The following is a 288,358-nucleotide window of genomic DNA, read 5'->3' on the forward strand; positions in this document are numbered from 1 at the left end:
CTTTTATTTTCAATTTCTTAGGTAGGTGTAGCGTTTTTAAAGCTACATTGGTTGATTTTTTAATTAAAACATAAATTAAATGAAAATTCGGGAAAGAAATATTGGGATTTAATTTTAATTAGATTATGAGAAGTTAGGATATAAACGAATATGTAATCCTTTGGCAAGTTAGTGCTGGTAACTTTAAATTATTAGGAATGCGGTTCACTGCCTTGAATTAATCAGAACTTGTCTTGTACTGCAGTTACTTCAGATCTGAGAAGGCTATTGTTCTCCAGTTGGATACGGCTGGGCCAATGAGAGAACACCGCGGATGTCCATCAGAATTGGGGGGAAGGGAAACTATAAAAACCACCAGCTCATAATTTTCGCCCTTCTTTTGGTTATATTTGGCAATTTTATAAAGAGTAACTTTATACTGTGGTACTTCCAGTTTGTTGTGAATAAGTTTCTGTTTGTGAATATGGTTAAACGTATTTACTGTTTTTATGAGATTTTTGTAATAATGTATTCAAGGGAACTCATTGCATTTTAAACAAGTAATGGATTGGAAATGTATGTTTTAAGCCTTCAAAAGTGGAACAATAGCGCAATGAATAATGTGTAAATTTTTTAAGAGACCAATGATAGAGGATACATGTTCTTCTCAAAGGAGAACTTTTTTGCTGACTGCTCGGTTTACTTTCACTGAAACGTCTTACAATGAGATGGAAATACCAAACTTACAGCTTCACCCAAAATATTGAATTTGGGTTTGGTTGTTAGTATTTCAGAAGCTCTTAGAGTGATCTATTTTGTTTACCAGTTCTTTATACACAACTCTCAAAACTAGAATATTTTGTCTATGAAGCCATGGTTCACAAACGATTAAAGACCACACGGTTATTTACCACTACACAGATACAAAGCTACTTTTTCAATTACTCTACATGTCCTAGGTTAGCACATGGCTCCATGTTATATAGACACTCATGTTAGGTATATTTATAAGCTTCGTTGTGGAAGAAAACTCAATTACTCTATCGTACTTGGAGACTGTTTCAAAAACACCGTAGTAAACTTTATTTTGTACTAGATGAGACAATAAAAATATTTCTTCACTTTGGGACATGATTTTGAGCTTCACTGTGCAAACGTTTTTTTGAATTTCTTCTCACAACATGACTCCACATTGTAGCAGTTAAGTCTGTGGCTGCGTTATATTCCAAACGTTCCACTAAGAGGAAGGTGAACTGGAGCCAAACTCAACATTCACACTCCACATAACCTAGATCAGTACCTGACCCCAAGGCATGCATACACTCCATTATGTACATTTCATATAAATCTGCTTATTGCAATCACTGTCATATCGGAATTTCCGGGATGCTTTTCAGATTTCCTTCGATTATGGCCACCAGACACAAAACAATCATTTATACAGTATTTTTATATACGTGATAATGCAATATACTGCGAAATTTTGAACGTAAAGCAGCCACAAACGTTATTTATAGACCCAGACTAAACTTTGCACAGAGACAACATTTTACGTAGGCTTGCATAAGATAGATATCCTAGCCTTAACCAATGAAACTTTTTAAGGTGAGCGATTCTCATCTGTGCAAAAACGTAACCAGGAAAAAATGGGGGAGGTGGGCAGACAACAAATATTTTCCCGCAGTGGGCATAGAATAAGGCCCCATTTTATTCCTTGAAATATTCTTGCTCGTTTATTTGTCGAAAACGATCTTCCATCAGTACATTTCAATAATACTGAATTATTTAAATAATAATAATCGTTAGCTAAAAATTTGTAGAAATTTTTGAAAATTTTGGGAGGGGTTAGTCCGGACCACCTTGCTGGTAACATCTATGGTTCCAATGTAGAACCAAATTGATAAGTTTTTCAAAATACAATTAATAATTATAAACAACTTTTAGTTTAGTAAATTTTGTGATATATGTTAAGATAGAGGCTTAATACAAAGCTTGAAAATTATAAGATTCTCAAAATAACTTGTGGCCAGTACACAGAGATGAAATTTTTGCAGTCCCTCAAGTGATAGAAGTCACTAGCTCTTTGCTTGAACATAAATTAATGATTTTTTTCTTTCGCTGTAACCAAAGAATTCAAATAAAATAAAATATACTCATCTTCTAAATCACTTCCGAATCTATGAAAGAATTAATATGATTTTATAAAACAGGTAGAGTTGTTACTGTTTAAAAAATGTTTTGGACAAGGTAAGGACTGTGAAGAAAAGCCATCACAGCTCAATGTGAATATATATTTCTGCCATCATACAGTAATACAACAAATCAGTGACACTAAGTTTAGAGATATGTAATTTGATCTCTTACTCTTGATTGGGATTTTTAAACTTTAATCGTATTCAACGACTGATAACAGATAAATAAGGCGAACTGTTTAAATTATAAAATACATACAGCAAGAAGTTAAATTATATATAGAAAAACAAATTGTTTAACTAATGAACCTGGTTAAATAAAAAGGATAGCTAGTGTACATTGAGACGATATTCTTCATTTCAAACCAATTCTGGTTAATTTAAGGTTATGCAATCAGTTTTCGTTTAGAAAATTTTTGGTCTAAAAATATAAATTTTATTAAGATAAATTTCCCCTTATTATTATTAAATAAGATAACTTCATATTTGTATTAAGATATATAACCAAATTGATTTATTTATCACTTCACGCCAAATTGCAGAATATTATAACAACAAATATTTTAGGAAAAATATTAAAATCATGTCATTTTTTAAATGATTGTCTGAGCTATAGCGAAGTCTAACAATTGAGAAGCTAAACATGATCATTAGCTGAGCGTTATCTAATATTTTAACATTGGTATTTTGTGTAACCATAATGTCATTGAAAATGGCAACCTCTACATTAGTGCTGAAAATGGTAAACATCCACCGATTGGCGCTCTAAATTTCTGTCTACCAATTACCTCCCCCACCTGACGAAAATGATAGATTCAAATTCTCGAAACGTTGTCTTGTACCTTTTATAACCTATAATGAAGGCAAATGTCCGAAAACCTCACAGGTACTAGAAGAATCAATATAAAATTCTAGAATGAATCAATAGAACTCTGTTAAATATTCAATATATGTTTACATTACATTACAGACACTAAATAAGAAATTATTAACAAGTTGAAATATTTCCAAACTTAAGACAGTATTCGGAAGTCAATTAGAACGTAATTTTTTGCTTTCTAATTTTGTTACTTTTTTAAAGCGTATTACTATTTGTTAAGTCTTGAAAGAATAACAAAGGAATTCAAAGACATTTCCCATCGATATGAAAAGCAAAATTACGTAGAATAAATATGCTTTAAAGACCGATATTTGCCCCAATTTCTTTAGATGATGACATATGAAAACACACAAAACGATACACTAAAAGGTCTTTAAATTTCGTTTGATGTATTTTGTTTTTTTGAGAAATAATCTCACCAGAAATAGTTACAAAACTGTTATCCCTTTATACATTCGCTGATAAAAAGAAACATTAAATCATTAGACAGTATCATAATATGACTAAAAAGGTGAGTAGCAAAAAAACTGTTTAAGTTTTAACAAACTGAGATATTTTATAGGTTTTCAATCAAGACATTTCCAAACCCCATTTTTAAATTTGTATCACTTCCCCGAGAATCGCATTCATGCCTTCCCCTATGCTACAATGAAACTCTAATTAAATAAGAAATAGTTTTTAATGTCTATAATAACACATGACACTCATAAAGCACACGTCACTAAGTAAAACTTGTTTATTGCAGTTTTTTCAAACGGACTGGTTCTCTAAGAATTGTACCAGGATCACCAAATATGTTATAATCATTGCTGCCATCTGTGGAAACAGAAAAATATTTAAAAACTTATGTTGTTCATAAAACAATTTGTTTATTTTGTGTGAAATCGTATTATTCTTAATATAATGTAATACAGTGAATATGATATGTTAAGGATTAGCCATACATTCTATTCAATGAAATTAAATATATATATATATATATATATATATATATATATATTACATGTTATAAGAAGTATGCATTAAAAGCTTTTGAAATCCAAATTATTTATTTAGGCATTTAATGTATCGGGCTATATGGAAAATATCAATGTATTACAACTAGCCGTTCTCAAATATTAAAAATAGTTAAATGAAAAATACTAAATACATGTACATGTAATTATTGGGTATTCAAAAGTTCAAATATTATATTTTGGTTTTTATTAGTTTCTGGAATAGTATTTGAAAAGATTTTTGAAGAATTCTTGTTACACTCTGTATATATCATATATAATTATCTGAAGACTTGCAGTTCAATCCCTGCATTTGGTCGTTTATATATTAGTACCTAGCAAAGTTTATCTAATTATACAAAAGAAATGAAAAATATGTTATTTATACAAATTAGTTAAGAAAGGCAACAAAAACTCACCGCAGTTACAGTTTGGTTGTTGACATCAAAAAGATTAAGAGCTGTAAATTGTGGTCTGTATTTATCTAACTGGAGTAAGAACACGTTCAGCTGTAACATATAAGCCCATGTAGTAAAGTAGTCATCTTTAAGGGGTTCGGTAGGCCCTATCCTTACAATGCTATATTCCTACATTTTATGTACCTTCTTCTCAGGAACAACTGGTTCGATTTACAGTAAAATTATTATGTGTTATTTTTTAGGTCCTTATCATGAAATAGAGCGCAAAACATTTTGGTTTTTAAGAAAATTTCATTAAAAAAAGAATTTTTTTTAAAATACATGTTTTTTTGAAAAAATTTTATGTTATTTATTTTTTTGCGTAATTATTGAAGATTCTTTTTACAATGTTACGAGCTTAAAATGTGTATATTGGTGGCATGTACAAGTGGTTTTTTTTTTCATAATGATCCATCTAATACTTCCTGAGATAAAGGTACATAGGTAAGAAAAAAATTAAATTCCGGGAAATCAACGTTAAAGTTAAAATATACATTTGGTCTTACTTGGTAATATGTAACTGAAGTTAATGGCATCCTGCTCCATAACAGGAAATCATCAGGATCCTCCAAATCTTCCCATTCATCTTCCAACTTCCTTTTAGCACTTTCACGGGATTGTCTGCTTCTTTTTGCAACTTCCGAGATCATGCACTGAGCCTTTTTTAGCCGGGATATATCTTTATTTTTCATAGCATCACAAAAATTCTGCCCAACAATCAATCCCAGTTTCTTAAATACCATACACCTTGCTATGGTACTAATTAAAAGTATTGATGGCATCATATACACCTAAGTGAAGTGTGTGTGAATGCTTACAAACACGGTTTTTCGGTAGTGCGAGTCCAAATTATTTGGTTCACAGACTCATTGGAATTCTGTGATTTACCATGTAAGCACTTTTTTAGAAGGTCAGGAGCACTAAGATCTTTGAAAATTAGGTTTTAGCCTCTCCATTATGGCAAGTGGTAGGTGAAAATGTTTTTTCATGATCATATTTTTCATTTTGGACCAATGATTTTTTGATATTTACACCAACTAATCACTTCCTTTCGGGCAAAGTCCATGTTGAGGATTAGAGTTACTTGATAGTAAATTGGTAGTATTCTGCCCATATAGCTTGCTTCATGTCATTCAAATACCTATATTTCTGCGTATGGCTAATCCGTAGTATTTTCTGAATTGATAATATAGCAGCATCTGTTTAGTCGGTTGCGACCGCCTAAGGTTTTTTCCATCAATTTGTTTTGCCTTACCTTCTTTTAGTTTTAATGTCCTTAGGCGTGTGCCCATACGCTTTTTGGACATGTCCAATGCACTCTAATTTTGTAACTGGACAGTCATTACCATAAGGCATGCTTTCTAATACACTAGCAAACCCTTTAGAGTCGCCGTCCTCCAAGATATTCAATATAGCGAACATCATAAGTTGGAACGGACCGTTGAAATATTTTACAGGCTCCTACCACTTCCATACCCCCACTTACTCCTTTGGTAATTAGCACTGCAATTATCATCATGATGGCCAGTAAACTTGCCTCTACAACGACAGTACTTAGACAGTATGACGGCATCTACAACTTTACCAGTATCAACACTTGTAGCAGTTACAAACGCCATTTTGAGATGTATGTCCACGCTTTTGCCAAGTGCCGTCGATGGCAACACACAAATCCCCCTATTTCCATCATTTATTTTCACTGCTTCTTCTACAGCCTCTTTCATAAATGAAAAACATATATCCCTCAGCTGTAGAACCCTAGAACTCTAATGTATTCACTAAACTTTGTAGGAGGTTTAGGCAAGTTTAGCACGCCGCAAAGAGTTTCACAAGCGACCTGGCCCCTTCCAATAGTACGCATACCGTACACTAACCTAACATTTAGGTCCATACATTTTATTGTGTGATGGGTTATCAGGTAAAGTACAGCAATTTTCATATGAAGCTAATGTCTTTGTACTACTACAACCTGAACATGTAAAATCACCTGAAAAGAAAAGTCCAACACGCCCTACCGACTTTGAAATCAATTGCTTCATGGCAATGTTTACAAACTGCTATATTAGAAATTATTTTCAACAAACTATTCAAATCAACTATTTCATAGGCTAGACTAGGCTCACCATCAACAATAGATTGGTAGTTATTGGAAATATTTCCTAGTTTTGCTTTTGAAGCACTAACTGGTTCATCCCTAGACTAGTCATATCTTCCAAAACATAAGCATTAGGACTATGCGTAATTTCAGTTTCTACTGTCTTCTTACAAAATACTCGTTTCCTTTTTCTTGAAAACACTAGTACTCCTAGGCATTTTGAATAATATATTCTTCTAAAACACTAGACACAACACTTTAGAAAAATAATTGTAATGTGTATTTACTTTTGAGTTTTTCACAATAAAGAATAAACTCATGAATGTAAACAGACAATGTTTTCTTACTTCTCTTGTCTGCTGTTTATTGGCACAATACTTCAGGTTAGCCAACCATTGAAAGAAAAACAACTGTTTCTGGATGCTAGTTATTATAACAAATAAATAATAGTATTGTCGTTACCATAGATACAATTCTGGTAAAAATTGCAGCTGTACAGACAATATGTTGTATATTTTTTTAAATACTTCACATTGTCAGAAATTAAAATAATTTTTATGTCAAAATGTTCAGAAAACAACACAGAAAAATAAATTGAAATAAAAAAAATGTATAATTTTTTTAATTTTTAACCTACCGAACCCCCTTAATTGCGTATATGATCTATGAATACATAGTGTGTCTTAAATGTTATTGAACGTTTTAATTCATTGAATACTGCAAAAAAATTACGCTTACCATCCTATATATATTTGTATTTGCACTTATTTATCAACCATCAAATAACGCCACATTTCCCTAAAACACACGCGTCGTTTTCTTAACTATGCCTTTTTAAAGAGGGCATCAAAATTTTGTATATTCTCGTTTCATTTTTGAAATATTTATGATTAGCTCTCAATATAAAAATTTTGCCAACAATCTCGCTTAGAACACCAACCTATACATATTTACAAATTCATAAATCTCCTAACTAAAATTTGCACAGTGTAAGGACGTATAACAAATGGTTCAGACTTTTATGAAAGTACATATTGGTGATAGTCCTTTATATGAATTAAGTAATAATCCACAAATTGTAATTATTTAAATATAGCAGATCTGTATGTGCTTTTGAAAAATAACTTTGAATTTATCTTTTAGGATTTACATTCTATACTTCCAAATTGCAAGAATGAGTAAAATGTTGATATACTCAAATTAAAAAAAATAAATTATAATAATCTTATCCTTTTTTGTATAACTTTGGAATCGATTTGCACAGTATTATATATTTTCAACAAATTTAACAACTAAGAGCATTAATTCTCATAGTCCTAAACTGTAATAAACATTAACACATGAGTATCTTTTCAACCTATAAATCAGTTTAGATATTAGTTAGAAAGAATTGGACCGTATTTATTGTTTTGAATAGAACAAAATTTGCTAATTAGTTACATTTATGGTAAGAATTTGTACAAAACCAGCTTATTGTAAATGTACTCATAGTAGGACTTACCGAAAATTTCTATATTACGTCAACCAGCATGACTAAGAAATAATGCGCGATTCCAACGTTTACATGTAAGCTATACAATTGAGTTTGTGGAACGGTAACTATCCAAAAAACGTAAACAAATTAAAATTTGATAAAAAAATAGATCTTAAAAATATATCGGCTGAATTCGTTAGCCATCTCTGTACGCCATATAATTTCTACGTGGCGGCCATTCTTAAAAAATGCACTACTCTAATATTTATTAACATTGAGAAAAATCAAATATTTCTTAAATATTTTGTATAAAAATTAAATTTCATCCTGGTTTTATATATAAATTACAAAATAAAATGTTCGGTTTGCCAAGAACTGGTGAAAGGATTGCTGAAACAAGTACGAACTTGGTAGAAAAAAATAATGAATATCTCAACAAATTTTGTTGGACAGCTTGGTCCACCATTTTGTTACATTGCGGCAATCGTTCAAACTTAAAATAATAAACGAATCCGTTGTTTTTGAACCTAGAGAAAAATATTAAAGACTTCTGAAATAGTTATAACAATTCCTAAACTTTTTATTAAAATCACTATGTGTGGTTATAGAATGGTTTTATAGATATTTATGACATGTATATACCATGAATAATAAATTAATAATATTTCATTTGTCACATAATCTATTTTAACTCTTATATCAAGATTAATATTATAAGAATGGTCAAAGGTTATTTTCAGTATCATTTTGAACCATACAAATATTAATGATGTTGAACTTAAAAGTTTTGAAACCAAGAAATGTGCGGCAAAATAGAAAATAATTACTTCATGTCTATGTTCAGGGTCCGCTTCACTGTTGATCAACTTGAATGTCAAAAGTTTCACCTCTTCAGCCTGTGAAAATTAGAGCGAAACAAAATTATTATTAAAACATAATAATTATGTAACTAGAGTAATCGATTAAATATTTCAAGTGAAAGAAATAAATTATAAGTCTTTATAGTATGTAGTGCAAACATAACTTTATTAATTCTTCCATATGTACATACTTTGTATATGTATTACTGCGGCAGAACACTACAGCGAAGTAGCCTACATACAGAAGACAAGAACACTCAGTATAGAGCCGCAGTGGTTATTAACTACGAGGGCTATCCAGAAAGTCAGAGACGTTTTTGAATGATGCGGCTGTGGACTGGGTCACACCTGCCAACTTCGTGTCAAAACACTCTGGCCTTCAGTACGCATCGAGCTGTAGTCGCGAGCGGTCTGTATTATAGCTATACAGGTTATTGTACAGTAAGTTAACCTACACGTGATTGTGCCTTTTAGATAGATTTGGTCAAGGTATAGATAAGTTTTTTGTATCTATAGAATCGATTAAGTAGACTATTATTGAATACTCAGTAAGCGAGAGAACTCGGATTTACTTCCCGTGCTCATGGCTTACATCCTGTGCAGTAACTGCCAGGGTTAATTTTCTCCTGTCCGGGGTGCAAGCAGTTTTCTGGTATTTTAAACAAATTTTGTATCTTTTCGTTTTTTTATGTATTTTCTTTTTTTTTATCAAATTTCTTTCCACCTGACGAAGAGGATACATTTAAATTCTGGAAATCTTGTGTTATACATTGTGCAACATACAACATACAGTTTTCGAAGTCTATTATCCTTTAAAAATCATGATAATAATAAATGTTCATGTAAAAATAGTGACAATTCCCCCACATGCCATCTCGATTAATTTTATATATAATTTTAAATAAAATAAAAAAAATATAAAATGACTGCTCAGTTACATACTAAGAAAAGAGTTTATTAAATAAAACATGTAGTTACCGATTCAGAGACTGCGGTTGACGAGGAAACCAGCAACACCAAGTACAGTATTTGTGCTGATGACCATGACAGTGAAATGCATAAATCTATCACGTCACCCCCAATCTTTTCGTAAGAGTAGTAAAGGTTAGCTGTGATGCTAAATAATAATAAAGAAATGACGGCCAACAGCTGTTCGCTGTAGAAGACATTGGCCTGGTGTACAGCATCACACAGCAGCCAGTAGGTGTTCATTAGTGTCTTTACCTCACACGTGTCTGGGTTGTTACCTGCAACAGAATGATAGTTACTAGAGTAGGCCACATGAAAATAGACTGATAGTGTCTGGTGTATTCAAATCCCCCAACACCCAAAGCCCAATAATGTCTGACAGTTTTACGTGTAAGGAGAATCGTACATCCAACTCAACAAATGTTGTAACTATCTATTACTCGCGGCTTCTCTATTATTGCCCGAGTATGAGCACTTCTGGTTCAATTAAAGTTGCCACGATCAAGAAAATCTGTCAAAAGCGTATGTGTTTAGCCATTGTACACATACATGTACTTAATTATAAAGTAGCATAACAATCAAGCTTTAAGTGCAACCAGAATTGTATTTTAAGGATAAAAACATATCAATAATACTAATAATAAGATAAATATATATATAGCGCCTTCAAAAACTATTTGGCTATTTAAAATACGTAATGGTATCGTAAATGCAGTTCATAACATGCTGGCTCTTTGGTAAATTTTATATTTTACAGCGCCGCTTGGTGGTGAGTTACATCAATGGGCATAGCGTATAAACTTTTTACGTGGGAAATACTTAAATACTCGAATCGAATCTGAAACGCTCGTTGAGTAGAAATCACAGAACCGCCATTTTTAATAAACTCCTCCACAGCAAACGCCCTATGCTCACAGAGCCAAGCCATGGCGAACACTGAAAATGGCACGTACGCCGCTAAGGAACAATATCCCCTCCACGTCTCTACCCTGACTACAACTCACGTGGTGGCTTGCTCAAACCAGGGAGGTTTTTTTGCCGAACCCTGTACATACATATTTTTATCATGAAGGCTCAAATAGTTTCTGAGTTTATAATGGACATAAAAAATTTCATATATACATATATATATATATATATATATATATATATATATATTGTGTATGTGTGTGTGTGTATAGGGAGTTAAAGTGTGTTAAAATATTACCTTCAGCGTTTCTAAATCTATCAACACTCCTTCTCACTACTGCTTCTTTCATCTTTGTATTGAACAATTTGAATCTCCGTAAAATGCTATGTGTTACTTTTGTGAAATGAACCAACATTGCAGATTCACTGAAGTATGGAAACATCGTAAACGCATAGGATATAGAGTGCAATACTGAGGTGATTGATGTTGGCGCTGTTTCCGCGTTGAAAACGATATGACGATAAACAACCTCAAAAATTATGAGCGATGCAGTTATGACGAAGATGAGGAATACCCTCACTCGCGTGTCAGCTTCAAGTGTTGATTGTCGAAGACTGCCATCTATCTCCTCCAGGATATTGGAAAATTTGATTATGCTTCGATATTTTCTGAAATAGACGGTGAATAAAATGCAGTTTAACATCGTCGTAGAGGCGAAATCAAAAATTAACACTAACGATGAGATATTCATATTTTGTAAACAACACAAGTTTAAAAAGTATGTCACATTAAGGATCTGACAAATGTTAACAACCACACCCGTAATCACTGTTTCTGAAGAAAACCCAAGTTTCATGCTTCCGCCTGGGCCTGAGACGTATTTTACTGGTAATCCGCCAAATATTTGGCTGAACCAAAGTTCTTCTTTTGAAAAAACCTGCATCTTCTATAATCGTTGGTTACTGAACACGTTACCACGGTATTTAAGGCATCGTACATCGATTTCTTGTGAAATATTAAACAAATTTTTTTTATTGAAACAAATCGCTTAAAATAAACAGTCATTGTCGTTCTGTCAAAGGATGAGTCATGTAATGTAATTCACTCAGTGAATCCAATCAATATGTATTCAACAGCACAAAGCTTTTGGTTTCTCATAGCCACATTTAATGTATAAATACAGTAAATTGTTCATCTTTTAAAATTTAATATGCGGCATAGTGGCGATTTAGTTTTTTATGCAGGCGGATAGAACATATTTATCTTTATAATTTTCCATCTGAATGCAGAACGTCTTTAGAATAAAATCAGTAATAATTGATATGTTACATTCGACTCGAAAGCTATTACACGACAAGCTGTGTGGCGTACTCCTACCTTGTGATTGATAAAAGCAAACATACAGTGTGCTTCAATAATCCCGGAACGGTTTAATGATTTTATAGACGATGATAAAACTCGGCAAACACCTCCGGATGTGTTACAAAATGTTGTTACAGGTTCTACCACCAGTTGGTTGAATGGGTTATTGCCAAAAGACACGTGGAGATCATTTTGAACACTACCTGCACTGTAAATACTTAATTTTTAATTTCAATACAGTAAATTTATCTTAAATTTAAGAAATATAATAGTACGTGTTATAAAAATTTCTATAATTAAAAAAAACTTTAAAAGCCGCCATTTTCGTTAGGGTAAACTTGTTGAGGCCCTTTTTACGGCATTGTGTTCTAATTTAAAATACATTTAATTTGATGTAAATCTAAACCAATACTCTAATTTAAGATTTTATTCTGATTCATTGCGGACCGTCGCCTTGGTGAAATAAAAACTTATCAATCGAATAAAAATCTAGCATGTAGAATAAATGTACTAGTAATTTTAATTTTAATTAAAAATCAAGATTTATTAATAAATATTAGATTGGAAGTTCATAATTCGTGTTACATTATTCCCGTTATGAATTAACTCTTTATTTGAGGCACTGAATAAATTTCTCAAATATGGATATTCGGTTATTAGACATTATTTAAAGATCAAATATAATATTTAAATTAAAAGTGTGTTATTAAAGTGTTAAAATGTTCGGTGCTATTTTTAGCTTAAATAATTCATAAAAATGTAGCCTCAATGAAATACTCTCTGCTCTATATTTTTTTGTGATCCACAACGAGATCCGGATAGAGATAAATATTTATCCTTATATTGAAACTCCACAGTTCCTTTACTTTCAGTATTAACATTCCTGTGTACAATTATATCTCATCTGAAACAATATCCTCTGTATAGATAAAGTTTCATGGTAGAGAATAAACACTAGTAACCAAATATGTTAAGGATTGTAGAGTGACGGTATGTTTAGTCTACACATATGGTTGCAGTGTTGACAACATACGTCCAGTTCGAGATTTGCTACAACGTCCCTAGAATAAAGAAGCGACGAATATAATTTGATCAGGAATAAAGGCTCTGGATTTAAACTTGATTATTCATTAGTTAAGTAATAAATGTGATTACATGTAGTGTAACTACACATCTGCTAACCAACACAATCTAATTTAAGTTAGTTTTGAAAGATAGGGTTTTCTCTAACTAATGCTCGAAATTCACATCGATACTTTTTTTGGTATCTAAAACTTTGGGTATATGGAAAATCTATAATTTATCACTGATATTAACTATTGATGATAATTATATGTTTTGATAAGTTTTTAATAACCTAATGATATTGAATATTTTATTTGACTTAGTGACAACAAAACTTGATTGCAGAATATGATTTTAAAAACTACGTCAGGTCACTTAAACACATTACTTAGTGTACTGAATAATTACGTAAAAATATAGATTGTTGTAGTTATAAACATGTTTCCCTCATTTAATAATTCACTTATAATTATTCATATAATTTGTTTTATTTTATTAATTTACATATTTTAAACAGACATACTTATTTGTAATTATAAAACATTTTTTGTAGGTTTTTATCTTATATAGCCTAATCAAAATTATTTTACAAATTTCGTTTCTTTACCTTACATAGTTTTATAGATAATAATTTCTTAATAAAAAATACTAGCATCTAAACAAGACGTTTTCACCTATTGTTATATAACATGTTTTCTGTGAAATGGTGAGTACTATCACCCACAGAAGTGAACACCCGTGTGTGTATACAGGGTGACTGGCTCTTGGCGTGAAAAAATAAATCTGGTAATAATATAGACTTAGGACAGTAAGAAACTATTATTTAAAGATTTTTATAAACAAATCCTGTTTATAGCGATTTTTTCCATTTTACAGAAAATTTATGTAATTTTGTACAAAACAAAAACAGCATTTCTCTCCAATTTTTACTTCGTAAATAATTTGTTTATTGGTGCTTTCTGAAAGTTCATAAAATTTAAATAAAAAAGACCACAATAAGCAATTCACATAACTTTATGTGATACTTATTACCAATAAAATTGAGAAAATTGAAATTTCTTTTAAAATAAAAAAAAAAATTAAACCAATATTCTGATCAAATTTAAGTGAGATTCAATTGTAAAATTTCACAAAAACTTGTCCAGTTAATAAGCTACTATTTAACTTAAACAGTATTTATTTATGTTACAAATAGCAATAGGAGAAAAGTAAAGTTGAATGTGGAAAAACATAGGGGGTTTAATAATAAAAAAATAAAATCTGATTTTGATTTTCCATTCACCATACTAGGATAGTTAGTAATAGTAATTTTTTCTGGAAGGCAGTGTGTTCATCAAAGTTTACAACCAATAAAATAGCTGCACCACATCCCTGCATTAACTTATCAGTTCTCCTATCATATATATATATATATATATATATATATATATATATATATAAAGATTATTAGCGGGTAAAAATAAAATAATCAACCTCCTACAAAGTAAACCTACGCTACGTCACGTGTCACGTACAGGCTTAGGTGAGGTTCCATCAAGACTATTTGAAGTCTATAACTTATTTCATTCTAGAGGTGAAAATTATATATTATTATATTAAATAGTCACATCCCCCAAACAGACAAAACAGATTGCCAGTTTACTGTTTGAAAGGCTTCACATTCATAGATCTCCTTCTCGTGTAAGTAAAAACTAAGTTTCATGACAAACTTTAATTCCACAGATATAGTTTTTCTCGATATATCTCATGGATATTTAGATTAAATATGCCTCTTAAAATTTCACTTATGATTGTACTACAATATCAATGCAAAAAAGTTCGCTATCGCTCAAGTACGTCTCATAAATTGACATGCATCATCATCTAACTCGATTATTGCCTAAATAGAAATAAAGCTTCACGGAAATGTTTAAATCAACATGTCAGTTCGATATCGAGATATATTGAGGCAAAAATTAAAAGTTTTCCAGTAGTGTTAAAAATTATAATAGACTATATATAAAAAGACGTACTCATCTATTTTTTAGTGAGATTATCAAATATTTCTGGAAGGTTCGGTACGGTAACTATTTTTTTTTATTCATGACAAATAGGCTTGAAAATCATACGTATAACATGTGAAACAGAAGATAATGAAAATTCGTATTGAATATGTTTAGAATTTTACTTACTGAAGGATTAAGACAATTAATAGAATGTTTTCCTCAGAATTTTTATTGCTACTAGTACATGTTCGCAATCAGATAGCAATCCTTATAGCTGTAATTAACCAAAATTCTAAATTGCTAGATTCACAAATGATGTAACTCAATAATAACAATAATACAATGATAATAACCTATTTTTGCTGCCATTGTATTTCTTAGCACGACTAAACAACAAACGGATTCATTATATACCACATTTACACTTTATATAAACTTTATCTGATATACATATATAATTCACATTTTAATTTATAATCATGTTTTAAACAGTCGTACATCTTATATAGGTACAAGGCAATCAAAGTAATAGAACATTTCTTATCACGACCCTTTTATCAATGAACAGTCCAAAGTACCTATTCCCATCGTTTTATTTCCGTCTAGGATATTTCAAGTGCCATAATTCAATTTGCCTTTATATAAAGCTGGAGAAATATATATACTTACGTCCGACTAAAAAGCTACTGCTGTCCTACGGTGTCTCTTCTGACTGTTTTATTCACTTCCTGCCTAATTTATGTACGCTTCCACAGTAGAGTTTTCGTTGTTGCTACTTCTGTTTACTTCAGTCGAAAAGGATATACTTAAGATGCTTCAGTTAAGATTGCGGAATAAGGAGAAGAGAGTAAAGTGCGTGGAACTAGGTTCATTCAATATTTTATATTAATTAATATATTTATTATTATTTATATTAAACAATATTTTGTAATAAGTGCTGCACATCATTAATCATGTTCATTTTTGAACTGTAGTCTAAGAAAGAATAGCTCATTACGGCATATTAGTAGCCATACCCCTGTTTTTCTCCAAACCGCAGTAAAGAGTTCGTACACGATATTACGGAGCTGAAACAGTGTTGAGTACGGCGTGTGCAGGCATTCACACCATTGTTCATTAAGGTGGAGTTTATAACAGCGTTTAAATATGATTTATGATATTATAATGCACTAAACCGTGTAACTTCGCTACTACTGGAACCTGTAGCAAACGTAGTAAATAATATCGACTTTAAAATCTGCATTTAACTATTGATAAATTACTTTACATTTAATACTTTACAGGACCTACATGGGTAATTATAATATAAACGGCCGGAGCGGAAAAATACGAGTTTTGCGTTATTAACTTATTGGAATCGTCCTACAGAACAAAAAAGTATAAGGTTTGATGGGGTGGAAATGAGAAATACCGAAGTTCTAGAACATAAAAAATTTAACAACTATTCACGCGCGGAGTAATATTTCCATGTTCTACATCCACGTCACGTCGAGCGTCACGTGACCTTTTGTGACCATGATTCAACCTCGTTATGACGTAATCGGTTGCGCCGCCATCTTTGCGAACGTAAATGAAAAATAATACTGAAATGAGCAGTATTTTGATCCAAATGAACAATGTTTTTCTTAATTTCGAGCTACAAATTAATTACTTGTTATCGAAATGAGACGATTGCCTCCGGCCATCAGCGCGGGGCAGCACCGAAGGTCAATGAAAGAAAAACATCCCTCGAGATAGTAACTATCAGTAAAATATCAAATCTAGAGGGGCTGATCAGAAATATAAATTGAAATGTAATGCAAAAGCAATTATGTAAAGTGAAAAAACTTAATAAATCATGAAAACTCTAACATAAATATATAGATGGATATTAACAGAGAACACTTACCATTAGTGTGTTGGCGTATATAGCTGAGCAGCAGCAAAAAAAGAGTGGAATTTTTTAAATTGCAACATTTAAAACTTTTTTATACTCACGTACTTTTTCTGATTTTCCTATCGCAACGAAACAACAAAGTCTCGCGGTTTAAAAACAACACGTGACCGCACGACGAACAAATACACTCATTATTAAAAATTCCATGTTCAATTAAAAAGGAAATAATTTCGTTTCGGTTAATACGTAAACTCTTTACGTGCGCTACTAAACACTCCGACACACACAATTCACTAGGGTTAATCGAAATAGTGGATGGTTGATTCATAATTGTAACGCACTCACTCAATCCAACCTACTGAACACGATATATTGTGAAGCACTGACTCATGCCCTGGAGAAGTCAGATAACAGATACGATATCAGGCTGCTATCAGTCCCGGTCGCAAATACTATTCAAGTAAACAGATTATCCAGACACAGCACACAAACTGAACATTAAAACGTTAGAAACTTAACTACTTATGAATATACCCCCTAAAATCATGTTTTTTGTAATTTGCACCCCCTAATACTATATATATTTTTTGTTCAAGAGGGTAAGCAGAATACTTTGATAACGTCAAATTCGTGATTTGCCGCCCCGGCCTTTAGTCTTATAGTTACCCCTACGGTAAACAAAATATGTATGCCTCTTTAGCGAATTTCGGTCATGAGCGTCAATAGAGGTATGCTGTCAGAATAATTTGGATTGTTTATCGTAAATATTCTCTTAATAGTTCTATTCACATATATTTCGGACAATTTTCTAATTTTCCTCTCTTTAAAATCCACACCCTTCGTAAACAAAACATAATAAAAAAAGAATTTAATAAGAATTTAGGGATTAAATTATATTTATGAGAAACTTAATACTACAATTTTAGCTCTTCATTCACTCTAGTAAATCCTCTAATGTATAATCAAAATGTTATGTAATTTCTAATTTAATCCACTTATATTTTAAATTTTTAAATTACATACAGATTTATTATTGAACGAGTTTTAAGCTTCGTATTTATTTCACCACTCTTGAATGTATATAAAATTTTTAACGTACTATATTACTCTTATATTACACATTGTGTATTGTGAAGGAAACAGGATTTTTCCGGACATTTGCCATCGTTAAGTGAAACAAGAAAACAGTAACACTACATTTCGAGATCTGCAATCTGATCTCTTCTTCAGGTAAAGAACTAACCTAATACATAATTACAAACTAGGTTAAAATAAACAAATCTTACTAAAGCGTTGTGGCACGCCTGAGTCAGGAATCACAACCTACATGTTGTATGTCAACTTCACTAACACTAAAGACATGCACTTAATAAAAAAACCATACAAAACACCAATCATTAAAACTAAACTACGGAATACAGGTCACAATATGTCTTCACTCGTCTACTAACCACCTACGACTGACCAAAGGGGCTAGCCAATGGTAATCGTGAGGGCAGACTAAAACAAGATGGCGGAAATAAAAAGGAAGGAGGACAGGAATGGGCCCTTTCGTTATTATTGGTTTATGCGAGATGAACTTCTTAAAACCATATTGTGACTCCGCATTGGTTCATTACAAATTTCTGATCCGTTTGATATTTTTGGGTTTCTCTTTAGTTCATTTTTTAGAATTGGCAACCAAAGCGGCCTAATCTCGACTGATGGTTGACTGATTGGTTGGTCTGCCAATTTAATGTATGTTGCCTCAATTAATTTCCTTTTGAAGAAATTTGGTTCCCGATGTATTATGTTGGCTTCATCCCAAATTCATATGATGGTCTTCGGACCAACAATGGTGTGCAATTTTTGACTTTTCTGTGAGACCCTTTCTCGTGTTTTCTTTGTGCTCTTTTATCCTTACGTATAGTGGTCTTTTTGTCTCGCCTATGTATTCCCTATTGCAACTACATTTTATACTGTAAACACAGTTTTTGAAATCCTGTGTGCCATTTTTTGGTTTTGTTTTTACGAGACTTTGTCTAAGAGTGTTGTGTGTTTAAAACGCGGTTCTAATGTTGTACTTTCTACCTACTCTTCTAATTTTCTCTGATAATCCCGGCACATAAGGGATTGACATAAACGCAAATTTATCACAATTCTGTTTTTCTGACTCAGGAATGATTCTTCTGGTTCTTTTGCACTTATTTATTACTAATTGAGAGTATCCATTGCTTCTAAGATCCGATTCAACTTTCTTAAAGTCTTCTTTTAATCCATCTTTATCTGAGCACAAGCTCTTTGCTCTATCAAACAACGAGTAGGCTACTCCTTCTTTGACAGATTTTTGATGGTTGGATTGATAATTTAAATATTTTCCTGTGTGTGTTATCTTTCGAAAAACAGTTGTCTTAAGGACATCCCTATCTCTTAATACACACACATCCAAAAAGGGAAGCTTGTTTTGGACTTCCACTTCCATTGGGAGGCGGATGGAAGGAGAAATACTATTAATGTGATTCAAAAAATTATTTAATTCAATGTCTCCATGAGAAAAAATAACAAAGGTATCATCCACATACCTCCACAAAATCTTCGGTTTGAACTGAGCTGAAGCCAAAGCTTTTCGCTCAAATTCCTCCATAAAGATATTGGCGAAAATAGGAGACAGTGGAGAACCCATTGCCATCCCCTCATCTTGACGGTAAATTTTACCCTCTACCTTACAATAATTGCATTGAGTGCATAGTTCTAACAGTTCCATAATTACTGGCACGGGAAGTTTAGTTCTATCCTTTAATGTTTGGTCTTCTTTGAGACGTGATTTAATAATTCCGAGAGTTTCTGGAACTGGTACATTTGTAAATAGACTTTCGACATCAAAACTTACCAGTTTATCAGTTCCAGGCAACTTTAGGGATTTTGACTTCTCTACAAAATCCCTGGAATTTTTGATGAAAGAGTCAGTTTTTTCCTACCAATGGCGGTAAGATGTCCAAGAGGACTTTAGACAATTCCCTGCAAGGTGAATCACGAGAACTAATGATGGGCCGGACTGAACGATGGCAAATGTCCGGAAAAATCCTGTTTCCTTCACAATCCTTCCATCGTCAAAAATAACCTTCAAACAAAGAAGTACTAAATTGTGTTGCATCGATCTTATATTCTAAAACAATTTGTTTGTCATCTTTTGAGCAATGCGATAATTTGTTCATTGTTATTGTAAAGTTCGTGTCTGTAGCTCCTTATGACTGTCATTTCTCTATATTATCTAATGTTTTGGAATAAGCATCTCTTTAAATTATGCACATTTAAGGTTTTATCTACAACACTTCTCTTAATAACTCTATATTTAATTTGAATTTGAGAAAATAATTATACACATACATTTTTTACAGCAAAACCGCAAAATTCTTCCAGTATTTCATCATTTGGCACGTCTTTGAATTTTCCGATAAGTCGCGATATATTCACTGCTGACATTCGTGATTTCTCGGATAATCTCTTATAATACTAGTTGTTCAAATTTTCTTTAACAATTTGGTAAGGATCTTACGACATCTCAAGGAGGATCATATTTTTTTAACTTATCGTAATAAAACTCGTAATCCTACATAGATCGGTTTGGTTCATTTTACCTTTTGCTCGATATACATTTTTCAGTGAAAAGTTTGATGTTTGTTTTCTAGTCAGATTGTTCTTAATTTTACAAATAGTAGATCGATTTTTGACACTTTGTCATATTTTTCTGATATATATAACGGAACAATATTGAATGTTTCATCATAGCTGATGTCTCTCAGAGTTCGGGAAACTTGCCGGAGGGGGGGACGGAGGCCGTCTCAGAGTCGCGCACTTGAACATTAGATCGTTGAACACGGGTTTTGACGAACTATGTAGTTTGGTGCAAGACTTTGACTATGACGTGTTCGCTGTTTCTGGGACTTGGTTGCATCCGGCCACGCCTTGAGACAACTATAACATGGCAGGGTATACTCTGCTGCGGAAGGATCGCGCCGTTGGTGTGCAGGGTCAGCGCTCTGCCAAGTCGGTGGTGGTGTTGCCCTGTACATCAAGGAGTGCATACCCTTCGACGTGCACTCTCTCAGTGAGGATGTCGACCCAGCTATAGAGACGCTATGTGTTGTACTGAGGGTGAAAGGATTGAGACTAGTTCTGTGTACAGTGTACAGGCCACCAACTGTGAGGTACTGCTACCTCGCTGATTTGTTTCATTCCCTCTTTGTGAACCTGGCTGTTCGTGTGAACTCTATCATGTGTCTAGGCGACTTCAACATCGACCTTTCGTTGAAAACCAGCAACGAAGCAATTTATTCACGCCGCATATCAAAGGAAAACAATGCTATTCAAATTATTAACGAGCCCACTAGAGTTACTAGTACTACAAATACATTGTTAGATCACATATTTGTGGACAGATCAGCTACAAAATGTAAATGAAGTAGAAGAATTTATTACTAGGAATGTGACAGAAGTTTTTGACAAGCAAGCTCCCATCGTATGCAAAAAATTCGAGAGTTACGAGAAAAAAATCACCATGGATGAATGCCGATTTGGCGAAACTGATAAAAACTAAGAACCAAGCCAGAAACAAATACTTGAAGTCTAGAACGTGCGATGATTGGTCAAATTATAAAGCTCTAAGAAATTCAGTAAATAACTTAGTATGGAGAGCGAAGAAAGAATTTTTCTCTGAGAGACTCGCTTCAAATAAAGACCCAAGGGAGTTTTGGAAATGTTTGAAACGGTGTGACATGGCGATGGGGCAATTGGAGGAGAAACTCTTTCAGCTGGAAGTAAACTACATAAATACGTGGCTACTTGTAAATTATAAAAAATATACTGCCTTTTAATTCAGGTTTTATGAATATTTTCTTTTGTAAATAAATTAAGAAAGCCTTTTTATAAAATAAGGCTATAGTCAACCACAATTCTACTATATAACCACTTCCCATGCTATTTTACTTATTATATAGATAAACGTACTCTGAGAAGATTATCAGTCTTCGAGCAAACTTTACAAATAGCGTTTTTTTGGTATGTGTCTTGCTCCTCCACAAAAGTAACACTTCTGTTAGGATCTATTTGTTAATAGCATTAGTAGAAATGTCTTATAGTTCTGAAACTGTCTAGTAGTTACTAGTTTGTCTGTAGGAATCTTTAAAGTACTACCAACATTGTGACACTATGAGTGAGCTACACGAGAAGTCATAAATAATTACCCGCATGTTTCTGAGCTATTCCTTAAATTTTCCAAGGTTAAGAAGTTATTTTCTAGAATAGGTTTCCTGATTTGAGAATTTGAACCACTAACAAAGGCATCTATGATCGACTCAAAAGTATAAGTTTTAACAATAAAATTTACAAAATCACGCTCCTTACTAAGAGATTTATGCATTTTCAACTAGTCTATTAATTCTCTTTCTTGTTGTTTAAGTTTAACAAGCAAGTGTGTGTGTTTTAGTACATTTTATTATCTATGAATAATGTTTATAATATCTTTATGGTATTCTTTAATATTTTTATAGCATACAGTCACTGTTATATACATAGTTTTCATAGGATAGAAAATTTACTAATAGTCCTAGATTTCTTAAGTTTTTTATCTTCAGCATTTTCGATAAACGTGTTTAGAAACAAGTTTTGTTTCAGGGCTGCGGAGAAGTTTTTCAGGTTTCAGTAGTTTTTCCATTACAGAGTTTTCAGATTAATATATCAAACATTTTGATTAAATTGTAATGAAACCATACTCATTTTTTCACAAACTAGGGCTTCAATGAAAGTAATTTAATTACATAACCTTAAAACTATGTATAAACTATGACTTATTGGTTACAAATACAGATGATATGGTTTTGTTTTTAAAATAGTAAATTGTATACCATGCTTTATATTTAGAGAATATTTGGAGATTAAATATCTCATACAATACTTCCAGTTATGTGAACTTATTTTTTAGTTTTTTCACCTTATAATATCTACTGGGGGCCTGATTACTTTCAGGAAAGTATTGATGCCTAAGTTTATGTAGGAAGTACCAAAGAGAGTTGAAGATGCATACTTCCTAAACTTTAATGGTGGTGGTAGTTTCTGTATTGGAGAATCATAAGTGCTTAAAAATTTCATTAGTATCTAAGCATTTAGTCGATAACACAAATAACCTCTATTTTAAATATCGAGGTTTTATCTAATGTTACTGCAATGATATGTGTTATTATAATTTATTTTTGGATAATATCCTTGTCAACTTAGGATAATATCCTATAGTTTATGTATAAAAATACCGTGTTTTATACAATTATTGAACTGCGTCAGAATTATAATAAAATCTATATGTACACGTTCTTTATGGTTTTAGTTAACTTTTTCAACTAGCAGTTAGTTGAAATATGTTAAGTCTTAACAATCTACTTAAATTTGTGTTTACTATTTTATGCAATATAATATTATATTGTAATTATATAGATTGCTCATTAACCAAGGTTACCTACTTAAGTTAATTGTACTGCCACTATTTTTAATATCACTATAGGCCATATAAATATGATCAGTACCTGTTCCTTTAAAACTGGGTCCAGATCTCTGTCCATAAACTTGCAGATCAACATTTCTGTCTCGTCAGCCTAGAAGAAAATTAAATATCCAGAAAAAGTTAAAAATTCAGATTACCTATTATGACATTTAATTTTGTACGTGAAAAAAACACAAAAATATAGTAATTAATGCCATAAATGTGTTGTTACTTCTCTTCCAAAACAATTCAATTTGGATGCAACTATTATATAAAAAATAACTCTAAACAATAACTACCAAAAAATACAAATAAAACTTTACTTCCAAATTTAAACGTGACATAATATATAAATGGTGATAAATATATAATATATATATATATATATATATATATATATATATATATATATATATATATATATAGAAGAAAAATACTTCATATAAATCCTTTAAAATTTCGACTTTTATGTCGTTTTCAAAAAGGTACAAAAAGTGTATATAATGTAAGAATTAAAAGTAAACATATGAATTTTTATAAACAGCTGAAATATTCTATTCTGATTTATACTGTAATTTATAATCTCGTTGGTATATTATACTAAAAAGAGCTTTATATTAAAATTAAAATTTAGATTAATAACATAAAAGGCCTTCTAACAGCATAAAATTAAATTAAATATTAACAATTTTGTAGTTTTGTAGTTGTACATTCATAAAAAATTAATAAAATTAATAAATTTAAATATAGACAATACATTGATTTAGATTTGCTAGATTAATTTAGACTATTTTAACAGATCATTTCTTATTTAATCCAAAAGGTAATTTTGACTTAGTGACTAATTGATATGCTTGTTCTAAATTTTCTAATTGAATTTTTGAAGAATCTTCTGGTACTATACAAATCCCTTTTAATGTGTAACAATTATTAAATATTTCGTTATGAGCCAATGCATGTTGCGAAACCAATTTGTCGTCTCGTCTGTTGGATGAAGACCTATGGTTATTCATCCTAATATGTAAGGGATTTGTCGTTAAACCAATATAGTCCTTGGGACAAAATTTGCAAGACAACTGATAGATTACATTTTTCGATTTACAGTTAATGTTATTTGAAATTTGGTATGTTTTATTAGTTGTGCTACTTGTAAAAGTTTTAGAAGGATTTAGAATTTTGTATGTAGCACAACGCTTGTCTTCGCAAGAATGGCAACCTAAAAAACTTTTGATCAGCATCTGAATTTGGAATTTGGTTAGGCAATAATTTAGGTCTTACCAGAAGGTTCTTCAGATTAGGGGCTTTACTAAAAATAATTCTCGGGGGTTTTGAAAACAAACTATTTGTCAAAGGGGATGATTCTAAAATGTTGTAGGCCGTTTTTAATATATTGTTAGTTTTATGTAGCCCCGGGAAATATTGTGTAATAAATTTAGGATCATCTGTATAATTTTTCTGGTTCATGCTGCTGTTGTTATTTATTTTCGATTTGTTAATTTGATTTCTAATAATCTTGGTAGGGTAGTTCCTAGCCGTAAAAGCTTTAGATAATGTTTCTATATAATGGTGGTAATCCGAGTTCTTTGAACATAAATTTTGTGCTCGGATTGATAGGCATTTTGGTATGGACTTTTTAATGTGAACAGGATGGCAACTGTTATAGTGTAGGTAATGCATGGTATTAGTTTCCTTTACATGAATTTTTGTCTTTAGATAGCGGTGTTGTATAAAAATGTCTAAGTCCAAAAAGGTTACAGTTTTAGAAGAAAAATTCCAAGTAATTTTTAAAAATGAAAATAAATTGAGTTGTTTTAAAAAAGATTCCAATAAAGTTTTACCATGTTCCCAGATCACATATATATACAATCAGATTTTCAATTTGCCTAATGGGTGGGGATCATATATGCATTCCTGATATATGTTATTAATTTCAATGTTTGACTTTTTTAGGTAAGATATGACATAATATGGATTTTTAAAATTCCTGAATATTTCTTCAATGCAGTAGAGATGACTAATATCTACTACTCACCTGAATAATGATTTAGGATATCTCAATATCTAGATTATATATGTGTGTGTGTGTGTGTGTGTGTGTGTGGGTGTGTGCGTGTGGGTTTGTTAATCTGATGAATGACGTTATGATTTATAGGAGATGATTCATTAGGATCTTTGACGATGAAATCTTCTCTGGCATTACTCAAATCAGGAATATCCAGTAGGAAATGTATCGTTGGGTTCATTCAACTTAATATTGAGATATCATGAATCATTATTTAGGTCAGTAATAGTTGTTAGTTATCTCTATTACATTGAAGAGAAATTCTGGGATTCACAAATTCATACTTTTAAACCATATCTTATCTAAATAACCTAACAAACTAAAACATTAAAAATATATTAGGAGTCCGTATATGATCCCCACGCAACAGGTAAAATTAATATGTAGCTTGTAACGACCCTTATTTGTCCCCGTCCTTAATCCTCACCCTTTCTAATAGAAACCCTGTTTACCAAAGTGCAGTTTTCCTTATTGCCCTTGACCTTTTTATTTTCCGCCTTCCACTATCACCTACGTCCTGTTGTTCCTAACTTACCTTATCTTAGCGTCTCCCGCCACTGCCCTACGTCTAGCCCTACACCCTTCGTTTTTCTTTCCGCCAATAAATCCTTATCCCGCTAAACCTAAAACATCTCCTCTACTCCCCTCCTATCCGTAAACAACCAGCGTCGTCCTAATTTCCCCTGCGTCGTGCCCTAGTTCCACGTACCTCTTTTACCCTGACCTTTGCCCGCACCCTAGCGGTTATCCAGGTTTCCGCTTACCATTATACGTTTCCTATCCTCGTGTCCTGCTAATCCGCTTTGGGCGTCGCCTTCAGGTAGTCGGCGTCGTCCTATACATACTTCCTCTTATAATTCCTGTGTCCTTCGATTTCCGACGTTACAATAAGCCCTGTCCTATTTTCCCACGATCAGTCCGGCCCCTCCGTCACTTGACCCTACCCTGCGCCGCCGATGAAACTTCCCGTTACCTTATCGCCTTCCGCGTCTTTCCCCATAAACCTGACCCTCTCCTAAACACTCCTACATGCCCACCTAATTCCTACCTCCCATACGTCCTGCAGCGCCGCTTTATACAAGTCGGCACTTTTTTCCCTATGCCGACGCACCCCTAACGACTCCATCCCTGCAATAAAGAATACGGTCAAGTATTCAGAAACAGCAGCGTCGCCATTTCAAACAGGTTGGAACAGGCAGACCATATAACCCTACGGAGAGATGTTGCCGGCACCGCTGCTGGCAGCAGACTGACAATATTAGGGGTTCTGCGCATGCGCCAACCTGGCTGCTATATAAGGGAGCCGATCACCAGCACAGCTCTCATTCGTTCCAGGGATACCACCGCAGGAAGATCTCCGAGACCGACCACGCTTCGCCACTATTAGGTAAGATAATCGCCTATTCGTCTTTCCCCGCTAGAGCAATCCCAGCGGAACCTTTCGCCCTGCGCTAGAGAAATCCCAGCGCCTCTTCGTCTTTCCCCGCTAGAGCGATCCAAGCGGAACCTTTCGCCCTGCGCTAGAGAAATCCCAGCGCCTCTTCTTCTTTCCCCGCTAGAGCAATCCAAGCGGAACCTTTCGCCTTGCGCTAGAGAAATCCCAGCGCCACTTCGTCTTTCCCCGCTAGAGAAATCCAAGCGGAACCTTTCGTCCTGCGCTAGAGAAATCCGAGCGCCTCTATCCCCTCGCCCGCTAGAGCAATCCAAGCGGAACCTTTCGCCTTGCGCTAGAGAAATCCCAGCGCCTCTTCGTCTTTCCCCGCTAGAGCGATCCAAGCGGAACCTTTCTTCCTGCGCTAGAGAAATCCGAGCGCCTCTATCCTCTCGCCCGCTAGAGTAATCCAAGCGGAACCTTTCGCCCTGCGCTAGAGAAATCCCAGCGCCTCTTCGTCTTTCCCCGCTAGAGCGATCCAAGACGAAACCTTTCGCCCTGCGCTAGAGAAATCCCAGCGCCTCTATCCCCTCGCCCGCTAGAGCAATCCAAGCGGAACCTTTCGCCTTGCGCTAGAGAAATCCCAGCGCCTCTTCGTCTTTCCCCGCTAGAGCGATCCAAGCGCAGGACAAAAGGTTCCGCTTGGATTGCTCTAGCGGGCGAGGGGATAGAGGCGCTGGGATTTCTCTAGCGCAGGGCGAAAGGTTCCGCTTGGATCGCTCTAGCGGGGAAAGACGAAGAGGCGCTGGGATTTCTCTAGCGCAGGGCGAAAGGTTCCGCTTGGATTGCTCTAGCGGGCGAGGGGATAGAGGCGCTCGGATTTCTCTAGCGCAGGACAAAAGGTTCCGCTTGGATCGCTCTAGCGTGGAAAGACGAAGAGGCGCTGGGATTTCTCTAGCGCAAGGCGAAAGGTTACGCGTGGATTGCTCTAGCGGGCGAGGGGATAGAGGCGCTGGGATTTCTCTAGCGCAGGGCGAAAGGTTCCGCTTGGATCGCTCTAGCGGGGAAAGACGAAGAGGCGCTGGGATTTCTCTAGCGCAAGGCGAAAGGTTCCGCTTGGATTGCTCTAGCGGGCGAGGGGATAGAGGCGCTCGGATTTCTCTAGCGCAGGACGAAAGGTTCCGCTTGGATTGCTCTAGCGGGCGAGGGGATAGAGGCGCTCGGATTTCTCTAGCGCAGGACAAAAGGTTCCGCTTGGATCGCTCTAGCGGGGAAAGACGAAGAGGCGCTGGGATTTCTCTAGCGCAAGGCGAAAGGTTCCGCTTGGATTGCTCTAGCGGGCGAGGGGATAGAGGCGCTGGGATTTCTCTAGCGCAGGGCGAAAGGTTTCGTCTTGGATCGCTCTAGCGGGGAAAGACGAAGAGGCGCTGGGATTTCTCTAGCGCAGGGCGAAAGGTTCCGCTTGGATTACTCTAGCGGGCGAGAGGATAGAGGCGCTCGGATTTCTCTAGCGCAGGAAGAAAGGTTCCGCTTGGATCGCTCTAGCGGGGAAAGACGAAGAGGCGCTGGGATTTCTCTAGCGCAAGGCGAAAGGTTCCGCTTGGATTGCTCTAGCGGGCGAGGGGATAGAGGCGCTCGGATTTCTCTAGCGCAGGACGAAAGGTTCCGCTTGGATTTCTCTAGCGGGGAAAGACGAAGTGGCGCTGGGATTTCTCTAGCGCAAGGCGAAAGGTTCCGCTTGGATTGCTCTAGCGGGGAAAGAAGAAGAGGCGCTGGGATTTCTCTAGCGCAGGGCGAAAGGTTCCGCTTGGATCGCTCTAGCGGGGAAAGACGAAGAGGCGCTGGGATTTCTCTAGCGCAGGGCGAAAGGTTCCGCTGGGATTGCTCTAGCGGGGAAAGACGAATAGGCGATTATCTTACCTAATAGTGGCGAAGCGTGGTCGGTCTCGGAGATCTTCCTGCGGTGGTATCCCTGGAACGAATGAGAGCTGTGCTGGTGATCGGCTCCCTTATATAGCAGCCAGGTTGGCGCATGCGCAGAACCCCTAATATTGTCAGTCTGCTGCCAGCAGCGGTGCCGGCAACATCTCTCCGTAGGGTTATATGGTCTGCCTGTTCCAACCTGTTTGAAATGGCGACGCTGCTGTTTCTGAATACTTGACCGTATTCTTTATTGCAGGGATGGAGTCGTTAGGGGTGCGTCGGCATAGGGAAAAAAAGTGCCGACTTGTATAAAGCGGCGCTGCAGGACGTATGGGAGGTAGGAATTAGGTGGGCATGTAGGAGTGTTTAGGAGAGGGTCAGGTTTATGGGGAAAGACGCGGAAGGCGATAAGGTAACGGGAAGTTTCATCGGCGGCGCAGGGTAGGGTCAAGTGACGGAGGGGCCGGACTGATCGTGGGAAAATAGGACAGGGCTTATTGTAACGTCGGAAATCGAAGGACACAGGAATTATAAGAGGAAGTATGTATAGGACGACGCCGACTACCTGAAGGCGACGCCCAAAGCGGATTAGCAGGACACGAGGATAGGAAACGTATAATGGTAAGCGGAAACCTGGATAACCGCTAGGGTGCGGGCAAAGGTCAGGGTAAAAGAGGTACGTGGAACTAGGGCACGACGCAGGGGAAATTAGGACGACGCTGGTTGTTTACGGATAGGAGGGGAGTAGAGGAGATGTTTTAGGTTTAGCGGGATAAGGATTTATTGGCGGAAAGAAAAACGAAGGGTGTAGGGCTAGACGTAGGGCAGTGGCGGGAGACGCTAAGATAAGGTAAGTTAGGAACAACAGGACGTAGGTGATAGTGGAAGGCGGAAAATAAAAAGGTCAAGGGCAATAAGGAAAACTGCACTTTGGTAAACAGGGTTTCTATTAGAAAGGGTGAGGATTAAGGACGGGGACAAATAAGGGTCGTTACAAGCTTTAAAACTCATAGTTTGTTAACACGTCTACATGGTTAAACTATGTTCGTAAGATATCAGGTAAACATATGTTGGATTTAATAAATATAAGATTTACCGAGTTTATGACGTCCGTGCCGGAGTTTATTAACACAACTACGTAAAAAATGTGAATCAGGACCCAGGCTCCCTCAGAAGTGAAGGCGAACACATTTCCCACTCTGACGTACAAGAAGAAGTAGTAAGACGTGATAGTGATTTGGACAAATGAAGTGAAGATAACGACCATCAGCTGATCGCAATAGAAGACATTAGCCTGGTGTATGGCGTCACACAGCATCCAGTAGGTGTTCATCAGAGTCCTCAGTTTCTTCACTTTAGATAGCACACTAACCTAATACAATGTGTCATTGAAAAAATACAATTTTATGATAGCTCAAATTTGACCGTTGAAGTTACTTGTATTAAAACATATCATATCTTCAACCTTATCCAGTACAAATATTGTTTCAAATTATGAGAAAAAAAAAATAAAATAAATTTTAAATTACAAAAATTACTAAATGTACGATAAAATGCATTCTCTTACATAGTGAGATATATTATATTTTGTAAACGTAAGTGAAATATAAAACATTTTGTACTCAAATAAGACTAATGGGGATAATTAATAACTAGCTAAGCGTTAGTGAATCCTTTAACTTGTGGGGCTGGAAGAAAATTTAATTTCTGTCTGTCTGTATGTCTACCAGTCTGTTCCACCGCATTGTATCTCGAAGACGAACAAACCTATAGTGTTAGGTACGGAGTTTTATTTATATATTATTAACATTGGGTTCAATGATGGTGCATGGCACTGTATCGGATTTAGGATATATGGATTATTAATACAGCACAAAATAGTAGAATGAGGTCCATACAATAAGTTGGTGACAAGATTTGAGTTCAACGCACTCTTACGTTGCAGTAAACTTTCAACCTCACAAACAATTTGTAAACGAATTGAGTACAAGAACAGGATATTTTAACATTTGACATACTATAGGTAAACCGCTAACAAAAAAACCTTGGTTGATTTGACTTCACGCAGGGTGGGGTAAATATCCCTCCGCCGCCCCTCCAAGCATCCCCACCACTGCTCGGCGCTCACTCTATTTCAATCTAATAAAATCAGCTGACTAATCCGGCTCAGTCGGTATCGTTCGCTGCTGCGACCCTTTCAGTTGAACCGGTCAATACAGAGTTACTAAGCCTTCCCGCTAGAGCGTGTTTTACTGGTCATCGTGTTGACTGAACAAAATGAACGACTGGATGTAATGACCAAGTGAACGAAAGGATCTGCTTGCAAAAATGTGTTCGGATAGAGGAAGAAACAACATATTTTACAGTGAATGGATAGATATATAACAATAAATGTATTGTTTCATCAATCTAGTAAATGTAAATATATATTATTAATAGAAATGATTAACAAAAATTAACTGTATGTTACTATATGCATTACTAAATATTTTAAACGTTAATACTTAAGAACAATGGACTTGGTTGATTAATATGCCTTTGATTTATCGTAAGATTATTTCACTACAAATGTTTCAATAAATTACTAAACATCAAACAGACACATTGCATTGTTTGAAAATAATTAATTTTTATAAATCACAACACATTCATTTTTTGACAAATAAAATCCGCAAGTACATTTTTGCCTTCAGACAATTACGAGAAGTACTCACAGATAAGGCAATTAAAGTGGTCTATTTTGCTTTCGTTCAATTCCAACTTTCATTTGGTATTATAGTCCATGGTGCTGCTTTCAAAACTATTCTTGAGCCATAATTTTTTTAACAAAAAACAAAACTAAAAATAATGTTCTTTAAAAGTACAACATATTCTTTAGAATTAATTTTCTTCGAGGAAGAACTAATGACTATAAGAAATTTGTTAATCAAAACCATTCTTATTTACTTATACATTAATTTTCATACTATTTTAGCGTTGATAACTTATACTCATAACACACGGTACTCGCAACAAGTCTAATGACGACAGTTTCTATATAAAAAAAATCATTCAGCGTAACAAATTTGTATTATATTTCTCAAGTGTTGTACCGCAACGTGTGTTTGAGTTACAACTTCGCTTCTGTGTTACAATATTACCTAATCTTTACTGGTTTAAAAACGCGTGAAGGATGGGTTACTATTGTTAGATGGCGAAGAAGTATATAGACGTATAGTCCCTTGTTATCGCTGAACTTCTAACCCTTCCTCGCTATTTATTGTTATTCGGTCTGTCCTTCACTATAATTGCCATAACTAATTCTTCATACGACAGTGCAGCAAAACTAGATTTATACTCAGTTACGTATCATTTATCAATGTGACTCATCAATTGCCTGCGTGGTCACTGTTGTCATTGCCATCCAGCCGGATTAAAAATAAATTTTAAAACCATTAATAATATCAAAAATTACTAAACTACTATTTTATACTTATAAAATTATTTGTTCTATTATTAGTTTTGAGTTCCAATATTCACGACCAGAGCCTACGCACAGGTCCTAGGCCCATGTAGGCTCATCCCGGTTATACTACTCTTCTATTTCAAATTTTAATTGAATTAAATAGAATTAATGCAAGGTTTACTATAATAAGAAATAAATAACTACGTATAAGTACTGTATTGTTACACTCTGATACATGATTTCAGACATTGTATATATTTGCTTACGTTTGTTGCAAAACGTGTATATGTGTTTTATTGTACACAGCTTTATTGTACAAAACATTCAATTTTAGCTGTATGTCCACGCTATATGTTGATGACGAACTGACATGCAGACTTTGGTAATATATTTGAAGTTTGATTTCTAGTTAAAATAAATCGAGTTAGATGATGAATCATGTTATTTTATGAGATTTGGCTGAGCATTAGTGAAAATATTTAGATTGTTCTTGTGGGTGGTAATCCATGGATGGCAAGAAGAAAGTCGAAGCGTTAAACAATTTATGAAAAATCTGAGTATAGTGATATTTTGCATTTTAAAAGGAGATATAATAACATTTAATCTAACCATCCGCAATAGTTACGGAAAAAACTTTATTAATTTAGCATGAAACTTAATTTATACTTAGACAATGAGATCTATGATTATGAGGTAATTGAATTGTACTTCCACACTTTCTTGTCTATTTGGGGATGTGAATACTTATTTTTTATATTTTTCGCCTCAAGAATTAAATAAGCGATAGACTAGAAATGTTAATGATAGAAACTCAATGAAGTCTTGTAAGTATCACGTGAAGTAGTGAACGCTTATTTTGCTTGTAAGAGATTGAATATTTTATTTTGACCCGCTAATAATAATATTTTAACAGTAATTATAAAGTGCTCTTACGGTTTGCATGGGTGACGTCAACATTAGGCAAACGGTTGTTTATCTCCATCCTTTGAATTACATGACTGATAAGTTCTTTCTGGATCCTTGCGTTGACCATTCTGAAGCACTTTGCGATAATTTGAGTCTCGTGTGTGAAGTGGACCAACAGAGCCATTTCTGAACAGTACAACAGCACCATGAATATATAAGCCAGCAACATTGAGAGATTTCGGCTAGATAAAATTCCATCGTGAATAAATAGAGCTGAAGAGACTAATATTACTGTGGTAAAGCAGATTCCCGACAATTTCACTGTGAACTTGACCCCTGATGTCTTGCACTGGTGATCTCGATAGACACGCTCCAGAGTGTCAAAGACTTCCACCAGTCTTCGATACTTCCTAGAGGAGCTGAGGAATACGACAGCCACCGTCACTTGTAGAGAGACGACCTGCAGGGTTTTTGCAACGTCAGTGGTTTTACATAATTCATGCAGTAACAGACCATCCTGTCTGGCCATGAAATACATGCACAGAACGGTACTAGAGAATAGTTCTTGCAGAATGAATAATGTTGTGCTCCATAGGAATTGCAGGCGTAGAAAATGCAAGTGATTTAGTTCCTCTTGTCTCTGGTGCAAATGTAAAAGGCAGGCCACCGACTATTCGGCAAAACCGGACCATCTTACCAGGAAAGTTTTTCATTTTTCTAGGTGTTGTTCTGATAGCAGACGTATGTAAGAGACTCCCAAAGACCATTATTGTAACAAGTTTATGTACTTGAAAGAAAACTCGTTTTTATTATGGACACTTGATTTTTGTCGACAAGTCATTCCTTATCGATTACTATTCAACATTAAGTAATGTGCAAAGAGAAGCGCACAAAAGAAAATGCTTCTCGTATGTCCAAACCTAATATCAATCTTTATAATTGTTTTGATATTTAGTACAAAGTGTTGATAAAAGTTTTGTTTATTGTATCATCTACTTTATTGTTTACATATTTTTCTCTCATATTGAATATTCATTATTCTTATAAAAGAAAGTTATTTTAATAACTTTTATATATTTTATACTTTTAAATATATTTTCTTGAGCATGCCAGCATGCCAAACTCAACCATGACGTGGAAAATATAATTCTTTTAAATTAAGAAAGTATTCACATACACGACAGCCACAAATAAGAGCTATCGCCAGTTTTTCTTATCGACATATATATATATATATATATATATATATATATATATATATATAATATATATATATATATATAGAAGATATTGTTACAGAGGAGATATAATTGTATACAGAAGTGTAATTACTGAAAGTATAAGAACTATGCGGATTAAATATAAAAGTAAAAAATAATTCGCTGTCAGGGTCTAGTTGTGGTGAGGCAACTTCAGAAGAAGTTACTTCAGCTAACAATTTCCTCAATCATTTTAACAAATTAATTGAACACATTTCATTTGAATATCATTTTTATCTTTAAATGGTGGCTCATAACCGAATATCGATATTTGAGATTTATTTATTTCATCAAATAAATTATCAATAAATAAACGAAGTAAAACTCATTTTGAAAATTTAATCTCTTGGACCTTAATTTAAAACTCAAATTACAAGTACATTTTTTCTAGATACTGGATTCAGTTTCAGATATAACGGTTGACTCTGTACATTCAATAAAAAAATCTTAACAACTGTAGATTAAAATAGTGAGGTTTATTTTAAAGCCAAAGGTATTTGTATAATGTTATAATTTAAAAATCTTAAAACAGCTATTGGATAACATGTTTAAAAAATAGGAATAATTGAAAAAGCTTTCAAGAACTCCGGGGGTACGAATCATTTTCCCCTTCAAACTTTCAGTTTCATACTGAAATAGTGGAAGCATTGGAGGACTGGGTTTTTGAAAATAAAGTAAAGTAAAAGTAAGAATTGAAAACAAAACATAGAGATTACAATGAAAAATTATAAATAAAACATAAAAATTTAAAACAAAGTTAATGAAAAAAATATTATTTTAAAGATTCAAATTGTAATAAGTTACAAAATGTTGTACTAATTAGGACAAGTTTTAATTTTGACTCGATTATTATGTTTTGTTAAAAAAAAAACTAAAAATAGGTTAGTAGATTAGAAAAAATATTTCAAAATTTAGAAGTGTAAAATGCATTGAGGATTCTATGCAATTAATCTCTATAAGTGGATAAGGCAATATATTTTAAAACTTATTGGTAATCATTAAAAGCAGATTTGTATAATGATCAGCTAAAATAATCTACCAAGAAAGCAAAATCTTTTTAATATATTTTATGTAATATTAAATAAAACACTGCGTATCGTGTAACTGGCTTCGCTAAGGTTGTAATCTAAGTGTATAACTAATTTCAATCTCTAGATATGAAGAGAGGAGACAGACAGACATACAATCGTAAAAACAGAAATGTTCACAAAAATTACTTAGTCAAGTTTCATGGTTGGGTATGCACTATCGTAGAAGTTATCCTTATCTATCTAAAAAAGAGTTTCAAGCAAAATTTAAAGTGTACCTATAAATCTTTTAGCTATCTTGCTATGATACATTCCAATTCTTGTTCATGAAGTTAGTTTTTAAAACCGTGTTCAAATAATAAAAATTCAGAGAAACTAGGGAGAGTACTATAACGCAAGAGTGCGCTGAAATTAAATCTTGTCACCGGCAATTTATGTTGACTTCACATTCCATTATTTCTCGTTTTACTCTATGAATAAAAAGGACATGTGTTAAAATCTCACGGGATTGTTATTATTTTGTTTAAAAAATGTATGCTGCTATTGTCTCGTTGCCATCACATTTGACCTTTATAACAATAAAGGTCATGTCCAATGACTATAATCCAATGAGTCTCATGCACCATCATCGAACTCGTTTTTTCTCGTATTTAAATGAAACTCCATACGAAATTTAAATTTTGTAAGTCTTGACGTGAAATATTCCGGCCTCTTGAGTGAAGACTTCGCTAAAGTTTACTAAACTAATAGTTTTTTACTTTTCTACTCAAATTCATAAAATGTTTTTGTTATTTAAATGTTATGGTATAAGTTAAAGTATTTGAATTATGAATTTAATAAAAGAACTTTTAGTTCTCTAAAGCAATTGTTTTTGTTTGTTTGAACATTTTTACTTTTTATTAACAATTATAACTCTATGGTTAATTTTAAATTTAGTTTTATTAAGTATATCTGGTGGAATATACTTTAAAATAGTTTTTTATAATTTAGTTTTCTGCAATGAGATTCATCTTCTATTTTTGTATACAACCAAAATATTTAGTTAACGTCATTATTGTCTTATATTTGTATTAGAGCAAAGTTCAAGGAATAGTCAAAACTAAAAATATACACAAATAAATGAAGATGAATCGTTACTTGGAATTATAATATGTAATTTTAAAGAGATTTTTGTAATCTTCGTGAAAGTAAAATGAATTTTAAATTGCCATACCTTCTTCGTTTAATAATAAACTTTTCTGTATTTGCTTGATTTTGTAATGAGATACTCATGGATTTATAACTTGGTGAGTTAACATGCTTTAATAATTTAAGGCTTTCTTTTGATACGGTGTGTCCAGTATTTATACAGTCATGTTCGACTGAAGTTTTTTCTTCTCAGTTTAATTTAATGTGGGAGCAAATTTCTTTGAATCTTTCATATTTTTGTCTCTCCAGTGTATTTCTTATTGCAGTCATTATATTTATTCGTTATTGCATTTTTTTGATTTTTCAATTTATTCTTCAAGATATTTTTTGTTGCATATGTCACGTTAGTAGTTTTTTTAATGATGTTTGTATTTCTTGTAATACACTTTTCAATGTTCTGCTACTCTCAATTGTTTTGCGATTTTTATTGATATCATTTTTGTCATTGGAATTTCTTATGTTTCTTTTTACCTTTTTTAAAACATATATTCTACTAGATATGTTTTATATCCATTAAAAATTAAAAGTTGTTATATACTGGAGTTATTTTTTAAATATTTTGCGTGATACTGGAGTATTTAATTATATCTAAATCAATAAAAGGAAGTCTGCTCATTTGTGCTAGTGGAAGATTTGATGCATGTGTTATAAAACGAATAGTACCGGTTATTTTACTATATATATCGAACTCTAATTCTTTTGAAATTCTGTTTTAGATTACTAATATATCTCAAAAGGGAAGTAAAATCTAATCAGTCATTGAAATGAAGAATTTATTTTTGTAGAATAATTGGTTGCAGGCTAAAAATGACATGTAAAGGTCATAATTAGAGTACAGGAGGTACAGTTGCATCACAAGGCAAACTGAGTATCTCTAAACACCCGAGTATTGTAATGGGACCTCTAATACATGTATAAATATTATAGTTTAGCTTATGGTAATGCTGCTAAGCAATTTTAAATATTTAGTCGATAATATTAACAACAATTTGTATTTAACACAGAATTACGCTTTAACAGTTAATAAATAATTTAAGTTTAACAATTAGTAAATTCAGAGTTCAATCGTAGATTTTTCTTTACATTTGTTTAATGTAAGACTATACTAAAAACTACCAAAAGTTTTGAAGACTTTTAAGCAAAGAAGAAGAACATTTAAAGAGTGACCAACCTTTAATCTTCTGTAGGTAAAACTGTGTGTAAGTCCTTAGTATAAACTATTACAAAGAATTCTCCTGCTAAACATAAACTAATAGTGATCGAGTCAAAGATATTCGCAAACTACATGTGATTACACAGTTACTTGTACGATAATCTATAATTAAGTTTATATTTATTCGGTGCCTTGAAATTGAGATAGATGTTATAATGTCTATTTGGGCGACTTCTGAGTCTGGAACTGGATCAGTATCACCAGGTAAGTTGTCACCGCTCCAGCCATCTGTATAGACAGAACACATTGTTACTGTACAAACTAATATAGTTTTGGTATTATATAACTTTGTGTTCATATTGTTGACTCGGTAACTTAAATATAGAGGTGATATTTACTTAATAGACTTGTATATAAATGTATACAGACTTTTTACTACCGTAAATACAAAACTAAGCAGTATAATTACAAGAGGTAAGTATTTACCGCTGTCAGCGTTTCGTTATGGACCGGAAAATACCCGAGTGCAGAGAATCTTGCGTTGTGATGAGGCAACTGCAGGAGAAACCTCTCCAGCTAGAAAATGATCACAAGGATTTTAACAGACTGATAAAATATAAGGTTTACTTATATAATAGTTACCCCCTTTACATGTACCGCAGGCTTTGCTCACATGTTTTACTTTTCCTTACATATATACAATCAATCAGCCTATGTTAAGTTAGTGGATTAAGAATAACTGGTTGATTAAGAATAACACATGTTTGTTTTACTAACTAGCTGTTTTAAATTAAATAAGAATAGTTTAAAAAGATTTACAATGGAACTTTGGAAGCCCGTCTTAAAATCATCATATGAAGTGGGATTAAGACAACATAATGCACCCCAATGAGAATGTCTTAAAAAGCCAACTTTTTGAGACTTCGTACATAAAATAGCACACTAAACGTTAAGTGAACTTTTGGTCCAGGTTAGGCCATGTTGTTTGCTAATATTAAAAAAGAATGAACTACCAAACCTAAACAGATTTTAATAATAAAACCTCCACCAACACAATGACTTAAGGTCTAGGAACAAAAAAAGTGCTAGAGCTGTCTACCTTTACCCTTCCTCGTCTCGACTACCGCCATCGATTATACTGTATAATCTTTATTAAATTATTTTCTTAAATATAATTTGCTTGATATTTAAATAAGTAGGTGCAAGCTATGCTATGTGCATTTGTACATGTTTGTGAAATTTTTGTTGTAACTGTTGTTGATAATTTAACAACTATATTGGTTATATAGAATATCACATCGAGATTTAAAAACGCTGTTATAGGTGAGTATCTCTAAAACATTGGTCGTTTCAGAAATACATATTCCCTAGTATGCCACACACAAGTATACAATATTAAGTCTTGGCTACTTATATGTAGATATATATATATATATATATATATATATATATTTGTGTGTGTGTGTGTGTGTGTGTGTGTGTGTGTGTGTGTGTGTGTGTGTGTGTGTGTGTGTGTGTGTGTGTGTGTGTGTGTGTGTGTGAATTTATGACCCAACTCTTCAACTCTCCAATAAAAATACGTTGATTCATTTTCTATCGGATTTTATAATAGCTCATACTAAAGACCTAAGATATTTATTATTTTTATTACCTGCTCCTTTATTATCGGATCCAGGTTTTTGTTGATCAACTTGCAGATCATCGTACTTGTTTCATCGGCCTAAAAGCACATTAGATAATGAGAAATAACGCTTTAAAATAACATTTATACAGGTTATGGGTTTTTGAAAACCTTTAATTTAAGCGTTACGTAATTAAATTCCTCCTTGTTAAGACTATTTTTTATATATAACTAACAAATATAAATTACATGTATCAACAGAAAGTATTTACCGAGTTAGTGACATTTGTGCTTGAGTTTATGAGCACAACCAGGTAGCAAACAATGCTCAGGATCCAGATTGATTCACTAGTCACTGAAAGCATGTTACCGTTTCTGACGTACAGGAAAAAGTAGTAAGATCGGATAGTGACGTGAATAAATGAGGAGGAGATAACGGCCATCAGCTGATCACCATAGAAGACATTAGCCTGGTGTACGGCGTCACACAGCATCCAGTAGGTGTTCATCAGAGTCTTCAGTTCATTAATCGTAGAGTTTACACTGCCTACAAAGCATTGTAGCTATTAATCATACATAATAAAACAATACATCGTATGGTAACTAATAATGAGTTGTCCTTATAATTCTCTCTTGATATGACAACTACCTAATTACTCATAAGTGCCAAACAATTTCTTTTGGAATTTTAAACCAGAGAATCGTCAAAGGTATATTGTCGAAGGTAATTATTATAGTCTAATAAAAGTTGTTAAGAAGAAATAGGACAGGATGTATTGCATGTGTATTGCATACATCTATATTTTATATACGTGGAAGTCTAGTCATTTCTTTTGGGAAACAACTATTAAAATTATGCCCTGTATTATTATTTATATCAAAGTAATATTTATTACTTCATTATTTCCTTTTATTCTATTGATAATTTCATTCTTTACCAGAAATATAATTAATTAATTTTGTAATGTTTTACTGGCACATGAGGGGTTAGCTTTGAAATTTAAACTTTTGTAAATGTTCAGAAAGGAAAAGAAAATCTTCTGAAATAAATAAAGTTCAAAATAAAATAAAACTTCTTCTTGAAAATAATTACTGGATTTAACATTAAAATAAAAACTTCTTCATGACTTTTAAGTTCTAACTTGTAATATATTCGTTACTCAAAAATGTACAAACTTCTTACAGCATGTCTTTTATTTAATTTTCAAAATTCAAAACTTTCACACTCTAATCTGATTTGGCAATTCTTCACTTTAATTATTCTTTACTTTACTTTAAATATTACTTCTTTTCAGTGTTAGAATTTAGTATTGCTGAAAGCATCTGTAACAACCACAAAACTCTTTTAGTATTTTTAGATAAAATTTTATATACATATGCTCACTGCACCAGCAAGTTTTATATTCCACATATCAAAAGGGCAAGTTCCTAAATTCCCATTAAGTTTAATTTTTACAATATTTATTTCCCCAAAATTATTCAAAATAATTAAGAATGAATATTGACTAGACTCTAGTTAAAAAGTTCACTTACCCGCAGGTTCGATGACGATTAGCAAGAATAATTCTAAGCACTTTCAAAGACTTTACTCATTACTACTACATCCGATCAACTGAGACGGGAGGTACGGTACGTCTACCTCACCCCACCTCTCATTTCCTTACCAAACACTCCCATCTGCGATGCACGCCTCGCTGACAGAAGCCTCTTTTGTACTGTCCAGTCCTTATCATTCTTCTGGGCCTACTCCTTCCATCGGTAATCCAGTTACCCCAGAATTATTATTTAATACAATCGGTACAAAATAAAATATTTAAACAAATTTTAAAACGAAACTGCTACATTTTAATAATCTGAGGTGTAAGACTTGATGTATTTGATTATGTTACATAAATTCTCAACTAGTAAATACTTACGAGTTTTATGAGTGTCGTCAATATTCGGCAGACTGCATTTTATTTCAACAATATCCGTTATATTACTCCTTATTTCCTTCGTGATACTGTCATTGACGGTTCTGAAGCAATTTGAGATGCTTGTAGCGACATGTGTGAAGTGGACGAAGAAAGTGGCTTTGGAACAGTACAACGCTAACACGGAGAGGACTTGTATATCAGATAAGCGAGATAGTCCGACCGTGACTCCACCGTGAATCATATAAGCCATTCGCTTATAGATGGTGACTGATATTGCTACGGCAATGCAGACCCCCCAAAACTTCACTGCTGCCTTCACCTCTGATGTCTTGTGCAGGAGATTGCGGTAGACACATTCCAGAGTGTCAAATACGTTGACGAGTCTTGGGTACTTCCGGACGTAGCTGAAGAAAATAACAGCGACCGTCACCTGCAGAGAGACAATATTCAGAATTAGTGTGGCATCAGAGGTTCTGGTGAACGGATGCAATGTCTGGCCATCCGGTCTGTCCATGAAATACGAGAGGAAAACAACGGTGGAGAATAACTCTTGCAGGATGAATAGGATTGAACCCCACAGGAATCCTGTGATAGAGAATGTAAGCCCTTTGATTCCTCTAGTCCTGGAAGTACATTCCATTGGGAGACCACCAACTATCCGGCAAAATCGAATCAGCTTATCAGGAAAACTCTTCATTTCTGTGAAATCTTTTCGTTAGACACTATCGAAGAATCCGACTAGACTAAAGTATATTACATTAGTTGATAGAAAGCAATTTGTTACTGCTTGTCATTTATAAAAGGTACATTTGCAAAATAAATTGTCATTTTTAAAATAGATTACTTTACTTAATAAACATCAATATCAATCATTGGAATTGTTTGCAGTGGTGTGGGGAAGTTTGGTTTAAAATGAGTCATTTTAGCAGGTACTGAATAATAAAAAACTTCTAATCAGATAAAGTGCTCATTATTTTTTCGAGTTTTATTGAATATGCAATGTACTTGACGTTTTGAAACGGTTTAGTAACGTTTTTAATCATTTCTTGTAAAGCAATCTAATTTTCTATTCAATCGATATTTTATCTCATTCCCTTAAACATAATTTTTCTTTCAAAATCGTCGAATGAGGTTTTTGGATTCATAATCGATATATTTTACAATTTTTGCTTGCATGATTCGTTATATGAAGAGGCGGTTATAATTATAATAAAAAACTAATTACTGTACACTAAAATCGCTGTTGTGAAACTGAGCTATTCTGTCCACTAATACGACTGACTCTGACTTCCGGACTTCAAGTACAGTCTTATGTAGGTTAAATTATTTCGTCATTTTTGTTATTCCTACAAGATTTAGGTTATTTTATAACCCTGCAGAAAGAAAAAAACTGGCCTGTCATTTCGGGGTAGTTTATTAAAGCCAAGAAACGTTATGAACCTACCGGCTGCCCCAGACCCGTTACTATTAGTAGGTTATACAATTTTTAATTATGACTACATTCTACAAAAAAGTATATGGAATTGTTCAGACTTATTATTGAAAATGGAATTAGGGGTAACAATTCTCCCATAAATAATGTATATTATGTTTTTTCCTATTATCGTCATTTCAATGTCGTTTGCATGTACATATATGTACTCATGGTTGCCAACTATCCCGATCTGTAAGGAAAGTCGCAACTTAAAAATAAAACATGATAAGTCTGAACGTAATTCTTCTTGGGACACTGAATGTTCCTATTTTTTAAATAGAGACAAAATTGGGTAAATGACGATGAACTATGCATAGGGATTTAATTAGGGTTGTAACCATAAAAAATTAATATTTTTCATGTTTTATTTCCCGATAACCTAGAACAATAATATTTGAAATAAGCGTGTCCTATAGTAATTTGTTAAACTTGCCAAAACGTATACATATATTTCACTAATTTCAATACCCATAAGGACTGAAATAGATTTGTCCTTAAAGATATGTTTGGTTCTTTAACTGCTCACTGTACTAACAAGGTTACATTTTACACAATTCTATAACAGACTACCGCCACTAAAAGTACCTTCGACGGTAAGTAGTTTGCAATGGCTGGAAGTAGTCACTTTCTGATGAAAATTGACTATTCATAACAACTTATTCTTTATTGATTAGAAGAATAATTGAAACGCTATTAAATTACTATGTTATTTACCCTTGTTTATATTAATGTTTGCAACAATTTTACTTTGGTAATATTGTACACGATGACTCTGAGAGCGACTAATATGTTAAGCAGAGAATATTATTCGACAGCTAATAAATACGAATGTTTTCGTTCTTGCAAAAATTAATAAGACTTAGGTAATAATTGTTGACACAATTAAACTTTAGTTATTATCTGATTAGATCTTCAGCTGATATTAATGGGAGATTTTATGATAGAATTAGTAGCCTTGATTTGCTAACACTTCAGAGAGTGATTTACCTATCTTAACACCCCGTGGCAATAATCACTGAGGGGCTTGAGTATGAGAACATAGAGCTATGGTAAGGAGCTAAGAATTTCCCGATTTCAAATTGAAGCTGTTCTGAAACTTACATCTAGTATGCATTAGTTTAGCAAGGGATTCTCTTCGTCAGATTAATCAAGCCTGACGACCAATTATCTCAGACCAAGAACAATGCTTCACACAGTGATGATTAAGCGATTAAGACCTACGACGACTGTGTGATCCGGATTGATAGTCAGGGGATACAGATTATTGTTACTTCTTTCACAAGACAATATAGACCGATTTTTTATTGTACGTATGAAACTATGGTGTAAGTTTAATAGTAAACATAGTAATGACCATAATATAAATTTCGGCTAAAAGAAGATCAAACATTAAACGAGAGAACAAAACTTCCTATCCTCTTAGTTATGGAACTGGTAGAGCTATGCACTCAATCTACATATTTTGAACTAAAGGGTAAAGTTTACAGTTAAGATAAAGCTATGGCGATAAAATTTCCTCTATCACCAATTTTTAAAATTTATTTATAGAAGAACTTGGGCAAAACCCCCTTACCACAAATAGGTTCAAACTGAGTAGATACGTGAATAACACTTGTCATTTTCCTTCATGGAGTCACTGAATTTAATTTATGTTTGTACTACATAAACGGCATTTCTCCTTCCAGTCGCCTAACCATGGAGGTAGAAGTCTAAAAAAACTCTCTTTTCTGAATGTGTGTGTGTAGTAAGAGATAGGAAGGAGTCAAAGAAGGAGTAATCGGATACCACTTAATAACTATTTTAACTTTGAAATTCCATTGCCACGTCTTTAGTTTTTTGATATCTTAGGGACTTTTTTCACCTGAAGAATCGGGTAGATTTTTATCCTAGAAAATTAGAGTAATTTTTTTTGTATAATATAATAAAAGCAATGTCCGAAATACTGTTAACCTTCCAAACCTTACATTTTCAGTAACGCGGTTTACAAAAAGAATATAAATGTGATTTTTCAAACTCCATAGATATAGCCAGAGACATTAATGTTTCTATGAGATTTTGATTTGATCTTGAAGTAGTTTGATTCTAATATCGCATTCTTAATTACGCAGTCTCCTGATAAATTGTAGACGAAAAATATTTCTGGACAGATTTTCCACATAATTACACAATTAAAATCACAACTTACTGTAATGATTTTTAAATTATGGAAAAATTATTTACACTTTCAAACTTTTGATTGTTCTTGAAATTAATTTGTGTTTTAATGCCCATAAACTTGCTTTGGCTTCAACAGAATATTTTAACAAAATTACCACCTCAGTGTAAATTTGTCAACAGTGTTTTCACGTGCGCAAATGTCATACATTTGATGATGTAGCTGTAAAAAAACCGTCCATTAAAAAATGTGTAAGCTTTTAATTTAATTCATTAGATTTAAGATGAAAAAAAGCTTCTAGCCTTTTTATAAAATTTTTAAAAGTGTCATCTTGTTGAATAGGTGTAAATTTCAAAGTAGCAACTTAAGGTAAACGTAGATTACAATTTTGTTGCCTACCATTTGAAATTGCACTAGGTATTACGTTACCTTATAACATGTTTAGTGTAGTTTTTACGTATAGACTCATCCTCAATAATACTGTGATTTAAGCTATTTTACTCTCACTAATTAATGAATCAATTTCATCCTGCATATTCTTATATCGATCCTAATATTCTTCAATTATTTCAACATTTGTCTTAACCTCATTTGTGCTAAGAGTACCCAGCAATATTCCTTTTGCTTTTTTTAACTTGTCCTTTTAAATAAGCTCTCATTTTGAGTAGCCTGGATATTTCTTGATTTATGAGTTCGTCATTATGACCATTAGTTTTGCTTGTCTCCATTATTACTTAAACGTTTAAATGAAACTTATAATGTTCAGCTTATTCTATAATAAACAACATAGATCGTTATTATTAAAATAAACATATTTTATTGTATTAAATGCATGTACGAGTAAACATGTGTTTAAAGACACATATATTGCACTAAAAAGCACACTTTTCTACGTAAAACTATTTTATTGAGTAGCTTTTCAGATGGACTGGTCCTCGCGAAATTGTACCGGGATCACCAGATATGTTATGACCATTGCTGCCATCTGTGAAAACAGAAAAATAATGAAAATAAACGTAACAATAATATAGAAAGTTAAACAATAATATAACAAAAATAACAATCACATAAAACAAGTGTTAATAGAAATAAAACTCAAAGACCTTATTCAATTAAGCCTTTAAAGTATAAGGCTGTATACCAAACATTAATTTATTGGAACAAACCGCTCTCATAAATATTTAAATAAAATATACAAAATTATGGATATACAGGTAACTATTGAGTTTTCTAAAGTTCAAATATCATGTTTTGATCCTTATTTGGTTCGGGAATAATATCTTCAAATGTTGGAAGAGAGTTATCGGACACTCTGTGTATATTATATAGAATTAACTGAAGACTTGCAGTTAAGGCCCTTCATTATTCGTTCATACATTCGCCCCTAACCTCAAGTTTATTTAATGATACAGAAGAAATGAAAAATATGTTGTTTATCCAAATAAGGTGAGAAAGACGACAAAAACTCACCGCAGTTACACAAATTGTTATAAAACAGTTACACAAATTCATTGATTGTTGATTTCAAACAATTAAGTGCTGTAAATTGTGGTCTGTATTTGTCTAACTGGAATAAGAACATTTCCATCTGTAACATAAAAGTGCAATTCGTGACGTAGTCATACGTTTATAATTATACGATGTATACATGCATAGCATATATTAATATTCAACAATCATTGTAAAGTGTGAAACTGCATAATACTTTACAATGACGCTTACCCTCACCTTTTAAATATAATTCAATGTAAAGAATCTAAAGTTTAGTTTACAAATTTGAGTATTGTAAACAACTTCTACATTATAAACATTTGTAACACTACTGTATTTCTATACTACTATATCGCTTCTACTCCTACTAATACTACTACTGCTGCTACTTTTATTGTTACAGATAACTTTTTTTCAAACTTTTTTCATCTAAAACGGTTGTTGTGATATAGATTACTTAAAACCCCATTTCAATATCCCATAATAATTTTTGGTCACAAAACACCGAGGAAAGTAATGCTCAAAGGACTATTTAAAATCTGATATAAATCCATGTTAACTGTAAGAATAGGTAAACGCTGCGTTCAATATAAGACATTTGTCACCATACAACAAATATTAATTTGAAATTTGAAATTTTGGAAACCAAGAAATGTCTGCCAATGAAGAATATAATTACTCACAGTCTGTGTTCAGGGTCCGCTTCGTTTTTGATTAACTTAAATGTCAAAGGTTTCATCTCTTCAGCCTGTAAAAATTAGAGCGGTACAATATTATTACCGATTTTTATTTTACTTAAAGTAAAAGAAATAAATTATTAGGTAGATAGTTAAAAAATATTGCAATTAATTCTCCCATATGTATATACTTTACAAAACGCACACTCTGATGTGCTGTTTAGATAGATTAAGGTATATATAAGATTTTTGTTTCTACAGAAACGATTAATTATTATTCAATACTTACAAATAGATAGAACGCGCAAGAGTAAAACAATGTGATTCAATTAGAAATATTAAATGGACATTTTATTTACGTATATTTAAGGATTTTAGGAATTATATTAAAATGATTATGTTTCTTTAAATTTGTTATTGTTAATGATTTAAAGGATAATGGGATTTGGGACATTTGCCATTGTTATACCATACTTTACATAATCTTAAACACAGTTTACACTGTAGACAGTTATTTGAGACATGAGTTTATTGTTTTTAGAGACTTTGTCCTACAGCGTTTTCTTTCTAAAATAGGTTCCAAGTTTATAATTTCGGCCTATTATTATAATTTCTCAGACAATCCCAGAACTTAAGAGAACTTGACACGTAGGTTATTTTTTAATTGATTTTATTTCCTAACTCACAGTATACTTGCATCTTGTGTCAACACGAGGATTAATTTTCTCCTGTCTGGATAGCAAGCAGTTTTGGGTATTTTGGATTAATTTTCTTTTTCTTTATTTCATTCTTTTTATGTGCTAACTATCTTTTCACCTGACGGAGAGGAAAGATTCAAATCCTGGAAATCTTCCTTTATACATTGTGTTAATATAACGATGCAGTTCTCTGAAATCCTATTATCCTTTAAAAAATGTTGGTAATAATAAAATTTTACGTACAAATATTGATAATTCACATACGTCAATATATGTCATTTACCTCCAAGTAATTGTTAAAAAAGTTTGATTACTTTAAAACACTTAAAAAGTTTGGTTTTTATAGTGGTGTTTGAATTACACACTATAAAAAATCATTCAAGGAAAAATTCCGTTATCGAATGAGAGATTGCGGTTGTCGAGGTAACCAACAACACCAAGTACAGTACTTGAGCTGATAACCATGCCAGTGCAATGCAAAAATGAAACACGTTACCAACAACTTAAGCCGTAGGAGTAATAGAGGTTAGCTGTGATGCTAAACAATAATAAACATATTACGGCTAATAGCTGTTCGCTGTAGAAGACACTGGCCTGTGTTACACATATGTTGTAATGAACATTATTAGCTGTTAATTAGCTGTTATTGTAACAAAATAGCGTGCATTTTATTTTATACAGTAAAAGAGAGAAAATTTATTTCCATACAGTAACAGATTTAATAAAGTAGTAGATTTTCATTAAGGCAAGCAATAACGTAAATTTATCGATTTCATAAAAAACATTGTAGAATATTACAAAACTAGCGAATAATCTAATAGAGGAATTTGAAAATTATTTCAAGATGATAGCGTATATTAAACTTTATATTTAAATCCTGTTTCAGTGAAAAATACACTATTTAGAGCACTCTAAAACATTTTCCTTTAATTACATGAAAATGCTAGCCTTTCTACATTTTTATAAATTTCCATGTAATTTACACTTACGTGACGTATCGGTGAAGAAGGCGTAGTGAAGTAGGGAAGCGTGTGGCTTATTTCATTCCGTTCAATTGTACTACAGGTGATTTTCTTCTCGATCTTGGCATTAACCATTCCGAAGTTCTTTGTAATACTATCAGTAATAATTGTGTAGTGAATGAACACAACAGCTTGACCACAATACATGAGGAACATGGAGATGAAACGCATTGCTGATGACAAATATAGTCCGACCTTAATAACTGAGACCATTCGTTCAGCGATATTGGCTGATAGTGAGGCGAAGATGCAGATTACCCACAACGCCACTGTGACCTTGACCTCTGATGTCTCGTACTGGAAGCCCATTCCAGAGTGTCAAAAATGTTGACGAGTCTAATGACTTCCAGGCGGAGTTGAAGAACGCGTCAGCCTCCACAATTTGCCGATAGAGCATGTCCAGTGTTAATTCAAAGGCACTGGTTCTGTTCAACGCATGCAGGAATGACTATGCAGTCTACGAGTATATATATTTTGGGTTGCCAACAGCTGGACCAGCCAACATTTTGGAGATAGAAGTTTTGATCTGGACGCGTAAAGTAAGTTTCAGTATTATTAATCTATTACTATACCGGCTCTCACTTATTCTGGTTTATAAGATCCTCGCCCAGGTCATCAATGATTAATGAGGAAGGGCAGATAGATTCTCAAGATGGGAACGTCATGTATTAAGAAACAAATAATGATAATAGTGATTTCTTTAATGTCAAACGAATGCGAAATATCAAATTATTGATTCTTCATTTATAATGGCCAGAAAGTGTTTTTGAAATCCCCTAAGATTTATGACAATAAGAAAGTATTCTACTCCTTTATTCTTGATCGATTATTTTCTGTGAGGTATAAACCATATTAAACCAATCTAAATAGTAAAATTCCTTAAAATATTACGTTAAAATTTTGTATAGTTGGAATTGTTACATTATTTTTTAATTATACCATCGGTATTATTTAGATATTCAAATTATTAATACAAATAAATATTTTCATTTCCAGCCCGTAAAATGAAAAGAGATTCCAAATAGAGGAATCAGTAAGAACCTTCATAAAAAATCATTGATATTGGTATTGATTTCATGAGAACCTGAGAGAAGTGAGCTACTTGCTAATTGGCTCTAGGTTTCTTAACTATATGTTTGCTGTAAATTTCTGAAAATCCTTATGTTCTTAAATACCTTATTTATAGCAGGTAATTTATACTACTATGCACATTAATAGTTTTATATAAATAATAAATTATTCGTGCCAATTACATATAACGTATTTTGTACATTAAAACATGAGTACAGGGTACACGTTTGAACGTGATATATAAATACGGAATACCATACTAATTTTGTATTGCAGGGTATAAAATTAAAATTAAATGACAGCTACACATGACTAAACCAATATAATTGCGTTAAGCGGATTGGAATCAGTGTAATAAAATGCAACATTTTACTTTATAAAGATAGGTGCGTTACACAAGCAATCGCTTTGCTATTGAATACATATTGATTGGATTCACTGCGCCAATTACATTACATGATTCATCTTTTGACAGAATGGCAATGTAACGATGTGTTTTAATAAATATGAAATGTCTGTTTAATATTTCATAATAAATCGATGAAGGATGCCTTGAATAAAATGTTAACGTGTTCAGTAACCAACTACTATAGAAGATGCAAGTGTTTTCAAAAGAAGAACTTTGGTTCTGCCAAATATTTGGTGGATTACCAGTAAAATACGTCCCATGCCCAGACGGAATCATGAAAATTAGGTTTTCTTCTACACCATTGATTACGGGTTTGGTTGTTAATGTTTTGCAGATTCTTAATGACACATACCTCATGAACCTGTTTTGGATACAAAATATAGATATCTCATCGTTAGTGTTAATTTTCGATTCAGCCTCTACAACGATGATAAACTGTATTTTATTCGCCGTCTATGCCATAAAATATCCAAGAATAATCAAATGTGCAAACATCCTGGAGCAGATAGATGACATTCTTCGGCATTCAACACCTAAAGCTGACACGCGAGTTAGGGTGTATCTTACCTTTGTCGTAACTGCAACACTCATAATTGTTGAGGTTGCTTTTCGTCATATGACTTTTAACGCGGAACAAACATCAACATCAACACACTTTTTATATTCTCTATCCTATGGTTTTATTTTGTTTCCATACTTCAGTGAATCTGCAGTGTTGATTCATTTTACAAAAGTGACACGTAGCATTTTACAGAGATTTAAAGTGTTCAATGTAAAGATGAAAGAAGTAGTGGCCAGAAGGAGTATTCAAAGATTGAGAAACATTGAAGGTAATTAACTAAAACTTTCTTAGTTGTGTGTGTGTGTGAGAGAGAGAGAGAGAGAGAGAGAGAGAGAGAGAGAGATTTAATTATATATATATACACATATATATATAATAAGTTAGGGGTAAGCCACACACGTTTAAATTGATTCAATCTTCCTAACGTAGCTACGTTATGTTTAGAAAATTTGGTTGTTCCACCGGGGTTAGAGATCGTACTTAAACATCCCATGACGAAACTATTTAAATCATTCATTTTGAGAATTTTTTATCACCGAAATTTTTGATCTCTTCTGATGCATATGGCTCCAAATACCAGAACTCAAATCTATGGAACTAAAAATGAACATACACATGTGATTGTACTTAGTCTATTAACACATTAGGTTATTATATAGCTTTCTCGTTGCTATCATGATTACCTAAGAGATCATTGTATAAAAGTTGCTAACGCTCAGCCAAATAGCGTTGAGTGACAAGCACCATAACCAAAATCCATGTTCTTTATACAAAAATTACGCTTTCTACAATATTTAAAGCCTATATATTACTTCTTTCTCAAGATATCTTGGGTACAGATATTTTATAAATATACTGCTTTATTTGACTTTACCAATTTCAACGGGTGTATTTTGGTAGTATTAACGCAAATCACACAATTATTTTTCAGTTCTCTGTTATTTGCTATAAACTATATGCAAAGTTTAGTACTTGCAGCTTTACTAGTACTAATGATATACAATTTTGTTTATAAAAGTACAAAATGGTCGCTAGTAGCTAAAAGACAAAATTCTCGACTTACGTTTGAATAAAACTTTTTGTTTGGATTCATAAGTACTATCAACTACAAAAGTGTATTTGTGTTCTTAGATCAAAAAGCTTAGAAAATTATATGTAGGATTCTAAGGACCTTTGTGCTACTTCTGGAATTACAGAATATTCTGGATGGATAAGGTTGGGGATGAGGGCCGCCTCCTGTCGAGATCCATAAGCAAGAATATTAGGCACTAATCTTAAGCCATGTCCCCTCGGGAGAAGGAGAGGTCAGGTCTAAACAACTCTCTCCAGTTAAAGCAGGTAGGATGTGACACATTCTTTTGAATAGGCTGGCAAGAACATTTGTTTCTTAGGGAATGAATCTCACCAACTCCAACAATCATCTCCCGCAGTAGACTAGACCTATCGAATTACTCTTGCACCCCAGAATCTCGACATTTGCGGTTAGTAATGTTCCGCTCCTGGGTATCTTTAAAGTTGCATAGATTTAAGTGATATATCGGTTTTTGGTGTGTGCACTGTATGGGCTCAACTGGAATTTACGACACCCTTTTTTGAAGACCCTGTACATATACATTAACATTAACTACCAGTTGTTACATTGAAGTAGGTATTCATTAAAATATAATAAATTATTTAAAACCACTATTTACTATGACGTTAAGCCTTACAATATTCTTCTAAGAAACATACATCTTACTCGTGTTGGAAATCATTAGTTGTTTCCTTTCTTGTTTAACTTAAACTCGAAATTTGAAAATGCTTATAGTAATAATAACTAAAGAATCCCGCCCCAAAATATTCTGATGATATCTGAGGCAGTGTTCCCCTATTCCTGCTGTCTAACAGCTGTTTCCACTATGACGTGGCTGTGTCTGTCTGCTTAATTTTCAATTTGCCTTCCAAATAGATTTATTAAATCAAATGCACACGTGTTGTTTATAATAACAAGTAATTAACAGATAATCAGGTTCCTTTATTAGTACATATGTTGATGTAGATGTGCAATTTTTCATACACGTAGAAGGGTCGGAAATTATTGGGCTTGGAGTGTAGAGGGGATATTCAGATGCACAAGTCACTATCAAACTATTTTTGTGTGCTCTACTCTAGTAACTACATTCTGTTGCAGGTAACAAACCAGACACGTGTGAGGTAAAGACACTAATGAACACTTACTGGCTGCTGTGTGATGCTGTACACCTGTCCAATGTCTTCTACAGCGAACAGCTGTTTGCCGTAATTATTTTATTATTGTTTAACATCACAGCTAACCTCTACTATTCCTACGGTAAAGTTGGGGATAACGTACTTGATTTGTGCATTTCACTGTCATGGTCATCAGCTCAAATACTGTACTTGGTATTGCTGGTTACCTCGTCAACCGCAGTCTCTGAATCGGTAAATTATTTTTTTCCTTTTACGATTTGTTTTTATAGTGTGTATTTAAGTACTCACTGCTTTTTACAATTTATTTGAGGTAAATGACATCCAACTGATTTAAGTGACATATGAGAATTGTCACTATCTGTACATGAACATTTATTATCACCACAATTTTCGAAAGGTTAATAAGGTTTCGGAAAAATTGTATCGTTATATGTTACGCAATGTAAAACGCAAGATTTACAGGATTTAAATATATCATCTTCGTCAGGTGGAAAGATGGTTAACATATAAAAAAATTAAATAAGGAAAAATAAAAAACAAAAATTATCAAATAATACATAGTCCAGACAGAAGACATTTAAACATGGCGTTGGCGCAGGATGGAGCAGGATCAATAAAATTATGTCAGAGAATGAAAACAATTAAATTATTAACTACATGCCAATGTCCCTTATTTTCCGTAATTATTATATGAAATTGGATGAATAAGGCGAAATTATAATATTGGAACCTGTTTTGAAAATAAAACGCTCTAGAACAAGTTTTGTAAAATAGCACACATGTCTCAAAAAACTGCGTCTACAGTATAAAAGTTATGTAACATTGTGTAACTTATAACAATGGCAAATTTCCCAAATACCATTATCCTTTCAAACCCTCCGTTAACAACTTGAAGCAAAGATAATCTTTTTTATTACAGCCCCCAAAATTCGTAAATATACAGATACAAATTCCCATTATATGTTTTTTACTGAATCACTGTTGTACTCTTGTAAGTCCTGTATATTTCTGAGTATTGAATAATACTTTATCGTTTCTATAGATACCAAAATCTTATCTATACATTAATCTAAACAACAAAACAACTTGCACGTTTACAAATTATATACATATGGGAGAATTAAATACATTATCTTTTCACTATCTACCAATTATTTTCTTTATTTTACTTTACATCAATAAATTTGAATATTTTAAACTAGTTATGTAATTATTATGTTATAATAATAATTTGTATCCCTCTAATTTTTACAGGCTGAAGAGATCAAACGTTTAACATACAAGTTAGTCAACAGTGAAGCGGACCCTGAACACAAACTGGAAGTAATTATTTTCTACTTTAGCTAATATATCTTAGTTTTCAAAATTACAAATTAAATTAATATTTATAGTATGGAGAAAATTTTTGAATATTACACGTACCCCTGATCTATTTTTACAGTTAACCTGGATTTATATAAGATTTTAAATATATCTTCCAGCTCTCGCTAAATAAGTAAATAGATTCCTTTACAAATTAAATATTATTTATTTTATTTTTCATGGGATTTACATGTACTCAATATCTCTAAACCAGCTCGAAAACCAAACACATTGTTATATAACTATTTTAGAAAATTATATAAGACTTTATTTTTGTTTTCTCTGGGTTCATAAACAACAAAGCCGTAAATTATTTTATGTTTGAACGACCGCCACAATGGACGTAAATGGTTTCCAAGTTGCCCAAAGATATTGATTGAAACATTCCTAAAATATTTTTTGTACTTTTTTGATCTGGTTTCAGCATTCCTCTCGCCGGTGTTTTGTGACCAAAAAATTATTATGGGATGTTGTAATGGGGTTTTAAGCAATCTATATCACAAAAACCCTTCTAGATACAAAAAGTGTTATAAATATGTTTTATAAATATATTTTTCTGTGCGTTAGTAAACAATGGCATACTTGAATAGAAATGGAGCACCCTGCTGGCCAATGAACATAGCCAATTTATTCTTTGTTTAAAGGTTAATGTCAATCCCTTATGTGCCGGGATTATCGGAGAAAATTAGAAGAGTAGGTAGAAAGTACAACATTAGAACCGCGTTTAAAACACACAACACTCTTAGACAAAGTCTCGTAAAAACAAAACCAAAAAATGGCACACAGGATTCCAAAAACTGTGTTTACAGTATAAAATGTAGCTGCAATAGGGAATACATAGGCGAGACAAAAAGACCACTAAACGTAAGGATAAAAGAACACAAAGAAAACACGAGAAAGGGTTTCACAGAAAAGTCCAAAATTGCACACCATTGTTGGTCCGAAGACCATCATATGAATTGGGATGAAGCCCACATAATACATCGGGAACCACATTTCTTCAAAAGGAAATTAATTGAGGCAACATACATTAAATTGGCAGACCAACCAATCAGTCAACCATCAGTCGAGATTAGGCCGCTTTGGTTGCCAATTCTAAAAAATGAACTAAAGAGAAAACCAAAAGTATCAAACGGATCGGATATTTGTAATAAACCAATGCGGAGTCACAATATGGTTTTAAGAAGTTCATCTCGCATGAACCAATAATAACGAAAGGGCCCATTCCTGTTCCCCTTCCCTTGTATTTCCGCCATCTTGTTTTAGCCAGCCGTCACGATTGCCATTGGCTAGTCCCTCTGGTCAGTCGTAGGTAGTCAGTAGACGAGTGAAGACGCATTGTGACCTGTATTCCGTAGTTTAGTTTTAATGATTAGTGTTTTGTATAGTTTTGTATGCATGTCTTTAGTGTTAGTGAAGTTGACAACAACATGTAGGTTGTGATTCCTGACTGAGGCGTGCCACAAAGCTTTAATAAGATTTGTTTATTTTAACTTAGTTTGTAATTATGTATTAGGTTAGTTCTTTACCTGAAGAAGAGATCAGATTGCAGATCTCGAAACGTAGTGTTACTGTTTTCTTGTTTCACTGAACGATGGCAAATGTCCGGAAAAATCCTGTTTCCTTCACAGCCAATTTATATTTGTAAAATAATTTTTTATCAGATTTATTTCGGTTAGCCTTTTTTGCTACAGTTATTATTCCACAAGCCACATTTGTATACCATGTATACACGAACTTTGGAACGGGCTTTGCTTTAGTGCTCTCAGAGTCATGCTCGATGAAGTTGTGCAAAAAATTGGCAGTAAGTGCTACCATGAGGACACTTACAGTATGTTGGCTTCGTACAAATATTTACCTAAAACTTAACTGATTAACAATAAATTTTCCTGTCAAAACAAAATTTATAATATCCGATTGTTTCAAACCTTTATCTAGAGATTTATAAATTGAATATATTCTCACATTTTAATGTGTTTAGGACTATGAGAATTATTCCTCTAAATTGTTATCTTCTTTGCGAAAACAAACAATAAACCCTGTTAAAAATTAATTCTAAATAAATTTAAATATTTTTTTAGTTTAAGTATATTCCAATGTTACGTCTTCTTACAGTTTCGAAATATAAAACGTAAATCCAACAAAATAACTTGTAAAGTTTCCTTTATAAGCACTAAAAAATCTGTTACATTAAAATATTTAAGATATGTGGGTTTTTATACTTTACGCATATATAGAAGGACTATCAACGCTATGCAATTCAACATAGGTACATATAAATCTGAAATATTCGTATATACATCCTTTTATTTGGCGGATTTTGGTTAGGAGATTTATGAACTGGTAAATTTGTATAAGACTGCAAAATTGTTGGTAAACATTATCTATTCAAATCATACTAATATTGGAGATTTTAAAAATTAAATGAGATTATAATAAATCGAAAATGCTTTCATTATAGAAGCAAAGGTTAAAGAATGTCACACGCATACAAATAGAACAGCTATATTTATTGTTGACGTATCAGCAGCAATACAAGTAGCAGCTGTAGTAATATTAGTAGGAGTAGAAGCAGTATAGTAGTTATAAATGTTTATAATATAGAACATGTTTTTAATACTCCAACTAAAAACTTAACTATAGCTCCATCACATTAAATTATTTTCAAAAAGGAGGGTAAGGCTCACTGTTACGTTTTGTGCAGTATCACACTTTACAATGATTTTCCAATAATAATAGATACTATGCATGTATACATCATATAAGTATTCACCACTTACACTTGTATGTTACATCTGGAAATGTTTGTACTGCAGTTAGACAAATACAGACCACAATTTACAGCTCTTAATCTTTTTGAGGTCAACAACCAAACTGTAACTGCGGTGAGTTTTTGTTGCCATTCTTACCTGATTTGAAAAACTACTTATTTTTAATTTTTTTGTATCATACAATAAACTTATTGTTAGGTGCACATTTATGAACGACTAACTGAAGACTTATAATTGTGTTTTCAGATAATTATATATGATATATACTGAGTGTTCCAGAACTCTTTACCAGCCATTTTAGATGTTATTCCCGAACCAAGTACATATCAAATTATGATATTTGTGTGTGAGCAAGTTTATTACTATTGTTTTTGTTACGTTATGCCATATTTAATTTATTACATTTTATTATACATAGTTAGATTTTCACAAAATAAAAAAATTGTTTATGGACAAACGAATGTTTTTTTCAATATTAATCTATTTTCACAGATGGCAGCAATGGTTATAACATATCTGGCGATCCTGGTTCAATTTACAGAAGACCAGTCTACCTGAAAATCAACGCAATGAAATAGTTTTACGTAGTAAAGTGTGCTTTTTCAGTGCAATATTAGTGTCTTTAAATACATGTTTCATCTATATAATACAATAATATATTTTATTATATAATTAATAATGATCTATGTTGTTTATTCGAAAATAATCGGAATAAGCTATATGTTTTTAATATCTTTTATTTAGCTTTTAAGTAAGATATAATAATAGGACGAGCAAAACTATTGGTAATAATGACGAACACATAAAACAAGAAATAACAAGGCTAACCAAAAAGAGAGCTAATTTAAAAGGACAGTATACTAAACAAAACGATATACTAGAGGGTAGTCTTAGCACAAATTAGGTCAAGGAAAAAGTTAAAATAATAGAAGAATAATGGGATTGCTATCATACGATGCAGGATGAAATTGGTTCATTAATTGATGAGAGTAAAATAGATGATGAATTGAATCATAGATGTATTTGAGGATGAGTATCTACACCAAACGACGTTACAAGGTACCTTAGTACCCAGTAAAATTGTAATCCTCAATTACCAAAGTAAGTAGCTATTTGAATTTTACATCTACAACAAGATTACACTTTTACAAATTTCACAAGGCTAGAAGTTTTCTTGCATCCTAAATCTTAAGAATTATATTAAGAATTTACACATTTTTGCATCCACTTTCTCCTCATCTACATCTATTGTATGACATTTACGCACGTGAAAACCCTCTTGGGAAAAGGTACACTGAGCTAGTAATTTTGTTAAGAGATTCTGTTGAACCCAAACCAACATCATTCTGTATTTGCAATTTTTGTATTTCTCATAACACAAGTTCATTTCCAGAACAAATAAAAGTTTGAAAGTGTAAATATTTTTCCATAACTTTAACAATTAATACTAAATAGCGATTTTAACTGTGTATTTAGAAAGTCTGTTGCAGAAATCTTTTAGGGTCTACACTTTATCAGGGAACTGCATAATAGTAATATTAGAATCAAACTATTTCAAGATTAAACCAAAATCCCATAAAAACATTTAGTTCAGCTGGCTAATTTCTATGGAGTTGTAAGAATCGTAAAACAGCCTTCTGTCCACCTCTGGCTTAGTTCAAAACAACGCGAACCCTGCTAATACACAAAAAGTCCTACACATACAAAGCGTATAAGGTTCTAACCCCACAAAAATCAGGTTCTAATAGATTATAATTGGACAACCTTAATGAAAATGCTGTAGGTCCGGCTAACCAAGCACAGGGTAAATAAATGTAATCATATTGACACAAAGTATAACGAATGTTACAAAATAGGTAATTTACAAAGTAAAAGTTACAAAAAATATGCATCAAGAGGCAGAAACGTAGTGTTACTGATTTCTTGTTTCACTGAACGATGGCAAATGTCCGGAAAAATCCTGTTTCCTTCATCAAGAGGCAATTAATGAGAGTAAAGACCAATGTGAACTTGAAATTGGTAAACCAAATGATTACAATAATAACAAATTTATTGTATAAATTTATACTGATGGACGATCAAAATCAATGGAACTGGGTACAGGAGCAGATTTGAGTACAATATCTTACAAATATTTCAAGACATTTAACTTAACTGAAGACATACACAGGTTAATCGATGAAATCTAGATGAGTTGTTTTTTTTTCAACTGTAAGTAATAACTTATTTAATAACTTAATGAACCAGACTGTGGATCCAATCTTTGGTAGGGATTAGTTGCGGAAAATAAAACTCGACTGGGCTGAAATTAAAGCTAGTCATGTAGCAAAACCCACTGAACGAGATGTATTATTGATTGAATTCAAAGATGTTTTTGAAAATATCATGGGATAAATTTCTGTTAAATATTCACATTTCAGAATTTTTTAAGATACTAAGCCTATATTCATAAAGCCTATAATAATGCCTTACGAACTGAAAGACAAAGTTGGGAGGAACTCAAAATATTAGAAGACGTTAGAATTCTTACAAAAGTTTAATTTAATCCGGGATGAATTCTCGGAAAACATGAGCATTTCCGTAGATTTATTACGATCTACTGTAGGCGTCAAATTAATTAGTTATTTTATAAAAGTAACGTGTGATTCAACAATATAGTTGCACTGTCTTTCCCTCTCCTAATCATCCGCGGCATCATTGCATGGTTCCAGTACAAACATAAAACATCATTAGATTTAATAATGATTATAACAACGATGGTCATGTTGCTTCAAATTGCGGTACGATTTTAAGAATTGTACGACCCAATATCCAAATAAAACTGCTATTAGAAACGTACAATAGGTGTCTTCCTTGACAAAATTTAATTTAAAAATATATTAACTCTAAATAAAACTGGAATTAACTTTATAACCTGGCATTAAATGGATTGTTGGATTTATATGGATACAAGTTGAAGTTAAATATTTACTTTTACCACTTCACTCGTCATAAAATCTTATTTACACATGCAATCTTGTACCTTTTTGTCGAATTTTGTAAACAAAATTTGACCAAATTATTGAAAACATGAATTTTATTATGTTTAACTAATGTTTTATGAGTAGCATAATATTAATAAAATATATAATGGTATAAGTTTGATGTATCATCCTTTTAGCTATTTACAGTAGTTAAACCACGTTTAAATTGACATTTAAAATTTATTACTTAAAAAAAAGTTGTGCTCGAAATTTGGAATTTTCCTCTACCCTATGATGCCCCAATATTAAGTTGCGGTGTTCAGAAACACGTTTGAAGTCTTCTTTCCACTTGATTTGTAATGGCATTCACAATATTATGCTTTCTTATTGGAGGCATTGAAATAAATTTTGCATTTTAAGTGCAATGAGTATAGTAACCTAACAATTAACTTTCTTTTATAATGACTTGTAAGGACATTGCAAAATGCTGCGATTCAACATTTATAAAAAAAAAATAGAATGCAGCCTTTATAATCACGAATAAGGACGCTTTGAACACCACTTCCATAACGAAATGAATAGATATATAAACAGATTATAGTTTAATCCGCGGATGAGATTTAATTATATATATATATTTCATCTCCTTCTTCTGCCTATTTATTTTAAAACTATACAGCATATGTGATTCTTTTGACAAACATTTTTATATATTTTCGTTTAAATTTCTTTAAGAAAGTTATAAATTTATAATTTAAATATAAAAATTTATTCGTTTTAGTAAAATAAACAACTACTATGTAGCTATCTACAACTTTAAGAACTAACTAACTCGGCCTTCCATCTAGTGGACATGAAATGAACTAGCAATACTGTGTAATGTTGATCTTCTGCTTAGACTCATCATCCGTGTTGGCAAACCTGGACAATCAGTTACAAAGTTCTATACACGTTGCTTACATAACTTTCTTACCACTCATCTGGCTATCATTCTAGCAATGTTAGCTCTCAGGACCCGGCCAATTTACATTATTAATGAGAATTCACATGATATAATTGTATACATTGTGTACACACACACTAATAGCTCAAATGTTGGTATAGTTTTTATCCTTATCACTGGACAATTTAGCTATTTTTTATATACAAAAACATTCCACTTGAATGTTTATATGTTTCACAATATTCTTTCTAATTGGACCTATGTCGTACATTTTGACATGAAATTCAACGATACGGTAGTGCATTGAACTGCATACTTAGCTAGAAACCAAATAATAAGGCAATAAGAGGTATTTTAGCGCCAAACAATCTAAGTGATTTGGGGTGTCGTAGTAAATAAAAAGAAACGTTTCAATTGTATTACTAGTTATGTGATTGATAATACAAATATTCTACCGCTCCAACATGATACAATTATACTCGATTTTCAAATCACGAGCTGCTATTCAGTTTTTCAGGTGAGAATGACTGTAAGCATCTTCCAAACAAAAATAAGAGTCGTGTTGGTGACGTGCCCGTGGGGACAATCTTAGTCTTTATTTTATATATATAACCAGAGGGAACCTTCATAAGGTACTACTTTTTTAGCGAAACTTTAATAGTACGGTATTAATAAATATAAAACATACTAAGTTTCAATCTGCAAGCGAGAAGTTTTTCAATTTGTTTAAGTTTATAGCTCTGTATTTATGTACTGTATTTTTAACTATACACAATATTTTGGTATTAAAATAACAATTTATATACAATACCATATAAGTCGTTTAAGAAAGTTTTGGATTTTTAATTTAAATACTGATAATTATTCACGTTAATGGAAATGTACAGCTACAAGGGCGCCCCTAGCGACGTCATACAAAACTAACTCGGCCTTTCACCTGGTGGACAACACTTCAACTGACATTTCTGGCGAATCTAATGTAGCAAATGAGATCGAGCTAATTAAAGGAGAGATTCTAGAGTAAATTTGTATTCCTAAATTTGATCAATGAATAGATTCATATATGCCGTAGTAATTATCAAGGTAAAAGAAGAATTTAAAGTTAATTGTTATTACTATACTTGGTCAATGATGGGTACACTAAAATCTTTGAACGACACAAAACAAATAGCACTCTTCTCACATAATAATTTTTCTCACAAAAATTTCCATTTTTGAGGGTCTTTCTCAGCTACATCGTTTTTCAGAAGAACTCATATCTTTTTGTATTACTTACAGATCTACAATAATATTACAATAACTAAATTAATACATATAAATAAAAGATAAAATTAAGATTTAAATATTTAAAGGTCAAGATACTTACATGTAACGTTTATTAGTATAAAATAACTTTTTGCTCCAAATTTAGACTTTCTCTTTACCCTATCATGCCCCAATAGGAAGCTGCAAGGTTTCGAAACTTGCCTCAATGTAGGTAATATATCTCGAGTTACTGTGTACCGTATGTTTGTTCATTTTTTTATACATAAACACATTTGCAGTTTTCCATTAAATATTTAAGGAATTCTAAATATTCTTTCATAGACGTACATTTGTACCTCTACAATATTAAGTTCATCGATACAGTATGTTGCTTCATTTTAAAACATAAACCTAATATTGAGGTCATACTTTATTTTAAGCAGTGAACAATTTACGAGGTATGTATGTTAAAACCACACCTTTTAGGTTTTCAAATAATTATGACCTATCGTACATAGTCATAAATAAATCCTTCAGTAGTATCGCTATTTATATGATTACTTAAAAAGATAGCACAACAAATTAACACTACTCAACTGCAACTTTACATTAAAATATTCATAATGAGCTGTGAATTAACATTTAAGTAAAGTGATTGAATGCAGCTTCCACTTAATGAGCAACAAAGAGGCGTTCTCAAAGATGTTGACATACCAATACAATTATTATGCGTTAATTTATGTAAAGGTACTAGTGTTGAATCTGCATGCGTGATTTATCACAATATATATAATTTATTTAGCCCTGTTGTAATTTAATTTATACAATACACAATGTTTAATTTTTTAATCCAAACAATTAAATTTGTATTACATTTTTAATTTACTTTTTTAAATGAATTATAATTTATATATTAATAACATTATTTAATTTAAAGAAATATGTAACTAAGAAGGCATTACCTATATTTTCTTATGTTTTAGTAAAAATAAACAGCTACTACGTCGCTACCTATAACCTTAAGAAACTAACTCGGCCTTCCATCTGGTGGACAAGAAGTGAATTAGCAATGCTGTCGACATCCAACATTAACAATGTGATTTCTGTTCATACAAATTAAAACTGAATATAGGAATTAAAGTTAGGATGTATAAACGTTAAATATTTTATATGATAAAAAATCACTTGACATAAATATTGTATTTCTGCAATGGTGTATATATACGGTCTGATGTACAAGCAACATTCTAGTGTTGTGGTGGGGAAAGGGATTAGTGCATTGGATGTCGATATTTATAACATTGTAATTAGTTCACATGGGTGTTAATGATATTGATCTTATAGAGAAAAGTGTGATTTTTCAGTATTCCTTGTTTTACAAATGTTTTTAGTATTGTTTATTTTATTAAAACTTTATGTTCATCATTCTCAGTAACATGTAAGAAACACATATAATGTTTTTATCCACAAACTTGAATTTTATAATGGTTTAAAATTATTTAAAGTGTTAATGTTAAACAAATTAATAAAGATGTGACAACAATTATGTCTATTAATAATCACTACGTATTTGTAAATATTGCGCTGGGGCTTTAAATATAAAACGTAGTTTAACTTAGTGTCAACTTTATCAAGAAACTATTTCAAACATTTCGCAAACTAGTCACAGAAATTTGCAATAACCACAATACTGTATAATAGCAATTTTCATGATCACAAAATTTCTAAATTAAAAATTGGATGTTTATGAACATGTTCACCTTAAATCTTGGGTGGTTGTCCAGAAACAAGTTTTTAATGATGTTTGAGAACAGTTCAGCACCAACGTGAATATTCCTGCCAATCCTGCAGCTGCAACCACAACGAGTCCTTAGTCTACGAATACGTTTTAATATCTTTGAAAATATAATCATATCATTTAGTGTGTTTGTGACATCACTTTTGACTTTGGCATTTTTGTAAATCATCAAACCAGCTATATAATATAATCATTTACTAGCATAGTACAAAACACGTGAATCACATACTTTAGAAAAATTATCGGTTTACTTTATATTCCCTATTTCTTAACAAAAACCGTCAAACCAGCATTAAGATGAGAAATTGGAGATATCAATATAAATCACAATTGTGGATGTTATTACAACACTGCTTAAAAACAGTGTTTTATTTTAAAAACAGTTTTTGTTGGTGTAGGTTGACTAGTTATTATAATATTACTTCAATTTTCATATAAAATATTGTTCCTAAGTAGTAAACAATATATCCAATTTCTTTTATTCTTTTACAATATAACAATACAGCTGTTTTAAAATAACTATAATGACAGTACATGGTCATAGTCGATAATAAGTTTTGTGCCTAAAACGGTAATACAAGGTAAGAAAATGTCTGAGTAAATTTTGTCTACTAATTTGAAACTTATAAAAAGATGAAAAACTTAAATTAATAAAGACGACCTGGAATTCATTTATATGAGAGGCGGTATTTCAGTAGTCAATACTTTGTTACGTTACTTTTCTCTAGTACCTGTAACGGTATCAAAAGAAGTGAGAACAGGTACATATTGATTGACCCATCCGTAACCAATATAATGTAACCATTACTAGCTGCAATCAACACTCAGGTAACAATGACGGAAATGCAGCTTTCAAAATTTCATATGTATGTTTAGAACATAAGTTTTAAGAAGTGTGAAAAACAATCTGGACTATACGGTTTATAACAGAAACTACTGTTAAATCCGCGACTGGGAAGATAAATAGCCAGATCAATTTACTTTCACTATTTTAAATTTACCTACAAATTATTCAGTATATTGTCATAAATACTAAATTTTATTATAGTTGTATTTAAATCAAGTTACTATTAATTTTTATTTTTTTATTTATTTTTTTATTTACTTTCAGGCAAGAAACTACGTCACCTGCGGCACCTGTCAGACTTAAAACAAACTAACTCAGTCTGTAACCTGGTTGAAAAGAGCGGAACTACTTTTCGGTTCCCCTGATGGCCAACAGTTAAACTACTACTATTGTTAATTATGGCATGGTTTGGCAGATAAATATATATTGGACTTCTGCATGTCCAAATTCTGAGGTTATTTTATTCTTATCTTTGTCATGAACGTAAATTCACATTAAATTTGTGGAGTGTGTAATTGATCTACGTAAAATTGTGGCAATAATACTAAAAGGCAATGTTGCAATGATGACGTACTATATATATAAAAGTTTTCTTTAGTAAATAATTTTATATTCGTATTTTACAAATAGTCCTGCTCTGTACTTATCACTTGCTTAATAAATTAAACGTGAAAACCAAGATAATAGTGCTTGAGTACATGCTGCAGAGAATACGGGTCTTTTTAACACTTATATTTCACAATTAAGTAGTGTAGCTTTAGTGAAATAGAATTGAAATTAAGTATGTATGAACTCATTGTGACAGAAATATTGTATGTATCGGCAAAAACAATCACTCTTTGAATCGTAAGAAAAACTAATCATTGGTGTAATATGTTTCCTACCCTTCCTATCCTGGAAAATCAATTCCAAAATTCAGCTATCAGGCCCAGTTACATTATTTATGACAACTCACTGAAGTATATGTTTGTTCTGCATTTATCTCCTCTGGTGACAACAAAAAAACTACGTCAAACAATATTGATATTTTGTATTCTTAAAAAATATAGCTGAATACTGTCAGTAAAATTTAAATGAATGGGTAGTTGTTTTATGAAAACTGTTATTATTATATTTCGAACTATTGACTCATATCACCGGGATTAATTAACAAGATTAGTGCCTAATTTTTAGAGGTGAGAATCTGTTGCGATGTTATTAATGTTATGTACAAGTGAATCGCGTGAGTAAATTAAATGTACAGAGCGGCAAATATTTTATATGATCAAAAATTATTTGACATAAAGTAAATATTGTATTTCTGTACTGGTGTATTTGATTTTTCAGTATTCCTTGAGGTAAAAATGTGTTTGGTATTGTTAATTCATTAAAACTTTATGCTCGTGAATACTCAATGACACTTCAGAAACACATAACTTTTTAAATAAGAAACTTAATTATTTAGAATGTTAGTTTTAAACATATTTATAAAGATATGATAATTATGCCTCTTTACAATAGCGACAAACAGTCACGGAAATTTGGGATAGCCGCAATACTGTTAGTAGCAATAATCATGATCACAAAATCTCCAAACTACAAAGCGTATTGACAATGTTTTAAACAAAACTGTTCGTCTTAACTATTATGTGGTAAAACAGAAACAGATTTTAGCGATGTTTGAGAACAGTTCAACACCAACGTAAATGGTCCTGCAAATCCTGCAGCTGCAACCAAAACGAGTAGTTAGTTTAAAAATAAGTATAAATATAATGGAAAATATAATCTAATCGTTAAATGTGTTTGTGATTTAACTTTATTATTAGTTAGCAGTTTTGAAAGTCATCTGAAAAAGGTATTTAATATAGTTATTTACAAGTACAGTACAAAACACATAAATCACACGCTCTGGTAAAATTGACAATTTACTTAATTATTCTATCTAATATTTGGTGATCAATCTTTTTTATATTTAAACTATATAAGATTATATGAAGACAACTGCTAGTATTTTTATTTGTCCACAAATAAAACTACACAAATGATGATACACATAACAACGTACTACAATCGCAAAGAGCTGAAATTCACCAATCAGGTAAGATTGACTGAAATGTAGCTTCCAAATAACATTTGCAGATATTCTTTCTTTGGAACCGTATCTCAGCACTCAGGTAAGAATGACTGACTAAGCTTCCACAAAATGAAATTCCAATAGTACAAAATTAGTTCTTTTAATTTGTTATTTACTTGTGATTGTGGCACCTCATCTAAGAATAGAAATGCACCAAAGTGCATGCAAGTGCTGTTCAAAACATAGGTTATGGAAACAACTCAACTCACTTAATAATTATAGTCTGAAAGCGGTAATCGGTCTAAGCCATCATGTTAAATATAATTAAGATCTGTATTCTTTTGTATTTCTGAATACTCTCCTTTCTTGTATTCCCGTTCAACCCAGTATCAAAGTTATAAATAAAATATTAAAAACTTTAGTCTCATTATCATTATAACACATTTAGTCTACGACAAAAATATCGATATTAGTAAAATGCAGCTATCATTCATCAACATAGTTAACTCAGTGGGAACCAAATGAAGAGGTAACAGTGTGAGCGTTGTTAGGAAAGCTTCTCTTCTTTAGAACCGTTTAAGTGATAATATTACCAGTTCTAGAACTGTTATCCAATCAAGCTCACTGGATAACATTTAAGTAATTGTACTTAGATAATGCATTGAAATTCTTAATACAGAAAGAACGAGCTGTATCTCAGCATTCAGGTAAGAATGGCTAACGACAGCTTCTAAAATTAATAATGGTACAAAATAGATCTGAGACGGTATTTCAGTAATCAGTACTTTGTAACGGTTATTTTTCTTCAGCATCTGTAACGGTTACTGAGAACCAAAAATACTGATGACAGATACTTTGTATGGATCTAGTATTTTGTGTGGTTACAAGATACAGAAGTGCTGATTTCTTTACTAGTCCTGAAGTACTCATAGCCTTACTGATACCCAATACTGAAGTTCTGACTTGAAGCTGATAAATACAATACTCCAATCGTAAAGCTCCAACTATAAAATATTTGCTTGTTCACAATATAAATCTCTCACTAACCCCGGTGTCAGCGTGATATTCTTGAATAATTAGTTATAGACTAATAAATGTATAGTTTTAAAGAAAACTAAACAAATTATTTAATACACTGAGTTAAAAGTGTTTAATTATGTAAGCTATGGTAAGATATTTTATTTTTCTACTTCAAATAAGAGCTTATTTAATTTTTTTTAATAGTTAAGATGTCTCTAATTGATAGTTAATTATGTTGTCGTGGGGGCCGTTTATTATAGTACATGTCTTTTTATAGTAAACTACGAACATTGTTACAGACACGATAGCACCGATCTCAATACTATCTTATATTCCAGCGGCTCGTCATGAATTCATCACATAGTAAACTCAGTGGACACCGAAAGAAGAGGTAACAGTGTGAGCGTTGCCAGAAGAGCTTGACTAATGTATCATTATTTATTTAATATAAACAAGAAAGAACCTGTTTTTTTCAATAACGACCATAAAGTACGTCTTTTTTTTTTGATAGGATTAGATGTTTTTTTAGGGCAGATGAAATTGTAGGCTATTAGTTATCTAAGCAAACTAACCATTCACTATATTTTCATTTATTGTACTAGAAATGAGCTGCACCCCAGCATTCTATTGAGAATGACTGACTGCAACTTCCAAAATATAAACCTGTTATATATATTACGAATAAATAAATACATGACAATAACTCTAAATATAATTTATTATATTAAACATATTACAAGTAAATCTGGAGGCGAGAATATTTTTAAACATAGTTACACCTCTGTTTGTTTTATTTTCATATTTTACGGCAAAGTAATTATTCTTCTAAATTCAATTTTTTTAAATGCAGTATGATGGTAAAAATTCTACAATTTAATTTATTTTTATTTTAAATGCCAATAATCTTTTCTTACTAAGAAAGAGAGAACAACAACAGCGCACCCGACCGTTCGCAATTCAAACTAACTCAGTCAGTGCTCTGGCGGATAAGAGCTGAACTAGCAATAATGTTCGCCTGGTGGCTCATGGCAGAAGTTATTCCTGTATTGAAATTTAATAAATAAGGAATAGTGCACATTGCTTTAAATAAAGGCTAACGATTATACAAAACTTTTTGTATTTTACACAATTTCAAATATAACTTACTCGATGCTTTTAACAATGATTTTATTTTTCATGAATTTATCTTTAGAGTATAAAAGTATTTTTCAGTTTTATAACGTGTAATAAACTTAACTCCGTCAAAGAATATTTCAATAACAATTATATAGAATTAGGTCAAGTAGTGCATTCATGGCTTTGCACGAAAACAATTTCTAATGACTGGTAAATAAACTCTTATTATACTTAGACGCTCTGTAAAGTCTGACATTCAAACTCCGGTACGGTGACATAACAAACACTGCAGTTCTACTGTTGACTATGTCAAAGGGCTGATATTTATCAATATCTTCTTCAGTAAGGGAGGGGCTGAGACAATTTGTATTGTGATAAACTGGATAACGGTGATAGATTCATTTAGAGGTCCCGTGGATAATAATGGTTGCCATTATACTATAGTGAACGTGATTGTTTTATTCGAGTATATTTTGTGTTGTATGGAGATTTATAGTTTTTATTTATTTATTGAAATGAATTGCACGTAAAGAAATTCAATTGTCTATCTTCCATAACTTGTTTGAAACGTACTATAATGCGTTTACTTAAATACTTTAATTAAAATATACATTACATGTCTTACAATAAACTACTAAACTAGGTTTTGTGAATCAATTAGTACACAAAATGTCACATTTTAAGCTACTCTAATTTATTTTCTTTTTAGGTATTTTTGAGTAATTTTTATCTCATCCAGGATGCCTAGGAGTTAACAGAAGAGTATATACCTTTTGTGACTTATAAACTACAGTGATTTTATCAGTTCTAGGTTTGTTTAATTGTCTCACATCCATTAATTACTCTTCATTAAACTTGTTTCTAAGAAGTAGTTTTGCTCTTTGTGTCCAATTACATTTCTGCAACAGGTCTTGTTACTAATGACCGTAGAAATAGACTGAAGCCAGAAAACCTCAATAATATTTTGTTTTTTACATAGCAATATGAAATAAACATTCATATTTGTCTTTAATGCTTACAACTGTAACTCTTAAATAATATGTATTCTTTAATTTAATAATTATACAAATTTACATTTTTTCAAATTCAAAATTTGTAATTATTTTTTTAAAGTCTCCTTGCAGACCCTATGTATTCATTTTAAACCTCATATGAACACGAATACAGCTCTTGAATATTTTATTTGAATACTATTTGTCAGAATAGACAAATACTCCAGGTTTGAATTCAATTCTTCAAGAGAAATTGTTTTCATTTCAAAAGTATTCGAATTCAGTTTGATGTGCGGTGCTCGAATAATTGAATATTCTGGCTGTATTCGAATACTATTCGATTCTCCCATCACTACTAGATTGCAATGTTTAGAATAATTTTGGAAAGTTACATTCAGAATAATTATGTCAATGCTGAGATACAGCTTATTCTTAAAATCTTGCTATATTGTTAATTACTCGAAAAATATGACTTCAAGAGATACATTAACGAGAACTACGTTGTATATATTGTATAACACGGTCTGGAATAAATATTATAATGGTAATTTATTAATGTCTTTTTCATATCTTTTCACATATTTTAAAATTAAATTGAAAAGTATGTTGCAATATTTAAGAAGATTCTGTATATAAAGAATTTAGCCTTTTTAAGAATAATTTTATTGTTGTGTAATATGATTATGTAAGGAAAAAAAGTTATTTATAAACGTTCCCGTGGCCATTTTTAAGATAAATATCTTTATAAAAATGACATTCCTGAATTGATCATCTATTATTTTATATAACTGTAATTATATTTGGAAGCATCAACTGAATGCTGAAATACAGCTCATTAATTTGATCAGTAGAGATTAGAGGAGGAATTGTTCGTTGCTTAGCGGCAATGCGTTGGGCCGTTATTCTGCCAGCCGACTATCCATTGAGCAACATTTTTTGAAAAAAAAAAAAAAAAAAAACATTATGCAGTGGCTGTTGCTTATAAACCTTTATTGAAATACAATAAGTTACTGAAAATACAGAATTTGTTACTATTATTAGTTATTCAAACTTCATTATTAAATCTGGTTAGGCTCGTTACTATAATTTATTTTCAGATAATTAAAAGTATAATTTGTTATGATTCAAAATTAATCTCACATTTTTCATTAAATTCTTTTTATTATAGTACTTATAATAAAATCATATTTTAATATACGATGTTATTAGACTAATGAAGCATTGAAACATTTAACTTATTTATATAATTTTATCATTCAGAATTAATTATATAATTAAAACTATTATATGGATTTGCATTACGTATTAAAATAATTAATTATTAGGGAATAAAACCAAAATATTTCTGTTTTTTAATTATATAATTTTAAACATACCTAACTTAGAAACTTTACACACATGAATATAGTCAAACTGAAGAATTTATTTTGCGTATTATACACAACGGAATATGAAAGCCATGTCCCCAGATCCAAATCAAAAAGAGAATCAGGCCACCTTGTGCTACGTGCATATACATACTTGTAGTGACGTCATCCTAAACAGTCTCAGTGCAAACACCATCTGCATCATATTTGTCGTCTTTATTGGTATTTTGTGATGATATTGATATACATGGTGGTAGATCTTCTTGTTCGTCTATTTCCATCGTACTGACAACCTGTACCTCGGTTACACATTCCTCTTGAACCGCTTCTGGTTGTTCCTTACAAACACCATCTGCATCATCTTCGTCGTCGTCTTTATTGGTACTTTGTGATGATATTGATATACATGGTGGTAGATTTTCTTGTTCGCCTATTTCCATCGTACTGACAACCTGTACCTCGGTTACACATTCCTCTTGAACCGCTTCTGGTTGTTCCTTACAAACACCATCTGCATCATCTTCGTCGTCGTCTTTATTGGTACTTTGTGATGATATTGATATACATGGTGGTAGATCTTCTTGTTCGCCTATTTCCATCGTACTGACAACCTGTACCTCGGTTACACATTCCTCTTGAACCGCTTCTGGTTGTTCCTTAAAAACACCATCTGCATCATCTTCGTCGTCGTCTTTATTGGTACTTTGTGATGATATTGATATACATGGTGGTAGATTTTCTTGTTCGCCTATTTCCATCGTACTGACAACCTGTACCTCGGTTACACATTCCTCTTGAACCGCTTCTGGTTGTTCCTTACAAACACCATCTGCATCATCTTCGTCGTCGTCTTTATTGGTACTTTGTGATGATATTGATATACATGGTGGTAGATCTTCTTGTTCGCCTATTTCCATCGTACTGACAACCTGTACCTCGGTTACACATTCCTCTTGAACCGCTTCTGGTTGTTCCTTAAAAACACCATCTGCATCATCTTCGTCGTCGTCTTTATTGGTACTTTGTGATGATATTGATATACATGGTGGTAGATTTTCTTGTTCGCCTATTTCCATCGTACTGACAACCTGTACCTCGGTTACATATTCCTCTTGAACCGCTTCTGGTTGTTCCTTACAAACACCATCTGCATCATCTTCGTCGTCGTCTTTATTGGTACTTTGTGATGATATTGATATACATGGTGGTAGATTTTCTTGTTCGCCTATTTCCATCGTACTGACAACCTGTACCTCGGTTACACATTCCTCTTGAACCGCTTCTGGTTGTTCCTTAAAAACACCATCTGCATCATCTTCGTCGTCGTCTTTATTGGTACTTTGTGATGATATTGATATACATGGTGGTAGATTTTCTTGTTCGCCTATTTCCATCGTACTGACAACCTGTACCTCGGTTACACATTCCTCTTGAACCGCTTCTGGTTGTTCCTTACAAACACCATCTGCATCATCTTCGTCCTCTTTATTGGTACTTTGTGATGGTATTAATTTTAATATGTCCTTTCAGTGTACTATATTGTAACACTGAAATAATACACATTTAACCATGAATGGTTCATGAAAACAATAAAATTCTTAGTAAAATAATAGAATCAACTATATAAAGTATTAATAATTCAGATCCTGCCATACTGGGTGAGTTAGTATGGCTTGTGACCGGTAGGTGCGCCGTTGTTGTTCTCTCTTTCTTAATAGGTAGATATTATTGGTATATTCAAAATATATACAATAATTTTTATAATGTTTAACATGAAACTTTAGTTACTAATTTTGTATTTATGAGAATAGTTTATCTGTTGTAAAACATGGGAAAAAAATCTTTTACCTTATATAAACAACGTCCCCATCTCCAGGTTTACTTGTAATACGTTTATAAAATACTGCCTAATTTTATTTTAGGTCCTAACAAACTCTCGGCCTATACTTATAATACTTTATAGTAGCTGCAGTCAGCCACTCTTACCTGAATGCTGAGATCCAGCTTATTTCTTGTACCTTAATAGTTCAACTATTTATTGATGTGTTAGACTGCATTATACTACAATTCCGTCTGCCCTAAAACATCTCTCAAGAAAGCTAATTCTATGGTTGTTTTCTCTTCGCTTAAAACGAATTCTTTCTTGTGTTTATTAAATAAAATAATACGAAATTAGGGAAGATCTCACACTGCTACCTCTTCCTTCGGTGTCCACTGAGTTTACTATGTGATGAATTCATGACGAGCCGCTGGAATATAAGATAGTATTGAGGTCTGTGCTATCGTGTCTGTAATAATGTACGTAGTGTACTATAAAAAGACACGTAGACATACACAACCCATACGACAAGGGAATTAACCACCGATTAGAAATATATTCATACGACAAGGGAATTAACCACCGATTAGAAATATATAAACTATCGACTTAAAAACATGTATTTTTAAACATTGAACAAAGTTTAACATGGCTAAAATATAATTGTCTTACTCATTGAAATATAAACAGTTCTGTTTGTAGTGAAGAGATCAAATCTAGAATTAAAGATAAAAATCATTTTGTGTTTGTTTTCGTAGCAAGAAACATTACAACAAACAATGCATAACAAAATCAAACTTTTGAAACTCTAAACTTAGTTTAGTACGTATATTAACATAGACTAACTGTTTGATTATGTAATAACTATTTAGTATCAAACTTACCTATTTTTGTTACAACTAAACCAATTAAGACTTTCTCATGCATGAATGTAGTTTGACGTCATTAGTACATGCAGCGATACTAATGCAAAATGGCTGCCACTCTGTAGAGAGGGTTGTTTTCTACGGTTAGATTATAACTTAAGATATATTATTTTCTATCATATTAAACACCTATATGTCGTTTACATATAGCTTTACTATAATGCAGTCTTAAAAGCCAATAACAAAAATTTGGTTTCACATTACTATACTGATTGGTTTGTAATTCTCTTCAGTTTTCTTTTTCTTTAACGGGTATAAGTAGAGCAATTATTCTGAAATGTTTCTATGTCATTAGGATGTCCATATCTCCATTCTAAATATCGATAAAAACTTCCAAGAACGTTTTCATTGGTAATCAAACATTTTGTATGATTCTCCATCAAAGACCAAAAGCAAGATTTATTAATAATAAGATTACTTATTTGGTAGTAAAATATTTTTCGAAAATGACGTTTATAGGTTTTAAATAATATAATTAACTATTATTCAATCAATTAACATAAGATACACAATCAGGTGCAATGAGTTTCGTAAATGATCACACAGTTTTCTCATTGTTGTTATTAAACATTTCATTAATGCCATCTCATTGCTACTTTTCGATTTCTTTTTAATGTTACAGGCACATGAACTAATCTTTTTCTCACCGATATAAGGAACATAATTTTCTCAACATAATATCTGGCTAACTGAGTATCCTACTAATCTTTAAATTCGAGTGTTTAATATTGTTCATAATTCATTGCATTCTTTGCCAGTTAGGGTACAAAATGCTTATCTTGAGCAACAACCTAGGAACAATTAACTGTACAGAGTAAAATGCCAGTGTAAGTGGGCTAGTTTTCTTTCTTTTATTAAATTTGTAATTATTATTGTAAAAATATCATAAGTATAAATAAGGGTTTGTTATATTAAAATGTAAAGTTATGGGTCCCTACTCATAGCTTCCTAGCATATTTACCAATTTTCTAATAGACAATGCATATCTGGAGATGCAAAGTATAAATCAAAGGCAAGAGGCTTGTTTATACATAGAAAGTATAGTAGTATTGATTATAATCTTTAAATAAAACAATCAGGGACTTTTTGTATTTAGTAATAACATCATTACCCCTTGTGTTGGGACGAAAGGATACCCAGTAAGGATGTCGTGCGTTCATATCTACACGTGTTATAAATATCATTGATCCTTTTAAACAAATATTGTTGCAAAAAAATTTCCTTCTATTTTATCTGCGGGTTTGTAATGTATATTGTATAAATAAATAGCTCTCTTGAAATTGGTTTTTTGACACGGGGTAAGAAATCACGATATGATCAATGGACTTAATGACAACTGAACTGGCGATGTGTATTGCTCCTAATATTATGTTTTTTCAAATGAATAACTTCTGTTAATGGCCACCAGGCAAACAGTATTGCTAGTTCAGTTCCTCTCCACCAGGTAACTCCACCGAGTTAGTGTGGACTGAAATGGATAGGTGCGCTGTTGTTGTACTGTAATTTTCGATGCAAAACAATTATTGATAATAAAAATAAAAATATAAGGGTTTAATACATTTTTAAACATGATATTGTATTTTATAATATTAGTTCTCTAAAGAATAATTTAGTTGTCATGTTATAAAGATAAAAATTAAACAAAATTATAACATTATTTACAAACATTCTCGTTCTCAGAATTACTTGTAATACGTTTATAAACGTTGTTCTGTGATGAAGAAGCTCAGGGAGAGTGCCTTCACCTAGGCGATAGATGTTTTGGAAGCTGCAATTAGTCATTCCTACCCGAATGCTGAGATACAGCTCGTTAATACTTCAATGGATTATATAAGTATTAGTTAACCAATTAATCTAAATAAATGTTTATCCAGTCATCTTGCTCGACAAAAGTTTCTGAGATCGTAATACGAGCTCCTCACGCCTGAGATTTAACGGGGTGATCAACCGAGGCGGAGAGAAAGAGTGGGGACAGAGCCGAGCAGTACCGATAAATCCCGAAAATTCCTGACAAACTCTGTACATGCGGCTGATAGCGACCTCAGTTCGGAACGGTTCTGATTTCTATTATCTTACGAATTAATGAGTCGTTTATATCCGAATTAATGAGTCGTTTTATATCCGAACATATCTGCAAAACATAGAAATTATATCGAATTAATTATATTAATATTGAACTTTCTTTATAACTCCAAAGACACTTTACAAAATGTGAGATGGTGCACAACGAATAAAATGTCATAATCTTTTTGTGCTATTGGAATATATTCAAATTAATAGGGCAAAAGCAACTTATTATAATGTGGAGTCCTTAATTGGTAGTAAATAAATTAATAATTACACTACAAAATCTGTAATAAGAGTTATGTAATAGCTGTAATAAACTAAGGGTATTAAAAAAGATTAAAAAAGAAACTTGCGAGTAAATATTCAACCAAAAATATAATTATAGAAATATGACAAAATCAATGACAACTACCTGACTTAAATACCTAACATAGCACGTGACATCATTAATAAACACAAAATTTTGCTAATTATATTATATTTCTGTAACTGACAAATTCAGTTTAAGATCATATATGAGTATATTTTTGTTTACAATTTTAAACACTTATATTTATGTAAGAAATATTACACTTATATTACAGAAATTTTATGTAATACGGATGATGAAAATAATTTAGTCCTACTGGTCTCTAATGCTACGAATATAAAGATTTATGATACAATTACAATTACACAAATTTATATAATTTATTGAAGTCTGCCATTGTTACTCAGAAGGCTTAATTAAGTCTAGGCAAATTTCTAACTTTTCCTCCTCTGTGAGGCCTCTCTGCGAGGATTTTTTGTTCTTTTTCGTGGAAAAATAACTCCTCTGTTTTGGTCTTATAGCAATAGCAATATATTTCTCTGTCTGTTTTATAGCTACGCCACTGAATGTAACGAGGTTACTTTGTTACATTAGACTTCCTTACGCGTCTTTTTGGGTCTTTCGATACACCGTTGTATTGGTTTATTTGTATGTAGACAAGAGTAATTGCCTGCCATTAATTACGTTTTAAAATCAAGGTTTAATGAAATAAATTTAATTGCGCTGAGTCCTGCAGCATCCAGCTTTAAAAATGTAATATATATATAATATATATATATATATATATATATATATATAATATATATATATATATATATATATATATATATATATATATATATATATATTATATATATGTTGTTGTACCAAATTACTGAAATTTGTTTAATTCAGAGTAGAAGCTAAAAACACAGTGGTACATTTTAAGAGGCTTGTCCACATTGATTGCCTGCAATTAAATTGTGCTGCATCCTGCAACATCCAGCTTTGAAAATGTAATTTAAATATATGTATGCTGTACTAAACTACGGAAAGAGGTTTGAAAATACAGTGATACATTTTAATAGGTTTGCCAGGTACTGAACTAAATTAAATTCAGATGAGTACAGAGCGAGAACGCGCGGACTGCCCATTCCACTATTCTAATACACGGGCTATCTGTAGTTGGCAGGAGGGGCCCCTCCATCCCCACTCTTTCTCTCCGCCTCGGTTGATCACCCCATTAAATCTCAGGCGTGAGGAGCTCGTGATCGTAATAGTCGGCCCTAAAAACTTCTAAGAAGACTGTTCTCATAGGAATTGATTTTTGTGTTTTCAAAATGTTTTACTATATAAATAGTACCTCTTATTGTCCCATTTTAGATTTATAGTTTTAATATGCAGAACAGATACGTTCGATCAACTACCGTATCATGAAATTTCATATTATAGAGCTGGAAATGTCGAAATGCATATTGTGAAATCCACATAAATATAGTAAGAACTACAAATGTCTTTAGGCATAGAAAAAGGCACACAAGAATAGTTCAGTGATAAGGATAAAATTAAACCAACATTCGAGTTGATTTTATATTAAATGCGGTAGTGTAAAGGGAGATCAGCCTCTAGTCTTCATGGAGTTGATGCCATATATATATATAAACATTAATTTGGAGTTCTTTCTCTTAAGAATAATATCACGAAATTTCTACACTTAGCTACTACTTTCTTTCCTCTACTATTAATATATCCTATTTAATTAATAGGTTTATATGACACTGTATTTGTTTTAGTTACATGGAGCTCATGATACAACTAGGAGTCTAAGAGTTCTGTAAGAGAACTGCCGGGAGTGGGTTGTCTGTAGAACCAACTGACTGCACAGTTGAGCCTGGCAACTAACAAACAACAAACTGAGACCTCAAGCTCACCTTAGAAAAGTTGTTTTAATCGTTTGAAGTGTGCACTGAAAAAATCTGTGTGACACACAAGTAGAGAATTATTCTGAGCTGCTACCATTCATTGAACCACAAGGAAATATTCAAAATAAAAAGTTTAAATTAATTTTATAACTATTGTTAGACCATTCGATAGATAAATGAAACAAATTGTGCAACCCCGTTTTGTTACACTCACATATCTAATAATATCTATTATGACCACAATTTATTGGGTGTTCTCAATAAATTACTGTTACATGACAAAATCAGCTGATCAAAGACAATGTGGCAACATAAGGAATCTGGGGACGAGAATGTTGTACAGTATTTATAACCTAAAGTACAATGAGGTTAAACTGAGACAAAGATTGAACCAGTTGTGTAACTTCCCACAAAGCTCTGCAACTGAGATGAATTATTCTATATAAGCCAGAATCTCTATAAGATCAATATTATTATCATCCAAGTGAACTTATCACTGTGTTATAATATAGATATCACATGTGTTAGTCCCCACCCCCCCCCCCCCCACCACAACACTAGAATGCTTCTTGCACACCAGAACCGTGGATATATACCACTGTAGAAATATAATATTTGTTTACGTCAAATAATTTCTGATCATATAAAATATTTGACGGTACACGTTATTTACTGATACGAGTCACTTTTTGCATATAATATTAATAAAAACGTACAAAATCGTTTCCTTCTAGAAACTTAGCGGTAATCTGTGACAACAGTGCAGCATCTATTGTGTGATTCCTACTTTTTTCTATAAGTAAATTCTTTGATCAAGTTTAATAATAAACATAACTGTAGTATCTCTCCATTTATAATGTTAGAATAAAAAATGTTAATAAATACACTTTTTTATTACTAAAACTATATGTTATGTGTGTACTTTAAAATACATAAACACAAAGAAAGAAAAACAAACAATTTTAAAACCATTTCGCTCGCAGATTTTTTTTTTAGTGTGTGCCTTCATTTTTTAGACTGCATTTCTGTGTCACAATTGACACGCTTCACCCATGTGTTACGATACGATCGAGAAGTTCGTTACCATGTTTGTCGCATCCATCAAGGTAAGTTAACGATGCAGCCTTTGTTTATTACGATCTCCCGTAAGGACTGTTGGAACCATCTGTCACAAAATTTTGTGGATCCCCCACCCCCCCCCCCCCCCACCCCCCCCCCCCCCCACCCCCCCCCCCCCCCACCCCCCCCCCCCCCCACCCCCCCCCCCCCCCACCCCCCCCCCCCCAGGGTATCCGTTGAAGTCGCCTACGCTAGGAACATCGTGTACTCAAGACAGTAAACAAGATTGACAATGGCAGTAGGGTAGGGGACCTGCGTAAAAAAATACCTCTTTGGAGATTAAATCTAGCAGTAAGCTAAGGAGCCTGCCCGAACAAAACTCCCCATCGAGACTGACACTGGCAGTAGGCTAAGTGACCTGCCTAAACAAAATCCCTCCTTGGAGATTGACTCTAGCAGTAAGCTAAGGAGCCTGCCATAACAAAACCCCCCGTCGAGACCGACACTGGCAGTAGGCTAAGGGACCTGCCAAACAAAATCCCTCCTTGGAGATTGACTCTAGCAGTTAGCTAAGGAGCATGCTCGAAAAAAACTCCCCGTCGATGAAAATAAGTATTATATTATGGTCTCTGTGTTTGCTGGTCTCACCGTGGCGAGCCTTTACTTGTCTTGCGTTGTAAATCATTGGAAAAGTTACTTTTCACTTCCTGGAAATCCTAACCTTGGACTTTAGTTAACAATAAAATCTCCTTGTGTACTAGTTTTCCTAACAAACCACTTAATTTTTCTACGAAATATATCAATTATTTTTATACAACATAATATGTTATTAGTCTGAACATTAGACAACAATTACGACACGCACAATTCTCAAGAGCGGATACAACTGTAAGCATAAAATTTGGAAACCTCATTTCGGAATTAACCAATTACTAATACCCTCTTATCCTAGAATTTGAAAGCAAGGAAGTATGAGGCTTAGGGCGTGTTGTAATATTGTAAAATCCAATGTACACAAGCCGGAGTTGATGTTTATTTTAAGTGAAGTTACCTTTAAATTATGAAATAAACTTTTTAATCCCACATTCTCAGCAATACAAAAATATTCCAAACAAGTTTTGAAACATAATAATACGTTTACAAAAATAATCAAATTTATTATTAATTATTGTCGTTAATGGTGAAATAGATATCGAAAAAAACCTAATTGTTGATATTAACATAGTTAAGCTTGTAAAACTTTAAAAAAATGTCCACCTCTTTTATAATTAGTTAAAAGTTCTTAAATTAAAATATATATGGACCAATTAACTTTAAAATATTGCTGCGTTTCAATGAAGACATTAGTAGCGATTTCATTTGGTTCTTGCAAATTGTTATGCTCAAAGAGGCTCTTAAAGTTTCGGCTAGAAGTTTAGCGTCAACCTTTCTATGAGGGACTTCGTAATAAATACCGTTATTACGTAATTAAGCAGCATTGCCCGTAATAATCAGACATTACTTGATTCTTAACATAATCAATAACTCATCGAGTAGTAAAATTCCGATTAACATTTTTAAATAAACTAGTTATTATCTGTTTTATTCTTAACTAATAGGAACAAGGGTACTCTCAGTTACGTGTTATATTTATAAAAGGAATTTTTTAAAGATACTTTTATTAAAAATGTATTTTAAATTCCGAAACAAAATATTTTATAACTACAATATACGTTAAAAATTTAAAAAAAACAATTGTTCGTACTACGACAAGAAAGAAAAAGGAGAAATTAAATTTAGTTCTGAATGTCGGTGAAAGTTAACTTCAGAGCTCTAGTGATGGTTTTAGTAACTAATTGGTTACATCAACAATTACAGACCATATTTCTCCTCCAATCTGAATAATATAGTTTTTATTTTATTGAGTGTAAACAATTATATGTTATTAAGATATGAATTTTATTCCTAAGTCAACTATCATTCGCTTATTTAAAGTTATCGTCAATATTGAACTGCTATTAAATGCCTGAGTAATATCTCTGAGACATATTTCAGTAAATAATTCTGCAAGTAATATTTACACTATTTATCAGACATGTATAAACAGATATTATATAGCTTGGACCATGGGTATACTACTAAGGTAAACTGATTCTTTCTGTATCCTAAGAGTACTGAACGGATTTATAAACATAAATCTGAAGTTCTTTTTTAGCTCACAAAATATACGAAAGTTATTTTTTGGTCAAGATAATCTCCCTCAGTGTAAAAACCCTTTTAATTGTAAATGCGTTGTAACTAAATAGAAACTGTTTTAATGTAGACTGCACATTTAAATTGCAACTATATCATTCCTTAGAGGAAGCAAATACTGTTAATAATCAATTATTTGAAAAATTAGTGTAAAGCAAAGATTTAATATATTTATTATATATTTGTATTATAATTCAACTGAATTTACTAATTTAAAATTATTTTTAATATTTCACTACTATAAAATGCCTGAGTGATGTCTTTGAGACATATTTAAGTAAATAAATCTGCAAGTAATATTTACACTTTTTATGAGATATTTATTAAATTTGGATATTTATTCATACAATTTGGACAATATTTGGAAAATGAATGGAAACTGATTCTTTCTGTACACTTAGAGTACTGAAAGGACTTAAAACCATAAATCTCACGCTCTTTTTTTGCACACAAAATAAACGAAAGTTATTTGTTGATCAAGATGATATCCTGTGAATTCTGTTAATTCTAAACGCGTAATAACTTAATAGACTTTTTTTCACTAATTCTTTCTGTTATTATTAATACCTATAACTCGGATTTAAACTAGTTTTGAGTAAGAAGAATAGATAAAAAAACTTTGAATTGTAAAAAATAAAAGTAACTCGCCTAAAATTCCTTATGTTGATCTTGATCTTCGCCATAGTACTCCTGGTGTAAAGTTTCCACGTCCTGCGTGTAGAACGACATTGAACGTTAAATTGAACTATGAAAATAGGCCTGGTCATTATCGATCTATTGGATACCTCACTTGTTTCTGTTCGTGCTATTCCAAATAAACGTGGTGTGAGTTTAACGACTTTTGTAAACAACACTTTTCAATTTATCAAAAAATATTAAAATACCTGTCACGTGTTGTTTCTATGGAAATTGAAGCAACAAATATTTATATGAATACTGAGGTGTGTTTCACCTGTTTCTATTCATTTTGGTTTTCACCTTCACGTGCTTGTGCACTAACATTAAACCGATTCTTGTTATCTGACCCATACATACTATAGAGCAAAACAAATTTTGTTACTTGTCTTAAAATATTGTGTGTATGATAAATTATTATTGTTTGGCTACAATATCCAGTGACACTATTGCATATTTCTTGTTATTGCTAATTAGTATATCTAAAACTAATAACACCTGCGTAGATTTGTTCCAAGTTTTCGCTTTGATGTATCTAATTCAACTAGTCTACATTACAGTGCATGTAAATTACAATTGTAAAGTTTCTTAGGGCAAAACATTTATTTTATCGATATGTTAACTTTCCTTAACGATCCTCTCCACAAAAGGTTAGAGGGTAAACAATATTAAATTTCATTTTAAAACATTTTGCGTTGATCTGTATGTAATTATTAAGACCTACTTGTCAAGGACTAAATTTAGACTAAAACTATTTTCATAACTGGTCTGCAATGTTCAAACTTCTGTCCTAACACTAGTAGGGTCGTCACACTAGTTTAAGTAACTTTCTATAATTATTGCAGGGTTGAAATTGATTACCCTCCTGTACTTTGGCTAATTATAATATTATAAATAGTAGGCAAGTTACGTAATTTACATTTTTATTTGTTGAATCTAATAAGATAAAACAATATTTAAAACAAGGTACTGATCAGTTTTACTATAAACATATTAGAGAATTTTAAAATAAGGACTGTTATATATTCGATTTTGGGCTTTAAGATGCCTTTGACCAGATCCGCACAGGACTTAAAGGCTTTCTCAACAAATGTATACTCTCTTTTTATTGGGGAACCACTTCCATTAATTAAAAGAGCTTTGAGATAATTATAATGTTCAGCATTCAGTCACTCTTGATTCTTAGATGCATGTATAAAGTATATTTAAAAATTTAATTATATTTCCAAAATTATTTACCGATTATAAATTAGTAGCTCTCATTTTAAATGAATGAATGTGTGATTTACCTTTTACTGTCGAAGTTAGAAGAATTAGGTCCTCTCACACATCTAACTCACGATTATAACTATTTAATGTTCATACCTATTGAATACAAGGTGCCTTCATGATAATATTAAAATAGCATTTTCCGATTACAGATTTCAATCACTGGCTCATGGTGCGAAGTATTTTTGTAGAAAGGATACAAAAAATACATTATTTTCAAGTTTTTCTTCATCAGTTAATTTATGTTTCTGTCTGTATGTCTATACGTCTCTCTGCCTGTATGTATATCTATTTCACTGTCCGTGCAACGATCCCTCTTTTTGTCTAAATCTTGAAAACGAAGTTCCTTAAAAATGTTGCATTAAGCTTTATTACTATGTATCAAAAAGTTTAAAAAAATAACGAGCACTGATAGAGCTGATCGCTTGCACGGTCTAAGATTTTAGACTTTGGAACTAAGCTAGAGATACCTCACGTTCAGAATATGTGTGTGATCGCACTTATTGTAAGTATCATCGACCTTGTATTTATTGGTTATCCTCCTAGGCTTCGTGACCAGTCGGAATAGGCGTAATAAGACTTAAGAGGAAATCGGCCTCTTTTTTTAATGGCAAATTTATAGTGCATAGCATAAGTTATGACAGTAAAACTATTTTTAACACGCTACTTTCGAAAAGCAACCCAGATACACCTTTGATATGAACTTTTAATATATTTATATCTACTATACTATACTAAACATCTACAAAAAATATGTAGGTCTTACAACTTATCTAATTCAAGAAGTTTTCTATACAGTGTACTTGCAGATGTTCATGAAAGGTTAACACGCATAATATGTACTTTACATACTATACTATTATAAGACTGAACGAAAAATTTTGTATGGGATGATAGTTGCTAATCAATAGCTATCACGTTGTAATAATATTAACCCATCCATTTTATTTAACACGATTATAAAGGCATATTCCAATGTGTTCCATACGTGTTGTAAAATAAACAACAAGGACTCACTATTCCGAAATAGTTAAGGACGTAAAAACATACCGAATTATTAAGCACATACAAGAGATTGGAAACACACATAAAAAATGTTTAAATGTTGTTGGAAAAGCTCTCATTGCCGGATTGGAATAAAAATTTCCGGCGTGGAAATGTTTAAACGAATATCAAAGATTTCAAAGAGAACAAATCCGAGGCCTGGGGTACTCGATTTAATCTAATATTTAAATCTATTGTTTTGGAAGAAAAGTCTGTCCACTCTATTGCTTATTAAAGTTATTATTTATAAATAATTCTATTACAAAATATGCACAGAGTATTTATAAAATTAATAGTACAAAATTGAAAAAAAATTAACGATCTTGATATAGTGAACTTGAGAGGAAATAAATATTAAAATACATATTGCTCAATAATTTAGAATAATAATTGTTACACGATAGGTCAGGAATACTTAAAATAATAATATATTATTGTAATACAAAGGTCACCACACTAGTTCAACAATATGCATAATTTGTAAGTATATAAAAATCTACAATAACCCAAAACATATAATTTAAAAAGAAACTTGGTGTATTTATAATATTCCTTTAAAACATTTCCTTCTAATAAAAAAACTCATGATTAGTGTATTCAGGATTTCTCAAAACTATCAAGCGGAACCATTTACATAGCCTTATAAAATACAAAATTACTAAGTATTATCTTTTTATTCCTAAATAAAAATCTTGATCCTATGATGGTTGTTAACCAAGTCCACAGTAATAATGTATCACACATTCATTAAAATTAATTCTTTTCCATCTTATATGTGATTTTGTATTTAACCCTCCAACTGGCGGTCATTTTTTCCTGTAGTGGCGGCATGTTTTTCGAGCCTCGTGCAAGGGTTTTTTAAAAAATTTATTAAAAATATAAATTAAAAGTAATATATATATAGAATTATATATTTTTGTGTTCAGAATTAAACATATAATAATATTAGTATTTAAATTTGGCCTTAAAAAATGTTTACTAAAATTTTTGTCCCATGAAATTCAAAATTTACATTTTCTTTTTTTTTAATTTGTGGGGGACCATACCTAGCAAACCAAGTTATAGTAAGAAAACTATAAAAGTGAGATTACCATTTTGTGTCAAATTTATTCTAGTTTCAGAAACACATAAGCATTATACAAATTTATGAAACTATAATAACACTATATAACAAAAAGCAGCGATGCGCATAAATTGTGAAAATAGGGTGTATATGTAAGAGTTTGCTAATAAAAGTTTTACTAATACAGTTTTACTTCAATACATGTTATATTGCATATTTTATTACTCAGAATGAAGTAAACTATACAGCAGTAGTAAAATAAATTCCATAACTTTTTTTTGAAGAGTCGAAAAAAGTTTCATTTTGTCATTACTCAAAACTTTTGCGACAAATTTTCAAACAGCAAAGTATAAAAATGTGTTTCAAAGCTTGTATTATATCCAAATTTATAAATCTATGGTTTACATATGATGGGGAATTTTATGTAGTTTTAGAAAACCATAAACTGTGTCTAAATATATTACATATATTTTGATTCTACTACTACATGTATTGCTAAAATAACAGTATATAGCCTACGCGACTAACAGTGACCCTGGAATGGTCCAAACAGTTATCATACATAACCAAAGAAATTACGGTAAATATATATTTGGTTGTGAAAATTGTTATTTCAGAACTAAAAGAGTGCCTAAAATAACGTTTAGTGAGTGAAAAACAAGAACAAACTACGTGAAATGAATTTTAGCCAAGTCATTTTGCCATAGCCTACACAGATTCGATAATTCATCAAACATATTTCAGTAAAAAGAAATGTATTTATTCTAAAATATATTTATTTGCACTACTGCAATATCTAACAACTCACCACACACTAAACACAACACTAAAACACAAATAAAACTTACTAATAAACACGACTCGTCACATAAACAAATCAGACGGCATCGACAACATGGCGGTCACAATGAATTGCATCATCTTCTTTTACGTTCCAAACTACGAACTTGGTACGTTGCAACTACAATACAAAGAGGAATAAAACTATAGTATTCCTTAGGCTTTTTTTTCCGAATCCAATGGTGCATGAATCGAATCGATACGTTGCCGGAATATACTGTAATGAGTGATTATACAAGGGAATGTTTGTTTATCAAAATTTTGATGAACAACAGTTGGAGGGTTAAGTGAAGTTACTCATTTAACTACAAAGAAGTTTATTTACTTATCATGTTGTATGGAATGTTCTCTAACTAAGAACATAAATATCAATTTACAGTATTAGCTTAGATTATTTCAGTTAAACCTATCAGTTTAACCATTTTTGTATGTATTAAGACAAACCGTTGGCTGAAACACATTCATACACAGACGAGTAAAATTAAATCTACAGTCATGAATGAATAGTATCGCAAAGGCAGTAAGCTAAAGTATATATGACAAAAATTAAGTGTAATAAATCGCTGACCGTGTTGAAAATTTTAAATAAAATGCTTATAAAATGTAAAATGTTATCGTGTAACTTTCTCTACTCTGAGATATTCATGTCCAATAAATTATAATTATTTATAGGCTCTAAACTGTATGTTTAAAATTTATTTTTGAGGCTGGTATTGCTTCATTTCCAAGAAGTCAACGTTTCATCTTGAAATTTTGCTTACAATCATTAAGGAACTTCGTATTATCTGCCATTTATTACGTGAGTTAGCAGCATTGTAAACATTTAACTATCATTATGAGATTCTTTTATTACCTGACTGCCAAATGAACTAATATATCTAAAGCAGAGGAACAGAATCCCTTGTTACTATATAACAGAAAGTTTATATTCGTATAATTACGTTAAAAGTTTATTTTTGCTTATAATATTTCATTCTTATATAATCCAAATTCACATATAAGATCAATTAAGTAGGACTAATGTAGATCATTAAGTGTTTTTTGAGTAGCTGGATTAAGAGTTAAAAAGATAGAAAGTAGATTTTTTATGTTTTAATCTACATTTACAGATGTAAGTAAATGTTTACATGAAGATTCCTAAAGTATAGATACCTGATAGTTTTGAGAAGGTACAGAATAAATACTGTACTTAGCAGGAGTTCTTTTTTATTCTCCATCGTACATGAATCAGTGGAAACTTCAGAGAAACTAAACACCAGTTTCTTGGAAAAATATGATCTTAGGAATATAACTTATTGTTAAGCTGTTTAAATAAACATACTTAAGAAAGTTGGTATAAATGAGTAAATTTTTTACATGTTTATAAAAAAACTAATACAAAATAATACAGCCATAATAAGCAATAGTTACAGGTTGTATGGCAATGGGTTTATTTTAACTCTCCCACTTGAGGGCATTGTCTTTAAAGTTAAATCTAAAACGGATCAAAAGATTGGAGTATTCTGCAGTAAATTTCGCCGTTACTTGTACGGTGACGTCAGCCCACTGATCTGGCATGCTCGATGACCGGTCACAAGAGCCAAGGTCAGACAATCGGTCTTGTCGTAGTCGGCCTTCGCACTGACTGTTTTACCCACGGCCAGCTGTACGTCCTGCATAGTGGAGTTCGACGCCCAGAAGACATCGTGGTCCTTGTCCATCCTTATAGGGTATCCGATGACGTCGTCTACGCGAGGAACATCGTGTACGGCGAACTTCTTCAGTAAACAAGATTGACACGGGTAGTAGGCTAGGGGACCTGCTAGAAAGAAAAACTCCCCGTCGAGATTGACTATAGCAGTAGACTAGGGGACCTGCTAGAAAAAAAAACTCCCCGTCGAGATTGACTATAGCAGTAGACTGGGGGACTTGCTAGAAAAAAAACTCCCCGTCGAGATTGACTATAGCAGTAGACTATGGGACCTGCTAGAAAAAAAAACTCCCCGTCGAGATTGACTATAGCAGTAGACTAGGGGTCCTGCTAGAACAAAACTCCCCGTCGATAGTTACTATGGCAGTAGGCTAAGGGCCCTGCTCAAATAAAATTCCCGGTCATGACTGACACTGTCAGTAGGCAAGGGGGGCCTGTCCAAACAAAAGTAGTCGTCAATGTAACTAAGTTTTTTTGTAAATATTTGATTTCTGTGTTTGCCGGCCTCTCCATGGCGACTTTATAAGCCATGCTTGCGTTTTAAATCGTTGACAAACTAACGGGCAAACAACAGTTTTATTTTTGAAAAGTTATTAGTAACTAGAGTTTACTTTTCATACCCTGGCAAACCTAACCTCGGAATTTAGTTATTCCTAAATTCTTCTTGTATATTACTTTGCTAACATCACTTAATTTTTTTTACAAAATATATACAGGGTGATTCATGAAGTTCTCCCCCCACTTCTACAGCACATTGTACTAGTAAAAATAATGAAAAAATGTTATATAAACATAGGTCCGAAAACGCTTCGTTAGCGAGTTACAGCTAGCGAAAGATTTTGCCTGAATTCCTGGGTAAAGAGTAAAATAAAGCCATACTGAACTTTTGGAAAGGTTAATTAAGTAAGAAATATCGTGGATTCTTATGTATTTTTACCTGATAAAGCTAATAAAATAGGTTTCAGAACTGTACCTATAGTAGTTTTTGAGGGATTCAGGGTTAAATGCAAAAAATTGGGGCACGAAACAATGTTTTTTTAAGTTTGATGTACAATTACTTTGTTAAATTTGGTAATAAATACATAGAATCAACAAACATTAATTGTAGAGAATTTAATTCTGAGAAAATTGATATAATCAAAGTCTAAAATAAAACAGAAATAAGTACCAAAAAATCGATTTTATTCAGTATAATACATTACTAGTTTTAAGCAAAATTAATCAGGTTGGGCCAACCGTACGCACCTTTTTATAATAGATGTTCGAAAATGAGGCCATCATTATCAATACATTTTTCAGCACGTTTGTGTATTGCTTTTGTTGCGTTTCTTAATTTTTTCAGGACTTCCCTGTATCTGCACAGCCGAATCCATAATACGGGCAATTAATTCATCACGAGAATTCACTTTTGTCTTGTATACAATGTCTTTCATCCATCCCCAGATGCAATAATCCAATGGAGATAGATCTGGTGATATTGGTGGCCAAGGGTGAGGCCCTCCACGACCAATCCAGTGTCCAGGAAATTGATGATTTAAGTAAGCAGAAACGGCACGTGAAAAGTGGGGAGGTGCTCCGTCATGCTGGAAGTACAAATTTTGTCTGAGATGTAAAGGAACATTCTGTAACAGCTGCGGCAACTCTTCTTGAAGGAAATGCAAATAGAACTCAGCATTTAGGCGTCACCAGACATTGACGCTAAATCGGTGTTGAAAGTTCTGTTCCACTTGGATTTTCTTCTGCCCATGAGTGTTCATTGTGCAAGTTATTGACACCATCCCGAGTGAATTGTCCCTCATCCGTAAACAAAATACGCTTGTAGAGTTGATTATTAATATTCAAAAAGTTGCAAAACTCCAAGCGAAGCGGACCATCCCCTAGCTGTAGATGTTGAACCTTTTGTTTATGAAACGGATAAAATTTGTTTCGATTAAGTGACCTCCACAACGTTGACTGCGAAACTCCTATCTGCCTAGAAATACGTCGTGTACTTACACCTGGACTGCGATGAACAGCATTAATAACAATATCATCATCAAGTTGGACAGCTCGTTCATAATTAGTTCTAGTACTTGGTAGTGATCCTGTTTCCCGAAGAGTACGAAAAGTTCCTGAAATTGTTTTGGTATCTGGAATTCTCCTATTAGGGTAACGTAGTTCATATTCTTCTACAGCAGCTCTAGCATTACCATTACAGTAACCCAACATAAAAACCATATCAGCGTATTCCTCTGATGGAAATAAGTAAGGCATTTTTTCGCTGAATAAACAATCGAATTATAACTCACAGAAAAAAATGCATTTTATAACACGATTCACAGAACCCGATCTCCTGCTGTAGCTTGTAAAACACCACTAATACACAGTTCTAACGTAACAGTACAGAATACCATTGTTGATCAGCTGTTATTCGTGCGTTACCAACTTAGAAATTAATAAAACAAAAAACTGCATTTCGATGATTAGTAAACAATAATGGGAAAATGTTTGCTTCATTTATTTTCGAACATTTGATGTAAATTTTTATTTTAAAAATACAACGTAATAAAACATGAGATTTTTATTTACAAACAAATTTATTTAACAGTTAATCTTGTTTTCTCAATTTATCTCATCATTAAGGAACAAACATTTTGTTTTTGTTTTATTTTAACTAAATACTGTACGGTATTTCTTTACAGCTAGTAATGTATTATACTGAATAAAATCGATTTTTTGGTACTTATTTCTGTTTTATTTTAGACTTTGATTATATCAATTTTCTCAGAATTAAATTCTCTACAATTAATGTTTGTTGATTTTATGTATTTATTACCAATTTAACAAAGTTATTGTACATCAAACTTAAAAAAACATTGTTTCGTGCCCCAATTTGTTGCATTTAACCCTGAATCCCTCAAAAAATACTACAGGTACAGTTCTGAAACCTATTTTATTAGCTTTATCAGGTAAAAATACATAAGAATCCACGATATTTCTTACTTAATTAACCTTTCCAAAAGTTCAGTATGGCTTTATTTTACTCTTTACCCAGGAATTCAGGCAAAATCTTTCGCTAGCTGTAACTCGCTAACGAAGCGTTTTCGGACCTATGTTTATATAACATTTTTCATTATTATTACTAGTACAATGTGCTGTAAAAGTGGGGGGAGAACTTCATGAATCACCCTGTAGATTATTTTTATACAACACATAATATAATTAGGCTGAGCGTTAGAGAACAGTTAGGACCCTTATGATTCTCGAGAATGGATACAACTGTGAACATGACATTTGGAAACTTCATTTCTGAATTTAACCATAAGGATAAAACTTAACACAAAAATTGAAAACAACATTTCCTTATTTAACCAATCACCAAATACCTCTATGAGGCCTGGGGCGAGTCGTAATATTATACAATAAAATGAACACAAACCAGGTTGAGATTATTATGAAACACTTTTAATTCCAAATTCTCAGGAATACACAATTATCTTAATAAAGATCAAATATATTATTTTCGTAAATGGTGAAAAAGATATCGACACAAGCCATCGGTTTCGAGTGTTACGCACACTGTTTGTTTACCGTCATCTGCGGGAAGAGCTGTATTGTCATGGAATTGTATCTTATGGCGCATTTGTACGTTGTCTCATTTAAAACTCTAGTACTTCGGTAGTACACGGAGGCCACTATGTTCCTATCTACTACTTGTTATTACGCGATACAAGTTGGTTTAGATTAGTTTATCGTAAATATTTTACTATTAGTATGAAATATAAAGTTAAATATAAGAGCGGTCATGTGATATGAGCTTGATTTTGGGGATCTTCTCGACGGATGTTTTTCTTAATTCACTATAAATGCTGAAGGTAAAATGTATAATTTGGGGCTATCTCAAATGCCCCATTCTTAGCTTTTTAATTGTCTAGAATTGTATAGTTTATTTTTCAAACGTTGAACCTTCCAAAAAGGGATGGGTAAAAATTTGAAGATCTTTATAAAAATTGAGCAATTTGTACTTCTGTTAGCACTATATATAAACTAATCTGATGTTTTTTGCTTTAAATAATGGCTAAAACTAGATTGTAAACTGCTTTGTGTAACGATAAATAGTGATTAAAACTATAATTTATATTGAATTAATGTAACTCATCCTTGTAAGTCCAGGTCCTTGTCCTGCTTCTGGTCATCACATCGTGTTCCTTGTGCTACTTCTGTGACTATCTGTGAGTTTAGCAAAGTTTGAAAAATGCAGCAACATAACAATTTACAATTATTTTAAAACATTAAATTGTAAATTTTACGTTGTTTCCATGGATATAATATAATATTTTGTGTAAACTGCTGCGTACGTTTCACCTGTCCCTTATATTGCTGACGTCACGACTAGACTACTAATAAAACTTACACGCTTGTTATCTGATTACCCAAACACATATATTTTATGGACACAAATGGGTGAATAAAACTTTAGTATAAAGATTCTAATAAGATTTTTTCCTGTTTCTGATGTATGCGCTACATTATTAGTGTTTGGATGCAATATCCAGGGACACTGTTCGACATGACATGTTATACTATTGCTAATTATTCTACAATAGTTTATATTATAAATACAAACTCTTTTTAAGATTTTTGGATGTGTAATAATCAATCTAACCCTATTGGGCAGATTTTAACTACAATTAAAACGATCATTACTAAGATACAAAGAAAACTTACGCGGATTTGTATTTTAAAGCATTCCTTAAAAATTTTTATATTATTTTAATAACAAATATAAATTGAATTTTAAAATTAACAAAGTAGTATTTCGCTGCTTACCGTGTAACAGGACGCAGTGTATTAAAGTATTTTGTATTTCAATATATAAATATCATAAGTCATAGTAAGATGAAAATTGTAAGTACAATATATTATTTATATAAATAGCAGCAATGTCTTATTTAACCAATTTACATATTCTGCTATCTTATAAAATACTTATGTTTAGCTTGTTGGATATTTCCCATAGAGTATTTAATAGGCAAATAAGTCAATAGGTAATACAGGTACACTTTAGATAATCCTGTACATGCGATAGTAATTAACTTCTTATAAATTAATGGAATTAGAGGCTCAAAAATAAATATAATACCTCAAAGTACATTTGAGACACTTGATAGGTTATTAAATAATTAGTAAGTAAGCTTCTCAGGTAACAAAGACGCATTGTGAGAGAATCCTATTTACTCGTATCATCATACGCTAGTAATCAATTCCTTACGAAACCTTAAAATAAAGGAAGCTCACTAATGAGTAAAACAACTCATTATAAGTATAATATCTAAAAATTATGATTTGAAACAATTTCGTTAATTTTTTAGCCTACATGTTGTGGCATTGTAAGCTAACTTTAATTATTATTAAAGTAGAGAGCAATTTATAAAATAGTTATAAGATGAAATGAACCAATTAGAGGATGCTGTTTTATTTATATTTTTTTATATAATAATTAAAGAACAACAAATTTTATCATGCAGACGCGAGATGCCTGCATATACACTATATGGATAACAGGACAGAATATATAGTGGAATTATAAATATATTAGCATTTATTGGTACATCTATGAGCCCAATCAGCAACACAATATATTTACTGTCTAAAATAGTAACATGTATCTGGATCTGTATCTGTAATCGTTAAGTATTCATTAGTTTTAGTAATAAAGGCCCAGGTATTACAATTTAGGTACATTTACAAAGCTAAGGTTATTTTAAAGCATAAACAATCTTTTTTTGCTGTACAAAATATTAAATTTTGGTAAATATTCATTTGGGCTTTATATTTATAATCACATATTATTAACTGAAAAGTTTTGTTAATAAGTCAGAAATAAAGAAGAGTAATATTCAGATATATTCTTTTCTCCAAAAAAAAATTGTATTTGAGTGTTAAACCACAAAGGAGAACTCATTAAAAGTTACCATTAATGTCTTTGAAATATAATTGCATTTTATATCAACATTTGAAACCATCTTTTCAATAATTAATTACGGTTCCAGTTTTCTTGTTAATGAAATTAATTTTAAATCTTACAACGCATAATGTCCAAAATTTGAAACGTTCTTGCTTATAGTTTTTATACTTTAAATAAATTTGAGAGATCACAGAGTATGGCGTTGATTGTGAAACCTACTTGAACACATCTTTCGTTGAAAACATCATAATCCTGAAGGATTTGTTAAAGAAAAACCGTTGAATTATAAGTTCTGAAATCATGTTTAATACACCATATATTTGAATCAGCATGGTAATTTTACTACTAATTTATAACGTAAGATTAGAGAAGGCACGTCCTACTGATGTTGGTGTACTAGTCATAAACTAAATATTATTATGCACAAGCGTGCAAGATTATGACGACCATCTAAGGCAGTAACCTGGTCAGTTCGGAGCTTATTGCCAGACAGGATATCCTTAGGATGCAAGCCAATCCCAACTAGTATTTAACCACAAAACTAAAACCTCAAACGTTAGGCTAGGTCAAATCTCGTAGATGTAAAGCAACTTCAAGAGCTTCGGCTCAAGACCAAAAGACCTTCCGATCGGAAGCGTGAACTATATTAGTAACCATATTCCCCTGGCAACAAACCTTTCTAGTAGTGGTCCCCAATTCTGTCACCTGTCAACAGCAACATTAGGAACTTGACTTCAACTGGACTTGTCATGAACGCGCTGATAGAGCTTCCAGGACAAAAAAGGACCGATGGTCCCCCATTATATCCTCTTGCAAATATGACCAGGTCAGCCTGGGCCGGGTTAAACCAAAGACAATCCTATCACACCAGTTTACTGCCTCCTTTAGAGTTGCATTAAGGTTATTAGACGTGAGTGCCATTTTAATATTACCAGTAACAAGAATTATCATGTCATCTCATCTGCATAATTGTGCGAAAATACCTCTACTGTTACAGACCTAAAAAGGTCGTCCATAACAAGGAGAAAGGGCCTCATCCTTCACCCTAAATAGTGGGTTTAACGTTTCTAAATATAAGTAGAAATTTAAGATCCAAATATTTCTGTACTATTGAACTTTAAATGTACATGAAAATTTTAGTTATTTTATTCTGGAAATAGAGAGCCTGGAAAAAAGTGAGAAAAATTATTACAGAAAGGTGTCAAAGTATTAGATTCCAGAGAAATTTTGTATCAGTTTCTTGATAAAAAGAAAATTATATTTACCTATTGTTTACTGCTTAAAGGTTCTCTTGGAAGGACAAACATCCTAAGGATTGTTTTAATTATTAGATAACAAAGAAATCAGAGCAGGTTTTATAGCTTAAAGGAGATTTGGTAAAACAAATAGTTACAACGGTCATTTTATTTAACACTCGATTCCCTCAGGGACTTAAAATAACAAAACTAACGGAATTACACGTATGTAAAGGTTTAGAACTAATAAACATTTGTTCTGACCATTAAAACGCTTTATATCCAGATCTGATTAAAATGTTTTTCTCAGAACTAAAACAATTAATAAGTTAATATATAATAAATGAATGAAAAGTACAACGCGCTGGAAAGTTCTAAAATTTATTGATTCTGTTAGGAAATTCATATTATAAAGAAGTTGTGTACAAGAGTCATTCTGGTAATGCTGTACTTTACGAGGGTGTCCTCTCGATTTAGAAGTTCAGCAGACGCATTTGTATCAGAATGATTTATTCTAGTTTACCACGACACGGAAGTTAAGTTATTATTAGTGATAGCAAGAATACTATTAGATGATGAAAATGATATCTAAGTAAGAATTTTTATTACTGCATCATTTTAATTTGCCATATCATATCTTCTGTTCTGCGGATGCGTGCTCTGGTGAATGTTTACGTAACTAACGGAATTTGTTAGGAATTATTGACTATAGGTTTCTTTAAAATTATTTTAAACAGTATTTTAAATTAATGAGTTTTAAACATCAAACGTGGTGAAGTTGTTTATTACTACTGTTAGTCAGATAACGTACACATACTATTTAATGCTTTAATGCTTATTTAAACTAAGCATAATATTTAATGTAATAAAAAAAGTCCAAAAAGTTGCACGAAGCGTACTTTAGAACATTCTTCTCACAAAATATTAATTATTTGTCATCAACATCAACTATGGAAAACAGTTCCAAAACTGCTGTGAAGCTTGAAATTTCCAAATGATTGAACCCAATTCTCCCTGCACGCTTTGGTTGCATAGAGGATTAAACCCGCCCAAAACACAAGTTGAGTAGCTTTCCATAAAGAAAATCAGTGAAAATCTTTGAACAATAAAAGGAAATTCAACGAAGTAATAAATTTGAAATTTCTGTTTGCTTTGGAATTAGGTCATCGTTTTATATAAACTGTTCATGAGTTTTGTGTTGTATTTAATAGTAACTAAAACAAAAATGTAATATGTTTTGGGTATCAAAAGTCATTATTAAGAGAAATTGTGATTACTTAATAATATAAGTAACTCATCCTTGTAGGTCCTAGTCCTCGTCCAGCTACTGACCATCATACTGTCTACATGTGGTGATTATGTGACGGGCTGCAAGTTGAACGACTATGAAAATGCTGAAACATACTCGTAATACTATTTTATAAAGTTATGTCACACGACATATATTAATAATATATATAATAACTGTTCTTCATATTTCATATTTGTGTCTTATTCTTTTATCTGTTCATAAAAACAGTTCATAAATTACCATGATGTAAGGATCACGATGAGAATAATAATTCTAAACAGATTCTCTCTTTACGGCTTTGGCACGGAGAGGGTTTAAAATAACTTAGTATACTAATTTATTAGCTTTTCCACACAAGTAAAATTGTAATCGACTAAAATGTACAAAATCAAACTAAAATTTAACTAAATAATATTAAAATATAGAAATTCAATTTCCTTTATAACCTCGAAATTATTACATACTAGCTGAAAAGTATTCCATTTCTTTTAGATTAATAGTCTCTAAAACTAGGATGTAAACTGCTTTGTGTATCAAGAGATAGAGGAATAGTAGATATATCTAAATAATAAAAGTAACTCACCCATGTGATTCCTGGTCCTAGCCCTGGATGTGGTGCGGCTTCTGGCTATTACATCGTGTTCCTGTTGATGCTTCATTGAAACTAAAACTTTTAACTTAACTAAATACATTTAAACACTTCTATTCTCTGTTGTGTCCATGGATACTAAATAATTTTTATGCATACACTGTTTTATTCCAGCTGGTGTTATAGGTTTTGTATTTACCTTAATCAGCTCCGTTTGCATCACAACAACAGTTAATATGATTTCTACCGGTCTGGTTACCAATTATTATTATATTTTCGGGAGAAAAACATGTTAACACAACATACAGCAAAGTTAAATTGTTAATTACAACAAAATCTCAATGAAGAAACTTTCCATGAAACCCTTGGTAAACATCCCTTATGGGAATAATCTGTGAGGGAGAAATATTACTTATTTAAGCAGATATAAGACAAGGAACACTAGCTATATATATATATATATATATATATATATATATATATATATATATATATATATATATATATATATACTAGCTGTTTCCCGCGGCTTCGCACGCTTTTCGTAAGTTTTGCCCGCGTATGAGCATTTCTGGTTGAAGTAAATTATATTTCCAACCCCGATGTAGATTTTACCTTGATGTCACGATCAAGAAAATATGTCAAAAATGTATTGTACATGCATAATGTATTTTATTACAAAGTTGTCTACCACTCAACCTTTAAGTTCAACCAAAAATTTAGTTTAGACAATTATACATCATAACTTAGCGCCTTCAAATAGTGTTTCACTGTTTAATATACATATCTATCTCGTAATTGCAGGTTATAATGTGCAGGCGCTTTGAAAACTTTTCTTCATTTTATTCGTTTATATTCACGACATAAGCGAATAATTCAGATAATAACTATCCTATCTTCTAAGTTAGACTAAATTACGGATACATGTGAAATTTGATTGAAATTGGTTCAGTCGTTTTGGAGTTTATTGGCAACATACATCGTGACTCAAGATTTTTATATATATAAGATATATATATATATATATATAAAAGAATGTTTGTACGTTTGTCCTTTATGGAATTAGAAAATATGTAACCGATCATTATCAAAATTTGTATGTATGTGTATTATTCCACGGAGAAGGGATATGCCCATTGGTGTAACTCGCCACCAGGCGGCGCTGCAAAATATAAAAGTTATCAAAGCATCTGCTCATTATAAACTGCAATTACAAGAGAGCTACTCATATTAAATAGCCAAACATTATTTGAAGGCACTAAGTTTTTATATTTGTCTTTCAAATAAATCTCTGGCTGAACTTTAAGCTTGAGTGTTAGACCACTTTAATGTATGTGTATAATGGCTTTAAACATAAACTTTTGACAGACTTTCTTGACTTCCTTGGTAACACGATAAACTCTACATCAGCGTTGGAAATATAATAGGTTTGGCTTTTAATTAAACCATACAATAATAGTTCAAACTCATTGTTGCAATTATTGTTTTTACTTGAGCAATTTGGATCTACGCACAGGCCACATTGCCTATGTAGACCCATTTGCTTAGAGCAATCTTTCCTCAGGCAGATAAGATATGAATTTATTATAAGAAACCTGTTTAGTTACTTTATTTTTTATTTAGTTTGATAATAATTATTACGTGTATAGTCTGTTAATGTATATATTGTAAATGGATGGAAATTAACTAATTCATTCATTCATTCAGTTCCCACACAGTTCCTTGTCATATTCATACTATGATGTTAATTTTTTCCAGAACCTTATAAAGGTAAATCCTAAGCACATAAATGTCAGATCCTTTGCCATTACCTGGGTTTGCTAAGACACGTGAGTTTCTTGTTAAATTAACCCTAACCCTCCAGCATACATGACCGCAACTGAGTGTAACCGTGTAAAAGCGCATCACGTGAAAAAGTAGTAGAGGCGCTGTTAAACCCAACGTAACCAAAACCATGTCTTAAAAACTTTGGTACGGTTAGCAGTTACATCATGATTTACTTAGCCTATCATCTAATGTGTCTAGCAGCACGAAAATATTTATAAATGTTTTATAAACCTATATGTTTTAACCAATTGTTCAGTAAATTATTGCTTATTTTCAAGGTTTGAAAAACAATTTAATACTCTTAAAAACACCTTAAAATAACTTAAATATTACCACTATTACAGCAAAACTATTAAAAAAACTACTTAAGAGGGTGATATCCGTGATTGTGTAGAAAAATAAGATGAACTTAAAATTCATACTACTTAAAGGCACCTTTCCCAGAAGATCGGTAAAGTAGAAATATTGGTGGCCAATACAAGAGAAATTACATGTATTTAAAACAAGACATTTTGAAAATTTTTTTAGCTTAAATTAAAATTACTTTAAATTTTTATAATATATACTTAGTACATATTCAGGAATTGTTAGGCATTATTTTATTCTTAAATATAAGAAAATACTATCGTAATATTTAATGAAGTACTTTAAATTCTACTAGTTATAAGTTGTATTCTTAAAAAGTTAGTAATTTGAATTCTAATATAAAAGTCAATGCAACTTTAAGCGATAACGATTGTTTATAATACATAATAATATTGCCAATTAATCGACATTAAACTTTGCTGATATATATATATATATATATATATATATATATATATATATATATATATATATATATATATATATATATATATATATATATACAAACAATACGTTCCAAATATGAATAGATTCTTCAGCACAGAGAAGAACAGTAAATTTACAAGTTAAACTGTCCAAGTCGTATGATTTTTGTACTGCATTTTTTGCGATATTCAAAATTTAAGCTTTGATGTTTTACTGGCACAATTCATTTGAATTCTGTAGAATATTTTAATAACCAGAAACAATGTTTTATATAAACGTTATAAATATAATAAAATAAATGTATACGATTATTATAAAGCTTTTATTTAAATTATGGTCACAAATCTGCTCTGTTACTTCGAAACAATTTAAATATATCTAAAAATGGAGCTCGAAACTCGTATTTGATTTTTCCTCTCAATCAGGAAACGATCTTGCTCCGTAAATACGATATAAATTCCTATATTGACATTTAAATATTGTATTGAGTCGAGCTATAGTTATAAAATGTTATATTTTACTTTGTTTTAATGGCTGAAGATCGATACTGAAAATCGTCATGTGTTATTGAATGTTGTGTGTTAATTAATTTATATATTTTTCAATTCATTCATTGTATTGAACAAAAATTTTATACACACAATTTGTAAATGATTAAAGTACGGTTAATTAGTGAACCGTTAATTAGGTAAATCGGTGAAATAATGAAAAATATCCAATTTTTAAAGTACTCTGAAATTATATTTAAATGGGTGTCTTTGTCCTTTTTAGTACTATTTACTTCAGTAAATGTGATTGTAAAATAACTGTGATAAATTATTCTTCTTAAATACATATTTTCTTAAATGTGTATACGTGTTATCCATAAGAAATCAACCCCAAAACAGCGCTAGATTGGCCTGTCTGTAACAATGTAAACTCTGCTTTTACAAATGAAAATATTGAATTAATACTGTACATGATTTTAATCAATTTACATTTTTTCATTACGCGTGTTAACAGTTGTTCTCTTTTTATGAATTTCAAACTTCAGGTAAGACATCACATGTAAAATACCGTTGCGGTAATTCATTTTTTAGATGAAGAAATATCTTTCTATTTTGGAAACATGACCTTTGGAAGTGTTTATTCTTTGGATAATCCACGATTATATATTCAATATATAACTTCCGTAAGAGAAGGAAGAAGGGTTGATTACAACGATAAGAACCATTTTTTTATGATACAGTGAAGATGAAAGTTACACGATCATTAATAGATTAATTCAACACATCTTCAGACCATAACTTGTGTATACAACAGTTCTCTAAAATACATGTTAGGCTGCAGATAATTAGTCCACAATGTAAAAAATAACATAGCTATCAGCAAATTCTCACCAACCTATATCGCATAAAAGGATAAATAAGGAGAACTTGGTTATGTGCTATTGTCGATATCCTCACGTACTCACAGTATTGAAGATTGGATTTTAAGAAATTTCGTAAAAATTTCGCTTATCAATATCGTTGAGACACTTCGAAAATAAAATAAAAATTATTGTTAACATCTACATTAATACCGAACCTTAATAGTAATTATAATAAGTATAAATCTGTTGCAAACAATGACTTAAGGGAAATAGTTTTTCCAACAATTTTATATGGGATTGATGTTCATTATATATTATTCCAGAAACTAATAATAAGGTAATATTCATCCTTTTACATCCATAATATCTAGTGTTTACTGAGAATGTCTATTGAGGAATACACTTAACCAATTTATTTTTATGCGTTACATAAAAATGTATTTTACATAAAGAACTTTGGAACAGGGATATTGTTACATTAGACGGTTTCTTATTTCTAAAATGTCTTATTACTTTGTTCTAAAACAAAAATAAAAAACTTAACGCAGTCACTTAAGGTAAGTTAAACGGCCCTATATCGCCCATGTTAAATTAGTCTATTTGATGACCTGTTTCCTCAGAAACCAACAATGGTACAGGTTTCAAAACTTCACAGATTGTTTTTTATACCAATATAACATTGCTGAACTAGAATAAATATATTATGAAAATGTTTTCATGAATTATAAAATTTTCTTTTAAATAGTATATTTTTTATAAAAAATTTTTAAAGATATATTTTTTTTTAATTTTATTTGTTAACATATTGAGATAATTCTAGTTCCATATCATCAGCTAATAATACTGAGATCATGGTTAAAAATATCATCAAGATATGTCAAGTACTTTCTGAGATAATGGGGCATTTATACGTAAAAACATAGTTTTCGGTAAATTGGATTTAAACAAAGTATAACATATATTGATACAGAAAAGTAAAAACTGCCCTACCTTAAAAAGCTTCAGGGTTATAGTCCTGTAGGTTTGGGGCCTCTGTAACAAGGTTTGACCTTTTCTTGGCTAGTCTTGCTTCTTTTGTCGCATCTAGTACAGCTTTTTCAGGTTTTCGCAGTCGCTCCTCGTCCAATTTTTTCATCGTTTCTACCGTGTTCTTCCCACAGTCATTAAGTCCAAGCTCACGTAATACCTTTAGCCTAGTAATATTGCCATCATTGAATGTACTGACAGCTTCATACACTCCTAACTCTAGTGTTAGCCTTCCTACAAAAATGTGTTTTTTGGTATTCTAGTCCATACGACGTTGTTAAAAGCCTCATTGACGTTCTGAGTTTTTCCATGTTATATATTAAGTTTTTCCATGTTATATATTAAGTTTTTCCATGTTATATATTAAGTTTTTCCATCTTCTTAGTAAGTCTGGGTTGGCTAGATGTCTAAAATCTGGTTTCAAAACTTCCATTACAGGTACAGGAATGGAGTTCTTAAGGCTGAATGTTGAGAGCTCCTTCTTATCTTCAGCTAGCCTGTACTTGCACCATGTTTTGGGCGGTGGAGGGCAAAGGCCATGACTTGGATTCTCATCTGTCGAAATCTTATTATAATAAATTGCCCATACAGCTCTTTTCATTTCATTTAGATCTGTGCAATTACCTCTTATGGCATTGCTGTAATAAGTTTGCAACTCATCAATTTTTTTGTCAGATAGCCTACTTCTTATCGACTTTCCATCGGACAACTCTTGACCTTTGTCGGAAGCTATTGTGTTTCGCAGTCTTGATCCCATTAACGCTTTGCTACTCGGTTTATGCACTCTTACTTAGACACTACTAAATCAGGATAAGGATTACTATCTACAACAGCTAAATAAGCCTTGGAGTCTCCATCACTCAACATCTCCTTATACCTAACACCTCGCTTGTTGATAGAACGGTTGAAAATGTCGTGCAAACATTAAAAAAAAATAAAAATAATACTTTTAACTGTCAGAACATTATGATTGACCAATCAAAAGTTTCGTAAAGCAATGTAGAATAATAATTCACCATAAAATAAAAAAATATTTTTTTTTTATTTTACCGTTTATCTCACCTTAAGATACCTTGATATTTACCCCACGTCATGCTGTACTCAAAACTCACAAACTGTATTCTTCACATTAAAATGAAATAACAAAATATCTTGTCATTGATAAGTTTTCAAAGGTTATTCTTATAGAATTAGAGATGTTAACAAAGTACAACCTAATAGAAGCAAAAATAATAATAATAATGACGGCACTCAAGATTTTTATTGTACCGTGGGGAGGTTTCTGAACGAAGCACCCGCCAGGACGGGAAGCTTCACTTTCCTAGGGTGAGGCTGGAAGTCGGGAGGATTTCATTATCTATTTCTTTTATGGTCTTCCTCAACACACCAGGAATGTTGTATATTGTGCTAGTCTTAAAACTAAAGTTACAAAATTAAATATTTGTACTAACTATGAAGTAAAATTGTATAGATAGGACTAGACTAATACATGTACTGTTTTAATGTGTATATAATTATGTGTGTGCTTTTTATTGTTATTTTAGAGTTAGATCTAGATTTGAAAGAGTAAAACTTCAAATCTAAGATTCATCATTAACAAACCCTTGCTGAATAAAAGGCATATTCATGGATTTTTTTTAACAGATTTATATGAAGTGGCAAAAACATCTTTAGTTTTTTATTGAATGTATTGTTGTAAAACGTTTCTTTAAAGTCTCTGTCACTGAGTACCCATCTTAGAGTACAGTTTATTGTCAGTCTCAAGTGTTTACCTTTCTTAAGTGTTTACCTTTCTAAGTTCCATTTAAAGAAACGTCACGTACAGATATAAAAGCTATTAAAGTTTGGTAATGAGACGTCATAATCGGTTTAGTTTTTCGTGGTTTATTTTAAGTCCATGTTTACTTGTCAAGTCCTGCACATTGTTGATTGGCCTGAAATCCAATAACCATCATCATTGATTTGGAATATGTTAACCCAATATTTTAGTCTCTAGTGAGTTTTAATTATATTAGTACTTTCATTTCATTTACAGTTCTAAAAATGAGTACTAGAGCCTTCTCGAAATGGTTTTAGACCAGCAGTTTGCCCAGTCGATTTAGAAGTTATAAGCAGAGAGATGAATTTTTCTAGGAAAAGGTTCATTATATTTAGTCATGAAACAAATTTAATTATCATTACTACAGCGAAATAGCCACGTATTTCAAATTTCCAACGGGATATATTTCTGCATCTCTTTTACATACAGTTCAATTGGATATTTATCTATTCTACAAAGGAAGAGAGCTCTGGTGTGGGTTTTAGTAACCAACTGAACAAATACAAATGCATAGACTATATTTTCTTGCAAACATTTATAGCACTGCAGATGAAGTTATTAAGTCTTACTAATTTAACATGAATTAGTAAGTTAGTAATAATTTAACCTTGTAGCACATACTATTACAATTAATTTTCAATAATTAGCTAAAGTGATTGTTTTAAGAAAATGAGTAAAGAATTACTTTTCACAAACAGCTGTATATTTTTTATGAACTACGTAAAAGAGTTACAAAATTAAAATTGGTTTTTGTATGAAGAGTATAATAGATCACCTCCCTGGACTCTTTTGTTACAGAGAGGATTAATAACAGCAAAAACTAAGGTTAATATCTTCCCTATAAAAAATGAAGAGAAATATGTTCTGACATATTTCCGACAATACGACCGAAATTGAAGAAAATAATCAAGAAATATGTCAATTCTCTTCATGAACTGTTCCGGTATTTTTGTTGCGGTGTTTTTTTTTTGTTTTGTTTTTTTTTTTTTTTTTTTTTTTTTTTTGCTTTGGGATATTGGGGTGGATTCACAGATCCTCACACGTCAACCTGAGCTTATTGTGTGCCCCTTTGATGTTAGAGGGGTAAGCCTATCTTTGTGCCCTTAATTAGGCTAAGAAGCTTTTCCCCGATACTAGCATCTGGTTCGTCGCCTGGTTGTTTATCATCGAAAAGAGCCCTTCTCCTTGCTCCCAGTCTCTCACAGTCCAGTATTATGTGTTTTGCAGTCTCTTCAGACTTATTGCAGAGTCTACACTCCGAGTCCTCATTTCGTAAACCTAGAGTGTTTAGGTGTTTCCTGAAGTGGCCGTGTCCAGTGATCAAGGCAATCACTTGCTTAACCCGATTCCTGCCCAGCCCCATCAGCCATCTGGTGGAGCCGGAGCTAGAATCGGCAAGCAGTCTTTTGCCGAGTGCTTGTCCTTGGTGACTCTGCCACCGCAAGCGGTGTGTCTTCCTGGACCATTTGTTTATACTTTGGTAAGCGGCTGACTTGCTTATACCACAGCTCGGTTCTGGACCGGTGTATGGCATGCTTGCTCCGCTTTTGGCAAGCCTGTCGGCGCATTCGTTGCCACCTATGCCTGTGTGGCCCGGTACCCAACCAAGACGCACACAGTTGCGTGATCCAAGCTTGCAGAGAGTGTTAAAGCACTCCCACACAAGCCTGGATGAAATGCTGTTGGAGTCAAGAGCTTTAAGAGCTGCCTGACTGTCTGAAATTATACAGATGTTCATTCCCTGGTACCCGCTGGTGAGGCCTAGGTTGGCACAGGCTAGATACCATAGATTTCGGCTTGAAATATGGAGCAGTTCCGACCCAAACTGCCGCAAAGGGCAGTTCTAGGGGATTGACTAAACACTCCGTATCCAGTTCTACCCTTAATAAGCGAGCCATCCGTGTACCAGACAAAGCTCTTTCTTATTGTTGGGATGTTATCTTGCGATTTCCACTCATCTCTGGAGTAGAAGTCAACAGAGAATGGCTTATTGAATACGAACTCCGTTCTCATTATGTCGGAGACCATTTCGAGAATAGCGCTTGGGTTTACAGCTTCAGTGATGGCGCCATGGCTCGCGTTAGACGCGCCATTCCTCCACAAGCCAGCAACCATCAGCCGATAAGCTGACTTACGCGCTTCAGCCTTTATATAGACATCAAGAGGTAGAAGTCCTAAAGCCACCTCGAGGGTCGCTGAGGGACTGCTCCTGAATGCTCCGGTTGCAAAGATTGTGCCAAGCCTTTGTAAGCTTTCAAGCTTGGCTTTGGCAGTTACCTGATTCACCTTTGTCCACCAGACTAATGAAACATAAGTGATTTGAGGCCTTACAACTGCTTTGTAAAGCCATAGTGCTATATGGGGTTTTACGCCCCATGAGATTCCTGCAAGTCTCCTGGACGTCATGAGCGCCCACTTTGCTTTGTGCAGGATATTGTTAAGATGATCATTCCACGTAAGCTTATGGTCTAGAGTCAGTCCTAAATATCTGACTGTCTTTGACCACTCAAGCTGAGTGGATGCGAGTTTCAGCCTAGAAAGAGACTCTAGGTTCTTTTTCCTTGTGAATGGTACAACTACTGTCTTAGAGGGATTTACTTTCAGTCCCTCTCCCTGACACCAGTTGTGTACATGTTGAAGGTTGGTATTCATGATACCAACAACAACATTTGTTGCGGTGTTAAAATTAGGATGTAAACTGCTGTGGGTAAGAATAAATAGTGATAGGGACAATTGTGACGTACAAATGTAATTACTCAGCCATGTGAGTCCTGGTGCTGGTCCTGCATCGTGTTACTTGTAGTGCTGCTCTGATTGCTGAGTTAAATGATTATTAAAGAAGTTCATATTGATAAAATTAATATTTTACTTTCATACTATTGCACCTATACGTGTTTTGGTGCGATTAAACAACATTTTACATACTGAGATAGAGATGTTGTAACATTAGCACATAACTAACATACGCACTTAACAATGATTAAAAATCAAAGTTTGAAGAGACAGTAAAAAGATTTGTGATTAAAAAACATTTTAAAATCAAAACGGCTTGGTAAAAAGAAGCTACATGTGTACTGGTATTCAGATAGTAATTATTAATGTTTTAACAAACGGCGTTTACTTCAGCAGGCAGAAGGTTTGTATGACTCATTTACTTACATGGTTGTTCCTTTCTTAAATGGGGAATACGCATACTAGTAAAAAAATGTATCCTAATACCTGTTGGATAAGTTAGATTAGGTTGGATTTAACAATGTGAAGAAGATATAGAAGCACTTTGAGGGCTCTGCACGTGCATGTAATTTCTGCTTGAATGACGTCAATGATTTCCTCATTATAATGATATTTACGTGATTTTAAGTTAAGGTATCTGATGTTTAGCTTATTATCTAAAGTACTGATATTACTTATACTATGGTCTAACATATATTGTACACGGTCAATGATGGAAATAAAGTACCTGGGGGTACTCCTGGACTCCAAGCTGACCTTCTCACGCCACGTCAAGAGGATCTGTGGCCAAGCGAGGAAGGGCTTCGGCAGCATCACCCCCTGCTCAACTCCACGAGGCTACCGACAAGGACGAAGATCCTGCTCTACATGGCTCTGATACGACCAGTGCTCACATATGCGGCCCCAGCATGGTACCACCTCACCTGCAAGACCGCAAGGAGGCAGTTGCTCGCTGTCCAGAGCGTGTGTCTCCGGCGGGCCACTGGGTCGCCCTGTTTCGTGAGGAACACCGTAGTCAGGGCTTCGTCCAACTTCGCTACCATCAGGAGCTCCGTAGAAGGCCTGACATCGAGCCTTGAGGAAGCTGCAGAGTCCTCACCGTGGGATCACATCCGTGAGCTTCGCGCCCAGGAGGTCCCCCAACTGCGTCTTCCTATGGATGACTGATGACATCGACTACAACTTCGACTGCACCACGACACTTCACCCCACTGACAGGTAGCGAAAGCGACTAGGGCTTTGAGCCTCGAGACACAAGGCAAAAGCCTAACCGGCAGAGGCCTTGAAAGATGTGGGGGATCTACCCCCCCCCCCACAGTCACAGCGACTTGACTTGACTTGGATGAGTGCTCTGGTTGTAATCTCAGCAATTAATTTAATAAATTAAAAGTCAGAGACCATATTTCTCTTAAAATCTGCACAATTCAGTTTTTATAATTGTTGAGTTTAGACAACTAAACTTAATTAAGTTACCAACTTTAGTCCTAAGTCACCCAGCATTCACTGATTTCAAATTTATTTACATACTTAACCTACTAGAAAATTCCTGAAAGATGACTCTTAGACACATTTAAATAAGGAATTCTCTAATAAATCTTTACTCTTTTTATTAAATATTTATGAAATTTATAAAGTAATTTTTAATCTTTATGTTAACTGATTCCTTCAGTACAGTTAGAGTCCTGAAAGGATTAAAAACCTTAAGTCTGAATTTTATACTGTTAGCATACAAAGCATACTAACTTTAATTGTTGATTATGATAATCTTCACGTACTAAATACAATTTTGAAATTCTTAAAAGATTTAAATCCTGTTAATTGTAAATGTGTTATATTTACACTTTAACTGTTTACAATTTTTTAATATAATATATAATAAACACATTCATATTTGGTAATATCTGCTTAATGGTGACTAATGTTTTGTTCATATGAGGTAATCCTTGATTGTGTTTTCATGAATAATCAATATTTCCTGATGTCTTAGTTGGTTATCATTTAAAACTTTAAAACACATAATTATATACTAATTTCCAAAGTTATGTAACCTTATTATAATTTATTAGTTATTTTGTATTCAAAATAATGCAAATAAATAAATAATATATACATTTTTAATTCCTTTTCAAGAGGTTACTCTTAATTACATTGGACTCCTCGATAATCAAATCCATCGCTAATTTAACATACTAAACTTTGACTATATCATTGAAAGTAAACGTTGAACTAGGGATACAATAGAAGAAGTGAATGCAGGTTCTCTCTCAATAAGATCTTAAGTACACTCTTAGCATATTAATAATATGCAAATATTGTAAACAAACCCAATATAATTTATATCGCGTTTTTGTATTTAATTATATCTGCATTACAATTTAGATTAACAAAAATTATTGATGGGGTAGAAAAAATCAAGGTTTGATTTAACGTTTGATTTCATAAAATAAAAAAGCACGAGATAAAGAATCATCTCATTGCAGACGGCTGCAAAATACCACCATACTGTACTAAAATAACAAATTCTGGTAAGTATTAAAATCTTATCTTATCAGGTTTTATTTCAGTGGCCAAAACAAAAGTCATAATTATGACTGTAAAACATGTGGAAGAAACGTTTCACTTGATCAGCTAAATACTTTTATTTCTGAATTATTCAAAATGATTTTGTAAGTCTAAACTACGTATAACACTTTTTTAGATGTACTATGTTCAGACAACTAAAATGAAAATGTAGCTGATTATAGAACTAAATTAATATGTGTTATATCTGCAATGGTAGCTACATTTATTACATTATATTTTTTTAAATCTATTGTATAATAAAATGTTTGTTAAAGCATCTTTTTTAAATCAATCGTACATCTGCATTTATTCTGGTAATTTTGTAAATTTGAAAATGTTTTAAAGTGGTCATTAGGTGCCTTTTATTTTTTACGTGTAGAATTTCAAGATTTTGTCGATATTTGTAGACTTTTGGTCAATACTAAAAATCTAGAAGTTATACATAGTAGTAGTAGTATTAGTAGTACTGTGTGTAAAAGCAAATCCGTAATTCATATGATAGATTTCTCTTACTAGGGTAATTGTAAAACAGTTTGCTCTATACGCTTTGGATAAGGGAATTAACATAGCACAGATAAAAGAGTACTAGCATTTGTTCAAAAAGTATTGTGTAATTTTATGACTACAGTAATATTTTTAGTCCAAGAAAGAAACTCAATAAATATAAAAAAAATAAACTAACTAAATAAGGAGTCTGGTCCTCGTCCTTGTTGCCTGCTATATTTTATTATAATTTGGCATGCAAAAGGTTAATATAATTTAATAATAGTGAAAATGTAATAATGGTGAAAATGGAATCTAAAAAGTTATCTCTATAACTTTATCACTTCAATAAGCCATTTACTACCAATTGTAAATTTAAAGAGCTCTAGTGGTAATTTCAGTAACTAAATTGGATTAGTCAAACGTTATAGACCATATCTCTCCTCATATCCGAACAATATCGTTATTTAATTCTTGAGTTTAAACAATTACATTTATTTAAGTTATAAATTTTAATCTTAATTCTACTAGCATTCACTAATTTTAAACAATTTTTAATATTGCACTGCTATTAAATGCCTGAGTGATATCTATCATACATATTTAAGTAAGTAGTTCTCCAAGTTTTCTTTACTCTTTTTATCAAATATGTATGAACTGATCTTACAAAATTTAGAAAGAAGATCGCAAAAGATTGTAATCTGATTCTTTCTGTACACTTAAAGTACTAAAAGGATTCAAATCTATAAATCACAAGTTCTCTCAGTTTGCCCATGTAATGTACGAAAGCTATTTGTTGATCAAGACATCTTAACTAAAAAATATAATAAAATAAATGTAATTTTCCTTAAATATTTAAATTCCTGTTGATAACTACATAGAAACTTTTTCACAGTTTTTTTTGTTTTGTTTTGTTTTTTTTTTTGCTGTGAGGAATAATCGTTAAAACTCGCATGTAATCTGCTTTGTTTTAGAAGAATAGTAAGAGCAGAATCTTTGATTCTTAATCAAAAATTTCTCAAAAAATTAAAAAAAACTAACTAAAAATACTCATCTATAAGTCCGTGTCTTGATTCTGGTATTTGCCCTCGTACTCCTGGTGTAGATTTTCTGACAACCTGTGTGGTTCAACGACTTGAACGTTAAACTGAACTATGAAATAAAGTCCTTGTCCTTATCAAGCTTTGTCTTCGCACTTGTTCCCGATCGTGCTTTTTCAACCCAATATAGTGTGCTCCAAACGAATTTTGTAAACATCTCTTTTGACTTTATTGAACATTTTAAAATACTTGTAATTTGCTGTTTTCATGGATATTATACAGTATTATTATGTAATAGTTTGTGTACTATGTTTCACCTGTTTCTTTTGTTCTCTGGATACCTTCACTTGAGTGACGACTACTATTATCGTTATACTGATTCTTGTTATCACATTACTCTTACACATATATTTATACTAAAGAGACAAACATCTTCCGTTGCCAGTGTTACATAATCATGTACGTGATAAATTAATTAGTATAGTTTAGATCCATTTTCCAGTCATACTATTCAATATGTAACTTTATTGATTATTAGTATATCTGCAACTAAAAGAACCTCCGTAGGTTTGATCAAAGTTTTGGCTTTGATGTATAATTCAAGTAGTATACTTTACAGTGCATTTAAAATTCAATTGTAAAGTTATTTAGGTTAAACAATTTACTGCATTGATAAGTTATTAAATAAATAATAACAAATTTGAAAAGTGGGTGAGGGTTGAGGATTTGATATCATTTCAAACATTTTATTTTCAAACATTTTGCGGTGATTTTTTTTGATAATTATTAACTCTTGTATACGACTGATAAACTGTTGTGTAAAACATTTTTCATAAGAAGTCTGCAATATTTAAACCAATGCACGAACACCAGTAGGGTTTTCGTTGTAGCTTTACTTGCTTTTCGTACTTATTGCATAGTGGACATTGATTACTCCCCTGTAATTAAACTGATTATCATTTTATTATTATGCAGAAAGTTTGTGAATTGACATTTTATATTTTTTGAATGTAAAAAGAAAAACTATTACTCATATTTAATATAGATTTGGTATTGCTTATTATAAGTTTAACCATGTTAGATTAATAAAAAAGAGGTGTTTTATACTCGTTTTTTTGGCTTGAAAAGGCATTTGACCACATTCGCACAGGACTTACACCACATATATACTCTAGTTTTACTGAGAACCACTTAAATTAAGAAAACAAGCTTTAAGATATCATAAATTGAAAGTATTTAGCTACTCTTTATTTGCAGATGAATTTTTCAATATAATTAAAAATGGCTTTCTCAAATTATGGTGGTCATTTAATTTTCATAAAAATTATAAAACCTATGTAATGCTTTAACATTTGTAATATTATTTTTTTATGGAAGAACATTGTTCGTTTTTATTCAATTGTTTAGTATGCATTATTCGAAGACCTGAAACAATCTAAGATATATTCATTATATAAAAAACAAAAGAGAACTAGTGCAGAAAATATATTACATCTGGAAAATTCCATGAGCATTTAGGCAATAATAATAATAAAGGCACTAATACTCATACCACGCACAATTTTCTAGAAAACAAATTTAATAGCTAAAGTATTTTATATAAGAGTCGTACAATTCAAACACAGAGAATTTCGTATTGCGGAAGTTTTATATGTCAACTAGCTGTTACTCTTGGCTTTACATGAAATGTGAATGGGGTATCAGATACTCATAAATATGTCTTTTTTGGGTTGGTTAATATACATTCCTAAAATATACAGTGATTGTCACTGGATGATATTTGTCTCCTAGTTGAGTTTTGAATAATTATTTTAAGTTTAAGGAAGAATGTTTTAGGGTCTTGAAGTTAAACAGTCAATCCGGTTTTAAGTCACAATGAAATGCACAAATGTCTATAATATACGAACGAATAGCTGCAATAATTACAGTACCAAATATTAGTGCAGGGTGAAGGTAGATCAAATCCGTTACTACTGCGGTCTTAGAGAAAACACTTATGCGATGGAATCCTATAATATTCTGAATCGGAATGAGACATACGTCTAGTACGTATTATTGAAGTGTTCATTATTAAAATATTCAAAAGCTACGCAAAACTGTAGCTGGCTCTTATTGAAGTTTAAGCGAGTGAAGAAGCATTTGTTGTTTGAGTGAACTAACTATTAATCGCCGTAGTAGAAGTTTCTGTGTTTTTACGATTGATAATATTTTTAAATACACTGAGATTCCTATTTAGTCCAAAATTATATACTTTTGGCCCTTGTAATCTATTTAGTATTTCTGATATCTCAGTAGCATTTGCATTGTTGCACTGATAAAGAAAATATATACTTTAATAGGTCTGAAAATTCTACTTTGGTCAAAAATACACTACTTCCGGTCATTGTATTTTACTTTCGGTCTGAGCTATGTCTAGTGCGGGTTATCGGTTTAGGGAGTAATACATAAGTGTGTCTAATTTCAACTTTCTCGGTCAACGGGAAATACAAATATATGCTCTAAACGTTGCACACTATATCGGCCCTTGTGCGTGGTTTATCTGTATGATAAATATTTATTACTCTGTTGAAATGTTGAACCACATGTTGAAACTTCTTCGTAGTAGATCATTAGGAATTTAAATTATAAAATATATTTATTCTAATTTTGGTACCCAAATTTTACCCTAAAGAATGTTCGATCCATATAAAAGTTCCTTGTTAAATTTGTGCTAAACTACGTAAAATAATACATACAGAGCAATGTTTCATGATTTTTCTTACATCATCACCGGATGGAATAAAAAGTGCTTTACTCAATTACTTCATTTCTGTATCTCTGTCCGCATGTCTAATTGTGTATCTGTTCGCATCTATAAAACAAACTGAGCTATAAAAACATTGCAGGCACAATGCTTGTTAACATGTATCATAGAATATTAAACATTGAAAGAGTCGACAACCACACGGTCTAAGACTTTTGGACTTTAAATCTGAGCTAGAGAAGCGCGCGTTCAAAACCTGTGTGTGACCATATCACTTTTTTTCAGTACCATCGAGCTTATGTATAGATTCTCCTCCATATTCTGTATGATAAGATACCCGCACAGGCCAGAAGCCCGTGAAGATGGGCGTAATAAGTCTTAAGAGGGGACCAATCTCTCCTTTTCAAATGTGACAGGATAAAAGTTGTCTTCATCCTGTCATATTGGAAACTGTGATTGTTTAATTGCCTTTCGATATTTGAGTAGGGGATTATTAAATTCCAAAATAACCTTTGTCATTAGCAATCCCACCAACTTTACAGTGGAAATAACCATTTAATAAACTATAATTATACATTTAAACCCAACTACATACATTGTATAAACATTATACCTTGTAATCATTATTCCTAATATCAACAACAGAGTCCATAAACTAATGAATGTAGTTTTAGTAGCTTTATTAATGTACTAAAAACGACAAATTAAATCAAACCTGGCGCTATTTTAACATCATTGTACTAATTTAGTTTCTGTCTTCATTGTCAAACGTAAGTCATTACGTGTCTCACTTGTTTACATCTCAAAGTGAACATTAAAGGTCTAATGTCAAAGGAACAGAGCGAAGCGGCCAATCATGTTTCTATATTTGCTCTATATGTCTTCGTAATGGAACTCGTGATGGGTCTTGATTACAGCAGTGCTCCTCTAATGTGACATATTTTAAATTATCAAAGTCAAAGCACGTCTTATTTTGAATGCATGATACTTTTTAATACATATTGCAATCTTATATGGTAGTTAATATTAGTTGGAAAATAACTTTCAACGTGGCCATGGCACTACGTTTAGTACTGGATTATTAAAAACAGCTTTCAAACAAAGATATAGTGTGTAAGACAATGCTATATCTACTATAATAAATAAAGAAATTTGTTGATTGAAGTAGAGAAATCTTATAACTGGGCATATACTAACTTACCTGGATTTCGTGATACCTATTACAATATAGGTGACAGCCTAGGTAAACATATATTTGTTGTACAAGGAAGATCAAATTTTATCTAACTGAAAACCTACTCTAAACGATTTAAACTATATAACGTTTAATGATATGTTTCACCTATTAACCTTACGGCTGGTGTTATTTCGGACATTGAGGCAGAACTTGAACGCATCTGTTGAAAAATTTCTTGATAAGGATTCTAAAACAGATAGTTTTTCTTCATTAATTTGTTTTTCATAAGAGAACCCTAATCGTATCAGGATTGATTAAAAACGGTGACTAATTCCACATTAGAACTAACCCGTTAGCTAATGTCATCTAGAGTAGACTCGTATAATAAAATCTTAATCTTTTCTAATCTTAATTATTAAAACCTGATTTTTTAATAATAAAATGTGAATTGGAATTGATATGTTTAATAACGCCCATTTCCATGTATTGGTTGCATCTTGTGAAGGTGATGCACTAGACCACCATGGAATGATGAGAGGATAAGTTTCAATGTGAAACTTATCACATATTATGATTAAAGTTATGTTATGTCTCGTACTATTCAAAAAGATGGACACTATTCGATGGATTAAAGAATCACTACTGTAACATGGTACGTATACCTCACACGGTGTGGCGTGTAACATACTCACAGAAGTTCATGTAAAATTTCCAAATTTATAGTACATTTCATTCTTGAGATGCGCTGTGAACAGACAGACAGACAATCAATACTGGTTATCAACTTTTAAATCCCTCAAGTACACAAAGGAGTAATTGTTGAAGTGTACTGTGTGAGCCAAATCCTATAATTACATAATCATAGATTTAATTCTTGTCAATTCAATACCTCTTATATGCGTATTAATTTTTTTCCAAATTTATTTGTTCATTTCCTAGTTTTATTATTTACGAATTAATTAAATGAAAAAAAATTGCTTGCTAAGGCTCAAGCAAATCACATTGAATGATAAGCACCATCACGTAACTCAAAACTAGCTATAAATAAATAAAGTCTACATGTCAGTTGCTTTAAATGTAAAGTGCGGAGAGACAGACTGTCAGAAATGTAATTTTTTAATTCCATCGAGTCATAAGCTTATCTGCCTGTAATCCGTACCGATCTTCTTCTGTTTTATTATAAACAATTAATACAATCCCTACTTCGTAACACTGCTATGTATTAAGCCGTATATAATATTCATATTATTATTGGGATGGTGTAACAAACTGCTATTGTAACATACTGATACTGTAACACACAGTCAATGTATATTGATATATTGTAACTTCTGCTAATTTATTATTGAATGATTTGTTGCTCATGTGAGTTACACCTTTACTGTCTTCCAATAAGTTGTTTGAACTTGTCAAGAAGTCTTTCATTGTCCTAACTTAGTGTTTAGTTATCATGCAATATTTTCATATCACACAGAATTGTGTACTTAATGTTCTTATCAGCCAAAGTTGCAAAGCCTCTAATGAACGTTGTATTTAAAAAATAACATAAATAATATTTATTTGTATTTTTATTTTATTTGTTTCAATCCCATTTTTAATACAAGTTTTTTGTAAGAAATAAAGAATACAAATTTGTTTTTATAAATAAAACTAAATGTATAGGTTCATTTGAATTAAAGAGAGAGAGAGAGAGAGAGAGAGAGAGAGAGAGAGAGAGAGAGAGAGAGAGAGAGAGAGAGAGGAGAGAGAGAGAGAGAGAGAGAGAGAGAGAGAGAGAGTCTTTGCTTGCCATATGCCAAGTAGAAACGTTGTGAAGCTCATTCGAGGTTGTTTTTTCTTTTCAGACAAAGATATACGTCAGATTTCTGTTGTCACTTTGTTACAGTGTACGCCTCCTCAATTACTTAAACTGGTTTTTTTATATTATATCATAATGAATACCATAAAAGTTAAATTCTATCCTAAGTTCTAAGATGTATTTACAATGTTGAATTCGCATTTATAAGAATAGAATATATTTATTTTTCTAAAGTTATTACAATCCATCATAACTAAAATTATCTGGTACAAAATTGTCAAAAAATAAGGTAAAAATATTTATTCACATTTAGTCTTAAATTTATTACTGCAATTAAACTATGCAGTATCACGAATTATCATAATTAAAGGAATCAAAATACTATACACAAGTTTAAATGAAACACACATTCTAGTACATATCCAGTATCATTCTAGTATAATATATATATATATATATATATATATATATATATATATTTACTTTCAAAAACATAGGGCCTCTAAGGCATAGCCTGTATAGAGGTTCCTTCTCTAATATTATACTTCTTGCGCTACAAAGATTGTTATGTTTTATTTAACCAAATAAAATCCCACTACATAACTGCAATCGTAGCAATATCACTTCAACAAACCTAGCCGCTTAGAATAATGTTTGTTTCTTTAAGATATAGATTTAACACAAATTAAACTTGCCTATTAATAAGGTGAACAATGTTTTCTTTTTTTAAGGCCAAAACTTCAAGTTATGTACTATAACTAAGATGTGTACTAAGGTCTTTTGTTAGTGGTTCTCTCTTGTATGGTTCCCTTTAGATTTGAATTTTTTCTGACAAATTATTTATCTACATTGTCGTAGTCTATTTTTCCATGAATCTACAGTACTTATTTTGACTTACATGGAGAAAATTACATATTTAAATATGGCATCGGAATCTAATAAGGAACTCCTAATATTGTATAATTTAAATTTCCCTTTATTATCTATTGATGTAGACGATAGAATAGATGAGACCAAAATGAAAAAAGTATTATGATTCGAAAATATACATCAAGACCCCCGTAAGCTTTTAATTTGTAGAACAAAAATCCATATCCAACTGTATTATAATTAATTAAAAGTACTAAACTCAAAATTTTCAACTTCCAATTTAAGCAAGAATATTGCTATATTTCTAAGTCTTTAGTAGCGATTTAATCTCATTACTGCAAGTCGTTATCATCGTTTCATCTTGAAGTTAAGCGTAAATTCTTTATTAGGGAAGTTGTAATATCTGCCATTTATAACGTAATTTAGCAGCATTGTAATTACGAATTAGAACTTAAAGAAATAGGTACACTTGTGCTCCTAATAACAATTAAACGTGTATTTATATTTGAAAATAAAGCAATAAAATATAGTTTTATAACAACTGTCATAGTTTTTACTTTAGTTATTTGTAAATATTAGTTTTGAAATTCAAATCGTAACATAGTAATAAATGTAATTATCATGATCCAACACAAAAGCGATGTTGTCAATAATATTCAGGTAAAGCTTTTTCCATTACAGAGCTTCTGCTTCGAAAGTAATTTATATATTGGAGGAAATGAACAAATTACTTGCGTTAGTTGGTTTGTTAGCAACACTTCTGTTTTGTAGTAATAATTTAAACAATTTACAACGTTAGAATAGTGTGTGATATTTCAGTTTATAGTGAGGTTTTCTATGATACTGTTGTACATGTTTCAGTGGAATGTAGCAAGGGAGTATTAATACAAATAGGAAATAATTACGCATAAATGAATGACAGGTGTACCTATATTTGTAATGGTTTGGCTTTGCAACTTGACGAACATTACTAATGTTAGTTTCAAGAAGAGTGTTGGTGTAACGGTCTTGAATATACACATTTATTTTGCCACAGAACATACTAAAAAAGTAGAATATGACTACTGTAAGAAAAAAAATCTTATTTCCAAAAAGTTTCTTACGTGAAAAGTTGATAAATTTACTTATAAATAAACTCCAGAATATAAATGGTTTATTACACACCCCTTATTATATCGTAATACTAAATATTTTTTTATGTTTTCTTATATAAATATTTATTAAGTAGCCTACCTATGCATTATCGGAATTAACAGGACTATGTGCATGAACTAGTTACATGTGGAAGAGAATTTTCTGCTGATGATATTTTACAAAACATTTAGATTTATTCGACTTCGTAATTAAATCTCGTATATTTGATTTCAAACCAAAGAACGTAACATGCCACCCCAGAGAGTCTATTACCTTCCTACTGTCTCCATCTCACTCTCTCTGTCTGAAACTGTACTTCTGATCACAACCTTCCCTTCTACAGATTTAATACAGTTAATGTAAAAATTATCTTATTTACATTTAACATTACAAAGATTTATAACATGTTAGATTAATTGTAGGAAAATAATATTATAACATTAGATGAGTTCAATAAATGTACTTTAGGTAAATAAAATACAACAAAACATTACCTAATTTAAATATATTTTCTAATATATTATTAATTAAATTCTGTTTTAATGATATGTAAAGCTACAAATGTTTTGCGAATCTTGACTTTAGCTCCAGTTCACCTTCCTCCTACTTTCTGACAAACTTTTGTATGCAATCTTTTTGTATGTATTTAATTTTCTGATAAGTATTTTTGGCATGGATATAATAGGAAGCACGGTGCGGTAATTATTTTTAAGTGAAGAAGACAAAGTAATTAAGACGCTGCCTCCACAATTATAGAGTTTCAGTAAGTAATATACCTTTTTTATGCCAAATGATTGTGAATTTACTGAAAAAAAATTGTTATGTACGCGTCTTAATATTATGATATTGTTCGAATATGCCACGCCGAATGTTGCAAAACGGAACAAAAAAACTAACAATTACCGCAGTGGAAGTTTTAACGAACATCACATGAGTGTAAACTGGGCACTCGATGTAATTTACTCTTTGTCGCCTTAACTGCTTTTTCAGAGAGCTATATTTTTATTAGCCTTATAAACCGATGTTCCTCAACTTCTACGTCATAGTTTACAAAATGTTACCATTAAATATTTGTTTTTAAATTGAATTGGACTTTGTATTGTAGTATATTTTAATTTCCTATAACTAAAAGTACTGTGTGTGATAATAATAGTCATATTAGATTATCAGAGAACGTACTTAAAATAATCAATATTTCACGTTGGCTGGGACGTAGGGATGTCTAAAATCACTTGAGAGCTGTAGGAATAAAATTTCTTTTTGTCTATATCTGTACCTGGGAGGCAAAGGGCACTATGTCACAAAACTGTTACTTTTCAGGAGAACAGTTTGAAAAAAATGTTTCAATATAAAATGTTATATCTTATCATTTATATTCAATACTAAATTGATTTTTTATATTTGATATTTTAACTTATTGTCTATTTAAACTAACTGTTTTAAAACAAAAAAAACGGTCATTTACCTATTTTAAAATATTTTATTAAAAAACTTGTTGGACTTGGTGCTTTTTACCTCTGAGAAAGTAGCGTGTTGTTAGAAATAAAAAGGACATAGAGTTTTAATTCTGTGAATTTTTTACAGTTTTAATACTTCATAGTACTTAACTGGTTACCATAGCAACTCAAAATTAAATAAACACTGTATTTCCAAAATAGTGCCAACTAATCAGAGTCTTCTTCTGGGTACATGGAGGTGTTGTTGCTTCTCGGTAGATTTTTGAAGTAGTCATGGCACACAGTTGGGAGAGTTGGGAGTATTGGCAGTAGTGCTATCAGATCATTGTATTTTGCTACATTTATTGGTAGTCTCTGGTGTGATACTAATAGAAGAGTTTCCGGGAACGGTAGTTCTTGTCCTCTACGGGATCGAACATAACTCATTTCTAAAAAATCTCCGTCAAATGAAGTTTTGAAGAAGAGATGACCCATGTTTTCTTGTCTGGCTTGTATGTGTATAAAATGTGACATGAGAACAGTGTTTTTGTCAATATCATACTTCCTGGACACAAACGGAGAATCTTTGCCTTTTAGCAAGGACTCAAAGTTTTTAAAATCCTCTAATTCCATGTTAAATACAGAGTATTTTGACGAAGTTTGCCGCACCAATTGTTGCCAGTCCCAAGGTGTCAATATGCTCATACTGTTAGCTTTCTTTATTTTTCTCTCTATGAGAGCGTGAACAGTATCAGCCTCCATATGCGTATGACCTTTGAGCAAAAACTTTTGATTAATGGTTTTTATCATAGATTTGTTTTTGTGTTGACCATAACAGTTGTCAGTCCATAAAGTGATATCTTGAACAGCTGAACCTGAAATCACATTGTCAGCCCACTTCATGATAGCTGGGTAATTTCATTCCCTCCTCTTGCTCCTTTTGTTTCGTCCCACATCAAGCAGTGAACTGTTGAGTCACAGGCATCATGTATAGTAAAGTCAAGAGTCGACAGTTTTCTTTTGTAGAGGCTCAGCCCACTTGTAATTAAAGGTGTCGGTAAACACTTCTGTAAATCACCAGTCAAAACTTTATAAGAATGATCCTCCTTGGCAATTTTTGAGTCTGCAGCTTTCAAATCGTAACGCTTTGATCATATATGTGATTCTTGTACTCGGCTTGTATTGCCTCTCTTTCTAACTGACTCAAATTACCTTTAAGTTTAGCTTGGTAGGAATCGCATGTATCGCATGGGTCAACTTCAGGTGGTTTGAAGGAAAGATTGAACCTTTTGTTAAACACGTCACGATACACCCAGTTTTTACCAATATTTTCTTCAGGGATGTTATTCGATTTACAGAACTCAAGGTATATCTCATACATTTTTTAATTAACATAATGCAAATCATGGAATTTGAGGTTATGTTCAGTAAACATCTCAGTGGCACCATGTCAAAAACACATGGTACCTAATACCAGATCTTTTATAAAAGTTTAAAAGTAAACAGCACTATGTCCAAATGGTGCCTTTTTCCTCTACGGATTTACATTTTAATAAGAGGTATAAAGCACTATAACTAGTTGGTGCTTTTTACCTCTCAACTACTCAGTGACATAATGCCCTTTTCCACTGGCTATCTCCCTTATTAATAAACATTGGACTTAGTGCTTTCTACCCCAAAAAGAAACATACAAGTAGAAAAACTTGGTGCTGTTATCCCGATTTTGAAAAAAAAATGGACATAGTGCCCTTTACCTCCCAGGTACAGATATGTTCATACAAAATATGGATCAACCAAACTCATAAACCTGAATTTTGCATGAAACTAATTTATATAAAGACAATATCGAGTTCGAAAGTGCTATCACTCCATGAGAGATAGCTGTCCAGTTCGGCTACAATGTTTACATTGGTGTTACCATGATGAAAACGAGAAAATTGTCGAATAGATACATATTTAATCAAACTGAGTACAACGCAAATGATTTCTTAATGTTTGAAAAAATTATTTTAAGAAAAACATGTGGATGATTTTAGATTAAAGACTTCTTTACGTGTGAATAAACATCTAAGCTAATTTAACAGTCTTTATGGTAATCTTCAAAACTATCATATTAAAAAGATTTTATGTATTATCTCTTACGTGTCATACATATAGTAATGTATTAGACAGATACTCTACTGACAACATTTACATGTATATGTCGTATCTTAGATATGTGCATGACATTTCACAGTATTATATAATCTCTTGTTGCAACAACTCATCTATTTATGCATATGGCAGAATAACATACCTTTTAATATGTACATTCTTCTTAACCCTGTGTCGTACATATGTAATACTGTATTTGATCATTGTATATATGAATTAAGTTATTTAGCCAAGTTAAAACACAATAAAGTCGTATTCTAATAGCAGTTGTGCAATTTATATGTTTATGGGAAAGTGATAACAACTTAAAATATAAATGATAATTACTCGTAACTCAGTGTTTCTGTCTGCACATTCACACAATCGTAATCCTAAATGAAAAATTATAATTTGTTCTCAATAAAATATATTTTAAATTATGAAAGTCATTTGTAGTCAATAATAAAGAATTTAGTTATTTAATTTACTATAGTACTATAATAAATATATTGCCATTTCAGCTTTGTGCCTAATACAGAATGTAGTGATTACATGATATTTGATATTACATCATGCAATTTTCAAGAGTTCCTGGATTTGTGATTGTAATAATACCAATTTACTTATTAAATAACATTTATTTCTAACAGAAATAATTAATTATAAATAATAATTATCTTTAAACAAAGAAACACTGTTGTAAAATTAACCAAAAACTACAGGAAACAACAGGACCTACTAATATTTAAAATGTGTTCACTAATGTTCCCCCACTATGTTTATGTTTCCACATCAAACATAACTTTTATTTATAACGAAAATTATATATTTAAATTGTAAAGTGGAATGAAATAAGTTGTGAATATTACTATTTCAATTCATTTTATATATTAGGCCTACTATAACACGATAGAAAGATGACAATTAGACATCTTTAAGTAAATAATTTGCTTTGTAATCAATACACATTCATTAAATTTGTATAAACGGATATTAAGACATATGGAACTTTTATATACAAAATTGTAAATTGACTCTTTTTTGTATATTTAGAGTACTGAAAGATAAATATCGTTCGTATATCCGATAAAAGGTGTGAAGATTACTTGAGGAATTATTTTGGTATATTTTGTGAGCTAAAAACGACTTGTAATTTATATTTTTAAGTCATTTAAGTAGTGTTAAGTGTACAGAAATAATCAGTTTACAATCCTTTCCAACACATCGTCCAAGCTATATACTAACCGTTCATACATATCTGATAAAAAGTGTAAAGATTACTTGAGGAATTATATTCGTATATTTTGTGAGCTAAAAAAGAACTTGTGATTTATACGAGTATTTTTAAATCCTTTCAGTATTCTTATGTGTACAGAAAAAATCAGTTTACAATCATTTCCAACACATCGTCCAAGCTATATAATATCCGTTCATACCTATATCTGATAAAAAGTGTAAAGATTTCTTGAAGAATGGTTTTGTATATACTGAATATTATTTACTTAAAGATGTTAAACAGACATCTTTGTAGCGCTGTATAGTAAGGGTTCAAGTTTAAAATCAATTGAAATTGGTGAATGCCAACTGACTAGGAATTAATAATCATACCAACGATTATCATAATCTTAATCGATAAATAAATTAATATATCTCAATAATAGCAATAAATTTTCGTATGTTATACATACAAAAAAAAGACTTCTGATTTGGGGCTTTTAATCCTTTCAACAATCTTAAGTGTATAGAAAGAATCAGTTTACAATTATTTTCTTTACAATATCCAATTGTTTTAAGATCCGTTCATATATATTTGATTCAAAATGTAAAGAATACTAACAGAATTATTTACTTAAATACGTCTAGGAGTCATCATTAGCATTTTTTGTAGGGTTAATATTTAAAATTAATCAACTTCAAACGGACTAATGATTATTGTTCATATCAACAATTAATATATCGTAATTAACAAATAAAGCTGGTATGTTTTGTGGAAAAACAAAGGGACCATACAATAATATCAAACACAGTAGCGCAGCTGTTTTGGGAAGTGCTAAGTAATACTGAGTGTTGAGTGTGGCAACAGTTCACCTTCCTCTTACGTGCAGCAACTGAAATCAAATGTCTTGCACACAAGAAAATCTTACGTGGAACCAATTTTCGTACACATAAAACAGCTATTGTGTGGATTGATGATTCAGTAAGGAAGGCTTTGAATGTTAAGTGTAGAAACAATGCGGGGGGTTCGTTTCAAACTTTTTCGTTTTAGACGCCAACTATTTATGGATCCCTTCAGGCGAACAGGACTAGACATTTAAGAAGTGCTCAACAGCATCAGATTTTAGAGGCTGCACTAAGAGGAAAATAAACTGGAGCTTAACTCAACATACACATTGAATCAGCCTTTCCCATCATGTCTGCTTTATGTGTGGAATACTCAGTAGGTCTACCATGCTTTTGGATCGTGTCAGTCAACATCGTATGAACACAGTTGTGCACCTAAGACAAGAGGATACAGGGTGCATTATGACAGTAATGAGCATTTTCTGGGAAAACTTATTTATTCATCCGATTGGTACAAATGCACAAAATATTTCAACTTTTGTATAACACAAATTGCTAAAGAAGATGTGTGCTAGGTTTATTCAGGCAATGGTTCACTCCGGCTGGGTGCCCTCTCGATTTAGATGTTTAGGTGACGCATTATTCCCCTAAACTGCTTATTTTATTTCGTCATGAAACAGAAATTTCAATATTATCAGTTACAGAGAGGAATTTAAATATTTAACTGTAGTAATATAATTGAATTAGACATTCCTAGTACTGTATAATTTAAATTGGCCCGTTATTATCTCTTGTACTGCGAAAGAGAGCTCTGGCGTGAATTTCTTTAACTAATAGAATGAGTTAAATCTTCTAGAACGTATTTATGTCACAATTATTTGGCACAAAATTTTTAATTACTAAATCCTAACAATCAAACAAAAATGAATTACTGGTTTTATATGTTAAATAAAAATTATTACTAATTTTTACACATTACGAAAATCTTGCTCACTATAAATGCTAAAAATATTGCTGGAAAACACAAGTAAGAAAATGTTTCTCATTAACAGTTATATATTTTTTTGATAAAACTAAGTGAAGACTTGCAATATGTTTGTGTCCGACTAGCATAAAATAATGTAAACTGATTCTCCCTGTACTCTTTAGGTACTAAGAGCATTATACATAACACCAAATACAAATTAGTAGCTTTTACACAAAACATAACAATGCAGCGTATTAATTATATTCAATTTTTACTTCTGTTAGCGCTACATATGAACTTTTTTGGTGTTTTGTGCTGTAAATAATCGCTAAAACTAGGATGTAAACTGCTTTGTATAACGAGTAATAGTGAGGAAAAACTATGATTTATACTGAATTAAAGTAACTTATCCTTGTACGTCCTGGTCCTGACCTGCTTCTAACCATCACATCGTGTTCCTGGTGCTACTTCCACGAATAGCTGTGAATTGAGTGAAGTTTGAAAAATTCAGCGACATAACACTTCAGACTTATTTAAAAACATTAAATTATAAATGCCATGCTGTTTCCATGGATATAAATAATATTTTGCGTAAACTGCTGCTTACGTTTCACCTGTACCTTATATTGCTGAAGTCACGACTATTAATAACACTCATTATAACGCTTGTTATCTGATTATCCAATTAGGAACGTTTTAATGTGACAAACGTGTGAATACAACATTAAAAAGGTTGTAAGGAGATAGTTCCATGTCTAAACTTAAGATGTTTGTTCAACATTATTAGTTTTTACATACAATATCCAGGGACGCAATTCAAAATGAAATATTATACTAAATTTAATTACTCTACAATAATGTAGTTTTAAATTCTTAAACAATAATATAAAAAAATACACAATAATAATGCATCACATCATATTTAAGTTTATATTATAAATCCAAACTTTTAGATTTGTAATAATCACGCTAACCCTAATGGACATACAGTGGAACCTCGATAAGTCGGATTATCGGGATCGCGGCTGATCCGGGTTAATGAAAATCCGGGTTACCCGGAGAATTAGGTAAAAATTTATAAAATACGGTATACTTAGAGATAAACTCCATTATAATTTTAAAAACATCAAACATATGCACATTTAATTATTATCCTTACAGTACATTTATAACTGTTCATTTCCTGGTAAAAAACTCAGTCAGCTTTGGTTATGCCAATGTCGTCTGCCGCTTGCGTGCTGTGCGATCCCGCAGTCTCTTCAACATGAGCAATTCAGCTGGCGATGTTTCTCTGCCCCTAACACGGAGTAATGTCATTTTCGACTTCAGAACAGCCATTAATATTTTGGAACATATCCAAAAGTTCTTGGGGCTGGACATCGTCTGGAGAGTAATTTTCCATATTACAGTTCCCCACTGTTTGAATTATATTTTTGGGCAAGTCGCATACACCCTTCCACAGTTTTTTTCCAGATTTAATTAAACTGATTCTAGTCCATTGTTCCCAAGATTCTGCAATCATATACACTACAGTTTTCACGTTAAATATTTTTGAGAATCTCCACTACACCGTATTCTACTTCATTGTCAATGATTCTACTTAGCATCTGTCTTCTGTAAACCTTCTTGATTTTCTCGAGAACCCCTGGTCCATGGGCTGTAATAGCGCTGTTACATTATGCGGCAAAAACTTGACGGTAATGTTCCCACTGACCAGCACATCTGCAGACGGATGTGAAGGAGCATTATCAATTATTAGGACAGCTTTAATTTTCAACCCACAATCTTTTAAATATTTCGTCACACCTTGCACAAAACAATCAAAAAACCAGTTTTTAAAAGTGTTGCTGTACATCCATACACTTCTTTGAGACTTGTAGACAACTGGTAGAGAATCCCGATTTACGTTTTTCAGTGCTCGTGGGTTTTTCGCTTTTCCTATTAAGAGTAGAGGAAATTTATGCTTCCCTGAAGCATTGCTGCAGGCCATTATTGTCAATCGGCGTTATATATTTGATCTGCCGTTAAATTTTCTTCTTTAACAAAATCCAAAAACTTGTTTTTATAGTCATCAGCAGTGCTGTTGTCCCCAGATAGACTTTCTTCTGTGATAGTTGGCGAATACCATGCCGCTTTTTTCCACCTATCCAACCATTCTTGACTCGCAGTAAAATTTGGTTCACAATCAGGCAACTGTTTAGTCAGCTTGATTGCCTTTTCTAGAATAATAGGCTAGGCCCAGACACTGGTAAACCACGTTCCTTTCCGCACAAAACCAAACATACAAAGCGTCGTCAAGAGTCTCGTTTTTAGCTTTCTTAGCTTTGCACCAATGTTATAATCTCTTGTAAAGTAAAAGAAAGCTCAGGTGGCAATCTCATCAACTAATTGAATAAAGTAAAAGATATAGACTATAATTCTGCTCAAATCTGTACAACAACGTTTTTATAAATGATTGAGTTTAAACAAATTAACGTATTGCGTTATGAGTTTTAATCCGAGGTCAGCTAAAATTCACTAGTTTTCAATTTTTTAAAGTTTTACACTACTATATAATGCTTAAAAAATGTATCTAAGTCACATTGAAGTAAATAATTCTCATAGTACTCTTTTCACTTCTTATAAACTATGTAAGAATGGACCAAAAAACATTTGGATTTGGTAAAATATGTAATTGTAGACTGATTCTTTCTGTAAATTTATAGTACTGAACGGATTTAAAACTATAATTCTGCTTAAGCATAAAACATAATTAAATGTTAATCAACATAAGTATCACTACACAGGAAAATAAATTCATTGCAATAGTCCTTAAAATTAAAATCCTCTTAAACGAAAATGCGTTATAATAACATAGGAATTGTTTCACTGTATTTTTTTCTTTAATTGATTATCACAAGACTAGAATGTATACAGCTTTGGGTAAAAAGAATAGTTAGATAAAATCTTGGAATTGTAAATAATTAAGTAAGTCGTCCATAAATCCTTGTCTCGATCCTGGTCTTCGCCATAGTACTCCTGGTGTAGATTTCCCACGCCCTGCGTGTTGAACGTCAATGTATATTAATCTAAAAAATTCAATAAGACCTATCCCTTAGCAAGCTTTCGGAAATTGCATTTGTTCCTGGTCGGGCTTCTCTAACCGTGGTGTAAGTTTAAAGAATTTTGTAAATAAAACATATGAATTTATCGAAAGCTTTGTGATACCTGTCCTTTGTTGTTTTCATAAATAAACCGATTACTTAAACTGGTGTGCATGTTTAACCTGTTTCTCTTTGTTTCGCTTTTAACATTTACTTGATTGTTTACGTCATGATTATTACTAACATTATGTAGATGTTATTATTTCATGTTCAACGAAATCTTACGCATTAAATATATTTCTATATTTATGTATATTATAAACGTAAAATCAATTTTACTTTAAAAATTAATTATTCATAATATAACCTTTTCCAACAATTCACCTATACTGTGTACTGTTTCCATCATTGAGAAATCTTATGCAGGAGATGTTTGCCATGACTAAACTTTAAATATTCCGAGTCACGTTTTAATATATTTTTATTTGTTTAATATAACTTGTAATAATTTTGTGATAAGTTTAAAGACTTTGTAGGTCCTATTTAAGATCTACAAAAATAAACCAACTCACCTATGTTTCTATCAACCTTATACATTAGATTCAAAATTTATAAGGCCGTTTAATATCTTGCAAATATTAAGTCTATATGCTCGCTTTAGGTACATGGAGAATTAAAAACAGCACAAAGCGCAAATTTTACTGAGAACATACCGATAGGATTTATTTTGTATAGTAATCATCAATATGTGGGATATCAAAGTAATTAAAGATCAACAAACATAAATATCTGTTTAATTTCAATCACGTTACTATTTTCGTAATATATTTGTATATGTTATTATTTATTTATACCCAATAATATAGGCACTGGGCTAGTGATTTATGCTGATAAATTGTAGATAAAACCAGGATTTAAACTGCGTACCTTGAATGTCATGAGATAGTGAGAGCAGAAATTGTGATTTATAAAATAACTCACTGTAGGTCCTGGTCCTGGTTCTCTATCTGAGCCTCACATCGTGTTCCTTGTTCAGTGGTTCTCCAAGGTGCTGTGATTAGATTGACTTTTAAATTTAATACTGAACAGTTCAAAACACTAAATTTTCCAAACATTTCTATTGTTGTATCCATGGATATAAGTAATTTAAATGTGGACTGCTGTAGGAGACATATCAGCTGAGTTATATTAATAACAGTGTCAATATTTCATTTCCTTAAGGAACGTTCTTATATAGTCAAAACCACAAGATCTCTTTGTATTTATGTTATAGTCTATTGGCCAAACATTTACGTGTAGAAGCTAACAGCTTTGAGTTTTGTTAAAGTGATGAACTTTTCCTGAAAAAATGAAATTGATCTTCATCCAACACTAGCTTTGGTTCGGTAATACAATAAGTAAAAATCTATGAAGCAATATGTTTTTCTAAAATAATTATTTTACTATAAACATTTGAATCCAGCTGTCAGACACGTACGTGATAGCTATATAACCGTCTGCCAACTATGTAGAAAGACAAAATTAACCATTTTGAGCCAAATATTTGTACCGATATTGTCAAACATTCCAGTTTTTATATTTTTATAAAGAGTGACATACGAATCTTTAAACCTGTAAAATACGCTATTGTACTAATCTTTATGTTTTACTCTGACTTTGGTCATTACACTTTCTCACCGTGCCCTAGGCTGACATGCACTAAGGGTTTATATCAATTAATTAGTACTACACACCCTGCAGCAACAAAGGGGACTAGCTGTGGATTTGAAACTTCTATTAACTTCTCGAACATGTTTTTGTACTGTAACTCACTTTAACCCAAATAAGGACTATAATCTGAAAATTTTTACAGCAGGTATCGTATTACTACATGTGCATTAAAGAATATTTTACAACTATGGGGTACCTCTCATTTATTTAAAAAGAACCTCTAAATATAAAAATTAATTCAATTTCCAATATATATATATATGTAAAAAATTATAGCTAATGAATTACTTACGTATGTAGAATTATGCATTTAATTTTATACATCTAAGCCAGTAATTCAGGGTGTAACTCGGAAGTAAATTAATAAATTCTGCGTCAGTTATTTGAAACTGAGATAAGAACCTTTTACTGTAATTTCTAAATGGTTTTGTAACTTGGGAAGACGATACGACATTATACTGATAACTTTAACGAAAGTTGTTTTCTGGAATGTCATTTTTAGACAGGTTTTCTCTCGCATACGAAACGTATTCGCAGACATATACTTTAATTACACAAATATAATTATATTGCTTATTGGTTTTGAAATCAGTTTGTAAAATATAAGAGAAACAAATGCTTTTGATACTATTGCAAGTATTAGTTAGCAAACTTGACAATGAATTCGATTAGTAAAGAAAATAATTGACGGAGGTAATTCTTAATTTAATTTCCAAGAAAAAAACGCTAAAATTTCTATGGGAGCGAATCCACACGTATCTATACTCTGAGAAGTTGTTGGTCCTATAGTTTCACGTTGCAGTCCTAAGACACCTTCAGTCTGTAGTGTAATTTTACTACATTACAAACTTAATTGAAAGGCTTGTGTTAATGGAGCTAAACTCGACATACACAGCCCTTCCCACAACATCTGCGTTATGAAAGAATAGGTGGGTTCGCCGTTCTTTTGGATCGTGTCAGTCAACATCGTAGTTAGTACTCTTAGTTGTGTACCTGATGAGACATGAGGATACAGGGTGCTTTATGAAAGTAATAATCATATTCAGGAAAAAAACTGATTTATTCATCCAAATTGTACAAATGGACAAAATACTTCAACATAGCCTCCTCCTGCAATACACCCGCGTAGACAATTGCTTTGAAAGCACCCTGTAACCCCTCAACTGGAATGCCTCTCGGGAGCATTATAACTTCAGCATGGATGTTCTCCACCGACTATAATTCCTTTCATCTCAGCTCTCTCTTCAGTCGGTGGTAACAAAATATCACACGGACCTATGGGGTTGTAAGAAGGTTGGGGCAGCATGGGATTCTTGTTCTGGGTAGGGTAGATGGTAACGACGAAGGCCGTGTGGCTGTGGGCATTTTTGTAGTGGAGCTTGAAGATGACTTTAATATCAGGCCGGACGCGAGCGATATGGCATTTCAGCCTCGAGCGCCTCCAGATAAAAGACTGCGTTGACAGTTTTTCCTGGCGGTACAAAATCAAAATGGACGATACCTCGAACTTCAAAGAAGACTATCAGCATTATTTTGATACGAGACTTGCTCATGTGCACTTTTTGGGGTTCGGGAGAGTATTGTGTGAGCCACTGGGAGCTCTGCCTTTTGTATTGAAGTATGTACTGATGCTGTTGTGTAACTCACATGCATATCTTAAATGTGTGCTTGGGTGTTTAAGCTGACGCATTAATCTCCAAAACTACTTATTGTAATTTTTGATGAAACAGAAATTAAATTATTATAAGTTACGGAAAAAAATTTAATGTTTGTGTGTTTATAATTTTATTTTTGAAACTATAATTAGGCATTCAAAATACTGAAAATTTTTACTTTACCCGTTATTACCTGTTTTCAGCTGTGTTTATGCGGTGTATAAATAGGTTTAACCAAAAAATGGATCAGCAAAATAATAATAGATTAAATATTTTTAAAGCTTTGATTGACAATAGTGATGATATAGATGAAGACAAGAACTATTCACCCTCAGAATGTTCAGAGAGTTCAGACTCAGAAGATCAAAGAAGAAAGTTTACATGAATAAAGGACTACTGACCGGTCAAGCATCCACCTCGACTTTTAGGGTTGATTCTTCTGAAAAAGAGGCCCGGATGGCGGCTCCTGCTGCCCCAGCGACCTCCCACGGCCTGATGGAGACCCCCGATGGCCCATTGGAGACCATCCACGACCTGCTGACTGCATCTCGACCCAGCAACGCCGTGCCACCCGGGACAGGAGAACAGGGCCCGGGTAAAGTCAGGATTACCCCCGAGAGCTGCCAGGGTGCGGCGACCAGGTGCCAGGAGAACCCACGCCGGTCGGAATCCCAAAAATGCCTTTCCAAAGGCCACCTGACACCACCGGGGACTTCTGCTCCAGTTGCCCAGCTGATAGATCTAGCTACTTCTGAGGCCAACTCTGGAACTTCAGGCCGTCCTGCTGCGGGTCTGCGGAAACGACAAGCGGCTCCAGCTTCGACTCTTCCACCGAAAAGCCGACGGACGGACACCAACACAGGCGAAGACATGGACGTCGAGCGAGGGCCACGCATTCCTCCCATCATCATGGACGTCCCCAAAGGATGGGCCAGCCATGTTGTTACCATCAAACAGCTGGTTGGGGGCGACCTGAAGGCAATCTGCACCGCTCGGACGCTACGGCTGAATACGAGCACCGTTGCCCACTTCCGGCAACTACAAATGTACTTACAGGAACAGGGGCTGAAGTTCCACACTTTCGCCATGACCACTGAGCGCCTCCTCAAAGGTGGTGATCAAAGGTCTCCCAGCCACCCTATCGCCGGAAGAGGTCGTCGAGGCTTTCCAAGGAGATGGCGATGGCATCGTGGAGGCCAAGCTCCTGAAGACAAGACGTGGACAATCGACCAGCCTGTGGAGGCGATGGGCTCCGGCCTCCTACTGATGTCTACACCGCCCGGACTCTGTTCTTCTGCAGGCTGGAGGTCAGGAAGTACACCAGGCCTAGTGGACCAGTCCAGTGCCACCGATGCCAGGGGTTTGGGCATGGCTCCAGCCACTGCCACCGTGAGCTCCGCTGCGTACGATGCGGTGATAATCATCCGTCCAGCCTCTGCCCGAAGGAAGCTTCAACCCCGGCCAGACGCTGCAATTGTGGAGAGGCCCACTCTGCCAACTACCGTGGGTGTGTCACCTTCAAAAACGAGAAGCAGCTCTCGTATGCTGCCGTTGCCAGGAGGGTTCAGAGGCCTGTACCTTCCAGGATTGAGCCTCCTAAGCTTCGAGAAGCTCCTGCTCCTGCCCCTCCTGCCACCGTAGATGACACCGTGGAGCCCTCCACTGAAAACCGGGAGGAAGATGACTTCGAGATGGTAAGGCGTCGCCGTCATCGCCCAGCTCGGAAGCCGGAAAATCGGGGGGCTCGTTCTCGTTCAACTCCGAAGACCTCAACCTCCGAGACACGTCAACAACCTGCCTCTCATCAACTATTGAACCCAACAATCGAGGACACCCCTGCCCCTGCCAGAACAACACTACCCAGGCCCACACCGAGATCTCGTGCTGAGCCACCTAAGCCTGCTTCCAGCCCTGAACTACAAGCCCAGCCGCCCACAAAAAACATCACGCCGATTTCTCACCCAGCTTCCCTCCTGCCTCAGGATCTCAAGGTAAGACTAAATCAGATTCTTACTCAGCTGACCAACATAGTGGCGTTGATGTCACGCCTCATGGACACGTTGTCCGCCAACGTCCATGGGTAAGCTGAGAGTTGTCAGCTGGAACGCCGACGGGCTGGCAAACAAGCGGCTGGAACTCGGTCAGCTACTAACTGAAATGGATGTGGACGTCGCTCTTCTACAGGAGACTCACTTCAGGGCGACAGATCGCTTCAATATCCCCAATTACCAGATATACCGCACCGATAGGCAGCTGCAGAACAACCGACACGGCGGAGGCTCGGCGATCATGGTACATCGGCGAGTGACCCATCGTCTCCTGGCAGAAGTCCTTCCCCAGGACCTGAGATCACCCGGATTGCCATCCACTACAGCGGAGCCGAACTGGAGATTGCCTCCGTCTACAATCCACCTAGAAACACGCTGCAAACTCGCTGCCTTGATGCCCTGCTGCGTCCTGGTTCCCCTGCACTTGTTGCTGGGGACCTCAATGCAAAGCATCTGGACTGGGGATGCCGGAACACCAACTCCAACGGCAGAAGTCTCCACCGTCTCCTGGATAACCGACTCCACATCCAACTACTGACACCTGAGGAGCCCACGCACTACAATCACAATGGACGGCACCTCCCGGCATACTGGACATCGGTCTAGCTGGCTCGCTGGACGGACACATCGAGGTGTTTGCAGTGTATGATCTCTCGTCAGACCACGTGCCAGTTGTATTCGACCTCTCGGGCGACGGAGCGCCATCATATCCTCCTGCTCGTCCCACCAAGATCAACTGGCACCGCTTTGCAAACCACCTCGATGACAGACATCGGCCACCACCAACTCCTGCCGAGTCACCGGACCAGCTAGACCGACAAGTACACGACTTGACTTCCATCCTCCAAGAAGCTATGACGGCCTCGTCATCTCCTCTCTCCCGGACTGACATCACTCCACCTCTACCCGAGGAGTTGAGAGAGGAGATTCGCCTTCGTTGCAGACTGCGAAGGGAGTACCAGCAGTCCCGATGCCCCCACGCCAAGCAGACCTTCAACCGCCAGGCCAGGAAGTGCTCTCGTCTCCTGGCTGAACACAGAGCGGCTGCGTGGGATGACTTTGTGGAACATCAAGCTGACGGTGGTGTCGGCGGCATCTGGAAAATCTCCAGGGCACTTCGAGGGGAGAAGAAGACCAACCGACCACTTCATGGACAGCGTGGTATTGTCTACTCCCCTGGAGATCGAGCAGAGGCCTTCGCCGACACCATGGAAGGCCAATTCTCTCCACACGCGGATGTCTACGACGAGGAAACGTGCGAAATGATTGAAAACTTCCTGGAGGAATACCAACCTGACGAAGACGACCTACTGCCCACTGTGACTACACTTGAAGTGCAAGACCACATTCGCCGCCTTCGCCCGAAGAAAGCACCTGGCCCGGACTCCTTAGGAACTCCAGCATTGAAGAACCTGCCGGCTTGGGTAATCGTCACGATCACCTGCATCTTCAACTCATGCCTACGCCTGGCTCATTTACCGACCACCTGGAAGGATGCCAAGGTGATCATGATACCCAAGCCCGGCAAGGACCCTCTCTTCCCGGAGAAACCACAGGCCGATCTCCCTCCTGCCTGTGCTCTGCAAGATTCTGGAGAAGATCGTCTTGGCGAGATTCCCTGAGGAGTTCTTCACGTCTATCAGGACAGAACAATTCGGCTTCCGCACTGGCCACTCCACCACCCTTCAGCTTCGCAGAGTCCTGAAATACATCACCGGAGCTGTAGTAAGGAAGCACCACTCCACTTCGGTCCTGATAGACGTGAGCAAAGCCTTCGACAAGGTGTGGCACGAGGGACTGCTCCTCAAGCTGTCATCGTCTCCATTGCCTGGCCGGATTTTCCGGCTGCTCCGCAGCTATCTCCACCTCCGGACCTTCTTTGTCAGCGTTGCCCGATCCACCTCCACGACCCGCCCAGTGACATCTGGTGTGCCACAGGGATCAGTCCTCGGCCCGATCCTGTACCTGTAATACACAAACGACTTTCCGGTCGCTCCGAGAGTGCAGCTCTCCCTGTACGCGGACGATGCGCTTCTCACGGCCACTTCTGCCAACCTGAGGATGGCTGAGTTCTACATCCAGCGGCAGCTGCACCTACTGGAGCCCTGGTTGACCAAGTGGAGGATCTAGGTCAACGTTGACAAATGTGAAGCCATAAACTTCACGAGGACAAGGAGACAAGCGGACGGCCGTCACCTGTCACTCAACGGCGACGACATACCGTGGAAGACTTCAGTCAAGCACCTGGGGGTACTCCTGGACTCCAAGCTGACCTTCACACCCCACGTCAAGAGGACCTGTGGCCAAGCGAGGAAGGGCTTCGGCAGCATCGGCCCCCTGCTCAACTCCACGAAGTTACCGACCAGGACGAAGGTCCTGCTCTACACGGCTCTGATACGACCAGTGCTTACATATGCGGCCCCAGCATGGTACCACCTCACCTGCAAAACCGCAAGGAGGCAGTTGCTCGCTGTCCAGAGCGTGTGTCTCCGGCGGGCCACTGGGTCGCCCTGGTTCGTGAGGAACACCGTAGTCAGGGCTTTGTCCAATGTCCCTACCATCAGGAGCTTCGTAGAAGGCCTGACATCGAGCCTTGAGGAAGCTGCAGAGTCCTCACCGTGGGATCACATCCGTGAGCTTCACGCCCAGGAGGTCCCCAACTGCGTCTTCCTATAGATGACTGATGACATCGACTACAATTTCGACTGCACCACGACACTTCACCCCACTGACAGGTAGCGAAAGCTACTAGGGCTATGACCCTCGAGACACAAGGCAAAAGCCTAACCGGCAGAAGCCTTGAAAGATGTGGGGGATCCACCCCTCCACAGTCAAAGCGACTTGACTTGACTTGACCTGTTTTACTGTGAAAGAGAGCTCTGGCGTGAATTTTAGTAACTAATATAATGAGTTAAAACTTGTAGAACACATTATGTCAAAATTTTTGGCACAAATTTTTTTAATTTTAGAATTCTACCAATCAAACCAAATTGAGTTATTGTTTTTATATGATAAATAAAAATCATTGACTAATTTCAACTCGTTACGAAAATTTTCCTTACTAGAAATGCTAGAAATATTGCTGGAAAACCCGAGTAAGAAAATGTTTCTCATTACCAGCTATATATATTTTTTGAAGAAACTATGTGAAAACTTCCAATATATGTTTGGGTCCGATGGGTATTAAATAATGTAAACTGATTCTCCCTGTACTCTATGGGTACTGAGAGGATTAAACACAGCACAAATTAGTGTATTTTACTTAAAACATAACAATAAATTGAATTATGTACTTCTGTTAGCACTAAATATGAACTATTCTGGTGCTTTGTGCTGTGAATAATACTCGCTAAAACTGGGAAGTAAACTGCTTTGTGTAACGAGAAATAGTGAGTAAAAACTATGATTTATATTGAATTAAAGTAACTCATCCTTGTAAGTCATCGTCCTTGTTCTGCTTCTGGACATCACATCGTGTTCCTGGTGCTACTTCCGGGACTAACTGTGAATTTAACTAAATTTGAAAAATGAAGCAACATAACACTTTAGACTTATTTAAAAACATTAAATTTTAATTGCCATTTTGTTTCCATGGATATAAAGTAATATTTTGTGTAAACTTCTGCTTACGTTTTAGCTGTCCCTTATATTGCTGGCGTCACGACTATTAATAACCCTAAACAGAACGCTCGTTATCTGATTATCCAATTAGGAACATTTTAATGTGACTGAAGTGTGAATAAAACATTAAAAAGTGTTTAAAGAGATAGTTTCATGTCTAAACTTATATTATATAACTTATATAAACGTATATTTGTGCTACATTATTAGTTTTTAGATACAATATCCAGGGACAGAATCCTAAATGAAATTTTATACTACAGCTACTTAGTCTATAATAGTGTGGTTTTAAATTTCTAAACAATAATGTAACAAATAACATAAATATAATGCATCTATAATGATATTTAAGTTTATTTTATAAATCCCCATTTTTTACGTTTATAATAACCACGCTAACCCTAACGTTTCCTAGGAAACCACTTAATGTTTTGTTAGTTTCGATATCTTTTGATTTGTATTAACTATAGTATGCTACTATTAGGTAGCTGAGATTTAGTAAAAGGCGAATAATATATCATAAATAGTACAATGTGACTAAAACTGAATAAAATAATTTTCCAAAGAATAATCTACGTTTCCTAGGAAAACGCTTAATGTTTTGTTAGTTTCGATATTTTTGATTTGTATTAACTAGAGTGTGTTACTATTAGTTTACTAAGATTTAGTAGAAGGCGTTTAATATATCATAATAGTACAATGTGTCTAAATCGGAATAAAATAATTTTCCGAAGAATAATTTATGTTTCCTAGGAAACCACTTAATATTTTGTTAGTTTCGATATCTTTTGATTTGCATTAAATATACTATGTTCCTATTATGTAGCTGAGATTTAGTAAAAGGCGATTAATATATCATAAATAGTACAATGAGATTAAAACTGAATAAAATAATTTTCAAAAGAATAATTTATGTTTCCTAAGAAACCACATAATGTTTGTTAGTTTCGATATCTTTTGATTTGTATTAACTATAGTGAGTTACTATTAGTTAGCTGAGGTTTAGTAGAAGACGTATAATATATCATAAATAGTACAATGTGGATAAAACAAAATAAAAAAATTTTCTAAAGAATAATTTACGTTTCCTAGGAAACCACTTAATGTTTTGTCAGTTTCGATATCTTTTGATTTGCATTAAATATAGTATGTTACTATTAGGTAGCTGAGATTTAGTAAAAGGCGATTAATATAACATAAATAGTACAATGAGACTAAAACTGAATAAAATAATTTTCCAAAGAATAATTTACGTTTCCTAGGAAACAATTAGTGTATTGTTTGTTTTGATATCTTTTGATTTGTATTAACTATAGTGTGTTACGATTAGTTTGCTGAGATTTAGTAGAAGGCGTTTAATATATCATAATAGTACAAAGTGTCTAAATCTGAATAAAATAATTTTCCGAAGAATAATTTATGTTTCCTAAAAAACCAATTAATATTTTGTTAGTTTCGATATCTTTTGATTTGCATTAAATATAGTATGTTCCTATTATGTAGCTGAGATTTAGTAAAAGGCGATTAATATATCATAAATAGTACAATGAGATTAAAAACTGAATAAAATAATTTTCAAAAGAATAATTTACGTTTCCTAAGAAACCACATAATGTTTTGTTAGTTTCAATATCTTTTGATTTGTATTAACTATAGTGAGTTACTATTAGTTAGCTGAGGTTTAGTAAAAGACGTATAATATATCATAAATAGTACAATGTGGATAACACTAAATAAAATAATTTTCCAAAGAATAATTTACATTTCCAAGGAAACCACTTAATGTTTTGTTAGTTTCGATATCTTTTGATTTGCATAACTATACTGCGTTACTATTAGTTTACTGAGATTTAGAATTAGGCGTTTAATATATCATATATAGTACAATGTGGCTAAAACTGAATAAATTAATTTTCAAAAGAATAATTTACGTTTCCTAGGAAACCACTTAATGTTTTGTTAGTTTCGATATCTTTTGAATTGTATTGGTACTATATTGTGATACTATTAGTTAGCTGAGATTTAGTAGAAGGCCTTAATATATAATAAATAGTACAATGTTTCAAAAACTGAATAAAATAATTTTCCAAAGAATAATTTATGTTTCCTAAGAAAATACATAATGTTTGTTAGTTTCGATATCTTTTGATTTGTATTAACTATAGTGAGTTACTATTAGTTAGCTGAGGTTTAGTAGAAGACGTATAATATATCATAAATAGTACAATGTGGATAAAACAAAATAAAAAAATTTTCTAAAGAATAATTTACGTTTCCTAGGAAACCACTTAATGTTTTGTCAGTTTCGATATCTTTTGATTTGCATTAAATATAGTATGTTACTATTAGGTAGCTGAGATTTAGTAAAAGGCGATTAATATAACATAAATAGTACAATGAGACTAAAACTGAATAAAATAATTTTCCAAAGAATAATTTACGTTTCCTAGGAAACCAATTAGTGTATTGTTTGTTTTGATATCTTTTGATTTGTATTAACTATAGTGTGTTACGATTAGTTTGCTGAGATTTAGTAGAAGGCGTAATATATCATAAATAGTACAATGTGGCTAAAACTGAATAAAATAATTTTTCCGAAGAATAATTTACGTTTCCTAGGAAACCACTTAATGTTTTGTTAGTAGTTTCGATATCTTTTGATTTGTATTAACTATAGTGTGTTACTATTAGTTTAGCTGAGATTTAGTAAAAGGCGTTAATATATCATAATAGTACAATGTGTCTAAAACTGAATAAAATAATTTTCCGAAGAATAATTTATGTTTCCTAAAAAACCAATTAATATTTTGTTAGTTTCGATATCTTTTGATTTGCATTAAATATAGTATGTTCCTATTATGTAGCTGAGATTTAGTAAAAGGCGATTAATATATCATAAATAGTACAATGAGATTAAAACTAAATAAAATAATTTTCAAAAGAATAATTTACGTTTCCTAAGAAACCACATAATGTTTTGTTAGTTTCAATATCTTTTGATTTGTATTAACTATAGTGAGTTACTATTAGTTAGCTGAGCTTTAGTAAAAGACGTATAATATATCATAAATAGTACAATGTGGATAACACTAAATAAAATAATTTTCCAAAGAATAATTTACATTTCCAAGGAAACCACTTAATGTTTTGTTAGTTTCGATATCTTTTGATTTGCAGAACTATACTGCGTTACTATTAGTTTACTGAGATTTAGAATTAGGCGTTTAATATATCATATATAGTACAATGTGGCTAAAAACTGAATAAATTAATTTTCCAAAGAATAATTTACGTTTCCTCTGAAACCACTTAATGTTTTGTTAGTTTCGATATCTTTTGAATTGTATTGGTACTATATTGTGATACTATTAGTTAGCTGAGATTTAGTAGAAGGCGTTAATATATAATAAATAGTACAATGTTTCAAAAACTGAATAAAATAATTTTCCAAAGAATAATTTACGTTTCCTAAAAAACCACTTAATTATTTGTTATTTCGATATCTTTTGATTTGTATTAACTAGAGTGTGTTACTATTAGTTTGCTGAAATTTATTATAAGGCGTTTAATATTTCAGACATATTACAATGTAATTAAAAGTGAATAAAATAATTTTCCAAAGAATAATTAACGTTTCCTAGGAAACCACTTAATGTTTTGTTAGTTTCGATATCTTTTGATTTGCAGAACTATACTGCGTTACTATTAGTTTACTGAGATTTAGAATTAGGCGTTTAATATATCATATATAGTACAATGTGGCTAAAACTGAATAAAATAATTTTCCAAAGAATAATTTACGTTTCCTCTGAAACCACTTAATGTTTTGTTAGTTTCGATATCTTTTGAATTGTATTGGTACTATATTGTGATACTATTAGTTAGCTGAGATTTAGTAGAAGGCGTTAATATATAATAAATAGTACAATGTTTCAAAGACTGAATAAAATAATTTTCCAAAGAATAATTTACGTTTCCTAAAAAACCACTTAATTATTTGTTATTTCGATATCTTTTGATTTGTATTAACTAGAGTGTGTTACTATTAGTTTGCTGAAATTTATTATAAGGCGTTTAATATTTCAGACATATTACAATGTAATTTAAAACTGAATAAAATAATTTTCCAAAGAATAATTAACGTTTCCTAGGAAACCACTTAAGGTTTTGTTAGTTTTGATATCATTTGATTGTTTAAACCATAGTGAGTTACTAATAGTTAGCTGAGATTTAGTAAAAGACGTATACTATATCATAAATAGTACAATGTGGCTAAAACTGAATAAAATTATTTTCCAAAAAATAATTTACGTTTCCTAGGAAACCACTTAATGTTTTGTTAGTTTCGATACCTTTTGTTTTGCATAACTATACTGCGTTACTATTAGTTTACTGAGAATTAGAATTAGTCTTTTAATATATCATAAATAGTACAATGTATCTAAAACTGAATAAAATAATTTTCCGAAAAATAATGTACGTTCCTAGGAAACCACTTAATGTTTTGTTAGTTTTGATACATTTTGATTTGTATTAACTATAGTGTGTTACTATTAGTTAGCTGAGATTTAGTAGAAGGCGTTAATATATATTAAGTAATACAATGTGACTAAAACTGAATAAAATAATTTTCCAAAGAATAATTTACGTTTCCTAGGAAACCACATAAGGTTTTGTTAGTTTCGATATTTTTGATTTGTATTAACTATAGTATGTTACTATTAGGTAGCTGAGATTTAGTAAAAGGCGTAAAATATATCATAAATTGTACAATGAGACTAAAACTGAATAAAATAATTGTCCAAAGAATAATTTACGTTTCCTAGGAAACCACTTAATGTTTTGTTAGTTTCGATATCTTTTAAATTGCATAACTATACTGCGTTACTATTAGTTTACTAAGATTTAGATTTAGGCGTTTTTATATCATAATAGTACAATGTGTCAAAAACTACATTAAAATAATTTTCCGAAGAATAATTTACGTTTCCTAGGAAACCACATTTAATATTTTGTTAGTTTCGATATCTTTTGATTTGCATTAAATATAGTATGTTCCTATTATGTAGCTGAGATTTAGTAAAAGGCGATTAATATATCATAAATAGTACAATGAGATTAAAACTGAATAAAATAATTTTCAAAAGAATAATTTACGTTTCCTAAGAAACCACATAATGTTTGTTAGTTTCAATATCTTTTGATTTGTATTAACTATAGTGAGTTACTATTAGTTAGCTGAGGTTTAGTAAAAGACGTATAATATATCATAAATAGTACAATGTGGATAACACTAAATAAAATAATTTTCCAAAGAATAATTTACATTTCCAAGGAAACCACTTAATGTTTTGTTAGTTTCGATATCTTTTGATTTGCATAACTATACTGCGTTACTATTAGTTTACTGAGATTTAGAATTAGGCGTTTAATATATCATATATAGTACAATGTGGCTAAAACTGAATAAAATAATTTTCCAAAGAATAATTTACGTTTCCTAGGAAACCACTTAATGTTTTGTTAGTTTCGATATCTTTTGAATTGTATTGGTACTATATTGTGATACTATTAGTTAGCTGAGATTTAGTAGAAGGCGTTAATATATAATAAATAGTACAATGTGTTTCAAAAACTGAATAAAATAATTTTCCAAAGAATAATTTACGTTTCCTAAAAAACCACTTAATTATTTGTTAGTTTCGATATCTTTTGATTTGTATTAACTAGAGTGTGTTACTATTAGTTTGCTAAAATTTATTATAAGGCGTTTAATATTTCAGACATATTACAATGTAATTAAAAGTGAATAAAATAATTTTCCAAAGAATAATTTACGTTTCCTAGGAAACCACTTAATGTTTTGTTAGTTTCGATATCTTTTGATTTGTATTAACTATACTGTGTTACTATTAGTTAGCTGAGATTTAGTAGAAGGCGTTTAATATATCATAAATAGTACAATGTGGCTAAAACTGAATAAAATAATTTTCCAAAGAATAATTTACGTTTCCTCTAGGAAACCACTTAATGTTTTGTTAGTTTCGATATCTTTTGATTTGTATTGGTACTATAGTGATTGTTACTATTAGTTAGCTGAGATTTAGTAAAAGGCGTTAATATATCATAAATAGTACAATGTGGCTAAAACTGAATAAAATAATTTTCCAAAGAATAATTTACGTTTCCTAAAAAACCACTTAATGTTTTGTTAGTTTCGATATCTTTTGATTTGCATTAACTATACTGCGTTACTATTAGTTTACTGAGATTTAGAATTAGGCGTTTAATATATCATAAATAGTACAATGTATCTAAAACTGAATAAAATAATTTTCCAAAGAATAATTTACGTTTCCTAGGAAACCACTTAATGTTTTGTTAGTTTTGATATCTTTTGATTTGTATTTACTATAGTGAGTTACTATTAGTTAGCTGAGATTTAGTAGAAGGCGTATAATATATCATAAATAGTACAATGTGGCTAAAACTGAATAAAATAATTTTCCAAAGAATAATTTACGTTTCCTAGGAAACCACTTAATGTTTTGTTAGTTTCGATATCTTTTGATTTGCATTAACTATAGTATGTTACTATTAGGTAGCTGAGATTTATTTAAAGGCGAATAATATATCATAAATAGTACAATGAGACTAAAACTGAATAAAATAATTTTCCAAAGAATAATTTACGTTTCCTAGGAAACCACTTAATGTTTTGTTAGTTTTGATATCTTTTGATTTGCATAACTATAGTGCGTTACTATTAGTTTACTAAGATTTAGAATTAGGCGTTTAATATATCATTAATAGTACAATGTGTCTTAAACTGAATAAAATAATTTTCCGAAGAATAATTTACGTTTCCTAGGAAACCACTTAATGTTTTGTTAGTTTCGATATCTTTTGATTTGTATTAACTATAGTATGTTACTATTAGGTAGCTGAGATTTAGTAAAAGGCGATTAATATAACATAAATAGTACTGTTAAGTATTTATTGCATTAAATAACTTTTTTTTATTGCCTAATATGAAAAGGCTACTTTTATTGAATAATAATTATGTATATATTTTTTGTGCAACTTATACTCTATATTTGCCTTTATTTACTAAACTGTATATACTACATTAATTCTATATCTCTTTCTGCGGCCTAGTGCCTACAATACCATTCCTTACTGGATTCAAATATTCACGTACAGTGGACAGACCAATGAACCATTGTTTCCCGAATCAGCTGTTTACTGTACACTGACCAACCAATCACAACGGTTGACTTATCAATTGCCCACCTTGCAAGCGACCGGCACGCTTGCTCGTTTATACTCTCAATCCCGCCTGGGGCACTTATGTACTCTCTAGCCACTGCTTACCATACTTACTCTCTCCCCCATGTGTTACTCTCTTATTTAAATATTAGTTTATTTCTATTTGTTGTACATTTAAATTAACATTAAAGTCAGTGCTCTGGATTGGCAATCTCTACCAGAAACGTCTCTGCTCCCGGACACCCGCGTCTACCGTGCTCTACAGGACTGGCCACAGTGTTATGAACTATTCGTTTGCGGTCGTATTGTGCGTGAGTGAAGCCGTGAAGGACATCTTCCGTCTTCACGCCTGCCTACAAGACAGCAGCCTATTTCCAACACTTACTGATCACAACCTGGCCCTCAACAACAGCAGACTACGGTTAGGTACCTCTCATGAAAATAAAGGTAACTGTTTATTTTATACACTTTATTTGAATATGCACTGTTCATAAACTCATTATGTGTAACCTAGTGAACTCTTGTTAAAATCAGTGTGTTCGGCGTCTTCACTGCCTAGTGTGAAGTGGTCCTTCTTAGTCGAGCCTCTAAAATATTATTTCACGGTTCTATAACCAAATTCCATTCTTTTCATGGTCCTTAGCGAGCCGGATAATAAGAACTTTAGTCCATTGGTGAATATCAGTGCAATCTCAACTCTTATAAGCTATATACAGTGGCATATTTCAAAGTGTGGTTTCAGGTTCTTTCACGATTGCAAAGTCCGTGCATATCGATTTTCCAATCCCCTCTCCAGTCATATCAGCTGTGATCATATCAGCTGTGACGTCTGATCATATCAGCTGTGGTGCTCTGTCGACTGCATTGTTTTGTTGACAAACAAGCTTTCAGACTGTTACAGCACAGGTGAACTGATTAACTGTGTTTAATAGTTACCGCTTCTCAATACTTGTTGGTTATTAGCCCTACTTGTAATACGCATTATTCTAAGCAGGTTAAATATAAACAATCTTGGTTATTGACACTTTACCTTGAGCAGGACTTGCACCCTTATTGCAAAATTAAATGTTTATTTTGTCAACACTATATTCTAGTCTCAGCTTAAAAAGAAAAAAAAAGGCTACTTACTGCTCACAATTGTTTATTATAATTTCTATTTGAACATTGCTCACGCATATGTATGCATGATTTATGGTTTACTGTCACAACACTACCATACTTTACCACTGGACAGTTTACATGTAGTACGTGCGCATAATGTTTCCAGAGCCTCTGCTACATTATAGCTGAATTTAGCTCAACAATAACCTTAATTGTTGTTTATTATTTTAATAACAACTTGTCTTGTTTTACGTTTTTCCATAATAACAGTGTATTTTATTTTCTCGAAACAAAACTATACTATAGGCCTATACGAGCCTACTCTACTTATTGCATTATTATTGAGTTTTTACCTCAAAAAACTAAACAATATTTTTTAAATTGTTTTTCATTGTATTATATTGTTTAGATACTTCTTATTTCTTGGGGGAAAATACTTCAGAGGAAAATAATTTAGTTTCTATTTTTATCACTGTCTCAATTCAAGAGGACAATATTTTGTTTACTTTTCACCTTTGAAGTTTTACTCAAATTGATTAATTTTCTACAAACACTTTCAACATGGCGATGTCTCTTAAAGTGGCCAATGCAAAGCGGAGAAACAACCTCTTTTCTCAGATACAAAGTATCTATGATTTAAACTAAGAAGACTTCCGATCCAAATATACTTCAGCAGTTGCTTGTCAGAGCTAAATCTATTCAGAGACTTAGACAGGAATTTTCAGCAATATTAGACTTGTGCCACGAGTTGGAATTAAAAGTGGATGCCGACTATACACCTAACTATTCCGCATTAGCGAGCGTTGGACGAGTTAGTTGATTACATTTCTGCTAACGTGCTTATGATTGAGACCAAGAGACAAGCTAAAGCTAATAAAAGCGAAACTATTCCGCCTGCCTCTCCTCAAGTCAACGTCCGGCTACCGAAATTGGAATTAAAAACTTTCGACGGAGCTGCCTTGGACTTCTGTACGTTCATCAACGTTTATGAACAAGCCGTACACAACAATGCGCACTTAAGCGATGTAATGAAATTTCAATATCTCTTGAGCGTGCTTTCAGGCGAACCACTCTCTCTGATAAAGTCGCTAAATATAACTGAGCAAAATTATGCAATCGCTTATCAGCTGCTGAAGGATCGCTACCATAATACTAGGCGTCTACTCACACTACATTTAAATCAAATACTAGACCTTCCTGTCATCTCCAGCACATCTGTGAAGAATATCCGTGCTTTCCTTAATCTTTTTCACGAACATACGCAATCACTTAAAGCATTAAACAATGACATCACTAGTAACAACCCACTTCTCTCAGCCTTGTTATTACGCAAGATTGATAATCGGATGGTCACCCGCCCTAGAACAGTTTCGAAAAAAGGAAGAGCTTCATACTTTGCCCTCGGTTGAACAAATAATTGAGTTTCTCAACCTGGAATGCAGCCACATTGAGGACAGTAGTCTACATGACAATATTGTGGACCCCAAGAACGCTTCAAGTTCTTATTTTGGGTCAAAACCCAAATTTGATAAACCCAAATCGTCTCTTAAAAACGTGAGCTTGTTAGCGGCTTCCTCTCCACCCTCCTCGGCCTATAAACAAGGCCCATCATGTTTTTATTGCCATCAGAGCGGTCATAAAATTTATGGCTGTCCCAGCTTCAGCCAAAAGACACCTCAAGAACGGCACGGGATTATTAAACAGCACAACCGCTGTTCTTCTTGTTTGGGGGACGCACAGATTAAGTGAATGTCAGTCTAAATTCACGTGTCGTACATGTCGTGGTCGTCATCATACCTTGCTACACTTCACTGATCGGCCAACACGGTCCAGTGTTATTACATCGGACCGCGTTCGTCCCGTTGTGGAGAACGGCCGTGACGGCGGCCGGCCTGCACAGAGCAGTGCAACACCTACACCTGCTGTCCGCCCCTCGCCTGCGACCACAGCGCTCTCACCTCCTAGCCCGGCCGAACACACCACACTACACGCTCATGGCACACTGCATCGAGACCTCACCCCTAGTACCACGGTTCTTCTGGGTACTTCTCTTGTCAAGCTCACTGCCTCTAACGGACAAGCTTATGTCTTTCGTGCCTTAATTGATTCAGGAAGCATGCTAAATTTTATTAGCGAGAAAGCCTCCCAACTGTTGGGTACACAGCGCCGTCCGGCCACTATTAATGTCGCCGGCCTTTCTCAAACCTCTGCTCACACACGCGGATTTTTAACTCTGGGCGTGGAAACTCTTGCTGGCCACCCAGTTGCCGCCCCGCACTCGTTCCCACATATTGCCACAAATCACTGTAGATCTCCCACGAGTGCAAATATCTCAGGAGGTCATGAATAAGGTTAAAAATATTACACTGGCTGATCCAACCTTCCACCTCCCTGGGTGGCATTGACGTGCTTATTGGTGGAGCGCTATTTCCACATATTCTTACTCACGAGACCTACTCTCTTGGTCTCAATTTACCTCACGCCCTGGGCACCTGTTTTGGTTTCGTGCTGATGGGGACGGCTCCCTGCACACCACTGACGCAGTCTGTCTCTACTATGGCTGTCTCTCTTCTCTCGACTGCTGAGGTGGACCTCCACGCCTCTCTGCAGCGTTTCTGGACACAAGAGGAACTGTCTGCTCCCAGTAAAAGGTCTGCAGAGGAAACTCAATGCGATGAATATTTTTCTACCACGCACTCCAGGGACCGTGAGGGTCGATATATGGTCCGCCTCCCTTTCAAGGACACACCAGTACTCATCTGGGAAGTTCCAAAGTTCATGCTGAAAGTAGACTCTATTCACTCGAGCGCAAGCTCCACGCTCCCACTAATGTGGAGTATTTATAATTTATATTCTGATTTTATACATGAATATCTCTCTCTAGGCCATATGCAGGACTGCCCTACTCCTGACTTAAGCACTCCCACTACTTTCTGCCACACCACGGTGTTTTTTAAGGCACAAAGTAGCACCACCAAAACTACGCGTCATTTTTGACGCCAGTGCCAAAACCAGTTCCGGACTCTCTCTCAACGACACTCTGTTGACCGGACCTAAACTGCAAAATAATATTTGTGACATTCTTCTGCGCTTCCGCCTTCAGAACGTAGTGGTTCTCTCTTGTGACATCAGACAGATGTACCGCCAAATCAAGGTGCATCCTGACGATCAACATTTCCAACTGATCTTATGGCGTGATCACCCCACCGACTTGATGTCCACGTTCAAGCTCACGACAGTTACCTACGGCCTGAACTGTTCACCCTACTTGGCCATCAAAACGCTACACATCAATTGGCAGAATGACGAAAGTCACCGCTACCCCCATGCTGCTGAGATTTCTCAAGCACCACAGAGCTACGTCGACGACGACCTGATCTGCGGAGCTGAGACTGAAGAACTCGCCGCTGAACTTCAAGATCAACTCATCAAACTCCTTCGGCTCGGTGGCTCTTTGAGCTCCGGAAGTGGGTCTCGAACTCTCCGAGACTTCTGCAACACCTTCCTGAAGATCATCGGGAAATCCCAGTTTTTTCTGCCACCCTCTCAGGAGCCTCATTTCTCTATTTTGGGCCTAAAATGGACCCCTCTGACTGACACTTTTACGTTTTAACTTTAATTTTTCTTGTGAAAACCCCACTAAGCGTAAAGTGTTAAGTCTCATTTCTCAAGTCTATGACCCCTGTGGTTTTTTGGCGCCTTGTATAATGCTCGCAAAAAATATCATGCAACTCGTTTGGATTTCTGGCATAGATTGGGATGATTCCGCTCCCTCCAGAAATATACAAAAAATGGCATGCCTTTTTTATTTGAACTTAAGCACGTTGTCACTATTACAATTCCTCGTGCTATCCCCTACTCTGCTGCTACTCACTGGGGACTTGCGCGGTTTCTCTGACGCCTCAGAACTAGGCTATGCTGCTGTAGTCTACATCCGCTCTACCTCCAATGACACGGTGCACGTAAGCCAAGTTATGGCTAAAAAACTCGCGTCGCTCCTCTCAAAAAGAGTGACGCTGCCCCGACTGGAGCTATGCGCAGCTCATCTCCTGGCCCAACTTGTGAAATATTGTGTTACTCAATTAGCTCCCACCCGCAAGTTTGGTTCTATTGTTTGCTGGTGCGACTCTACTGTGACCCTCGCGTGGATCAAAACACCTTCTTATCGCCTCAAAAGCTATGTGGCTAATCGTGTGGCGCAAACTCAAGAGCTTGTTGCTGTGGAGTGCTGGCGCTACATACCCAGTGCTTCCAATCCTGCTGACTGCGCCTCCCGTGGGATCCTTCCCTCTCAATTGGTGGATCATCCCCTTTGGTGGCATGGACCCGACTGGTTGCGTCTCCCCTCCTCGGCCTGGCCAGATACTGATTCCAGCCTGGACTCGGTCTCTCTGGAGGAGCTAGGGGAGCTGAAGCATTCCACTCCTGTCATTGCCTTGGCCACAGCACCGCTTACGTGGGACCTCCTTATCCAGTACTCTTCCTGGAGGAAATTGTTGCACGTGATGGCCTACGTCGTGCGTTTTATCCACAAACTGTCGTTCACCAAACCGCCACTTCGGACCTCTCTCCAAGACAGAACGGGACTCCGCCCAGCTGCGAATTTTCAAGACCGTGCAAGAGGAAGCTTTCACTGAAGATCTAGCTCTACTGCGGGACCGAAAGACGTGTTCTTACCAGACTTCAACGCCTCGCCCCATTCCAGGGGTCCGCATGGACTTCTCCGCGTCGGCGGCAGACTGCGCCACGCTGACCTCCCGCCGAACGTGTCTCACCCGTGCATCCTGCCCAAGAAGCACCCTGTCGTGGACCTCCTCATTGACCATGTCCATGTCAAACATCTCCACGCTGGCGCGCAGCTTACTCTCTCTCTGCTCTCCCAGCAAGTCTGGATCCTCTCTGCACGCAGCGTGGTAAGATCTCGCATTTTTAGATGCCTCACATGTTTTTAAGAATCGGCCTAAAAATAACGCCCCTCTCATGGGCGACCTCCCCAAAAGCTCGCATTACTCCAGCCCGAGCTTTTCTCTCCACCGGCAATGGACTATGGTGGCCCCTTTTCGCTCAAGGTCCATAATTTACGCTCTGTCCGCATTATTAAGGCCTATATTTGTAATTTTTGTTTGTTATGGTTACGAAGGCCGTTCACATTGTGAGGTGGTGACGGACCTGTCCACCGAAGCTTTCCTTGGTGCTCTCACTCGCTTCGTTTCTCGTCGTGGCCTGTGCACAGACCTTTATAGTGACTGTGGCACGAACTTCGTAGGTGCTAAAAATGCCCTACACAAAATCCTCACGGCTGACCAGCGCAAAGTCCAAGACTTTGCTGCTGACCGTTTCAATTCGATTCCACTTCAACCCTCCTGCTGCTCCCCATCAAGGTGGAATTTGGGAAAGTGCCATCAAGAGTGCTAAACACCATCTAAAACGTGTCATGGGACTCCACATACTAACTTTGTCTCAATTCATGACGCTCACAAGTCAGGTTGAAGCGATGCTCAACTCCCGCCCGCTCACCGCTCTCTCCAGTGATCCCAGCGATCTTCTCCCACTGACGCCTGGACACTTCTTGATCGGCTCTCCTCTGGTTTCCGTGCCGTGCCTGAAGAGAACTTGCTGGACATACCCACGAACCGCCTTTCTCACTGGCAGCTGGTTCAAGCGCTGCACCAACGTATCTGGAAGCGTTGGCAGCGAGAATATCTCCAGACTCTTCAGCAGCGCCTCAAGTGGAGCACTCCTTCCCGCAACCTCCAACCTGGAGACCTCGTCCTGGTGCATCAGGATACTCCCGCTCTCTCTTGGCCCCTTGCACGGGTCACTGATGTCACTCCAGGACAAGATGGTACAGTTCGAGTGGTACATCTCAAGACCTCAAGTGGAACTCTCACTCGTCCAGCAGTGAAGGTGTTTCTCTTACCCTCACCTCTACAATTAATTAACTGTCTCTCTACCACCGCCTATAAACTTTGTAATTTGAGCCTATGTTGCTCTTTCTCTCATTGAATCCCAAGGTGATTCAAGGCGGCCGGTATGTTAAGTATTTATTGCATTAAATAACTTTTTTTTTATTGCCTAATATGAAAAGGCTACTTTTATTGAATAATAATTATGTATATATTTTTTGTGCAACTTATACTCTATATTTGCCTTTATTTACTAAACTGTATATACTACATTAATTCTATATCTCTTTCTGCGGCCTAGTGCCTACAATACCATTCCTTACTGGATTCAAATATTCACGTACAGTGACAGACCAATGAACCATTGTTTCCCGAATCAGCTGTTTACTGTACACTGACCAACCAATCACAACGGTTGACTTATCAATTGCCCACCTTGCAAGCGACGGCACGCTTGCTCGTTATACTCTCAATCCCGCCTGGGGCACTTATGTACTCTCTAGCCACTGCTTACCATACTTACTCTCTCCCCCATGTGTTACTCTCTTATTTAAATATTAGTTTATTTCTATTTGTTGTACATTTAAATTAACATTAAAGTCAGTGCTCTGGATTGGCAATCTCTACCAGAACGTCTCTGCTCCCGGACACCCGCGTCTACCGTGCTCTACAGGACTGGCCACAGTGTTATGAACTATTCGTTTTGCGGTCGTATTGTGCGTGAGTGAAGCCGTGAAGGACATCTTCCGTCTTCACGCCTGCCTACAAGACAGCAGCCTATTTCCAACACTTACTGATCACAACCTGGCCCTCAACAACAGCAGACTACGGTTAGGTACCTCTCATGAAAATAAAGGTAACTGTTTATTTTATACACTTTATTTGAATATGCACTGTTCATAAACTCATTATGTGTAACCTAGTGAACTCTTGTTAAAATCAGTGTGTTCGGCGTCTTCACTGCCTAGTGTGAAGTGGTCCTTCTTAGTCGAGCCTCTAAAATATTATTTCACGGTTCTATAACCAAATTCCATTCTTTTCAAGTACAATGTGACTAAAACTGAATAAAATAATTTTCCAAAGAATAATTTACGTTTCCTAGGAAACCACTTAATGTTTTGTTAGTTTCGATATCTTTTGATTTGTATTAACTATAGTGTGTTACTATTAGTTTGCTGAGATTTAGTAGAAGGCGTTAATATATAATAAATAGTACAATGTGACTAAAACTGAATAAAATAATTTTCCAAAGAATAATTTACGTTTCCTAGGAAACCACTTAATGTTTTGTTAGTTTCGATATCTTTTGATTTGTATTAACTATAGTGTGTTACTATTAGTTAGCTGAGATTTAGTAGAAGGCGTTTAATATATCATAAATAGTACAATGTGTCTAAAACTGAATAAAATAATTTTCCAAAGAATAATTTACGTTTCCTAGGAAACCACTTAATGTTTTGTTAGTTTCGATATCTTTTGATTTGTATTAACTATAGTGAGTTACTATTAGTTAGCTGAGATTTAGTAGAAGACGTTTAATATATCATAAATAGTACAATGTGTCTAAAACTGAATAAAATAATTTTCCAAAGAATAATTTACGTTTCCTAGGAAACCACTTAATGTTTTGTTAGTTTCGATATCTTTTGATTTGTATTAACTATAGTGTGTTACTATTAGTTTGCTGAGATTTAGTAGAAGGCGTTTAATATATCATAAATAGTACAATGTAATTAAAACTGAATAAAATAATTTTCCAAAGAATAATTTACGTTTCCTAGGAAACCACTTAATGTTTTGTTAGTTTCGATATCTTTTGATTTGTATTAACTATAGTATGTTACTATTAGTTTGCTGAGATTTAGTAGAAGGCGTTTAATATATCATAAATAGTACAATGTGACTAAAACTGAATAAAATAATTTTCCAAAGAATAATTTACGTTTCCTAGGAAACCACTTAATGTTTTGTTAGTTTCGATATCTTTTGATTTGCATTAACTATAGTGCGTTACTATTAGTTTACTGAGATTTAGAATTAGGCGTTTAATATATCATAAATAGTACAATGTGTCTAAAACTGAATAAAATAATTTTCCGAAGAATAATTTACGTTTCCTAGGAAACCACTTAATGTTTTGTTAGTTTCGATATCTTTTGATTTGTATTAACTATAGTGTGTTACTATTAGTTTGCTGAGATTTAGTAGAAGGCGTTAATATATAATAAATAGTACAATGTGACTAAAACTGAATAAAAAAATTTTCCAAAGAATAATTTACGTTTCCTAGGAAACCACTTAATGTTTTGTTAGTTTCGATATCTTTTGATTTGTATTAACTATAGTGTGTTACTATTAGTTTAGCTGAGATTTAGTAGAAGGCGTTTAATATATCATAAATAGTACAATGTGTCTAAAACTGAATAAAATAATTTTCCAAAGAATAATTTACGTTTCCTAGGAAACCACTTAATATTTTGTTAGTTTCGATATCTTTTGATTTGCATTAACTATAGTATGTTACTATTAGTTAGCTGAGATTTAGTAGAAGGCGTTTAATATATCATAAATAGTACAATGTGACTAAAACTGAATAAAATAATTTTCCAAAGAATAATTTACGTTTCCTAGGAAACCACTTAATGTTTTGTTAGTTTCGATATCTTTTGATTTGCATAACTATAGTGCGTTACTATTAGTTTACTGAGATTTAGAATTAGGCGTTTAATATATCATAAATAGTACAATGTGTCTAAAACTGAATAAAATAATTTTCCAAAGAATAATTTACGTTTCCTAGGAAACCACTTAATGTTTTGTTAGTTTCGATATCTTTTGATTTGTATTAACTATAGTGTGTTACTATTAGTTTGCTGAGATTTAGTAGAAGGCGTTTAATATATAATAAATAGTACAATGTGACTAAAACTGAATAAAAAAATTTTCCAAAGAATAATTTACGTTTCCTAGGAAACCACTTAATGTTTTGTTAGTTTCGATATCTTTTGATTTGTATTAACTATAGTATGTTACTATTAGTTTGCTGAGATTTAGTAGAAGGCGTTAATATATAATAAATAGTACAATGTGACTAAAACTGAATAAAATAATTTTCCAAAGAATAATTTACGTTTCCTAGGAAACCACTTAATGTTTTGTTAGTTTCGATATCTTTTGATTTGTATTAACTATAGTGTGTTACTATTAGTTTGCTGAGATTTAGTAGAAGGCGTTTAATATATAATAAATAGTACAATGTGACTAAAACTGAATAAAATAATTTTCCAAAGAATAATTTACGTTTCCTAGGAAACCACTTAATGTTTTGTTAGTTTCGATATCTTTTGATTTGTATTAACTATAGTGAGTTACTATTAGTTTGCTGAGATTTAGTAGAAGGCGTTTAATATATCATAAATAGTACAATGTGTCTAAAACTGAATAAAATAATTTTCCAAAGAATAATTTACGTTTCCTAGGAAACCACTTAATGTTTTGTTAGTTTCGATATCTTTTGATTTGTATTAACTATAGTGTGTTACTATTAGTTTGCTGAGATTTAGTAGAAGGCGTTTAATATATCATAAATAGTACAATGTGTCTAAAACTGAATAAAATAATTTTCCAAAGAATAATTTACGTTTCCTAGGAAACCACTTAATGTTTTGTTAGTTTCGATATCTTTTGATTTGTATTAACTATAGTGTGTTACTATTAGTTTGCTGAGATTTAGTAGAAGGCGTTTAATATATCATAAATAGTACAATGTAATTAAAACTGAATAAAATAATTTTCCAAAGAATAATTTACGTTTCCTAGGAAACCACTTAATGTTTTGTTAGTTTCGATATCTTTTGATTTGTATTAACTATAGTATGTTACTATTAGTTTGCTGAGATTTAGTAGAAGGCGTTAATATATAATAAATAGTACAATGTGACTAAAACTGAATAAAATAATTTTCCAAAGAATAATTTACGTTTCCTAGGAAACCACTTAATGTTTTGTTAGTTTCGATATCTTTTGATTTGTATTAACTATAGTGTGTTACTATTAGTTTGCTGAGATTTAGTAGAAGGCGTTTAATATATAATAAATAGTACAATGTGACTAAAACTGAATAAAATAATTTTCCAAAGAATAATTTACGTTTCCTAGGAAACCACTTAATGTTTTGTTAGTTTCGATATCTTTTGATTTGTATTAACTATAGTATGTTACTATTAGTTTGCTGAGATTTAGTAGAAGGCGTTTAATATATCATAAATAGTACAATGTGGCTAAAACTGAATAAAATAATTTTCCAAAGAATAATTTACGTTTCCTAGGAAACCACTTAATGTTTTGTTAGTTTCGATATCTTTTGATTTGCATTAACTATAGTGCGTTACTATTAGTTTACTGAGATTTAGAATTAGGCGTTTAATATATCATAAATAGTACAATGTGTCTAAAACTGAATAAAATAATTTTCCAAAGAATAATTTACGTTTCCTAGGAAACCACTTAATGTTTTGTTAGTTTCGATATCTTTTGATTTGTATTAACTATAGTGTGTTACTATTAGTTTGCTGAGATTTAGTAGAAGGCGTTTAATATATCATAAATAGTACAATGTGGCTAAAACTGAATAAAATAATTTTCCAAAGAATAATTTACGTTTCCTAGGAAACCACTTAATATTTTGTTAGTTTCGATATCTTTTGATTTGTATTAACTATAGTATGTTACTATTAGTTAGCTGAGATTTAGTAAAAGGCGAATAATATATCATAAATAGTACAATGTGGCTAAAACTGAATAAAATAATTTTCCAAAGAATAATTTACGTTTCCTAGGAAACCACTTAATGTTTTGTTAGTTTCGATATCTTTTGATTTGCATAACTATAGTGCGTTACTATTAGTTTACTGAGATTTAGAATTAGGCGTTTAATATATCATAAATAGTACAATGTGTCTAAAACTGAATAAAATAATTTTCCAAAGAATAATTTACGTTTCCTAGGAAACCACTTAATGTTTTGTTAGTTTCGATATCTTTTGATTTGTATTAACTATAGTGTGTTACTATTAGTTTGCTGAGATTTAGTAGAAGGCGTTAATATATAATAAATAGTACAATGTGACTAAAACTGAATAAAATAATTTTCCAAAGAATAATTTACGTTTCCTAGGAAACCACTTAATGTTTTGTTAGTTTCGATATCTTTTGATTTGTATTAACTATAGTGTGTTACTATTAGTTTGCTGAGATTTAGTAGAAGGCGTTTAATATATCATAAATAGTACAATGTGACTAAAACTGAATAAAATAATTTTCCAAAGAATAATTTACGTTTCCTAGGAAACCACTTAATGTTTTGTTAGTTTCGATATCTTTTGATTTGTATTAACTATAGTGAGTTACTATTAGTTTGCTGAGATTTAGTAGAAGGCGTTTAATATATCATAAATAGTACAATGTGACTAAAACTGAATAAAATAATTTTCCAAAGAATAATTTACGTTTCCTAGGAAACCACTTAATGTTTTGTTAGTTTCGATATCTTTTGATTTGTATTAACTATAGTGTGTTACTATTAGTTTGCTGAGATTTAGTAGAAGGCGTTAATATATAATAAATAGTACAATGTGACTAAAACTGAATAAAATAATTTTCCAAAGAATAATTTACGTTTCCTAGGAAACCACTTAATGTTTTGTTAGTTTCGATATCTTTTGATTTGTATTTACTATAGTAAGTTACTATTAGTTAGCTGAGATTTAGTAGAAGACGTTTAATATATCATAAGTAGTACAATGTGGCTTAAACTGAATAAAATAATTTTCCAAAAAATAATTTACGTTTCCCACGAAACCACTTAATGTTTTGTTAGTTTCAATATCTTTTGATTTGTATTAACTATAGTATGTTACTATTAGTTTGCTGAGATTTAGTAGAAGGCGTTAATATATAATAAATAGTACAATGTGACTAAAACTGAATAAAATAATTTTCCAAACAATAATTTACGTTTCCTAAGAAACCACTTAATGTTTTGTTAGTTTCGATATCTTTTGATTTGTATTAACTATAGTGTGTTACTATTAGTTTATTGAGATTTAGTAGAAGATGTATAATATATCATAAATAGTACAATGTGGCTAAAACTGAATAAAATAATTTTCCAAAGAATAATTTACGTTTCCTAGGAAACTACTTAATATTTTGTTAGTTTCGATATCTTTTGATTTGCATTAACTATAGTATGTTACTATTAGGTAGCTGAGATTTATTAAAAGGCGAATAATATATCATAAATAGTACTATGAGACTAAAACTGAATAAAATAATTTTCCAAAGAATAATTTACGTTTCCTAGGAAACTACTAAATGTTTTGTTAGTTTCGATATCTTTTTATTTGCATTAACTATATTGCGTTACTATTAGTTTACTAAGATTTAGAATTAGGCGTTTAATATATCATAAATAGTACAATGTGTCTAAAACTGAATAAAATAATTTTCCAAAGAATAATTTACGTTTCCTAGGAAACCACTTAATGTTTTGTTAGTTTCGATATCTTTTGATTTGTATTAACTATAGTGTGTTACTATTAGTTTGCTGAGATTTAGTAGAAGGCGTTTAATATATAATAAATAGTACAATGTGACTAAAACTGAATAAAATAATTTTCCAAAGAATAATTTACGTTTCCTAGGAAACCACTTAATGTTTTGTTAGTTTCGATATCTTTTGATTTGTATTAACTATAGTGTGTTACTATTAGTTTGCTGAGATTTAGTAGAAGGCGTTTAATATATCATAAATAGTACAATGTAATTAAAACTGAATAAAATAATTTTCCAAAGAATAATTTACGTTTCCTAGGAAACCACTTAATGTTTTGTTAGTTTCGATATCTTTTGATTTGTATTAACTATAGTGTGTTACTATTAGTTTGCTGAGATTTAGTAGAAGGCGTTTAATATATAATAAATAGTACAATGTGACTAAAACTGAATAAAATAATTTTCCAAAGAATAATTTACGTTTCCTAGGAAACCACTTAATGTTTTGTTAGTTTCGATATCTTTTGATTTGTATTAACTATAGTATGTTACTATTAGGTAGCTGAGATTTAGTAGAAGGCGAATAATATATCATAAATAGTACAATGTGGACTAAAACTGAATAAAATAATTTTCCAAAGAATAATTTACGTTTCCTAGGAAACCACTTAATGTTTTGTTAGTTTCGATATCTTTTGATTTGCATTAACTATAGTGCGTTACTATTAGTTTACTGAGATTTAGAATTAGGCGTTTAATATATCATAAATAGTACAATGTGTCTAAAACTGAATAAAATAATTTTCCAAAGAATAATTTACGTTTCCTAGGAAACCACTTAATGTTTTGTTAGTTTCGATATCTTTTGATTTGTATTAACTATAGTGTGTTACTATTAGTTTGCTGAGATTTAGTAGAAGGCGTTAATATATAATAAATAGTACAATGTGTCTAAAACTGAATAAAATAAATTCCAAAGAATAATTTACGTTTCCTAAAAAACCACTTAATGTTTTGTTAGTTTCGATATCTTTTGATTTGTATTAACTATAGTGTGTTACTATTAGTTTTCTGAGATTTAGTAGAAGGCGTTTAATATATCAGAAATAGTACAATGTAATTAAAACTGAATAAAATAATTTTCCAAAGAATAATTTACGTTTCCTAGGAAACCACTTAATGTTTTGTTAGTTTCGATATCTTTTGATTTGTATTAACTATAGTGAGTTACTATTAGTTAGCTGAGATTTAGTAGAAGACGTTTAATATATTATAAATAGTACAATGTGGCTAAAACTGAATAAAATAATTTTCCAAAGAATAATTTACGTTTCCTAGGAAACCACTTAATGTTTTGTTAGTTTCGATATCTTTTGATTTGCATTAACTATAGTGCGTTACTATTAGTTTACTGAGATTTAGAATTAGGCGTTTAATATATCATAAATAGTACAATGTGTCTAAAACTGAATAAAATAATTTTCCAAAGAATAATTTACGTTTCCTAGGAAACCACTTAATGTTTTGTTAGTTTCGATATCTTTTGATTTGTATTAACTATAGTGTGTTACTATTAGTTTGCTGAGATTTAGTAGAAGGCGTTTAATATATAATAAATAGTACAATGTGACTAAAACTGAATAAAATAATTTTCCAAAGAATAATTTACGTTTCCTAGGAAACCACTTAATGTTTTGTTAGTTTCGATATCTTTTGATTTGTATTAACTATAGTATGTTACTATTAGTTTGCTGAGATTTAGTAGAAGGCGTTTAATATATCATAAATAGTACAATGTGGCTAAAACTGAATAAAATAATTTTCCAAAGAATAATTTACGTTTCCTAGGAAACCACTTAATGTTTTGTTAGTTTCGATATCTTTTGATTTGTATTAACTATAGTGTGTTACTATTAGTTTGCTGAGATTTAGTAGAAGGCGTTAATATATAATAAATAGTACAATGTGACTAAAACTGAATAAAATAATTTTCCAAAGAATAATTTACGTTTCCTAGGAAACCACTTAATGTTTTGTTAGTTTCGATATCTTTTGATTTGTATTAACTATAGTGTGTTACTATTAGTTTAGCTGAGATTTAGTAGAAGGCGTTTAATATATCATAAATAGTACAATGTGGCTAAAACTGAATAAAATAATTTTCCAAAGAATAATTTACGTTTCCTAGGAAACCACTTAATGTTTTGTTAGTTTCGATATCTTTTGATTTGTATTAACTATAGTATGTTACTATTAGTTAGCTGAGATTTAGTAGAAGGCGTTTAATATATCATAAATAGTACAATGTGGCTAAAACTGAATAAAATAATTTTCCAAAGAATAATTTACGTTTCCTAGGAAACCACTTAATGTTTTGTTAGTTTCGATATCTTTTGATTTGCATTAACTATAGTGCGTTACTATTAGTTTACTGAGATTTAGAATTAGGCGTTTAATATATCATAAATAGTACAATGTGTCTAAAACTGAATAAAATAATTTTCCAAAGAATAATTTACGTTTCCTAGGAAACCACTTAATGTTTTGTTAGTTTCGATATCTTTTGATTTGTATTAACTATAGTATGTTACTATTAGGTCCCCCCCACCCCCCCCCCCCCCCACCCCCCCCCCCCCCCACCCCCCCCCCCCCCCACCCCCCCCCCCCCCCACCCCCCCCCCCCCCCACCCCCCCCCCCCAAACCAAATGAAAGAATCTTTGAATATTTTATACAACGGAAATCATTTTACTACAAATATGGCAGAATCTCGACTGATTTATAGAATATCTAAATTACACGATGAAAATGTTTCTAAATTTTACTAAACATTCGAATTATGATATTTTGTTTGTAAATGTCCTTTCAAGACTATAGAATTGTTGAATTTCTCTTCCGCATACGCAATGAACTGGTCTAGGAAAGATTTGTTTTAGCACAATCTTTACAATATGCTTGTTTGTTGTCTTTACTATAATGGAGATTATAAAATTCTGAAATATTCTTAACTTTTTTACACCGTGTGTGCATTCTTTCTCTTCTAAAGTTAATTTTACCATTTTATTAAATAATTCTTTTGTATATATTTCTTATTACAATCCTTACAATAATAGTATAATCCATCTTTTCTAGTCTGATCTTGAGAAAACTTCGACAAATCTTTAAATTCTTGACACTTTTATACATTTCTTTTGAGCCTCCATTTATATACAAAAAATTATAGCTTTGAATTTCTCAATTCATATTCGTAAAAACTTCCACTTATTTCTTCATTATTTAAATCTTTTATACTATAATTTACAGGATCTGTGTTATTAATTTGATAAATCACAAAGATTCCTCTTGACCAATTGTTCTTATATTCGTTCGAAAATTTTTGTTTTTTTACTAACAATTCTTACATGATCATTGACTTTAAATTTAGTTTTCGTGTGTGAATTTCTGGTGGAACATACTTGAAAACGGTCTCTAATAACTCCTTTTCTGCATCTTTATCTACGACTTTGGGCTTCATTTTGATTGTGCTGTGAACTGTATCGTTATAATTGTTTACGAATTTCTTTGAAGAATATCGATCCATTTAAAGTTTTTATTAATCTCAAAAATTACTTTCATTCTCTCATTTTGAGTTCTGTTATATCTCTCTACAATACTTGATTTCTCTTCGTTTTCAGTATGATAAATCTTAATGTTGTATTTTCTCAAAACATCATTAAATTCTTTATTTTTAAACTCTAAACCATTATCTGTATGAAGTAGGTTAGGAGGTTTGTGATTGATCCTTATGGCTTCTTTTACTATATCTTCGAAAGCTTTTGAAACATCCTTCCCGTTTTTTCTTTTGATAGCTCTTGACCAAGCATATTTTGAGAAAGTATCAATAACATTTAACATATACGTAAATCCATCATTTTGATCTGAATAGTTAGACATTATTACTAAATCTGCTGCCCATAAATCGTCAATTCCTAAAGTTATAATTTTTCTCTTTTTAAACTTTTTTCGTACTGGTGCATGAATTTCTCTAGCTTCAAATTCTATCTCTTCTTTATTCTTCAATTCTTTCTTTACTTGTTTTTTCATAAGGATTCTTTATAAATTTACTCTTATTTGTCTTACATTTTGAACATTTTGCTGCAATTCTATACAACCCGTTTTGAGTTTGAACAATTTTAGAATCTATATTTTTCGTTTTTTCTTACATTTTGTGGCAGTGAATTAAATCATATTCCATTTATATATTAAAGTTTCCAAGTTTATTTAATTCGCCTAATATATCAGATTTTGCTTCATTTTTATAGCCATACGGTACTGTATCGATCTTATTTTCTAGGACAATTCTCTTATCATCTTTAGCGTTCAGTGCTAGCTTGTTTATGGTAACTGTGTACAACTCATGTTTGTAGCATTTGATTACTGTCATCTCTCTAAATTCTTCTTTATCTTCAAACAAAGTATTTCTTCAAGTTTTCGATATTTATTGTTTTATTTACAACGCTTCTCTTAATCCCGTTGCATCTTACTGGATTTTTGTCTAGATATTTGTACGAGTACATTTTCGATCTCAATCCACAAAATTCTTCTAAAACTTCGCTATTTAACTCATCTTTAAATTTCCCTATTACCTTCTTATTTTTAGTAGTGAAACATTCGTGATCTTTTGGATAATCACTTGTATCAAAGTCATCTATATTTTCTTTAATAATTTTAAAAGGATCTCGTTTCAATTCTAGGAAATAACTGTCTGTATCCATGTAACACAGATTCAAATCTGGGTCAAACTTCTTTAATTTATCGTAATAAAACTCATACATTAACAATTTTGATAGGTCAAGAACTGAAAATCCTATGTAGATCGGTTTGTTAAATTTAACCTTTTGTTTGAACATGTGACTCGCTATACAGTTGTCGTCAAAGATATTAAAGCATTTGAAATTTGTTTTCTTAGCTTGTTTCATTGAAAAATTCTTCATTTCCTAGTTTGATATCACATCTATTTCGCACATTTCCCATAGATTTTCCAAAAACTGAGTTGTTTCATCAGCTTGTAAAAATCTTTCTCAAAGTCACTTGTAGCTTTGGTTCTCATGTTTGTGTTAAAACCAATGTACTTTTTCATAAAAGGCTTCTGATCAAATGCAATAACTCTATTCACATGTTTCAAAATCATACCTTGTTCCAGATAGAATTTCAAAATTTCTTGAATGAACAACGTATTCAGTTTTATCCAGTAAAGTTGTGCAAAGTTTGTTTTTATAATGTTCGGGAGCAAGAGGTAAATCCTTGTGATGTTCATGTAAATTTGTTGGATATCCTAGATCAACTTCGAGAATATAGCCATAATCTTCGTCGCCAGTGAGTTCCAAAATTGTTTCTTTGCCACTCTTCTTTTGTATGTTTTAGGATTCATCCACTTGATATCACCATATGGTAAATTTTGCATAAGACCGTAACCATAAAGGTTGTTTGCATCGACGTAAAACAGATAGTTTTCAGGTTTTGTCTTATCGAAATCTTTCAAATATTTGTTATTTGCTTTAACATATCGCTTAATACATTGAGAAATACCTCCACGAATGCCTTTTTCAATCATCAAATACATATTATAATCACTAATCAATTATAATTATATTTTCGTTAATTTTAACATAGCATCCCATGCGAGGCTTGGAGCTGTTAGATAATGTGCTGGATCAAGTTTATAGCAATTTAAGCAAATATTTCTGAAAATTTTCAAATATATCAGCAAGCAATAAAACATCTTGGATATTGTACAAATCAGAGTAATTTCCAAGATTTTTCTCTTTTAATTTGTTCCAAACGCTCAAGTAGTGTTGATAATCTTTCTCAGATATGCTCTCGTCTGTCAATAGTGAATAGAAATCTTGAATTTTCAGCTGTTCTGTGTAATCAAGTTTTTCAGTACTATCGATAAATTCGTAAGGAAATATGCCTTTTCCAGATAGAATTTTAAAGATTTCTTCTTCGTCATTTGGTTGTCTATCTAGAATTGCGTTCAATATTCGTCCATCTTGTATAAAATGATTTGTATGTTTGAAGTCGTCTTTCTTTAGATTTTTCGCTAATTTTTCAATAGATGATGCCATAAATCTGAACGTAATCTACGAATGAAAACTTAATGAACTTTCTTGGTTTATCATCTTCAAACTCATACCCATATCCTGAATAATTTATATATTTTTTCATCTGTGTTTGCGATCAAATCAACATTTCCATATTGTTTAGCCAATTCTTTTATGTACAAATGAGTATCGTAGTTACTCATATTGTGACAGAAAACTGGAAATATTTTGAGGAAATTTGAGATTCAAGTTACAAGATAAATGAGCTGAACCTCTAAATTTACCTGTTAAATGACAATGATCTCGTACTTTTTTCTTGTTTGATTATCAAAACCCTCACATTCACAAATATGACAAAGACTGGAATTTTGGTACGCTAATTCTTCTTCTTCGGTCAATTTCATAGGTTTTTTGTTCTTAGAATTATATTTTGTAGCTATGTATTTTGATATTTTATTGAGCTCTTCAAACAGTTGTGTAGGAAACATTAGGCAAATCGTCTTCATTTTTTGCTCTATAACATATAGGTTTATTACATGCGATTTGTCACATTCGACACTAAATATAGAGTAAAAACCATAAGGAATATGCTTCTGAATTTTGGTTGTAGTCGATTTTTTCGGATTGTTTTTGCATGTGGGAATCTTCTCTAATATGCTTTCAAAATCCATATAAATAACGTAAGGATGAGAAAATTTCTTTTGATAATTAGTAAATGTTGTTGTTTGACCTGGAAACGGCATAATTGGCTTAAAAACTTCATGTTGTTTGCAAATTTCTAAATGATCTGTTTAAATCTCCAGATTTGTAGAAATGGCTTAAAACATCTTCTACAAAGAAAATTTTCTTTCCTTATGCTTGGATAACTGAGAGCTCACGAGTTTATTTAAATCGGTTATCAAAACATAATGAGATTTGTCTTCTTGTTTAAACATACAATAAATCGATTCTAACTCGGCATCATATTTTTTCAGAAATTTGTAACGGAATAATGTTGAGTTTTTCGTAATATAAGTATAGACATTGATAGACATTTTAGGATACTTATACTTGGAATTGTAACTTCGTTTTTCAAATGATTGTATATCTTTTAAGGACATTGGATACTCTAAACCTGAAAATATCTCGTCATTTACAAATTTTTCATATTGTTTTTGATCTTTCGCAGTCTCTTTCAGGTTTTTCAATAGCGCATCGGATAGAATAAATAAAGCAATAGTCATCTTTATTTTTGACATTTATACAAGCTTTTTTATCTTTGATTTTCTTTGGTAAATCGATATATGATCCTGCGTTTCATCATTTCGTGTTTATTAATGCTCAAAACTAGTTGTTTGCATCTTTTAAATGTCCATCCTGAACCCCTATTTGGATGATTTGTCTGTTCTCGATGTGATAATTTATTACATTGTTTAGAAATAAAGTCGTTTACGTCGAAGATTTCGTCTGCTTTTATAGTAAAATACATTGGACATATTTGTGTTTCACCGTTTACTAAAGTTCGTTCGTATTCACATTCCAAAGAGAGATAACCTTTCATATTTTTAACATTCTCTTGAAATTTTTCTATTAAACTTTTAATTTCTGGCCTCATAATTGATAGATATTTGTAAATTGACATGGAATTGTCGTTCAAGTTTGTTAAAATGTATTGCTTGAAAAGACCGTGTATTGAGGATAAAACTTCTACATCTATAATATTTTCAGGTTTTTCGTTAAGAGTTTTATCAATTTCTTCGATCATTTCAGACTTAGTTTTATCGTTTGTTTCTATAGACAATTTTTCAACGATTGATTGAATTTTTTCATCATTAAATAGATTGAGATCGTTTTTATCTTCCTTAAAGCTTTTCTTTAATTCACGCAATTTTTCTATATCGTACATCTTTTCATGATCGACAATTTGATTTTCTTTAGCCAAATTCCTCAAATAATTTAGTTCTTTCTCGTAAATTTCTTTGTTTTTGGCATGGATTGTGGAGCCATAATGTCGATCATAGTTTTTTCTTAAAGTTTCTTTTTTGCAGAACGGACATGATATTTTTTCACACTCCATTTATGTAGAAAAAATTTGAGTGTGTCAAGTTTCACTATGTAGTAAAAATATCTTTTTATTAAGGAAAAATTATCAACTTTTAAGCTTAAAGTTGGCAATAATTTGAGATAATTCAGTAGATTTTCAGGATTAAAAAAAAAACTCTAATACTAGTGTGTAGGGACCTTAAAAAACCTTGATTATCTACTGAATTATCTCAAATTATTGCCAAATTTAAGCTTAAAGTTGATAATTTTTCCTTAATAAAAAGATATTTTTACTAAATAGTGAAACTTGACACAATCAAATTTTTTCTTATGTAAATGGAGCTACTAAAGGAATTAAATGAAGTTGGTGAGCTAAGATTTAAAGAATATAAGAATTTGAATGAATTAGAAGAAAATAAGAAATACAAAATTTTGAATCTGGAGAAAATGAAAGATAAATTCGGGTTTACAATAATTGCCGAGTTGGAAGATTATAAAGTACACTTACCGAACAGATTTTTGACTGTTTTGGATGAAAAAAAGATTAAAGAATTGAATAAACATGATAAATTACACTTGGTTGTTACTGGAAAGAAGACTATTAAAGATAAAGACTGTGTTACTATCAATTTTGTAGAGTAGAAGATTTTTCGTTTATTCGTAGCAGACATTTCAAATAGATTGATTTGACAGCTCAAGAAAGTAGAAGCAAACAGCTATAGATTCGGTTAATTTTTCATTCGTGAGTTACAGATTCGTTTATTGTCCTTTAAACAGGAATTTCTATTGATTTTTTAGGTCGGCTCCGAAAGTGCGCTAGAAACCCCACGTTCATATCTACTCATATTTTTAGTGATGTATTTTTTATGTGATTGGTTATATTATTTATTTATTAATTTAAAAGAACGTTAATGTCGACTAATTATTAGCAACAGTACTAAATGGCATGTGAAACATTACCCCTCGATAATAATATATAAATATTAATGTAGCACATATTTGGAGGCAGGGAACTATCATATTATAACTTATGTTATAGTATTTTATTTAAACGTTTGTCTTCTTAATGGGTTTAATGTTAGTAGTAGTCGTGACATTACCAATATAAAAAATCAGGTGAAAACTACGTGAAAGGTTGCATAACATAATTATAATATAATATCCATGGAAACAACGTAGGCAAATACTTTAATATTTTAATTAATAATTTGAAAGTGAAATGTCGCACCGTTTTTAATCTTTGTCCAACTCACAACTAGTTGCGGAAGTAGAGCCAGGAACACTATTAGATGGCAAGAAACACGACCAGGACCAGGACCAGGACTTACATGGATGAGGTACTTTCATTACTTAAAAAATCACAGTTTATGCTCTCACTATCACTTGTTACCTAAAACAGTTTAGGTCTTTAGTTTTGACGAATATTTATCACACCACAAAGTACCAAAACAGATAACTTATACAGATTTATTTCTTGAGTTTATATTATAGTTGTATGATTCTATGGTACGTTTTGTATAGTACCTGCTAATTTGTGTTTTGTGCTGTATTTCATCCTCTCTGTACCCAAAACATATAGTGGAAAGCGGTGTACAATCATTTATGCTCTGAAAACAGGTAGCTCTACTTGAAATATCGCTTTTAATTAGTCATGTGTAGTACCAAAAAATTTAATGAAATACATGTTATTTGATTATACACTAATATGAGTACTTACCATATAAACATTTAAATAACACCCTATATTAAAGATTTGTTCCTTTATTAGATTATGGTTGTATGTGTCAATATATTACTGAGAGACTTATTAGCCCGGAATCTTTATCGATATGACCGTTTACGGTATTGTTAGTTTGTCTATTTACAAAAAAAATTATTTTTAGATTGTAGCTTTTACATACCTAATTTACGTAGTATACCAAACATTGCACTTTTAAAACTTCTCCTAAAATTATTACAGGTCATATTACAGAAATAAAAATATATTAAAAACATGACTAGGAATATTTAAAATTTATTCATTGCAAAAATCTCGTGTATAAGATTTCTCAATGATGGAAACAGTACATAGTATAGGTGAATTGTTGGAAAAGGTTATAGTACAAATGATTAATTTTTAAAGTAAAATTCATTTCACGTAAATAACATCCATAAATATTGAAATATATTTAATACGTAAGATTTAATTGAACATGAAATAATAACATGTACTTAATGCTAATAATAGTCATGACGTAAACAAGCAAGTAAAGGCAAAAACTGAAAGATAAAAAGGTTAAATATACACGAAAGTGTACGTATTAATATTTTTATCCGTGGAAACAACACATGAAGGTTGGGACACACATAACCGCACCGTGCCCGACACGTGAGTCGGCCGATTGTCGGTGCGGGCTCGGCTCGGTTACCGTGAGGCCACACATGTCCGTATGCAGTCCGAGCGCAACAATCTCACTGTTTTGTACTAGAGCATGTTTCTTTTCAATTCGAAGTGACAGATACTTAAAAAAATATTCGGAAGATTAAGTATTGCTTGAGAAAATTGTTAATATCATTGTTGTTATTTTTATTAATCGCTGTGATGATATGAAAAACATTGTAATGCTACAGTAAAGCTTTGTACAATCAGCTAGTATGTAAAATTTGTAAATATCATTATCTTGGTTATATTTTTTTATCCCTATAATTTCTTGTTCATTGTGTTTCATTGCAACGAATTTCGGTCAAATACACTATAAACAGTATATTTAGTGTTTTTTGTATTAAACCCAAGAGCTATAGTGTGATGCCAGAGAGTTTGCCATGTTGCAAGCCCTTTTATAATAATTTGTAAAACATAGTAAATATTTGTAAAATATATACTGGGAGAACTTACAAAAAAAAACAGATTTTACAAAATGTTTTTTCTTTTATAGCTCCGAGGACAAATAATTTATTGCCAGAATTAGTCAAAAATAGTAGAAACATAAATTTATTCTCTAAAAAAAATTAGAGTATGGTTGATCGGTCAAAATGATATTGAGTATTTGTTTAAGATAATACATTAGTGTATGGTTAGTCTTGTCTGCTAAGTTATAATAATATTTAAATAGACACGTTAGAGCATTATAAAATAATTATTTATAATATAATATTTAATGTTACATGTGTAAAGCCTAATATTTGAATTGTAAATCATGCATAAATCCTTTTTGTTTAATACAGCACACTAGTTATACTAAATTTAAACTTTGAAACGTAAGAGTACATTATTTACTACATAAGCTAAAATAACTCATTTTTATCATTTCATTCTTGCTCGATTCCGCTATTTTTATTTTTTTAACCCTTTTTGTATATAGTATCCCCAACACAGGCACAGCCTCTTATGGGGTACCTAAATTTCCCTTATTTTGTAAATCTATTGGGCCTAATTATTAGTTTAAAAAAAAGAAAAGACAAATCTAAAAGGATGTAACCTACTTTTTATATTTTATTTACTCTAAGTACATAAATTAGAAAATAAAGTAATTAGAAAACATTTTTTTGTATTTGTTATTTACTGCTATACCGTTATGTCATAGTATTATTTATTATTAAGCACTGGCAATAAAAATTTATTTGTAATATTCAGTTTGTTATTATGGGGAAACTAATGATTTATTATTATTATTAATTTTTAACATGGGGTTTTCATTGCTTGAAAAATCTTATTGTAAATAAAATATTTTTTATTTTTACTTTATTGAAGTGAAAAAGAATAAAAATAAAAAATGTCATAGAAACATTCTAAATATGACCCTTACAAAATACCGGAATAAAATGTATCAAGTAACTTCAATACATCAAAGAAAAATAGATTTTCGCGCAAATAATTACATGCTTGTTATTTTTTAATTAATGAAAAATATTTATAGGTTTTTTCGTGATTCGAATTTAGTTGTTTAAAATCACTTAAGGTACAAACTTGGTTTTCAAATTTGGTTGTAATAAGAAAATATGCACAATAAGAAAATATGACTAGTTTACTCTAAGGTAAGAAAATGTAATACTTTTAATAATAAATATGATTTTGTACGCGAAAACAGGATGTAGAGTTAGTAGGCTATACTAAATAATTCACTAAAATAGAACGTGTAGACTACTTAAAATAGTTTTAAAAAAGAAGAACGCAACAGTAAACAACATATTGATGCCGCTCGTAGACCGCCACCGTGCCCGTCAAAATTCAAACTAAACATATCGGTGACGGTGCGGGCACGGTGCGGCCACGACGGTCTGGTGTCGGTGCGGACATGTGTGGACTTGCAGGTTTGAAAACTGCGCTGCAATTTCTTTCACCGTATGACGGCCAGCATACGGCCGACTGACGTGTCGGGCGCGGTGCGGTTATGTGTGTCCCAACCTTGACAAGTAGCACAGCTTTCGATAGATACATATGTTTTATTTACACAATTCGTTAAACTTATATTACATTAGGTTGAAGAAGTGCGACCAGGAACGAGTGCAATGGCCAAAAGCTTGATAAAGACCAGGACTTTTTTAATTGTTCAGTTTAATGTTCAAAAACGTTAGGGCGTGGAAAATCTACACCAGAAGTATTATGGCGAAAACCAGGTTTGAGACAAAGATTTATGGACGAGTTGCTTAGTAATTTACAATTAAAAGATCTTCTCTAACTATTTACCCAAAGCAGTTCACATTCTAGTCTTCTGATTATCTATCACAGAAAAAAAAAAAACAGAGAAACAGTTCATATGTTATTATAACGCATTTTCACTTAAAAGGATTTTAATGTTAAGGACTTTTTGCAATAAATTCATTTTCGTGTGTAGTGATACTTAAGATGAATAACATATAATTATATATTTCATTGCGTAAGCAGAAAAAAATTTTTATTTTTGTTTTTAAATCCCTTTAGTGCTATAAATGTACAGAAAGAATCAGTCTACAATTACATATTTTACCAAATCCAAAATGTTTTATGGTCCATTCTCACATCGTTTTTAACAAATGAAAAGAGTACTAGGAGAATGATTTACTTCTATGTGACTTGAGACATTTGTCAGCCATTATATAGTAGAGTAAAATTTTTTTTTAAATTTAAAACTAGTGAATTTTAGCTGACCTCAGATTAAAACTCCATAACATATTGCGTTAATTTGTTTAAACTCAATCACTTCTAAAAACGTTGTTGTACAGATTTGAGGAGAATTATAGTCTATATCTTTTACTTTATTCAATTACTTGATGAGATTACAACCAGAGAATTCTTTTACTTTACAAGAGATTATAACTTGCCGATTGTATGATACAGTTATAGAAACAACTCCTTAGATTCCTTTGTCACCTTTACAAGGTTCACTTACACTATTAATAATAATTTTACTCTGAAAAAAGTCAAAAATGCTATATTTGAAAATAATGTCCACTCCTAGTTGTTATGACATTTTCCACTACAATTGTTTATCGGAATATAATTTTCATCACACACTGACAGGAAAGCCAACCTACTGCAAAATCAGATAGGTTAATCAAAATGTTTGTTCATAAGTCACAAGCTATCTAATTTGTGGTCCAGATACCGGGACCAGGGTAACTGAAGCACTGGTTGTCACATTCACATATTACATTAAAATAATAAATGCTAGTAAAGATTGCTATTCAATATTTCAGATGTTATTGATTAAGCCCGTGACACAGTTATACTATAAACTTTATTTATTACGGAAATATTTGAAATAAAGTATGTAAATTGCAAACTGGATTTTTGAAGAAACTCAAACATTTCCAATTGGAAACTGAGGTAAATACATTTTTTCAATAAGTACATACAATATTCAATATTGAATAAATAATATAGTCATCACCTCTACTTCACAGACATATCAATTCCTCACTAACTGGAACATTGTAATGGTGAATGTTATTGAGAAACGTAACGACTCGATAACCATGCAGATAAAGTAACTCGCATAATGACAACATTTATATTAGCTCTAAGTTTAAAATTAAGTTTTTATAGTATTAAAATATATTTTAGTAGACTTAATAGAATGGCTCCTTAGAAGTATAATGGGTTATTAGAAAATATTTGTGACATTTTATTCTTAAAATTAAACTCAATGCTTAGCTTATTGTCATAGGTGATGTCCGTGTTACTTAAATTTAACAGTTATCACAAAGCCATATTTTTAGTTTACACCCTTATAATTCCACGATTTAAATTAAGTTATAATGATAATATTTATACGACATGTTCAGCTCTGCGTCCTTATTTTGTCTCAATATATTCCTCTAATATTAGTTCTGTTAAATTTTAAAAAATTAAGAAATCAAATCAAATCAAATCAAATCAGCTTTATTGCAGCGACAATATTACACTGTATAGCAAACGTCACAAATTTTAATCTAAAATTTTTTTACATTCATTCCACAAAATTCTCATTTACACATACAATTTTACACTTATTGCACCTTTCATCCTTCGCCAATATATCCCACTTTAAACAGCAGAATCAGTCATGTAATTGGGCGGTCTCCCAGTTAAATGCCAAAAAACTCCCCTGCATTATAAAATGCTTGTGACACCAAGAGATGTTTAAGGCGCCTTTTGAACGCCTTGGGCGTTGGGGAATTTTTTATTGAATTTGGCAGTCTGTTAATAAAATTAATACCTGCCTGCGAGGGCAGGTGTTCAAAAACCACTTTTTCTGTGGCTTGCAGTTCGTAGTAATTCTCTACCTCGTGTCTCATGCGTATGTATGTCCCGGCCTCTGGTTAAGGCACACTTATACATACAAAACAAAGTGGTTTCTAAAATGTACAGACACCGGGAGAGTTAACAGCTGTAATTCCTTATAAGCTTGCCTGCACGACTCTCTGAATTTTATTTTTGCAATTATTCGAATAGCTTTTTTTTTGGAGTTTGAATGCTCTCTGAAACTGAGAGCTTGCGCACGCTCCCCACAGGACCACTCCGTAAGACAAATGGGGGTAAATTAAGCCATAATACGCCGTTATCAGTACCTGACTTGGGCAGTATTTTGCTAAGGATCTCAAGACATAAATGCCTGAGGAAATTTTTGCGCAAACATGATTGATGTGTTCATTCCAAGTCAACCCTCGATCAAGGTGTATTCCTAGGAATTTTGAAGAGAGGACTTCTTCCAGTGTGTGGAATCAGCTAACAAGACGGCAGATCCACAATGGTTGCCTACATCTCGCAAGGCAAAATTTAAAACGTTGGATTTTGAGGAGTTTGTTGTGAGATTGAGGCTTTGGAAGTATTGTACACAGTTATTGATGTCAACAAAGGCCTGTTGTTCCAACACTTCACTTGATCTTGCACTAAAACAGAGAGTCGTATCATCAGCATACTGCACTAGTCCTCCATGCAGAAGTGATGATCCTATGTCGTTGACATAAAGCAGGAAAAGCACAGGACTGAGAATGGATCCCTGAGGAACACCGTACCTCAGTTCTATTGGTTTTGACAATTGATTTGATATTTGGACAACTTGAGATCTATGGACTTAGAAATGAGCTAAGCCATTTAAGGGGCACGCCTCTGATGCCATGGGACCCAAGTCTGTCGAGCAGTATGCTATGGTCAACACAGTCGAATGCTTTGGACAAGTCTAAGAACACAGTCATTGTGTGGTTCCGACATTCTATTCCCTCTACAATCATATCGACAAGACTCACTATACTGCGTCCTGTCGTCGATTTGCCCTTTCTGAATCCAAAATTGTTCATATGAGAGCTGACTGTATTTGTCCAAAAATTGAAGCATTCTTATGAGAAAAAAGCTTTTCAAAAATTTTGCTCAATACTGGCAAAATTGAGACAGGCTGAGTTTTAGCGAAACTCATCACTCGTGAGGCTTGAAATATTTTAATTTTTGTCTTTCTTTCAGTCTCCACGATAGCCCGAAAACGAACTCACTTTAGATTTCAACATTTTCATGAAGTTTAATTTATATTTGAGGAACACTGTGTTTTATATTAGTACCCGTTAACCAATTGGATTTGGAAGAGCATCAGGTAATGGGTTTGCAAAATTCTTATAGTTAACCATGATGGACACGAGAAAATATTGAAGAAATAAATATTGAAAAACTGAGCACTATTATGTAAGATTTTAACAACTAACATTTTTATTCACAGATTAACAATACATTATTATATATTGCACCAATGTTAAACGTTAGTGACAATATTTAACTTTATCGCACTCTTGCCTTTCACTTCCTTACCAGAAAACTGGTATAAAACTTTGAATGAAATTTCCACATAGAGAAGAATGAGTTATATATGATGGTACATGTCCAATCTCGGAATAAGGCTGAGCGTCATAAAACTGTCTCGTTATTATTTTCATTTTAAATAATACATATTTTCGCAAGTCTATTACTCGTTACTGGTTAGCATAAGTTTTATCTACATTCTTGTAACTAATCTTTTAATACTTGCTACTAATACACTTTTCTGTCTGACTATTAATCACCTTATTATTAAGTTATGTTTAAGTGTTTACATGTAATAATTTATATAACTGTGAACAGGTTAGCAAACAAACATTATTTTAACCCATATTGTTTTGTACTTCTCTTCGTACACAAAACAAAAATCAGTCAATCCAGTAATTCCGTACTGGACGCCATTGCTGTTTTAAAATACTTTAACTTTACGCTTTAAAACTGCATTATAATGTATTTTTCATCATAAGAACATGACATTATATAGCTATATTAATACCATATCAAAATACTAATTATAGCATATTAATGCAAAGGTGCACTTTTTATATCTAGTGGGCATATGCTGAAAAATTACCAGAATGTGCCTATTAGACGCCTTGTAACGTAGCTGAGTAATTCTGTCTCAACTTATCAACTCAAGGGCCAGAGTTCGAGTTCTGGTTTTTGCACGCTGTTTTCACATAGTAACAACGACTACATAAATAAACAAACTTCTTCGCTAGTATTTGAATTTAAATAACACTAACAATAAAACCTAAAAATCGCTGCAGAATTTTGCTTTTTGTTGAATTTGTTTAATATCTTTCCACTTCAGGAATTATAACTGTTCATATACTTGAATGTTTAGGTATCACATTGCTTAAAATATCAAATTTACCAATGGCTTCAAATAATATATTTAATAAATGTTACGTTTAAGCTGAAGGGTACAAAAACTATTGCTTAAAAAAACTCAAATAACTGTATTGAATATGTGTGTTACTACGTCTCTCTCATACTATAAATGGAATGTTATAGAAAAAATCTGAATGTGAGAACAGGTTGAAGCATGTATATTTAGAGAGCCTAAAATAAATTGTGTTCCTAAGATCTAGTTTTTTCCAAGAAAATTTTGTTTAGTTTCTCTGAAGATGTGTACTCATTTCCTCTGAAAAAATTATGAATAATGCATGTAATGTATTCACTAGCTCTAACACAGTAATATTTATTTATACATTTACTTTCCCCAGAGGGTTCACTTCTGGTTGGTTTATTCCTTCCGGTTGAACCCACACTAGGTACAGCAAAAACTGACGTCACTTAAATCTATACAACCTTATGTATATTCTGAAGCGGTACATCACTAACCTCAAATGTCGAGATTCTGCAAGGGTGATTCGGTAGGTCTGATCTACTGCGGGTGATGACTGTTAGAGTTTGTAGTGTTCGTTCCCTATGAGTCAATGATACTTGCCAGCCTAGACAAGGGTGTGCCACCCCTTACCGACTTTGATTGGAGAGGCTGGCTCAGAGCTGACTTGCTCGTCTTACGCTCACACCTAGGGGCTGGATAAATTTCACCAAATTTAGTCTCTTGAATGGTGAGGCATTTATGGAAATAATGTTTTGTCGAGGTTACAGATTAATTATAAATGTCGGAAATATACGTGTTTTTTTTTAAATAGGGTGTCCGACCTACTTATGTATGCCTGTATATGTTTTAAAAGATGCACTGAGACAAATTAAAATTTGCAACTAACAATATAAATAATTTAAGGCACAATAGTTTTAAAACCAGGCATTCCAGGTTCTGAAATTCTAGGTTTGTAGAAGTCCCATACAAGTATCATCCCACTAGCACGTAACATTAAAAATGAGCAAACAAATAGTTGTTAAATTGTTTGCGACAACAGTATATACAACAACTTCTTGATTAAATAACTAGCCGTACGTTTACATATTTTTAACTTGCATAAAATTGAAATTTATAAATACCTACTTAGTCCAAATGTGAGTTAGCTTACAAAGATTTTAGAGGATAGGCATATTAACGTTATAAAATCCGTATAAAAGTAAATATATTTTTTATTCTTCTGATACGGATGGAAAGTTATTTGCACTATAAAAGTTTAACCTGAATTATGTACGCTTTACTATAATCTATAAGTTTCAGAAGCGTAATATACAGTTTATGAATACATTTTCGAATATTCTGTGTTAAATGTTTATAAAATTCCATACCTATTTTATGTATTCTGTGGTTCTGTTGTAATAATCAGTATTTAGTTTTTATTAAGTGCATGTTTTAGATTACGGGTGCATGGAATAGACACACAACAAGGATGTTGTAGTTCCAGACTTATGCGTGTCGACGCTTTAGCACTTTTTTGTATACTTTAACTTAGATTGTAGTTATGAATTGATTTAGTCATTTTCCCGAAGAAGAGATCAGATTGTAGATTTTAAATATATGTAGACTGTTTTTATTGAATCACTGAGCGATGGTAAAAAGTCGGGAATTATCCTGTTTCCTTCAAAAATTTTACTAGTAATTCGTGAAGTAACGTTAAGAATAATTCTTAGGGGACATTTAAAAGTGCATTGTATGGCAGACTACTTGAATCTGATATGATGTTATGTAGGTTTTGTAGATGTAGCTGTATGGTAAAATGTCATGTCAAATGTGCCTGTGGGTTGGATTTCGAAACAAGCATGATATAAGTATGTTTATTAATGTATTTGTAACTAGAGAATGTACGACTATGTTGTACGGGAATTTTGTTGCCTTTCAGTAATAGACGTAGCGAAAGAAATGCTTGCAGAGTTAAAAATTAAAAGAAAATAGGGAAACAGCTTAAACATACCCAACAGTACAATATGTACAAATTTCGTGGGCCTATATCCATATAAACAAAAAGATACAGTTTTTTTTTAATTATTTACACTCAATAAAATATTAACTATATTATACAGATTTGAGTAGAAATATGGTCTGTTATTGTTGATATAACTAATTAGTTTCTGAAACCATCACCAAAGCTCTGAAGTTAACCTTCACAGACATTCAGAATTAAATTTATATTCCTTTTGTGTTTCCTGTCATTGTACAAACAATTTTTATATATATATATATATATATATATATATATATATATATATATAACGTAACTGAGAGTAACTTTGTTCCTATTAGTTATGAATAAAACAGATAATAATTATTTTAATTAAAAATATTAATCGGAACGGAACTAATCTATAGGTTATGAAATGGTGTTTTCAAATTTTGTGTTCAATTTTATCCATTTGGTTAAATTCAGAAATGAAGTTTCCAAATTTTTATGTTCATAGTTGTATCCGTTCTCGAGAATCATGCGGGTCCTAACTGTTTTCTACCGCTCAGCTACAAAAACATTGATTATATGGCTGACCTATACAGATTTTGTGGCTGACCTAACTTCTGTGAGGGTTTAATGTTGAAATTCCCTCGTAAAATTTGTATACTGGAGGGATTATGATCAATTACGTGCATATATTGCAGAATATGAATTAAAAGCAACTATAAAACTTGTTTATTAATATGTTCTTAAAATAAATTTTAAATTGATTAAAGTAATTTAAGAATTGATGAATCAAATGTTTGTAATATAAAGTTACTTTACAAAAGTTACTTTCTGAAGGACTTGCAATATCTGACAATTATTGTAATTAACAGTTTTATATATACATGTGTGTGTGTGTGTGTGTGTGTGTGTGTGTGTGTGTGTGTGTGTGTGTGTGTGTGTGTGTGTGTGTGTGTGTGTGTGTGTGTTTATACTTATGGCAGTTTTGGTGTAGTAACCCTTGTGTTACAGACATATTTGAATGACATGGTTTAGTAAATGTTCTTGATTCTCATTTAAACATTCAGATTATTAAAATAACGGAGCTCTTCTAAGAAATTTAAAAAAAATTTAAGGGATTAAAATATACAATGCTGTGCATAATTACGTTTTGAAATTAGTAAGTTTAATTTTTATATTTAAATTTTATAAATTTCTAACCAATAATTTTTTTAGAATCAATTAAGTTGAAACTTCTCTATTAGGAGACATTTGAGGTTTTCAAAAATTAAATTTAAAAACTAGTTCTGCCGACCTCAGGTGTTAAAATACTTTGATATTGTTAAAAAATGTCGTCGGTTTAATTCCTCAGTAAAACCATACAAATATAAGGAAGGATTAAAAGTGTTTATGGTATGATTTCAGGTGAATGTGTGTACTAATCATAGATGTAATATCATAATTGTTTATGATGTAATTGCTACTGGCATACAAATCCTACCCATGAACTCTGAATGCAGTGAAAACCCATTGGAAATGCTTTTATGTATAACCTTAGCATAAATAGGGCTTTTATTTTGTCAAACAGATTATAAGGCTAAATATTCTATACATCTATTTTATCTGTGCCACTATTTGTATATCCAAAGAGGAACCTTTAATTTGACGTATTATTCGACATATTCTCTCATTGTAACTTATTATGAACCGTATCTTTATAGGAAAAAAAAGATATTTACATCAAAGAGAAGTTAGCAAGCAATGGTATTATTTTGAAATGGAAGGTTACGATGTTTTATCAGCAATGGTTCAAAAGATATATAAAGTCGTTCCTTTAAGACCTGACTCAGTTTTCAGTAAAAGTTGGTTTTTGCTGTAATAATTTTAAATTTTTAATACTGATTTTGGCTACTTTTTCATGAAAACTTAAGTTTTTTAAGAAAAACTGTACTCGAAATTAATTTTCTTCTTAAAATGATTTCATTCTCTTTTTTATTATACGAGTATTTCAAGTATTTTACACATCGGTTCTAAAACATCTCAATACGTGTCAATTGTGATAACGTAGTAGGATTTAGCTCCTAAACTCATAAGTAGCTTAAAATAAGATGTCTTAAAATGTCACAAACTAATGAGAAAGTGTGTAATGTTAACTTATAATCCATCTTAATATACAATTGTTTTTGTATATTGTCTTAATATACAAAACAAAATAACCACCCCGTATATAACTGATGCTTTCTTAATGTTTAGCTTGATACTTCATTCTTTAATCCTTTATAGCAATGTAAAATTTTAGTTTTTCTTCGGAAGAACCATGGAGGCCAGAAAATAATGGCTATCAATGATTCCCAAAGCTGAACTTTATTTTATAATCGTGGCCCAGAGTTTCACGTAATACCCTACCAACACGAATTTTATTTTTTTAGTTTCTAAAACTGTTAACCATTGCTTCTATTATGAAATGCCATCCTCTCATCATTCCTTGAAGCTATGACTCTATACATGGTCCAATCCATTAATGGAAATTTACAGACGCAAACATGTTAATTACAATAGACATTAGTCTCAAAATACAAACTAAAACTAACGAGTTTATATATTTTACCACTGCTACAACTAATGTTACCCCTAGAAACTCAGGTATGATCCAGTATGATGAGAAAGAGCTACCATTTTATCACATGAGCCCACTCAGGATGACATAGGCTAACTGTTTTTTTTCCAATATTGAGTTATTCACTGCTATAAGGGTAATCCTAGCACAATTACATTATTCCTGTAGGAAATTAGTTTTGTAGTTTATTTTTAAAACCAAGATTTACTCTCTCAACTGCATTTACAGCTATTTATTTTCAAATATTAATTGATTATACAGATATATTAATACATTTGCTCAATGCCTTATGTTCTGCAACAATTTTCGTTATAAAACCCCACTGCGGGATTTACTGTATAAAACTATAATCACCTTTGAACTATTTAAATCTTGCATATGATTCTCCTCGTAAACAAACACTAATACCTAGATCATCAGCTATCTTGTGATCAGGCGTCACAGGATTCCAGTTCAGTTAATTAACAATCCAACGAATGACACAGGTGACCAAAATGTGAAAGATCACTAAACCTAACCTTTATATTTTTGTAGATAATACAGAAATAAATTATGTTATAAACGTCTACTTCGTATCATTCTAACAGACGATAAAATGTGGAGCAATCACCACGTTAAACTTGAAATCTTCTTCACTTAAAATCATCACCGCGATTTACCCACCAATATGATGCCCATGATAAATTTAAAAAAATCATACGCATTAGAAATATATTATAATATTGTTTGCCAATGATAATACAATATTTAAATATTGTATAACTTAACATAGCAATATTTATAAAAAAATTTCAGGAATACAAAATGAAATTTGCTTAACATAACTCATTGATTAATGTAAAATATGTCACACGAAAAGAGCACCTTTGTAATCAAGAAACATTGCAAGTTCCATTACGAAGGCGTACAAAGCATATGTTGAAACATGACTAGGCGGTTAGTTCTATTCCTTTTACATTTAGCCTTCAATGTTCGCTTTGGAATGAAACAAATTAGAAACATAATCACGTATGTTTGACAATCATAAAATCACTAATATGTAAATGGACTTAAAAATAGCAATAGTTTAATTTAATTTGTGCTGTTTTGAAAATGATACGTAGTTATTGAAAAAACATTATCAATTTATAGTTCCGTTGTTGATGTTAGCACTAATATTTACGAGAATGATGTTTATAGAGAGTACGAAGTTTATTTTTGAAATTTATATGGTTAGTTCATAAACTATGTCCATTCTAATGTCAAGTCGATTGATAATCAAAAAGCCATTTTAACATTTAATAATCCTTTATTCAACTAATAAAGGCATTTAAGCGATTACAGTGTTACATACGACGGGATAAAGGTCAACTATTTAGTGCGGTTATCGACTCTAGCAGTATCAGCTAGTATTTTTAACGTTGAATTATTGTATCTATTCACTTGTATATTATATAATTTTACAGAGAAATGTGTGTGTTACATTGTATACTTACAACGTAGTACGTAATATATACGTAGTTTCACTCTTAAATTTTACTATTTATAATTTATAATTAATCTAGTTATTTTCAAGCCAGGAATATATTCCAGTATCATATATTTTAGTATTTAAATAGGTTATTGCACAAAGACATAGCTATAAAGTATTATTGAAGTATGAGTTTTATAAACTTATCTGAAATACTCTAATCGTAACTGAGGAATTAGCTTCTTTGGATACTAGTGTGTGTTATGAGTATCAGTGTTTTTATGACTATTTTTGTCTATCTACACATAGACTTTTATTTTGTATAAGAAATCAGTAAGTTATATTGGGTCAGTACTTTGAACTGTGTATGAAGAAAGATTGAGTAATAAGGCATTAATAAAAATGAATAGTATTAATCCCTACAGAAAGAACAGTATTTCATAGGTTTTAACAAGTTCCACCATGTTATTTTGTCTGTGAAATATAAAAGGTCAAAATGTAACAGTACCATAACTCGAGAAAAAATATTAATTTTTATCATATCTAAAACAAAGACTTTTTGAGAGTCAAGTGGCTGAATACTGCTTACTTACAATATCTCAAAGCATTTTCTAAATAGAAGTGGTTTCTTAATAAAAATAAAAAATGTATTTGATGAAAGAATTTTACGTCCTTTTCGGATATGGTCTCCTTTCAACCTTTCAAGCCAACATAGAGTATATAACAGCTCCTTATATTGAACCTGCTCTAATATGGTTAATTATTAAAAAAAATACCACATGTATATTTAAATGTGTCACATTTTATTTTTTTTTATTAAAAAATACAACATTTCACTTTTTTAACTTGCTTTATAATATTAAAGTGATCTTGTGTTAAAGTACAGGAGGGTAATCAATGTCAACTAAACAATAATTTTGGAGAGTTCATTAAGCTAATTGTTAACTTCACGTTAGATATGAAAATATTTTACATGCTTGCAATCGTTTACACGAGTTAATAACTGAATTTAACCCACCTCAGACTATTAAAAAATTATATAAAATTATTTTTATTCTTCAACATCTCACCGATTTTTGTAGTTATGTTTTGTTTATTTAATAACGTAGTAATTATTTTACCAGATAACTACAATTGCAGTTTAAGAGAACTGCAATATAGCCTATTGATTATTTTGAATTATATACATCAAAGCGAAAATTTTACTCAAATCTAAGATTTTTTTAGTTACAGATATACTAATTAACAATAAAATTTCATCATCGAATAGTGTCTGTTGATATTATATCCAAGCGATAATAATTTATTACATAAACCATACTCTGGGATGGCCAACATATTATTTTTGTATATAGGACGTATGTGTATGAACAATCAGATAAAAAAATCGATTAAATTTTCTGTAATTAGTAGTAACGTAAAAAAGCAGGTGAAGGTAAAAACTAAAATAAAAATTTAAACTTACGCAGCAGCTGTATATATATTTTTAAATCCATGGAAACCACAGGTATTTCAATTTTATCGATTAGTTAAGAAGTGCCGTTTACAAAAGTCGTTGATTTCACACCACTTTGTGTTGGGGAAGCATGATCAAGATTATGATGCGATGATAAAGCTTGACAAAGGCCACGACTTTTCACAGTTCAGATTGTTCAAAGTTGTTCAAAATGCAGGACGTGGAAAATCTACACTAATAGTGTGATTAAAAAGACCAGGATCGGCACAAGGACTTAGAGATGAGTTACTTTATTTATTTATAAATCTTAGTTTCTGCTCTCAGTATTTGTCTTACCAAAAGCAAGTTATATCCTAGTTTTTTTTCTATTTTAACCACAGCATTAAATCATTTCCTCATTATTTAAAGAACTTTACATTAAGTTTATTATAGTTTCGTGAGAATTATGATAATCAACAAATAATAAGAGAACTTGTGATTTAGAGTTTTTAATTCTTTTGGTACTCTAAGCGTACAAAAAGTATCGCTTTATAATATGCATAATTGAAATTCCAGATCTTTTATTTAAGACCCATTCATATATCTCTTTAAAAAGGGTAAAGATTACTAAAAGAATTATTTACTTTTTAAATCTCTAAAGAGACTTTTTCAAGCATTTTGGAGTAGGGTAAATATTTAACATAAGTTAAAATTAGTGAATGCTAGCTGACTTTTAACTAAAATATTAAACTTTATCGCGTTATATAGTTTAAAACTTAATAATTAAATAACGATTTTCTCCAGATATGTAGAGAAATATAGTCTATAATTCTTAATTTATCTAATTAGTTAATGAGGTTACCACTAGAGCTCTCTTCCATTGTAGAAGATATTAAAAATTAATAATTTAAGTGATACAGTTATAGAAACAAGTTATTAGATTCCAATGTCACCTTTAAATTTCATTTAAACTATGTATAATAACATAACTCAGTTTAATGCCAAAGTATAATTAATCTCTATCGACAGTATAAGTAAACATATTTAAATAGTTGTAGGTTGTGTTGTTTCTAGTAGTTTTGTTTGTGGTTACAATGGATACACAAAAGTATTGTACATTAACACATCCTAATATATGAATATGCTGTTGGAGTAAATAACAAATTAAAAATTATTAAGAAAAGGTACAATTTTAAAATTTTAATTACTCATTGCTCTAGTCTTCGGGAAATGTTGGGTAATTACTTGAGTCGGCGAGTAAACTGAGTCGGTTAATTGGGTTGAAGTTATGAAACATTACTCAGTGTAAAGTCGGACTGCGTGAGTAATGAAGCGGAAAGAGCTGGCGCGTTTTCTCGTGAAAAACATGCAGCTATTTTTAGTCATTTATTGCTTAGGAACATTTTAGCAATCTTTTTTATATACACTAGATAGCGAAATAAAAAACTACCCAAAAGCTTTTTATGCATTACTTCACTAAAATATTAGCATTATATAGTTAGCAATGTCCATTATTTAATATGAAAAGAAACAAAACATTAAAAAAAGTCTGTCTGACCTTACAATATAATAAATATGTTCCCTTTTATGAACAAACTTGAAATTGGTTGGAAATAAATTTACCGAGAGTTACAAGCTAATAATACGCTCTTATAGATGGAATAATTATTTTAAGTTGAAATATTTTGATGATACACATTTAGTACGATGCTACACATGCATTACGTAAAACCTACATTTACTCATCGTTTCTTATTTTGGCTGTACATTGGCACTTAAGCTGCAATCCGAAAGAGTATTGTATGCCTCACTCACTCACCAATAATTTTAAAAATTCACGAATCCCAGGCAGTTGAAATTTGGCTCACATATTCTTCATGTCTTAAAGAGTAAAGGTTTTCTTTAAATATCAAGCACAAATTGGGGATGCATTTTGATTGCAACACCCGAAGAATTTGATTTTATTATTTAACTTCACAATGTTCTACTAAGACAAAATTTTACTCAAATTATATTTTAGTATTTCAACTTCTCGTTGTACCAGAAAGATGACCACATAGGTTTAATATGAACTGATACGTATCTCAGACTTGAAGGAAATTACAATTACCGTATGTAGTCAATTATTGACCAATGTTGCCTTCTTAAATTATTTATGTACTACAATATTTTCTTGATCAGGGATAAATGGAAACTCTACGACGATATCGAAAATACCGTAGACTTGAAGAGGATTACATTAGCTGAAGTTAGAAATAATACTTTTAGTATGAATCTCAAGCTGTGTAATTATAGATAGTATACATCGTCACACTATGGAAACTTTATAGATTTTATCAATTGTAACAGTATGAAAACTTTCTATGCCATGCGATATATAGTTCTTTCAAACAAGAAACTCTCCTTCATTCACTAATTCTTAAAAAAAAGATAGTTACAGTTGTGGTTCAACTTTTGAACATTTTAGCAGGGAACACCTAATTAAATAATACTTATTATAATCATGGATACTTCCGATTACAACATTTATGGTTCCATAATGTGAGTGTTTTCACTAATTACGACGGATTTGGTATTTCTTTACTCTGTCCTAAGATATTTGTGTTACTGAACTTATTTCAACTATTTATAAGTATATAATAGATCTTTACAAAGTAAACTCTGACGTGTTCCACTGTTACTTATACAATTACATAGTGTCACTCTTCAACTTCAGGATATACAAATTTTACTATTTGAACGTAGTATTATCATTTCGAAGTGGATTAGGAGAATTGAATACGGTTTATGGTTTACTAAGTCCTTGAAAAATATATCTATGAAGTATCTGTTATTCAATAGGAAATTGTGTCCAGAGCCAAGGGTAATGTGTGGTTGACACGTAAACTTCTCTAATATCCACGCTTTTTGTTGGATTCTCAAAATGTAATCTGGAATACGCTAATCTCATCAGTGGAGTTAGCTTTCTAGATAATGGCATGTGTTATGAGTATCAATGTTTTTTATTTCTATGTTTTTCTATCTACACATGGACCCTTTGCCTTTTAATTCGGATATACAGCGAATAACATATTGGTTTAGCTCTTCGGTAAATGCATACACAACGATTGAATACGTTAATAAAAGTATAGAGTATTTAATCATAAAAGCAATAGTATTAATTTTTAATCATTACAAACATTTTATAGCTGTTAATGGTATTCTTCAAACTAAAGAAGAATTTGTGAATCGATTAGTTTTATGTCTAGTTCTTAAAAAATAATATGTACCAAATGTTACAATAAATTTATGACCTACCTTAATTCAGTAAAAACCCCTAAATTTTTATTACATAAAACATTAATATATATGAGATTCAAGTGTAGCTAAATTTTATAAATTTATAATACGTTTTCTTAATAGAGGGTATAATTGTCGTGAAATCCTTTACGCCCTGTGCAGATATTATCAAATGTCTCTTCATGCCCAAAATCGAGTTTAGAACAGTTCTTTATATATAAACTTCTCTAACATTGTTATTGTTATACTAAATAATACCGCATCTATATTTAAACATGAGACATAGTTTATCTTTGTGTATTAAACATAATATAAATGTCACAGCCGCAACCTGCTAAACAATAATAAAATGATAAAAAGTCAAACTAAAGGAGAGAACTTTAATCAAATCCATTAAATTTTTTCAGTTCCAGCTATACTAATAAGCAATAACATGACATATCAAATAGTGTGCCTGGATATTGGATCCAAACAATGATAATTTACCACATACACATTCAATGTAAGACAGGTAACAAACCATGTTTGTCTCTATAGTATTATGTATTAAATGATAATAGCATTCATCACATAAACAAGGAAGTGGATGTAAAACCATAATAAAAAAAATTATACATTAAATTATAAATAAACATAATAAGGTGAATTATATACAATAGATCACACATTAATAATGTTTAATATCCATTCAAACAATAAAGGACAGTTACTACATGTTTTTCGATTAATTCGATAGTGTTATTTACAAAATGTTGAACTCACACTACATGAATTTAAGAAGCACGACCAGTAACAAGTGGCCAAAAGCTTAATGACAACTTTTTTATTTTTCAGTTTAATTTTCAAAGCCGTTCAACAATCAGGAGGTGGAAAATATACACTGGGAGTATGTTGGCGAAGACCAAGATCGTCACAATGACATATATGAGTTACTTATTTACTATTTAAAGTTTGTTCTCTTACCAATATTCCTACCCAATAAGTTTATATAATAGCTTTAGCTATTATTAATCACAGGAAAAACTATTGAAATAATTCCTATGTAATTATAACGCGTTAACAATTAATTAACAGGATTATAATCTGTAAAGAATTTTAGGAGTTTATATTTTTGTTTAATGATGGTTGTCTTTAATCAACGAATAACTTTCGTATGTTTTGTAGGAAAATAGGAACTTGTGATTTATGTTTTTAAATCCTTGAGTACTCTAAGAGTAAAAAACATATCAATTTAAAATCATTAACCATACACTATCCAAACGTGTTAACATCCGTTCATACATGTTTATTTTTAAATTCTCTCATATATTTATAGTTAGGCCTAAGCAAAGGAATACCACATCTATATTTGAATACGTATTATATTATTTATATTTTTAATCGAATCGAAAAATGTCACTTCCGTGACTTGCTTAGTAATGATAAAATGATAAATAGTTCAAGCACATGAGGGTAATCAATGTTAACTACGCAACAAGTAAGGAAGTATAAGCTAGTGTGACAATCCTACCATAGTTTGTTTATTGCAGGGTTGTTATATAAATAGTTACACATGTGGTCATACATGCCATTTTACAATGATTTACAGTTCAAAACTATTTTTTCAAAGAATTTGAAAATTAAATATAATTAAACTTAACCATCATGCTCATGTCAATAGAAAAAGATCTTTGCTTATTAGCTTATCAATACAGTAAATTGTTTTCCTTAAAGATCTAGTATTTCCTTGAAAATTGAACGTTATTTACGGTTGTTTATAAGATACATCACAGTAAAAATATAAAATGTATGAAAGTATTTTTTTTGCTAATATACTATTTAGAAATTGCCTGTCTCGAATAGTTGTAAATCTTTGTCTCTATTACGTATGTTTAGGTAATCAGATAACAAGACTTGGTTTCATATCAGTGGTAGTCATAATGTAAACAAATAAAGGTGAAAACTAAAATTGAAACTGTTGCAACATACGCTACAGTGTATATATATATTACAATATGAAATATCCATTGAAACAACAATCCAAAATTATTACAATGTTTTTCAATAAATTCCAAAGTTTTGTTTACACCATTATTTAAGCGTCACGAAAGACAAAATTTGAAGACAGGAAGTTTAACATGGACCAGGATGTTTTTAGATTTTAGTTTTATATTCAACACGCAGGTCCGAAAATCTCCACCAGGATTACGATAACCCGTCCCAGGAACAGGACTTATAGATAAGTTACTTTTATTGTTTACAAATCGATTATTTTCTTAACACCGAAAACAGTGTAAATCACACTTTTAGCGACTAATAATCACAACACCAATCACTAGAATAGATTATATGTAATGGTAACGCGTTTCCAATTATTTTGATTTTTTAATATATTTTTAAATGTGCATTTCTTTTTCATAAAAAGAATAATAATCGGCAAATAACCTTGCTTTTTACAGAAATAACTTTCATGTCAATATTCTTTTGTACCATAAGTGTACAAAAATAATAGATTAACAATGTCTTGTTTAAAGATACTTGCTGAACTCCAAGTCCAAGTCGCTGTGACTGTGGGGGGGGGGTGGATCCCCTACATCTTTCAAGGCCTCTGCCGGTTAGGCTTTGCCTTGTGTCTCGAGGGTCAAAGTCCTAGTAGCTTTCGCTACCTGTCAGTGAGGTGAAGTGTCGTGGTGCCGTCGAAGTTGTAGTCGATGTCATCAATCATCCATGGGAAGACGCAGTTGGGGGGCCTCCTGGGCGCGAAGCTCACGGATGTGATCTCACGGTGAGGATTCTAGAAGCTTTCTCAAGGCTCGATGTCAGGCTTTCTACGAAGCTCCTGATGGTAGGGCCGTTGGACGAAGCCCTGACTACGGTGTTCCTCACGAACCAGGGCGACCCAGTGGCCCGCCGGAGACACACGCTCGGGACAGCGAGCAACTGCCTCTTTCCGGTCTTGCTGGTGAGGTGGTACCATATTGGGCCGCATATGTGAGCACTGGTCGTATCAGAGCCGTGTAGAGCAGGACCTTCCTCCTGGTCGGTAGCTTCGTGGAGTTGAGCAGGGGGCCGATGCTGCCGAAGCCCTTCCTCGCTTGGCCACAGATCCTCTTGATGTGGGGTGTGAAGGTCAGCTTGGAGTCCAGGAGTACCCCCAGGAACGTGACTGAAGTCTTCCACGGTATGTCGTCGCCGTTGAGTGACAGGTGACGGCCGTCCGCTTGTCTCCTTGTCCTTGTGAAGTTTATGGCTACACATTTGTCAACGTTGACCTTGATCCTCCATTTGGTCAACCAGGGCTCCAGTAGGTGCAGCTGCCGCTGGATGTAAAACCCAGCTATCCTCAGGTTGGCAGAAGTGGCCGTGAGGAGCGCATCGTCCTCGTACAGGGAGAGCTGCCCTCTCGGAGCGACCGGAAAGTCGTTTGTGTACCACAGGTACAGGATCGGGCCGAGGACTGATCCCTGTGGCACACCAGATGTCACTGGACGGGTCGTGGAGGTGGGATCGGGCAACGCTGACGGAGAAGGGCCGGAGGTGGAGATAGCTGCGGAGCAGCCGGAAAATCCTGCCAGGCAATGGAGACGATGACAGCTTGAAGAGCAGTCCCTCATGCCACACCTTGTCGAAGGCTTTGCTCACGTCTATCAGGACCGAAGTGGGGTGGTGTTTCCTTCCTACAGCTCCGGTGATGTTGTTCAGGACTCTGCGAAGCTGAAGGGTGGTGGAGTGGCCGGTGCGGAAGCCGAATTTTTCTGTCCTGATAGACGTGAAGAACTCCTCAGGGAATCTCGCCAAGACAATCTTCTCCAGAATCTTGGAGAGCACAGGCAGGAGGAAAATCGGCCTGTGGTTCTCCGGGAAGAGAGGGTCTTTGCCGGGCTTGGGTATCATGATCACCTTGGCATCCTTCCAGGTGGTCGGGAAGTGAGCCAGGCGTAGGCATGAGTTGAAGATGCAGGTGATCGTGACGGTCACCCAAGCCGGCAGTTTCTTCAATGCTGGAGTTCCTAAGGAGTCCGGGCCAGGGTCCTTCTTCGGGCGAAGGCGGCGAATTTGGTCTTGCACTTCAAGTGTAGTCACAGTGGGCAGTAGGTTGTCTTCGTCAGGTTGGTATTCCTCCAGGAAGTTTTCAATCATTTCACACGTGTCCTCGACATAGACATCCGCGTGTGGGGAAAATTGGTCTTCCATGGTGTCGGCGAAGGCCTCTGCTCGATCTCCAGGGGAGTAGACAATACCACGCTGTCCATGAAGTGGTCGGTTGGTTTTCTTCTCCCCTTGAAGTGCTCTCGAGATTTTCCAGATGCCGCCGACACCACCGTCAGCTTGATGGTCCACAAAGTCATCCCACGCAGCCGCTCTGTGTTCAGCCAGGAGACGAGAGCACTTCCTGGCCTGGCGGTTGAAGGTCTGCTTGGCGTGGGGACATCGAGACTGCTGGTACTCCCTTCGCAGTCTGCGACGAAGGCGAATCTCCTCTCTCAACTCCTCCGGTAGAGGTGGAGTGATGTCAGTCCGGGAGAGAGGAGATGACGAGGCCGTCATAGCTTCTTGGAGGATGAAAGTCAAGTCGTGTACTTGTCGGTCTAGCTGGTCCGGTGACTCGGCAGGAGTTGGTGGTGGCCGATGTCTGTCAGCGAGGTGGTTTGCAAAGTGGTTCCAGTTGATCTTGGTGTGACGAGTAGGAGGATATGATACTTGCTGAACTTTTTTACCTGTTCATTCATATTTGATAACATGCATTAAGATTACTCAGAGAATTATTATCTTATAGGTGTTTAAGAGATACTGTTATGACATTTGATAATAGGATAAATATTGGCAATAATCTGAAATAGTTAATGCCAGTTGGCTTAAAATTGAGTTTCTTAACTTAATGGTATTAAATTTTTTCAATTCAATAATTTATAAACCCGGAATTCCATATATTTGATTAGAAATATGTTCTCACTATTTTACTTTGTTAAATTATTTACTGAAATATCCACCAGCAAAATAGCTAATTAATGTGATATACTTATGGGAAAATCCTACATATTAGATTACAATACCACCTTTACATATATAATTTTACTATAAACAGTATTCTGTTTTATAACATGTCAAAAAATAATACATTACTGCGGAGAGCCTTGGTGAACATATTTTAAATTATGACAAGTTATGTTGTCTCGTATACTTTTGACGGCATTTGTTTACCACAGTGCCAGATGTTTGACATGGCCAAACATAAGGCCAGATGTTTGACATGGACCAGGATTTTTTCATATTTCAGTTTTATATTCAAGACGCAGGTCCACGAATCTCCAACAGGATTAACTACAATACCAACCCCAAATAGTACGGGAGCTAGCAACGTTTCTAAAACAAGAATTTCAGGTCAGCTGAAATTTTGATATGCTGTCTTTCTTGCTCTTTCGGTTGGAGTCCGGGCTATCTGGCTGGCGGTAGTGGTTGCGTTTATTAATGCGCATCTTACCTTCGTAGGAAAAAATCCAGCGCTTCGGCAAATGGACAACATGGCGTCAGTCTAAAATCACATGTTTGTGTTGTGTTTGTGTTATTTGTGATATGTATTTATTAATTTCGCTACAATCGCCAGTGGTAAAACGAAATGTGTTTCTGTAAAGGACATAAACATAAAATCATTCTTTTCGTGATTGATAAACTGAAGAAGTGCCAGGAAGTTTTGAATATACATTTAAAATATAAATTAAAGTACTAGCGCTGCCGTCGCTTTCTGTCTTTCTTGCACTCCAAACTATCTCTCTCCAACCACAAGTATCATACCGCAATACTGTTCATTAAGTTTTTTATTTATATTTAATATTTAACAATCGAATTAACGTCTGGCAAATTAATTTTAGATTATTTTATGTTTAAATAACATAATATAAAAATTACAGACATTCAAAAATACTTTGAATTTTTTATTTAATGAAAATAAAATTTCGCGTATGGCACATAATTAACAACAATAAAAATGTCTGGCAATACAAAAATTAATGTCTGGTAGATCTATCTAAAGGGAAAAAATTTTAAATTACGCATAAAAAAATTCTTTAAAACTCGAGGGTATAAACCTGTGAAGGTAAGAAATTCTCTCTCGAAAACGTTGCTAGCTCCTATACTAAAATACTCTAAGAAAAGTATTTCAATTTTTATTAAATACACGTGCGAGTTCTCAACCTAACCTAACCAACAGCTTATCAGTAAAGATATGTTTACTTGTAAACGTATTTCTCACTTAGGAAAATAAACATCTATACATCCAGGTATATCCTCCTCAGTCCTGAAGAATTTTTTTTCTTTTTAATTTCAATTTTTGTGTGTGATTTATGTTTAAATAAATGTAGGGAACAACAAAAAATATTTTCGATGCAAGTATCTGTACTACCTAATGTCTCCTATAGGAGACATTTGGACTCAACCTACTTCAGAGTAAAACAAATACCATAGAAAATAAAAGAGCTCTAACTTTGAAAATACTGTTTATTATAATAAATTGTTTGTTACTAAAAGTATTTATGCAAGTAACATGAAACTAAAATGCACACATTTTTGGAAATAACTAGATGATATGAAATAATGTATAAAAATTGTAGACAATTTTCTTCTCTGAAAACAAAACAAAAATTCAATTAGAGGAAAATATAAGAATATTCACAGCTCATGATAAAGTTTAAAACAGTTCCTATTTTCCTGGATGCACAAGTAAACCTTGCATGTTGAGCACTATATTCTTGCTGTGTTTGCTGAGCACCCTGGTAACCGACAACGGTTCTTGGTTGCAGGTGTTGGCATTTCTGGCAAGTGCAAAGTATTCTTAGTTCGTAGTACATCTGGAGGATGGCTTACTCTTGGTTTCTTGCGAGGAGGAGGCAGAGTACTTTCAAAGTTTGAATCATCATCATCTGACTCTTCTTTGGTTCCGAAGGCAAGGTAGTGTGCATATTTTTCCCTGAACTGCATCAAATCCAGTATGTCTCGTTTGCGTGTCCCAAGTTCATTTTGGTCTCGCCTGTACTCAACCCAACCTGCAGCAATGGAAAAATCTATCATGTGCATGATTACACGGATCGTCCACTTCTTTGTTCTTGCCGCCATTCGATAGTAGCTTATGAATCTGTCCAAGAGATCAATCCCTCCCATTTTGCTATTGTATTCTTTCACTATCAAAAGCCTATCAACAGAAATGTACTGTTTTGTCTTTCTGCACCACCTCCGGCACTGATCAACTGGTAACTTGCCTTCTTTGCTAGACATCAAAATCACAGGTCTATTGTCAAACCATTTTACTACAGTTATTTGACCATCAGACCTCACACTTTGATCAGTAGATCCCCGCCTTGCTTTTTTAGATCCTTGTCGAGTTTTAGCTTAGAATCTTGTGGAATTATATTTTTCGTCCGTCGTCTGGACAGGGAGGCGCTCCTGCAGAAGAGACGTGAGAGGAAGAAGGACTTTTCCACTCGTCACCTTAGTCTTGACAGGCCGTCGGACGTTCCCGTGTACTTGAACGAGTCTCTGTCACCGATGAGGAGGAAGCTGCTGGCCAAGGCGAGGATGCTCAAGAGGGGACCGCGGCTACAAGTACATCTGGCTGCGCAACGGCAACATCCTGCTGCGTAAGGAAGAAGGATCTGCTGTAATTCAAATTAAAAACCCAGGCTGACCTTGATAAGTTGTAGATTTAAGCATTTTTTTTTCCTTTCTCGAACTGGTTTAAAGTAAAACTTTATAATGTAACAATTTTATTAATAAGAAAAAGTAAATTTTTAGATAATACACAATATACATTTCACACAGTTTTCCTTTTTCTTTTAGTTTAAAATGCAGAATTTCAAACCTAAATGAGAGTTATTTTACTGACAATGTAGGAGGGAAAAATAGTGTAAGTATTATTCAGCAAAATATTCGTAGTATGCGAAAAAATTTTGATGAATTTATAGCGGAAATTTCTTCTTGGAAAAAGTTACCAGAAATCATTATTTTAACTGAAATTTGGATAGGTATAGATGAATCAGATTTTTATCAAATATCTAACTATGATTTAATAGTACACTCAAATGAGAGCTACAGATCTGGTGGTGTTGCTATATTTTTCAAAAGCAATTTTTTTAATAGCTTTTCATTATGAAAGAATTAAATTTCAGTCAGCAGACATTTTGAAAGTTAGATTAAGAATATATGATTTAGAATATGTTTTAATTGCAGTTTACAGATTACATGAATATAGTATTACAAATTTTGTTTACGAATTAAGACGATTATTTACTCAATTTCTTGTAAAGAAACAGAGTCAAAAAATCTTTTAATTATTGGTGACATGAATTTAGATCTTTTTAAAGTAGATAACGATATTGATAGCTACAAAGCATTAATGGCCAGTTGCGGACTTGAGTCTCTTATACATGAAGTTACACGCGAAACAGACCAGACACGGACATGTATTGATCATGTTTTTGCAAGAGTAGAATGTAAAGACATGACTAGTGTAGAAGCTATAGTAATCAGGAGGACAGATCACCGATCACTACATGACGGCTGTGAGGTTGAGTTGTGGTGGAGTGTGTGCGAGCAGTGAGCTGGGGGGACCAGTGCACTGTGACCCGCCTTGACTATGACCGGCTGATCGGTCTGCTAGGTGACACTGACTGGGCTCCTCTGTTTACAATCAGCAGGATGCTTCTGCTGCCTACGACTTGTTTGAAGGTAAACTTTTACAGTATATTAAAACAATGTAAAAAAGAGGTAGCGGTTAGTTCGAAATTTTACAAAACTCAAACCATGGATAAAATGATTAATATATGTAAAAGAATAAAAAAACGAAATGAGCTTTATAAAAAAACAAGGAATAGACCGGTAAACGAGCCATTTAAAAATTATTATATTAGATACCGAAACAAATTAAAAACAGATATAGAACTTGTTAAGCGCGAGTATTATAGTAATAAGTTTGAAAACAGTAAGGGTAATAGTAAGGCAACATGGAAAATAGTTGGTGAGGTTACTGGCCAAGAAAAGCGCACAAACAAGCCTTTTTGTTTAAGTGTAAATAATGAAGTTATTACTAAGCCAGAAGAAGTTGCTAATGAGTTTAACAAATATTTTTTATCTGTAGTAGATGAAGTTTATAGATAGGCAACCAAAACCAGTCAGCTTTGAAAATAGTGCATATAAGAATGTATTTAATTTTTATCAAGAGAAATGTTCTATTATGATAGGGCCAGTTTTAAGAGAAGGTGTACTACAAGCAATTAATTCATTACAAAATGAGAAAATCTCCTGGAATTGATGGAATCTATTCTTTTTTGCTTAAAAACATTTCTCATACAATTGTTTAATGTTTTTACTTATATAAATTAATCTTAGTTTTTCTACGGGAGTTTTTCCGTCAAAATTAAAGCAAGCGGTTGTTATAACAATTTATAAGAAAGGTTCAACATTACTTTGTAGTCAGTTCAGACCAATATCCTTAATTTCTACCTTTTCAAAAATAATAGAGAAAATTATGAAAGAAAAACTATTGAAGTTCTTAGAGAAAACAAAGTTTTTTAGTATTAACCAATTTGGTTTTAGAAGTGGGAAGAGTACGGAAAACGCGTTACTAAAAACTCGTAAGCTCAGTCACAGAGGGGATTAACAATAATTTATTTGTTAGTGCACTTTTTTTAGATATAAAAAAAGCATTTGACACTGTTGATCACAACATTCTTTTAAAAAAGTTGTATAATTGTGGTGTACGTGGAGTTGCTTATGATTGGTTTAAAAGTTATTTGACAGATAGAAAAACAGTGTGTTAGAATTGAATGGAGTTTTAAGTAGCATGGGCAAAAATTGTATATGGGGTACCACAAGGCTCTGTTCTTGGGTCAATTCTCTTTATAATATATATAAATGATTTATGCACAGCAAATTGTAAAGAACAAGTTACAGCATTTGCGGATAATACTGCCTTTTTTTATTCAAGTAGCACATTAAATAATATCGAAAGCCAAATGAATCTTGATTTAAAATGTATAAAGTGGTGGTTTTCAAAAAATAATCTTGTGTTAAGTACCGAAAAAAACTAATTACATGAATTTTTCACTTAAAAGGAAGGACTCTCCGAAGATAAGGATAACCTATAACTGTTTAAGTTGTTTAGTAAGTAGCAGCTCGTGTTCTGAATGTTCAGAAATAGAGGAGAAAAATGAAAATAAAATATTTAGGTGTTACATTAGATAATGCGCTAAACTGGAAAAAACATATATTAAATTTAAAAAGAAGGCAAAATTAATATCAGGTGTTAGAGGCTGTTTTTTCTTTCTACGAAACATGTGTCCCTTGCAAACTTTGCATCTTTATATATTTTTCATTAGTTCAAAGTAGACTGCAGTATGGAGTTGTTTGTTGGGGTGGAACTTATAAAAACTTCCCCCTAAACTCTTTAATTGTAATTCAGAAGCATTTTGTTAGTTAGATTAATCTCGAAAAAAAGTATTAGAGAACCTTCTCACCCTTGTTTTGTAAACTTAAAAATTCTTCCTTTGCGACATTTGTACGTTTTTTGCAGTATTAAAAAAAACTTTTTTTATCGGGAATAGGAACTTAAAGAAACTTAAACATTTTTTAAGCAAAGATTACGAAATGCTAATGAATTCCAAATATCTAAGCCTAAAACAACATTTTATGTCAAATCATATAACTATATAGGTCCAAAATTGTTTAACAAATTACCGAAAACCATTAGGCAGATAGAAGGTTTAAATAAGTTTTTGAAGGAAACAAAAAAATGGCTATATAATTATTAAAAACATTGAAGATCTGTTTTTTGACATTAAAACAAAACCGCTAAGGGTATTTAACAGTAGCAATTTAAGTTAGTTTTAAGTGGTATATCTTGTAACGTTATGTTATAAGTACATTTACTATAGCAGAATAGTTTTTAATTTTCTATATATTTTCTTTTTAACAACTAAGCACACATCTCTTGTTTTTTATATGTAGTAGTGGTGTGGTTATAATTCATATGATTTTTTAGTAATGTTAGGGAAACAACGTTGTTACAATTTAGTTGCCCGCTATGGATTTTCTCTTAGTTATTTTGTTTAATATTATGATGGAACCCCAAAACAGGTTTTCAAACCTTAGGGGCCCTATTTATTTTCTCCTTAGTTAATTGTCTCGAAAAATTTATTATATTTTAAAATGTTAGTTTAGATACTTAAATTTTTACTCTTTATTTATTTATTTTTTTAGCTGCTAAGCATTATATAAGTGTAAAAAGTTTATTTTGTTTAGGAGGCAGCCTGGCAAGTGTTGTTTTTGTATTCTATACTTAAATTGTTAATGTATGTGTTCTTTTGAGAAAAGGAGAAAATAAACGTATTCTTATTCTTATTCTTATTCATTAGGGTTCCAGTCCCTGTTGCCCCTTTTTCTGAGTGAAGGAGATCTAAAAGATGCATGGAATTAAAATATCTATCCATGTACACAGATACTAGCAGGAAAATACGTTCAAAATAAATATAAATACATAGTCAATGCAATTTATATTTTAAATATTGTATTTATAAAGATATACATTTCGACATTTGTGGATATTGATGTTCCGCTCCTGGAAATGTATAAGGTTGCCCAAGTAACATATGTATTTTTATCGCTGGGCACAACAAAACCCGATGTGTCACTTAAATACTTATAGGTCTTATTGTAATTTATTAGCTTCTTGTCCTAAGAGAATTAAACAGTGTGCATATACCAGAAATAAAAGAATAATGTAAACGAAACCGTTTCTAACCTTTAATTTGCAATAAAATATAAACATTTTAGTTTTTTAAATCTTTACAACACCTTTACTCGTCACCTTTACAAGTTTTTTAATTCACGTAATCATACAACTAAATATTAGCTTAAAAACTAATCACGTTAATTATTGCTGAATTAGAGTACCTAATAATCCATTAAAGATGTAAATTCTCTTGCATCTTCTAAGATTTATTATTACTGTTTTTAACTCATATTGTCAACAAAGATACTTACTAAAATAATTCTGGTAATGGTTTATTTTTGCAGAGTGCTCTCTGATTTTCAGCTGAGGAATTTTTCACCACAATGACTCATTCTAGTTTGTAATTAAACATACATTTTTTATTGTTATTTACAGTAAAAGTAAAATTTTTAAAGTGACATTGAAATCATACAAGGCATTCATATTACTTTTTAACTTTATTATTGGCTGTTTCTTATTTCTTTTAGTGTGAGAGAGAGACACTGGTGTTAAATTCATTAACTAAGTGAACCACTGGTACATTATAGACCATATTTCTCTCTAAAATAGTAACTCAGTTTAAAGAAATTATTAAATACAATAATTAAACATATTATAGCTTGCAGTTTTATTCACAATCACCTAGCATAAACTATTTTCAACTCATGGCCAATATTTATCCTACTGCAAATTGACAGAAAAATATCTAAAATGTATATATCAATTTGGAAATGTTTCTCCTTACACATTTTAAAATATTTAGCGAGTATGTATGAGCAAATACATGTGAGATGCAAGCTAATTATGAAATGGGACTTGCTAAATTCTGATTCGAGTCTTTCTGTACACTTTGGGTACATACAGAATTATAAATGAGACTAAAACACAAACTCTTCCTTTTACAAATGTTTACAAACAAATTTCATGGTTTAAATCATCTTTACGAAAAGAAAAAACCAGGAAGATAAAACATACATAAAATTATTGAAATAAAATTTACCCCATTACCATTACATATAGACTGTTCCGATGATTCTTGCTGTAATTTCTACTAGCTATAACTGAGATGTAAACTACTTTTTGTAACATAACATAACAATTAATTAATTTTTAAGACGATGCGTGATTGTGATGGCAACTATATTATTTGGACAGAGCACATGTGTGTGTAGAACCCCTATTGGTATAATTTATAACTCGTATATAAAATAATAACGTTTGACCTTGAGTTTTAACTGGTACTACTCTATACATAAATTAATATACACAAAAGTTCTTTTCCAATATTACGGCTCAAAGCTCTTACACAAACGGTTGCAAAACCGCTAAATGCAATTACGGTGTGAACCAATAGGATATTATTCATCCGGTTATACTCGGAATTGACACATATTCGCATAAACCACTTAGTATAAACCACTCTTGTCATGTAGGATTCTGATGGTTATTATTTATTTGCCGTCATTATACCACCAACATTGCGTATGCTTCGGCGAGTGCTATACAGCGTGTAAAAAACCATAAGTAAGGGTATAGCAAAACATCGATGCATAACAATTTTAAAAATTAAAGAACGATAAATTAAAAAGTTTGGCCAGGCACTTAATAAGAGATCTAGAAAATAGTTTACCAATTATAAATTATCTAAGGTTTGATTAATATTATTTGTTCAATACCAGAATAAGCTGCTCGGAAAATTATGTCTGCAGAATTAGGTAGACTATATGTTTATTATTCTTATTTGAGTAAGGCATTATTTTCAGACGTAGATCACATTTCCTGTGAGACCTAAATGATTAGTTAGATAGCAAATTAAGAGATATGGTTTATCATTTAACCAACAACAATTTCGTAGTTTAAAATTATGTTTAGTAAAATTATTACAACTTTGTAGTAAACATATTGTGACGTGTATACATGTTACTTTTATTAAAGACACAACATGGACCGTATTGTTGATCATCCGACTGTCCGCTTGTACCATGAAAGATCCTAGAGTCTGGAATCTTGAAATACAGGTTTCCCTAGTTTAAGAAAAAAAAGGTGTTGATGTTGGGGTGAAAAGGGCAAAGGTAATTTTGTAACTCTGTGTGTCTATCCCTACCTGTGCGATTACTCTTAATAGCAAGATCCTGGAGACTTGAAACTGGTTACATAGGCTATGAGTTTCTACAGACTTTTGAAGTTGTAAATTCTCATAAATACTTACTCTTAATAAATAAGCTAGGTCTCAAAGGCCACTTGATGATCTCAAAGGCTTAGGTTTAACAGATAATTGAGTCTACTAAAGTCAAGTTTGTTCCAAAAGGTTAAATTTTAATAGGAGAAAGGTAGATGTTCAAGCCATTCAAGAGGAAGATAATCCTATAGAACAACAATACCGTAAAATTCAATTTATTAAACAGCATAAACAAATAGCTATAGATAATCATAACAGGTGAAATGAAATTAAGAGATGAAAAATTACTCAGGAGAACACGGAAGGGTAAGTAATCAAGCGCGGAGAGCTGATGGCTTAATTTTCTGTGAAAAAACTGTGCAGTTATGATAACTATAAGATTTTTATCTTAGTTTTCTGATGTTTCAGAGAGCATAACTTAGAAAATATCCGCGCAATGTTATATTTAAATTTACAATTCTTATTGTTACACTTGCTCAGCAATATTATAGTTTAATTTAATAAATTAATGAAACTGTGGTCTTCCCTCCGTTAACGCTAATAATGTCATTATAATTAATGGTTAATAGGCCGAGCTTTAGCACAGCTTATAAATTGTGGGGCTGGATAAACTTTCCGTCTAACTGTTTTTCTGTATAATTGTCCTCACGATATCTCAACAACATTGATTTGGATGGTGTTGGATGGGATTTGCCTGAGCGTCAATGCATTTTCTTACATTTGACTTTCGGTTTAAATGATGGTACGTGAAAAATAAGAGTAAGTTAATTAGTAAACAAACTAAATCCTTTCATTTGAGATTTAAAAATATGACTTTAGTTCATAGATGAACAATAAAAAGAGTGGGAGTTTAATGTTAAAACTCTGTGAAAATATTTGATTTAAGTGCACTATTGCATTGTAGTAACCTCCAGAACTCACAGGGACTTTCATTATTTGAAGATTTATATGAAATGTACTTAATGAACAGAAATAGGAATGTATACGAGTAAATGTTGCAAGATTTTTCGGTTGACTAAAATTTTGGCCTCACACTTCATTTCTAGATACACGTGACTGTGTCCTATAATAGTGCATGTCCAACTATGGAATGTGGCCGAGTGTTATTGGAGGCTAAGGCTCAGTAGGCTGATACTGTTTCTCTTATGCCTGTCGTTGGGGGGAGGGAGTGGGATGTAAAAAAATTCTTTAAACTTTTCAGTTCTGCTGTCTAACGGCAGGATATTTCCAAAATGAAATCAACTATAGATGTATATATGTGCATGCAGATTCAACGAAGCCTGTAATGCGACATGCGGTGTGTCGTACTCCTTGTATTATTATTTTACATTTTTCATTAATAATTGTGATCAAAACTACGTATATAGATATCTTAATTAGGAAGACAAATAATCCAACTCGAAGACTAAAAACTAGACTACAGTGAAAAAAGTATATTACAATAACACAACACAACGTGCAGTCGTAAGAAATAACATAATGTAGGTACCTTTAATAACTTGATAAATGTCTAAAATATTTTTTGTTTGAGGGAAAATCTTATATTTATTACTTGTGCAATCCTCCTCCTTATAATACACTGAAAACCCCCACCTATATTGAATTATAATAGTTTTAAGCAGTTTTGACTCAATTTGTAACAAATAAATACACCGTGTCCCAAAAAAAACTGAACAACTTTAAAGCCTAATAAAATCCGCAAAGTTAAATTTAGATTATTATAAGCATGACCACATGAAGGTAGAGTTTATAAAGTTTTTTTTAATGTTAGTTGTAAAGATCAGCTGTTTCATTGTTGTTTGCTCAAACTGCTTAACCCCAAAACATAACCTACAATAAAGCAGTCACTATGAATGCACAGGAGAAAGCGCAGTGTGTTGAGTGGTACATTGAAACCAAATCAGATATTGTAGTGCAAAGAAGGTTTAGAACACGCTATGGTCGCCATCCACCATCAAGGAACAGCATTCTAGCCTGGTATGATAAGTTCATGTTAACTGGCAGCATAAAACATTCAAAAAACAATGGTAGGCCTAAAACTGCCAAATGAAGCTATTGAGAACGTGCAACAAACATTTCTACGGAGTCCTCAAAAATCTATTCGCACTGCAGCACGTGAGTTAAATTTATCAAAATCCAGTGTTCAATGAATTTTAAAGAAAAATTTGAAAATGAAACCTTATAAGCTGCAAATTTTGCAGCAAATTACTCCAGATGACAAACTTAAACGTAAACACTTTGCAGTTACTGTGCTTGATCGTTTAACTGCTGATGAGAACTTTCTAAAGAAGGTAGTGTTTTCTGATGAGGCCACGTTCCATGTATGTGGAAAAGTGAATAAACATAACGTGCGTATTTGGGGTACAGAAAGACCATATCAAGTTCGGGAACATGTTCGAGACAGTCCCAAGTTAAATGTGTGGTGTGCTATTTCCTATGACAGACTTATTGGCCCGTTTTTTCTTCAATGAAAAAACAATTAATGGTAACATTTATCTAGACATGCTAGAAAACTACGCTTACCCACAGCTAGAAGACCTACAGCCCAACGTTTTTTTTTCAACAAGATGGTGCCCCTCCGCACTGGAACTTATTTGTAAGAGAATCACTTGATGACACTTTCCCTCGTCGGTGGATTGGGCGCGGTGGTTCCATAGCCTGGCCCCCACGGTCCCCAGACATAACACCATGTGATTTTTTTGTCTGGGGATTTGTAAAAGACCAGGTTTTCAAGTCTAAAGTGTTAAACATTCAAGAATTGAGACTAAGGATTATCACGGCCTTTTCCAAAATTAATGAGGAAATGCGTCATCGAGTGTGGGCAGAGTTAGATAGCCGAATCGACTATCTTTTTGCCAACAATGGAAACCATGTTGAGGTTCACAAATAAAGGTTGTACCCAAAATAACTTAAGATTATGCGTGTTACTTTAAATCAAAAAATTCTTTTTATATGTGTGTTATTAAAATAATTACAATCTAATAAAGTTGTTCAGTTTTTTTTGGGACACGGTGTATTTTATTCTAGTTACTTTGTGTGATATCCTCCAGATAGCACTGTAAATTTTCACCAGACGTCATAAATATTAGTTATATACCAGTTAAATTTAAATACAAAGTTCCAAAAATGGTATCTATTCTATACTTCTAAGATATTATTCTCTATTGTTTATCTTATTCTTATAATATGATAATATAAAGGTATGACGGTATAAAACAATTTGTTGGATATTGATGAATGTAAAGTTATAACCCATATAACATTTCGTATAATATTACTGTTGGTGAGATCATTGTTGATAAGAGATCATTTCTTTAGTTTACCGTTAGAAAAATGTCTTTTAGCAATCGAAATTTATTAGATGGTATATTATTCTCTTCCTTATCAATAATAACTTTTATAAACTTATATTTTTATTCCTGAATAAGCTACTGTACTTCTTAAACAATTGCTGCTTTGCAATTGCTTAAACAATACTTATGACTTTGTATTAATTAAAAAATAAAACATATTTAAACTGTCTATATCAAGAATGCTAAAATAGAAGTGAGCTGTATATGCGGCTCCCAGAATAAGTCACATATACCGCATTTCTTTAGGCACCGAAGATGTTTCTCTGAGCGCCTTTATATGAGTAAGTAATTTTCTTTAGATAGTTAATAAGGATTTAACCGTATGATCGTTCTTACTCAAAGATCTTTGGAGTTTAACTTTTGATTTATGTATCTTATAACGAGAAAATTTATTTACTCAAATTTCATACTACTGGCCATTTTGGCAAATTTGAATACTATGAAACCAAACAAGGCTTATTGAATGACTAAAATTAAAAGATTCTACAGCCCTTGAGTTGATATTTATTATTACCTGAAATCAATGAAGCTTCCGATTTACCAATAGCCAATAATGCCACACATTCCATAGGTTCTATCAAAGGCTGGAATGTGTCGAAATCGATTTTTCTTTATCACGAATACCACATCAACTCTCTTGAGGACATGAAAGTGTGTGCTTGCCATCAATTTTGTACCTCGTGGTGGTATGATAATTGTGTAAACAAGATTCAGTACCCTCATTGACCAATACCTAAGTATATTATATATACTATAGTTCTACTAGAAGAACATAAAACGTCCTTGATTACGAATGGTTGTTTGAAAGTTCGAACTTAGTTACAAACAGTCTACGTATCTCTTGCATATTGCATGCCAATAATTTACTTCTATTTGCCTTACAATAACACCTGAATATTTTTGCGCCACAAACATGTAATTGGTACAAACTCTTCAACTGTTACAGCAGCAACGCATAATCGCCAGATAAATTTGACCGGAGTTTAAGCAGTAGACCAAAAAGTTTTTAATATTGTATTGAAGCAGATGAATTGCCTGTAATAAAAAATGTTACATGGAAACTTCTGGAATTAAATTAAATTAAAATTGAATTAAATCAGAAATATGCACTTATTGGTATTGAAACCACAAATTACATGATCAGTAACAAACTAAATGCAATGATTTTGGCTCTAAATCTTGTTATCTGCTTTTTTATGAAATAATGAATCTGTTATTGCTTCTAATAAGTAGGTTGACCCGGCAAATAATACAAAGTAGGAGTTATGACTATTCTAATGAACAGCTATTTTGATATGTCCGATTCATTCACTGATATATTATAACTTGATCGCTAAATCGTATGGTGTAAAAAATATATATTCAAGAGGCCGGATTGTTTTAAGTAGCTGGCCTAGATTGTAGACACTATCGCTCCGTAATTATTGTTAAGTTTTCACATTACAAGATTGTAGCTAATTAACTTTAAAGAATTGGAATGAGATTAAGAAAAATACATTAAAAATAATCAAGAAAGAATTCCACAATGGAAATCCCCTTCTTCTTACGTCGCTATCAGCCCTTTCCATTCATGTTTTGATGTTCCATGTGTTATGCATAATTTACAAACTGTATTTCCTACTACTAATTTGCAACTATTACGTACTTTTATAGAAATCTTAAAACTGTTTTAACATTGCCTATGTTAGGGCAACGCAATGTCTTTATTGTTTGCTTTTGCATTTACATTCCATTTATTTAAGTCCAATTTCTTCTATGAGTATCCAACCATACTCGTATATTGAGTTACATAGAATGTGTACCAATATTTTTCCACGGGTATTTTATTGACGTATTGATATAAATTCAAGTATTTCCCCTATCTCGCCCATCATCACAACTTTATTGTTCCACATTATTCTAACAGGTCTATTTCTGTTGTCAAGTAGACCGTTTCCTAATGAAAATCTTCCTAAAAACGACATTAACAGTCTTGTATAAATATGAAGAGGGCCGGCCGATTGAAATATCAGCTGCTTGATGAACAGTTTAACGACTGTTTAAAACAGTCCTATGATCTGACTGTAGTAGTTAGTATAGTTAGTCCTGCTCTGGCAATGTTTTTTTTCTGCCTTAATAAACTGGATATATAGTTTTCATATGCCAATCTCATAATTATATTTAGTTGTAGACTTCCTGTAAATAATCCCCGGGTCGTGCGTAAGTTGTAGGATGAGGCCATGTTATAACATTAACCTGCAGCAGTGTAGCAAAGTTAAATTATATTTGCTTTAATTATTGTTTTTGTAGTGAACATTGAGGTGAATATTAGTATTGTATTAACGCACCAAGTTTCATGATGTTGGACCGTTGAAAGTGCTATTATACGAGTATAAAAAAAACAATGTTATTATTTTCATTAGCAGAGAGAAAAACAATAAATATCGAAGTTAAACTCGAATGATTTGTTCACTGTCTCAGATACTGAGCTGTGTAAATCTGTTAATCTTCAGCATCAGCTTGTGTAAACTGTAATAATGATACATTGTTTGGTTTTGTTCCTGATTTCGTCTTTGTAATACCACAAATAAATTGTTTAAATACCTCAAATGCTCACTATGGAAGTAGTTTGTTAATTGCTGACATGCTGCATGAGTAACAAGACACTCATGATTGAAGAGCCATAGTACCTAGTCGAGAGATTCTTTTGCCTGAACGAAGCAGCCGCCAGGACTGGAAGCTTCACTTCCCTAAGGTGAGGCTGGAACTTGGGACTTCGCGTATACCGGCCCCCATGTGTTTAATGGTCTTCCTGAATACACCAGGAATGTATATTGTGCCAGTTTTATAAGTAAGCTTAGCAAATTATTAATTACAACATTTTCTAGATATGACTGGCCTAATAGATGTATTGTTATAATGTGTATATAATTATGTGCGTGTTTTTGCTGTTATATTAAAGCTAGATCTTGATTAGAAAGAAGTAGATTTGAAAACCAATGATACATTGGGATTGAATAAAAGGCATTTTTATGATTTTGAATATTTAAAAATTTTATGGCTTTAACCTCTGGACTTTTTTCAGTAAATGCATTGATGTAAAAACTTTCTTAAAATTTTCTGTCACTGCACCATCCATCTTAGAGTGCAGTATATTGTAAGTGTCAAGTTTTTAAGTTTATCGTAATAATTTAGTAAATTTCAATTTTACAGTAACGTTACATACAGATTTAAAATCGGTCAAGGTGTGGTAATGATACATTACAATCGGTTTAGTTTTTCGTGGTTTAATATAAATCCATGTTTACTAGTCCAGCACATTGTTGTTAGGCCCGGAATTCAATAACCACGATAATCATTGACTCATAATAAGTAATAAAGCCAACATTTAAAAGTCTCTAAGGAGTTTTTTCCATTTGTTAGTACTTTTATTTTATTTACAGTGTTAAAAAGTGAGTAGTAACCTTTCTGGTTATAGTTTAATCAGCAGGTCGCTCAGTCGATTTAGAAGTTATAAGCATAGAGATGCATTATTCTCGACAAACAATCATTCTATTTCGTCATGAAACAGAAGTTTAATTATTATTAGTTACAGTAAAAATGTTAAATATTTAAAGTTGACACTGCATTATGGCTCTTCATCTTTTTACTTATTAATTCAATTCGATATTTGGTATCTATTCTACAAAGGAAGAGAGCTCTAGTGTAGGTTTTAGTAACCAACCGTGTGAATACAAATGTATAGACTATATTTTCTTACAAATTTTTATAGCATTGTATTTAAAGTTATTGAGTTTTAAAAATTTAACATGACTCAGTAGCCAATACTCATTTAGCCAGCTAGCACATACTAGTTCCAATGAATTTTCAATATTTAGCCTGCTAAAACGCTAAAGAGATTGTTTTAAACAATAAGTGAGAAAATAATTCTCACAAACAGCTGTATATTTTTTATCAACTACGTAAAAGAATTACAAATCAATATTGGTTTGTGTATGAAAAGTATAATTGATCACCTATTCTCTCTGGATTCTTTCAATACAGAGAACTTAGGTTAATAATTTCCGTATAGAAAAAATGAGGGGAAATTCGTTACATGTTGCAAAAATAATTGAATGAAATAATCAATCAATACAAAAATTCTCAAACTTTGGAATTTGAATGCTTTGGGTAAGAAGAAATCGTGATGTCTAAATGTTAAAATTACTCAGCCACGTGAGTCCTGGTCCTGGTCCTGGTCCTGCCCCTGGCTATCACGTCGTGTTGCTTAACTACTACTACAGTACTACAGTACTTACAGTATTTGAGAGCAGAGTTAAATTAATAATAATAAAATGCGATATAATAATTAATATTTTACTTGGATACCGTTGTACCTACACGTGTTTTGGTGCGATTATAACAGTACCAGCTACTGAGATAAAGATAAAACTTGCCTACGCACTTTTAACAATGATGAAAATGAAAGTTTGATGACACATTAAAGATACTTAGGATGAAAATTAATAGAATTCACTTTAAAAAAATAATTGTTTTTACACATAAAAAAGAAGTGGTAAAAAGGACACAAAATTCTACTAGTGTTGATACAGTAACTATTAATGTTAAAATTGACAAGTTTACTTTAGCAGGCAGTAGGTGTGTATGAATCCTCTATATCCTCCTCAATCCATTTGTCGTCTATAGGAGACATAAAGCACAGTTTTTGTGGGAATTTTTCTAGACATTAAGAAAGTGTTGGCTACCCTGTTTCTTAGTTCAGTGTAAGTCTACAGAGATAGCAGCACCTACCAGTCCATCTCTCAATCTAATATTTTGCTTATTTCCATTTTCTGCATAGCTTCAAAGATGGCGGACCCACCTCGATCACGTTTTGCCGGTTCTCATTTAGGTAAGACTTTTTTTATGGTTTTATTATTACAGTGAAAATTGATTCAATATTTATTTGGATATCTTAAAGATATCTACTATACAAACATGTATTAGCTGTCACTTTATTGTAATTCAGAGTCGTTAAGCAAGCCTAGAAACTTTTATGTCACCTCTAGGAGACATTTGGACTCAAACTGACTTGTGTATCAGTTTTCACTGTGAGATGTTATTTTGTTTGTTATGTTTTTTATTACATATTTGAGAGGGTTTAAATTGTTAAAATATGATACAAAATCATATATGTCATGAATTAAATTGCTAATTTATATTATGTACCAGTAACTATCAATAAATGACAAATAGGCATTCACTTTTTAACCATTTATTCTCATTTTTTACAGGTTCACAGCGATTTGAAGATTTTGTGGATAACATTCTTGACGATAACGTCAGCGAAGTTGATGCCTCTGATGACGAAGACGATCTGGACGTTGATCCAACCTTTGAGCCAGATGAGGAGCCTACTGAAAACACAGACTCTGAAAATGAAGAAATCTTGGCCCAATCAGGAGATTCCCAATTGGTAAATCGACCTTCAATTTCAGGTAACGCCAATAGATTTAGTACTGAAATGCCTGGGAGATATCACCGGAAAAAACTGGATAATTTTTTCCCTAATCCTCCTGCTCCAGAGTATGAGCCACGGCCTATAACTGCTGTTAATATACCTCCACATGAATATATATCAAAATATATACCAGACAATATATTTCACACTCTTGTTGAGCAGTCAAATAGAACATTTTTTGCCAGAATGGGAAGAAACCTTGACTTATCTGTAGAAGAACTAAAAAAGTTCTTTGCAGCAACATTAATGATGTCCTATATGGGATTTCCCAGAATTAAAATGTATTTGGAGAAAAAAAACTAAAGTGAATAGTGTTGCTTCTCTAGTTGGGAGGGACAGGTATTTTATGATTAGATCTCACCTCAAAGTTGTATATGATAATGACATTTCTAATGAAGAAAAGGCTAGTAATAAATTTTGGAAGGTGGGACCTCTGCTCAAATCAGTCAGGACTGGGTGCCTATTCAATCCAAAGAGTGAAACCGTTGCAGTTAATGAACAAATGATCCCATTTTATGGCCAATCACCAGCTAGACAGGTTATCAAGTCAAAACCAAATCCATGTGGAGTTAAGAACTTTGTGATAGCAGCCCCAGATGGTCTGCCCTTGGACTTTTTCTTTTATCAAGGGAAAGGTGATCCTATTGTCAATGCCACTCGTTTCGAACACCTAGATGTTGGAGGTCGAGCAGTCATTAGGCTTCTTGAAAACATTCCAGGATTACCAGATATGTTATGACCATTGCTGCCATCTGTAAACAGAAAAATAATGAAAAAAACGTAACAATAATATAGAAAACTAAACAATAATATAACAAAAATAACAATAACATAAAACAAGTGTTAATAGAAATAAAACTCAAAGACTTAATTCAATTAAGCCTTTAAAGTATAAGGCTGTATACCAAACATTAATTTATTGGAACAAACCGCTCTCATAAATATTTAAATAAAATATACAGGTAACTATTGAGTTTTCTAAAGTTCAAATATCATGTTGTGATCCTTATTTGGTTCGGGAATAATATCTTCAAATGTTGGAAGAGCGTTATCAGACACTCTGTGTATATTATATAGAATTATCTGAAGACTTGCAGTTAAGGCCCTTCATTATTCGTTCATAAATTCGCCCCTAACCTCAAGTTTATTTAATGATACAGAAGAAATGAAAAATATGTTGTTTATCCAAATAAGGTAAGAAAGGCGACAAAAACTCCCCGCAGTTACTTTGATTGTTGATTTCAAAAAGTTAAGTGCTATAAATTGTGGTCTGTATTTGTCTAACTGGAGTAAGAACATTTCCATCTGTAACATAAAAATGCAATTCGTGACTTAGTCATACGTTTATAATTATACGATGTATACATGCATAGCATATCTTAATATTCAACAATCATTGTAAAGTGTGAAACTGCATAATACTTTACAATGACGCTTACCCTCACCTTTTAAATATAATTCAATGTAAAGAATCTAAAGTTTAGTTTACAAATTTGATTATTGTAAACAACTTCTACATTATAAACATTTGTAACACTACTGTATTTCTATACTACTATATCGCTTCTACTCCTAATAATACTACTATTGCTGCTACTTTTATTGTTATAGATAACTTTTTTCAAACTTTTTTCATCTAAAACGGTTTTTGTGATATAGATTACTTAAAACCCCATTTCAATATCCCATAATAATGTTTGGTCACAAAACACCGAGGAAAGTAATGCTCAAAGGAATATTAAAAATCTGATATAAATCCATGTTAACTGTAAGAATAGGTAAAGGCTGCGTTCAATATTAGACGTTTGTCACCATACAACAAATATTAATTTGAAATTTGAAATTTTAGAAACCAAGAAATGTCTGAAAAAGAAGAATATAATTACTCACAGTCTGTGTTCAGGGTCCGCTTCGTTTTTGATTAACTTAAATGTCAAAGGTTTCATCTCTTCAGCCTGTAAAAATTAGAACGGTACAATATTATTACCGCTTTTTATTTTATTTCAAGTAAAAGAAATAAATTATTAGGTAGATAGTTAAAAAATATTGCAATTAATTCTCCCATATGTATATACTTTACAAACGCACACTCTGATGTGCTGTTTAGATAGATTAAGGTATATATAAGATTTTGGTTTCTAAAGAAACGATTAAGTATTATTCAATACTTACAAATAGATAGAACGCGCAAGAGTAAAACAATGTGATTCAATTAGAAATATTAAATGGACATTTTATTTACGTATATTTAAGGATTTTAGGAATTATATTAAAATGATTATGTTTCTTTAAATTTGTTATTGTTAATGATTTAAAGGATAATGGGATTTGGGACATTTGCCATTGTTATACTATACTGTACATAATCTTAAACACAGTTTACACTGTAGACAGTTATTTGAGACATGAGTTTATTGTTTTTAGAGACTTTGTCCTACAGCGTTTTCTTTCTAAAATAGGTTCCAAGTTTATAATTTCGGCCTATTATTATAATTTCTCAGACAATCCCAGAACTTAAGAGAACTTGACACGTAGGTTATTTTTTAATTGATTTTATTTCCTAACTCACAATATAGTTGCATCTTGTGTCAACACGAGGATTAATTTTCTCCTGTCTGGATAGCAAGCAGTTTTGGGTATTTTGGATCAATTTTCTTTTTCTTTATTTCATTCTTTTTATGTGCTAACTATCTTTTCACCTGACGGAGAGAAAAGATTCAAATCCTGGAAATCTTCCTTTATACATTGTGTAAATATAACGATGCAGTTCTCTGAAATCCTATTATCCTTTAAAAAATGTTGGTAATAATAAAATTTTACGTACAAATAGTGATAATTCACATACGTCAATATATGTCATTTACCTCAAAGTAATTTTTAAAAAGTTTTATTACTTTAAAACACTTAAAAAGTTTGGTTTTTATAGTGGTGTTTGAATTACACACTATAAAAAATCATTCAAGGAAAAATTCCGTTACCGAATGGGAGATTGCGGTTGTCGAGGTAACCAACAACACCAAGTACAGTACTTGAGCTGATAACCATGCCAGTGCAATGCAAAAATGAAACACGTTACAAACAACTTTGCCGTAGGAGTAGTAGAGGTTAGCTGTGATGCTAAACAATAATAAACATATTACGGCTATTAGCTGTTCGCTGTAGAAGACACTGGCCTGTGTTACACATATGTTGTAATGAACATTATTAGCTGTTAATTAGCTGTTATTGTAACAAAATAGCGTGCATTTTATTTTATACAGTAAAAGAGAGAAAATTTATTTCCATACAGTAATAGATTTAATAAAGTAGTAGATTTTCATTAAGGCAAGTAATAACGTAAATTTATCAATTTCATAAAAAACATTGTAGAATATTATAAAACTAGCGAATAATCTAATAGAGGAATTTGAAAATTATTTCAAGATGATAGCGTATATTAAACCTTATATTTAAATCCTGTTTCAGTGAAAAAATACACTATTTAGAGCAATCTAAAACATTTTCCTTTAATTACTTACATGAAAATGCTAGCCTTTCTACATTTTTATAAATTTCCATGTAATTTACACTTACGTGACGTATCGGTGAAGAAGGCGTAGTAAAGTAGGGAAGCGTGTGGCTTATTTCATTCCGTTCACTTGTACTACAGGTGATTTTCTACTCGATCCTGGCATTAACCATTCCGAAGTTCTTTGTAATACTATCAGTAATAATTGTGTAGTGAATGAACACAACAGCTTGACCACAATTCATCAGGAACATGGAGATGAAACGCACTGCTGATGACAAAAATAGTCCGACCTTTATAATGTCATAAATAACTGAGACCATTCGTTCAGCGATAGTGGCTGATAGTGAGGCGACGGTGCAGATTACCCACAACGCCACTGTGACCTTGACCTCTGATGTCTCGTACTGGAAGCCCATTCCAGAGTGTAAAAAATGTTGACGAGTCTAGAAGACTTCCAGGAGGAGTTCAAGAACGCGTCAGCCTCCACAATTTGCCGATAGAGCATGTCCAGTGTTAATTCAATGTCTGTGGTTCTGTTCAACGCATGCAGCGAATGACTATACAGTAGTCTATGAGATACGTGTAGAGAGCGACAGTAAATAAACCTCTTGAAGCAAGACTAAAGTTGTTTTTACAGGAATCCCGTAAAAGAGGATTTGGGTGCTTTCCTTTCTCTCAGGTGCTGAAGTACATTCCATAGGTAGACCATAGACTACTCTGAAAAACCTAAGCGTCCTATTTGGAAAACCTTTCAAAGTTTGTGAAATGAACCCGCTGAATCCCTGTAGAAGATTCCAAGACAGATTATGTGAATTACCAATCTTACTTGGTTAAAAGCGCATGTAAGATTGCGCATTGGTCTGTTTGTTTACTATTAGAAAGAAGCTTACAAAGAAAGAGCAATGTTTGTGATGAATATATTTATTTCACTTTTATATTAAATGTCCAACAATCTATGTCATTTTCCGTAATCGTTATCGAATTCGTCTCGTCTAAATAATTTAAATCGCAACATGTAATCTTTTAGCGTTCCCATTAAAATATTTATTTTAATTATTATATTGTACTTTGTGTGATTGTTTGCTTTGGTCCTATTATTAAGTGAAAGATGCAATTGTAATCGGTGTAGGTCAATGTCAAGTTTGAGCTTAACATATAATGTAGAATAAAGGGGAATATATACTGGTAAGAATTTACTGACTGTTTACGATAGATCGTTTCTACTATCTATCTAGTCAATTTTAGAATGACTCACAGCTCATATCCAAAAGTTTTAAGGTTCTGAGCATTCACAAATTTCCTTTACCTTCCAATACATTGTCTTATATTAAAATTAAAATGAAACAAGAGCCTCTTGACTCATCTGCTACAAGATTTGGGTAGATTTTCGCTGGAGTTCAGAATACTGCTACACTATAAGTTAAGCCATTTAATTATCTGCAACATGAATATGAATTAAAGTCACTATGAAACACTAAAAGCTCCGGTTCTAATGCCTCCAATTGGCCATAAGTTATTTCAGTACTGGCAAGGCGATTTTTACCGGTTCGCAAGGGTTTTTTAAAATTCTATAAATTGTATCATTGCACAATTCAAACTTTTTTACCCCAAATATACAAAAGACGTATTTGTATCGTGTGTAATTTAATACAAAATTATATATATATATATATATATATATATATATATATATATATTTATAATTTGTATTAAATTATTAGTATATATACAATAATAAACCTTTTTAACGCTTTTGATATATTTTTTTATTTCGTAAAATGTACATTTCAAATTCAAAAAATTCGTCATCAGGTACTTTTAGTAAAGGTATATTATGAAAATAAATAAGTTAAACCAAGGTCGTTAAATTTGTTGTATTTAATTTCATATGTGATCAATATGTATTGTTCAAAAGTCCATCGAATAATAATTGTTTAGTTAGAAAATCTTTTTCACTTAATAATACATTAGGATTAATTTCGGAACTTTTTTAGATTTCAAAATGTTCAAAAGTTGACAACAGGCGAATCTTTTTGCGTGTGTATAAACTTTTAAGGTTGTTTTCGATGTTAGTGTATGTATGGCCGGTGTTATTTAAATGGTCTGCATATTTTGAATTTGGTGATGTCTTCAATGCTTTTAAATGTTCATTAAAACTAATTTTGAAGGATTGGCCGGTTTCTCCAATATATTGGGATTGACAATCACTGCAATTTAATTTGTATACTCCCTTATTGTTAAATTTTTAATTTTTGTTTTGGTTTGTTGAATTGCTTTTGATATTGATTATAAGTCTACAATTGATATCCTTGTTTATAAAATGATTTGTTAATTTTGTGGCAATGTTTACAAGGTAGTCTGATTGAATTTATTTGATATCTCTTTCTTCTTTCTTCTTATTTTAATTTTTTGTGTAGTTCTTCGAAAATACATCAATCATGTTTATATCAGAATATGGTATCGGCTGCAGAATATGCTTCACCAGTATAGAACGTGTCCTCACGCAATAAAAGTAAATCTCGCTGTAAATGACATGACAAGGATAGTAACGGGATTTTTAAAACCAACATCACTACACAAGATGTACCCTATTACGGAGATCTCTCCACCTTACATCCAGCGTGAGGTTGCTGCATATGTACCAAACAAGAGATGGTCCTCCGTCACTCCTTACTTGGTCAACAGACTGCCGAGCAAGCATATATATATATATTGGGTTGCCAACAGCTGGACAAGCCAACATTTTGGAGATAGAAGTTTTGATCTGGACGCGTAAAGTAAGTTTCACAATGTTTCAGTATTATTAATCTATTACTATACCGGCTCTCACTTATTCTGGTTTATAAAATCCTCGCCCAGGTCATCGATTCATGAGGAAGAGCAGATAAATTCTCATGATGGGAAAGTCATGCCTTGAAAAGCAAATTATGATAATAGTGATTTTTTAAATGTCAAACGAATGCGAAATATCAAATTATTCATTCATAATTTATAATGGCCAGAAAGTGTTTTTGAAATCCCCTAAGATTCATTACAATAAGAAAGTATTCTACTCCTTTATTCTTGATCGCTTATTCTCTGTGAGGTATAAACCATATTAAACCAATCTAAATAGTAAAATTCTTTAAAATATTATGTTAAAATATTTGTATAGTCGAAATTGTTACATCATTTTTTAATTATACCATCGGTATTATTTAGATATTCAAATTATTTATAGAAATAAATGTTTTCATTTCAAGCCCGTAAAATGAAAAGAGATTCCAAATAGATGAGTCAGTAAGAACCTTCATAATAATCGTTGATATTGATTTCATGAAAACCTGAGAGAAGTGAGCTATTTGCAAATTGGCTCTAGGCTTCTAAACTATATGTTTGCTGTAAATTTCTGAAAATCTTTATGTTCTTAAATACCTCATTTATAGCAGGTAATTTATACTATTATGCACATTAGTAGTTTTAGCTAAATAAGAAATAATTCGTGCCAATTACATATGATGTATTTTGTACATTAAAAACATGAGTACAGGCTTTCAAACGTGATATATAAATACGGAATACCATACTAATTTTGTATTGCAGAGTATGAAATTAAATTAAATGACAGCTACACATGAATAAACCAATATAATTGCGTTAAGCGGATTGGAATCAGTGTAATAAAAAGCAATATTTTACTTTATAAAGGTAGGTGCGTTACACAAGCAATCGCTTTGCTACTGAATACATATTTAATGGATTAACTGCGCCAATTACATTACATGATTCATCTTTTGACAGAATGGCAATGTAACGATGTGTTTTAATAAATATGAAATGTCTGTTTAATATTTCATAATAAATCGATGTACGATGCCTTGAATAAAATGTAAACGTGTTCAGTAACCAACTACTATAGAAGATGCAAGTGTTTTCAAAAGAAGAACTTTGGTTCTGCCAAATATTTGGTGGATTACCAGTAAAATACGTCACATGCCCAGACGGAATCACGAAACTTAAGTTTTCTTCTACAACATTGACTACGGGTTTGGTTGTTAATGTTTTACAGATTCTTAATGTGACATACTTTATTAACCTGTTTTGGATACAAAATATAGATATCTCATCGTTAGTGTTAATATTCGATTTCGCCTCTACAGCGATGTTAAACTGTATTTTATTCACCGTCTATGTCAGAAAATATCCAAGAATAATCAAATGTGCCAACATCCTGGAGAATGCAGATGAAAATCTTCGGCAAACAACACCTAAAGCTGACACGCAAGTGTGGGTGTATCTTACCTTCGCCATAACTGCATCACTCATAATTGTTGAGGTTGCTTTTCGTCATATGACTTTTAACGCGGAACAAACATCAACATCAACACACATATTATATTCTCTATCCTACGCTTTTACTTTGTTACCATACTTTAGTGAATCTACAGTATTGGTTCATTTTATAAAAGTGACACGTAGCATTTTAGGGAGATTTAAAGAGTTCAATGCAAAGATGAAAGAAGTAGTAGCCAGAAGGAGTGTTGAAAGATTTAGAAAAGCTGAAGGTAATTAACTAAAACTCTCTTAGTTTTATTGATATATGTATATATATATATATATATATATATATATATATATATATATATATATATATATATATATATATATATATATATATATATATATATATCTGTGTGTGTGTGTGTGTGTGTGTGTGTGTGTGTGTGTGTGTGTGTGTGTGTGTGTGTGTGTGTGTGTGTGTGTGTGTGTGTGTGTGTGTGTGTGTGTGTGTGTGTGTGTACATATAGTTTTAGCTAAAACCATAATAAGGTAAGATAAGCTAATCACGTGGCAGAGACAGACTCTAAATTCAAGTTGATTCAACCCTTCCTAACATAGCTACGTCATGTGTAGAAAATTTTGTTGCTCCACCGGGGTTTGAGATCGTGCATAGACATCCCATGTCAAAACAAAGCAAATAACTTATTTTGAGCATTTTTGATCACCGAGAATTTTGATCTCTTCAGACGAATATGGCTCTAAATACCATAATTCAAATCTATGACAGCGACAGGTTTCACACTCTGCACCAAAGAGAGGATGAACTGAAGGTAAACTCAACATCCACATCTGATTGTACTTAGCCTATTAACACATTGGCTTATTATATAGTTTTCTCGATGCTATCATGGTTACTTATAAGTCCTATGTATAAATGTTCGCTAACGCTCAGCCAAATACCATTGAGTGACAAGCGCCAACTTCAAAATCCATGTTCTTTATACACAAATAAAGCTTTCTACAATATTTAAAGCCTATATATTACTTCTTCCTCAAGACATCTTTGGGACAGATATTTTATAAATGTGCTGCTTTATTTGAATTTACCAATTTCAACAGGTGTATTTTGGTAGTATTAAAGCAAACCACACAATAATTTTTGAGTTTTCTGTTATTTGCTATAAACTCAACATCCACATCTGATTGTACTTAGCCTATTAACACATTGGCTTATTATATAGTTTTCTCGATGCTATCATGGTTACTTATAAGTCCTATGTATAAATGTTCGCTAACGCTCAGCCAAATACCATTGAGTGACAAGCGCCAACTTCAAAATCCATGTTCTTTATACACAAATAAATCTTTCTACAATATTTAAAGCCTATATATTACTTCTTCCTCAAGATATCTTTGGGACAGATATTTTATAAATGTGCTGCTTTATTTGAATTTACCAATTTCAACAGGTGTATTTTGGTAGTATTAAAGCAAACCACACAATAATTTTTGAGTTTTCTGTTATTTGCTATAAACTCAACATCCACATCTGATTGTACTTAGCCTATTAACACATTGGCTTATTATATAGTTTTCTCGATGCTGTCATGGTTACTTATAAGTCCTATGTATGAATTCATAAGTACTATCAACCACAAAAGTGTATTTGTGTTCTTGGATCAAAAAGCTTAGAAAATTGCATGTAGGCTTCTAAGGACCTTTGTGCTACTTCTGGAGTGACAGAATATTCTGGATGGATAAGGTTGGGGATAGGGGCCGCCTCCTGTCGAGATCCATAAGCAAGAATATTAGGCACTAATCTTAAGCCATGTCCCCTCGGAAGAAGGAGAGGTCAGGTCTAAACAACTCTCTCCAGTTAAAGCAGGTAGGGGGTGACATATTCTTTTGTCTAGGCTGGCAAGAACATTTGATTCTTAGGGAATGAATCTGACCAACTATAACAGTCATCTCCCGTAATAGACTAGACCTATAGAATTACTCCTGCATCCCAGAATCTCGACATTTGTGGTTAGTAATGTTTCGCTCCTAGACATCTTAAAAGTTATCCAGATTTAAGTGATATATCGGTTTTTGCTGTGTGCACTGTATGGGATCAACTGGAATTTGCGACACCCTTTTTTGAAGACCCTGTACATATACGTATACTCGTACATTAACATTAACTAACAGTTTTTACATTGAAGTATTCATTAAAATGTAATAAATTATTTAAACCCACCATTTAATATGACATTAAGCCTTACAATATTCTTCTAAGAAACATATGTCTTACTAGCTTTGGAAATTACTAGTTGTTCCTTTCTTGTTTAACTTAAAATCGAAATTGTAAAATGCTTATAGTAATAATAACTAAAGAATCCCACCCCAAAATATTGCGATGATATCTGAGGTAGTATTCCTCTATTCGTGCTGTCTAACAGCTGTTCCGCTATGACGTGGCTGTGTCTGTCTGCTTAATTTTCAATTCGCCTTTCAAAAAGATTTATTAAATCAAATGCACACATGTTGTTTATAATAACAGGTAATTAACAGATAATAAGGTTTCTAAATTACTACATATGTTGATGTAGAGGTGCAATTTTCCATACACGTAGAACATTCGGAAATTATTGGGCTTGGGGCGTAGAGGGGATATTCAGATGCGCCAGCCACTATCAGACTATTGTCGTCTGTCTACTCTAGTAACTATCATTCTGTTGCAGGTAACAACCCAGACACGTGTGAGATAAAGACACTAATGAACAACTACTGGCTGCTGTGTGACGCTGTACACCAGGCCAATGTCTTCTACAGCGAACAGCTGTTTGCCGTAATTACTTTATTATTTTTTAACATCACAGCTAACCTCTACTATTCCTACGGCAAAGTTGGGGATAATGTGTTTGATTTGTGCATTTCACTGTCATGGTCATTAGCTCAAATACTGTACTTGATATTGCTGGTTACCTCGTCAACCGCAGTCTCTGAATCGGTAACTGAATATTTATTCCTTTTATGATTTGTTTTTATAGTGTCTAATGTAAGTACTCACTGCTTTTTTAACAATTTATTTGAGGTAAATGACATCCAACTGATTTAAATGGCATATGAGAATTGTCACTATCTGTACATGAACATTTATTATTACCACAATTTTCGAAAGGTTAATAAGATTTCGGAAAAATTGCATTGTTATATGTTACGCAATGTATAACTCAAGATTTCCAGGATTAAATATATCGTCTTCGTCAGGTGGAAAGATGGTTAACATATAAAAAAATTAAATAAAGAAAAAAAGAGAAACAAAATTTATAAAAAAAATACATAGTCCAGACAGGAGAAAATTATCCATGACGTTGGCGCAGGATGGAGCAGGATCAAGAAAATTATCTCAGAAAATGAAAACAATGAAATAATTAAATATACGTCAATGTCCCTTATGTTCCGGAAATGTCATAGAAAATGAGAAAAATAGGACGAAATTATAATATTGAAACCTATTTTGAAAATAAAACGCTCTAGAACAAGGTTTGTAAATGAAGATGGTAAATGAGAAAATGGCACACATCTCAAAAAACTATGTCTAAAGTATACAATTTGTGTAATATTATGTAACATATAACAATTGGAAATTTCCCAAATCCCATTATCCTTTCAACAGCTCTACTAACAACTTTAAGCAAAGATAATCTTTTTTATTACAACCCCCAAAGTTCGTAAATATACAGATATAAACTGCCCAATATATTTTTCTAACTGAAACACCGTTTTACTCTTGCAAGTTCTGTATATTTCTGAGTATTGAATAATACTTAATAGTTTCTATAGATACCTAAACCTTATCTATACATTAATCTAAACAGCAAAACAACTTGCACGTTTATAAAGTATGTACATATGGGAGAATTAAATAAATTATCTTTTTACTATCTACCTGTTATTTTATTTCTTTTACTTTACATAAATAAATTTGAATATTTTAGACTAGTTTTTTAATTATTACGTTACAGTAATAATATTGTATCCCTCTAATTTTTACAGGCTGAAGAGATGAAACCTTTGACATACAAGTTAATCAACAATGAAGCGGACCCTGAACACAAACTGGAAGTAACTATTTTCTACTTAAGCAAATATTTATTAGTTTAAAAAATTTCAAATTAAATTAATATTTATAGTATGGAGAAACATTTTGAATATTAAACGTACCCCTGATCTATTCCTACAGTTACCCTGGTTTGGTATAAGATTTTAAATAGTTCCTTCAGCTCTCGTTGAAGAAGTAAATAGATTCTTTGACAAATTAAATATTATTTATTTTATTTTTCATTGGATTTACATGTACTTAATATCTCTAAACCAGCTCTAAAATCAAATACATTGTTATATAGCCATTTTAGAAAATGATATAAGACTTTCTTTTTGTTTTCTATATGTTTATAAACGACAAATCCATAAATTATTTTTGGTTTGAACGACCGCCTAATGGACCTAAATGGTTTCCAAGTTGCCCAAAGATATTGATTAAAATATTCCTAAAATATATTTTTGTATGTTTTTTTAACTGGTTTCAGCATTCCTCTCGCCGGTGTTTTGTGACCAAAAAAATTATTATGGGATATTGTAATGGGGTTTAAGCAATCTATATCACGAAAACCGATTTAGGTAAAAAAAAGGTTTTATACAAATGTTTTGGAAATTATATCTCGATAACCATTCTAAATCGAAAAAAATGTTTTAGAAATTACATTTTTAAAACCGTTCTAGATACAAAACGTGTTATAAAAATGTTTTAGAAATATAATTTTCTGTGCGTTAGTAAACAATGGCGAGATCTATTTTAAGAATGTTCTACAAATTTAAATGCAATGGAGCACCCTGCTGGCCCATGAACTGGTTATGTTTGTAAAATAAATGTTCACAGATTCATTTAGGTTAGCCTTTTTGCCACAGTTATTGCTCCACAAGCCACATTTGTATACCATGTACACACGAACTTTGGAACAGGCTATGCTTTAGTGCTCTAAGAGTCATGCTCGATGAAGTTGTGCAAAAATTGGCAGTAAGTGCTACCATGAGGAGATTTTACAGTATGTTGGTTTTGTACACAAATTTACCTAACACGTAACTGATAAACAATACATTTTCCTGTCAAAACAAAATTGATAATATCCGATTGTTTCAAGCCTTTATCTAGAGATTTATAAATTGAATATATTCTCACATTTTAATGTATTTAGGACTATGAGGATTAATCCTCTAAATTGTTAGCTTTGTTGGGAAAACAACCAATAAACTCTGTTAAAAATCAATTCCAAATTAATTAAAATATTTATTTTAAATTTAAGTATATTCCACTGTCACGTCTTCTTACAGTTTAGAAATATCAAACGTAAATCCAACAAAATTACTAGTAAAGTTTCCTTTATAAGCACTAAAAAATCTGTTCAGTTAAAATATTTAAGATATGTGGGTTTTTATATTTAACGCATATATAGAAGGACTATCAACGCTATGCAATTCAACATAGGTACATATAAATCTGAAATATTCGTATATACATCCTTTTATGGGCGGATTTAAGTTGGTAGATATATGAACTGGTCAATTTGTATAAGGCAGCGAGATTGTTGGTAAACATGTTCTATTCAAATTATACTAATACTGAAAATTTTAAAAATTAAATGAGATTATAATAAATGTAAAATGCTTTCATTATAGAAGCAAAGGTTTTCAAAATGTCACATGCATATAAATACAACAGCTATATGTATTGTTGACGTATCAGCAGCAATAGAAGTACCAGCAGTAGCAATATTTGTAGGAGTAGAAGCAATATAGTAGTTATAAATGTTTATAATATAAAACACGTTTATAATACTTCAAACTGTAAACTAAACTATAGATCCACCACATTAAATTATTTTCAAAAAGAGAGTAAGCGTCGTTGTTATGTTTTGTGCAGTATCACACTTTACAATGATTTTTCAATATTAAAGACATGCTATGCATGTATGTGTCATATAAGTATTCACCACTTGCACTTTTATGTTACAGCTGGAAATGTTCGTACTGCAGTTAGACAAATACAGACCACAATTTACAGCTCTTAATCTTTTTGAGGTCAACAACCAAACTGTAACTGTGGTGAGTTTTGGTTGCCATTTTTACCTGATTTGTAAGACAAATTATTTTTGATTTGTTTGTATCATGCAATAAACGTATTGTTAGGTTCAAATTTATAAACAACTAACTGAAGACATAATTGTGTTTTCAGATAATTATACATGATATATACTGAGTGTTACAGAACTCTTTACCAACCATTTTATATGTTATACCCGAACCAAGTACATATAAAATTATGATATTTGTGTGTGTGCAAGTTTATTACTTTATTGCTTATGTTACGATATGCCATATTTAATTTATTACATTGTATTTATAAGTAGTAAGATTTTCACAAAATAAAAAATTTCTTTATGGACAACCGAATTATTTTTCTATATTTTTCTATTTTCACAGATGGCAGCAATGGTTATAACATATCTGGCGATTCTGGTGCAATTTCGAGAGGATCAGTCCATCTGAAAAAACAACGCAATAACGTAGTTTTACGTAGTAAAGTGTGCTTTTTCAGTGCAATATAAGTGTCTTTAAACACATGTTTTCATTTATCTAATACAATAACATATTTTTTACATAATTAATAATGATCTATGTTGTTTATTTGAACATAATCTGAATGCTATAAGTTTTTCATATCTTTTATTTAGCTTTTAAGTAAGATATAATAATAGAGACGAGCAAAACTAGTGGTAATAATGACGAACATAAGAAACGCCAAGGCTAACCAAAATGAGAGCTAATTTAAAAGGATAATATACTAAACAAAACGATATACTCGAGGGTATTCTTAACAAAGTGAGGTCAAGGCAAAAGTTAAAATAATAGAAGAATATTGGGATTGGTATCAGAAGATGCAGGAGAAATTGGTTCATTAATTGATAATGGTAAAATAGATAATGGATTGAAACATAGATGTACTATTGAGGATGAGTATATACACCTAAAAACTACTCTAAACGAGTTACAAGGTAACTTAGTACCTAGTAAAATTTCAAATAATAGACAGCAAAATTCTAATCCTCATTTACCTTAAGTAGCTGTTTGAAATTTACATCTAAAATAAATAAAACAATAAAAAAACGTAAAATAATAAATGAAACTTTTACAAATTTCATAAGAAAGCTAGAATTTTCTTGCACCCTAAATCTTAATAATTAGATTAAAAATTTACAAATTTTTGCATTCCTTTCACCTCATCTACGTCATCAATTGTGTGACATTTACGCACGTGAAAACCCTCTTGAGAAAAGTTACACTGAGCTAGTATTTTGTTGAAAGACTCTGTTGAACCCAAACCAATAAAGTTCTGTATTTTTCATAACACAAGTTCATTTCCAGAACAAATAAAAGCTTGGATTTCAAGATCAAACCAAAATACCATACAAATATTTAGTTCAGCTGGCTATTTCTATGGAGTTGTAAGAATCGCAAAACAGGCTTATGTCCATCTCCGGCTTAGTTTAAAACAACGCGGACCTTGCTAATGTACAAAAATCTTATACATACAAAGCGTATAGGGTTCTAACTCCACAAAAATCAGGTTCTAATAGATTATAATTGGATAACCTTAAGGAAAATGTTATAGGTGTGGCTAACCAATCACAGGGCAAATAAATGTAATCATATTGACACAAAGTGTAACAAATGTTACAAAATAGGTAATTTACAAAGTTTACGTTTGTAAATTAAAAGTTACAAAAAATATGCATCAAGAGGCAATTAATGAAAGTGAAGACTAATGTGAACTTGAAATTTATAAACTGTCTGATTAAAAAAATAACAAATTTATTGGATAAAGTTATACTAAAGGACGATCAATATCAATGGAACTGGATATAGGAGTAGCTTTGAGTACAATATCTTAAAAATATATTTCAAGACCCTTAAATTAATTGAAGACATACACAGGTTAATTAATAAAATATAGAGGATTTTTTCTTCAACTGTAAAAAATAACTTAATTAACTTAATCAACCAGACTGTGGATCCAATCTTTGAGAGGGATTAGTTGCGGGAAATAAAACTCGACTGGGCTGAAATTAAAGCTTCTCATGTAGCAAAACCCACTGAACGAGATGTTTTCTTGATTAAATTCAGAGATGTTTTCTTGAAGGTTTTGAAAACATGTTCAGATTAATTCCTGTTAAAAATTCACATTTAAGAATTTTTGAAGATACTAATCCTATATTCATTCATAAAGCGTACAATATAGCCTTACGAACTGAAAGTTGAGAGGAACTCAAAATGTTAGACGACGTTAGAATTCTTACTAAAGTTAAATTTATTCCGGGATAAATTCTCGGAAAACATGAGCATTTCCGTAGATTTATTATGATCTAGGCGTCAAAGTAATTAGATATTTTATAAAAGTGTGGTGTGATTCACCAATATAGTTGCACTGTCTTTCCCTCTCCTAATCAGCCGTGGCATCATTTCATGGTTCCTGTACAAACATAAAACATTTTACAATCATTGGATTTGTTAATGATTATAACAACGATGGTCATGTTGCTTAAAATTTCGGTACGATTTTAAGAATTATACAACCCAATATCCAAATAAAATTGCCATTAGAAACGTACAATAGCTGTCTTCCTTGACAAAATGTAATTCAGAAATAAATTAACTCCAAATAATACTGGAACTAACTTTATAACCTTAAAAGCATTAAAAGGATTGCTGGATGTATATGGATACAAGTTGAAATGAAATATTTCCTTTTACCATTTCACTCGTCATAAAAACTTGTTTACACTTGCAATTTCGTATTTTGTACCTTTTCGTCGAATTTTGTAAAAAGAAATTTGACCACATTATTGAAAACATGAATTTTATTATGTTCAACAAATGTTTTATGAGTAGGATAATGTTAATAAAATATTTAATGGTTTAAGTTTGATGTATCATCGTTGTAGCTATTTACATTAGTTAAACCACGTTTAAATTGACATTTAAAATGTATGACTTAAAAATAAAGTTGTGCTCGAAATTTGGACTTTTCCTCTCCCTGTGATGCCCCAATGGGAAGTTGCGGTGTTCAGAAACTTGCTTCAACGTACGTAAGATATCTGGAGTTGTTGTGTACCGTACGCGTGTTACTTTTTGTATACATAAACACATTTGAAGTTTTCTTTCCACTTGATTTTAATGGCATTCACAATATGCTTTATTATTGGAGGCAATGAAATAAATTTTGCATTTTAAGTGCAAAGTTTATAATTAAAATATGAAATTAAACGATACGGTATTTTATCGAACTTATCTGTTTCTACATGTTTAAACTATAAACCTAATATTGTGGTTATTAGTTGAATTTTAAGCGACTAACGATTTACAAGATTTTAGAGTGTTAAAACCATGAGTATTACGATTTTGTCATGAAGTTAATTATACATAAGCATACTGAACGATAAACAAATGTTTAAATTGTATAGTTCGTTATATTATTATTTGTAATAAAATGAGTATATTAACCTAACAATTCACTTTCTTTTAAAATGACTTGTAAGGACATTGCAGAATGCTGCGATTCAACATTTACAAAAAAATTTAATTCAGCTTATATAATGTCGAATAAAGACGCTTTGAGCACCACTTCCAAGTCCAAATCCAAGTCGCTGTGACTTTGAGGGGGTGGATCCCCCACATCTTTCAAGGCCTCTGGCGGTTAGGCTTTTATTAAAACTTTACGTTCGTAAATTTTCAGTGACATTTAAGAAACACGTATAACCTTTTTATCCACAAACTTGAATTTTATAATGGTTTAGAACTATTTAGAGTGTTAACTTTAAACAAAGTTATATAGATGTGACAATTATGTCTTTTAATAATCACGACATATTTGTAAATATTGTGCTGAGGCTTTAAATATAAAAAGTAGTTTAACGTAGTATCAACTTTATCAAGAAACTATTTCAAACATTTCGCAAAGTGGTCACCGAAATTTGCGAAAACCACAATACTGTTAATAGCAATTTTCATGATCACTAAATCTCTAAACTACAAATTGGATTTTTATGAACATGTTCACCTTAAATCTTGGGTGGTTGTCTGGAAACAGATTTTAACGATGTTTGAGAACAGTTAAGCACCAACATGAATGTTCCTGCGAATCCTGCAGCTGCAACCACAACGGGTCCTTAGTCCAAGAATACGTTTTAAATATCTTGGAAAAGATAATCATATCATTTAGTGACTTTGTGACATGACTTTATTATTAAAGCCTTGTGTAAATCATCTAACCAGCTATATAATATAATCATTTACGAGTATAGTACAAAAAACATGAATCACATACTATAGAAAAATTACCGGTTTATTTTATATTCCATGTTTCTTAGTAAAAAACAGCAAACCAGCATTAAGATGAGAAATTGGAGATATCAGTTATAAATCACAATTGTGGATGTTGTTACAACACTGCTTTAAAAAGTTTATTAGTCCGTATTTTATTTTTAATCACAGTTTTTGTTGCTGTAGATTAACTATTTATTATAGTATTACTTAAATTTTCATATAAAATATTGTTCCTAAGTGGTAAACGATATATTTAAACATGTTTTTTTTTTTGTTTTTTTATAATGTAACAACACAGCTGTTTTAAAATAACGATAATGAAAGTACATGGTTGTAGTCGATAATACGTTTATTCTTAAAACTGTAATGCAAGGTAAGCAAACGTCTGTGAGTAAATTTTGCTAGTAGAGTTAAATTGTGGAAATTATTGCTAGTTCACAATATAAATCACTCACCAACCCCGGTGTCAGCGTGATATTCTGGAATTAGTTATAGAGTAAAAAATTGTGTTTATATATTTTTTTACATAACTGTGTGACTGCGTTGTACTTTTGAATACTTTCAATTACATCAAAGCATTTACAAAAACAGTGTGTTTATTAGGGAAGATACTTAGTATTTTAAGCGTCACAAATACTTAAATACTGATTTAAATTATCCAATATTTAAAGCGTTACAAACAAATACTGATTTAGAGTATTTAGTATTTAAACCGTTAACAGTACGGAAATACTGATTTGAAGTATCCAGTATTAATACTCAGTATCGCTGAGTAACGATATCAGAAGTAACGGTTACATGTATGTACTGATTTAGCCTATCTCTAGAACCTAACCTCTAGAAATGACCTTTAGAAAGACTTCGGATTTGGATTAAATGTAACCGAATATAAACATATTATAAGTGATTCTGCGAACGGGGGCATTTGTAAATAAGTTTAAAAATATTTTCCATTGTGTATTTATATTTTATGTAAACAAATTATTCTTACAAATACTAATTCAAAACAGTTTTATATTTAATTGTAAAAAAATACGTCTGATTTCATTTTAAATGCAATATTATTGTTCAGTACAGAAAAAAAGAGAAAACAACTAAACCGCAACCTAACAATTACAGTCTAAACGAACTCAGCCAGTAATCTGGTGGACAAGAACTGAACTAGCGATACTGTTATCCTGGTGGCCATTTGCAGAAGTTATTATTGTACTAAATCATAATATTTGGTGATTGTGAACGTATTTAATATTACTGATACCACATCGTGATTCCTTAACTCTGTATATTGGGCAAGTTATAATGTAATATTCTTCCTTTGTCTGTTTACTGTGAATTACTGTGTTTTAATAATAAATTTATAGATAATATTTACATGAACATAAAACAGGTCGGACGCGACTTGTCGGAGGGTCTTGCCATCGACTCATCTGAAATAATATTTATTTAGAAGCTACCAGTGATAAAAATAAGAGTAAACCCGATTCAGGTCAAACTAATCTCACTAAAAATCAGGTCAGTATAAAAAAACTCATTTGGATCTCGAGCAATATCTGGCATTGTCCGTGTTTTACTGTTATCGAGCTTATACGAACAGTGTCTCATGGTTGGACACTTAAAAAATATTCTGTATTACGTTTCATCTTCTGTCTACAGTGCCTTGACCTTGTGTCTTATTAACAAATTTCTCATGCAACATTTGAATAGATTTTGTTCAAAGGAAGTTCTATAATAACAAGATTACCTACTTGTTTGTCGTTGAATCGTTATTTAAAATGCCTTGAAATATTACTAAAAATTTAGAAGAAAACTGAACCAAATGGTTTGACTCATTGGTAGTGAATAGTTCAACCGTTATTAATTAGGGATTCACCAAACACCCCAAATAATTTAAATGTATGCTTATTAGGATACCTTGTAAACTGTTCTAATAACAATACGTATTCCAATATCCCAGCATTGTTTTTTTTATAATTCCTACAAAACTTATGGCATAAGTCTTTAAAAATCTACATACAGGTATATGTGACTTTATAACAAAAAGTTAGGCTGTACGAAAAATTGATTCTTAAATTATGTAAAAAGCTCGATATAGGATATAATCATGGATGGAAAACCAAATCACTCTTTTTCTGACTTTGCTCTGCCTTTAATCACAGGTCAGCCTGTGATCACGGTTCAGTTGGGAACAGAAAAAAAAAACTGAAATTGCTTCCGACACATTTTATGTTTTTATATGCCAACGAATCTATAGAATTTGTGTTGTGAACTAAACTGAATTCTGTAGCAAGTGAAATAATGAGTAAAACTCAAATACCCTTCTTTGGAGGTTTTTAGGATTGAATATTACAGACATTATTATTACTAGGCAAGAATATCATAGAATATATTCACTGGAAAGCAAAAAATTGGGTTGGGTACGAGCAAGAGATGGGCGGTATATAACGTATTAGTGTCAGTAACATCGTTTTTCACAGGTAACCTATTACCAGAATAACGTGTTACCAGTAAGACACTGTTATTTCAGTAGGCTAATGGGTGGGCTGAATGATTTGGCGTTCTCATAACATCTTTGTGGCATTAGGTTACGCATTAATCTGATTAACGAGTAACAGCTGAGTCTATCATCGTAGAAGCAATGAAGATATGAAAGGACCAGTTCTGGTAACGCTTTTCTGTATTACGTTACTGAGAAACCAATAACGTAGTGGAGTCAGCTGGATAATGCGGGATGGACAGGGAATAAAAAAACAGAATAAAATAAATAATAATATGTTCATAATGTTCATCGTTCAGTGAAACAAGAAATCAGTAACACTACGTTTTGAAATCTACAAACTGAGCGTTGTGGCACGCCTAAGTCAGGACGACTAGGGTAAAGATTTGATTATTTTAACCTAGTTTGTAATTATGTTTTAGGTTAGTTATTTACCTGAAGAAGAGATCAGATAGCAGATCTCGAAACGTAGTGTTACTGATTTCTTGTTTCACTGAACGATGGCAAATGTCCGGAAAAATCCTTTTCCTTTAATCCTTCCATCGTCAAAAATAACCTTTAAACAAAGAATATATGTTAATCAAAACAGAAACATGTAATTTATATGAAATAATAAAAAACAATCCAGCATTTGAAACATTACTCAATGTTTAAAAATATATTTTGACACAAAAAGTGCATGTTCATCACAGTTGTTCTTACCGATGTCATTACTCACTACGCAAATTAATTTACTTTTTTGAATTAACATAATTTAAAGAAATATTAGCCTATTATTCGGTAAAATAAAAAACAGCTCGGAATTTTTAATCAGGAATAGGTCACATTTTCTTACAGTCTATAGTTAAGATATATCTAATCGATAGTTAATTCTGTTGTCGTTGGGGCCGTTTATTATAGTACATGTCTTTTTATAGTAAACTATGAACATTATTACAGACACGATAGCACCGACCTCAATACTATCTTATATTCCAGCGGCTCGTCATGAATTCATCACATAGTAAACTCAGTGGACACCGAAAGAAGGGGCAACAGTACGAACGTTGCCAGAAGAGCTTCCCTAATTTAGTAATATTTATTTAATATAAACAAGAACGAACCAGTTGTTTTAATAACAACCATACAATACTTCTTTTTAGAGTTAGGATTAGACGTTTTTAGGGCAGACGAAATTGTATTTTAATAACCATACCAAACTAACCATTTATTATATTTTCACTTATTGTACTAGAAATGAGCTGCACCCCAGCATTCTATTGAGAATGACTGACTGCAACTTCCAAAATATAAACTTCAAATATACACCATAAAATGAAAAATGCATTGACATTAATATTAAATATAATTTATTATAAACATATTACAAGTAAATCTGGAGACGAGAATATTAAAAAAAAATAGTTACAGCTCTGTTTGTTTTGTTTTCATACTTTACGGCAAAGTAATTATTCTTATAAATGTAAATTTTTAAATGCAGTATCATTGTAAACATTCTATAAAACTATTTATTTTTATTTTAAATGCCAATAATCTTTTCTTACTAAGAAAGAGAGAACAACAACAGCGCACCCGACCGTTCGCAATCCAAACTGACTCGTGGGTACTCTGGTGGATAAGAGCTGAACTACCAAGTGTTCGTCTGGTGGCTAATGGCAGAAGTTATTCCTTTATTGAAATTTAATGTAAGGATCACTGCACATTGCATAGTGGCTAACGATTATACAAAACCTTTTGTATTTTACACAATTTCAAATATAATTTATTCGATGCTTTTAACAATGATTTTATTTCCATGAATTTATCTTTAGAGTATAAAGGTGATTTTCAGTTTTATAACTTGTAATAAACTTATCTTCGTCAAAGAATATGTCAATAACAATAATATAAAATTAGGTCAAGTAGTGCTTTGTATGCAACCAATTTCTAATGACCATTCTTATCAATGGTAAATAAACTCTTATTATTCTTAGACACTCTGTAAGTCTGACATTCAAACTCCGGTACGGTGACATAACAAAACACTGCGGTTCTACTGTTGACTATATCAACGGTCTGATATTTGTCAATATCTTCTTTAGTAACTTGTGTGGAAGGGGCTGAGACAGTTTTTATTGTGATAAATTGGAGAACGGTGATAAATTCATTTAGAGGTCCCATGGATAATAATGATTGCCATTATACTATAGTGAACGTGATTGTTTCATTCGAGTACATTTTGAGTTGTATGGAGATTTATAGTTCTTATTAATTAATTTAAAAGAATTGCACGTAAGGAAATTCAATTTTCTATCTTCCATGATTTGAAACATACTATATTTAATTTATTTAAACACTTTAATTAAAATGTACATTAAATGTCTTACAATAAAGTACTAAACTAGGTTTTGAGGTATGTGAATCAAATAGTACATAAAATGTAACATTTTAAACTAGTGATTTCTGTATATTTGTGTCAATAGGTTTGTTATTTTGCTAGGACGTATCATAATACCATATTAGTTCCAACTGAGGTGTTAAAGCAAATATACGAGAGTAACCTCTCCTTTAAGGGAGTACATCAGACACCGATGTATTTGTACTTGAACTTTAAAGCAGTAAGGTCTATTTTCATGGAATCTCTTTCTGTTTAGCAAAATGTGACGCTAAAGCCACTATACTGCTATGTTGCCTTATATTCTTGATAAAATCCTAAGCGTACAAAATTAGTGCTTTTATCAAAATAAACAAAATTTCAAATTTATTATTACAAATGATTTCCTGTATTTGTGGCACCTCATCTGTGAATCGAAAGTACCAAAGTGCATGCAAGTGTTGTTACAACAATAAAAACTATGAAGACAACATTTAATTAATGTTATGCCTGAACGCAGGAATAGGTCTAAGCCAAAACATGGATTTTAACTGAAGTCTGTATTCCATTGGTTTTCTGAACATTCTCTCATGTCTTGTATTCGTGTTCTACATGGTCATTACCAATACATAAAAAGTTATTCCACTTTTTTCTAAGAATCTTATCCAAACAAACATTTTGAGAATCCTTCACGTATACAAAATGCACCCTAGCAGGATAACGTTACATTGTTATTTTTGGGCTCCAAGGATAAGACATGTACTCTTATTTGAATACTACAATCATTGATGTAATAATAGTCCGGTAAAATAAGGATGCAACCTCGGAATGAAAGATAATACGCTAAAAATTTGCATATGTCTTTATTTTGATGGTATAAAAACTTACCTCAAAAGTCTGATATAATCACGTGTACGCGACTTAAGTTATATAAGGTCAAAGGTCACGAAAATCAGTTTTTTGCAAATATCTCGTTTTCCTTACGCTAAATGACTTTGAAGGTTGTTAGAGAAATTGTAGAACGGAAAATCCTCTTCAAATTTTGTCTGAAGTAGTTTTATGTACGTTCAACCCTTTTTGAGATACAGCGCAAAGAGTAGGGGACCGCTTACCTGTATATACGATAATGCGAGGTCAGCCAGTAGAATAAAATAAATAAATGAGTTATATTGTTAATTATTCACTTAATATTATCAATATTACTTAATATTATTATTATTGTTATTTTGTCATCATTAAATTGTTATTATTATTTAATAAACCACATTTATAGATATTAATTATAATTATATATTCTCTAAATAATACTTATTTTATTTTTACCAAATATAAAATATTAAAAGAAACACTTTTCGTCCATATTACTATGAATATTATATCTCGAAATACAAATCTCTTGTACGACGTTTGCTGTTTCTGCGAAGCTGTAGCAGATGCTCCATTGTTATACTGTATATGACCGTGTTTTTTTTTTACTTTCTACACACCGAGTTTGGAATTTCTATGTATAAGTACAGTAGTGGTGGTGAGATATTTTAATTCATGGTGGGAATGGTAGGGTATTTCTCTGCGTTGGTATTTCTATACCGATAAAAATTTATTTTATCCGTTAGTTGAAAACGACATCTTAGCATTAACATACGTACGATTTTGAGTGTATCTTTTAATTGCAATGGCTGATTGTTGTTTTATTTGTAATAAATTAATATCAGAAAGTGCTTCTGTGAGTGTTGTGCGTGGCTTACAAACATTAAAAACTGCAAGTATTGACAGAAATAACGGCCATATCAATTATTTAAATACTTTGACTTCTGTGATGGTGCATATTGATTGTCGAAAAGTGTATATAAGTAAAAATTCAATTCCTGCATCGAAGCGACATGCAGAAGACGATGAAACACCAACTGAAGAAAGTCCACCTCGTAAGAAACGAGAAGAGGTATTTGATTTTAAAACATCTTGCTTGTTTTGTGGTCAAGTAGCTGATGAAGTCGCAGAAAAAAAAGAAAAGTATAAACGCACCACCAGTAAAGTAAGTACTCTTGATTTTTAAAATAACGTTTTGACGAAAGCTGAAGGAAGAGGCGACTTGTTAGGAAAATTAGTCAAAATCGTATACTTTTTGAACATGACTTGGTAGCTGCTGAGGCTAAATATCATGCTATTTGCTACTCTCATTTTTTAAATCGAATACCTACTGATAGAAAGCATCACAAAGATGATAACATCACACAGGCCATGATAGAGATTTATTTTAAATAGAAAATAATAATTATTCACAATTTACATTAAAAGAGTTGAAAGATATTCCTACTGAGTACGTACCTGATGATAAGACTATCATTTCTAAATTGAGGGATAAGTATTTGACTGATATAATAATTACAACTAAGGTGGGTCTTTCACTATTATATTTTTGAGACACACAGTCAAATATTTTAACCAAAGCTTGGTACGAGAATAATAAAAGCTCACCCGAAGAAGAACGACTACGAATAGTAGAAGCTGCTGCGGCGATTATTAGAGAAGATATTCGATCATCTGTAGTTGAAAAAAAAGTCTTATCCACCTCCAAATCAAATGCTAGACGATGTTAATGGAGATTTGATTTTCGTGACCTTTGACCTTAAATATCTTAAGTCGCGTACACGTGATGATATGAGACTTTTGAGGTAAGTTTTATACCATCAAAATAAAGATGTATGCAAATTTTTAGCTTATCTTTCATTCCGAGGTTGCATCATTATTTTGCCTTATTTTACTGAGTTATAAGTTACTAATACGAGCCTTAATTTTAAGTTTATTATCTACAAAAATACCTAATACTCTGATTGTATCTATTATAGGTAAGCATTGAACCTTTAATAAGTTTTATAAGTTAAAATCAATACTTTTGCTCCTGGATAAAATTATGACATTAGTTTTATTTGCATTAAATTAAAAGTTTAATAATTCAAAATGTGATACTTTATAATTAATATATGCACTAAGGACACAGCTTTGAGGTAACCTCTATTAATTAATCTAGTGAGAAAACACTTTATATTAATGTAACTTAGCTTCCTGTTTATATGCTAACAACAATAGGCCTACACTATGGACTTGGAATTTAGAATACCTAGGCTAAACAATCTATCTATTCATACAGGCCATAAAATATTGTCATAAGCACTAGAAATTAAAATTTATTTCGTAAAAAGTCACAATTATTGTGTCTGACATAAAATTGATAAGACAATCACCACAACCTTTCCTTTAGCTAAAATCATATTGAATATCTAGAATAAAGTTAAATTTTTTTATTAGGCATTCTAATGTCACAATAATATATAACTGCGTTCATGATTTTAGCAGAGAATTATATTATAATGATTGGTTTTTAAGTCTCTTCAGTTTTTTCCTTTAAATGGAGAAATTTTTCTGAATGTTACCATATCATTGAGAAGTCCATACTTCTTTTCAAATTTTATAAAAAAACTTCCAGGAAAGTTTGCATTTCTGAATGAACATTTTATATGATAACCTTATAAAAACTTGGAGTGGAATTTATTAGTTATAGCTCAAATTAATTATTTTGTAGTTAAATCGTTTTTGAGTAGTCATTATAGGCCTGTACAATTATAAGTGTTTTTTATTTAATTCATTAATATGAGGTGCATAATCAGGTGCAGCGTGTTTTGTAAATGCTTCACACAGTTTCCTATTGCTGTTTATAAATGTTTCATTGTTGGCATCGCATTTGTTACCTTTTTACTTCTTTATAATGTTCCAGGCACACGAACAAGTCCTTTGCAACAATGTACTCACTGACAACTGAACTCATAATGTGTATTGCTCCTAATATTGTTTTAATAAATGAATAATTTTTCACATTGGATACCAGGCGAGCACTATTGCTAGTTTAGTTTTTGTCCACTAAGTTACTGGCTGAGGTAGTTTGGACTGTGACGGGTAGAAGCGCAAATGTTGTTCACTGGTTCTCAATGTGAAAAATTATTGGTATTTGAAATATAATTATAAAATTTTAAAACATTTTTAACATTATACTTCATTAAAAAAATTGGCTTCTTAATGAATAATTTGAATGTCATAATATATTAAGACAAATAGAACATAAGCTTAAACCTTATTTCTAAACGTTCTCATCCCCAGATTACTTACTTGTAAATATATAAAATTTCACTATTTATCAATTTAGTTAATATTTCCACTAGATTGCAGACTCACAGCAGGGACTTAAATAGATGTGAGGGATTCACCCTTACAGCCATAGTGACGTGACAATTTGGTTTAGTGATAGGAGAATCGAGTACTTAAAATAATCGAATACAGTGCGTTACTTGGTTATTTCCCTGGTTTGTCAGTCTAATATTTGTGGAAATATAATTTATGTTACACAATACCGTGTTGTAACTTAGTTATTTAAGATAATTTTTAGTGTGTTTGTTTGTGTAAGTGCTTTTTAATATGCCTCCTAAAAGGTTTCCTCAAACATTTTGAGAAACTGGATGAAGATTTTATAGTTTCTAGAATATGCAAAAAAGTTATAAATAACACTAGTGACATGAAATGCACTTGAAAACGAAACTACCCACACACCTTGTTGGAAGCAAACATTAACGTAAGTAATGTTACATAAATGTTGATTCTATAGCTGTACCCGTACAAAGTACTCACAGCGAGTGTGAAACCAACCATATTGCTTCAACAAGTTTTGCTAACATTTTTGGAACATTGACTAAAGAAATAGTTTCAAATAAAAATAGTCTAAGAATCAAAAACATTCTCGACGATTAAAATTGTTTGCTAAAACCAGGGACTCTTACTGAAGCTTAGCGTAAGTCAATTGACAGAAGTTTAGTGAAAATAATTGAAGAAGATCTTTAACCATTGTCGGTAGTAGTAAATAAGGGTTTCATAGAGTATTCTCGTAAACTACAGCCTATGTACAGTCAACCATCCAGAAAGATTGTAACTGACAGTTTAATTCCAACGTACGTTAATGAAATTACTATTAATAGCCAATAACAAAATGTGGTTTCACATTACTACACTGATTGGTTTGTAATTCTCTACAGTTTTCTTTTTCTTTAACGGGTATAAGTAGAGCAATTATTCTGCAATGGTTCCATGTTATTAGGAAGTCCATATCTCCATTCTAAATATAATTAAAAACTTCCAAGAACGTTTTCATTGGTAATCAAATATTTTTTATGATTCTCCATAAAAGACCAGAACCAGTATTTATTACTAATAGTTAGGATTACTTATTTGGTAGTAAACTATTTTTCTAAGAGATCGTTTATAGTTTTGAAATGATATAAGCAATTTTTTTTTACAATCTATTAACATAAGATACACAATCAGGTGCAATGAGTTTCGTAAATGATCACACAGTTTTCTCATTGTTGTTTTTAAACATTTCATTAATGCCATCGCATTGCTATTTTTCGATTTCTTTATAATGTTCCAGGCACTTGTACTAACCTTTTCTCACCGATATAAGGATATAATTTTCTCAACATAATATTTAGCTAACTGAGTACACTCCTAATCTTTAAATTGAGGTGTTTAATATTTTTCATAATTCATTGCATTCTTTGCCATTTAGGGTACAAAATAACTAATCTCGAGCAACAACTCTGGAACAATTAACTGTACAGCGTACAATGCCAGTGTACGTGGGCTAGTATTCTTTTCTTAAATTAATTTTGTAATTAATAATGTAAAAATATCATAAATATGAATAAGGGTTATTATATTAAAATGTATAGTTATGGGTAAATGGTCCCTACTCATAGCATACTAGCATACTTACCAATTTTCTAATACACAATGCATATCTGGAGATGCAAAGTATAAATCAAAGGCAGAGGCTTGTTTATACACAGAGAGTATATTAGTATGATTATAATCTTTAAATAAAATAATCAGGGACTTTTTGTGTTTATTAATAACATCATTACCCCTTGTGTTGGGACGAAAGGATACCCAGTAAGGATGTCATGTGTTTATTTCTCCACGTGTTATAAATATCATTGATCCTTTTAAACAAATATTGTTGCAAAAAATTTCCTTCTATTTTATCTGCGGGTTTATAATGTATATTGTATAAATAAATAGCTCTCTTGAAATTGGTTTTTTGACACGGGGTAAGAAATCACGATATGATCAATGGACTTAATGACAACTGAACTGGGGATGTGTATTGCTCCTAATATTATGTTTTTCAAATGAATAACTTCTGTCAATGGCCACCAGGCGAACAGTATTGCTAGTTCAGTTCCTCTCCACCAGGTAACTCCACCGAGTTAGTGTGGACTGAAATGGATATGTGCGCTGTTGTTGTACTGTAATTTTCGATGCAAAACAATTATTGATAATAAAAATAAAAATATAAGGGTTTAATACATTTTTTAACATGACATTGTATTTTATAATAGTAGTTCTCTAAAGAATAATTTAGTTGTCATGTTATAAAGATAAAAATTAAACAAAATTCTAACATTATTTACAAACATTCTCGTTCTCTGCATTACTTGTAATACGTTTATAAACGTTGTTCTGTGATGAAGAAGCTGAGGAAGAGTGCCTTCACCTAGGCGATAGAAATTTTGGAAGCTGCAATTAGTCATTCCTACCCGAATGCTGAGATACAGCTCGTTAAAACACAACTTCAATGGATTATATAAGTATTAGTTAACCAATTAATCTAAATAAATGTTATCCAGTCATCTTGCTCGACAAAAGTTTCTGAGATCGTAATAGTCGGCCCTAAAAACCTCTAAGAAGACTGTTCTCATAGGACTTGATTTTTGTGTTTTCAAAATGTTTTACTATATAAATAGTACCTCTTATTGTCCCATTTTAGATTTATAGTTTTAATATGCAGAACAGATACGTTCGATCAACTACCGTATCATGAAATTTCATATTATAGAGCTGGAAATGTTGAAATGCATATTGTGAAATCCACATAAATATAGTAAGAACTACAAATGTCTTTAGGCACAGAAAAAGGCACACAAGAATAGTTTCAGTGATAAGGATAAAATTAAACCAACATTCGAGTTGATTTTATATTAAATGCGGTAGTGTAAAGGGAGATCAGCCTCTAGTCTTTATGGAGTTGATGCCATATATATATAAACATTAATTTGGAATTCTTTCTCTTAAGAATAATATCACGAAATTTCTACACTTAGCTACTACTTTCTTTCCTCTACTATTAATATATCCTATTTATTAATAGGTTTATATGACACTGTATTTGTTTTAGTTACATGGAGCTCATGATACAACTAGGAGTCTAAGAGTTCTGTAAGAGAACTGCCGGGAGTGGGTTGTCTGTAGAACCAACTGACTGCACAGTCGAGCCTGGCAACTAACAAACAACAACATTAGATCTCCAACTGAGACCTCAAGCTCACCTTAGAAAAGTTGTTTTAATTATCGTTTGAAGTGTGCACTGAAAAAATCTGTGTGACACACAAGTAGAGAATTATTCTGAGCTGCTACCATTCATTGAACCACAAGGAAATATTCAAAATGAAAAGTTAAAATTAATTTTATAACGATTGTTAGACCATTCGATAGATCAATGAAACAAATTGTGCAACCCCATTTGTTACACTCACATATCTAATAATATCTATTATGACCACAATTTATTGGGTGTTCTCAATAAATTACTGTTACATGACAAAATCAGCTGATCAAAGACAATGTGCAACATAAGGAATCTGGGGACGAGAATGTTGTACAGTATTTATAACCTAAAGTACAATGAGGTTAAACTGAGACAAAGATTGAACCAGTCGTGTAACTTCCCACAAAGCTCTGCAACTGAGATGAATTATTCTATATAAGCCAGAATCTCTATAAGATCAATATTATTATCATCCAAGTGAACTTATCGCTGTGTTATAATATAGATATCACATGTGTTAGTCCCCACCCCCCCCACCACAACACTAGAATGCTTCTTGCACACCAGACCGTGGATATATACCACTGTAGAAATATAATATTTGTTACGTCAAATAATTTCTGATCATATAAAATATTAGACGCTCTGTACACGTTATTTACTGATACGAGTCACTTTTTGCATATAATATTAATAAAAACGTACAAAATCGTTCCTTCTAGAAACTTAGCGGTAATCTGTGACAACAGTGCAGCATCCATTGTGTGATTCCTACTTTTTTCTATAAGTAAATTCTTTGATCAAGTTTAATAATAAACATAACTGTAGTATCTCTCCATTTACAATGTTAGAATAAAAAATGTTAATAAATACACTTTTTTATTACTAAAACTATATGTTATGTGTATACTTTAAAATACATAAACACAAAGAAAGAAAAACAAACAATTTTAAAACCATTTCGCTCGCAGATTTTTTTTTTTTTTTAGTGTGTGCCTTCATTTTATAGACTGCATTTCTGTGTCACAATTGACACGCTTCACCCATGTGTTACGATACGATCGAGAAGTTCGTTACCATGTTTGTCGCATCCATCAAGGTAAGTTAACGATGCAGCCTTTGTTTATTACGATCTCCCGTAAGGATTGTTGGAACCATCTGTCACAAAATTTGTGGATTCCATTCTTCCCTACAACAATTTCACGAAGTAAACTTCGTGAAATGTTCCGAGAGTTCAGACATTGTGAAACGGCGATTTTCATAATTTTGTCATTAATTTTCAACATCAAATCTTCAGTCACTAGGCTAGGCCGATAGCTACGACTATCGTCATGAACACTGGAGCGGCCGTTTTAAAAGTCAATGCACCACTACCTTACTCTGCTTTCACTCAATATTCTATCTCCATAACTTCACACATTTGGCGATAGATTTTAATTGGTTTATGGTTTCTTGCAAACAAAAACCTTACTACTAAAAGAAATTCACAAGTGGCTGGATTTTCAATTGCAGCACATATTTTAATTAATCACAGTGAGAAAAATAAAAGGGAGAAAATATGTTTATGAGAAAGATAACAATAATTATTAATCATAATTGTTTCGTGATGAATTCCAATCTAAATGTATTTGTAAAATCAGGCCATAATTAATAAGTTAGGTAATTTAGCTGTTTAATATAATAACCGTTTTCATTAAACAAGTGTACATACTTAATAACCTTGATTCAAGAAATCAGTTTACTATCAAAGAATACAAACCATTTTTAATGTTGGACGCCAACAGTATTGCTAGTTCAGTTCTTGTCCGCCAGATGGAAGGACGAGTAAGTTTTTACTAACGTCATTAGGGGCGCCCTTGTAGCTGTACATTTATATTAAAGTGAATAATTATCAGTAATTAAATTATAAGTTCAAATTTACTTAAATTAAATAAAATGATTATGTATACAAATTGTTTTCTGTAAAACTATATACTGTGTATATATCAAAATACATAAATACAGAGCAAGAAAATCAAATCTTTTGGGAAATATATCGATTGCAGATTTAATTATAGTATCTTTATATTTCATGTGTTATTTAAGTTAAGTAGTCAGTCGCAGCTCACGATTCAATTTGAACATTGATTATTGTTTTACTATGTAATATAAATCATAAAATTTAAAACAAAAAATATGCGATTTTCACACCTTAATCTCTTAAAAAGTTTGTGCTTGAAATGCCTCTTATTGCCTCCATTATTAGGATTATAACTTAAATATTCAGCAACAGATACGTCCGATAAATTACCGCATGCTGGAAATTTTAAAATGAATTGAAATTTAACATGGGCTTTTTTATTGTCCCTGGAATAAAAAAAGACATATTCATAAGTCGAAAATTCTCCGGGCTAGTTGTCTATTTAACCAATTTTATGAAAAAGATTGTATTTTCATCCAAGTAGATCTGACACCGGTCTAACTTATGATCTGTGAGCATGCCAAATTGCTAATCTTTTGTTTTAACATCAGAGATGACAAGTTACACTTCTAGAATGGTAAAGCTATTCATTTAGCGGTCCAATTACTTAATGCTTTATATATTTGTTAGCCTGTAGGAGAGCAATGTGTGATGGTTATTGTGGTCCTACCTAATCTTTACAATAAAAGAATAACTTCTGCCAACGGCCACCAAGCGAACAGTATTGCTAGTTCAGTTCCTCTCCACCAGGATATTTGCTGAGTTAGTTTGTACTGTACCGGGTAGGTGCGCCTTTGTTCTTCTCTTGTTTTCAGTGGGAAGCAGTCATCCTTAATGAAAATAAAAATAAAAACACTTGATACAATTTTTAACATAATTTATTATTTTATAATTTAGAGCTCAATACAGAAATTTGTTTGTCGTACAATATAAATGGGAATAGATACAAAACTGTTACGTTATTTACAAATGTTCTCGTTCAGAGATTTACGTGTAATATCTTTATAAAGTATGTCGCTTGTAGTTACCTCAAGGTGCGATTTATGTTAACTGGAGAATTTTTACTATATTTTGGAAGCTGTAATCAGTCATTCTTACATGAATGCTGAGCCACAGCTAATTACTCAAATAGTTTCATATAGCATTATGTAATTATTCGTTATCACGTTAACTTTAATGATATCCAGTTTCTGACATGGTAATATCCGGCCCTGAAAACCTCAAAAAAGACTGTCTTAGTTCTAGGACTAGTTTTTTTTTTACTAAATAAGGAAATCTATGCTGTCAAAGTTCACACAGTTACCTCTACTGTTGGTGTCCACTGAGTACTATGGTGATGAATTGATGACGAGACGCTGGGATATATGAAAGTATTGGGGTCAGTGCAATTAGTTCAGTTCTTGTCCACCAGGTTACTGGTGAGTTAGTTTGGACTGACACAAGTAGTTGTCCCGTTCTAGATCTATATTTTCCAGCAGAAAATCAAATTTCCACTTAAAATAAAAGGTTTGATACAATTGTTTGCATATTTTTATATGTAAAACTATATTTTTGATAGGAATAGTTTACTTTTTTGTACACACATAATAATATAGAACAGAACTGTAACTTTATTTCAAACGCTCCCGTTTTTTAATTTAATAGTAATATCTTTATATTAAATTATAAGAATGATTTGATTATTTTGACTTTCTCCATTGTAAGTTAAAACTAAAAAAATTATATCATACGTCATTTGTGTATTTCAATAATGACACTTCACAATGTTGCAGCTTTTTAGTACATCCATAGTCCATCCCTCTTCAGTGAAGTTGACGGTTAGACTCTCAGACATGTTTTCTTTAACAATAATCTATAAACAGATTATTACAAACAATATCTGTTGAGAAATATAATACATTTAATTAGTTCACAGTAAACAGATAAATAAGAATATTACATTATTTCTTTCTCAGTTTAGTTTTAATACCAGAGGTGACAAGTCGCACTTGTTAAAAGTTGATAGTTAAAGCTATTTATTGTGGTAGCTCGGTATTTTAAAGCTTTGTATAATCATCTGCCTGTTGTCAAACAATGTGCACCGGCCCTAATATTGTATTTTAATAAAGAATAGAATAACTTGAAAGAAGTACCACAGTATTTTTAGTTAAGTTTTTGTCCACCAGGTTACTGGCTGAGTTAGTTTACCTAGTGATCGACAGGTGCGCTGTTGTTGCTCTCTCTTTCTCAGTATCAAACGATAATTAGGATCTCAAATAAAAATACAATAGTTTGATACAATGTTCAACATGATATTGTATTAAAAAATCTTTGCATTTATATTATAAATCTTTTACTCTTAAAATATTTATAAAAACTACCAGAACTGTGACAGTATTAAAAAAAAGTTCTCGTCTTCAGTCTTACTTGTAACACGTTTATAAACGATTAAATTCTCATAAAAATTTACTTATTGGTACACACAATTGCTTTTCTTGACCTGGTTTTATATTAGTCTTCAAAGAAGGTTTAATTAAGGTACTTATATTCTCTTGAATTATGTTTAAAGATTTGTTTTATTACATGAATAAGCAATTGCCCGTGCATGAACACTTTTGGTTCAAGTGAATTATATTTGTGAGCCAATATTGAGTTTTCCATTGTTCCAGATCACGAAAATATATACATACACAGATTAGAGAAGCCTAAGTCTGTGAAACCACAACTATTATATGTTTTATAACAGTGTTACATTTTTAGTAACTTTTAGATAGTAAAGTTGATGGATAGTACATTAAGATTGATAATATATAAATTTTTGTGTCTTTATCAACTTAAAAATATTTGTAGTATTTTAGAACATTTTAGAGGAGTTGGACGCTATGTGAAAACAGTAGAGCACCCATTGTATGATTCACTTAGGTTGTCAGGTGTCATATAATTCGCTGAATTGTCAGAGTGTGTCTTAGAATAATAACAGGTTACTTTCCGGTCATTAGGAAAGTCAACTAAATTATTTGCGCGGAAAGTGAATACACAACTTGAGCCCATTCTAAATTTTTACTGCAAAAGTATTTTTGACTAAGTTTAATTAGTAATAAAGTATAAACTGTATAGTTTTAAAATTGCCTATAATACACTTTATATCCTGTCATGTTAGACCCTAAAATCTCCAAAGGAGGCTTATTTGAGGTTTTTATTCTCTTAGTGAGTTAATGGTTCTTTCGTATTGTTTTACAACATGATTTTATGAAAAAGTACTTCATGACATAGTAATATTCGGACGTATAAATCTCAAAAAAATGTATAAACCAAACAATTTTTGGTTTATCTAATCTCTTAGGACTAGTTCTTTTGTATTGTGTTCAACCTTTTAATATTTACATAATTAATACTAGATGAGTGAGATATCCTGGCAAATAATTTCATACAATTTTTAACATGACATTGCATTTATAGAAATAATTTGTTTTTTCTAAATATGATAACAAAACAAACAGAACTATAACCTTAATTAAAAACAGTCCCGTCTACAAAATTAATTGTAATGTGTTTATAATAGAATACATTCACTACCTTCAGTTAATGAAAACTTCAGTTTGGTATAGCTGTAGTCAGTAATTCTTACCTGAGTGCACAGACATAGGTCGTTGTCTCCTCCTATAGTAGGAAATCTAATTATTGATGAGTTTGCCTGTTACTTAACACATTTCCATTCGATTATAACAATCTCCTAAGAAGACTTGTTTTATGTTCTGTTTAGTGTTGTAATTAAAGGTACATATACTCATAATTTTCAGGAATGTTCAGAAGGATGCCTAATTAACGGTGAGTTGGGTTTACCTCGTAATGTAATACAGTTTCTGACCAGGTAATATTCGGCTTTAAAAACCTCCAAAACAACTTATTTCACAGTTTTTGTTTTCTTAGGACTGGTTTTTTCGAGGTATGTTAGAAAATGATTTATATTAAATAAATAATACTAAATGAGTAAAGCTATTCTGACAACTCTCACATTCTTCTTTTGTATATACTGAGTTTACTAGGGTGATGAGTTTATGACGAGTCCCTGGAATATATGAAAGTAATGAAGTTAGCTGAACTGTGATTAAAATAATGAATTTAGTTTACTAAAAACATACACGAGAATTAATTGTCTTATTATAATCGGCTACCAAGAATCCGAATTAAACTATTGATTAGAAATATATATCTATATTTATAAGTAATAATTCCGAGCTGTTTTATTTTACAAACTTAAAATATCTTTTTTAATTAAGTTAATTCAAAATAAGTAAAGTCGGCAAGAAAAATTTAGATGAACTAATGCTAATGGCCACCAGGTGAACATTATCGTTAGTTCAGTTCTTGTCCACCAGGTTACTGGCTGAATTAGATTGCACTGTAATGGGTAGGTGCGCCCTTGGTGTTCTGTAATTCTCAGTGCTAAACAGTTTTAATCATTAAAATAAAAACTTAAAGGTTTGAAACAATTTTTATCATGACATTTTATTTTACAGTTTAATACGCCTGATAAATCTGTAGTTGATATGAATTTGGTTAAAACTAAGCTAAAAGACATTGACTGGTATGAGGTTTATGCTGAGGAAGATGTAAATATATGTTATAATAAGTTTCAAGGAATTTTAAGCGATATAGTTAACACTAGCAATAAGATATTTTCGGTCGATTGTAAATTAAGGAAAGCTAAGTTTTTGAGTCCTTGGATTAATAAAAATATTCTGAAAAAAAATAGACAAACGAAACAAGCTTTATAAACTTTACAAGAGAAGACCGTATGATACCGCTTTTATTAATTATTTTACACGATTTTCGAACAACTTAAAACTAGAAATTGATATTACAAAAAATTCCTTTTATTCTAATCAGTTGGAAAATTGCAAAGGTGATATTTCTCAGCAATGGAAAATTATTAATAAATTAACTGGCAGCAGTAAAGATAATTGTATTGACCGGATTGAGCTTGATAATGGGACGGTGATAACAGAGCCTTGTGACATTGCTCAAGAAATCAACAACCATCTTATCTCGGTACAGTCTGGTCAGCCGAGTACAGTCCCAGCCTTAACACTGCCTCCTATCCGTGCACACCAAAACTCTTTCTTTATAGCTCCAACCTCAGTAGAAGAAGTCAAAACTGTTGTTTTTAATTTAAAAAATAAAAAATCTACTGGCTTCGATAATTTTAATGTTAATTTAATAAAACATGTAATTGAGGAAATTGCCCCTGTGTTAGTCTACATAATCAATAACAGTTTCAACAAAGGTGTTTTCCCCGAAAATCTTAAATTTAGTTCAGTTGTTCCTATTTTGAAAAAATCCAATTTATATAAATTAGATAATCTAAGACCCATTAGCCTACTTTCAGTTTTTTCCAAATTATTTGAAAAGATAATGATAGTAAGATTAAATGAATTTCTGAAAAAAATCAACTTTTTTAGCAGTAAACAATTCGGTTTTACTAAAGGAAGATCTACTGAAGATGCATTGATTACAGTTACAGATTACATTTTTACCGGATTAAATTCAAAACTCAAAACAACAGGACTTTTTATAGATTTTAAAAAAGCGTTTGACATGGTAAATCATGAGATTCTTCTCAGCAAATTAGAGTCAGCTGGGATCAGAGGAGTGGCTCTAAACTGGTTTAAAAGCTTTATCATAGGAAGGAAACAACAAGTAAAAATAAATACCACATTTAGCAACCAAGTAATTGTCCAAAATGGAGTACCTCAAGGATCAGTGATATCAGCCACCCTATTTCTAATTTTTATTAATGATTTATTAAACCTTAACTTCCATGGACACATTAACGCTTTTGCAGATGATATAGTTTTTTTTTATGCAGAAAAAAAACCTTATTGAATTGAGTGATTTAATAAATTTGGATCTTTTACTACTCAGGAAATGGTGTCTAACTAATAGAATGCAAGTTAATGTGAATAAGACTAAATTTGTTACTTTTGATTTTTTTGGTTTTGAAATACCCTACCCGTTGATATTTCATTCCTCAAGCTGCAACTTCCAACTATGTACATGTCAATCATTAGAGCAAGTAAAAACTATTAAATACTTGGGAATTCTATTTGATGAAAAACTTACGTTTGAACCACACATTCTGGATTTACACTCCAAATTACGATCACAAATAAGAAAATTTTACTTTTTGAGAAATTTTTGTAACGAACAATTATTAAGAACACTATATTTTGCCCTTATTAATTCAAGATTACAATACGCCTTGCCATGTTGGGGTGGAACATACAAAACTTTAATTGGCAAGTTAAGAATGACTCAAAATTATTTCTTACGTATAATCTTAAAAAAATCTAAAATAACACATTCCTTTCCGTTATACCAACATTTAAAAATTCTACCCATTCAGCACCTATTCATTTTTAAAGTCTTGAGATTGTTTTTTATTAGAAGCGGAAATAGAGAAAATATTATGCCTAACCACCTACATAGTACAAGAAGTTTTGTAAATAATTGTTTCAAACTGCCTAAAGTTAATAAAGCTATTTTCCGACATTCCTTTCAATATTTGGGACCCAAATATTTTAATAAACTACCATTACAAGTCAAGAGTACGAAAAACCTCAATCTTTTTTGTAAGCAAACAATCACTTGGCTTTCTTCTCAGCGGGATGTAGAATACTTTAACAATGTATTAGTTTAAATATAGTGTTAATTTTCACAATATAAAAAATAATATGTATGTGTGAGTATATGTGTGTGTGTATGCGTAGGTATATATGTGGATGTATATGTATGCATGTGTGTGTGCCTATTAATGCATAATTTTGTCATTTTAGTTACTTTATCTCTTTCTATTATTTAAAAAATCATTTATACTATTTATTTTCACTAATATGTAGATATATATATGTGTGTGTGTGTGTGTGTGTATATATTCTGAAACCCTCAGATGTTGCGGTTGGCGAAATACTAAGTAAAGTATTATAATGCTAGACTCTGTTTCACATGTAAAAACTATATTTTTATTTTTACAACTGGCCACACTACTGGTTAAAGTGGCCAGTATATATTTCTCGCCTTTTTCATGCATGTATTTATGTAATAATTTATGGGAAATAAAATTCATTTATTCATTCATTTATTCATTTAAAAAGAATAATTTGATTGTCGTACATTACACATATAAAATATAACAACAACTGTAGCATTAACTACAAACGTTCTCGTACATAGAATTACTTCTAATATCTTTATAAAAGATGTAATTTTTGAACTTGCTTATCGGCTGGAAACGTGTAACTTTGTATTAGATTTGGTTAATTTTGAAAGCTGTAGTCAGACATTCTAACCTGAATGCTGAGATACGGCTACTATGCACTTATTGCTTTGAATTAATATCCAGTCAGATTGCTTTGATAACAGTTTCTGACATGGTAATATTCTCTCCAAAAACCTTCAAATAAGAATTTCATTTTTATCATATGACTATTTTTATCTTTTGTGTTTTAAACATGTTTTAATAAATGAAAGCTATTCTGGCAACGCTCTCACTGTTACCTATACTTTTGGTGTCCACTGATTATCTTACTACGGTGATTAATTCATGACAAGTCGCTTATATATATGAAAATATAGAGGTTAGTTCAATTGTGTTTATTGTTTATTAATTGTGATTATTATTATATATATTTGTGTTTTTTTATTTTATTTCTTGTAGTTTTATGGTAAATCTGTAAGTTGTTTAATAAGACAAGAGTTTTTCGGAAAATAGGTGTAGCTGAGAATCGCTCTTAATAAAAACATTTTATTTACTATTATGTGCGAACAGTACTACATGTTTTGTGTGATTCAAATTTTTTAGTATAGAAACAATCATTGACCACGTGAAGTAATAACATTTAACTTTAAATATTCCTTTTATCTTGAGAAATAGTACCAGTTACATGATTTTGTTTCATAGTATAAATGTTAACCATTTTCATCATACGAGTATGGTACATGATAACCTTGTTTCAACCAATAAGGTTACTATCAAAGAATACACATAATTTGATAATGTTGGATGTCAACAGTATTGCTACTTTTCTTGTCCACCAGATCAACGGCCGAGTTAGTTTTTACTTACGTCGTTACGGGCGCAATTGTAGCTGCACATTTATATTAAAGTGAATAATTATCAGTATTTAAATTAAAAGTTCAAATTTACTTAAATTAAATAAAATGATTATGTATCGAAGATGCCATCATCAGGTGTGAATCAACAATTTAAAACAAATGTCAGCTGAGTAAAACAAGACAAAATTTATATGGTTAAAAGTAAAATAAAATAAATATTAGTATATGCATAAAAGTTTTAGTCAAAAATTATGTACTTATATTTTAAAGGAATGGTGAATATTTGGTCGGACCAAAATTATTGTTTAATATTTTATCTTTATGTTTTGTTTGCATAATGTTTCATATGCGTCGAGTTCTCCTCGTTTAGGGACTTTTTTTAATAATATAAAGTTTTTAAAGGTGTGGTTTGTTTCAAATGCATGTTTGGCAATATGAAAAATCAATAGATGAAAAATCAGCTATAGCCAAACATGCATTTGAAACAAACAACACCTATAAAAACGTTACTTTACTTGCGTGGCTGTAAGGACGGTCGGCGACTGCCTAAGTCGACATTCAATGCGTGGTGTAACGTAATGTTTAAACCATTATGTAACACAGACTACTTCTGTTGAACCATTAACCAGCGGATGAATTCGCTTAATCACAAGTATTAGTCTATAAACCTTTTGTTTACTTTAGAGGGATTTACTTACAACTAAAATGCCACTTAATTTACAACGATTTATTTTTCACAGTTTTACTCTACAGGGCCAAACATCAAAATAAATTATAAGTATTTTTCTGTACTTTTCTCTTAGATACAGTTTCTAGGTTAGCGTACCGCAATTATGTTTAAGCATAAGTTTACATAATGTTATCAATAATAACTATTTTTTAAACATGTCATTGTTTGTGACATGTCAGAATTGTATCAATCAGTGTGTCACAGCTCTGTGTTCTAAACACAAAAGCGTTTGAAAACATTTCAAGAGAGTAGACTAGAATTTACGTTGACTGTCACAATTGATGAGTGCGGATGATAGTCGAAGCAGACACACAAAAATAGAAGAAGAAGCAACAAAGGAATTATCCTATGGAACTTGCAAGTTTTAATAATTTTATTTGAAGAAAGAGGAGAGGTTGTCTGTGATCATCGTTGTTAAGATATGAAGTTTTCTATCTTACACGAATGTAATTTGATGCTACAATAAAATACATAACTTAATTGTAAAAACTTTTATATTACAAAACTAAACAGGAGTGGATACAGCTTACAAATACTACGTATCATAGTAATAGAATTAAATATTGTAACTGAATACTTATATAAACATACTACTGACGCACTATTGCTCTTAATATGTTTTATTTTTGATCTCTGTTCTCATTTTTTTGTACTATACATAATATATTATTTTTGAAATTAAATTTACAGTATATTTTTATTTAATACAAAATATTTAATTTAAATTCAAATAATTAGTTACGTTAAAAGAAATATACAACTACTTAGGCGTCATCTAGCAGACAAAATATAAACTAACTCGGTCTTCCACTTGATGGACAAGAACTGAACTAGCAATACGGTGGACTTCCAACGTAAGCCATGAGATTTCTATTCATACAAATAAAACTGAATATAGAGTTATAGCCAAAAGTTGTTCCATGAAATAATTTATTCTATTATTGAGTTATATTACCGGGATTATGTATCAAGATAAATGAAAGTAGAGATTTGAGAGTTACGTATTTTTACAAAACTTGTTAAATGATATAAACTTGGTTCCTACAGCAAAAATAGGAATCACGCAATGGATACTGTATAGTTCTAAAACATTAGCGCCAAATTTCTAGAAAATGAGATTTTGTTAGGGTGTTTTTAGAATAATATACAAAAATAGTGGCGCGTGTCAGTAAATTACGAGTAGCCTACATAGAGACAAATATTTTATATGATCAGAAATTATTTGACATACCGAATATTACATTTCTTTTTGCAGTGTATATATCTACGGTACGATGTGCAAGGAGCGTTCTACTCGTAGTGTTGTGGTGGGGGGAGGGACTGATGCATTAGATGTCTGTAGTATAATAGTGATAATATCGTTTTAATTTTCACTTGGATGTTTATTATATTATTCTTTAAATGGACAATTTATAATTTTCATTATTTATTGTGCTAAAAATTATTTGTAAAATTGTCATTGCTGGTTAGTACAGTACATTTCTCAAAGTGCTTAGAAATGTCCTGTTTTATTGGAAACTCTGGGATGTATACATATTTTCCAGGATTTTTTGCCGTAAAAAGGTTTTTATGTGCTACTGCGATCATTTAAAGTAAAAATAGACACATTTGATTCGACGTTCTTACAAACGAACATAATTTAAAATTAGTATTTATGTACAATCGCAGATAAAATATTGATTAGCTTTGACTAGTAAGTTACACAATCTTATGTAGTATGTTTTTACATCAATGTGACTGTGTTAAAGAATTTTACAATTAACAACAACTATAGCATACAATACAATAAACTAAGCATATTATTTGTGTTTATCTGCTACAATTTACTCAACTAACTATTCGAATAATGCTCTGATGGCGACAAAAAACTATTTCTGTCATACAATTAGTCATATCATTTGTGGATCTCTTTTTATGCCAGTAATTGTTATCTCTATGGCTGCAACTCCATGAACACTACAGTTGTTCTCTGTTTAGATTATCTCATTTAATCTAATGGAACTCAAATGTTAGTTTATTTTATCCTGATCACTGGACAATCCAGATTTTTGTGTAAATATATTGAAGTTTTACTAATGGTTTTATGGGTTTTAAAAGATATTTTCTTATTGGAGCAAATGACGTACATTTTTTAATTTTCAGCATTACAGTATGAAATTTAACGATACGATATTGCATAACACGTATCTGTTGCTGCATAATAAATCTATAAACATAAATATTGAGGTTATCCGTTGTATTTAAGCAAGAAACGATTTACGACGTTTGGGTGTTAAAACCACAGGTATTATAGTTTTAATGTTGGCTTTAATTATACATAGTCACAGTCAATAATAAACGATGTTTCTTTTGTATTGGTAGTTACATAATTGCTTATAGCAATATCCTATCTAAATAACACTCTTCAATTCATGAGCTGCAATTCAACATTTAAGTAAGTATTACTGAAGGCAGCTTTAAAATAAATTGACTGTAATCTGTTAAAAGTAGAGGTAAGACGGTACTTCAGTAATCAGTACTTTGTAACCGTTACTTTTCTCCAGTGTCGGTATGGAGAACTAAAAATACTGATGGCAAATACTATGTACCTAGTACTCTATATGATTACAAGATACAGATATTTTGTGTTACTGATTGTTTTACTATATTCCTGAAGTACTCATATCCTCAATGATACAGAATACTGATATACTGATTTCAGGCAGAAGAATATAAAATAAATTGCACGATCAGTAACGTTCCGACTGCAAAATATGGATAACTCACAGTCTAAATCACTTATCGATCCCGGTATCAGGGTGATATTCATGAATTAGTTTTTGAGTAATAAATATATTTTTTTAAATAAACCTAAACAGTTTATGATGAGTTAAAAGTGTTAAATCATGTAAACTATGATTATATATGTATGCTTATAATTCACATTATGAGTAATATAAAACCGTGTTAGTATAAAAAAAATGTTTTAAATAAATTTAAGTTACTTGTAAAATATAATTAAATGTTCATAACCTTAAAGAATACTCAGTATAACAATTCATTTGACTCTATTCAAAAAAGCACAGGTTCAATTTATTGTACAATTCATTAATTACATATCAAAAAGTATAAACTTTGTAAAAATAATAAATTGTGTTTATAAATTTTTCACATAATTGCGTTGTACTTTTGAATACTATTAATTAGTTCAAAGCACTTACAAAACTATGTGTTCCATACTGATTTCAAATATCCAGTATTTAAAGCGTTACAAGGACGGATATACTGATTTAGAATATCTAATATTTAAAGCATTCCAAGGACGGATATACTGATTTAGAGTATCTAGTATTTAAAGCGTTACAAGGAAGGATATACTGATTTAGAGTATCTAGTATTTAAAGCATTCCAAGGACGGATATACTGATTTAGAGTATCTAGTATTTAAAGCATTCCAAGGACGGATATACTGATTTAGAGTATCTATTATTTAAAGCGTTACAAGGACGGGTATACTGATTTAGAGTATCTATTATTTTAAAGCGTTACAAGGACGGATATACTGATTTAGAGTATCTAGTATTTAAAGCATTCCAAGGACGGATATACTGATTTAGAGTATCTATTATTTACAGCGTTACAAGGACGGGTATACTGATTTAGAGTATCTATTATTTACAGCGTTACAAGGACGGGTATACTGATTTAGAGTATCTATTATTTAAAGCGTTACAAGGACGGGTATACTGATTTAGAGTATCTATTATTTACAGCGTTACAAGGACGGGTATACTGATTTAGAGTATCTATTATTTACAGCGTTACATGGACGGGTATACTGATTTAGAGTATCTATTATTTACAGCGCTACAAGGACGGGTATACTGATTTAGAGTATCTATTATTTAAAGCGTTACAAGGACGGGTATACTGATTTAGAGTATATATTATTTAAAGCGTTACAAGGACGAGTATACTGATTTAGACTATCTATTATTTAAAGCGTTACAAGGACGGGTATACTGATTTAGAGTATCTATTATTTAAAGCGTTACAAGGACGGGTATACTGATTTAGACTATCTATTATTTAAAGCGTTACAAGGACGGGTATACTGATTTAGAGTATCTAGTATTTAAAGCGTTACAAGGACGGGTATACTGATTTAGAGTATCTATTATTTAAAGCGTTACAAGGACGTACGGATATACTGATTTAGAGTATCTATTATTTAAAGCGTTACAAGGACGGATATACTGATTTAGACTATCTATTATTTAAAGCGTTACAAGGACGGATATACTGATTTAGAGTATCTATTATTTAAAGCGTTACAAGGACGGGTATACTGATTTAGAGTATCTATTATTTAAAGCGTTACAAGGACGGATATACTGATTTAGAGTATCTATTATTTAAAGCGTTACAAGGACGGGTATACTGATTTAGAGTATCTATTATTTAAAGCGTTACAAGGACGGGTAAACTGATTTAGAGTATCTAGTATTTAAAGCGTTACAAGGACGGATATAATGATTTCAAGTATCCAGGATTTAAAGCATTCCATGGACGGATATACTGATTTAGAGTATCCAGTATTTAAAGCGTTAAAATTACGGATATACTGATTTAGACTATCTATTATTTAAAGCGTTACAAGGACGGGTATACTGATTTAGAGTATCTATTATTTACAGCGTTACAAGGACGGGTATACTGATTTAGAGTATCTATTATTTAAAGCGTTACAAGGACGGGTATACTGATTTAGAGTATCTATTATTTTAAAGCGTTACAAGGACGGGTATACTGATTTAGAGTATCTATTATTTAAAGCGTTACAAGGACGGATATACTGATTTAGAGTATCTATTATTTAAAGCGTTTACAAGGACGGGTATAACTGATTTAGAGTATCTAGTATTTAAAGCGTTACAAGGACGGATATACTGATTTAGAGTATCTATTATTTAAAGCGTTACAAGGACGGGTATACTGATTTAGAGTATCTATTATTTAAAGCGTTACAAGGACGGGTATACTGATTTAGAGTATCTATTATTTAAAGCGTTACAAGGACGGGTATACTGATTTAGAGTATCTATTATTTAAAGCGTTACAAGGACGGGTATACTGATTTAGAGTATCTATTATTTAAAGCGTTACAAGGACGGATATACTGATTTAGAGTATCTATTATTTAAAGCGTTACAAGGACGGGTATACTGATTTAGAGTATCTATTATTTAAAGCGTTACAAGGACGGGTATACTGATTTAGAGTATCTATTATTTAAAGCGTTACAAGGACGGGTATACTGATTTAGAGTATCTATTATTTAAAGCGTTACAAGGACGGATATAATGATTTCAAATATCCAGGATTTAAAGCATTCCATGGACGGATATACTGATTTAGAGTATCTGTTATTTAAAGCGTTACAAGGAAGGATATACTGATTTAGAGTATCTAGTATTTAAAGCGTTACAAGGACAGGTAAACTGATTTAGAGTATCTAGTATTTAAAGCGTTACAAGGACGGATATAATGATTTCAAGTATCCAGGATTTAAAGCATTCCATGGACGGGTATACTGATTTAGAGTATCCAGTATTTAAAACGTTAAAAATACGGATATACTGATTTAGACTATCTATTATTTAAAGCGTTAAAGGACGGGTATACTGATTTAGAGTATCTATTATTTACAGCGTTACAAGGACGGGTATACTGATTTAGAGTATCTATTATTTAAAGCGTTACAAAAACGGATATACTGATTTAGAGTATCTATTATTTAAAGCGTTACAAGGACGGGTATACTGATTTAGAGTATCTATTATTTAAAGCGATACAAGGACGGGTATACTGATTTAGACAATCTATTATTTAAAGCGTTACAAGGACGGATATACTTATTTAGAGTATCTATTATTTAAAGCTTTACAAGGACGGATATACTGATTTAGAGTATCTAGTATTTAAAGCATTCCAAGGACGGATATACTGATTTAGAATATCTAGTATTTACAAGCGTTACAAGGACGGATATACTGATTTAGAGTATCTATTATTTACAGCGTTACAAGGACGGGTATACTGATTTAGAGTATCTATTATTTACAGCGTTACAAGGACGGGTATACTGATTTAGAGTATCTATTATTTAAAGCGTTACAAGGACGGGTATACTGATTTAGAGTATCTATTATTTACAGCGTTACAAGGACGGGTATACTGATTTAGAGTATCTATTATTTACAGCGTTACATGGACGGGTATACTGATTTAGAGTATCTATTATTTACAGCGTTACAAGGACGGGTATACTGATTTAGAGTATCTATTATTTAAAGCGTTACAAGGACGGGTATACTGATTTAGAGTATATATTATTTAAAGCGTTACAAGGACGAGTATACTGATTTAGACTATCTATTATTTAAAGCGTTACAAGGACGGGTATACTGATTTAGAGTATCTATTATTTAAAGCGTTACAAGGACGAGTATACTGATTTAGACTATCTATTATTTAAAGCTTTACAAGGACGGGTAAACTGATTTAGAGTATCTAGTATTTAAAGCGTTACAAGGACGGGTATACTGATTTCAATTATCCAGTATTTAAAGCGTTACAAGTACGGATATACTGATTTAGAGTATCCAGTATTTAAAGCGTTACAAGTACGGATATACTGATTTAGAGTATCTATTATTTAAAGCGTTACAAGGACGGGTATACTGATTTAGAGTATCTATTATTTACAGCGTTACAAGGACGGGTATACTGATTTAGAGTATCTATTATTTAAAGCGTTACAAGGACGGATATACTGATTTAGAGTATCTATTATTTAAAGCGTTACAAGGACGGATATACTGATTTAGAGTATCTATTATTTAAAGCGTTACAAGGACGGGTAAACTGATTTAGAGTATCTAGTATTTAAAGCGTTACAAGGACGGATATAATGATTTCAAGTATCCAGGATTTAAAGCATTCCATGGACGGATATACTGATTTAGAGTATCCAGTATTTAAAGCGTTAAAATTACGGATATACTGATTTAGACTATCTATTATTTACAGCGTTACAAGGACGGGTATACTGATTTAGAGTATCTATTATTTAAAGCGTTACAAGGACGGGTATACTGATTTAGAGTATCTATTATTTAAAGCGTTACAAGGACGGGTATACTGATTTAGAGTATCTATTATTTACAGCGTTACAAGGACGGGTATACTGATTTAGAGTATCTATTATTTAAAGCGTTACAAAAACGGATATACTGATTTAGAGTATCTATTATTTAAAGCGTTACAAGGACGGATATACTGATTTAGAGTATCTATTATTTAAAGCTTTACAAGGACGGGTAAACTGATTTAGACTATCTATTATTTAAAGCGTTACAAGGACGGATATACTGATTTAGAGTATCTATTATTTAAAGCGTTACAAGGACGGGTAAACTGATTTAGAGTATCTAGTATTTAAAGCGTTACAAGGACGGATATACTGATTTCAAGTATCCAGTATTTAAAGCGTTACAAGTACGGATATACTGATTTAGAGTATCTATTATTTAAAGCGTTACAAGTACGGATTTACTGATTTAGGACATCCAGTATTTAAAGCTTTCCAAGGACGGACATACTGATTTAGAGTATCTATTTTTTAAAGCGTTACAAGGACGGGTATACTGATTTAGAGTATCTATTATTTACAGCGTTACAAGGACGGGTATACTGATTTAGAGTATCTATTATTTACAGCGTTACAAGGACGTATATACTAATTTAGAGTATCTATTATTTAAAGCGTTACAAGGAAGAATATACTGATTTAGAGTATCTATTATTTAAAGTGTTACAAGGCCGGATATACTGATTTAGAGTATTTAGTATTTAAAGCGTTACAAGGAAGGATATACTGATTTAGAGTATCTAGTATTTAAAGCGTTACAAGGAAGGATATACTGATTTAGAGTATCTAGTATTTAAAGCGTTACAAGGAAGGATATACTGTTTTAGAGTATCTAGTATTTAAAGCGTTACAAGGAAGGATATACTGATTTAGAGTATCTAGTATTTAAAGCGTTACAAGGAAGGATATACTGATTTAGAGTATCTAGTATTTAAAGCGTTACAAGGAAGGATATACTGATTTAGAGTATCTAGTATTTAAAGCGTTACAAGGAAGGATTTACTGATTTAGAGTATCTAGTATTTAAAGCGATACAAGGAAGGATATACTGATTTAGAGTATCTAGTATTTAAAGCGTTACAAGGAAGGATATACTGATTTAGAGTATCTAGTATTTAAAGCGTTACAAGGAAGGATATACTGATTTAGAGTATCTAGTATTTAAAGCGTTACAAGGAAGGATATACTGATTTAGAGTATCTAGTATTTAAAGCGTTACAAGGAAGGATATACTGATTTAGAGTATCTATTATTTAAAGTGTTACAAGGCCGGATATACTGATTTAGAGTATTTAGTATTTAAAGCGTTACAAGGAAGGATATACTGATTTAGAGTATCTAGTATTTAATCGTTACTAGTACGGAAATACTCATTTAGAGTATCTAGTATTGAAAACGTTACTAGTTCGGAAATACTGGTTTCAACTATTCAGTATTAGTAACCAGTATTTTTACAGTATTAGTACCCAGTATTGCTGAATAACGGTATCAAGGTTGGTACTGATTTAGCTCATCTCTAGTTAAGAGTAAAGAAGAAAAAGGTTGAAATTTATATAAATTATATTATAAATATGCTACTATCAAATATACGGACGGGATTGTAAAAAGTATAATTGATTCTATTGCTCTGCTTTCATTTGATTTGTACAATAATCAATTCATTTTTTTGCCTTTAATTTATATTACTTTATAATATTCAGTTATTTCAAAATTTTTGTATTTTTTATTTATATACTAATAATTACTTACTTTAGAAGAGATGTACGGCTACAAGAGCGTTCCTGAAAAATGTTTTAAACTTCTAATATTATTTGGTCGTATCACCAGGATTAATTGTCAAAAACATTAAATTATAGATTTTACATTTAATTTCTATTAAAACAACTTGGCCAATGATTGTTCCTATATCAAGAATTATGAACCAAACATCGGATGCTGCATAGTTTTTACACATTAGTGCAAAATTCCTTGAAGGTATGATTCCATCTGGTTTTTATTAAAGTATATGCAAGTAAAGTGACTCGTGTTGGTGAATGGCATATAAAGAGAGGCAAATATTATGTATGATCAGAAATTATTTGACAATAACAAATATTGTATGTCTGTAGTGGAATATATCCTAGGTCTGGTGTGCAAGGATCATTCTAGTGTTGTGGTGGGGGGAGGGACTGACATGCAATATCTATATCATAACACAGTGAAGTTCACTTAGATGTTAATGATATTGATTGACATACTCATCTAACGGTAAGTTTTTTTTATTGTTAGCAAATGTTGGTCCATTTGGATGAAAATATTTTACCTATATATTTTGTCGACAGTTCGATTCCGATTGGTTTCAACCCAGTGTCATTTGCTAGGAGGTTAAACAAATTATGCATATTTCTGGAGGTGAACCGCTCGTCAATAGCCTACATACCGTGATTTAATTCGTATATTCAAGTTTAATAATAAACAGAATTATGAAATATTAAATTTTTAATTATAATATTTATTTTTATTTTTAGATGAGGAATACAATACAGCAATACAAGTGATATTTTTAATTTCAAGAATAATACAAAAAATGTATAGGTTTTGATAACATAGCTTTTCTATTGCAAATTATCATTGAATTAATGGTTCTGTAGTGGCTCTAATATTATTTTAACATAAAGAGTAACTTCAGTCAATGGGCACCAGGGGACAGTATTGCTAGTTCAGTTCCTGTCCACCAGGTTGTTGGCTGAGTTGGTTTTGACTGAGACCAGTAGGTGCGCTGTTGTTGTTCTTTCTTCCTCACCACTAAACATTTATTGGTATTTCAAATAAAAACAAACACGGTAAATACATTTTTAACATTGAACTGTATTTAAAAATAAACGTTGTAGGCAAATATTTGAATTATGGTTCAACATAAGTACAAAAAGGAAAAATCTTTAAACCTGTTGAAAAACTTTCTCGTACCCAGATCTACTTGTAATGTGCTTATAAATAAAGAACAGCCATATATACTGCAGGATCGTTTCCTCTGCTGCTGCTACGAGTACAATTAAATAACTTTTGAAAGTTGTACTCAGTCATTCTTACTTGAATGCTGAGATGCAACTCATTCGGATATTTGAGTCTGATTTATACCAGAGGTTCTCAGAGATTTTCAGAACCTATGATGCTGTGGTTGGGGGTGAGGTGTCAAACACCACTAAATATATAAATAAATATACCTCACATCGTATCCTGTAAAATGCTGAAGTTTAATTTTATGGTATTCCCTCTTAAAATAATTATCACTTATAATACAATGAAAATATGTCTTCAACTAGATTACACTATATTTTACAGTCTAGGTGTCTCTGATGTCGAAACGATATAAAGAATTCATTTTTAAACTCTTCGTCGCCGACTTTGTAGGATCTCTTCAGACAAACATGACATTTCAGTAGTCACCATTCACTTTGAATTAACTCTTATCACTATAGCTACGTTATGGGCAGATAACTAAGGGTGGGTGATCTGGTCTTCTGTCTGCCCGATCTACCCTGTACGTTTCACTCTCTCCACGTGTTTATTTTGCTGTTAGTTCAACGTTGAAATGGATACATTCTTTGAAAGAAGTGCTTTCGCGAGTAAAGGGACAGATAAAAATAAAAATACATAAAATACAATTATTATTATTTAAAGTTTCAGTTTAGGTCTCTTGGAAATAAACCACAGCATATTGTGTGTTCGTTGAATCAATGGAACCACAGAAAACGTTACGTTATCTGGAAACCAAACATCGTGGCCTCAAGGATAAACTGGAAAGCTTTATGTAACAATAATTTCAGGCTCTGAAGAACCAAATAATAAATATGAGTATAATAAATAATACTAACTAACATACTCATGCTTAATGTTATGTAGTATTTAAACTTGCCCAAAGCGCCAAACATCATACAAAATCAGAGAATTGATACTTCCTGCTGCTATTGGTATGGTTTCACAGGTGATACGTCTCCAACGAGAGTTAATGGGACCTAATAGCGCCTACCTCGCCCATGTTAAATTACCCTTTGTTTAGACTTTTTTCCGAAAATAATGAATAAATTGAGGCTGCTCAAATCCATGAAAAATAAAGATTACTCGTTTGATTTAAGGAATCTAGTACATTTTTATCCATTAATACTGTTTTATAATTATCTGTTAGTTATCAGATATTTCTATAAATATTTGTAATGCTCTTACTCTATGAACAATGGACTTCATTAAATAAAATAAAAAAAGTTTTAACCGTATTTCGAAACATTCCCGTTTGTAAATTTAATTTTAGTACATTTAAAAAATAATGACTTGTATTATGATAATATTTATCTAGTTATTTTCTTATCTTTAATTTTGGCAGCTGTAGTCAGTCATTCTTATCTGAATGCTGAGATACAGCTTATCATAATGACTGAATGAGTGGCTGAATAGAGAAAGAAACAAAATGTCTTAAAGTGAATACATGCTTAAGGAAGAAATATTATTAATTATTTATACTCTATAAAGATTAGATTTAATTAAATGAATTATTATAAGTTATCTAATTCACTTACAAACGAAAAAATAACTAAAAATCAAACTGGTTTAAAAGTAATTTATTTCCATAAGTAACATAATATTTGAGATACCGTATAAGTAAGTTATAAATTATTTTTCTTTATTCCTCTAGTAAATTGCACTTATAGTCTTGTTTTTTAGATGTATATATTTAAGACGTCATTCTAAATAACAACGTAATTCTAATTGAGCCAGTGAGATTCGGTTCAAGCAGGCTTTTATTATGAAGGAAACAGGATTTTGCCGGACATTTACCATCGTTCAGTGAAACAAGAAATCAGTAACACTACGTTTCGAGATCTGCAATCTGATCTCTTCTTCAGGTAAAGAACTAACCTAATGCATAATTACAAACTAGGTTAAAATAAACAAATCATACCAAAGCGTTGTGGCACGCCTGTCAGGAATCACAACCATTATGTTGTTTGTGAACTTCACTAACTCTAAAGACAAGCACTTAATAAAAAACTATACACAATACTAATCATTAAAACTGAACTACAGAATACAGGTCACAATACGTCTGCATTCGTCTACTGCATCTCTTTACCTGAGGAAGAGATCAGATTGCAGAACTCGAAAAGTAGTGTTACTGATTTCTTGTTCCAATGAACGATGGTAAATGTCCGGAAAATCCTGTTTCTTTCACAATCCTTCCATCATCAAAAATAACCTTCAAACAAAGGCTTTTATTGACGTGTTTTACCTAAAGTAAAAATAGTTTTAAAAAAGTGACGACTTTTCTCAAGATATTTCTACGATCACAACATTAAAAACTGACAGTACTTTCACATATTGAATGATAGAGGTCCATTATTCTCATTAAATACAAATTATTTGATCTAACTGTAAAACCGCTGTTGGAAAAATATTTTCATTTCTATGTTATTTTTCAACTTTACTAGCATACCAAATGTAAACTTCCACCTGGTCTCAATATATAATCTTAGTTTTCCCTTGATAAATTCTTTATGTTCTTGGATTTCTTGCAGTTTGGCTAGAAGAGAACTTCTTCTTTTTATACGTTCCACTAACTTTACCTTTAGCTAAGGTGGATTTCAAATGATTAAGCCCTTTCTGAGTAGCCAACCTGTACTGTAATCACTCAAACTAGCCTGATATAGTTCCATCTCTTACTAGAAACAAGTCCCCAAAAGTTCGTGCTGACATTCTTCTAGGTGTTTCAAAAACCTTAATTAAGTAAAACGATAGATGTTTAAAATACAGTTTCTTTTGCAGAAATATGCCTATAACAGAATTTTAAGGACGTGATCCAATTCATTTCCATATGCTATAGATGTTTGGTTAGGGGTCAAACTACAAGAAATAGTTGTGCAAGGCTTTAAAACAATAAACTGAATATAAAGCTTCATTAAAACCAATTATATTACCTTTTAATTTAAAAATACAAAAGATCTTCTAAAACTCGATTGGGCTGTCTTTTGATCTACTTTAGGTTTTTAAGACAGATTTTGAACTAGTAAGTTAAGAACACAAATCTTAAACATTATAAAAATTATTGTATACCGAGTTTTTATAATTAAGATCTTTATTAAAACGTGATATACAGATTTCAACATATCAATGCTCTATTTTAATAGAATATGAGCAGATAACTAAAAAAATAACACTAAAATAAAATTCACAAATAAAGAAATGAGTATATTTTTTATAAAAGGGATTTTTTTACGTTGTATGAATATTTCACAGCTTTATATAGAATTGACACTAAACATGTTTGGAGTAGAGGCCAAGCGAGAAAACAATCTTTTTTGACACCTACTTTATGAGGGGCTGACACCGGGTCCATAGTCACGCACTGGGACCTACTGTCCGGATCAAAGGTTACTTTTGACGAAGGGTTGATAAGGGACTGTACTCATGATGCAGTGGTTGCACGGGTGTATCGAGATCCAAACTAGAGCTATGAGGGAAGTAAACAATTTCCTTTGTTTTAGTACATTACTGTGGGGTAGGCCTACAGATTGTAAACGTTTAGAACTGGCTGTACTTGCTGCAATCTTTTTAGACCCTTATTAAATTATCGAACTTCAGTCTTATGCCATTAATTTCAATAGTACAATAATTATAGGGGGTGTCTCATTTTAATATATAATTAACAATTATTAACAACCTGTTTAATTTATTAAGGATTTTATTGGTTTTTAGAGAAAATTTTATTCTTTTTTAACTTAACCGTTAAAACATTAAAAAGGATACATATCAGAATAAAAAGTAAAATGTGTTTGGACGCGTATTAACTTTATATTTAAAATTGACTTAAATTGTTTATCTTGTCGGATTACTATGTTTTTGTAAATATTTTCTGTTTATAATATAAAAAGTAGCCAACATCATAAATTTTGCATTTCCTAATATTTTTAATTATTATTATAGTTAAGCTCCTATAACATATCTCAGTATTTAAGAAATAGTTTAGCTCCAAAAACTTTTGGTGTGATGAAATATACGTGTATCACCGTAGATTAAATTTGGGTATATAAACCGTTCCTACGTTTGAGATACTGTAATGAAAGATTCTTGTGTTGTATAAAATTGATCGCTATGAGTACTTTTTTAGAAATATACATGTGACATTTTTGACATGTATATAGAAAACAAAAGGTAGTTTTCGTTCTGGACTTATACAACAATAAAATAAAATAGGGTACAGTTAACGTACATCGTCATATATTATACCAACGATTGACCAGAGCTTTAAATCTTACTTTTACTCAACTATAAATAACATCGATGTACAATTTATAGGCTATAAAAGCAATATAGTATATTATACAAGTAGCGAAAACAAATTATTAATACAATTTTAATACGTTAGGAACGTTAACATTAAAAAACGAGTTTATTGAGTAATTTCACAGTCTATGTAACTGCAATGGTTCATTGTTTGTATTATTTAATTATACATAGTTTAAAGATTCTATTTCATTAATAAAAGGATGAATATGTGTACATAAAAGAATTAGTTCTGCCAATGGCCACCAGGCGAGCGGTTATTGCTAGTTCAGTTCCTGCCCACCAGGTTACTGGCTGAGTTAGTTTTAACTGTGACCAGCAGGTAGCTCTGTAGTTGTTCACTTTTCTTCAATAGTAAATAAATACTGCTATTTAAAATGAAATACAATATATGATAAATTGTTGAAGATATTACTGTATTTAAAAACTTGTTGTTTAGAAATACATATATTTCACTTGTTGTTCGATATGAATAGAAAATAGACAAAACTGTAACGTCATTTCAACACGCTCCCGTCCACTTTTAGTATGTTTATAAGAATTCCGTTCATGTTCATTCACTTAGGCTCTTTGTTTAATCTGTTATAAATTCTTGGAGTGTTTCTACCCATTTATGAAAGATGTAGTCAGTCTCTTAACCGAATGCTGAGATGCAGCTGATGCACTGTGTATCATAGCTTTCACAAATTACGCATCAAGGGAACTAAACGGATGAATATTAAAAAAAAAAAACTAAACTACAACGCAACTCTCATCATTGTAGTGGTTTTTTGTTAGTTTGTTGATAGTTTTCAGACTCGTGCAAGTAAACTAATGAAGCGGATAGTGGCTAAATGGAAAACGTCTAATTATTGGAACCCAGATATATATTTGCCCATAACCTCTATCTATTCAAACTAGCCTTACATAATCCCATCTCTTGCTGGAAACAGCTACTCTGTAGATCGTCCTGACATTATTGTAGTTGTTTTTTGTTAATTTGTTGATAGTTTTCAGACCCGTGCAAGTAAACTAATGAAGCGGATAGTGGCTAAATGGAAAACGTCCAATTATAAGAACCCAGATGTATATTTGCCCATAACCTCTAACTATTCAAACTAGCCTTACATAATCCCATCTCTTGCTGGAAACAGCTACTCTGTAGATCGTCCTGACATTATTGTAGTTGTTTTTTGTTAGTTTGTTGATAGTTTTCAGACCCGTGCAAGTAAACTAATGAAGCGGATAGTGGCTAAATGGAAAACGTCTAATTATAGGAACCCAGATATATATTTGCCCATAACCTCTAACTATTCAAACTAGCCTTACATAATCCCATCTCTTGCTGGAAACAGCTACTCTGTAGATCGTCCTGACATTATTTCAGGGGTTTCTAAGTTTACTTAATAAAGTAAAATGATTCATCTGAAATAAGCAAGTTTGTGGCACAACATGGATATGTTAAGAAAAATATTTGGCAGAGCATTAACTTATATTAAAAATAACAACGGCCCAAGAATGACACCCTAAGGTACACCGGATGTTATTTACTTGACAGAGCATTGGACCGGAACATTGTTGGCGATAACCTGGACCAACTGTCTATTTGATAAGTATCCTGTAGGAGAGATAAAGCAAGGCCGCGTATACCACTTATTATCTTGTGCTTTACAGGTATCTATTTAACAGGTAATTCTAAATAATTACGTTAATTATATAATTATAAACACATTAACTAACACAGACTATTATGGACATATCATATGAAACTTGAAAATTATGTTAATATATTTTACATAAGTCAATTATTATAATTTTGAAGCTTAAAATACCGAATAAGCCAACTTAAAGCTATTTTTTGAATTGTTTTAATCTATTTTAGGGTTCTTAAGAAACATTTTTAATGATTAACTTAAGAACACAAGTCTTAAAAGTTTTTATAAGTTTGTAAATTGTCCTTCTAATTTAACTGTACAACTTATTCAAATAAGAAACTGCAACTAAAGTAAAATTACCCTAAAATTGTGCTTGTGAGCACAAAAGTTTTTCGGGTGGGAGGGGGGTTTCGTTTTCTTAAACCTCTTCGACATTTCAATCACCGGCAACATTTTTGTGTGACGACTACGCCTCTGCAAAGTGAAAGAGTTCTATGGTATAAACCATGTAAGAAAATTTTACAGTTTCGACAATTTTGTTATTTTTATTATTGTAACAGTGTACTGGTCCTAATATTATTATTTATTATAGAATAACTCCTGCCAATGGTTACCAGACGAGCGGTATTGCTAGTTTAGTACTTGTCAACCAGGTTACTGGCTGAAGTAGTCACGACTGAGACCAGTAGGTGCGCTGTTGTTGTCCTCAGTACTAAACACCACTTATTGGTATTTAAAATAGAAATACACACGTTTAATACATTTTTTAATATTGTATTGTATTTAAAAATAAAAATGTAAACCAATATTTCAATTCTGGTTCAACAAAAATACAAAGAGTAAAAATCTGTAAACCTATTTAAAAACGTTCCCGTCCCCAAATTTACGTTCATGTAATGTGCTTATAAGAGAATGGCAGCTATCATTGATATTTGTTCATAAGGCAAGTGCCTAATCGGCAGACGCCTTACCAGAAGTGGGGGACCCACCCCCCCCCACCCCACAGTCACAATCTGCCTGCCTGCATTGATATTTGCGGTTCAGTAATAAAGTGTGCTGTTGACTACAATATAATATGCGGCCACCAACTCTACCGGATGATAATTATCAATTTTAAATATTGATATTATCGACTACGAGCTTTAGACAGGTGACGTTTAACCAGCTGTTGAAAGTGACGTCATTATCAGCTATTAAAATTGACGTAATCGTTAAAAATTATTAATTAGTTTATATTAATGAAGGCTAGTAACAACGCCACTAAACAAATAGGATTCGTGTCATATCCTGTACAATACTGGTTTAATTTTACGGTACTTCAATAAGAAATGTGAACTTAAGCTAAATTCAACATTTACATTGAATAAACTCTGTATTTTATAAACCCAATCACTAAATATGTTTTGTGTATATAACTAAGGGTGACAGTGATTTCAGGCTGTGATGAATCAAAGAAGTCATATGATGTAGTTGCTATTGATATAGTTTTGCAGGTGTTAAGTCCCCAAGAAGATTTAAAGAGAGCTGTCAGCCACTACTTGCCCATGTTAATTACCTATTTTTAGGCATAGCTGATATAAGTAAAATTATCAGGAAATATTGTTACTTCAGTAATAAAAAATATAGTTTTTGCCTAACTGTTAACACCTTATTTGGAAGCTGCATTCATTCGTTTTTACCTGAATGTTGAATTGCAGTTCTTTGCGTTTCAAATATTATAGTAATTTTAAAAGTGTTAACTGTGTTTATTATGTCATTTCTCTTCCCCCCGATAAGTTTCAACCACCGTTGAGCTTTGGTGACGTATTGTACCAAAGAGCTTTGTCGGTCCAGACAAGCAGATTGCTGACTTTGTTTTTATAAACTCGCATTTTGTATATTTTCAAATCTCCATAAGCTATATTCATGTGAGTTAATTCAGGCCCTTGTGTTGTTGCTTGCTTTACCAATTTATCCACATGTTCATTATGAGTAATGTCACTATGGGCTGGAACCCATAGCATATTTATGTTTTTCCCACCAAATAGCTTTGAAAATACCCAATACTATGACATCTGCTCCCCTCCCCTGTTAACTGAGTTAATTGCTCGAGCAGAAGATGTGAGTCAGTGCACAACACATCATTGGTCTCTATGTCATTTGCATGTTGGATAGCTTTTTATATTGCTAACATTTCAGCATTGTAAGAAGAGAATACGTTGATTACTCTGTATTTTCTGACTATATGAAGTTCAGGGATATAGAAGGCAAAGCCAACACCTGTACGAGTCTTTACCTAAATATTTGTGAACACTGACCAAAGTGTTAGAAGTACCCGTATAATCTGCAGCCAGTATTTAAAACTATCATCTTGGTTCCACGTTATAGGTATAAATCAATTGATAAACACATAGCAGGGCTATTAGCAAAATACGATTATAAAATCATTTACTGAAGACTTTTCGAATAGTATCTCATCATTATAACATTTGCCTTGTGGAATTACAGCCACAATTTGTTCGTAGATCAATTACACACTCCACACATTTAATCTGAATATACGTTCATGAGAAAGATAAGAACAATAATACACTATAATTTTTTCAAACTGAATTCCACAACCACACGCATGCTTGTCAAATAAGACATGCTATAAATTAATAATAGTGGTAATTTAACTGTTGGCCACCAGTGGAACGGTAATACTAGTTCTGGTCCTGTCCACCAGGTTACAGGCTGAGTTAGTTTACACTACATTTGATAGGTGCCGGCTTTGTTGTAGTTTCTTGTCCTAAAGTAAATTATTAATAGAATAAAAATTTAAATTGCAAAACCATGATATATTATTATACTTAAGATTATAATAAAAATGTAATATTTATAATAATATATTTGTATCAAAAGGTAAAACAGAGAAATAAATTCAATCTTTTATTTACTCTCACACTGGCAGATTTAACTGTAGGGCCTTTATAAACAAACCTTAACTTATAATATATGTTTGTATTCATTATTCATCATATAATACCTCGCTGAACAATTCTTCGTACTACGTGTGTCACTACCTGTTACTTTTGTTAATGTCTCAAAGATCAAACTGTAATTTAACTTTGTTTAATCCAAAAACATTCATTCGAAAATGTATACCTTGATATATAAAAATTATTCTGACTAATTAAGAAAGTGGTTAAAATTTGGACTTTTCTTTTACCCTATTTTGTCCCCAATGGAATTTTCCCCCATCGTTGGTTAAATAGATGTATAGTTACTGTGTACTGTACGTATGTTACCTTTTGTATACATAAACACATTTACAGTTTAACAGATACACAATATGCCTTCTCATTGGATCTAATTACGTGAATTGTGACATGTGGAATTCGACGATACTTTATTTATCAACCGTATCTGTTGACGCATATTGAAATCATAAACCTGATAATGAAGCCGTACAAGACATTTTAAGAACTAAACTATTTTCGAGTTTGGAGTGTTAAACTAAATGTTTTAAATTATGATTTTAATTGGGAATAGTACTAGTCAATCACAAACCAATGTTTCAATTTTATTGCTAATTTATGATCGATTATAAAAATTTTTGACTTACCATTTCTCAATTAACGAGATTTCCAATCATAAGCTACAATTAACATTCAGGTAAAAATGACTGAACTCAGCTTCCTAATGTAATGTAAAGTTGTCTGCTGAGTCTTGTTTTTGAAGATACTGTTCTTAGATGAATTGTATTATAAGTATGCTACAGTTAAATCTGCAAAAGGGATGTTAATAAACGTGTTTGACTATATGTCTCTGCTTTTACTTATTATCTATATTATCTCATATGTTTATTTTTATTAACAATCTAGTTATACTCTCGTTTTATTTCATTTAAGAAAACTTTGCATTTTTAAGTTAAATACTAATAATTATTGCCTTTAAAAGAAGTATACAACTACAAGGGCGCCTCTAACAGTGTCAGTAAAAACTAACTCGGCCTTCCACCTGGTGGACAAGAACTGAACTAGCAATCCCGTCCTTGTGCAACATAAACAATTGAAATTTGTGTATAAAAAATTAAAACTGAATACTGCAATTAAAGTTATTATGTATGCCCTGTTGTTTAGTAAGAACTGTAATGATATGTTTCTATTATTGATTATTATCAACAGGATTATCACTAAAATAATTAAGAGGGTGATTTTAGATTTTATTTTTATTACAAAAATTGGACAATGATTGTTCCTGTACCAAAAATTACAATCCATACGATGGATATTGCACAGTTCTCACATATTAGCGCCACATTCCATGAAGATGAGATTCCGTTGATGTTATTAAAAGTATATACAAATAAAGTGACTCATGTCAGTAAATTACAAGTATAGAGCAACAAATATTTCATATGATAAGAATTTATTTGACATGACAAGTATTGCATTTCTGCAGTTCTATATCTCCACGGTCTGGTGTACAAGGAATGTCTTCAGTTGTGGGTCTGGGTTGGAGGACTGACGTATGCGATGTTCATATTAATATACGAGGATAAGTTCACTTGCATAAGTTAATGGTACTGATCTTATAGTAATTTTTGTATAACAATTTGATATTATTGTTAGTTTATTAAAACTGCATGTACATAAATTCTTAACGACATGTAAAAAAACGCATTTTTGTTTCTATACTTTCACAATTTAAATTTTTATACCAATTACGAACTATTTAGAATGATAGTTTTTAACAAAAGTGTAAAAATGTAACAATTATGTCCGGTAGAAGTCACAACATCTATATAATTGTTGTGCTGAGGGTTAAAAAATGAAGAGTACTTTAACCAAAGGACATACTTCTTCAATAAACTATTTCAAACATATCGGAACCTTTTCACGGAAATTCTTAAAAACTCAATAGCCGTTAGTAGCGATTTTCATGATCAAAGAATCTGCGTACAAAGAACAAGTACAAAATGGATTTACATGGATTGTAATAAATAGATTTTAGTACTGTGTGATAACAGTTCCAACGAAAATGTTCCTGCAAATCCTCTAGCTGCAACCGGAAAGGGTCTTTAGGCTATGATTAAGTTTAAATAGCGTAAGTTACTTTCCATTCATTAGGAAAATCAACTGCATTATTTGCGCGGAAAGTGAATACACAATTTGAGCCCATTCTACATTTTTACTGCATAAGTATTTTTTGACTAACTTTAATTGGTAATAAAGTATAAATTGTATAGTTGGAAATTTGCCTATAATATAATACACTTTATATCCTAGTAATGTTAGGCCCTAAAACTTCCAAAGGAGGCTTATTTGAGGTTTTTATTCTCTTAGTGGGTTTATAGTTCTTTCGTATTTTGTTACAACATGATTTTATGACATAGTAATATTCGGACGTATAACACTCCAAAAAAGATCAATTTTTGGTTTATCTGATCTCTTAGGAATAGTTCTTTTATGTTGTGTTCATTCTTTTAATATTTACATAATTAATACTAGATGAGTGAGATCTCCTGGTAAATTATTTCATACAATGTTTAACATGATATTGCATTTATAGGAATAATTTGTTTTTTGAAAAATATGATAACAAAACAAGCAGAACTATAACCTTATTTAAAAACATTCCCGTGTACAAAATTAATTGTAATGTGTTAATAATAGAATACATTCACAATCTTAATCTGTTAATGAAAACACCAGTTTGATCTTCCCACACTATCGTATTATCCCTTAGCTGTAGTCAGTAATACTTACCTGAGTGCACAGACGTAGGTCGTTGTCTCCTCCTCTAGTAGGAAATCTAATTATTGATGAGTTTGCCTGTTACATAACACAGTTCCATTCGACTATAACAATCTCCTAAGAAGACTTATTTCATGTTTTCTGTTCACTTAGGACTTGGACTTGTTTAGTGATGTAATTAAAGGTAGAGATACTCATAATTTTCAGGAATGTACATAAGGATGTCTAATTAACGGTGAGTTGGGTTTACCTCGTAATGTAATACAGTTTCTGACCAGGTAATATTCGGCTTTAAAAACCTCCAAATAAATCTTATTTGAATGTTTGTTTTTAGGACTGGTTTTTTCGTGGTATGTTAGAAAATAATTTATTAAATAAATAATACTAAATGAGTAACGCTCTTCTGACAACTCTTACATTCTTCTTTTTTGTTTACTGAGTTTACTATGGTGATGAGTTTATGACGAGGCCCTGGAATATAAGAAAGTAATGAAGTTAGCTGAAATATGATTAAAATAATGAATTTAGTTTACTAAAAACATACACGAGAATTGTCTTATCATAATCGGCTACCAAGACTCCGAATTATCTATCTATTAGAAATATATAACTATATTTATAATTAATAATTTCGAGCAGTTTTTTATTTTACAAAATTAAAATAATTTTTTAAAATGAATTTAATTCAAAATAAGTAGAGTCGGCAAGAAACATTTAGATGAAATTCTGCCAATGGCCACCAGGTGAACAGTATCGTTAGTTCAGTTCTTGTCCACCAGGTTACTGGCTGAAATAGTTTGTACTGTAATGGGTAGGTGCGCCCTTTGGTGTTCTGTAATTCGTAGTTAAAAAAGTTTTAATCATTAAAATAAAAAGATAAAGGTTTGATACAATTTGTATCATGACATTCTATTTTACAGTTAACCGTTCAAAAGAATAATTTGATTGGCGTACATTACACATATAAAATATAACAACAACTTTAGCATTAATTATAAACGTTCTCATACATGGAATTACTTCTTATATCTTTATAAAAAATGTCATTTTTCAACAGTACTTACCGGCTGAAAACTTGTGTTGCCTTTGATTTGGTTAATTTTGAAAGCTGTAGTCAGCCATTCTGACCTGAATGCTGAGATACGGCTACTTTGCGCATATTGCTTTGAATAAGTATCCAGTCAGCTTGCTTTGATAACAGTTTCTGACATGGTAATATTCTCTCCAAATAAGACTTTCATTTTTATCATGTGACTTGGTTCTTTTGTGTTTTAAACATGTTTCACAAAATGAAAGCTATTCTGACAACGCTCTCACTGTTACCTATACTTTTGGTGTCCGCTTAGTATCTTACTACGGCGATGAATTCATGACAAGTCGCTTATATATATGAAAATATTGAGGTTAGTTCAATAGTGTTTGTTACCTTTAATTTGTGTGTTTTATTTTATTTCTTGTAGTTTTATGGTAAATCTGTAAGTTGTTTAATAAAACATGAGTTTTTCGGAAAAAAGGCGTAGCTCAGAATCGCTCTTAATAAAAAACATTTTATTTACTATTATGTGAGAACAGTACTACATGTTTTGTGTGATTCAATTTTTTTAGTATAGAAACAATCATTGATCACGTGAAGTAATAACGTTTAACTTTAAATATTCCTTTTATCTTGAGAAATAGTACCAGTTACATGATTTTGTTTCATAGTATAAATGTTAACCCTTTTCATCAAACAAGTGTGGTACATGATAACCTTGTTTCAACCAATCAGTTTATTATCAAAGAATACAAATAATTTGATAATGTTGCATGTCAACAGTATTGCTAATTCATTTCTTGTCCACCAGATGAACGGCCGAGTTAGTTTTTACTTACGTCGTTACGGGCGCAATTGTAGCTGTACATTTATTTTAAAGTGAATAATTATCAGTATTTAAATTAAAAGTTCAAATTTACTTAAATTAAATAAAATGATTATGTATCGAAGACGCCATCATCAGGTGTGAATCAACAATTTAAAACAAATATCAGCTGAGTAAAACTTAAGACAAAATTTATATGGTTAAAAGTAAAATAAAATAAATATTAGTACATATATGCATAAAAGTTTTGGTCAAAAATTATTTAGTTATATTTTAATGGAATTGTGAATTTTTGATCGGACCAAAATTATTGTTTAATATTTTATCTTTATGTTTTGTTTGCATAATGTTTCATATGCGTCGAGGTCTCCTCGTTTAAGGACTTGTTTTAATAATATAAAGTTTTTAAAGGTGTGGTTTGTTTCAAATGCATGTTTGGCAATATGAAAAATCAATAGATGAAAAATCAGCTATTGCCAAACATGCATTTGAAACAAACAACACCTTTAAAACGTTACTTTACTTGCGTGGCTGTACGGACGGTCGGCGACTGCCTAAGTCGACATTCTATGCGTGGTGTAACGTAATGGTTTAAACATTATGTAACACAGACTACTTCTGTTGAACCATTAACCTGCTGATGAATTCGCTTAATCACCAGTATTAGTCTATAAACCTTTTGTTTACTTTAAAGGGATTTGCTTACAACTAAAATGCCACTCAATTTACAACGATTAATTTTTCACAGTTTTACTCTACAGGGCCAAACATCTAAATAAATTATAAGTATTTTACTGTACTTTTCTATCAAATACAGTTTCTAGGCAAGCGTACCGCAATTATGATTGACCATAAGTTTACATGTTATCAATAATAACTAATTTTTAAACATGTCATTGTTTGTGACATGTCAGAATTGTATCAATCAGTGTGTCACAGCCCTGTGTTCTAAACACAAAAGCGTTTGAAAACATTTCAAGAGAGTAAACTAGAATTTACTTAGACCGTCACAATTGATCAATGCGGATGATAGTCGAAGCAGACACACAAAAATAGAAGAAGAAGCAACAAAGGAATTATCCTATGGAACTGAAAGTTTTAATAATGTTACGTGAAGAAAGAGGAGAGGTTGTCTGTGATCATCGTTGTTCGGATATGAAGTTTTCAATCTTACACGAATTTAATTTGATGCTACAATAAAATACATAACTTAATTGTAAAAACTTTTATATTACAAAACTAAACAGGAGTGGATACAGCTCAAAAATACTACATATCATGGTAATAGAATTAAATTGTAATTATTGAATACTTATATAAACATACTACTGTGTAATCTCGACGCACGATTGCTCTTAATATGTTGTATTTTTGAGCTCTGTTCTAATTTTTTTGTACTATACATAATATATTATTTTTTAAATTAAATTTACAGTATATTTTTATTTTATTAAAAAAATATTTAATTTAAATTTAAATTCAAATAATTAGTTATGTTAAAAGAAATATACATTTACTAAGGCGTCACCTAGCAGACAAAATATAAACTAACTCGGTATTCCACCTGGTGGACAAGAACTGAACTAGCAACACGGTGGACATCCGAAGTAAGCCATGAGATTTTTATTCATACAAATAAAACTGAATATAGAGTTATAGCCAAAAGTTGTTCCATGAAATAATTTATTCGATTATTGAGTTATATTACCGGGATTATATATCAAGATAATGAAAGTAGATATTTCTGAGTTAAGTTTTGTTACAAAACTTGGTAAATGATATAAACCTGGTTCCTACAGCAAAAATAGGAATCACGCAATGGATACTGTATAGTTCTAAAAAATTAGCGCAAAATTTCAAGAAAATGAGATTTCGTTAGGGTGTTTTTAGAATAATATACAAACATAGTGGCGCGTGTCAGTAAATTACGAGTAGCCTACAGAGCGAAAAATATTTTGTATGATCAGAAATTATTTGACATAACGAATATTATATTTCTTTCTGCAGTGGTATATATCCACGGTATGATGTGCAAGGAGCATTCTAGTGTTGTGGTGTGGGGAGGGACTGACGCATTAGATGTCTGTACTATAACGTAGTGATAATATTGTTTTAATTTTCATTTGGATGTTTATTATATTATTCTTATAATGGGCAATATATGATTTTCATAATTTATTGTGCTAAAAATTATTTGTACAATTGTCATTGCTGATTACAGTATAGTACATCTCTCAAAATGCTGGGAGTTTCCTGTTTTATTGGAAACTCAGGGATGTATACATATTTTCCAGGATTTTTTGCCGAAAAAAGGTTTTATGTGCTACTGCGAACATTTAAAGTAAAAATAGACACATTAGATTCGACGTTCTTACAAACGAACATAATTTAAAATTAGTATTTATGTACAATCGCAGGTAAATTATAGATTAGCTTTGACAAGTACGTTACACAATCTTAGGCAGTATGTTTTTACATCAATGTGACTGTGTTAAAGAATTTTACAATTAACAACAACTATAGCATACAATACAATAAACTAAGCATATTATTTGTGTTTATCTGCTACAATTTACTCAACTAACTATTCGAATAATGCTCTGATGGCGACAAAAAACTATTTCTGTCATACAATTGGTCATATCATTTGTGGATCTCTTTTTATCCCATTAATTGTTATCTCTATGGCTGCAACTCCATGAACACTACAGTTATTCTCGGTTTAGATTATCTCATTTAATGTAACATAACTCAAATATTAGTTTATTGTATCCTGATCACTGGACAATTCAGATTTTTGTGTAAATATATTCAGGTTTAACTAGGGTTTTTATGGGATTTAAAAGATACTTTCTTATTGGAGCAATTGACGTAAATTTTTACATTTTCGGCATTACAGTATGAAATTTAACAATATGATATTGCATAACACGTATCTGTTGCTGCACAATAAATCTATAAACATAAATATTGAGGTTATCCGTTGTATTTAAGCAAGAAACGATTTACGACGTTTGGGTGTTAAAACCACAGGTATTATAGTTTTAAATTTGGCTTTAATTATACATAGTCACAGTCAATAATAAACAATGTTTCTTTTGTATTGGTAGTTACATAATTGTTTTTAGCAATAGCCTATCTAAATAACACTCTTCAATTCATGAGCTGCAATTCAAAATTTAAGTAAGTATTACTGAAGGCAGCTTTCAAATAAATTGACTGTAATCTGTTAAAAGTAGAGGTAAGACGGTATTTCAGTAATCAGTACTTTGTAACCGTTACTTTTCTCCAGTGTCGGTATGGAGAACTAAAAATACTGATGGCAAATACTATGTACCTAGTACTCCATATGATTACAAGATAGAGATATTTTCTGTTACTGATTGTTTTACTATATTCCTGAAGTACTCATATCCTCAATGATACAGAATACTGATATACTGATTTCAGGTAGAAGAATATAAAATAAATTGCACGATCAGTAACGTTCCGATGCAAAATATGGATAACTCACAGTCTAAATCACTTATCGATCCCGGTATCAGGGTGATATTCATGAATTAGTTTTTGAGTAATAAATATATTTTTTTAAATAAACCTAAACAGTTTATGATGAGTTAAAAGTGTTAAATCATGTAAACTATGATTATATATGTATGCTTATAATTCACATTATGAGTAATATAAAACCGTGTTAGTAAAAAAAAAATGTTTTAAATAAATTTAAGTTACTTGTAAAATAGAATTAAATGTTCATAACCTTAAAGAATACCCAGTATAACAATTCATTTGACTCTATTCAAAAAAAGCACAGGTTCAATTTATTGTACAATTCATTAATTACATATCAAAAAGTATAAACTTTGTAAAAATAATAAATTGTGTTTATACATTTTTCACATAATTGCGTTGTACTTTTGAATACTACTAATTAGTTCAAAGCACTTACAAAACTATGTGTTCCATACTGATTTCAAATATCCAGTATTTAAAGCGTTACAAGGACGGATATACTGATTTAGAATATCTAGTATTTAAAGCATTCCAAGGACGGATATACTGATTTAGAGTATCTAGTATTTAAAGCATTCCAAGGACGGATATACTGATTTAGAGTATCTAGTATTTAAAGCATTCCAAGGACGGATATACTGATTTAGAGTATCTAGTATTTAAAGCATTCCAAGGACGGATATACTGATTTAGAGTATCTATTATTTACAGCGTTACAAGAACGGGTATACTGATTTAGATTATCTATTATTTACAGCGTTACAAGGACGGGTATACTGATTTAGACTATCTATTATTGAAAGCGTTACAAGGACGGGTATACTGATTTAGAGTATCTATTATTTAAAGCGCTACAAGGACGGGTATACTGATTTAGAGTATCTATTATTTAAAGCGTTACAAGGACGGACATACTGATTTAGACTATCTATTATTTAAAGCGTTACAAGGACGGGTATACTGATTTAGAGTATCTATTATTTAAAGCGTTACAAGGACGGGTATACTGATTTAGACGATCTATTATTAAAAGCTTTACAAGGACGGGTAAACTGATTTAGAGTATCTAGTATTTAAAGCGTTAAAATTACGGATATACTGATTTAGACTATCTAATATTGAAAGCGTTACAAGGACGGGTATACTGATTTAGAGTATCTATTATTTACAGCGTTACAAGGACGGGTATACTGATTTAGAGTATCTATTATTTAAAGCGTTACAAGGACGGATATACTGATTTAGAGTATCTAGTATTTAAAGCGTTACAAGGACGGATATACTGATTTAGAGTATCTAGTATTTAAAGCGTTACAAGGTCGGATATAATGATTTCAAGTATCCAGGATTTAAAGCGTTACAAGGACGGGTATACTGATTTAGACTATCTATTATTTAAAGCTTTACAAGGACGGGTAAACTGATTTAGAGTATCTAGTATTGAAAGCGTTACAAGGACGGGTATACTGATTTAGAGTATCTATTATTTAAAGCGTTACAAGGACGGGTATACTGATTTAGAGTATCTATTATTTAAAGCGTTACAAGGACGGATATACTGATTTAGAGTATCTATTATTTAAAGCGTTACAAGTACGGATATACTGATTTAGAGTATCTATTATTTAAAGCGTTACAAGGGCAGGTATACTGATTTAGAGTATCCAGTATTTAAAGCGTTAAAATTACGGATATACTGATTTAGACTATCTATTATTGAAAGCGTTACAAGGACGGGTATACTGATTTAGAGTATCTATTATTTACATCGTTACAAGGACGGGTATACTGATTTAGATTATCTATTATTTAAAGCGTTACAAGGACGGATATACTGATTTAGAGTATCTATTATTTAAAGCGTTACAAGGACGGGTATACTGATTTAGAGTATCTATTATTTAAAGCGTTAAAAGGACGGGTATACTGATTTAGACTATCTATTATTTAAAGCGTTACAAGGACGGATATACTTATTTAGAGTATCTATTATTTAAAGCTTTACAAGGACGGGTAAACTGATTTAGAGTATCTAGTATTTAAAGCGTTACAAGGACGGATATACTGATTTAGAGTATCCAGTATTTAAAGCGTTACAAGTACGGATTTACTGATTTAGGGCATCCAGTATTTAAAGCATTCCAAGGACGGACATACTGATTTAGACTATCTATTATTTAAAGCGTTACAAGGACGGATATACTTATTTAGAGTATCTATTATTTTAAAGCTTTACAAGGACGGGTAAACTGATTTAGAGTATCTAGTATTTAAAGCGTTACAAGGACGGATATACTGATTTAGAGTATCCAGTATTTAAAGCGTTACAAGTACGGATTTACTGATTTAGGGCATCCAGTATTTAAAGCATTCCAAGGACGGACATACTGATTTAGACTATCTATTATTTAAAGCGTTACAAGGACGGATATACTTATTTAGAGTATCTATTATTTAAAGCTTTACAAGGACGGATATACTGATTTAGAGTATCTAGTATTTAAAGCATTCCAAGGACGGATATACTGATTTAGAGTATCTAGTATTAAAAGCGTTACAAGGACGGGTATACTGATTTAGAGTATTTAGTATTTAAAGCGTTACAAGGAAGGATATACCGATTTAGAGCATCCAGTATTTAAAGCATTCCAAGGACGGATATACTGATTTATAGTATCTATTATTTAAAGCGTTACAAGGACGGGTATACTGATTTAGAGTATATATTATTTACAGCGTTACAAGGATGGGTATACTGATTTAGAGTATCTAGTATTTAAAGTGTTACAAGGCCGGATATACTGATTTAGAGTATTTAGTATTTAAAGCGTTACAAGGAAGGATATACTGATTTAGTGTATCTAGTATTTAATCGTTACTAGTACGGAAATACTCATTTAGAGTATCTAGTATTGAAAACGTTACTAGTTCGGAAATACTGGTTTCAACTATTCAGTATTGGTAACCAGTATTTTTACAGTATTAGTAACCAGTATTGCTGAATAACGGTATCAAGGTTGGTACTGATTTAGCTCATCACTAGTTAAGAGTAAAGAAGAAAAAGGTTGAAATTTATATAAATTACATTATAAATATGCTACTATCAAATATACGGACGGGATTGTAAAAAGTATAATTGATTCTATTGCTCTGCTCTCATTTGATTTGTACAATAATCAATTCATTTTTTGCCTTTAATTTATATTACTTTATAATATTCAGTTATTTCAAAATTTTTGTATTTTTTATTTATATACCAATAATTACTTACTTTAGAAGAGATGTACGGCTACAAGAGCGTTCCTGAAAAATGTTTTAAACTTCTAATATTATTTGGTCGTATCACCAGGATTAATTGTCAAAAACATTAAATTATAGATTTTACATTTAATTTCTATTAAAACAACTTGGCCAATGATTGTTCCTATATCAAGAATTATGAACCAAACATCGGATGCTGCATAGTTTTTACACATTAGTGCAAAATTCCTTGAAGGTATGATTCCATCTGGTTTTTATTAAAGTATATGCAAGTAAAGTGACTCGTGTTGGTGAATGGCATATAAAGAGAGGCAAATATTATGTATGATCAGAAATTATTTGACAATAACAAATATTGTATGTCTGTAGTGGAATATATCCTAGGTCTGGTGTGCAAGGATCATTCTAGTGTTGTGGTGGGGGGAGGGACTGACATGCAATATCTATATCATAACACAGTGAAGTTCACTTAGATGTTAATGATATTGATTGACATACTCATCTAACGGTAAGTTTTTTTTATTGTTAGCAAATGTTGGTCCATTTGGATGAAAATATTTTACCTATATATTTTGTCGACAGTTCGATTCCGATTGGTTTCAACCCAGTGTCATTTGCTAGGAGGTTAAACAAATTATGCATATTTCTGGAGGTGAACCGCTCGTCAATAGCCTACATACCGTGATTTAATTCGTATATTCAAGTTTAATAATAAACAGAATTATGAAATATTAAATTTTTAATTATAATATTTATTTTTATTTTTAGATGAGGAATACAATACAGCAATACAAGTGATATTTTTAATTTCAAGAATAATACAAAAAATGTATAGGTTTTGATAACATAGCTTTTCTATTGCAAATTATCATTGAATTAATGGTTCTGTAGTGGCTCTAATATTATTTTAACATAAAGAGTAACTTCAGTCAATGGGCACCAGGGGACAGTATTGCTAGTTCAGTTCCTGTCCACCAGGTTGTTGGCTGAGTTGGTTTTGACTGAGACCAGTAGGTGCGCTGTTGTTGTTCTTTCTTCCTCACCACTAAACATTTATTGGTATTTCAAATAAAAACAAACACAGTAAATACATTTTTAACATTGAACTGTATTTAAAAATAAACGTTGTAGGCAAATATTTGAATTATGGTTCAACATAAGTACAAAAAGGAAAAATCTTTAAACCTGTTGAAAAACTTTCTCGTACCCAGATCTACTTGTAATGTGCTTATAAATAAAGAACAGCCATATATACTGCAGGATCGTTTCCTCTGCTGCTGCTACGAGTACAATTAAATAACTTTTGAAAGTTGTACTCAGTCATTCTTACTTGAATGCTGAGATGCAACTCATTCGGATATTTGAGTCTGATTTATACCAGAGGTTCTCAGAGATTTTCAGAACCTATGATGCTGTGGTTGGGGGTGAGGTGTCAAACACCACTAAATATATAAATAAATATACCTCACATCGTATCCTGTAAAACGCTGAAGTTTAATTTTATGGTATTCCCTCTTAAAATAATTATCACTTATAATACAATGAAAATATGTCTTCAACTAGATTACACTATATTTTACAATCTAGGTGTCTCTGATGTCGAAACGATATAAAGAATTCATTTTTAAACTCTTCGTCGCCGACTTTGTAGGATCTCTTCAGACAAACATGACATTTCAGTAGTCACCATTCACTTTGAATTAACTCTTATCACTATAGCTACGTTATGGGCAGATAACTAAGGGTGGGTGATTTGGTCTTCTGTCTGCCCGGTCTACCCTGTACGTTTCACTCTCTCCACGTGTTTATTTTGCTGTTAGTTCAACGTTGAAATGGATACATTCTTTGAAAGAAGTGCTTTCGCGAGTAAAGGGACAGATAAAAATAAAAAAATACATAAAATAAAATTATTATTATTTAAAGTTAGAGTTTAGGTCCCTTGGAAATAAACCACAGCATATTGTGTGTTCGCTGAATCAATGGAACCACTGAAAATGTAACGTTATCTGGAAACCACACATCATGGCTTCAAGGAGAAACTGGAAGGCTTTATTTAACAATAATTTCAGGGTCTGAAGAACCAAATAATAAATATGAGTATAATAAATAACACTGACCAACATAATCTTCACGCTTCATGTTATGTAGTATTTAAACTTGCCCAAAGCGCCAAACATCATACAACATCAGATAATTGATACTTCCTGCTGCTATTGGTATGGTTTCACAGGTGATACCGCTACGTCCCCAAGGAGAGTTAAGGGGACCTGTTAGCGCCTACCTCGCCCATGTTAAATTACCCTTTGTTTAGGTACACTTTTTTCAGAAAATAATGAATAAATTGAGGCTGCTGTAATCCATGAAAAGGAAAGATTACTCATTTGAATTCAAGGAGTCTAGTACATTTTTATCCATTACTACTGTTTTATAATTATCTGTTAGGTATCAGATATTTCAATAAATATTTGTAATTCTCTTACTCTATGAACAATGCTTATGGACTTTATTCAATAAAATAAACAACGTTTTAACCGTATTTCGAAACATTCCCGTCGATAAATTTAATTTTAGTACATTTAAAAAATAATGACTTGTATTATGATAATATTTATCTAGTTATTTTCTTAACTTTAATTTTGGCAGCTGTAGTCAGTCATTCTTATCTGAATGCTGAGATACAGCTTATCATAATGACTGAATGAGTGGCTGAATAGAGAAAGAAACAAAATGTCTTACAGTGAATACATGCTTAAGGAAGAAATATTATTAATTATTTATACTCTATAAAGAATAGATTTAATTAAATGAATTATTGTAAGTTATTTAATTCACTTACAAACGAAAAAATAACTAAAAATCAAACTGGTTTAAAAGTAATTTATTTCCATAATTAACATAATATTTGAGATACCGTATACGTAAGTTATAAATTATTTTTCTTTATTCCTTTAGTAAATTGCACTTATAGTCTTGTTCTTTAGATGTAGGCTATCTATTTAAGACGTCATTCTAAATAACAACGTAATTCTAATTGAGCCAGTGAGATTCGGTTCAAGCAGGCTTTTATTATGAAGGAAACAGGATTTTGCCGGACATTTACCATCGTTCAGTGAAACAAGAAATCAGTAACACTACGTTTAGAGATCTGCAATCTGATCTCTTCTTCAGGTAAAGAACTAACCTAATGCATAATTACAAACTAGGTTAAAATAAACAAATCATACCAAAGCGTTGTGGCACGCCTGTCAGGAATCACAACCATTATGTTGTTTGTGAACTTCACTAACTCTAAAGACAAGCACTTAATAAACAACTATACACAATACTAATCATTAAAACTGAACTACAGAATACAGGTCACAATACGTCTGCATTCGTCTACTGCGTCTCTTTACCTGAGGAAGAGATCAGATTGCAGAACTCGAAAAGTAGTGTTACTGATTTCTTGTTCCAATGAACGATGGTAAATGTCCGGAAAATCCTGTTTCTTTCACAATCCTTCCATCATCAAAAATAACCTTCAAACAAAGGCTTTTATTGACGTGTTTTACCTAAAGTAAAAATAGTTTTAAAAAAGTGACGACTTTTCTTAAGATATTTCTACGATCACAACATTAAAAACTGACAGTACTTTCACATATTGAATGATAGAGGTCCATTATTCTCTTTAAATACAAATTATTTGATCTAGCTGTAAAACCGCTGTTGCAATAATAATTTCATTTCTAGGTTATTTTTCAACTTTACTAGCATACCAAATGTAAAAATCCACCTGGTCTCAATATCTTATCATAGTTTTCGCTTGATAAGTTCCATATGATCTTGGATTTTTTGCAGTTTGGCTAGAAGAAAACTTCTTCTTTTTATACGTTCCACTACCTTTACCTTTAGCTAAGTTGGATTTTAAATGATTAAGCCCTTTCTGAGTAGTCAACCTGTAATCACACAAACTAGCCTGATATAGTTCCATCTATTACTAGAAACAAGTTCACAAAAGTTCGTGCTGACATTCTTCTAGGTGTTTCAAAAACCTTAATTAAGTAAAACGATAGATGTTTAAAATAGAGTTTCTTTTGCAGAAATATGTCTATAACACAATTTTAAGGACGTGATCCAATTCATTTCCATATGCTATTGATGTTTGGTTAGGGGTCAAACTACAAGAAATAGTTGTGCTGTCTACAAGACTTTAAAACAATAAACTGAATATAAAGCTTCATTAAAACCAATTGCATTACCTAATAATTTAAAAATACAAAAGATCCTCTAAAACTCGATTGGGCTGTCTTTTGATGTATTTTAGGTTTTTAAGAAATATTTTTAACTAGTAAGTTAAAAACACAAATCTTAAACATTTTAAAAATTATTGTATACCGAATTTTTATAATTAAGATCTTTATTAAAACTTGATATACAGATTTCAATATATCAATGCTCGATTTTAAAAGAATATGAGCAGTGATATAAAAACTAAAAAAAATAACATTAAAATAAAATTCACAAATTACGAAATGAGTATATTTTTTTGTAAGAGGGATTTTTTACGTTGAATGAATATTTCACAGCTTTATATAGAATTGACACTAAACATGTTTGGAATAGAGGCCTAGCGAGAAAACAATCTTTTTTACACCTACTTTATGAGGGGCTGACACCGGGTCCATGGTCACGCACTGGGACCTACTGTCTGGATCAAAGGTTACTTTTGACGAAGGGTTGACAAGGGACTGTACTCTTGATGCAGTGGTTGCACGGGTGTATCGAGATCCAAACTAGAGCTATGAGGGAAGTAAACAATTTCCTTTGTTTTAGTACATTACTGTGGGGTAGGCCTACAGATTGTAAACGTTTAGAACTGGCTGTACTTGCTGCAATCTTTTTAGACCCTTATTAAATTATCGAACTTCAGTCTTATGCCATTAATTTCAATAGTACAATAATTATAGGGGGTGTCTCATTTTAATATATAATTAACAATTATTAACAACCTGTTTAACTTATTAAGGATTTTATTGGTTTTTAGAGAAAATGTTATTCTTTTTTAACTTAACCGTTAAAACATTAAAAAGGATACATATCAGAATAAAAAGTAAAATGTGTTTGGACGCGTATTAACTTTATATTTAAAATTGACTTAAATTGTTTATCTTGTCGGATTACTATGTTTTTGTAAATATTTTCTGTTTATAATATAAAAAGTAGCCAACATCATAAATTTTGCATTTCCTAATATTTTTAATTATTATTATAGTTTAGCTCCTATAACATATCTCAGTATTTAAGAAATAGTTTAGCTCCAAAACATTTTGGTGTGATGAAATATACGTGTATCACCGTAGATTAATTTTGGGTATATAAACCGTTCCTACGTTTGAGATACTGTAATGAAAGATTCTTGTGTTGTATAAAATTGATCGCTATGTGTACTTTTTTAGAAATATACATGTGACATTTTTGACATGTATATAGAAAACAAAAGGTAGTTTTCGTTCTGGACTTATACAACAATAAAATAAAATAGGGTACAGTTAACGTCTATCGTCATATATTATACCAACGATTGACCAGGGCTTTATATCTTACTTTTACCCAACTATAAATAACATCGATGTACAATTTATAGGCTATAAAAGCAATATAGTATATTATACAAGTAGCGAAAACAAATTATTAATACAATTTTAATACGTTAGGAACGTTAACATTAAAAAACGATTTTATTGAGTAATTTCACAGTCTATGTAACTGCAATGGTTCATTGTTTGTATTATTTAATTATACATAGTTTAAAGATTCGATTTCATTAATAAAAGGATGAATATGTGTACATAAAAGAATTAGTTCTGCCAATGGCCACCAGGCGAGCGGTATTGCTAGTTCAGTTCCTGCCCACCAGGTTACTGGCTGAGTTAGTTTTAACTGTGACCAGCAGGTAGCTCTGTAGTTGTTCACTTTTCTTTAATACTAAATAAATACTGCTATTTAAAATGAAATACAATATATGATAAATTGTTGAAGATATTACTGTATTTAAAAACTTGTTGTTTAGAAATACATATATTTCACTTGTTGTTCGATATGAATAGAAAAAAGACAAAACTGTAACGTCATTTCAACACGCTCCCGTCCACAGATTTACTTTTAGTATGTTTATAAGAATTCCGTTCATGTTCATTCAATTCGGCGCTTTGTTTAATCTGTTTTAAATTCTTGGAGTGCTTCTACCCATTTATGAAAGATGTAGTCAGTCTCTTAACCGAATGCTGAGATGCAGCTGATGCACTGTGTATCATAGCTTTCACAAATTATGCATCAAGGGAACTAAACGGGATGAATATTAAAAAAAACTAAACTACAATGCAATTCTCATCATTGTAGTTGTTTTTTGTTAGTTTGTTGATAGTTTTCAGACTCGTGCAAGTAAACTAATGAAGCGGATAGTGGCTAAACGGAAAACGTCTAATTATTGGAACCCAGATATATATATTTGCCCATAACCTCTAACTATTCAAACTAGCCTTACATAATCCCATCTCTTGCTGGAAACAGCTACTCTGTAGATCGTCCTGACATTATTGTAGTTGTTTTTTGTTAGTTTCTTGATAGTTTTCAGACCCGTGCAAGTAAACTAATGAAGTGGATAGTAGCTAAATGGAAAACGTCCAATTATAAGAACCCAGATATATATTTGCCCATAACCTCTAACTATTCAAACTAGCCTTACATAATCCCATCTCTTGCTGGAAACAGCTACTCTGTAGATCGTCCTGACATTATTGTAGTTGTTTTTTGTTAGTTTGTTGATAGTTTTCAGACCCGTGCAAGTAAACTAATGAAGCGGATAGTGGCTAAAAGGAAAACGTCTAATTATAGGAACCCAGATATATATTTGCCCATAACCTCTAACTATTTAAACTAGCCTTACATAATCCCATCTCTTGCTGGAAACAGCTACTCTGTAGATCGTCCTGACATTATTGTAGTTGTTTTTTGTTAGTTTGTTGATAGTTTCAGACCCGTGCAAGTAAACTAATGAAGCGGATAGTGGCTAAATGGAAAACGTCTAATTATAGGAACCCAGATATATATTTGCCCATAACCTCTAACTATTCAAACTAGCCTTACATAATCCCATCTCTTGCTGGAAACAGCTACTCTGTAGATCGTCCTGACATTATTTCAGGGGTTTCTAAGTTTACTTAATAAAGTAAAATGATTCATCTGAAATAAGCAAGCTTGTGGCACAAACATGGATATGTTAAGAAAAATATTTGGCAGAGCATTAACTTATATTAAAAATAACAACGGCCCAAGAATGACACCCTAAGGTACACAGGATGTTATTTACTTGA

The sequence above is a fragment of the Homalodisca vitripennis genome, chromosome 8, assembly GCF_021130785.1.
Source record: "Homalodisca vitripennis isolate AUS2020 chromosome 8, UT_GWSS_2.1, whole genome shotgun sequence".
NCBI lineage: Eukaryota > Metazoa > Arthropoda > Insecta > Hemiptera > Cicadellidae > Homalodisca > Homalodisca vitripennis.